This window comes from Nelumbo nucifera, chromosome 4, assembly GCF_055504915.1.
Source record: "Nelumbo nucifera cultivar China Antique chromosome 4, China Antique-T2T, whole genome shotgun sequence".
NCBI classification, from domain to species: domain Eukaryota; kingdom Viridiplantae; phylum Streptophyta; class Magnoliopsida; order Proteales; family Nelumbonaceae; genus Nelumbo; species Nelumbo nucifera.
The window spans coordinates 89,539,404-89,771,520 of NC_142652.1; the positions used below are offsets into that span (position 1 = coordinate 89,539,404).

The 232,117-nt window shown below is 37.3% G+C and overlaps 6 protein-coding genes and 1 pseudogene across 9 annotated transcripts; 2 read left to right on the top strand and 5 right to left on the bottom strand.

Annotated features, from left to right (window-relative positions):
• The first annotated feature begins 9,571 nt into the window (after nucleotides 1-9,571).
• LOC104612131 (putative LRR receptor-like serine/threonine-protein kinase At1g67720) lies at nucleotides 9,572-15,878 on the top strand. Its single transcript, XM_010279452.3, has 10 exons — nucleotides 9,572-9,821; nucleotides 9,904-10,450; nucleotides 11,298-11,761; nucleotides 12,206-12,341; nucleotides 12,433-12,504; nucleotides 12,588-12,656; nucleotides 12,946-13,017; nucleotides 15,227-15,298; nucleotides 15,381-15,439; nucleotides 15,522-15,878. The coding sequence occupies exons 1-9, from the start codon at nucleotides 9,743-9,745 to the stop codon at nucleotides 15,424-15,426; spliced, it is 1,557 nt and encodes a 518-aa protein (XP_010277754.1). The 5' UTR covers nucleotides 9,572-9,742; the 3' UTR covers nucleotides 15,427-15,439; nucleotides 15,522-15,878.
• A 3,736-nt stretch (nucleotides 15,879-19,614) lies between these two features.
• LOC104612121 (uncharacterized) lies at nucleotides 19,615-25,586 on the bottom strand. Its single transcript, XM_019200636.2, has 2 exons — nucleotides 22,617-25,586; nucleotides 19,615-20,399 (listed from the first exon to the last, which is right to left on the bottom strand). Exons 1-2 carry the CDS (start codon nucleotides 25,465-25,467, stop codon nucleotides 20,368-20,370), a joined length of 2,883 nt encoding a protein of 960 aa, XP_019056181.2. The 5' UTR covers nucleotides 25,468-25,586; the 3' UTR covers nucleotides 19,615-20,367.
• Nucleotides 25,587-30,667: 5,081 nt separating this feature from the next.
• Nucleotides 30,668-31,790, bottom strand: LOC104612112 (uncharacterized). The gene has a single exon (XM_010279431.3). The coding sequence runs from the start codon at nucleotides 31,714-31,716 to the stop codon at nucleotides 30,985-30,987; it is 732 nt and encodes a 243-aa protein (XP_010277733.1). The 5' UTR covers nucleotides 31,717-31,790; the 3' UTR covers nucleotides 30,668-30,984.
• Nucleotides 31,791-36,396: 4,606 nt separating this feature from the next.
• LOC104612102 (Tetratricopeptide repeat (TPR)-like superfamily protein) lies at nucleotides 36,397-39,487 on the bottom strand. The gene has a single exon (XM_010279421.3). The coding sequence runs from the start codon at nucleotides 39,212-39,214 to the stop codon at nucleotides 37,226-37,228; it is 1,989 nt and encodes a 662-aa protein (XP_010277723.2). The 5' UTR covers nucleotides 39,215-39,487; the 3' UTR covers nucleotides 36,397-37,225.
• Nucleotides 39,488-49,054: 9,567 nt separating this feature from the next.
• LOC104612093 (putative membrane-associated kinase regulator 1 pseudogene) lies at nucleotides 49,055-50,410 on the bottom strand (annotated as a pseudogene). The gene has a single exon (XR_016085240.1). The product of XR_016085240.1 is annotated as a putative membrane-associated kinase regulator 1 pseudogene (transcript).
• Nucleotides 50,411-79,603: 29,193 nt separating this feature from the next.
• On the top strand, nucleotides 79,604-196,663 carry LOC104612087 (long chain acyl-CoA synthetase 7, peroxisomal). Of its 3 annotated transcripts, none has more exons than XR_016085130.1 (23): nucleotides 79,604-79,986; nucleotides 90,888-90,948; nucleotides 91,028-91,105; nucleotides 91,238-91,309; nucleotides 91,392-91,473; nucleotides 91,653-91,758; nucleotides 91,873-91,949; nucleotides 102,209-102,253; nucleotides 102,368-102,454; nucleotides 104,271-104,360; nucleotides 104,481-104,560; nucleotides 104,664-104,757; nucleotides 114,862-114,950; nucleotides 115,059-115,147; nucleotides 131,322-131,451; nucleotides 131,670-131,788; nucleotides 147,516-147,639; nucleotides 147,728-147,814; nucleotides 180,459-180,562; nucleotides 180,681-180,766; nucleotides 195,687-195,782; nucleotides 195,863-195,949; nucleotides 196,065-196,151. XR_016085130.1 is itself a non-coding variant. In XM_010279405.3 (23 exons), the coding sequence occupies exons 1-23, from the start codon at nucleotides 79,872-79,874 to the stop codon at nucleotides 196,353-196,355; spliced, it is 2,103 nt and encodes a 700-aa protein (XP_010277707.2). In that variant the 5' UTR covers nucleotides 79,604-79,871; the 3' UTR covers nucleotides 196,356-196,663. The 3 variants fall into 3 exon arrangements, 2 of the variants coding, with proteins under 2 accessions (XP_010277707.2, XP_088758519.1); XM_010279405.3 differs by lacking the exon at nucleotides 195,687-195,782 and adding an exon at nucleotides 196,242-196,663; XM_088902393.1 differs by lacking the exon at nucleotides 195,687-195,782 and adding an exon at nucleotides 196,242-196,663 and having other exon boundaries at nucleotides 79,864-79,986; nucleotides 90,893-90,948.
• A 17,303-nt stretch (nucleotides 196,664-213,966) lies between these two features.
• On the bottom strand, nucleotides 213,967-215,710 carry LOC104612078 (putative inactive patatin-like protein 9). The gene is made up of 2 exons (XM_010279397.3): nucleotides 214,420-215,710; nucleotides 213,967-214,341 (listed from the first exon to the last, which is right to left on the bottom strand). The coding sequence occupies exons 1-2, from the start codon at nucleotides 215,347-215,349 to the stop codon at nucleotides 214,120-214,122; spliced, it is 1,152 nt and encodes a 383-aa protein (XP_010277699.1). The 5' UTR covers nucleotides 215,350-215,710; the 3' UTR covers nucleotides 213,967-214,119.
• Nucleotides 215,711-232,117: the final 16,407 nt, after the last annotated feature.

Genomic DNA, 232,117 nt, shown 5'->3' on the forward strand with positions numbered 1-232,117 from the left:
GGGCTACCCATGTTGTGTAGTCCCTTGGAGCAAAAAAAGGGGGGAAATTTCTGATTAGTACCTGTACTTTGGGCCTAGTGCCACTTTGGTCTCCTAACTTTAAAATATGACAATTTAGTATCAAAACTTTCAAAACGTGTCAATTTAGTACCTACCATTAAACAGCCGTTACTAATCAGAAATTTTAAGACATTTTTTAAAGATGGGTTGACTGGTCAAAGCTAAAACTCTTCTAGTATCATGTCTTTCCAGTATCATAGATTTATCCTTACATATAACAAAATAGAAAGTCCATGTTCAATAATATGAATTTTCAAGCCAATGAGTGATAATCACCCGTGTTAGGGTCTCTCTCAAAACACTTACATTTGATGAGAATTTCAGGCATATTGGAACATTTGTTGCAATTTAAAGGGGTGTTGGATAGCATGGTTGGTTTTGTTTTTGAAAACAAAAACAACTTTTCATGTTGTGGAACACCCCCTTAGGTTGTGTTTGGTTGCAGTGCAATTTTATTTGTACTAGTACAACTGCATGAGAGCGCAAATGAAAAAAATGTAAATTCTCGTTTAATTTTGTTTTGAGTTTTATGTTATTCTTCTTCATACCTTAATTTACTTCATTTGCACTGCAATCAAACAAAATAAGCTAAAATTTGAAGTAAAAATAGGCCAAAATTTACACTCAAATCATTTGCAATGTCATAGTTTTGCATCAATGCAAGTTTATTTGCATTGGTGTTTGGTACTGCAGTATTTCAGGTTGAACATTTGGTGCCACATAGGATGAGTGGAGTGGGAAAGATACGCAAGAAACATCGTTTTTGGCGTTCTTCCAACACCTTCATGCATGGCGCTCAAGGTAAACTCTGGCATTTTCATTTCATCTAAAAAATATTCAACAAAATAAGTTTTGGGATGTTAATGTCAAATCACCTAGCGTCTATTTGGCATTGTTGCTGTTGCTCTAGAAAACGGCACTACATCAGCGTCACGTTAGAAAAACAGTGCTCCAGGAAACGGACATTTGTTTGAAACCGTTTTTTCATAAAAAAACAGTGTTCAAAGTCATGCCTTAGAAATCAGGAAGGCATGGCTTGGAGTAACGCCGAATCTGGCGTTTCCTGGAGTTGCAACTCGTTGTTGCCAACATGAATATGAGGTGGTAGTGATGTGGCATTGGATAATGAGTACCAATGCTGAAAACATTTCTTGGAGCATTGGTACCAAACATTAAACATTGTTGTTTCTCTAGGAAACGTCCTACCTGGCAGCAACATTTCCAAACAAAAAAAAAGACAATATTTTCTCAGAAAATGGTGCTTCTAACCTACACATCAGCATCATCGATGCCAAACATATACCTATATAGTGATTGTCATGAAATCAGCATGAGAACGCAACGCGTTGGTACCACACCCACTTGGATATCTCTTAGGGTGCGCTGCAATTGCGCAAACATGTGATACCTGTTTTTAACTCTTAACATGAGGTGTTTACTATCTTTGCGTTGCATATCCACTTCTTCATCATGTTGGTGCCAAACAGGCCTTTAGACCTTACCAAACCATAATTCAATTTGGTTGGGCTGATGTACAAACATTTTATGCTGCATCTTATCTCAGCTTATGTGAAATTCACTTTTAAACTTAGAAAAAATATCATTCAAATATCTCATGCTGGAGAGAGGGGAGTTTTCTTCTATGTGGCCCCTGTATATAATTAAAATTTAAAAGTAATAAACAAATGTCGTATTACACTTTGTGCTCAGCCTAGATCTGGCAAAAAGTTGATCCAATCAGTAAACTCGGCCCAACCCAATCTGAAAAAACAAGGTTAGGGTTTCATATTTAGATATCTGAATATTTGAGAATGCTAACGTGACCCACTTCGGAAAAATTTGGGTTGGGTTGGGTTATGGATCAATTCACTAACCTGATTGTTAGGTCTAATTAGGATTATTTATGTATTGTTAAAAATTCCCTCTCTTTAATTTTTACTATTTACTGTATACTCTTTGAATTGTTAAATGTTCAATATTTTTATTTTATTTTTGGAATTTTAAGACTAATTCTTTTTGTTATGGCATTTTCTTGTATTCTTTCTTTATTTTTTTTTTAATTTCAATTATTTTTTTAGATGACCCAAATTGACCTGTGGATCAACCATAATCTGAACATTTAGGGTCAGGGCCTAGCACTTGCCGACTTAACCCGAAATTCAACCCGAAATGTATTGACCCATCCTGAACCCGATCCACCCAACCCAATTGCCAGCTGTAGCTCAGCCCTTTTTTCCATCTTCCAATACGGAAATCAGGTACAAATACAATGGTCATACATCACCATGCTACCAAACACCTACACAAGGTTCAAGCATCAAGACACCCGTTTGAGCCTTGCACTCACAGAGTGATGCAAATTTTGTATTCATACAATTGGTGCAAGTTATGCTATATGAAAGAAAAATGGAAAAAACCATGACAATGGAGAGACGAGCAGTTATAGCTATCTGAAGACCTGGATTTAGGAGCCAGGGGTCTGTCAAAAAATTTATAGAATTGCCATTACCAATTTGCCAAAATAGGCCCTTCTGAAGAACCTCCCTACCTTTAATAAGGCTTCTCCACCCCAAAGAACTGCACGGGGGAACTGTTGCTTGGAAGAAAGACCCATTCTTGAAGTATCTGCCTTTCAGCACCATGGCGAGGAGAGAGTTTGGGTTCGACACGATTCTCCAAGCTTGCTTAGCCAGGCACATGAGAGCCAAGTTCAAACTTTTTGGGTCTCTAAACCCTATCCCACCTTCCTTTTTTGCTTTACAGAATAGATCCCACTTGATCCAATGGGTTTTCTTGTTATTATCTTTGTATCCCCACCCAAATTGTCTCATTGCTTTAGTTATATCATCACAAATTGCTTGAGGGAGGAGAAAACAAGACATTGAGTACACTGAGAGGGCTGACGCTACAACTTTAATAAGGATTTCCTTTCCAGCTTGGGAAAGGAGTTGCTCCTTCCATCCTTGAGCCTTACCCATGACCTTTTCTTTGATATAATTGAAAGCCTCTTTCTTTGATTTGCCAATGCTGGCTGGTAGACCATGATACTTGATAGGTTTAGTCACTCTTTTGGAAGCAAGAGCTTTGGAGAGCATTCTTTGGATCATCTTTTTCATAATGGTTAAGAACCCTTAGAATCTCATCTCCTTCCTTAATGGAGGCCTTTATAAAAATGTGACTATCATCCACAAATAAGAGGTGAGTTATACCTAGACTAGAGGTGTAAATCGGGTTGGGCCACCTGTGGTCTGTCATGGCCTGGCCTGGCACGGCCCTCTAGGCCCGTAATGGGCCACACTCGGCCCGTGGCACAACACGGCATGAAGCACAGGCTAGTTTCAGCTTTTGAGGGGTTTATAGAAATACCCCCCCCCCCCCCACCAACAGCTATAAACAGCCATATTAGGGGGGTATTTCTGTATTGCTTATGGGGTTGAAAATGACATAAATGCCCCCCCCAACAATTATATAACAACTAGTTTAGGGGGCATTTGGGTAAAGTTATAAGTAACTTTACAATAACCAAAATACCCCTCCCAACAACTAAATAATAGATAGTTTTTTTGGGTATGTTGGGCAATTGAATTATGCTCAATTCCTATAAATAGCCCTATCCTCCACCATTATCATCACACCAATTCAACAATTCTCTTAATTCTCTCTCTCTCTCTCCCTCATACTTATACATTCTCAATTATCTGCAATTTGAGAAATTCTAATTAACTGATTGTTTGATTCTGCATTCTCCAATTCTCAAGTCTCAACTTTATCAAACTTTCAACTTTCAACGAGAAGAAGGCTTGCTCAACCAGCTCAAGTATCTCAATCCGGGAAGCTTTGACATTGAAAGGCTTCAACCGTTGAAATCAAGTTGGGATTTTGAACCAGTAATCCGGGTAAATCTAATTAGATTATTTTTTATCTTTTTAGAATTAAAAAAAAAAACGACTGGCCCTTCTCAAAACCGATTCCCCAACATATTCACCATGGATGACATTCAATCGCATCACGATAGTATTAGTGTTAGCACTGATGCGTTTGATGTCGATGGAAGTGGAACTCTCACCCCCAATAGTAGTAATACTATAGGAAAAAGGAAGGCTTCTAAGCTAAGTAGCCCGGTTTGAAAATTTTTTAAAGTAGAGGATATTGAGGAGAAGGGGAAAAGGGACATTTACAAAAAATGTAGGAAAGACTTTATTTATTGTAGCAAGGGTGGTATGGGTCACTTGAGCAGACATCTGCTCACACATGAGTGAGAGGAAGATGAAGGGAGAGAAACAACCCAAACACATTGGGAGAGGGACTAGTTTTGGTACTTTTAGATATTCACAAGAAAAAATGAGACAATAACTAGCTAAGTATATTGTACATGCAGAACAACCATTTATGTTAGCTGAAGATGCAAAGCTAGAAAAATGGTTGCATAATACTATAAGAATTGATGCTGTAAAAATTTTTTATTCATATAAGCAAAATTTAATTTCTTTGTTAGCAAATCTTAATTCTAAAGTTGCAATTACTTTGGATGTTTGGACATCCAAATTTAATATTAGTTATATTTGCGTTACTAACCATTTTATTGATGAAAGTTGGCTTTTGAATAAAAGAATTTTAAGTTTTACTAAGCTTGAATGGCCACATAGTGGCCCAACTATTGCTGCAAGTATTTTAAATACTTTACATGCTTATGGATAATGCTAGCAATAACGATTCTGCAATAAATATTTTAAAATATCAATTAAAACAATGCTTAAATGGTAAATTATTTCATATTAAATGTTCATGTCGCATCTTAAATTTATGTATTCAAGATGCCTTGAATATTATTTCAAATCATATTTCAAAAATTAGAAACTGTGTTATATATATATATATATATATATATATATATATATATATATATATATATATATAAAGTTTAGGGGCAAGAAAACAAAAATTTAAATATTTATGCCAAAATTATGGTTTAAAATATAAACATTTTATATTAGATGTAAAGCATAGGTGGAATTCTACCTATGCTATGTTAGAAAGTTGTATATCTCCTAATCAAATTCTTTCTGATTTTTATAATTTAAAATGCCTAATGATATGATATTTAAAGAAGACTAGGAAATGACAGTCTGTATAAGAGATTTTTTAAAACATTTTTATGATGCAACAAATGAATTATCCGGAATTTATTATCCAGCTAGTTGTAATTTACCATATCAATTAATGGTAATTAGTGATTGTTTTTCCAAATATAGGAATAGTCCACAACTTCAATGTATTATTGAAATTATGGAAAATAAATTTAAAAAGTATTGGGAGAATATTTCTCCCCTTAATTGTTTAGCTACAATATTAGACCCTAGGATTAGGAAAGATGGTTTAGATATTTTACCTTAAACATATTATGAAAATATGAATATTGATATAGAAAATAAAAAAAGAAGAAATTAATAATTTATTATTTGAAATGTATAGTTTGTATGAATTTGAATGTTCATATTCTTCTTTTTCTCCTTCTAACTTTGAGCCTAGTAATAGAAGAGAAAAGTTTTTTTATTTAATAAGTAGAAGGCATAAATCTGCTAGTTCTACAACAAGTTCATTTACTGAACTTAATTTTTATTTGCAAGCAAATTTTTCTAATTTAGGTGAAGTATCAAATAATTTTGATATTTTAGCCTAGTGGAGTGAATACTTGAAAATTTATCCGGTTCTCGCCGCCATGACACGTGATATACTATAGCCCTTTCGGTGTCTACAATGTGATGGATGACAAAAGAAGGGTTTGTTGGATCACACCCTTTGGTGTGATTTACTAACCCCTTCGGTTCTCACCGCCATCGGAGTCTTGTTTTAGTGTAGGTACCAGGGTGATGGATGACAAAAGAAGCTGCATGAACCATGAGAGCATAGAGATGTGCATCTTCTTCAAGGATTGGCTAGATGCAGAAGATAAATTACAAGACAAGGGAGGACATGATACAACACCGAACATTTCACCCGAAGTAGATGATGAAAGTCATGAATGGTTCATGAATTTGACTACTTGTAGAATTTTTCATTTTTTCAAATTATTGTAAATTTTTTTAATTTTATTTAATTTATTTGATATATATATTTAAATTTTTTAACAATGCAATTTTGTATTTTCAATTTGTAACCATATTGTATTTTTTATATTTTATTAATTTATTCCATTTTTATATTTCATTCATTCAAGTATGCAATGATCCAATCATTGTATTTGTAATTCACTAATTTGTACCATTCAAATTTAAATGAAATAAAATTCATATTTTTCTTCCAATTTGTTATTCCATCATTCTTATTTCAATTTGGTTAAGTATTTTTTTTTCATTTATGTATTAAATAACTTAGATTTCTCATTTCTTAAATTTTTAAATAGTTCCTAATTCCCAAAGTTCATAGGAAAGTTAAATATTTTAATTTTACAATTTTACTTAGAAAAGAAACCAAAATTTTCAAAAAAATAAAAAATAAAAATAAAATTTTCAATTTTACCTTCATTTTGGAGATGCTCTATGTTTGAAGACAACACTTCAGAGACCAGGAGAAACAAGAAAGGAGATAGTGGGTCCCCTTGATGAAGGCTTGTAGTGGGATGGATGATCTGGTTAGGGGAACCATTTGCTAGAACCTTGTAACTAACAATAGATACACATTGGTTATATCTAGTTTCTCCATTTTGGGCCAAAACCCATCCTTGATGACCTGATCAAAGAAAAGGCCATTATACCCTATCATAGGCTTTGGTCATATCGAGCTTGATAGCCATAATTTTATCCTTTTTCCTGCTAGAATTCATATGATGGAGAAGCTCATGAGCTATTAGAATATTGTTAGAGATCGGCCTTCCTTGGATGAAAGAACCCTAGAAGGGCCCAATGATGGAGTCCATTACTTTCTTTGATCTATTTGCCAAGATCGAACCCTAGAAGGGCCCAATGATAGAGTCCATTACTTTCTTTGATCTATTTGCCAAGATCTTCGCAATGATTTTATAGGAAGTGTTGCAAAGACTGATGGGCCAGAAAAGAGAAAGGTCTTTGGGGTTCCTACACTTGGGGATCAAGGCTAGGAAGGTGTTATTTAACTCAACTAACATTCTACCTAAGGAGAAGAATTCGTTGACTGCATTTATGACACTACTCTTAACTTGGTCCTAGAAATTTTGAAAGAAAAAATTTAGGTCAGTCTAGGCCTTAGATTTTAATACAAAGGCGCACCCTGGTTAAGTCTTGGTAGCACTACACAGTTGTATCAAAAATATTAGTTTTCTATATATCAAGACCTATTTTGCAGCAAACCAAAACATAAAAAAAAAGAAAAGTTTTTTATACATCATCAAGTCATGCATCATATATAATCATTCTTCCTACCTAACTTGTAACCAATCAATCAATATCATATAAAAAAATCAATATCATCTTTGTTTGGCAGCATAATTTTTCATTCTTTCTTGCCACTTTCATTCAGGGCCACAGAAGGTTCAGATCTACTAGCTACAAGACTACATTCACATATCAAGAATAGCTTATGCTTTTTGTTATAATTTATAGGGAGATATTCTTGATATGCAACTGAGTAGTTGTTATATCTTAATGAGTGAAAAACTAGAAATGATAAGTTTAGAAATGAAATTATCATAGGAATTTAGGAATAATTCATTAGGCAACAAAATGAGAGAGTAGAAAACCACCAATTATGCCGATTAGAACCTTCAAATAGGCCAAAAAAGACTGTAGAATTAGTAATAAATGATTTAAATACTAACAATTTAGCAGTCAATATGAACTTAAATAAAACAAATTGGTCAAACAGGATTTATTTATTGACCCCACATAATTGGAATAAGGTATGGATGATAATTGTTCAAGTCACGGTTGAGTTGGCCAAAGATGCCACATGGCAATCTTCATGGCCACTCTCTCTCTAGCCATGTCGACACTACATATGACAAAAAAGCATGACTAAGAAGGAGTGTCTTGCACGGACAAGAAAATGGACTTTGCCGGAAAAGAGGAAACCTCTTAAAGACCTCGATAAACGACCTCATCTCAACAACCCCAGAAGCCTTATCCATCTGGAACACAAACACCCAACTACAAATAGGTATTCCCCACTCAAGGTAAGGGACCTTTGGGATGACACTCTTTGAATACCTCTTTGCATTATCTTTTTGGCTTAGACTAGCGCTACTTCAACATACTTGGCTTGGCCACCTCCTTCTCTACCCAACTGATTTGAGTGTCAGAGTACCTATCTGGGGATTAACTCCTCGGGCTTCCGTCCTTTCCCCTGGTTGCAGATCTCGGCGCACAACTTCGTCATCCACCTTAGCCTCCGTCTAGTTGGCAGGATTATCTTATTGTGTCATCGGTTTGGAACACCTCAGATCGAACAATATCAATAATGATGATGTATGTATAGTTGACACATGATGTTGCCAACGTTTTATGGGCAGCAACTCGGAACTTAGAGTTTCAATAGTGGTGGGTCACAGTGGCACTCTCAGCGAAAGTGAGTTTTAACTAATAAATTGGGATCAACTCCTCACAAAATGCACCTCACACTAACCTTACAACCACATTCCATATTGAAAACATTGAATAATAAATATAAATATGAAAGATATTCCCAATGTGCAGCCAAAGCATATTGTGAGGTCGGTGTAAGAAGCAGATCCGAACTCCTAAGTCCTAACTAATGAGGTCCCAGCAAGCTTTAACACACCAATTTGTGTTTACTATTCAAGTCTGAGACTCGGGGGGAATTCACATTTGCGCCTCATAGAACTCGTTTTGGCTGTTTTTAAAAAATTAACAGCCTGAACTGTTTTAGAAACCTATTATGATTGAGCCCGCAGGCCAGGTTAGGGAGTTCACATCTCCGCCCCACAACGCCCCACAGCACATCCCGCCGTATATTGGTAGATGGGCGGAGATGTGAAGAGACCAGGTTGCCAAACAGCCGAAGTGATCTCGTCCCACTGGCACCCCACAGCACATATCAACCGTGTATTGAAAACATCTCCCAATCATAATTTCCGGAGATGTTTCGATGCACGCTGAGATGTGCACGTGGGGCGCAGATGTGAGGGGTGAGTGGGGATTGGGGCAACAATCGAGTAGGTTACCTTATCCACTCTCCTCGTGTCCGTTGCGGGTTTACAGTTATATACAAAGTGATCTAGAATAGGAAGGTGGATGCAGAGGCCAAAACCAACGGATTCATTTTACCTACAAACCAACTATAAGCGATTTCCAATGTATCGGACGGTATTTGATCGTTGACCTCCAATATAGTCAGTCGGAGTGTGGGACCCTAATCCAAACCTTGTTTCCATTATCTATTGTACTGATGATGACCGTTAATATTTTTTAAAAAAGTGTACCTAATCCCTTAGTTAACTACCGCCGCTTCTGACCTGACCTGGTTTTTTCTTTTCCCGCGTTCCTCTACCCAGTCATCTCATCTCCGCCTGTAAGAAAGAAACAGAAGGAACCGAGCTTTATTCCTCAACTCATCAACGACTTCTTCAAACCCTAACCACCCCTCTTTTTCTTTCTCTTTCTCTTTCTCTTTCTCTTTCTCTTTCTCTTTCTGTAGAAGTGTAAATCTTTCTTTTCGTCTCTCAATCTCATGTTCTTTCACCTTCTCGACCATGTCGCCTCTCTATCTCTTCTTATTCTGCGCTCTATTCGTTGCAGTATATTCTCAATCCTCACCTTCTAGGCCTACAGGTAGTAGTTCGATCTCCACTCCGTCTCCCTGAATTTAAACTTCATTATCTCAATTCATTCTCTGTTCCCTTATTCATTTCAGGTTTATTCATCGACTGCGGCGCCACCGCACGCTACGATAATATATGGGTCCTTGACAACGGGTATGTCTTCTCGGGAGTTCCCAGATCAGTAATTATACCTGAAAACCCCTACTTTGTCCGGACGCTCTCCACCGTCCGGTCTTTCCCTCTCGAAGGCCATATTCGCCGGAAATTCTGCTACGTTCTGCCGGTCACCCGCAATGTCAAATACCTCGTACGGACCACATACTTCTATGGGGGAGTCAATGGCAGAGATTCGCCTCCGGTTTTTGATCAGATAGTCGACGGGACGTTCTGGAGCGTCGTGAACACGACGGAGGATTACGCCATGGGGAGATGGTCTTACTATGAAGGGGTCTTTGTTCCTGCTGTGAAGACGATGAGCATCTGCGTTGCTGGAAATACGTATACGGATTCAGATCCGTTCATTTCTGCTTTGGAAGTTGTTCGTTTGGACAATTCACTTTACAACTCCACAGATTTCAAGAAATATGGTTTGAGTTTGGTTGCAAGGAACAGTTTTGGATATGGAGGACCCCTCATCAAGTAAGTTGTGCAAAGTTACATATAACATTTATTTTTCTGTTCACGGAGCTGCTTGTGTTTTATCCTTTCTTCTTTCTCTTTATCTTCATTTTCTGATTGATTAGGGATCATGCTATGTCCTTGTATCGCCCTCTGAACTTTCTTCTTCTTTCTTTGAACTGATTTTACCTTGTTATTGGAAAAAAAATAAAATTTGAAACGCCACCGCTTACAGTGACAGGTTAGAACCCGAAACTGAGGAAAATTAAAATTAAAGAACTGATGTTGAGATATATGCAGTCTGTTATAGTAAATACAGAACTAGAAATGTGAAGTCCATAAATGTTGAATTCTATGCAAGGTTTCTGGTCTAATTATCCTCTACTGAAAGAGTGAAACAGAAGGAAGACCAAAAAGGAAAGAAGAAAGAGAAGAAAAGCAACGCTCAGATAACCGATCAACCAACCAAACAAAGAAATTTTAAGACCATATCTCTCTTGCAGGCATTTCTTTTCATATGTAATATCCAGGAAGAATAGTAATCTAGAAAGAAATTGGTATTCCAGATAACTAACTACAAACACAATGTATTTGCTTTCTCCAGGAAAAAAGAAGAAAAGGAAAAAGAAGTAAAACCTACAAATACAACATGGTCCGGATAACTAGTTGAGGAAAAATTAGAAAGAAATCCTGTGGTTTACTAATACTTGGTTTGAGAACCAGGGTAATGATTATATTGCAAGTTGTAACTAATTTGGATTTTGTCCTGCCAGGGATCTTGGTGCAAGTAATTGTGCGCCTTTCCCTTTTAACCATTTATCACCGAAAACATGTAAATATTTTTTGTTTTTTGAATTTGAAACTCCAGATTCCCTGATGACAAATTTGATCGATACTGGGAGCCATTTGGAGAGATCAGTCCTACAATACAAAGCTTTAGAAATCTCTCAGATTCTGGTATTTGGAATCTTCCACCCTCAAAGGTATTTAGCACTGAGTTAACGTCTGACCAAGGAATGCCCAGGGAGTTGCGATGGCCTCAAAGATCTCTTCCGAACTCCACCTACTACATTGCTCTGTACTTCGCGGATGATCATGATGCTTCACTAGGGAATATAACAGTATTAAACATTGCTATAAATGGAATACAATATTACAGCAATCTGTCTGTGACTTCAGCTGGTGTTGCTGTTTTTGCCACACAATGGCCTCTCTCTGGTCTTACAACAATAACTTTGGCTCCTCCTCCTGGGTCGGCTATGGGTGCTTTGATCAACGCTGGGGAGGTTTTTAATGTGTTGCCCCTTGGAGGAAGAACTCTCACACGAGATGGTTTGACTCATGACTGACTCTACTTTTTTATTAATCAAACATGGTGTCTTTTCTCATAGGGATTACCTTCTGTACGAGGATTGTTGCTTTGTTAGGCCACTTCTTAGATGGAATATAGCTTGAAATTGCACCAATTTTTACATACCTAACCATTTTACTAGAGCCATACCATGACTGGCTAAGCAAGATACAGACAAAGTGAGGTGAATGGTTAGGAAAAAGAGGCACACTGTGATGCAATCTGACACCTTGATTCTATACTGTGTTGCATTGAGCTGTTAGATTGGCCAAGTATTAGGCTATGCTCAATCCAAGAAGTGGCATGTCAACTAGACAATCCGTAGAATTTGGAACATATGTCATGTATGTGTGCATGGCTCCCCTGAGCAGGAGAATGAACTCCTGGAAAAGATGCCTAATATGACATTGCATTGCCTATTGCAGTAGTTGCTTTGAACGTAGTGAATAAAAGTCTAGAAAATCCTCCACTTGATTGGAATGGTGATCCTTGTTTACCTCGCCAATACTCATGGACGGGAGTAGTTTGCTCTTATGAAACCCGGATTCGTGTGGTTGCTTTGTGAGTTGGATTTACTGTTATTCATTGCCATCTATGGTTCATTCAATACTTAAATTATTATAAAGTAACTCACTTTTTTATTTTTTCCCAGAAACCTCACAAGCATGGGAATTAGAGGACCTCTATCACCTGAAATTGCCAATTTGACTGCATTAACTGAGATGTAAATTCTTGAACTTAACTGTTCTGCTTAGAATAATATTTGATGATCAAGACTTTTCTAGTGCCTTTTTGTTTTCTGGACAGCTGGCTTGGGAATAACACTTTCTGGGGAACAATTCCTGATCTAAGCAATTTAAAGATGCTGGAGACATTGTACGTCATGGGCCTATCTTTTATTCCCTTAAATATGATATTTTTAAAACAACTTAAGGTTTGTGATGCAGCATAGTAACTAGATTCGTGGGCTATTAAACCCTAGGACCTAGACCACCAACCATTAGACTGTAAAATGTAGTCATCATACTCTTGTAGGTTTAGTTCTTCACTCTCTCTTCTGTGGGTTGCATGATCTATGTTTGAACCTGTAGAGCAACTTTTGTAAAGTAGTGTATGTGCTATTTGATCTTTACCCTCTCTAATTTATTGTCATCATTCACTGAAGGCATTTGGAGGACAATCATTTTAGCGGGGTGATTCCTCCGTCGCTGGGGAACATTGTCAAGCTGCGTGAACTGTAAGTTGTATTTTCTTAAGATTAAATGAATATATTTGCTTTGCACTAGTGTTTCATTTATGGATGTTTATACTTTTTGTCCTCTTAAATATGTCACTGTGACATTGTAATTGATCTATCACTTTATTTGATTTGTTCCATGATTTGCTTGTTACTGTTATGCATGGTTATAATGGTCTTATGGGAATTCCAGACCTTTAGAGTGCTAGTTCTTTCATTAAGGTCCTTCACAGAACTACTTCACATCAAAAGTTTTTTTACTTGGAGTTGTTGCAAGGCTTAAAGTTACCCTCAAATACATCCAATAGAGTTTCTAATGAATGATGCTATCTTTTGGATCTTCTTATTGGAACCATAAGATCTTAAGGTTACAATTAAAACCCAGTCAAATTCAAGATCTGCTGTTTCTCTGATCATGGACTTGATCTTATAGGATTCAATTGTCCACATTTTTGTCCCATTAGGTTCTTAGAAGTGATTCTCTAACCTTTTAAACCATACAGAAATAATATAATGAAAATTTGCCTTCCTTTCTGTGCTACCTGCTACCTCTTCTTATTAATTGAACAATATCTTCCCAAAGACATAAGTTTATCTTTAATGCAGCCGATTTCAATTCCTGTACCAGGAAATTTGAGAACTCCTAATAGGTTTGATTCTCAATTAGTACAGTTTAAATTTCTCCAGAATCATGTTCCAGAACCTGCAGAAACAATATGGATGTGCTGATAAGTGGAGATGATAATAATCTAACAAACCAGAGGCATACTGGAAACTCTATTATTGGTTTCTTGACTGAAACTGCTTTCTTATCTATCTCTAGCTGATACTGATTTATGGTTGGACATCATTCAAACTAACCCTGCCACCTGTTTGGTACCATGTCTTTCTTTTAATAACCTTGTAACTTGATAATTGATGATATTTTCTGTCTATTTAGCCTGCAAATGGTTCACCAGTTGTGAATTTGGTTCTATTGGACTCTTTTTTTCCATTTTTTTAACTGATTTACTTACTGACATCATGGTGTATTTGCCTTCAGTTATATGACCTTTTCATAGTTGATTTACCTTAAAGATCCTAGTTTTATAATTTATCATTGTGATAGGTTCTTTGTTCTACTGGTGTCAATCACATGATTGGATTGCATTGCCCAGGTTGCATTGTTTTTGAGTTGATTCATTTCACTCTATACATGAGAAGAGACACTAAGTTAAAGACCATGTAATCTCGTGTGTGTGTGTGTGTGTGTTGGGGGGGGGGGGGTTCTTGCTCCAGAAATACATTGGATTCTTGCTCAGACAAAAGGTATGCATGTTAATGAATCAGAAATACTTTCTCCTGGGAACTTACTCTTCATCTTTCTTGAAACTTGAAGCAAATTGAAGTTAATTTCTTGGGTGTTCTTCCGTAAACAAGTTGGTATCCATTACTACCACCACACCCTTATCAAGAACGAATGAGAGGTTATGTTAATCCAACTCGTCAATGATTCAAGTGGTAGTGGTACCTAAAAACAAGTCATTGCTGTCTATACACCACCTCATTTTCAGTCATTACTTGAAAATTGGCTATCATTAGAAATGATGAAACTATGTTTTAATAAGAATAGGAATGCTAAGGCTACAGTAAACTACCCAGTGCACGGTGGGTACCTTGCCTCGTATATTTTAGGGCTTCACATGAAACATTGAGCCCTATACAGTGTACCAGAGCCATGCTCTTCAAGGCAAGGTTACCCACTGTCATAAGAAGCTCACTGTAGCATTAGTCTTAATCGAAATTATAATGCTGCTTTGTATGATCCCTTTATTGCAATGGTCTAGTTATTTGATGATGTCCTAAAATTAGCAGTTTAGCACACTTTTAAGTAGTGTAATCCTTTTTCTAGTAAGTATACATGTATATGCATTTATGTATACAATTATTTTATTTTTTTGCTCCCTCATAAGTCTTATCTCCTTCCTCTATGGTGGAATATCACCACATTTCATCAATCTGACTAAATATTCTTATGTTATCCGTAACCATGCATGACTGGTATCTTCATTTGTGTTGATTTATTTCCATAAAGAATAACCTCAACTAGTCAATCCTCCTGGATTTTATTTCAGGTGTCAACATATCTTTCTATTTATTGAGTAATAGAAATTGACAGATCATTTTGAGACTTGACATGCTTACTGTCATTGTTCCTTTGTGTTTTCAGCTTCCTCCAAAACAACGAACTTGGAGGTGAAGTCCCAAACAGCCTTAAAGTAAAACCTGGACTGAACCTTAAGTGAGTCAGAACATCCTTGAGTTATGATTGCACTTTATTTAACTAAAGATAAACCTATTAATTGATTTGATTTTCTTCCTAGGACTTATGGGAACCAATTTTTAGTGCAAGCGCCTCCAACAAATTAATTTGTGCATGAAGGTAAAATATAATAGTGCTGAAATTAATAGAACCTTGGTATCTTTGGCAAGACTAAATTCATTCCTCTTTCTATGAATTCCAGAGTCAACTCTACTACAAATTTCTGTGGGTGCTTTAGAGATGCATATTTCAAGTATCAGAATTGGAATTTCACCCGGTTTGGCACCTCTGTAAAATACTGATGAAATAAGACATAGTTAGTGCAATTTGGAGCACCAATGTACATGCGGATTGCTGTACGCAGTCAGATTGACTCTTTTTCTGCTCAGCAAGCTTCAAGGCGTCCTCTCACAAATATTTGCCAGTGATGAATGACTTAGAAAGTCCTATGTCCTCTGTAAATGTTTCTCTTGCTTTTCTTTATGCAGTATGGATACATCTTACATGTATTTGAAGCTAGAATTTGACATAATTGGATATATATGATTTTTTTTTTTTTCATTCGCCATGTTTATATATATCATACTTCATTTTTAGTTTTTGTTGCACAGAACGTGGTGTAATCACTTCTTCCCTTTTCACAAATGCCTGGCAGTGCATTAGACACATGGCTAGGAGAGGAAAGGTCAAATGAATCAATGGGTGATTGCTTTTAAATCAACTGCAAGGAAGTTCCGAATTTCACTATCAATTGAGTTGGGTTAAGTCGAGTTATAATTTATAATAAAAAGCTACACTTAGGATGTATAACTTTGTTATTATAAGTGCAAAATATTATAATGAACATGGATAACACATACACAAAAAAAAGTGGTATAGCATATCTAGTTTTCTACTGGCCCTGTTGAAACCTTCTCAAGTTCAAGGTTCAGAATATCACAACATATCAGTGCATATTGCACAATACGTAACGAATATGTTGAATATAAAAGGAATTAGGATTTCATGTCAAAAGGTAGTGATTTCATCAAAAAAAGTTTTTCATATATAATGACAATCCACTTCACTGCCTTCCATGGTTTCTTAGGACCATGGGTCTGGATTCTATTTCGATTGCACATGTGCTAATGTTTGCAAGAATCCTTATTCTTAGAGCAGTCCTTGGAGATGGAGGATGCTGTTTCAGTGGGCAACTTGAAATTACATTCACGTTTTACATTAATTTTTGGGTTGCTCAAGAAAGTGAAGCTTGTCTAACTCCCATAAGCTTAAGCATGGAGTCATAGGGAGACAAAGGGAAAGACAATTCTTGACCAATGGTAACTTGGAGGTAGCAAGAGACATAACGATCCGCTAATTGCATTCAAAATTGATCAACAACAAACTAACTATTGATAATGTTGATTTTTTACATGTTTTTTATGATAGTTTGTACTGCAAGGTCACTCTTGTTTCTTTTTCAGTTACGCTCAGATTGGAAGGAGTACAAATGCAAATATGTAGAGTGCAAAACCTTATATTTTATAATATTGTTTGTATTTGTACTATACATATTTGTATTTGTACTCCTTCCAAACTAAGCCTCAAGTATAAACAATACAAGGGATGCTGCCAAACAAGATTTTTGCCTTCTTTGGCTTGAATTGGAATCAAAATCTTTTGGAATTGAAATCAGAATGGTCCATTCCCATAGTCTGTTTGATTCACACAGAAATAGGGATGGAAATTAGAATCAACAGGAATGAGATTTCACTCCCGAGGGGCAGGGAGTGGTCATTCCCTCAAATGGAGAGGAGTGCCATTCCAGCAGGAATAGGAATGGGATTCTGCCCAACCAAATAGTTGGATCGGAATCATTCCGATTCCACCAGAAACCTATTACTGCAATCAAACGGGGCCTAATTCTTTGGTGAAGAATATGTTATCAGAGCATCTTCTTGGGCAATAGAAGATCTCAGATCGACTTCTCCCTTCAAATCCTTTTCCTTTTTTTTCCTGAACTTTGGAAAAAGTTCTTTCCTTATGACTGATCAAACCAGCAAACGTACATCTCTCATTCTCTTTTGTTCTTGGCCCCAATGCCAAGGGAATCAATTGGTGGTAGCCGAATGCTGTAAACAGTCTTTTTTAGGGTCGTGTGCCTTTCTCTTGTTGCTGTAGTGGATCGTGTGATCATGTGCACAACAGGTATGTGCTACGAACAGTGTGCGCAGTGTTGGTGATGAGCAAAACTTGTTTTTTGGCTGTATAGCCAGTGTGTGAGAAGGGCTTCAACAGTTCCTATTATTTGACTCGGGTTTACTGGTTTAGTCCCTAATTTTTTCCATCGCGTGTGCTGGGTTCTGTTTATTGAGTTCGCTGTGCTTTTGGTGGTTGGGTGCTTGAGTGAACAACTGATCGGCAACTGACGATTCTGCATTGTCTGGAATTACATCACTTCAGGGAACATCTACCGAAGGGGCTGACAGCATGAATTTCCTTTTGCGTATTACCCCATTGAATGGATTAAATTATCTGGAATGGTCCAAGGGAGTAAAGCTGTATGTTACAACAGGGGAAAATCTAAATCAACCTATTCAGAGCAAAAGCACTATGCAAAGATTTATCAATTACAGGTCCAATCCTTTATCTATAAGTAGGGGGCCATAGCTTGTATGCAACCCTCAGTGTAGGAGTTAGATCACTACCAAACAATTGAATGGAAAAATGATGATGATGCAAAGGTGCACAATAAGTTAGTTTCACAGGAGTGGGTGTTTGCATTCTTGTTGCGACTGAACCCAGTGTATGAACCTCTCAGGGTTCAGATTTTGGGGAGTAGTGATCTTCCTTCAGTCTAAGAAGTTTATGCCATAATACAATCTAAGAAAAGCAGAAGTGTGATGGTTACAACTGGGGGGGAGTTACAGATTGCTTTGGCTGCAAAGGGTGGTGGCAATGTAGTGAGGATGACTATAAGAAGGGGGATTACAAGGATAAGTTGTGGTGTACCCATTGCCGACAATCTAGGCATACACGTGAGACTTGTTGGGGTCTTATTGGGAAGCCAAAGTGGGTAGTTAAAAGTCAGGAGTCAAACAAGGTACAAGGACACAGCCAATGTAGCAGCATGTGATTCTCAGCCTAACAGTACTACTACTGGGAACACCCAGATAGGGGTGTCAATTGGTCCGAATTTGGTCCAATTCGATCCAGTCCGATATGAGTCCATTACAAATGGACCAGGTCCAGTCCAATTTGATGAATACTTACCATTTTGGATCAATCCAATTCAATGTCTGGACTATCCAATCTGTTCAAATTTGTTTTCATCTAGATTGATTCCAATCCAAACCTGGTCCATTGACACTTGTATTCTTAATGGACCAAATATTAGTTCAATCCAACTCAATCCAATATAAATCTATAGCAGATGGACCGGGTCCAATCCAATCCAATCCAATAAATAATTTGGACCATTAAGTTTGGACCAGGCCAATTAGATATGTCTTATTGGTCCGTCCAATGTGTCTAAATTGATTTTGATTCCGATGGGGCCCAACCCAAAATCGATCCATTGACACCCCTACACCCAGGGGCATCATACTAGTTCAGACCCTAAAGAGGAATTCATCAATCTGTTTCATGATCACCTGGAAACCTATGGTAGGGCCTTGCGTCCGACGGATGGTGCAGCCAACACTCCTTCCACTTCATTTGTGTCTACATCAAGTAATGCTGCTTTTGATTCATCAGTTATGGGGAGTTGGGGAGAAATGGGTGGTCAGGTGCTGCTGAATTATGCAGTTGCTGGAGACGAGACGAAGGTCAGGGGCGATATTGTGTGGGCGGTGGAAATTCGGGCTGTGTGGGAGTGGTGGGGAGGGAGGAAAAGAGAAAGATGAAGGAACAGGCTAATTGAAAGAAAATTAGAAGACATCTGAAGGGCATCTGTGTCATTTCACATGTCACTTAACGTCCATTAACAATTTTGGACTAAATTGATAGGTTTTGGGAGTTCAGTACTGCAGTGGCAAGTTTTGAAGTTCGGGTACTAAGTACTAACTTGTGACAACCCCTAAAGTACAGGGTACTATTCTGGCACTTCTGTGTGAAAGCTATAGTTTAATGCATATGATGTGAGGATGAGCTTCAGGCAAATAGAAACAATTATTTATGTGTGTATATGTAACTTCTATGCCAACTGCCAAATATTTTCTATATTGACTGACCGCAGGAATTCCTCTGCAAAAGTTCAATAGAATGGGAAAACATTAACAGATGATCCTGTCACAGCATACAGTGCCAAAGTAGTAATTCCCCTACAGCCTGTTCATTCAATGTTTGCCACTTGAAACAGCAAGGACTAAGCTGGAGTACAAATATCCCCACATTAAATGGAGAAGGGTTCACTAAATACAAACAGCGTATTCATTTCAGTCTCAGACCATGCTGATTTCTGACAAATAGTAAAATGTACAATGTAGAAAGAACTACTATTCAGTTTTCATCTAGATGGTATTTACAAATGCAGAAGAATGATATTGGTTTCAAAGCAAGGCAACTCAAATCCATCCATGGCATCTTCAAGGCACTAAAAACTCAACTCCCTCAATTTATTTGGTCATACTAAGGAAACCCAATCAGTATTGGATTTAATTTTCAGTGGGTCTTCACACCAGTTCAAGTACATAACTTTTTTTTATGAAACTTAGTGCTTCCACCTCTTTATTTTTATTCTATGTTTCAATTTCCATTTCTCCCCAAACTTTCTCTAGTCTGCGTGTGACTGAGGACATTGAGGGTCGTTTTTGCGGATTCTCTTCTGTGCACATCAAGCATATATCAAATATATGGGTACATAATTCTTCTAGCTTTTGTTCAGCATTGCTTCCACCTTTGTTATATGCTTCCTTCTTTAGAGATATGTCCACAACATCCAAAATTTGATTGGGAAATGAAGAAATGACCCAATTCCTTAGATTGGATCCATCAGAAAATATGTCACTTGTTGGTCTCTTCCTCGTTACCATTTCCAACACCATTACCCCAAAACTATACACGTCTCCTTAATCTGATACCTCAAAGCTCTGTCCGTATTCTGCACAGAAGCATTGGAAACTCTTAGCCCAATTAAGTGTTTCTTTATTTCAAAGAAAAAAAAGCATTCACTTAGCAAAATCAAAATTAATGGAATTTACTAAATGAATTAGAAATTTTATCAATTAGTTTTATGAGATGCTCTTTTAATTATAAACCACTCAAAGCAGTGTTAGTAATGTTCTATGGACTTTTATCAATTAGTTTGATCTGAATATTATGTGCCTGGACCAAAATATAGGAAGAAAATAGAAAAAAGCTTTCTCATTTGAGTCTTGAAAACATTTGGTTCTGTTATTTATTAACTATAGAAGTGAAAATCATATAGTCTTTTGACTTTGGAAAGGGAAAAATCTCTACATGATCAAAATCATAGATATGAATTGATTCTCTAACTATGTGTCCATGAATACATTGTCAGTGATCTGTTGTGAAACATAAGACATATGAATCATCATGAAAATAGTAGAGAGATTGGTCCCTCTAATCTGTGGCTTGAGGTTTTGCCAATCATAGCTTCGATTTGGTAATGTTTTTTCATTCAGTTGAAACAAGTATATCCTATGGAGAAGCTAATGAGAAAGAAGTAATTGATAATTATGCTATGGTGAAGAATTTGTGATCATCGACTTCTCAGTAAAGATAAATATCCTCCCTCCTGTAAATCAAGTAAGCTGCATCATCAAATAAGCTATCCTAATAATATAGGACCTGTTGTCTCAATACATTATGGTCTTAGTATTTAGTAGATCCATCATGGTTGGATTCAGTTCATAGCTAACAAATAGTAAGTTTTCTGATTGGGTATAACTTTTTATTTGTGTAGTACTCTACTCAACTCAACTTAGTCTTAATCCCAAATATTTGGTGTTGACTAAACAAATCCTGTCCGGCCATTTTGCTCCATCAATAACAATTTTTTCCCTTTCATATTGTAGATTTTATAGCGAAGTACTGTAAAAAAATTATGATTTTTTATATAGTATATGCTGATTTATTTACCTCCGTTTTGATTGATATAGAGAGACTTTTTAAAAGAATTCAAAACTTGGGATATGCTCTAAGTTATGGGAACCATGGTAAATTGACAATTTCAAAACTTCGAAGTTTGTATATTTTATGTCAATCTTTTATTTGACTGACCTAGAGTTTAGTGTGTTCTTTTACTTCAAAATCATCAATTATAGTATATAGATATTTGCTTTTCTAAGGTCATCGATAGTTTCTGAGGTATAATTTGTCGATGTTGAATGGAATCTAGTCTTTGGGCTTTAAAAAAAAAGAAAATAAAGAGTCAAGATGGGTTCTATGAATGATAGTAAATGGCTGGCGAAGAGTTAGGAAGTCTAGATTAAGGTTTATGCAAGTAAACTCTCTAACTTCAACCTTGTGAAGGTTGAACCAAACCTATTTGGCAAACTCCAAGATGCCATAGCCTGGATACGGTGCAGGTGCAAGCTGTTAATTCAGACCCATTCTATGGCTTTAATTTGGATAAGCACAGCCATAATAGCTTAAGCAAGTTTGAATCGCCACTAAGTTTGAGAAAAAAAACTCTAAAATAATCACAGGAGTCATTCTGTACATCTAGATAAAGTATCTTTTTTATATTCACCTCCATTATGGTGGTTTAGTTCCCATTGACCTTTTTCTGATATGCACCAAGTGAATGGTGTTCCCAAAATGTAGCTCTGTACAGCTTGTTGATTTTAAGTCGTTTTGTCCAACTGTTCAACCAATAAATCCAGGATATCTTATACTACTTGGATGATGAAAAGTATTGCAAATTATGCAGTTGCATAATTTTATTTAACCAAAATGGGCATTGTAACTTTTGAAAATCCAGTGCTCCCTATGCAAGAGATTCCTAATTACACAAATAATAACATCAAGTTTTTCTAGTTAATACATGTCCTGATTTTTTTTTTCATATTTGCTTGAGAACACATGTCCTAATAATTCATATCAAAGACTGTACTCCATCAGTTAATATTTTACTTGATCACTTGATTCAGATAGCAACTTTGCCAGTGCTGGGGTCTTGTTTGCAGTTCCTGCCCCAAGACCAAATAAAGGAGGGTTGCATCAATTTGGCTGCTATATAACCTTTTTGCTAAACCTATCTAACGAGAAGACATACTTGATACAGGGTGAAGCCTGATGGAATTTTGCTAACGAAAGCAAGAAAATAGTTCTCTCAGGAGACAAATTGTTGTACCTGGGGGTATATACCCAACTGTGCCTCGAAGAAAAGCGGTTGTGGTGGTAGTATCTTTATTGAGGTTGTCTGATGAAATGAGCTTTGCAATCCCAAAATCTGCTACATAGGCTACCATATCACTGTCCAGTAGCACATTTTGTGGTTTCAGGTCACAATGAATAACTCGAACCGAACACCCATAATGTAGGTACTCCAAGCCATGTGCTACATCAATTGCTATTCTCATTCGCTCTCTCATTGTCAATCTACATTCCTGTCCCCTTACTGCACCATCTGGATAGAGATGCTGCCCCAAGTTCCCATTGCCTATAAATTGGAATATGAGAGCCCTGAAATCTGCATTCCAGATTGCTCCAACCATTCTGACTAGATTGCGGTGCTTGATTTTAGACAATATCCGAAACTCCCTTTCGAAGTTCTTGCTGCTCTTATTGGAATCCTGATTCAGAACCTTAACTGCCAACAAAGTCTTTCCACTATTGATACTAGCCTTATACACTGATCCAAAGCTTCCCCTTCCAACTAGATTAGCCTCATGGAAATCACCTGTCGCAATTTCTATCTCCCTCTGGGTTAAATATTGTCCTCCAAGCATGCGAGGGAAAGCCAAAAAAGCTGGTTTCACTGACCTGATATTTTCTTTTTTGTATAAGAATTGGCGAACACAAACAATAACCAATGCACATATCAAGAGTGCAAAAATTATTGAACTTGCAACCAAAAAATAAGCCCACTTCTCTATCTTATGCTTCTTTTTCTTATCCTGCAATATGCATGGAGGGAGATCCATTGATGCGGAGCCACCACACAGACCCGAATTCCCCATGAGTGAACTTCTTCCCATATTTTTGAAACTCCCATTGTTTGGAACATATCCTGTTAATCTGTTATATGATAAATTGAGATTCTTGAGCATCTTGTTCTTGCCAATCCAGATTGGAACTTTACCAGATAACCCATTAAAAGACAGGTCAATAATTTCTAAATTCCTAATCTGTTCTAAGGACTCTGGTATTGAGCCTACAAGCATGTTGTTAGAGAGATTTAGATACGCCAAAGAAATGCAGCTCCCAATTGAACTAGGTATTGGACCAGAAAATTGATTTTCTGACATGTCAATTGCCTGGACAGTTTCCAGATCAATGCTTGCAGGTAATTCTCCTTCAAGATGATTATTTGAAAGATTGAGCATAAGAGCCAAGTTAGGTAAGTGACCTATTTCTATAGGAAGGGGCCCTTGTAGTTTGTTAAAAGATAAATCAAGCAGCATAAGACTACAGCGTGTAAGTTCCATGGGAATGTTTCCTGATAGGTTGTTATGAGACAAGTAAAGATACCTCAACTGAGAGAGGTTACCGAGTGAAGATGGGATTGGCCCTGTAATTGAATTATTGCTAAGGTCCAGTAGGCCAAGGTTAGTCATCTGCCCCATACTGTCTGGGATATGTCCTTGTAACTTGTTTCGCCCTATATACAATCTCTGCAATTGCCCAAGCCTCCCTATTGTTGCAGGAATGCTACCATTCAAGTAATTATACCATAGGGTTAGGTGCACAAGGCCACTTAGATTTCCAATGCTGGATGGAATTTCTCCAGTTATTTTGTTATTGAGGAGGTTGAAGTAATATAGATCTTTGGAAAGAGCACCAACAGAGTCTGGCAGGTTCCCTGTGAACAAGCAGGAACCTAAGTGAAGTTTCTGAAGGAGTGAGCAATTGGTAAGAGCGGTAAGAATCCGGAGGGAAGAATTATCAGAGCCACTAACAAGGTCATTGCTATGGAGGTAAAGGATTTGAAGCTTCCCTAATTTCCCCAGCTCCAGAGGAACCTTCCCTTCTAGCTTGTTGAGGCTAAGGTCAAGCAGTGTCAGCCGAGAAAGATTAGATAAGCTTACTGGGATCTGACCTGAAAGCTGGTTCTCCAGAAAATACAGCCTCTGTAGGTTGTGGAGTCTGTTACCCAATTCTGAGGGAATTTCTCCGGTCAGGGTATTCTCACTCAGTGTAATTTCACGCAGAGCAGAACAATTCGCGAGAGCCGCTGGTATCCTTCCTGTGAAGTAGTTGGTGTGGAAGTACATGATCTCCAGCTTTGGAAGTGCTCCAAGCGCTGGTGGGATCTTTCCACTGAAGTAGTTGACAGCCAATTCCAAGTCTGTCAATTCTGTTAAGTTTGATAGAGATTCTGGTATGTTACCAGTGAGGTGGTTGACAGAGAGCGCCAAGTATGTCAAGTTCTTTAGTTGACCCAGTTCATCAGGAATGCTCCCAGAGAGATTATTGTAAGTCAAGTCTACCATTTTGAGACTGTGACAACCTTGGAGTGTGGCAGGAATTCGGCCCTGAAGATTGTTGCCACTCATATTCATGCGGGCTAAATTAGATAGGTTACCCAACACTGTTGGAATTTCTCCATAAAATCTGTTGTCTTGCAAGCTGAGGACTGTGAGCAGAGAAAGGTTGGCTAGAGAAGGTGAGATAGTTCCCTGCAACCCCATGTTTACTAGCTCAAGAGCAACTATCCGGTTTTTGAGCTGTGGGTGGCACCGAATTCCAGTCCAGTTGCAGAAAGAAGTGCCCTCATTCCAACCTCGCAGATGACCATCTGGGTCGTCTGTTACGCTGTTTTTGAATTGGAGAAGGGACAGGCAATCGGAGGAATTGTCACAGAGAGATGAAGCCAATGGAAGAGCGACGAGAGCAAGAAAGAGGAATACCATACTTTCGGTTCTCTCCCTCTCTCTCTCTGAAAATTTATTGTGTGAAGGTTTGAATTTAATAGCGAAGTGTGATAATATAGTGGGATAACAAAGAAAAATGACTCCTGCCATGTCACAAAAGAAAAGCATGGCAGGAGTCAGTTGCCACGTCAAACTCCAAGCACCATGAAACTCATTGGCACCTTCTTGAAAGCCACGTCAGCTGCCAGTTTTTTTATTATTTATTTTTTTTTTTGGGATTAATCCCTACTCCTTCCAATCCCCTCAACAAATATTCACAATTTAGGCTGCGTTTGTTGGCAGTGCTTACAAACAAATACAAATACATTGGTTCATGAAAACAGAAATTGATTCAGGGTTGTGTTGAAACAGATTCAACGTTGAGTGCCATCATTTTGGGGAGATGTTAACTCATGTTGATGGGGAGATGTTAACTCATGTTGAAATACAAACTCAAGACCGGAACCCACCTTTTTTTTAACTTTGAGTGCCATCATTTTGAATGCAAACATTTTTTGGAAGTTAGGATGGCTGTCATTTTGTTGACAAAATAGGTTTCGACTATGATTGCCAACAGGTATCATAAAAATAAAAACCAATCAGATGGGTTTTAGGGTTGTAATCGGTCAAAGCCTTTCGGTATGATATCTTTCTGGCATTTTCAAAAAAAAAAAAAAAACAGAAACAAAAGAAAATACAAATATCTTACCCAAATACTTACAAAATTGAACAAAAGGGGAGGGCATATATGTATTGAACTGACATTTGCACGAGTTCAAATCAAGCCCCCACAAAATTGCCCCCCACAACGTCTCATGTATCGGAAATATCTCCTGATGATGCCATCAACATTTTTGAGATTATCATCGGGAAATATATCCAATACATGGCAGAGATATGCTATGGAACATTTGTGAGGGACAATCTTGTGAGGAGCTGATTTGATCTCCATTTGTACGACAAACAAACTCAGCCTTATTATGGAGGAAGCAGTCTAATTAACAGTTAACTGTGGTTGGGCTACCCGGATGGGATACTGTAATGAACTTTATTATTCCTATTACTAACTAATATAGTTCTTTTATCTTAAAAATAATATAACAATTAACTGTGGAATAGGGATAACAATGTTACGTCTGGAACTGGAAGGTGCAAGACCTGTTGAGACAGCTTTTACAACCTTTCATTGGGGATATGTCCGTACACTGTATTTATGTGCTTTATTTCAGGAGGAGATATTTCCAATGCAAGGCTACAAGACCGTTTGAATGGAACTTACACCAATCGAATCTGATTTTGTCGGAACAGAGCGAAAGTCAATTCACTCATTACCTTGAACTATTTATTAGACGAGCTGTTAGGGCAAGTTTGTGGGCAGCTGGTGAGTGGTGACTGGTGGCTGTTATAATTGTCTAAAACTCACCAAAGGTTTCTAGCATTTTTCTTAAACTCACCACAACTTTTGAAAATGTCTAAAATTCACCATGTCACTAATTTGACTGTTAAAAAGACTAATGGGTGTTAATATATTACTATTTTAACTATTATAGAAAAATATAAAATATATACAAAATAAATTAACTAGTGTTAATATATTACCATTTTAATATTTAGACATGAAAAAAAGGGAAAAGTTCAAAAAATATTTTCAGATAAAAATACATAAAAACATAGAAATTACAAAAATATAAAAAATTATTTTCAAATTATAGAAACTATAGAAATTGAAAAACAAAATCAGAAAATAAAAATTGTAGAAAATCACCAAAATTATAGAAAAACACAGAAATTACAAATAAATAACAAAAAATATAGGAAAATTTATAGATTGTAGAAAATAGAAAATGTAAAAAACAGAAATTATAAAAAACATTGGAAATTATAACAAAACACTAAAAATGCAAAATAAAACAAGAAAATTGAAAACTAAAAATACCATTTTTCCTCTAACTCGCCATTCAAGGGTAATTTGGTCATGAAAATTGTTATTTATGCTGACATGAACACCACTGTTAAGAAGTATTAACGGTGCACTAATGGAAGGTGAGTTTTGGAAAATAAAAACTTGTTAACATGGTGAGTTTTAGACATTTTGAAAAGTTGTGGTGAGTTTAAGGGAAATGTTGAAAACTCATGGTGAATTTTAGACAATTCCCCTTATTTGTTTAATGGCCCCGGGCCCATTCCTTTGGTGGCTGTGGGGCCAATAATAATGCTCCATGTCTGCAATAAATGAAAATTGAGGGGTCTGATAACAGTGCTGAATTGAATAGTTTATTGCTTATCTTTTTAATCAAGGTTCAAAGTATCGACACGTATCGGCCGATACGTATCGTTTCGGGACCCCTTCGATACACCCCTACAGTGGGTGTATTGGGGGTCTGACTAGTTCAGGGGGTGGAGGAGCCCTAAACCGGCCCCCCTAAACCAATTTTGAAAAAAAATAAAAAAAAAAAGTAAAAAAAGGTATCGATTAGCCCGATACGCCTTTATCGGTGTATCGAGCGTATCGATATTTTGAACCTTACTTTTAATAGATAAAACTATTAAATAGTAAAATATTTAAGGAGCCTAAACGACAAATCATAAGCTATTCAGTTAAACTATTTCAACTGTTATCAACAAGTTTCAAAGTATTGACACGTATCGTTCCGAGACCCATCCGATATGCCCCTACAGTGGGTGTGGGGAGAGGCCTAAACCAGTTGCGAAAAGAAAAATGACCAAAATCTGTATCGATTCGCGTATCGATATATTTTGAATCTTGGTTATCAAACGGCCTCCAATGGTTGGTGTAAAAAAAAAAAAAAAAGCCCCCAATGGTCGTGGGCCATATACACTTTATGACTGGATAGGGGCATTTTTTATTGGTCCCACAGCCCATAACACAACACAACCACCAGATTCAGCTAATCCTTTCTCCTATTAATGCTGTTCAACTACCTGAATATGAAAATTTGAAAACGAGACGGGTGCGAGTAGCATAAGTTGCAAAGTCATATGCACTTTATGGTTGCCATGAGGTGTTAATGATTGGCCCAATAAGCCCGGATCTCTTTTAAGCAAAATCTCTGATCACATATTAAGAATATCTTTTAAATTCATGGAGAGATGTTTCTAATATACCGCTAAATTTGCATGACTTCACAGTTTTTGCTTGCAAGAAATCACGTCATTAGCCCAACAGCCCATGATGCAGCCATTAAGTCCAGCTGAGCCATTCTTGCTGGTGATTATGATGGTTTGTGTACCTGCATGCTTGTGTAAAGAAGATATTTGAGGATGGAGAATTATATGATGCCCGAAAGATATGATCCCATAAAGCCATTCTTCCTTATTTTAAGGACTTGAGTTTTTAACTTAAAAAAGGAGATAAGTCATGTTCAAATGTCCAAATGCGCTTATAAGCATTTATTCAAAAAAAACTTGTTTAAAAGCCAATTAGAAAGGAAAATCACTTTCTGATGCAACCTAAGATATTCTATAAGAGTCTCGAATACTTAAGGTTGACCACCATGAGATTGAGATAAATGGTGGATAGGGCCTGGGGGCCCATGAATACGCTTGTTCTTAATCTCCAATATGAGTTTCGAGCAGTGTGAAATTTGAGGCCTCACAAAGAGTTGTCAAAATACTTATCAAGTGCTCATTTAATATTTATGTTGTGTTAGATTTGGTACCATTTTGGCTATGTTTCTTTTCTAAATCAACCTAACTTTCAGGGTGAAGGGGTTGAATTCGCATTTTCTTCGACTGCTATCAAAACTAATGACATCTGAATTTCACCAATGAATGTGAAATTGATTGAAACACACCACGGACACTGGATTCCTTAAAACACAGTCCAAGTTGTAAGGAACCTCAAGAACATTTCATGTACGAGGTGATATTTTAAGATCAAGGTAACATCTTATCATCCGAAATCTCTAATAATTTTCCATTTTTACTTAATTGCAAATTTTAGCAGCAAAAAAAACATTAATCTCTATAATAACTTTTTTAGTACAACATTAATTTGCATGTAGTGAACAAAACATGCATAATCAATTAAAAGTACAATACATATCGTAGCGTGATGATCGCCTCTTTGAGAAAATGATTGTTAATTACCAGCTCAAGTTTACCATTCAAATTTATCACATTCAAACGTTTCTTTCACCCGAGCCTGAATCTCCTGCAAGCAAAATCTATTTCACATCACTTTTAGCCGTACATTAAGAATATCTTCCATTCCATACATGCATGCTTAATTTACGAGAAATGTTTCCAATGACCGCCCGAAATTTCTATACTTTTACAGTGTGTGCAGAATTTTCACTTAAAACGTATAGTATCACAGGTTTTATAAATAATTGAGAAAACTGCACTGCATGGGTGAACGCCCTAAATGCAAGGTTTTTAAAATCGAACTTTTCAGGGGTCCGGTTCTCGGGTCGAACGATCTAACTGTTTGAACCGAATGGATGACCCATTCTGATAAAAAAAATAAAAAAAGGCCAAAAATCAATAGACGATTCGATCGCTTGGATCAACGGTTTGCTGACCAAATCAACGGTTTTACCCAAAATGACGGTTCTGAGGTAAAACAGTGACTGGTTCCCGGTTTTTTCGGTCCGGTTTTGAAATTCATGCCCAAATGTATAGACAATGAGTCATAATATTGTATTTGGTTACAGTGCAAATTTATTTGCCCTTATGCAAAATTATGGTAGTGTGAATGTTTTGGGTGTAAATTTTGATTTATTTTTGTTTCAAATTTTATCTTATTTTGTTTGGTTGCAGTACATATAAAGTAAAATAAGACCTAAAGCAAAACAAAATAAAATCTAAAACAAAATTAAACCAAAATTTTCATTTTTTTTAATTTGCACTCCCATACATTTGTACTAGTACAAACAAATTGCACTATAACCAAACACAGCCTAAAGTTCTAACCCTGTAGCAAAGACTTGGGATCAAATCCCATTACCACCAGGTTGGGATGTTGTGGGTATGGGAGATAGGTTACCCCTATTGTGTAGTTAGGGATGGCTATTTTCCCCATCCCCAACGGAGACCCTGCTTCCCTGACCCAATGGGGTTGGGGATGGGGATTGTTTTGGCGGGGCGGGGACAACAACGGGGATTAATAGGAATCCCCGATCGGGGTCAGGATCGAAGATGGGGATTAAGTAAATTTATTTTAAAAAAATTCAGAAATTCGGGTCCTCATGGGGAACCCATCCCTATCGGGGATCGGGGACGGAGACCCAAACCCACCCTCTTGCGTAGTCCCATGAATTCAAATAAATAAATAAATGAAATAAAAATAATATTGGGATTTTTAGACTGCACTCAACCTCAGAATTCTTATATTTTCAGGAAATAAGAGAAAAGATGAAAACTATTGAATACTTGAACTGATTGAATAAAATAAAAAATAAAAAACAGGGAGAAATTACATTGCATCATCGAATGCAAGGCAGCAACAAATCCACCACCAATGAAAATTCAACTAACTTGACTTGAAAAAACGAAAATTCAACTATGAAAGAAAAACAAAAAAGAAAGAAAAATCAGGGTCATAAACATTGAACAATCCTACTAAAAGGAACCAACTAGAGTCTCTCTCTTGTCTTCATTTTTTCACAGTCACAGAGCGTCCTCTTATCTCTCTAGATTTGGTTTCTTAAGAGAAAACAAAGGTGGCAAGGAACTTATCTTTGATTGAGTGCAAATGGGTACATGGACAACAGGCCTTATTCTAACACTAGCTGACCTTGTCCTTTCCAACCCTTTCTTCATCCTCTTACTATGCTTCTCTCTGCTCCCTACTCCTCTGTCTTCCATTGGATCCTTATTCCCTTCATCCATGGCACACACATCTGACGACGCTGATGATGCTGACGACGACGACGATGCAGACGGCGACAATGTGGTTGCCCGTTGCTTCTTCAACCTCAGAAGTTCCTTCCACAGAACAGTGCACTTGGGGGGCCGAGGAGATGGGTCATCATCAACAAACCAGCTGACCCCACTCTCTTCCTTGCTTACCTCCTTCCCCTTCTCCTCTTTCTCTGCATCCTTTGTTTTGAGAGAGATCTTGTTTAGTTTCTCCGAATGCTGCATTTCCCAGAAGGGAAGGAGCCTGCCTTCAAAGAAGAGCTCGTCGGCCGTTAACATCCTATCACCGGTGGAATTGCTAGAAAGAAACTCGAAATCTACATTGCGCACCGGCCCCTTTTCCCGTTTTGTGTCAAACTTGTTTGGCGACTCAGAGCGCGGGCTTATGGAGATGAAATCATTGTCGTCGACGAAGTCGACGGAGAAAGAGATCCGCGGGCTCGATGTCGGCTCCATGGATCTAGAGCTTAACTGCGGACTCTCTGGGGAGGCCATTGATGCTTGTGCTCTGTAGTTTTTATGAGTGAGTTTAATAAGGGGAAGATGGACAGATGGCGCTTCTAATTTAAAATCATCGCTTTCAGTCGGTAAATGTTAGGAAGGTGTGATTTATGGTTTTAAAAACCAACCGCCTGGCCATCAGTTACGGATCAAAAAATCCGATCATTCAATCTGAACCCCGGTTATGGATTCAGAGTGATGACTGATGACCGATTCCCAAGTCAAACGGTCCGATAGTCCAGTCCGATCCAGTCTGATTTTCAGAGCAGGTGTGGTTCAAGATTCAAAAAATCGAAACGTATTGGGATGTATCAGCCCATACATATCGTATGGGTGGCCCTCCAATATGCCCCTACAGTTAGACCTGGCAATTGGGTTGGGTGGGTTGGGTCAAGACCCTTTGGGTTGGATTTTGGGTTGAGTTGTTAAATATTAGACCTTAACCCTAAATGTTCGGATTAGGGTTGACCCATGAGTCAATTTGGATCATCCAAAAAACTAAAATTTAAAAAAGAATAAAGAAAAACTACATGAAAAATGCCAAAATTAAAAGAATTAAACTTAAAATTCTAAATATAAAATAAAAAAGCTTGAACATTTAAGAATTTAAAGAGTACAAACTAAATAGAAAAAAATAAAAAAATGGAAACTTCTAACAATGCAAAAATAGTCCCAATTAAACTTGACAATTGGGTCAGCGGATTGACCCATGACCCAACCCAACCCAGTTTTTTCCGGGTTGGGTCAGGTCAGGTCATTCTCACATTCAAGTAGCTAAATATGAAACCTTAACCCTGTTTTTTTGGGTTGAGTTGGGTTAGATTAACGAGTTGGGTCAACTTTTTGCCAGGTCTACCTATAGTGGGTGTTTTGAGGTCTGACCTGATTCAGGGGTAAATGGGTCTTAAACTGATCCCCTAAACCAATTTGAAAAAATTGCAGGCCAATACACCCAACCTTGGTGTGAGGTCTGACCTAGTTCAGGGGTAAATGGGTCTTAAACCAACCCCTTAAACCAATTTGAAAAAATCGATACAGGCCAATACACCCAACCATGGTGTGATAAGTAAACCAAGTGAGTTGGTCTGGTGAATGTGAAACATGCTAAGACTCTATAGAATACATGAACAGCACATGGTGCCCAAGTGAAGTAAAACACAGAAGGATTCAATTTCTCTAATTTTGCATGTAAATGGGAAGCAATATAACAAATTGTTTTATGAGCTCCAAGTTACTAGAAAGGTTTTGACAGTAGATGATTTCTTTATTTAGCTTTATGAGCATGGATATTTAATATGGAATGGTCAAAGGGATAAGGCCTGACTCCTTGCTTACAAGATTAAAACATGGGATGGTCCCGGAGCATGTGATCACATGGAGAAATTTTCTTGGCATGTGATGGCTCACTCCCCAACTATATCAAAGAAACCAGGTATATATATGCTAGTGGACCAAAATGTCATCTGAATATTTGATTTGCATGTCCTAACATTTGGGGATATAAGTGGGTCGGGTTAAGTGGTGGACCCTCACTGACCCGATCGATTGACTTTTGGGTTAAGCGAACCGTGTTGAACCTGACCCGTTGATATTGCAAAATTGAATTCGTTATATATAAATATAATTGATTGATTGAATGTAAGTGCAGGGCTGCAAATGGTATCCTATTGTCTGAAATATAAGTTCTAATTCGATCCCATTAAGGGTGTTTTAAATTCGATCCATATATTTGGATCCCCCAATTGATATATATATATATAGTAAAATTGGTTTTAATGTTGTGCTTTTACTGAATTATGTGTAGTTTTATATGAGTATTTTTCTATTCTGTTTATCATGAAATATAAATCAAAGTCATCTTTTGGTCATTTTATTAGTAATACATAATATTTTGATGATTTTAGTTTAATTTGTTATGCTATTTAATATTTAACTAGAACCTGAATTTGATTTGAACCCAATATAAATCCGGAGAATAAGATCCAATTCAAATTCGATTATAAATGAATCAAATCTGGATCTAATTATATCTGATTCGGTTCGATCCATTTGTAGCCCGAACTATATATGGGATGGATCGGGTCAATTTGATATTCCTGATATTTTTTTTAGCCAGGCGGATTGGATTCAGGTTGAAGTTGCATTGAGTGGGGTTCGGGTTAGATGAAACCTGACCCGTTGAACAGGGTAGTTTTGTCCAAGGAAGGAAGGCTACAAATGGTATATAATCATGTTCATTTGTTGAAGACCTCCATTATTAGTTAGATTTTGGCAGCTCTAAACATACAGCTAATAAGCATAGGAGGGCATCTTTAGGGTATTATAGAAATGAATCTGAAAGTCTCTAGAAGCACGTTGTAGGACGGATGATGGCAATGCAGAGACAAGAAACCGATCTCCTTTGTTATAGAACAACCGGACACCTTATAATTATAGATCTCAGTTGTGGGCAGAGATCTGCTACCAACACAATGCTCCCAACAATGTCTCTATATGCCACTGCAATCATACATAGGGAACATCTCCTTTGTCATACATGGGGAGATGTTTACTGTAAACGCAAGTTGGGAACGTCTGTTGGTAGCATATCTAAACTCCTCAATCGTCAATTTTGGATATATTGTCCAGAGAAGCCCATGGGCTGGCCTTTCCAATAGGACAGTCCCTATCACCAGATTGTGCAAATTTTATACCAAGTTGAGTTTTGGACATTGATACTGGAACATTGGGTCCTCTGTTCCATCGGTCTGGACCTTTGCTTTGTGTTTTGACTTAGATATGACTTTTGCCTCTTGCCCATTAATGAAGGCCAAACTAATTGAGCTGACGGAATCTAGCAGAGGGGATTCATGCCGGTATGATACTGTAGATCAACCTAATTGATGATTAACTATTTTTTATATTTACAATTTTTTCGTGCTGATCGTTTTTTCAGAGAGGATTCATGCCTTGTTGATTACTTAGATATGACATATGTGATGGATGCAATGTCTACTTGGGACTTGGATACGCTTTTGGATCATGAGGTCTCCAAGAGTGGGGGGATTCGATATTGATGATTCCCAGTTCCCATTGCTCCCCAAAACCCAACCTCTAAAGCCCTCAAGCTTTTAGGTATGTAGGCCATGATTCTGGGGTAATGGGTATGATACTCAGAACTCAAGTAATCAAGTTAGATTTCCGTGGAAAGAAAAAACTTTTGCTCTTTTTAGAAAGGAGGGAAGGAGTTGTCCTTTCACTACATGTTTTGAAATGAGTTTATCTACACATGACCAAGCAGAACATCGGCCTAAAAAACATTGAAGCATTGTTACAATTCCGTTTACATGTTCATCACTAGGAAGCTCAGCTTCTGTCAGGGCAAAGCCCATTAGAGCAGCCTTTACAGCCTTCCATTAAGAATAGGGAGAGCCTTCCATTAAGAATATCTCCCTGGGAAGATATTCCCAATTCAAGATTGCAAATGGCGGTTAGAACGGTGTGGGCATGGGATTGCCCTGAGGGAAGCCCATCTCATCACTAGGGTGGTCATATAGAAGCTTGCATCTTTTATTGGAGTGAAAATTTCCTTTTATCTTAATACGGGATGACGTACATCCACCATGAAAAGAGAAAAGAAGGGGGATGTGGAAAGAGATAAAGGCTTGACACTTGGTCTCATTACCTGTGGAGTGTGGACCCTGAGAAGTTAGGGGAAGGGCATCTTTCAGGTAGCGCTGTCAATTTGGTCCAATACGTGTTCATTGCAGATGAACCACTGGATCAGGCCCAATCTCATTTGATGAATACTCTGGATCAGTTTGGTTCCAACCCAAACCTGGTCCATTGACATCTGTATTCTTATCTTCTATCAATGAACTGGATATTGGTTCAATCAATCAGTCCAACCCAATTCAATAAAAATCCATTATGGATAGATCAGGTCCAATCAAATCCAATAAATACTTTGGAACATTAAAATATGTCTTATTGGTCTGTTCGATTCATCCAAATTGATTTTGATATGGATGGGGCCCAACCCAAAATCGGTTCATTGACACCCCTACTTTTAAGGTAGTCCTTGAGATGGAGCAGCTCTTTCTACCAGGTGGTCCACTGTAGTGAGAATGGGCTCTAGTGTTCTTTGTTTCTTTTAAATAGTATTTAAAAGTTATGTTTCTTAGTTGTGGACCTTCTTTTATTTTCTTTAATTATTTCTTTAGTGTTGGCTGCCACTTGTACTCAGACTTAAAATTATTAATAGAAGTGATGAATGAGAGCTAGAGAGAGTGGTTCGAATTCTTCTTTTCTCTCTTCCCTTGTTTTCTTCTTCCACAACCTATTTCTGAAACTTCTTTCTTCTTCTTTCTCTTTCCCTCTTTTCTTCTTTTCTTGCATTATCTGAATTACTGTAGGTGTAATTTTCAACTTCCACATTGCAAATCCATTATTCATCAAGGATTTAGTGAATTGACAAACCTGTATGAATTCACAAAACCAGTCATATGGAACCTGCCAGATAAGACCCACATCCACAGACCTGATTGTCATGGGGCTTCTGGTGATCATCGTTGTAAGGTGTTGAAGCTTTTGTCAGCATGAACGAGATACCATTGCCAACTGCCTTGCTAACTTGCCTGTCTACTCTACTCAGTTTCAATCTCATCTTGTTGAAGAATTTGATAGACAGATATTCGTTCATCTATCATTAGATAATGAACCAACAATCCTTACAATGGTTTCAACCATAAAAAACAATAAGGAATTTGGAAATGAAAGGAAGAAGAAACCCAATAACACCGATGGTTACAACATGAAGGTGTTTTCTAACTAAAAGGTTTCAACCATACAAACAATAAGGAATTTAGAAATGGAGGGAAGAAGACTATTGATCAAGTATCTAAAGATGACAATAACCCAATAACACCGATGGTTACAACATGAAGGTATTTTCTAACTAAAACAGTTGAATGATAGCTAATATATTATAAATCATCTCCATTCACATACAAGAACAGAGGAGTTTGACCTAAACATATTAGATGCTAATAGCTGAAAATTATGGGAAGCTCATCAAGGTTGACAACAATACAACCATTTAGGGTTCATCTACCATTGTGTTGTGTTGCATTTTGGATTGTTTTTTCTATCTTGAAATGTTTTGAGTTGATCAATACAAATTGTTATTTCTACCTAAAATGTCAAATTTGAGTTTCAATCATAAATTGCAATGCTTAATCAAAGACATGCATTTTTCTAACTGAAGTGACACTCAATATATGATGTGACAGCACATTTCTCACAAATTTGTATTGATCAACCCAAAATGCAATGCAACGCCACTGTACCAAACAGCCTCTAAATTATTATGTTGTATGCTTGTAATCTTTCTTGCTACTCATTCCCCCCTCCCGCAGGTGCAAATTGCTGTTAAGATTTCATTTTCTTATTTTGGTATTAAAATTCAAGGAAAGTTCAAATCAGCTTATCGTATAAATTGCACCCATGCAAACAATACCTAGATTCAACATTGAGAAACTCCTTTGCCATCTTGGTCCAAATCATAAAGCACAAACTTCTTATCAGGAACATATCCTTCATCTCTCATGAGTCCAATCAATTCCTCCAGAACCTCATAGATGGTCTCAGCTTGTGGATGGAGCCTATCCTCGACAACAAAGCTGTGTATTTCCTTTTCAATCTCAATCCAACTCATCCCTGTCTCTTTCTTTACTCTCATTTCCTTCATTTTCTTGATAACCCTAGCTCTCTCTTCCCATCTTCCTTCAGAGGAATATATATTTGCCATCAATACATATGCACTGGGGCTCTCAGGTGCCACTGAAAGCAAGTGATCTGCCGCATATTTCCCCATTTTTGAATCCCCATAAATACTACAGGCACCCAGGAAGGCTTGCCAGACTAGAACACCAGGCTCCATTGGCAATCCCTCAATGAAGGCCTTGGCTTCATTTAAACATCCTGCCCGACCCAACAAGTCAACCACACACGCATAATGTTCCATTCTTGGACTAATTTCATGAAGATTAACCATGGCCTCCAAGAATTCCATTCCCTTCTCAACTGATCCAATATGGCTACAAGCATGAAGCAATGAAAGAAATGTCACATCTGTTGGTTCCACACCTTCTAACCTCATATTTTCATACAACTGAAGTGCTTCAACACCACGACCATGGCGTGCAAACGCTGCAATCATGGAGTTCCATGAAACTGAACTTCTCTGAACCATCCCATCAAATACTTTTATAGATTCTGCCAGATCCCCACACTTTGAGTACATGTTGATGATCCCATTGCTTACAAAAGGATTAAACCCTAAATTTCTCTTGATTACTAAGGAATGAATTTGCTTCCCTAAAGCCAATGATGTAACAACACCAAACACCCCTAAGACAGCCGAAATCATGTTTGGATCAATCTCAATTCTTGCCCTCATTATCTTCACAAAAAGTCGGAGAGCGTCTTCCTCCAACCCATTTTGAGCAAACCCCCCAAGAATCACGGTAATGGAAACCTCATCGAGCACCTCAGCATCCTCAAAAATCCGGCAGGCATCTTCCATGCTATTACACTTGCAATACATATCCATTAGAGAACTCTCGATGCACAAATCTGAGTGAACTCCCGACTTCAGGACAAGGGCATGGATTTGACGTCCTTCTTTTAGTGCCTGTAAACCAGCACATGCCATGACTGAGCTCGAGTATGTCAAAGAATTCGGATCCACCTCCCCATGCCGCATCTTCAAGAACAAAGTGAAACTCTCCTCGTAAAACTCTCTCTGAGCAAGACCTGAGATCACAGCCGTCCAAGTGATAACATTCCTTTCAGACATCTCATCAAAAACACGTCTTCCTGAAGTGTAACATCCACACTTAAAGTAAGAAGTTATCAAAGCATTTCCCACTGAAACCTCACGCTTATATCCATTTAGGAACACCAGAGAATGTACCATCTTGCTCACACAAAGAAGATCAGGCTTATCACAAGCAGATAAAATGGTAGTCAAAGTTGCTCGATCTAATTGAAAAGTACCCGAGCCATGCATCTTTTTAAATAACCCAAATCCCATATCAAGTTCTTGACCTCTTAGAAGACCAGAAATCAGTGAATTCCACGAAACAGTATCTTTAACAGGCATTTGATCAAACACTTTAGCCGCATATGATAATTCTCCACATCTTGAGTACATTGAAACAAGAGAATTCCAAACAACAAGGATATTCCGGATATTAGTTTGGTTCTTTAGATTGAAAGACTCAAAATTCTTCATGATGACGGCATGAATGCAAGACCCAAGTCGAAAATCCCCTTCCTTGCCACAAAGAGAAAGGAGGGAGCTTAAATTTACGGGGTTGAGGGAAAAGCCGACGTTTATCGTGTCCAGGGAAGCAACTTCTGAAGTCTGATTTCTGCTTCTCATGACAGAATGTATGGCAGAGAAGGAAAGGTCGGACTTGAATCTGCAGATCGCCCATCTCGCTTTCATCCATGAAACGCAGCCCGACTGTTAAAAGGAGGTAAGTGTCCAACAAATCAATGATTATGTGTCTGTTAAGATACTGCCCGAGCTCAGATCCTTAGCCCGTAGAGTATCAAAGAAGACGCAACAAGCAAAGTCATTATAGAGCTGTTTGATATAAAATGCCCTCAAGAATTTAGGTCCAGCAGCTCCAAGACGTCATCAGTAGAGGGGCTGAGTGGTCAGAGACTCAGAGTTACGAAGCGTAGAGCAAAGAGCATCTCTTCACTCTACAAATTCATAAAGTCTTCCCAAACGGCACTTAAACCGAGTTCGCATCAGTATATAGCCAATAGACCTATTCATGGGCCGCGCCGGGCCGGGCTTTGCCTCTACATTAACGGAATATGCTCAGCCTTGGGCCCAAGCCCGACCCGACCATCACGACTAGTTCTTGAGCCCGAATCCCAGGCCCAAACTTGAGCCCGGCTAGAAATTTGGAAAAAAATATTTTTTTCCTTTTTAATTCAATTAAAAGCTGTTTTGTTTATATTAAAAGACCTCGAAACCTTTAAAAAAAGTAAAATCTCATTATTACTTGAAAAAAGAGAAGAAAAATATATTATATATGTTTTTTTATTATATAAACTATATTTTATTAATATACTACACTATCAAGTCCAACTCGAGCTCAGACCACTCTTTTTTGAGAATGCCCAAGCCTAGCCCATAAAAAGTCGGGCCCGATATTTTAGGCCTGAGCTCGAGCCCGTGGTCCTGAAATCTTGTCCAAGCCCGACTTAAATCAGGTCAGGCTGGGCCAACTCGTCAAGCTACCCAACCCATGAACAGGTCTAATAGGCATGTTAGGGGTATATCAACAGGTCTAATAGCCATTCGATTTCGGTTTTTTTGGTTTTTGGGTAATTCAGTTCGGTTAATATAGTTTTTAGCAATTTCGATTCAGTTTTGGTTTTTAGTTTTAGAAATTCGGTTAACCGAAAAAACCAAATTAACTAAAATACATTATATAATATATAATATATAATATATAATATACAATATTTAATATATAATGTATATATATTATATAATGTAATTAAATTTATATATTAATATAATATATATATATATATTATAGGTTATATATATATTTATATATTAATATATTATATATAATGTATTATAATGAAATTATATTTCATAATATATATATATATTATAGGTTATAATATAATATTATATATATTAATTAAATTTGATTTTTAACTGAAATAACCGAAAAGCGAACCAAAAATTTTGGTTCAGTTATTTCGGTTTTATTGTAATTTGGTTTCGATTTCGGTTTTGGTTTTCATTTTTTTATTTATGTTTTAAAAAATTTGGTTTATCCGATTCAATTTTTAACTGAATAAATCGAATTCTCACCCCTACTAAAAACGCCATCGGCTAAGCGAATTTAAATCAGCGGTGGTCATTTCTAACCCGACTTGGCCTAGGTCCATTAACGCTTTAGCTAGGGGTGTCAACGGTATTTGAAAATCTGATTTAGAATTCGAGATTCAACATAATCGAATCGAATTCAGATAATTCGAGTATCTAATTGGTTGAATTCATATATCCTATTCATACCGAATAGCTAATCGGATTTGAATTCGGATATGACCTGATTTGATTCGATAAATATCCGAATTTGACCAATTATTTAATTCTTATATATAAAATATAATTTTTTTAAATGTTTTATGTAATTTATATATATATATATATATAATAATTAGATTATATAAATATTTTATATATTTATATACTTTATATAAATAAAATATTTATTTTATATATTTATTAATTACCTAAAATAATCAATTAGTCGAATTCAAATCAAATCGAATATTTGAATATTTAATCAAATTCGAATTCGGATATTGCCTGATCTGATTTGAATTTGATCCGTTTACACCCCTAGCTCATTTTATATATATATATATAATACAAAATATACTATATACTTTATATATAGTATATTCGGATATTGCCTGATCTGATTTTAAAATTTTCAGTTTTCATTTTTTTTATTTCAGTTTATTCGGTTCGATTTTTAACCGAATAAATTGAATTCTCACCCCTACTGAAAATGCCATCGGTTGAGTTAATTTAATTAGTGGTGATCTTTTCTAACCTGGCTTGGCCTCGGTCCATTTAACTTTCAACTAAGGGTGTCAATGGTATTCAAAAATCTGATTTTGAATTCAATATTCGATATAATCGAATCGAATTTGGATAATTCGAATATCTAACCGGTTGAATTCGGATATCCTATTCTTACTGAATAGTTAATCAGATTCAAATTCAGATATGACCTAATTCGATTCGATAAATATCCGAATTTGACCGATTATTTAATTCTTATATATAACATACAAAATATTTTATATAATTTATATACAATAATTAAATTATATAAATAATTTATATATTTATATACTTTATATCAATAAAATATTTATTTTATATATTTATTAATTATCTAAAATAATTAATCAATTGAATATGAATCCAATCGAATATTCAAATATTTAATCAAATTCTATTTTCGGATATTAATTTTCAATATCCGTTGGATATCGAATCGAATTTGGATATCAGATTTTCTAATCGGATTCGAATCGGATATTGCCTGATCCAATTCGAATTCAATCTGTTTACACCCCTAGCTTCAACTAGGGGTGTCAATAGTATTTGAAAATTTGATTTTGAATTAAAGATTCAACATAATCGAATCAAATTCAAATAATTTAAGTATCTAATCGGTTAAATTCGGATATCATATTCATATCGAATAGCTAATCGGATTTGATGTAGGGTGATTTGGCCCGACTTAGTAATAGGGGGACATGTGGACACGATCTAACTGACAGGATGACAGCTCACTCCGACGCATCAAGTCTACAACGGACCAAGCTCGGATAACCGAACCACCTCGGGACAAGTTCACCTCGGAACACGATCGCATCAGGACCACCTCTGTTCCAGGGCACTTCGGCATTCGTACCAGGTCGGATCCAAAGGGCACTAGCTCGGGTAATATTGACCGACCTCTGCATGACAACCCCGAAGATCTCACCACCAGATTCCATGCTTTACGGGATCACGCCTCGTAACAGCTAGCCTTATCTCCCCCGTTCGATTCAGGCAGCAGTGATAAGCCTTATTGGCTGGCAGCGTTATCTCCTGTTAATGCGGAAACGGGCCTCATCATAGCAAGAATCCCGGAACCACTCCAAAAAACCCGCGAGGACTCCAGTATATAAAAACCCCGACCCTCCAGGGGCAAAGGTACGCGTAATCTCTGCTCACTAGCTCTCTTGTTTTCTAAGCTACCACCAGCTCGCAAGTTATTGACTTAAGCATCGGAACGCCCTCGCCGGGTAAGCACCCCCGGGTTCTCTGATTCCTCTTTGTGCAGATTAGTCAAGTCCGTCGTCTACTGGAAAAAAAGTCATTGCCAAGTAGGAGCAGCCGGATTGCATCGCATCAGGATTCAAATTCGGATATGACCTGATTCGATTCGATAAATATCCGAATTTGACCAATTATATAATTCTTATATATAAAATATAAATTTTTTAAATATTATATAATTTATATACATAATAATTAAATTATATAAATAATTTATATATTTATATACTTTATTTAAATAAAATATTTACTTTATATATTTTTTAATTACCTAAAATAATTAATTAATCGAATTCGAATTGAATATTTGAATATTTAACCAGATTCGAATTCGGATATTGCCTGATCCAATTCAAATTTAATCCGTTTACACCCCTATCTTCAGCCCAACCCAGCTCATAGATACAAATATATACATATGCATATATATGATATTTATATTCAGATATATTTTGTATGTATTTTTTAAGCCAATGTTCATTAACTCAAAATTACATTTCACAAGAGACCTTGCAAAGTATGGTGGAGATATATGATGAAGACTATAGGAAGAGAAATTTGAAGTTAGATGCCTCCAATCAAGAATAGTTGCATATCCCTAAAATAGGTTAAACCCCGAAACAACAAGGATTTTATCTATAAACTAAATTATTATATATTAAGTATAACATAAAACTTGAATTAACGGTACAACTAAGGTTGACAAGAGTTAACATTTTACACTACTTTGGGCCTGGGTTTCATATTGGGCCTATTCAAATTTTGGCAAAAGTTGAATCCGAGACTGCCCAAGTTGCACCCCTAAAATCAAAAAATGAAAAAGGTGCCATATTTTAGAAAGGGACATTAACAGTGGTTTTAAAAAGAGTACATTTTCAGAAAGGTTCTGTTTGTATAAGCTTTTTGCTTTTGAGTTTGTGCAGTGAACAATAACTTTGAAGTTTGAACCAAAGAGTGTATTGAGAATTTTGGTAATAATTGCTTTTCTTAAGCTTACTAGTTACCATGCACATTGCATGCAAAAAGGTGAAAAGACATTTAGACAAATATCTTTTTATTGGACATTTTCAAATGTCTTAATTCATTGCTTGGAATTAAAGAATGATTAAACAACCACTACTCACAAACAATGAAGTTATATGATTAGGGGTGAGCATTGTATTAATTTGGTTAAAAAACAAATCGAATAAATCAAAATTAAAAAATACAAATCGAACCAAAACTGAAATATAAAAAACTCAAAATAACTAAAATCGAAATTTTCGGTTTAGTTTTCAGTTATTCTAATTAAAACTGAATTTCAATAATATATATAATCAAAGTTCATTATGTTATGTATTAATATATATAAATATATTATATATTAAACATTATATGTTATATAATATATATTACTTGTTATATAGTAAAGTTTGATTAATTTGATTTTTTTAATTAACCGAATTTATAATTCTAAAAATCAAAACCACAATTTTTTGTTTGATTTTTCGGTTTTAACTGAATAATGCTTATACATGATGCCATTGAAATATTGTGGTATAATTTATTCATGACACTTTTGGGTTGTAATCTATTTGCTCAAAAAAAAAGAGTCTAAGGGGTTTCTTGCCTTTGAGAGGGCAGTGTAGCACATTTCTCTATCAAAAGAAAAAAAAAAAAAAAGAGAGAGAGAGAGAGAGATAGAGTTTGTATAGCCCATTTATCAATACACAATTGGACAACTGATCCAATTATCCTTAGATTTCAATGTTAGAACATACAGCTTATTAATAATTCTTAGTTTAATGAGTTGCACTTGGAACTCACAAGTAATCCAGAATCACAAACAATGAGAATAACAGTAGCACATGCAGTCCTATCACCATTGGAAGTCAACTTTAGGCTGGTATCTCGGCTTAGGCCCAACCCACAAGTAAAACCCAGTTCAACCTACTCAAAACTAGTGCTCAGTCCTAAGCCATGGTCCGACTAAGTTACAGACCTAAGGCTGACTTTGGAAGCAGCATAAATACTGCTTCCAAACTGAGCCTATGGCTCAATTTAGAAAGAGTACAAGTACAAATATAAATACATACAAAATAGTACAAATACAAAATTTTGCACTTTACATATGTCTGTTGTGTTGCCTTGGCGGTTTCCTCCACATTGCCAGATTATTAGTATTGGTTATATATGTGCAAACAAAAAATTTTAATAGAAAATTGGCGGTTTGGTTTAGTTTGACATTCTTTTATACTTAGTTTGATTTCTTGAATTTTAGAACCAAACCAAACCGTAAATTCTGATGTTAGAATTCCTTGTAATTGCTTTTTCGTTTTTTGTTAGATCAACTAAAAACTCAAAGTTGTTTGGATGGTTAATAGAATTGAGCTTAGGGTCCTAAAAGTATATTGTTCTAACCAAACTTAATGCTTATATAGCATACCGGTTAGGATGATTCATTGGTTTTATGATGACTAAAAGGCCATATTTATTAGGTTAAGTCCAACAGAATGACCCAAACCATAATAAAGCAATTTGGTTTGATTTGATTTTCATACCAAAATGGTTTGATATTCAACGGTCTAATTACCTTCCTAGCATTGTTTCCGTGGACATCATTTGTTTTTCTTTCATTTCACATGCAACCAAAAAAAGTGTATAATTTGAAGAAAGGAGAACAAAAGATTGTTTGTTTTTTTTCTTTTTATATTACTTTCCTTTTTCCTAGTGGAACCAAAGTTCAACCATAGGGAATTTCTTTCCCTAGAGAACTGACAGAACCCATCAGAGTGTATATGAAGTCCATTCACCCAACCAACTTTTTTTTTCACCTTTACACCTCGGGAAGTTTTGAGAATGGATGGTCCAAGTCATTTAGACAGTCCAATGGGCCAAAGAAGAATCTATCTCGTTAGAAAGCAAATTTTGTTCAGAAAAGTGTGATGGTGACAACCCGTGGTGGAATTAGGTGGTCTATGTTTAGTTTGGATTTTCTTTTGGCAAAAAGAAAATACTGTATTAAGATAGGGCCATATTACAACGCCAGTCTGTGGGCTATGTTTAGTTTGGACCAGTCTTGGTTGGTTGCGAAAAGATTATTCCCAAATCAAGAGGGAGAATTTATAGAGCGAAACCTGTAAGTGGGGTTTATACGCTAATAAGGTTGTGTTTGGTATCATTGTTATTTTTATTATAAATTTTATTGGGGTTTATGGATACAATTTCTTGATAAAATAGGAAATCATTTGCATAAAAAATTTCATTTTTGACAAAATTTTGATGTTTCTATTATAAGTGCCAACAACAATCCAATGCATGCATTTTTTAGTGGAAGTGGTTATTTGATGTGATGCAACAAAATAATTTATTAAAAATTATATTATAAAATCCAAACATTGATAGTAGAAACAACAATGATACCAAACACAACCTTAGTGAGCCATAGTGTTTCATTGGGTCTTATTGATAATTCATTTCTTTTTTCTCCCTTATTCATCTCCAAATCCTCTGTTTTCTTTTCGAGGAAAATCTGTCATGGCTGTTGGCATAGTTTTGAGCTAAAAAAAAACAATGAATCACAGCTCTTGATGCCTTGCTGTGGCCCCACCTTGATTTCATGGTTTTAGCCCTAGGCTATACACCCAAGATTCAAAATATCAATACAGGCCGATGTACTGATTTAAGGTCCGTCTACTCCTTGAACCAAATCATACCCCGAAACACACCCTGTAGAGGTGTATTAATAGCCTCCCAATATGATAGATATCGGCCAATACGGTCTGATACATATGAAATTTTTTTAACCTTGGCTACACCAGCCAGTTCTCTTTTTATATGCCCAAATGAGGAGAATACCTTGGCAGTTGAGAAACTTTTTTTTTGGCATGACATGTCAACCCATTCAGTCCATTGTTTGTATGATTGTAGCTTTGGTTGAAAGATTATCGTGGACAATTACTCTTATAGCCCCTCATGATAACGTGTCAACCCCAAGAACATTCCTAACAACCCAGACACCAAAGTATTTGCCCTTGAGAGGGATGTGCTTTTAGCTTTTCAAGGTGGGCTTCACACAGACAACCTATAAACAATGGCGAAAAATCCTAATAGCCCAAATGGGCTCTTAGGTCATTTTTAAGATGTTTACTTCAATCTCTTTAAATAGCTTATCTCGAATGCTTCAAAGCAACTAAACCAACTTAATTGATGGTCCCTTTGGTTTATTGTCAGAATCGGAATCCTTTAAAATCAGAATCAGAACAGTTTATTCCCATAATCTGTTTGATTCAGATAGGAATGGAAATTAGAATTGGAATCGATAAAAATGGGATTGTATTCTTAAGAGAGGGGCAGGAAATGACCATTCCCTCAAATGAGAAAATGTCATTCAAGCAGAAATGAGAATGGGATTTCCAATTCTGCCCAACAAAACAGTTGAAACAGAATAGCCTATTCCGATCCAATTCCAGACCCCTATTTCTATGAACCAAACAGGGCCTTGAATCTTCAGCTCAGCCCTTCTAAATGAGATCCATGTAAGGGTCTGAAATTGAAATGAGAATGGGTTCCAATTCCCACTCTTTGGTTGGACAAAATCAAAATCCCATTCTCATTCTGTTAGAATGGCATACCTCCTATTTAAGGGAATAACAATTCTCTCTCCTTTCTTAAAGAATGTAATCCCATTTCAACTTATTCCAATTCTGATTTCGATTCCTGTTTAAGAATAGAACATTCTAATTCTAATTCATTCTAATTTCAAGATGATTCAGACTGAACTCTAAATAGGCCTATATTTCTAATTTTCTATATCCTCTAAAGAAGATGGGATTTGGTTGGGTTAGAGTGGATATATCATATAAGATGGGCTCAGCTGTATCGTATTATATGTGGATGAGTATTAAATGTATGATTCGACAAATCACAGGCCTACCTCAAAAAGAATGTTTTCTTTGACTTTTTGCGGCAGGAGATACGAATTCAATGCGGACAGTCCGTCGTCAGATGGATGGGGTTTGGCTTTGTTGCCATTTTCCCCGTCAATGGTACGTCCATATTTAATTACCTAACTACCCTTTACATTAACCAGATCCATCTGGATTACTTGAACTTTGAAATTTGAATACATTCTCATCGTAGGCGTACGAAACACATCGTTCCGGACCTCCGGTTTCCGGAGACCGCCAGACCCTACCTGCTACCCAAAGCAACTTTTAACATGATCTACAGCCGCACATCTCAAACGCGCTTCCTCATTTATACTTGATGAGCGGCTAGAGCTCATGTGGGAAGCTGTGTGGATGGAGTCTCGTGCTTAACAGCTCCGGACAGATTGGCCCGGCCGGCCGGCCCGGTCTAAAATTGCAGTCTTTGTGTGAGTTGTGACTTGTTTTTGTAAACTGCTGCTTCAAGCCAACGTTTGTACACGTAGCTAGTCTGTAGGTTGCTGATCTTTCCACGTGGCAATTCAAGCCACCAGTTGTCTAGGACATATCCCTTCAGCATAATAAGTATGTATGTTACTAACGGCTAAAGCTGGGTGGCTTTGTCAGCATCATGTTACGTACATATATCCGCTGTGACAAAACTGTTCCCATTAGCTGGGCGCCTGGACCCCCGTAAAAGAACTGTCAGATTTACCAGCCAATGAGCAGATGTACGGTGAGGTGTGCAGATTCATTGACGAAGATAGACATTTCTTGCACTATTTATTTTCTCTTCCACAGCGATTTGCCCGTTATTGGTTTTAGTTTGCCACATGTCATCCATTTGCTTCATCATTCAAAGGCCCGATTCGGTTTTCTTGCCACCTGTCAGCTCTTCGATGGACTGGCCCCACTGTGTCAATATCAATATGCTCCGATTTAAAAAAAAAAAAAAAAAAAAAATTAAACGTCTTCTCTCTCTCCGTCTATTTTATCCGCATTCACAGATCTCAGAGCCGGCGTAAACAACAAACGAATACGAACAATGTAATACGGTTCTGAAACGCCATCATATATGACCGTAGGTGTTAACAGTAGTCTATCAAGCTTGATCTCCTTAATTGAAGCCTATCTGTTTATTATTTTATATTTTTTTGCTTCAATAATGAAAATTGAAAAGCACATTGCTATTTGTTTAAATTTAAAAATAGGAATCAGATTACAGAGAAGCTCATAGGACGCTTCCTAATAAATATCACTGTCTCATCTCCTCGAAAAATATCGAGTAAAAGATTTTAATTTTCAGCAAATTTGAAGGTATGGCACATGGATGGTTCCCTGTTGACCCGGAGCTAAATTGCAATGTGAAAATTATACAAAATTTAGTAAAAATGTTGATTTTAATTTCAAGTAAAGAGATGGGGTTGATTCAGAAAAACTGAAGAAAAGAAATGATGCAGCTTTTATCAGAAAAGTCGAACACCCATTAAGCCAAATAAATTCAGAGCCCAAGACCCAGATCCGTAAACGTAAATTGTCAAGCCAAACCAAGAGAAAATCGAGATGGGTTTCTCGTAGTAATCATCATCTAATAAGAGAAGAGATTTAGATGCATTCTTTTCTAAGAGACATCTGGTTTTAAGTTCTTGAGATTAGAAAGGAACAAAAATTAAACAGAGATTTAGGTACATTCTTTTTGAGCAAAATTAACACTAACTTTCAGATCTAATTACTCACCAGCGTTTTGTTCTGATTTCTGAAGCAAGGAGTTCTTGCAGTGAGTAATGGCTCCTTGAATCGCACTCTGCAACTCCTCCATTGACGATGAATCTGCATACTGCATGCTTCCAACGATGTTACCACCAAAAACTCCGCTTCGACAAAGCACACCGGAATGACTGGGCGATGACCGCGTCGAAGACGGGCAACTAGAAACACATTTTTTCCTTCGTGGGTATTTCAGGTTTCCAGAGAACGAATGAGAGAATACACTGTTGTTCTCTTTCCTCGTACTTGAAGCAGAGATTTCTCTGTTTTTCCCGGACTTCTCTGTCCTCGTCGCCAACGAAGCCACTGCTACCATCGCCGCCGTCTTCTGTTGCTGCTGCTTCTGTGATAACTTCTCGTATAAAGGTTTCACCTTTTTCAAATACTTCCTTATCACGTCCTTGGCCGACGCGCTCATCCGCTTCACAGAAGAAGGAGCCGATGCATTCTCTTGATCTCTATGCTTGTTGTTGTCTTTGCGAAACACAGAAGAGAACCTCGCTAGAGAGAAGTACTTGGATTTCTTGATCTGTGGGCTCTGATGGTGATAATTGTGGTTGAGACGCTTAAACTCGTCTTCCTCTGTCACCGAACTCGGCCGCGACGAGTCACACTCGGTGAACAAGACGAGGTCACCGGAAAAAGAGGAGCTAGAGTCATTGGAGCTGCCGGTCGAGTCTCGAGAAGCGGTGGTAGTGGAGTCGGAGCAAGATGAAGAGCTGGACGAGGCGAGCAGGAGAGTTCGAACCATGGAGAGGCGGGGAGAGAGATGGAGAGGGAGAAGCTGGCCCTTGTAGAAGAGCTCGTCGGCTGGACAGAGATTGGAGGAGGCCATTCGAGGGGATAGAGAGATGGTGAACTCGAAGTCCGACGAAGATGATGAAGAGAAAGAGTGAGCAGGGGATGAAGGAAGGGTGAGAGATTTGGGATCTTTATGTCTTCTCTTACCCATTTTCCTTACTACATGTCTATCGTTAAGCCCCTCACAGAGCAGAGATAAACAAATGCAAATAAGCCGGTTGAGATGGAGCAATGAACTTATAATAGTGGTGGACTCAAATTTGCAGAGAGAGAGAGAGAGAGTGTGAGAGGGGTGGTTCACATGGGAATTTGAACCGTCTAGTTTTTTTCTCCTCTCTTTTGGTTAGCATGTGTATGATTCAGAAACTGTCACGTGTCATGTATCTATCATTTGAGTTAGGTCTCACGTGCCACGTATGTGACTTTTCAGTTTTCACTCACCGGCTTTACTCATTTGAAGTATTCGCCATTTCGCCCTATTGGGTATTGAGTCAAGATGGGTACTTGAGTGTTGACAGCTTACCGATCCAAAAGAGTTTGAGCTTTGGAAGGATTCGATAGATACAGAAATTCACCGTCGAAGATAATTGATTTCTAACTTTTTGACCATCTTGTATTTAGATAACGATGGGGGAGGATTGCCAAGGGTTTGTCCTTCTCACGCCAAAACTGTTGGATCAGAACTTTTTAGTTGGGGGCTATGAGGATGCATAGATTAGGCCTCAAACCTAGAATTGTAGACCCATCAAAAGGCTCTTATGTTGGAAATTGGACTCTTTAATCTCGCTTCCCCAAATTCCTTATACATTCCAAAGTTGTCATGGCGTTTGGGATATGCAAGCAGTGGTCTTGTTTCAAACTTTGATGACATGGAATTTTTTTTATAATTTTGGCTCATGGCTTGACCGATTGGAAAGTTTGGTGGTTTCGGGGTGTCCATGAAAAATCGAATCGAATCGAGAATATGGAACCGGAAAATATGATTAAGTGAATTGATTCGATTTGATATTTTTGAAAAATCGAAGTATCAGTTCCATTTTCGGTTAACTTAAAAAACTGATACTTAATCGAATCGATCAATATATGCATATATATATATATATATATATGTGTCACATTTTTTATATATTATATATAAATATATATTTATATTATATTTATAATAATCTATTTATAAATATATTATATATCATTTATTATTGTTAATATAATATTATACATATATTTATATAATATATATTATAAATATAAAAAACTGAAAAACCGAAGAATCAAACCGGTCAAAAATTGAAATCGACGGACCGGTTAATTGATGGTATCGGTTCGATTTCGGTTTGGAGAAATGAAAAAACGGGTCGTACTAGTTAAGTTTGCAAAAATTGCCCATAGTTCGGTTAACTGAATTGTGGACACCCCTAGTGGGTTCGTGTCGAGTTGAGTAAACATCTTCCATTAAAACTCCGATCGGGAAAAAAAACGAGGGTCGATAGATATGGGATTTCATGATTTTGCTCACTATTTGGATCGTAAATTATTAAGGGTTTCTATCATATAAGGGCAACTTTTGTGGTTTAATATCAATAAAAGTAATGTAATTAAGAAAATTTCAAAAATAGGTTAACTTTTTAAAAATAATATCAATAAAGGGCAAAAATACTATTCATCTTCTTCTTTTTGCCCTTTGTTCATCAAAATCGTTGCCTCCGCCTCCAGTAAAGTTGTCAGAGATGGGTGGAGACAGAGGTGGCGGCGGCGGCGGGCAAAGGAATGACTACCAGCGCCGTCGCCGCCACCTCTGCCTCCGACCACTTTCGGCAACGTTGCCGGAGGCGGCGGTGGGTGGCAGCGGACGGCGGTGGCAGGTGGTGGCAAATGGTGGTTCTAGTGAACAAATGGCAAGAAGAAAAAGATGAACAATGTTTTTTTCTTTTTATTGATATTATTTTTAAAAAGTTAACCTATTTTGAATTTTTTTTAAATATATTACTTTTATTGATATTAAACCCCAAAAGTTACCCTTATATGCTATTACCCCAATTATTAATTACCGTAAATTATTAGTTTGGATAAATTCGAGTTGAATCGAGTCAAATATCTGATTATTTAGTTCCTTGAGTCGAGTCAAATATCTGATTATTTAGTTTTCTTTGCCAAAAAAATATGAGGTTTAAATTTAAATTTGAAGAATTTTTTATTATGAACTAAGATTCTTATAAAAAATAAAAAATTATACAGATAAAAATTAATATTTTATTTTGCATATAGAAATTAAGAATTATAATATATATTAGTGGATTTTTTTTTGATAAATATATATATGAGTGGAATTTTATTGAACTCGAATTCAATTCGAAACGCCTTAAAAAAAATTCAATTCGAAACTCGATTTAAACCAAACCGAATTATACATTTTATAAATTCAACTCGAATAACTTATGAAAAGCTCGATTTATATTTACTTTATTGATAATATTGTGTTTTCAAACGGTTCAATTTGCATTATTGTGGAGCCACAAAAGAGAAATGAGGGGGTTGGTTGTCATTTTATTGAATTGGGTCCAAATCAACAACAGCAAGTCTACTAAGATCAACTGTTCTGTACCCTTCAGTTCTTCCAAATAAACAGAGTTAAGCCTTAGAAGGACAGAAGGACAGCATCAGTTGTCCTCCCAGGGAGGATCCCAGTAAAAGTTCCAATCCAATAGTGAATACAACATGTTGAAAGAGATGTCTTCCTTGTAAGGACGCTATCAGCACCGGCACCGGCCCTTCCATTATCATATGTTGGGAATGTTCTTCAGGAATGCTGAACCTGTTTACCCATAGTAGAAATCTTGGTATTTACCAAAATGCCACCACCTTGGGCTGCCATTGATCGGATCGACCGGGTAGACCTTGTGATTTTTTTTTTTATTAAGGTTTAAAATATCAACATGTATTGGTCAATATGTATTATACTGATGGCTTTCTGATATGTCCATATAGAGGTTGTATCAGGTCAACCACTAGTTTAGAGTGTAACTGAGCTTTAAACCAGTTCTGAACCAATTTCAAAAAAAAAAAAGTAAAACATTAAAAAAACACCGACATTGGGCATACAGCATGTGTCAATATTTAGAACCTTGATTCTCGTTTGTGATTGACCAACCCAATTTTCTAAATGCATACATACACATATGGCCAATGAGGGAGATGAGCCCCATTGTTTAATGTATTCTTCACATTTACCATTAACCATTTCAAAACTGGGACTTATGTGTTTCACTGTTTTTGATGGTGCAGATTAGGGTTATAAATGGATCAAATTTAATTGCGTTCATATTTGTATCCAATTATGAAACCTGATGTGGCGCAATCCGGCTGCTCCCTGCAGGAGATGATCTGGCTATCGGCAACGACGGGCTCGATGAACCTGTAAAAGATGAACCAGAGAACCTGGGGTTGTTTACCTGGCGGGGTCGCTCCGATGCTTTAAGTTAGCACTTGGTTGCGAGCTGAAAATGATATTAGATTGTGAGAGAGCTAAAGAGCAGAGATTATGCCTCCTTCTTCACCCGTAGGGGGTGAGGTTTTTATAACCGGAGCCCTCATGGGTTTGGCGGAATAGTTCCTGGATCCCCATTGTGATGGGATCTGTTTCCGTGTTAGTTGGGGATAACGCCACCAACTGGTAAGGTTGCCCATCTCCGCCCGAATTGGAGAGTGGGTGAGCTAATATAGTCGTTACAAGGTACGATCCCGTAAGACGCGGGGTACGATGGTGAGATCCTTGGAATTACCACGTGGAGGTCGGTCTAACTGGGAAGCGAACTGGCCGTAAAGTGCCAGGCTGCATAGTGGCGAGCTGCCTGTGAGGTGTCGAGCTGCTCGGTGGCGAACTGCCTACTAAGTGTCGGGCTGCTTGGTGGCGAGCTGCCCGTAAGGTGCAAGACTGCATGGTGTCGAGCAGCCTGTGAGGTGTCGGGCTGCTTAGTGGCGAACTGCCTATAAAGTATCGGGCTACACCTAGTTGTCATGAGGTACCATGTGTCACAATGTCATTGGAGGGCCAAATCCGCCCTCATCAAAACCTTTAGATCGACATCTACATTCGATTATCATGTTGGATTTCGGTGTATTCGGATTTGATTTATAATCATCTTATTGTGTTTAAAATGACCAAATAATTAGAAAGTCAAAAACTAATTATTTTTATCTTATATATGTATTTGTAATAAATACATATGAATATTAAATATTAAATTTATTGATTATAAACTTTTTATAATTATATAGACTATATGCATATATAAAATAATAAATATTTATTAAATCAGATAAAGTTAAATCTGTATCCGACGTAATTATTAATTGAATGCACGTTTTAACATTCAAATTCAAAATAATAGGATTCAGAGTTGATTCGCGTATCAAGACTTTAAGAGTACATTGAAAGCCCTTAACTCATTAGTTCATTGCCAATATAAGACACAAATACCCTTAACAAGGATATATTTATATATAAGTTCTAAGGCGTGGGATTTTGGGTGGTCTAGATTCACTGTCTATTAACTCTATATAGTTGGTGGGGAATCCCTCTCGAACAGAAAAGCTTGCTTGTTTCCCCCAAACAGCCAAACTCAGTCTCTCATTAGTCAGTGCCGACAATGGGCAATAGGAGGTTGGATAAGATTATTCGATCAAAGAAGTTGACACCTGGCAACATCGCCTAACTTTCCAACTTATTCAACGTGGAAATGGATGAATGCCAATGCCGGAATGGGTGTAATAAGAGGAAAATTGTCCCAACAGGCCAACACTTTGATGAATTTCTCCGACCAAGACACGGTGGGTCATTTCTCACCCTTTTTGTTTCTGTCATAGGGCTTCCCTTCATTTTGACACGTTAGCTATCTTTGGGACTTTGGGACTAAAGAGAATGTACAAGAAATATATATATTTCTGCGCTCAAAGAATTCTGAATCACCATTGAATCAGCTTGACCAGGTGAAATCAACAATTGTTGCTCTGTTTTATTCCTTTAAGACTAGTGAACAAACCAGACGATTGATTTTCTTTTTAAATGCACATTTTTGTATTTTCTTAGGTGGAATCCATTAGTGGTGGGAAGTCCTGATTCACTGAACACTGGATACATGACAAGGTAGGAGAGGTCCCAGGCTCCCAGCCCATTTCCTTAGTGCTATATCACCAGTGCTTACAAGATCCTCCTTACTATTTCGGAATCTAATGGGCAGCAGGGTGCATGGTTCATTAGGGTCGGGCTGGTCAGCCACTTGAATCCTGTTTTTTGCCATTTTATTATGTTTGATACATATTTATTGTTAACTTGAGGGCCCGTTCGTTTTTTTGAGGAATTGTTTATCTGGGTAAGTATAAATATAAGTGTATTTATCTATTTTCTTTTATTTCTCAGATAAATAAGATAATGACCGTAGCATTTTTTCATATTGAAAAGTTATTTTACTCACTGGATAAGTGATATCTAATTCTTTTATTTTCTAGATAAATAAGATAATGACTATGGGGCATTTTTATCCCATCCAAATGTTAGGCAACTTTTTCTTATATCGGTAAGTTATTTTACTCACTGGGTAAATGATACCCAGAAAAATAAAATTTCCCTAATCCCTACATAAATATGAAAAAGGAATATGGGTTTATTGATTAATGGGAACTAAAATCTTATTAACCAACTTCCCCCTCTCAAAATCTGAAATACAAATGCCTCCTGAATGATTAAACCTAGGTGTGTAATCAAACCAAGCTGAACTGAACTTTGGGGTTCAACAAAAATATCATTATGTTAGAATTTGAGTTTGGCTTGAAATTTTGAAAAACTAATATATTTTTATAGTACTTAAATCAACCTTATGAACTTTCGAGTCAAATTTCATATTAATCAAACTCAAATTCGAATAACTAATCAAACTAACCCTAAATTCCAAACTCGAATCAAGCATAATTGAATTCAAGCCCAATCTCTTCGATTGAAACTCGATTCGATTGCACCCCTACTTAAATCATTTCTTATTATTACAACCTATATCCATTTTTGTCTTAATTTGATCTCTCAAACTTATAACAAATCATTTCTTCATTGCAATTATACGATGTGAAAGACATTTATTGGATACTTTCAAAATTTTAATACGAATCAAACAAAGTGAAAGATGTTGATGAGCAAAGAAATTAATGTTGACGTTTGTTTTTGTTTCTTATCTTTTCTTTTTTGTTTGGACAAGGCAAGGCGGACGGCCCTCCATTCACCGGCCACGTTCGCTGGTTTGTCCATTCTCAATTCTAAAGCACAGTCATTGGCCCCAGCGCAAGGGATCTTCTCATGAGAGTTGAATTTGACCTTTGTAAGGCATCAATTAAGAGTTTAGTCTCATTATGCGGCATGCACACAATTATCTCAAGTCGGTATCTGAAATTTGTAATGTATGAGATTTGGTTGGTCCACAATTTTGTTTTTATTCCCATTGAAAATTGAGCCTGGTCCTGTTCGAGTGTAAGTGCAAATCAAGGAGTTCGGTGCAAGCATATCCAGATACTCATTTCAACTTTGGCTTAGACTGCTCAGAAGGCCCAACTGGAGCTTTTGACGTGTGAAGCCAAATTTTGGATGTACCCATTTACGCCTCTTGCACTTTATTTAATTAGGCCCTGTTCCAAACGGGACATCAATCAATAGGCCCCAAAGCCACCTGATTGTAGACTTTTAGTCCGAACCATGGGGCCAAAACCTACCATGTAGGCAAGTATGGTCCACGTATCCGATTTATCACTACTATATAGGATCTGTCCCTAGGGTTCCGTTTGTTTCAGTTAAAGGAGCCAAAGCCAAATTATGTTTCAATTTAAAATAGGACTTCTTGCATCTATGCTCCCCTCTTTTTGTGCTTTTATATACTTGCCTCTATATGCTTTCATTGTATTTGTTTTTTTCTTTCCACTTGTTTTTTTTTCAAATTTCCTTTTATTTTATTGACACATTGAAGGATTGTTTGGGGTCTTAAAATTGGAAAACATGAATTTAAAGATTTTTTAATCAAAATAAAAGGGTCTGTTTGGTTTGGGGGAATAGAGGTTTGGAATCCGAATGGTCATCCAACCATTTGGTTGGGTGGAATTGAAATCCAACCCCATTCCAGGCAGAATAGGATTCCCCCATTTGAGGGAGTGGTCATTCCTAGGGGTGGCCACGAGTCGAGTTCTTCACAAGCTACTTGAGCTTGGCTCGTGAAACGCTTCGCTCAGCTCGGTTTCAACCAAGTTTCGAGTCGAGTTCAAGCCCAATTTACGAGCTTGATTAATAAACGAGCCGAGCTCGAGCCTAGTAGAGCTCGAATCATGAGGCTCACAAGCCAAGCTCGAATATATATATATATATATATATATATATAGAAAATAATATATAATAAAAATATTATAATTCTTAATTTTTAAATATCAAATAAAAAATATTTTATATATATATTTTTTTATTTTTATAAACCTTTTTCTCAAATCGAGCTTGAGCAGAGCCGAGCTCAAGCTCAATGTTCTAGCTCTAGCTCGAGCCTTGTACAACCTTGGTGAGCCGAGCTCAAGCCTCATACTATTCGGCTTGGCTCAGCTCGAATCCACCCCTATTCATTCCCTTCCCCTCCCTTATGTTATGTTTGGTTTGAAGGAAAAGGTAGGGAAAGGAAGAGAAAGGTATGAAAGCCTATACAAAGTTTGTAAGGTTTCTTTGCCTTTCCCTTCCTTTCCTTACTTTTTTCCTTCAAACTAAACATAGCTTTAATAAATGTGAATTCCATTCCAACTGATTCTTTTTCTGGTCTTGATTCTGATTCAGATTGTAACTTTGAATCAAATGGATTCTAATTCAGTTTTGCTGCTTTATGCTTTAAACTGAAGGTTTAAACTTTAATTTCTTTTGACAGCAAGGGCATGGATAAAAATATGTTTGGAAAGAGTACAGATATAAATATATGCAATACAAATGCATATAAAATGCAAAGTTTTACATTCTACACATTTGTATTTATACTCCTTCCAAACTGAGCCTAAGGTGAAACTTAATTTGTATTAGTACAAATGCATAGGAGTGCAAATGAAAAAAAAAATGTAAATTTTGTTTTAGGATTTGCTTTATTTTGCTTTATTTTTAATTTACTCCATTTATATTACAATCAAACAAAAATAAGCTAAAATTTGAAACAAAACTAAGTCAGCATTTACATTTAAATCATTTGCATTATCATAATTTTGCATCAATACATTACAACCAAACACAGCCTGAAGAACAGGGGTCATGGGTGCAAAATCAGAAAGCATAATGAAAGTAAAAAATTGTTAAAATATGAAGAAACATCTCCCACACCAATGATGGGAAAGTTGTTAAAAGTAAAGGATTAAATATGTGATTCACTGGATTTACAAACTCTACAGAACACAAACCAACTCTAATATATGTCATCCATCTAATGGATCATTACTGCTGGCCAGAGATGGCTGCACAAGCTGACGGGAGATAGTACTGCAGCCACGGCCCACGGGTCTGGCATAAGTGCCGCCCAACTTATCATTGCAAGCATGAACTTTTAGATGTTTTTTCTTATAATTCAGCGATTCTTTATTGTTTGGGTTATGGTTGAGCTTGCCACGGATGTGATGTAGTAGTCTTCATGGTCTTTTATATTTAAAGCCATGTCAACATCACGTAAAATAGATAAGTGCAACTAAAAAGCAAAGTCCCGTATGGACAAGTAAGACAATTCTGCCAGAAAGAGAATTCATCCCGAAAATCTCGGCGGATAACCTCATCTCAACCAAGGTTTTTGAACCGCTGTTAATCCGGACAGTTGGACCATTCAGCCCGGAAACCGTCCAGGCAACTGGTTCCATTTTACCCAAAACCCGGTTTTTTGTCAAAAACCATTGAAAAAGTCAACAACCCGTTGACCCAGGCGATCGAACCATCGACCCTTCAACCTATTCAACGGTTTTTTTATTTTAATTATTTTTTTAATTTATTTATCTGAACGGGTCGTCTATTCAAACCGGAGGGTCGGACCATTGACCCAATGGCCAGAACGGTTTCATTTCCGAATCATTTTTTTAAAACGTTGATCCCAATAACCCTGAAAGAATCATCTGAATTGGACATAGATCTTCAGCTATAAATAAGTAACATTCACTCAAAATAAGCTACTTTTGGATCTTCAGCCCGACAATGTCCTTACCATTGCATATATGAACTTCTAGATGTTTTTCCTTCTAATCCAGGGATTGTTTACAAATTAAATTCTTGATATTATGATATTATTATCAATTGTAGATCTTGCTTCTACTGGCATATCTGAAATATCTATCTACTATACTAGTTTGTTCATTTAATTAGAAGGTGTTTTACAACAATAGTTAGTTTTGTTTTTAAAAACAATTATCGCATCAGCAAATAAACATGCATATCGGGTATTTTGATATTTCAGAATTTTTTTCTTTAATTTTTTTCAAAAATATTTCAAGGGATCAGTTTTAAATGTTCCTATCCCTGAAAGTTCCAAAATTCCAAAACACCCTTTATTTAAGATTTTAAAAAATTATTAATATGATACGATACATCCAATATAGAGCATATTATACCAAAATTTTTAACCTTAACACTCCGTAAAATTACCCATTTTAACTAGAAAGGCAAGTGAATGACTAAATGGTCGAGATGGAAACTTGGCACCCCTGTAAATTGAAGGTGTGGGAGGAAACTTCATGCCCTATACGGTATGTATGGCCAGTGGGCCTCACTTGTACCCCGCTCTGCATACCCGCCCTATCCCGGTAACCCCCATACCCTGAAATGCGTAACATGTAATCCCTAAAAAAATGTGTCCCTTTTGGGTACTATATTTGAAAATTGTTTACAATATTTCTTTAAATGTTAAAATTATTAAGTACGAACATTAAAATATTTGGACAACCTCTGTTTGCAAATATTGATAATTGATACTATGTGATATCATTAAGATATTTTAATTTATTTTTTATGGCCTTGACATAAAGCTAAGACCAATATACATATCATATAATAATGACGTATCCATTTTTAAGTAATAACTAATAAGGCATTATTTTTCTTCAATAGCAATTCACTCACCTCACCAAGTACCCTGTCAATACGCATTCAATCCAGTCAACGTTTTAAAAAACGATTCGGAAATAGAATCGTTATGACCACTAGTTTTTGAGTTGATGGTCCGATAGTTGGCTTGAACAAACGGCTTATTCTGATAAATTAATTAAAAAAGATAAAAAATGGTTAAAATCATTGAATGGGTCGAAAGTCGATGATTCAACCGTCTAGATAAACGGGTTATTGACTTTTTCAATGATTTTTATCCAAAAATCAGATTTGGGATAAAATGGAACCGATTGCCTGAGCGGTTCCCGGGTCAAACGGTCCAACCATCCAGGCCAACGGTGGTTCAAAAACCTTGAATCCAGCCACAAATATAGGACATTTCCCCGTGAATTTTAGATACACATACGGAAGATATTTCAATGTGTGGTTGGATTCTATATACACTTTTCTTCTAAAAGATTCGGGCTTCAAAGAGTCTGAACTTGCTCCTCACAGAACACGCCTCACGCTGACCTTACGGGTATATCTCATGTACTTGTATATTGTCATTCACAGGGAGATATCCTCAATTCACAACTGCAATGTGCTGCAAGGTTGGTGTAAGCAACTCTGAAACTGGCTAGAAAGACACGGTAAAGATGCCAAGAAATTCTATGTTTACAACTATATGTTGTTACATTGATCTACTAGGGATGGCAATTTCAAGGTGGGCACCCGCCCCTACCCTTCCCAATGGGGCAGTTTTTTTTTTTTTTTGCTTAAATGAGGGTCTTGGTATTCTAGAACCCGTATGGGTTCGAGTTCGATATGGTATTAGGCTAAACTTGGCCCTCCTTGACCTGCATATTGTTGGAAAGCATATAAACTTTATGCACTAAGTGTTGAATTTAATAATATTTTGAATTTTATGTGAATGATAATTGATAGCTTATGTATTTTTTATATTTCATAATCAAATAACTAGAAATCTTGATGTTTATTTGTGTTATTGTAGTTATTTATTGGTTATATATGATTAGAAATAATAGGAAATTAGATGCAGGTTTTAAACCCAATCCGTCCCTACCCTTGAGTGCGGGGAGGGTAGGGTTGGGGAGGGTTTTGCACTTTCATGTGCAGAGAGGGTTTGGATTCTCAAAATACAATCCACTACGAGTTTTGAGTGGATACGGGTTGAGAGGTTTAGGGAGGCGAGTAAGATCTATAATTTACAAAACTCTCCCCAAACTCACTCCATAGTCAGCTCAGCATCATATTCCACTGTGGCCTTGTGGTTGCATATTGGCACCCATAATAATGCCTTTTAAGTAGCAAGGCAATAATATTGAACCCTAAAATCTACCTCGGGTTTGTGGTATTTAGTAGGGGTGAGCATATATGGGTTGGTTCAATTCATCTCCATGACAAAACATGGAACCTACCCTTTAGGGGTCGGTTCTACATTTTTGGAACCAAAACCTACCCTGTGAAGGTTGGTTCTCAGGTTCTAGCCACGGCACCTATTCTTTCTTTATTCTCCCCCTTTTGAAAAAAAAAAGAATCATGTTTTTTAAGGGTGTGACTATGATATGGAAAAGATATGATATCATAGTCGCACCCTTGTTGTTATCTAATTATTACTTTAATAATATTTTATTTTTATTTTTATTCTTGTTGTATGAATAATTTACTCATATTGTATGGTTATTATATTTAATAATTGATATTGTTGTTTGTTAATATTAATTATTAATATTTTATTACTAATTTATTCATAACTATGATTATTATGATCTTATTATTACTTTACTAATATCTGATTATTATTCTTGACAGACTTTGGAATAAGAATCCCATTCCAAAGGGGGGAATCTAGAATGGCCATTCCCTACCATTCCCCCCCCCCCGTATAGGGGATCCCATTTGAGACCGAATCAGCCCCCCACAAGAATGCCCCACATTACATTCCACACCACATCCCTGTCGTGTATTGGAACATCTCCCGATAATGACAACATCATTCTTGATATTATCATCAGGACCAGGAGATGTTTCAATACACGACGGAGATGTGCTGTGGGATGTTACGGGGGAAAGTCTTGTGGGGGGACTGATTTGAACTCATCCCATTCCACCAAAAATGCGAATCAGAATCTCATTCTAAACAAACAAATAGTTGGAATTGAAATGGGCCATTCCGACTCAATTTAAGGCATCTATTCTAGGGAAACAGACCCTAAGTAGTTTATTCGCAGAGTTGGGATCTCCTTTGAACAAAAATCCCTTCCATTGTGTTCTAATTTTAATATGATATGTGTCTACACATCTCACCACAAGACCGGAACCATTATATTTGAGATGTGTGGAAACAGATTACCATGTTGGAATGGTTTTAGTTGATAGGAGATCCGGTCTTTTTAGTGCAGAACTAAAACTGTAAATTGTTCATTCAACGTACTACTATGAGGAATCAGGATATGCTTCCCACAACTCATTGTAGTTGTGCATTGAGAACATCTCTTCATTTATGGGTTGGTGTGGGAACACTTTGTGAAGAGCAAATTGGAGTTCTATTGCACCCCACTATTGCATCATGTCATATAATTCTAGATGAGCCCATGGACATTACACTGAAGGCTTTGAAGTGGTAGTAAGCGTAAATTGTATATTAATATCATGTGTTTTGGGAATAGTCTAACTTTAGTATAATTTTGAAATGTCCAAAATAGTCATGTTTAAATCACTTTTATCAAAGAACCGGTGCTTCCTACCGGAGAAGCTACATGCAAAAATGTCATTGCTGAAGAAGAGGGATTGAGATTGTCATTGTAATCCTGTTTTCCAGTTATTCAATCCAAAACAGAGGGAGGTTTAGACTGCCGTTATTATCGGAGAAGATGTATAATTCTTGTCATCGTTGAGGAGGACAATCAAACTAAAATGGCCTGAAAATATTAAAGGGTAATTTTGATATTTAAAAAATTTAAGTCATACATATCATCACCGTGATACATATAACAAACAAATTGGTAAAGGTACTAAATTAACAGTTTTCAAGAATTAAGGTACTGCAGTGATATATTTTAAAATTCAGGTACTAAAGTGAAAGTAATCTTAAATATAAGATACTAATACGCAATTTACCCCTACCCAGCTGTAAAAGTGATTTTATAAGAATTGGTGCAGTAAATGCAATAACAACATGGGGTCTGGTTGTGAGTGACCACGCCGGGACATAACAGGGGTCTAAGCCAGGTCTTAGAGAATTCCATCCATCTCCGTCCGGGCAGGCAGCCCGTGATGCCCGCCACATAATTGGGTTCGTTCAGGGCGACGTGCAAGGATACTATAATGTGTTTGATGAAATGACGGAAGGAGTGAAATCATGAGATGTGCTGCGTACCGCATTTGGTCGGAGGCTTTATACGTTTTCACATGCTACCTCGTGGGTGGTTTAAGACCCCCCAACTCAGGTCTCAACTCTCATGGACCACTGTGACTTTAAACCATGAAGATGATGTGAAGAATCAAAGCTATCCATTAATGTTTGAGATTCCCCCCAATTAATTTACGGAGAGCTTGCTGGCGCGAGAAGAGAGAGATTGCGTCAAGATTCAAGAAATCCAATCCATATATGGTCGGGGGTGTAAAATATTGCCTATGATTAGGTGTCGAATAAACATTTCTGACATTAGGCTTCATTGGTGTGCTTTAATCTTCTTTAGAGGTTAGAACATAGAATGATGAGCTCTAGATTCTCAGTAATTAGTACATTACGTTGGAAGCTGGTGATATATTGCTTTGGAAGTACCACCATACACCGACCCTATTGACCTCAATAATGTTTGGGTGACCTCCTCACGAAATGGGAAATATCACCTAATTGAGTAATTGTTATTGTAATTAACTTGTTTCTATGCATGTTTTTCTATTCTGAACATTTTCAGACAAATTGTCTTATCAATTCTTTCACATAAAACATCAAATGGGATGATGCAAAATATAAGGGTCCATTTGGTGTATTGGTGGAACGGTCTATTTTCATAGTCCGTTTGATTCAGACAGGAATCATAGTGGGAATTGAAATTAGCTGGAATAGGATTTCATTCCCAAAAGAGAGGAGGGCATGATCATTCTTTCAAACGGGAAATGTCATTCTACCAAGAATGGAAATGAGATTCTGATTCTACCCAATTAAATAATTAGAACCGGAATGACCCCATTTCGGTTCCAACTCCAAACCCTTATTCTTGTAAACCAAATATACCCTAAGATTTTTAAAATTTTATGACTAAGGGTCAGTTTGGTTCATAATCGGAATTAGAATCAAAATTCCTTGAATCAAAATTAGAATAGTTCATTCCCATAACCTGTTTGGTTCAAACAGAAATCAAAATTGAAATTAAAATAAGCTGGAATAGAATTTCATTTTCAAGGGAGGGGAAAGGAATGACCATCCTTCAAATGGGATCGGATTTTAATTCCACCTAACCAAACAGTGGGAATCAGAATGGACCATTTCGATTCCGATTCCAAACCCCTATTCCCACAAACCAAACTGGCCCTAAATTCACCCAATTGTAATGATTTAAGAAATAAGCCCATATATTAAAAGAATTGGATTTATGATCTACATCGATACTGGATGTCAGGAAATACTTTATATCTGATCCATGAATCTTTTTTTTTTCATCAAGATTGAAGACGATTAACATGGATTAAGTTGGCATGAACAGCTCATTGGGTGCATTGTTTGACTGGAAAGGTTGCAGGATATGCATATGATATGGAAGGTTCGTAGCTTTCCACCTCCAATGGACTGCATTGATGCCTGCACGGATGCAGCAACTCTAAAGCCGATCGAATTCGAGCCATCAACCCGTCAAAGACAGAGGACCACCGACTGGAGGTGGGTTGGCATGACTCATGGGAGAAACGTGTTGGTGAACTCAACTCTCACAGCTAAGAGTTGCGCTTTTTGAAGTCTGCTTTGTCTTCAAGGCCCACTGGTACGAGTGAGGCGCATAGGCTAGACCTCTTTAGAGTAGCGCCACTCTCGTTTCTAGCAGCGAATGAAGAGTAAATTTTTTTACTCAAACAAGACCTTGGCTGTTGTGTTGATTGCCAGCTAAACCCAACCATTGAGGACTTGGTTAATGTGAGGTCCTTTTTTAAATAGTTTTTTCGAACAGCCGTTGACTCATACGGTCGAGAACCGTCCAGGCAACTGCTTTCATTTCACCCTTAATCCAGTATTTGACCAAAAATTAGGGGTGAAAAAAAAAACAGAAAAACCGAATTGGTCGAAAAAATTGATCGAAACTGAATCAAAAAATCGGTTAACCGAATTAATTGGTTTGATTTTGGTTTGGTATTTTAAAAAAAAAAACCGAAGGTACCGATTTGGTTTTGGCTAATCAATATAGAAAACCAGCGGTTAATCGAACCGACCGGTATACATATATTTTTATATATTTTAAATATATTTATGTATATTATATATATTTTTTATGTTTTTATATATTATAAAGTAATAAATATGCATTATATATAAATATATATCTATAATATATGATATATTATTTATTATTTAAAATATAATATTTTATATATATTTATAATTTTTATAGCATATTTATATATATATCTTAATAATATATTATAAAAATTAAAAAACCAAAAAATTGACGAACTAAACCGAACCGATGATTAATTGAATCGGTCAACCGGTTAACTGATTGACTTCGATTTGGTTTCGGTTACCAGTTCGGTTACAAAAAAAGACCCACGGTTCGATTAACTGAACCATGAGCACCCCTACCAAAAACCGTTGCTTTGGTTAACATCCTACTAACCTGGGTGGTCAAACTATTGACCCATTTATTGGTTTTTGGCCAATTTTATTTTAATTATTTTTTTTATTTTTTAAGTTGAAACAAACCATCTACTCGAACCAGGTGGTCAAACCATTGACACGAAAACCGGTGGCCAGAATGATTTCAGTTCCGGTTTGATTGTTAAAACCTTCTTTTTAAGTGTTTAGGTTAAGGGTGAGCTTTTATTCATAAACCAAAATTTTATAACTGAAATTATAAGAGTGAAAACCAAACAGAAACTGAATTTAAAAAAAAATAAAAGAAAACCAAAATTTTTTATTCCATTTTCAGTTAAAACCGGATTTCACTAATGAAATTTGGTTTTTTCAGTTAATTGAATTTTCAATTCTAAAAATTTGAAATAAGAACTAAAATTCTCAAAAATTGAATCTTAACCAAACCAAAAATTGAAATAACTAAAGAGAAAAAACTAAATTCAAAATATTCATTTTGATCTTTCAGTTTTAACCCAATTATGCTCACTCACTACGGTTCTGAATATCGATTCAGTTTGATATGTGGGATTGTATTGGCCTGTATCTTTAGCGCTTCATTCTTTTTAGATTTTTTCCAAACTTTATTCATGGGATTAATATAAAGCCTGTTTACCCCTGAAACAGGTCAAACCCCGAAACAATATTTAAAGTAGTGTGTATAAGTAAATCGACGATACATAGTGGTGGGATTAATATAAAGCCTGTTTACCCCTGAAACGTCATTGGCGAGGAATGCTGTATTTGTTTGGCCAGCAGGGAATGTAGCTTGGTTGAGGAGCAGTGGCCACAGGCTATAATGCGAACGCTTGGCAATGCATTAGCCAGTAAAGCACGGTTGTTGCATGCATTGGGACTTGGGAGGCAACCTTAGCTGTTGAACATGTACTACCAGCCATCAGCCTTGGTTCCAAGGAGCGATTGATAAATAAGAGAAAAGTGGTGACTGAGTGCCATGTCGGTTGACTTGATCCCATATCCCAATCGGATGGGGTCTTTTAACTGTCAAAAAAAAAAAAAATCAGATGGGGCCCAGAAGAATACATTTTTTTTAAGGATTCTTTCCGCGCTCTTTCCCTGCACCTCAACTTTTAGGGCTGGCTCCTTGGTGTCTTAAATGGGCAGTCTCAGCGTTGATGCGGAATCAAATCTTACAATCAACACTTTGAAAAAAAAGGGGTAAAGGAAAAAAGGGGAAAGTTATGGGAATTGGTGAATGGGATTTTAATTCTCATTGACCTAGATATTTATGTTATTTTTTCATATTTATGTAGGTTTCATGGAAAATACCTTTTTCTCTCAGTATTATATCGGGTAAGTAATTTTACACATTTCTCATGTGGATAAGTAACCTTAGATAAGACAAAATTGTCAAAAAAGAAAGTTATCAAGACTTGGATGAGACAAAATTATTTCTTTTAACAATAGCTTTTATGGCTAAAATGATCATTATCTTTTTTATCTCGAAAATAACATGAATAAATGGTAAATCAATAAAAACGAATAATGAGGCACATAGCATACTTTGAAAAAAGGTGAACTAATAAAAAGTAAATAGTTGAGATTTGGATTTCACATGCACTCAATATTAATGAATGCTTGAACTCTTATATGATAGATATTATAAGAATTCTAGAAAGAAAAACACATGATGGCATTGACAAGACACCAAACATTAAACAACATAAAAAATAAAAAATAAACAAAATAATTATAATACTCTATAGATTGGCAGCAATTATGATGAAAATCATAGTATTATGAAAGCATTCATTCAAAATCATGAGCAATTCTACATACCCTGGCTACCCCATTCATGATCTCACCTCAAAAAGGCCATAGCAATTTCAGGCATGATCCTACAAAAGCCTTGGCAACCCCAAGCATTGCACACTACTTATTAAGCTCTAGCTAACTAGTCCTAGGCACTAGTGATTTACCTTACCTTTGCCTATATCACAAATAGACACGAATATAACAGACTACAAAGCTTACCATAGTCAAACAGATACACAAGAACTCGGCACTAGCAAGCTTCAATACCATCCATCTCACAACAAAACCAGTAGAGAAAGCACTCTTTTAACTAACAGCTAATCTTTCAACACATTGACCAAACTATGTGACCATATATCCTACACATAGTTTAGATAAAAATGCATACAAGCATTATGATCTACAATATTACCGTTACGAGAATATCAGTATGCCATAACAAAGCAATTGCATCAAATGCTCAAATCACATTACAAGAGTAATATTCCTTCCAAAATTCTACACACTAAATGGGAGGCTTCCTATCAACTTTGTGCCATATTTTCCCTAATACTTCACTCATCAAAATACAGAATCCTAACACTTTAAAAGTATCTTTAGACCTCTTCCGGTATTGGAAACATGCCAACAACTCTACAAACAACACATCAACCACATTAAACCTTGCAACATATACTTATTGACAGCGCTATGCAACCACTTGGGTGTTCCAAAAACGTTTGGCATGTATCCATGCGCCTAAAGCTCCTATATACACCTCTCAACAAAATATAGTCAACTTGACCGCAGAAGAATTTAAATGTGGGGTTGCAAAATGGACTTGACCATCCCTCTTTCAATTTCTTTTGACATAATGCTTTCCATCTAGCCACAAGAGGGAGACTAAAAATTTAAACCATTACCTAGATGCTCTACTTATCAAAATGCAGGGCGCTGGTACTCCGCCTGCTAAGCACCCATGACGACTCAACACCCTCCCGCTCATTATGGGGGATAACAAAGATAGCACACCCAACAAACCGCACTCTAGTATTTCTCAATAGAAGACATTCTGTCAAGATATAGGAGGCTGAACATTAAAGTAACCGTATATTTACTTTACTTGTTTCTTGATACAATGACTTCTATAAAAAACAGGGGGGCTAATACGAGAGAAGACGTACCAAATTGTAACTACCTTCGAACAAAATCACTAATGACAACATTTCTTTCCTTTTAGAACCACCATGTATAAATCTTCATTTCTTGCATTCCATGAAATAAACCATGCAACAAAGCCAACCTAGAAACCTAAGGATGCAACGCAACAGAATGGCTATACTCTCATAGCAATGGACAAAGATCTGTTTCAATTTTTTGCCACTAGCTAACAAGCCATGTAATGAACCTACTATCCAACCACTTTAACCTATACTCTCGTTACCATGAGCACAAGAAAAACCTCATTGTGATGTGACACCTCATTTTTTATGAATAAACACTGAACACTATTGTCGCCTCAATAAGACACAAATCGTAGGGTGCAAATTGCCAAACCTTGCCTTACTTATCATGGTTGTAATATCAAATAAAATACAAAATTACAAAGGATGCTTATTGACAAGAATACTCTTACAAATAAAAAGGGGGCTAATTGTAAGTACATGTAGTTTACCATCACCAGGATTATGACGAAGATGCTGAAGGAAAACCATATGGAGGAATCTCAATCGGGATACCTCACAACGGTACAAAAACACTCTATTGAAATGATGAAAAGCCCATACAGTTGTGATGAGCACAAAATGCCATCCAGAATGTGCAATGGACATGAAACGCCTTCCGAGATCTGCGATAAGCACAGAAGGCCATCCAAGACCCACTATGACCATAAAACACTTATTGGGACCTGCGATGAGCGATGAGTGTCACTCAAGGCTTGCGGTAAACATAAAATAACACCGCTAGTCTAAGACAAACCTGATACACAACTAACACCTTGTGATGGACACAAAACAATAGTCCACGACTGTAATGAATGGAGGACAGACCTCGAGGTTGGCGACGCCTACCTATGGGAGATCAGCATTCCTTATGGATATAATAAGTTAACAAGGCATTTCGAGGATAACTAATAAAACACTCAAGCACGTTAATCGGATCAAGATCTTATCCTCGACAAGGAACCCATAAGGAGATGTAGCCTACACATGCCACGTGAGAATCCTTAGGAGAAAAAAAAAAACTCGTCCTTAAAGGATCTCGCTAGACAGGTGGCTAACCCCAATGGTGCTCTTTTAATAATTTACGTAAAGATAAAGACTCATTTTCTTAATAGGAAATGTCTCTTGTAAATCCTTCTCCTTATAGCCATTGGTTTCTCTCTATAAAAGAAGGAACAACTCTCCCCAAGGAGACGACCACATAACCCTAACCCTAGGGTTTCTCATAAGCTCTCTCTTACTATGTCTCTCTTTTTCTCTCTCCTTTACTCTTCTTCCACCATCCTTAGCAACCATCTTTCTCTCCCTTCTTCTCTCTTTATGGCCATCCTCTCGAGACTTTCGGAGACTTGACCTGCCGCCAGGAGTCCACAGTAACTACACTTATATATGCCATTAATATGAAGTTCCATTTTTTTCATGGAATATATAAACCCTAAGGTTGTGTTTGGTTTGAACTACCTTTTCCTTTAGACCAAACACAACCTAAGTATCACCTCCTTTCAAGTGTTTTCAACCCCTCTATCTTTTCCTTTCGTTCATATTCATTTAACCCCAAATTTCAATTTTCTTCCACTAGATGAATTTAATAGAAATTTGGCCCCCAATGTTGAACTCATCAAATGCAATAATTATAAATATATAATAGCACAAGGAAAGAGTGGAGCTTATCAATTGAATAATGGTATAAAGGCAGCCACCAAAGAAACAAACTTACCCATCTTAGATCAAATCACATGATAAATTTGAGGGATGTTTGGTTGGAGGAATTGATTTGCCAATTCCAATTTTTAATATATTATACCCACATATCTTACCCATTTATAAAAAAGAGAAATAGATGAGCGTCCATCATCCAACACCCTGATTATATTTCCAATCCTACCCCCTCCCTGATTTCATATTTCCAATGTTGAACTCATCAAATGCAATAATTATAAATATATAATAGCACAAGGAAAGAGTGGAGCTTTTCAATTGAATAATGGTATCAAGGTCGCCACCAAAGAAACAAACTTACCCATCTTAGATCAAATCACATGATAAATTCGAGGGATGTTTGGTTGGAGGAATTGATTTGCCAATTCCAATTTTTAATATATTATACCCACATATCTTACCCATTTATAAAAAAGAGAAATAGATGAGCGTCCATCATCCAACACCCTGATTATATTTCCAATCCTCCCCCCTCCCTGATTTCATATTTCCAATTCTATCACCTCTTAAAATCCTGATTTTATATTTCTAATCCTACCCCTCCCTGATTTCATATTTCCAATCCTATCCCCTCTTAAAATGCTTGAATTATATATATACATATATATATTTATACATTACACAAAATACATTATATTTCTATATAATGGTATATAGTCATACTCATCTATACTACATAAAACAAACATTTGCCTTAGTTTTGGTGCAAGTCATAAGCATTAATAAATATATACATATATTATGCCTTATACAAAATACACAATATTTATATATAATGGCATTTATTCAAACTCATCTAAACCTTAGTTCTGGTGCAGGTCATAAAAAGTTAAATCAAATTTCATATATTGCATAGCATGTGCTCTTACACTAGTATATATAAAAACATACAATACTCTTATCCAATGGTTTAGATTACTAATATGATACAGGTCTATGACTATTTTTTGATACCTTGGGCCCAATAGGCCCACTTGAGTTCGAATGATGAATTTAAGCTTAGCTTGGTTCAAGCCTAACCCAAGCGTGTCAAATTTTAATTTGGGTTGAGTAAATTGAACTTGGCCTTGGTCTTGGGCCTTATGCTTTGGTCTTAGGGTTGGGTTTGGATTGACCAGAAATATGGCACAACCTACACAAGTATCCCTATTGATTGGAAAACCCCGAATCATGTCTTGACCATCTTTAAGGTTGAAAATAGTGTCTATCTATTTTTTTCTGAATTCAAATTTGATTTGGTTATGGAAAGTGTTTTCAATCCATGCTTGACCCAATTGCATAAGCCAATAATTAGAGTCACAATTTTGGGTAAGATTAGCACCCAACATGGGAAAATGTCAGGTTGGGTTGGGTAGAATTATGTTTGAATTAGGGTGAGGGTTGAAAAGTATGAACCCAACTTAACTTTTAGCTAAGGTTGATTCCTTAGCCATCCTGCACCCAACTTAAATTCATATTTATATGTATAAATATTATATAAATATTTTTTTTATGTTAAATTTAGACAAAATATTTCTGAAGCATGGTAATTATGTTATTTTGTATACTAGCATAAACAAACGTGTTGGCGAGTCAATCATAAGAGAAAGGGGTCTCGGTTTCTTCCCATCCTCAGTGGTTAAGAAATTTCTATAGTAACATTGTTTTGAACTATGTCTATTATCTTTATTGAGGGCTCATATGTTAAATGGGATCAGGAATTGGAATTGGAATGGTCCAACTGTTTGGTTCAAGGTTCAAAATATCGATACGCCGGTAGGGGCGTGTAGGGCGAATCAATACTATTTTTTTACTTTATTTATTTATTTTTTTCTGAAAACCGGTTCTAGGGGGCCGGTTTAGGGCTCCATCACCCCCTGAATTGGTCAGACCCCCGATACACCCACTATAGGGGCGTATTGGAGGGGTCTCGGAACGATACTTATCAGCCGATATGTGTCAATACTTTGAACCTTGGTTTGGTTATGGAAATTCCATTCCCATTCCCAGTGGACCCTCCCCCTCCCTTGGTAACGATATCCAATTTCAGTTTATTCTAATTCCCATTTTAATTCCTATTTGAACCAAACAGAGTATGGGAATAGATCATTCCGATTACAATTATAACCTATGAGTATGAACCTAACGACCCTGAAATCTTATTTCTGATTACCCAAAAAAAAAACATAACACATGCATTGCACATGGGCAAGCAAGATAAAAGGATGAAAAGGAACACATTTTGAAAACATGGTTCCTGTAGCCACCCCCTATAGTTAGATAAGGATTATATGATGATCACTACTTTTTCAAATATCTGAAGTGGAAGGGCATTTGATGACAACTAAAAGTGCTGAACTGAAAAGTTGATTGTTTTGTCTTTTAATGAATAAGTTTCGAGGAGGTTATCAGCTTCTTAATGGTTGATTTTGAAGTTGGATAGATCAAAATGCCCTCAAAATTTATTATTTAATTATTTTTAAAACTAAAGGGAAATTGTCTAAAACTCACCATGAATTTTCAGCATTTCTCTTAAACTCACCACAACTTTTCAAAATGTCTAAAATTCATGACGTCACCAACTTGACATTAAATAGACTAATATGTGTTAATATATAACCATTTTAACCTTTATAAAAAATATAAAATATATACAAAATAAATTAATGGATGTTAATATATTACCATTTTAATATTTAGACATGAAAAAAGGAAAAGTTCAAAAAAAATTCAAACCTAAAATACATAAAAACATAGAAATTACAAAAAATATAAAAAAATTATAGAAATTGCAAACAAAATAAAAATTATTTTCAAATTATAGAAACTATGGAAATTGAAAAACAAAATCAGAAAATAAAAATTGTAGAAAAAACACCAGAAATTATATAAAAACACAGAAATTGTAAATAAATAACAAAAATATAATAGAATTTATAAATTATAGAAAATAGAAAAATATAAAAAAGCATAAATAACAAATATGGTCATGAAATTTTTTATTTATTCTGACATGGACACCTCTATTAAGAAGCAGTAATGGTGCACAAGCGGAAGGAGAATTTTGGAAAGTAAGAACTTACGGACATGATGAGTTTTAGACATTTTGAAAAGTTGTAGTGAATTTAAGAGAAATGTTGAAAACTCATAGTGAGTTTTAGACAATTTCCCCAAACTAAAAGAAAGACAAAATATTCAGTATTTCATTTCAACAACTTCAACTGTTATCAAAGGGCCCCTTAATTGAGGACAATTTATGTGGATGGGTGGAGATTATCATGTGAATTTATTGGGCAAGCCATTTCAAACATATTAATTATGGGCTGGCTTTGATGGAGTGGATAGACCACTTCTTTAGCAAAGATGAACATCAAGTTTGAGTTTGTAAAGATGGGGCCTTTGGCATTCTATATTTGTATTTGTACTCTTTCCAAAACTGACCCTAAATCTAGATTCCATTGTTTAGGGGTTCATGCTAGTGGAATTGTTTCTCATGCCTCTATTTTTGGCATCGCATAATTTTGCACCATTTGGAGAGGATTCATGAGCAAATTTCCTGGGTGTGCGTGCAAATTTAGTACTTTTTTCCCAAGTTTAATATGGTTTATGAAGTTGTATTTTTCACTTTTCTTACTGATTGTATTCCCTCAAAGCATTTAGGTTGTGTTTGATTTGAAGGAAAAAGTAGGGAAATGAAGGGAAACCTTTACAAACCTTGTATAGGTTTCCTACCTTTTCCTCCAAACCAAACATAATGTTAAGGTTGAAATTTGCATATCATGGTTAAAAAAAAAATCTTTATACAACCACAATTTTGCAAACATTGACATTATATGATACTGTTGAAATATTCTAATTTAATTTTTTATGGGTTCATCGTGAAGTGTGGGCAAGAACCACCACTGCACACTAAAAACTAAAAATAATAGTGCTAAAACTGAACTGGCCTTAACACTTTAGAGTCTAGCAGATAAAGTACATTTGACAAAATGGTGGATATAAATCAAGCCAACCCAAACCCAAATTGAAAAAGTTGATGATGAATTATGGCTAAATCAAGGTTTTTTTAGGCTATTTTATTATATGTAATTTTATTAATACTTTAAGTGTGTACTTGCTTTGTACGTGACAATTCTAAATGACGATAATGATAATAACAATGTATTCAAAATTTTTTATAAACTTTATATATTTTTTATTTTTTGTTTTTTATGTTTTTATTATCAATTATATGCATAATGAAAAATCCAAAACTGATTACATAAAATGCCTTATCCAAATATGTGATAATCGAATCAAGTTGTGAAGTTTCAAGTATCATTGGCAGGCCTACCTGTTTGGTTAGACTCTTCTTTTTGTAATGTTTTATATTTTTGGTGTATCTTTTTATGTTCATTATCAAAAAAAAATTGTAAGATTTAAATAGAGGGAATTGAATGAGGTTTAAACCTCATAGTTAAATATGAAATAAATTAAAAAATGATTATTTTAGTTAAAAGAAAGTTTCACAGTTTTATTCATATTTTTAATAGTAGTGTAAATATAGAATTATAGATGTGTTCAATTTTTCTATATTTTTTTTGTATTTCTGTGTGTAAAAATAAATTTGATATGTTACACTTACGTTGTGTTTAATATGAAAAAGTATATAATATTATACATGTGCCTTTTTTTTTGCAAAACTTATGTATTTTTTTATTTTTTTATTTTATATTTCATTATTTATTTATGACATTAAAGAATAACACATTTGGCCCAAAGGTTGAACTATTAATCTTTGTCGTACAGTAAAATAATTTAATTTTTGATCACTTATAAATTATGTATTTGATTTTACATTGTCAATAGAAATAATTTTTGTTTATTACACTTTTTTTTTAATTTGATTAATAAAAATATCATAAATGTGTCTATTTTTTCTACACCTTTATAAATTTGTATATTTATATTTTAAAAGTTTCAATACTTAACTATGACTTCATAAACTGATCAATTTGATTTGGGTAGTTGAATTACTTAGCCACCACTTTGATAAAATAATGGTTTTTGTTTTTTAGTCCGTTTTGAAATATATGGGTTTATATTGTTAAAAGTATTGAAATGGATCTAATTAGTAGCATTTATTATTGAAAAATAATTTAATTTATGATTTAATAAGATAAAATGAGAGTTATTAAGTAAGGGGATTAAATGAGGATAATTAATTTATTAACGACTATTCAATACGATTGCAATTCGAAGAAAAAATACGATTGGTATCCGAATTTGATTCGAAGCCAAATGCAAATCTCCTTTAACCATTGTTTTAAAAGGCTCTTGTGGCAAAGCCAAATACTTAAGCCTCGAAGCGAGGCTAGGAAAAATGGTATGGCTTCAATAGCCCCGGATGCCACCAACATGGCTTAGGCCTTGAGTTGTTTGAGGCCTACACCTTTGGGTCTTTGGCCTCAAAATGTCTAAGGCTTAGGCCTTAGCTATTCAAAATGCTAATGTGGAATATGAAGGTTTACATAGGGGCAAGCATAAAATAAAGACAAAAAAAAAGCATTATATTGTATGTATTGGTGTAATGAGCAAATAAATAAAATACAAATAACAAAAACTTGCATATAAGATGTGAAAGAAAATAAATTGCTTTATTATTCATGCTTTATTCTTACCCATTTGCCCATTTATCTCATATTTGATATATATATATTTTTTTATTTTAAAACACATGCATCATATAGATGGTCACTCTTCACTAATGCATAATAGTGAAAGAAAGGAAATAGGAATGTGTTGTTCTTAAAACAATGTTGGTTCATATCCCTAGATTGAAAAGTTTGACTTCTATCTAGGAAAAAATAAAAAAATAGGGAAAAAAAACTAATTTGGTAAGATTCTAACCCAAATTGTAGTGTCTCTTCGGGGTACCAATACCCATTTTTACAATAATTTTTAAAATATTTTTAATAATCTCTATATATATATTATTAAAACAAGGAACTCTAGAAAATTTCTCATTTTTTAAATTTTTTATTTTTTAATTCCATGTCAGTTTTGAAACAACCAATAAGATGCACTTTCCTAGTAACCTAAATGATCACTTCATCTAAAATTTTTCCTAAACTACCTCCCCCACTTTCTCCAAAATTACCTCTAATTTAGTAGAGAGTTTCTCTCCTATTTTATCTCTAATTCCTATTTATTCTCTCCCCTATTTTTTATCTATATATCTAAATAAAGTTTAGATTAAAAAAATAAGAATTATTTAAACATTCTAACAAAACTATAAAATAACTTTAAAATATTTATTAAAAACACAAAAAATAATTTTACATTTTTACAAAAATATATCACGAAATTATACACTAACAATTTAAATTATGTTTTTTCTGGATTATTAAGTTAAATATTTTTCAAATATTAAAAATATGTAATAGATTTATATAAATAAAATTCAAATAACAAAAAATTTTGAATATTTTATAAATTATTTAAATATTTAAATAACTAAGTATTTATCATAACTATATTTTAAATAGTTAAAATAATGAAATTACGTAACAAATTGAAAAACTTTCTTCAAAGTAACAATAGTATAAATTATGATTTTATGGATAATTAAATCCAATAAATAATTAGTATTTTAAGGTTTAAATATTTAAATAACAAAATATTTAATATAACTAGATTGTAAATAGTTAAACTAATGAAATTATGTAATAAAACTAAAAATTCTGAAAAGTGGAAAATAATTATAACATAATATTGAAAATAACTAATTTCACTTATATCAAGTAAAAATTTGAGAGAATAACTTTCAAAAAATTGATATTTATTAATAATAATTTTAAACTCTTAATTTGTATTTATTATATAATTATATACGCTAAAATTAATAGTTATTTTATTTCAGTAATTATTTATTTTTTTTTGTGATAAATGTATTTTCAATGACTATGTATAAATCTATTTTGTTTTGCTATTTAACAGAAAAATGTAATAATTATTGGAGATTAAACAACTATTATTAAATTTTTTAAATTTAATTTATTGTTTTTTGTAATAGATGTATTTTCAATGATCATGTATAAATTTATTTTGTTTTTCTATTTAACAAAAATCTTTCAATAATTGTTGGACATTAAAATACTATTATTGAAGCTTTTAAATTTAATTTATTGTTTTTTGTGATAAATGTATTTTCAATGATTATGTATAAATTTATTTTGTTTTGTTATTTAACAAAAAACTTTCAATAATTATTGGAGATTAAACTTCTGTTATTGAAAATTTTAAATTTAATTTATTGTACTTATTGTCTTTTTGTTATAACTTATTGATTAATATTTATTAGAGATTAAACTATTTGAAATTATACTATTCATTGACTAAGTTAGTATATTTTTAGTACTTATTGTATTTTTGTAATTTTTGTATTTTTGTCATTATCAATATATTTTTCAATAATTGTGTATTTTTGCTATAAATTTTTAATAATTATTGGAGATTAAACTGTTATTATTTATCAGATATGAGACTATTAATTTAGTTAAAATTATGAGTGTTAATGAGTTGGTTTGATTTGGTCCCATGCTGTTTGGCCAGGCAAATTGACTTGGTCAGGTTGGAGAATTGGTTAGATGAAACCGATTGACCTTTTGTGAAAAACCGACATACTCAAGTTGTATCGGTTTGGGTCATTTTTTGTTGGTTTGGTCAGTTGGTTCAAAAGATTTAAACTTAAAAATTAATTTGATTTTAAAAATCACAATGGAATTATTAAAAAAATAAATTTTAAAAATAGATTTATGATAACAAAGCATTTTAGATTAAGAAATATGAGAAATTTCCCACTTTTCCATATTAAAAATTATATTTAAAAAATATATGCCAAAGTGAAACTAATCCAACTTGGTCGAATTGGGAAATTTTTGAACCAAAGCCAACTTAAAATACTAGAAAACCGACCAATTCAAGTCGAGTTGATCGGGTTGGTCGGTTTCATCAGTTTGATGAATAAAACTAACTAAAATTAATTATTGTTATTTTGTATTGTAAAAAAATTATTAAAAGTAGTATTTAAAATATGAATAATTATTAAATATTTAAAAAATTGAAAATATAAAACAATAATATACTCTTATGTGTTTCTGTTAGGGTCATTTAGTAGAACACACCTTATATTTTTACATATTTACTTAAACCCGTTTTATTAGTTTTCATTTTATTAAAACATCTCATATATTTTACAACCTGTTTATTTAATCAACCTTTCATTAAGGAGTGTTTGTTTTGCCATTAGGCCTATGATTTTTTATTCCAAAATACCGTTAGCATTTTTTTTTTTTGTATAGAAAACAAAATTGACCAAATACAATTAATAGAGTGGTTGCCCATGTCTTATTAAGGGCAAAAATAGTATTTTTATTTTATTTTTAATTAAATTTATTTAAATGAACATTAGGACCAACACTACCATTTTCCACTTTCATATAATGGAAGATTGATTAAATTCATTGCAAATTATAAGTGTGTTTTAGTAAAATGCTAATAATAAGGTAGATTTTAGTAAATCCATGAAACTATAACAGATGTTTTAATAAATGACCATTCCTATTAATCTTAAAAAAATCCCGATGCATTGCATTGGTCCCTGCTAATTAATCTTAAAAAAACTATAAAAAATGCATCATTAAAAGTAGCGTTAGTCAATACATCCCCTTTAGCATATTGGATACTCAATATTATCCATTTTAGCCATATGAGATTCTGAAAATATGTTTTATTGTTCATATCATTTTGTTTTATTTTTTGGCTCAACGCTTAAGCCTCAACGCTTAAGCCTTAACGGTTTAACATACTGGCGGAAGTTACTGTATTCTTTATCTCCGACGGTCCGCTAACCCTGTGATAACGGCAATTTACCTACGCTGGAGTGTGAATGTGAACCGCATGCGCTATCAGTATAAGAAAAGTTCACATTGCTTCGAGCATGTCAGTCCAACCAAAGAAGTTCGATCAGAAAACAAAGCAAGTAACATAGACAGAAGCTTGGAGAATACAGTATCCGAATATACTGTAACGAAGATTATTCAGAAATTTGATGGAGTCATCCGCTCACCGTCGCCTGAAAGCACTTCAAAGTCATCTAATCTCCACTTCCGGCGACTCTCGGTCGCGGCTTCGGACGAACGAGACTGCTGGGGAGTTCGTCTCTGGTAACTCTTCTATGCGTTGCGTTTATTGACATCGTATAATTTTCTCTTTGTCGAAGTTCCAATTGTGAAATTCAGACTTTGAATCGAGAATTTTGATGAGTTGAATTGAAACATTCTGGTTATTGTCTCTATTCTTAAAGCTAGGGTTCCTGCAAAAATCGGGTTATATTAGTACGCGGTCAGTCGTTTTTCAAGGAAAACAAAGCTCTATTGATGCAAACAAACAGCGGGGGGGGGGGGGGGGGGGAAGAGACCTGACCCTCAAAAGTACATCAGGAGCAAGAAATTGCTCTATATACCAGCAAAAGAAATATAAAATATATTTTTTTCTGAAGTATATCGGGGGTGATAACCTTGTTTTCCTTATCCACCTTCGAACTTGGATCATATCCAGGATGTTTTTTACCGTCATTTTTTTCTTTACTTTCACCAACTGTTATCGATTCACTAAACCCTCACCATTTCGTTTAATGCAAGGTTTAAAGTATGGAAACACGGTGTGTGTATTTGAAACAAATATAGATATTTCAATAAATCATAAAAATACATCAATAACACTAAATATAAGACATCAATAGGTATATGTACAAAAAAATGATATATTTGATTGGGTTTTATGATGAATACAAGAATGCATTTAAATGGTACATTCAAATTTAACCAAGTATCTAACTATCATGTTTACACTTGATATTTCACATTTGAATTCATATTTCTTGCTTCTAAGAGGCTACCAAGGTTCAAAGTATTGATACGATACGAGTTTCGGCCGTATCATATCGGCACTTAGAAACGGCCGAAACTCTTGTTTTTTTTTTAGTTTTTTATTTTCAAAATTTGGTTTTTTGGGAAGCTTTTAGCATGCTTTTTAGTATTAAAAAAAATTGGGGGTCCGAAACCCCTGGAAACAGGCGTTTCGTATCGTATCGTTTTCAAAAGATACGATACGAAACGCCTGATACGGGGCGTATCGTATCGATACTTTGAATCATGGAGGCTACAATGAAAGAATTTAATATTCTAGATCCCTACACTAGAAATCATTCACAAGAATGAAAGTAATAACTCTTTTGGTATTCAAATGGTTATTTTTTAATTGTTTTTACTTTAAAATAAATAAAAAATAAACATTAATTTTTTGACATAAAATTGTGTGGGTTTATGGTATATCCATTTCTACTTCTTAATTAAAAAGAAATCCTAAAATTGTATCATCATATCATATTTAATATTTCAGTTTCTTTCTTTATGTAATTTTATCTAGTTTTCAAATTTCATTAAAAAAAATCAATGCTTAATTATCCCACCTAACCATAAAACATACATTTGTACAACCTCTAAATGAATATATAATTAATAATTATTTCTTATTAAAATAATTACTATTTTTTAATTTCAAAAATTTCAAAAATATTGAAGATGAAATTTCAATTGCTCTATGGATATTAAAGATCATCCATATATCCAAGGTTCAAAGTATCGATACGATATGAGTTCCGGTCGTATCATATCGACACTTAGAAACGGCAAAACTTTATTTTTTTTTTAGTTTTTTCTTCAAATTTTGGTTTTTTGGGAAGCTTTTAGCATGCTTTTTATTATAAAAAAAATTGGGGGTCCAAAACACCTGGAAACAGGCGTTTCGAACTGTACCATTTTCAAAAGATACGATATGATACGCCCGATACGGGGCGTATCGTATCGATACTTTGAACCATGCATATATCTACAACACACTCAATCCTTATGGCCATATCACAAGAAAATATAAATAATTATTTTTATTATATAATTCAAAACATTACAAAAAAATAAAAGAAAATATTGAAGGAGAAATTTCAATTGTTCTATGGTCCTATGGATATGATAGATTACCTATAGATCTATAACATACTCAATCTTTATGGGCAAATTTATATATATATATATATATATATATATATCTTTTTTGGTTATTTTATATTTCCAAATTTCTTCAAAAAAGTCCATAAACCTACACATAACACCAGAAAATCTATGATTTTCAACACAAGAAGTGTAGATCAACATATGTTTAACCATTCTCAAGCATTCAAAAAAAAAAAAAAAAGAAATCACAATATATTTCGAGAGAAGTTGAAAAAAGAACTTTTTTTTGCAATATTTTCCAAAATTTTAAAAATCTTCACAAAATTTGATGATTGACTTGTTTTTTTTTTTGAAAATATCACAATCTTAGAGGCTTTTGGGGGTAAAAAAGGGCTTCTTTTGGGAGTTAAAAGCCTTCTTACCCCTATATATATATTCCATTTCCACCCTTTAGGAATCATAGCTATCCATTGATATAGGGTGATATGGTGGAAAAATTAAACAACCAATTCTTATTGTTCCCCCTATCAGTTATTCAAAGATACGATATGATTTGTCCTTATCAGGCATATTGTGTCGAAATTTTAAACCATGGGCTAATGTTCTTCGTATGAGTGTCTACAACTCCCGTATTCATTGTTGGCATGATCCACTAAAGAGATCTTGCAATGTCCTATCTCCATGTCATCCAAGCTTCATTGATTTATTATGGTGATAAAGAATTTCAACCTTTTATACCATCCGTATATGACATCTCGCCATCTTGACAACTTCATCTTGAGCTTCACATTCATTCTTAGATTCCATATTGGAATTTCTTCCAGTGTCATTCCCTCCATTCTTTTGAGCCATATCTGGAACCTACAAAGATTGAGATTTCGGATTTGAAATTGTTTCTTCTTCTATAATAGTGCAATCCTTTTTAGGTAAAACATCAAACACCCTTTCCTCTATATCTTTCCCTTGATCCAAAGGTTCCTCCAAAGATTATGCTTCATGAGAGGCTGGGTATCTTTAACAACATCTTTAGCACCCTTCTCTATAGGCTCACTCGAAGCTAATGTTTCTCCCTCAATCAGTTGAATCGGCCTACCATTGGAGTCATGATCAAAGGATTTCACCTTACCACCAATTGGTTGAAAAATCATCACTATGTTCTTGGATTGTACCCTTGTATCTTCTTTTTGGGTTGTATTCTTCTCCACTACACCATCGGTTTTCATTGGGTCTTTCTTTTTCTCCTTGGTTGTGCATTCACTCTCATGCCCTTGTTTGAAACAATGAATGCAATATTTTGGCAAGTCTTCATAGACTATATGTTGCCTAAACCCTCTTTACGAATTCCAATCCAGATTCTCGAAGGATTTTCGTGTAGAAGATCCACTTCCACACAAACCCTGGCTGCTGAAGTCCGAATCATATTCAAAGTTTTTGATGATCTTTTATTTGTGGTATTGCTGCTACTTTGTTACTCTTTTGATTTGGTTGGGCTGTGCTCTCTATCATATTGGAAGAATATAGTAATGATACTTTCTTTTATCATTACTTTGCTGAGCAGATATTTATGGCGTGGTAGTTCTTTTCTACTTTGAACTAGAAAGCTTTTTACTCTCTGTTGCCTTTTATGAGAGAGAGAAAATTTAAGGGATTTTCTCTTTTTACTGATAAAAAAATTAAAGGGTTTTGATACACTTTTTCATGGAGAGTTGCTGTTTGTGAATCATATTGGATTTTTTATAGAATTTCCACTTCAATGGTGTATGTATATGTTGGGATCTGTCCTATACAGAGCCATAAATCTCTCGTATTTTCCCTTCTTCTTTTTCATTGTGCTTCTTTCTCTCTTTTTTCTTTGGTTTTGCGATTATCGTATAGGCCTATTAGTTCTCTTATCATCTCTGACACACATGCTGTTAGCATTTTTTTAAAAAATTATGTTCAATTATTGTCTAGTTTTTGGAGGATTTCTCTGAGTTGGTGATCTTTGTCGCTCCTTGTTATTCTTATTTGTAGAGTATCCTTGAAATTATTGACATTTAATGATGCAGTAGTATTTAATGCATGAGACACAGGAGGATCATGTAACTCCTCAATTAATGAGATTAAAGAGGGTTATTACTTATTAGGAGGCCATTAAATCTTCAAACATAACCTTTCTTGGGGAGATGAAGGGATTTGTATCTGGTCATATTTAGAGGAATATTCATAGAATTTATTGGGGGAATGAAAGGTCATGAGTTACTTCAAATCCATAGTTAAAATTTCTCTAAGCTAATGGTTAGGATTGATTGCTAGGCCTTGGCTCCTACATTAAATACCCCTCCCCATATAGTGTAAAGGCATCCAAAATTTGAGTTGAAAATTTTCCTTGAGTAGCTTTAGAGCTCTCCTATCTCTTTCTCCTCTACTCTAGCTTTTGGAGTTGGTGAAGTGAAGCCCAGGGCTTTGTTGAGTGAGTGTGGTTGTCTTGTGATTTCCCTTCTTTCTACCGAATAAGAAAAAGACACCCCCCAAATATGAAAAAGAAGCTTTACAGAGTACCACACCTTACAACCCAAAATGCCAAATTAATTAAACACAAAATACTTTCTTTGAAAATCCTTTTAAAATTGTTGTAAGGTGCTTTTAATTATGTGTTTTAGGCACAGGGGGTCTTTCTGTAATTTTTTCTGTTCTCAGGGACCTCTTTGTAATATTTATTTTTATTAATATAAAAGAGAGTTGACAAATCCAAACTGTAATCAGTCCAATTCTTGATGCAATTTAATGAAGAAAAAATACCAAAGAAGAGAAGAAGAAAGAAAGAAAGAAAGAAAGAAGAGAGAAGAGAAAGATGAGAGAAAGAGTGATGGCCTTAGTTGCCGCCCCACTCAGCTATTTATAATAACATCAAAATATAAGATGTCAATTACATTAATGCCCCTACTGCTTACATAAGCAAATAACTAATAAAACTAAAATTGCTAACAGCAGCCTAACAACAAATATAAAGTGGAAACTAACTAACAACAGCAGTGGGGACCACAATAAATAAAATAACAGCAATATAACAACACTAATTATTGCTCTCCATCTCTACACTCTCCCTCAAGTTGGGAATAGATATTTTTTATTCCCAACTTGCGTAAATCTGTTTCCAACTTAGCCCTTGTAACTGTCTTGGTGAAGAGATCAGCAAGCTGCATATTAGAGGCAATATATGGAAGACACACTTCTTGAGAGGCAACTCTCTCTATGATAAAGTGTTGATCCACCTCAATATGTTTAGTTCTGTCATGCTCTACCAGATTGTGGGCAATGTTAATAGTAGTCTAATTATCACAATATAGCATCAGAGGCTTCTCATAAGCAATTCCCAGTTCCTCAAACAAGGACCTCAATCATAATACTTCAGCCACACCATGTGCCATAGATCTGTATTCTGCTTCAACACTAGAATGCACTGCAACATTTTGTTTCTTATTCCTCCAAGAGACAAGGTTGCCTCCTACAAAGGCACAATACCTAGAAGTAGACCTCCTGTCAGCAACACACCAAACCCAATAAGCATTTGTGTAGACTTCTATCTTTACGTGACCATTATTTTTGAAGAGTATGCCTCTACCTCGACATCTCTTCAGGTAAGCAAGGATTCTCTCAATTGTAAGAAGGTGAGTGGTTTTGGGAGAACGCATGTACTGGTTAACTACATTGACTGCATAAGAAATGTCTAGTCGGGCAAGGCAAAGATAAAATAGTTTCCTAACCAACCTTTGAAACATAACCTTGTCTTTAAGGGGCTCTCCACCTTTGGTTCTAATCTTGTGGTTTTGTTCAATGGGTGTGTTAACTGGTTTAACGCCTAGCTTTCCAGTTTCCTCCAGAAGATCAAGAACATACTTCCTTTGGGAGACAAAAATCCCATGTTTGGATTGGGCTACTTCAATACCCAAGAAATAATGTAGTTCTCCCAAGTCTTTGACTTCAAATTCTTGGTGAAGTAGTTGTTTGAGAGAGTCAATCTCATGGGTATCACTCCTTGTCACCACAATATCATCCACATAAGTAGCAAGTAGAGTCTAGGAGGAGTCTGTTTTTTTAATGAAAAGAGTGTAATCTGATTGGGCTTGGGCATAGCCGAATTTTCCAAGAGCTAGTCTAGATCTATCAAACCATGCTCTTGGTGATTATTTCAGTCCATATAAGGCTTTATTCAACCAGCAAACCTTCTTCCCTACTTCTATATTGTAGAATCTAGGAGGTAACTCCATGTATACCTCCTCTTGCAGATCACCATTGAGGAAGGCATTTTTAACATCCATTTGGAACAATGGCCATGAGAAATTTGCTGTAATGGACAACAAAACTTTGATAGTGTTCATCTTGGCTACCGGTGCAAAAATCTCCAAGTAGTCTATGCCATAAGTCTGTGTAAACCCCTTTGCAACTACTCTGGCCTTATACCTCTCAACAGAGCCATCAACATTATGTTTCACTGTAAACACCCATCTAAATCCAACCAATTTCTTCCCTTTTGGCTGATTAACTAATTCCCATGTTTTGTTTTTGAGAAGAGCATCCATTTCTACTTTCATGGCGTCCTTCCACTCTGGTATTGACAAGGCTTCTTGCACTGTCATTGGAATGGGAATAGCAGAGATAGATGCTAAAAAGGACTTATAGGATGGAGACAAGGTTCAAAGTATTGATATGATACGAGTTTCGACTGTATCTCGTATTGGCACTTAGAAACGACCGAAGCTCTATTTTTTTTTAGTTTTTTTTTTCAAATTTTGGTTTTTTGGGAAGCTTTTAGCATGCTTTTTATTATTAAAAAAATTGGAGGAATTTCAGACCGTATCATTTTCAAAATATACGATACGATACATCCGATACGAGGCATATCGTATCGATACTTTGAACCATGGATGGAGACAAATGGTCATAAGTCAAAAACTGGGAAATACAATGTGCTGTAGATGAAATACAGTGGCGTTTCCCTTTGTGGACAATAATTGGAAGATTAGGATCATCCAAAGGAGGTGAAGGCTCAGTAATGGGAGGCATCTCATTAGGCTCAGTGATGGGAGGTATCTCTTATGTAGTAGGATGTGAGGGAGCTGTGGTACCTGGATCTGGAGCTGTAGAGGAAACTATAGTTGGCCTAGATTGTTGAGGACCGAAATCAACTTGTCTCCACCACCTATGAAACACCCTCAACTCCTTACACTTGTGGCAACCCTCCTCATTACACTCCCCTTTAGTGATTGGGACAGATAAAGGAATTTCTGATGTGGGTGTGGGTGAACCCATCTCTCTACTCTTCCCCTGAGAAGAAACTCTATGATAGTAGGGAACATCCTCAAAGAAGGTCACATCCATAGAAACAAACAATTTCCTAGAAGTAGGTTCATAGCAGCAATTATCCCTTTTGATTTTGTGCATACTCAAGAAATATGCATTTGGAAGCTTTAGGGTCAAACTTAGAACGATGAGGCCCAAGAATCTGAACAAAACAAGTACATTCAAAGGTTTTAAGGGGAACAGTGAACAAGTCCTTATCGGGATATAAGAGGCTGAATGGAATTTTCATGTCTAGGACTCGAGAAGGAACCCTGTTGATGAGGTACACGGTTGTATGGGTAGCATCCCCCTAGAAACATATAGGAACATTGGAGTTTAGCATAATGCTTCTACCTACCTCCAATATATGCCTATTCTTCCTCTTAGCAACTCTATTTTGTTGAGGTGTACGGGGACAAGTGCTCTGATGAATGACTCCATGGTCAAGGAAATATGAGGCAAAGGGTTTTGCAAAATACTCTTTGGCATTATTTGATCTGAAAACTTTGATTTTGACTCCGAACTGGGTTAGGACCATTTGATGGAAATTCCAAGTCAGAGTAGGGACCTCATCTCGAGAGTGCGTAAGATAAACCCATGAAAAACGAGTATAGTCATCAACAAACAACAAAAAGTATTGATACCCCCCATAGCAATTATATGATATGGTCCCCAAACATCAGTTTGTACAATTTCAAAAGGAATAGTACTTCTTTTATTGCTCAAAGAATAGGTTGTTCTACAATGCTTTGCAAGTTCACAACTTTTACATTTTAAACAAGACATCTGGACCGACTCAAATAAACTAGGAAACAAACTCCCTAAAGTCTTAAAAGACAGATGACCCAACCGATTATAACAAAGCATAATCTGACTCAGACTGAGAAACAAAAGACCTTCCAATTTCTTTATCTTCCCCATGTAGACACCCTCCAATCAGGTAGGTTCCATTTGTCTCACGGCCAATCCCAGTCACCTTCCTTATCTCCAAATCTTGGATAATACATCGATCAGGAAAAAAAGTACTGAACAATTTTGATTTTTAGTGATGCTACTAATTGACAATAGGTTAGTACTAAGTTTAGGAACATGCAAAACTAAGGACAAGGAGATGGCAACTGATAATCTAATGTTTCCCTTCCCAGAGATGGGAACAAGGGATCCATCAACAATGGATACTCTATCTTTGCCAGAGGATAAGCAACAAGTAGTGGACAAAGAAGATAAGCCTATCATGTGGTCAAATGCACCCGAATCTATGACCCAATAAGGTCCATTGTTACCTGGGCCTGAAACATGATATGTTGATGCCTGTGTACCTGAATGAGCAAATGCCGAAGTAGGAGTAGCAGATGTAATCAATGGCTAAGATGAGGGGGATGAAGTACCAATTTCACTTTCTAACTGAGTCAGAGTAGCTCAGACAACGGCTAAAGTGTCTAGGGATGTGGCTCTTGTGTTGGAAGAGGATGCATCATCAGTAGTAATAGCCACATTGGCATTCCCCTTTTTATTTCTGAGCTTTGTTGGCATTAAATGTGGATATAACTTCCAACAAGTGTCCTTGGTGTGCTTTGGCTTCTTACAATGGTCACAAACTAAATCCTTTTTATCCTCTTTCTTTATGTCCCTTTCCTTGTCACCCCAAATTTTGGTTTCACGGCAGCCAGGATTGATTCCATAAGCTGAAACTGCAACATAACCTTTCTCCTACTTTCCTCACTATGCACTAGAGAATAGCTTGAGATAAGGTCACACTCTCCCTTTGTGAGCAGTTGTCTCACAATATCATACTTTGAATTCAGTCCAGCTAGGAATTCAAAAACCTATTGGTCTTAACCTGTTTTCTATAGGTTTTTGCATCATTTTGACTTTCCCACTCAATAGTTTCTAGATGATCAATTTCATGCCATAAAGATTTCAAAGTGGAGAAATAAACTGAAACTGGCTTCTCTCCTTGTTTGAGATTATTTACTTCACATTTTAGTTCATAGGCCCTATCAACATTGAGTGGCTGAGAGTAGGTTTCCTTCATCACTTCCTAAATTTCCTTAGCTGTTTTTTCCCACAAATAATTGTGGCTAATATGAGGCTGCATAGAGTTACACAGCCAAGTCATGACCAAATAGTTCTCTTGAACCCATTTGGCATATGAAGGGCCTTTCTTGGCTGGTTTCTTTACATCTCCATTCACATAACCTAACTTCCCTCTGCCCCCAATCACCATCATGACTGACTGAGCCTATTCCAAGTAATTAGAACCATCAAATTTAATAGTAGTAATTTGAAAATTGTTTTCTCCCATGTTTCCAGCCCCCAAAATACCTTCCCCTTGAGTCTTAAACTCAGCTCCTGCCAAATTTCGAAAACTCCCCACTTTCTGGAGTATTTCTGGGTGGAAAATCTTTTCTTCAGAATGTATTCTGTGTGACAGGGTGGATGAATCTGTTGATCACCTGTTATTACATTGAAAATTCTCTTCTATCATCTGGGTGACAGGGTACAGCTTGTTTGCCTTCAAGGGTTGTTGCCCGGTGTTGGTGGAGAGTTTCTTGAAAGAGTGGCATCTACAAGGTCTGAACAAAAGAGGAAAGGCCGTTTGGAAAATGATTCCTGGAGTAGTGTGGTGGACATTATGGCAGGAAAGGAACTCTAGAATCTTTCAGAACAAAGGCAGCCAGGTGGAGGATGTATGGAAAAAAATTGTGGGAAAACTGTTTTCTTGGTCATCAGCTCAGTTTAACTTAAACAGTTCAGATTACAGTTCCCTTTTTGATTATGTAAATCTTTTTGTAATTGCTGATGGGATGGTGGCTTAGTTATTTTATATGTTCGTTACAGCCTCTAGTTGTACAGGGTATTTTATTTCTCTTAATGAAAATCTTACTTTGTCTCTTCTTAAATAAAAAAAAAATCTTGGTGGGTGTATGCATGCATGCATTTGCATTTATGACCTTAAAACTGATAGCATCCCTAATGACTAAATCGTTATTTTATGTAATTACATATTCATAGTTGGCAAGCTATATATGGAGCATGGTCAATGAAACCATGGGATTCTAGGTTAAGGAATTTTAATTTAAACCATGCAATTTTTCTGATCCATGTTTTACTGTTTTTTATTCTCTGAGGCCTAGTTGGATGCATGGATTCATAAGAAAATTTTCCTTTGAGTAGTCGATCAAGACTACAATCTGTCTTGAATTTAAAAGAAAAACAGATGCAAAAATTGAAGAGGAGAAGAAGAGAAGAAGCACACGAAGAGAATTTCAGAAAAGAGAGAGGGAAGGTCTTAACATCTGCCGATCCACTCTTAATATTTATATAAATGTTGATTAATTGTAAAAGGGCTGAATTGCCCTTATTGCTTACATGGCAAATAGAATAAAAGATAACTAATAATAAAGCTGAAATAACTACCAACTAACACTGTCATAACTAACTGAAATAATGCTGCCATACGGACACAATGGGGTTCACATCAGTCTTCTCTACACTTTGCTAATGACTCACTGGTGTTGTTTTAAATAATTTGGTACCTGGGATTTGTTGTGCTTTGCTTCTTCAGTATTTCTTTTGGTTGCCATGAATTTTTATTTTTTTTTCTTGGGAGGAGGGTTATCCTGTTTAACAATCACTGATTAAGAAGAATTATTCTTATCTATTTTTTCTTATTCTACCTCATTCTGCCTTTATGCTTGTGCACATTATTGGCTTAAAATCTGGGACAGGGCAGGGCTACAGTGTTGTGCTTCCGGAGAAATTACAAACAGGAAAGTGGAACGTATATAGGTAGGTTGGTGTTTTTTTTACCCCAACTGCCTCTAACTAGTTCGTCAAAATTGTTTAAGATACAATTCTTGGATGGCAGATCTGCACAATCTCCTTTGATGCTTGTGAATAGATTTCCAGATCATCCTCAAATTGGAACTCTGCATGACAACTTTGTGTAAGTATGCATCCCTTCTATTCTCCACTAGTCCTCTAGCTTTAAGTACCCAATCGTATCATTTATGTCATCTGAAAGACTTAAATGGCTTATCTGGAAGCTTATGACTTTCCTCTAATGTTATGAATTTAGGCATGCAGTTAAGACTTTTCAAGATCACAAGTATTTGGGTACACGAATTAGGGTGGATGGAACAGTTGGGGAGTAAGTTATTTACAATATTAAACTGCAAATTGCATATTCATTTTCATTCTTATTTACTTATATTAATCCTCTAAACTCAAAGGTATAAATGGATCACATATGGAGGAGCAGGTACTTACCGGTCAGCGATAGGTTCTGGTCTGATGTACCATGGAATACCAAAAGTGAGTTTTCATCTCCAGATAATCTTGTTTATCATTGCCATTTGTTTTTATTTTTTTTTTTGTTTCTTTGTGAATCTTAAAATTGTTTTGAATATCTGGTTGCGTATCTAAAGTTGTAGGTCCATAATCTTCACCGAAAATCCAATTTTTCTTTTTGTGCTTTAATTTTTTGGGTGCAGGGATCTTGTATTGGACTATATTTTATCAACAGACCTGAGTGGCTGATTGTTGATCATGCCTGCTCAGCATATTCTTACATCTCTGTTCCTTTGTATGACACTCTCGGTGGGTTCTTGTCGGTTCAATGAGCTATAAATGGATTCATTCCTAGTTTGCCTATGCCCGCAGGGTAGTTAAAATTTCTTTTTCTTTTTTCTTTTTTGTTTTCTTCCCGTGCAGGCCCAGATGCTGTCAAGTATGTTGTGAACCATGCTGGTGTACAAGCAATATTTTGTGTCCAACAGACACTAAACATTGTGAGTTTGTTCCTGGTTTCTTTCACAATTTAACACTCAACTAATCCCTATAAGTTAGTCAAGTACATCTTCTTTGGTCATCCCACTCCATGAATGCTTGTACATTTTTTTTTCAATACTGGTGAGCTAGAACGTTTTTTTTTTTTTTTTGATAAATGGTGAGCTAGCACGCTACATGCTAATATTTAATATTAATGGGCTATGAAAATCTGATCCTAACTTAAGTAATCATCTTCTTAAAATTTTTTGTGATCTATATGGTAGATTTTATTGCTCTTTTGGAGGATTCTATCTTGAAAATTATCCCAGAAATCATATGTTAATTTTATGACCCTTTTGTCTAGACAAATGAATTGATTTGTCAGTACTTACGAGTTTCATGGTCTAACAAGTGTTCTGTTATATAACAAATCATAAGTGGGCCTTAAAACATGAAAAACCTTGTAATAATCAATTTAAACCATTTAATGATTTGACCAGCAGGGGGATCCCTTGTCTCTCCTACTTTTATTTGTGTGATGGAAGTTTTGGGGAAATTGACTTTGAGAGCAGTATCAGGTGGTTTTTTGGAAGGTATTACAGTGGGTGAGAATAACTTGGAGATTCCCTTGTTACAGTTTGCTGATGATTTAGTATTCTTTAACTTTACAAAGACAAAGGAAGGGGATGCTGAAATGGAGGAGACTGGGAAGTTTATGGCTGCAGGGAAGTGGAAAAGGCCTTTACAGGTTGAAGCTAAAAGTTTGCTCTTTGAAAAATGTAGGAGTTGGTCTTTAAAGATCAGGGAAGAGAGGAAAGCTACAATCTTCCTAGTCAGAGAAGCCGCACAATGGTTGAAGGGTTTTGTTGATGGTGCAATGCTTTCTATTAGAACACAAGGGTGGAAAAGTTCTTTGAGTATACCGAATAGAAGGTATGAGATGGTGCTGCGGTGGAATAGGAAAGGGTGGTATGTGACAGTCACAGAGATCTTTGAAGATGATAAAAGGCAAATGGTTTGCCTGTCGGTAGGAATGGAAACAGGGCAGGGCGGGGCTGGGTTTTCCATGCCCCGTCCCCGACTGCGAACTCAAAAAGGGGTAAAGGGCTAGTAAGTCCCAACCCCATCCTTGTCCCCGTAGGGAACAGGGATCCCCGAATTTGCCCCGTCTTGCTCCGGTCCTATGTGCAAATTGATTTTTTTTTATTTTTTTTGAAGCCTACTTAGAACTATTTTATATATAATATAATATAATATAATATAACTAACATAATATAATATAATATAAAGATACACACTTTTAGTCAGGCTGGTTTAGGGCCTAGGTTGGGACGGGGTAGACAATGGTTCTTCCATGTTGGAGTTTTTCAGAAACCATCTTCCAGCCACTGCAGTCCTTCCCTTCCGGCAGTGTTGGTGAGGTAACATAGAAGAACTAGTGTCTGATAGAAATCTTTGGTAGGGTGTCTATAAGGAGGTGGTGGAGAGTTATTAGAGGCTCCACAAGAATAATCTGGAAAAGGGAGTGTGAGAATTTGAGAGAAAAAATGAATTGATTGTATTGTCTTGGAAGGAGCATATACACAGCTGTATATAGAATTAAAGAGCTAACTTACATGGTGATAAAATGGGAAACTAGCTTTTCCTAGAAAACTAATTTCTATATCAGTGGGATTCTCCAATTAATATCCCATGATTCTAGGATATTCCATGATTCTAGGAAACTAACTTATGTATGTTTCCTAAACTGATGGACCTAAAATTATGGAGAATCAATCAAAGAGTCAATCTTCTACTTTCCAACACTCCCCCTCAAGCTGGTGAATATGCATCTTTCATTCCCAGCTTGGAGATAAGTCCTTGGAATGCCACACTGCAAAGCCCTTTTGTCAGCACATCTGCCAATTGACCTTTCGTTGAGACGTATGGAGTGCAAATTAATCCACTATCTAGCTTTTCCTTTATGAAATGCCTATCTATCTCAATGTGCTTTGTCCTGTCATGTTGGACGGGATTGTGGGCAATGTTAATAGCTGATTTGTTGTCGCAGAATAATCTCATTGGACCTTCCTATCTGATCTTTAGGTCTTCCAAAATTATCTTGAGCCATAGTAATTCACATACTCCCTGAGCCATTGCCCTAAATTCTGCCTCCGCACTTGATCTAGCTACCACATTCTGCTTCTTACTCCTCCATGGCACAAGATTTCTTCCAAGGAACGTACAGTAACCTGTAGTGGACCGCCTATCCACGGGAGAGCCTGCATAATCTGCATCGGTGTATGCCTCTAGGGCTAATACAATATTTCTTTTAAACAAGATTCCTTTGCCAGGATTAGCCTTTAGGTAATGTAGTATCCTATAGACCGCCTGTAGGTGAACCTCTTTCGGGTTGTGCATAAACTGGCTAACCACGCTCATAGCATATGCTATGTTTGGCCTTGTGTGGGCAAGATATATAAGTTTTCCTACTAATCTTTTGTACATTCCCTATTCAAGACTGGATCTTCATTTGCTTCTCCCAATTTGTGATTTGGCTCAATCGGTGTGGAGGATGGTTTGCATGCTAACTTTCTTGTTTCTCTTAAAAGATTTGTTACATATTTCTGTTGTGAGATAAAGATGCCTTCTCTGGAATGAGCTACTTCAATCCCTAGAAAATACTTCAATCTCCCAAGTTCTTTTATTTTGAATTCTCTGACTAGGCATATTCTCAAGGCTTCCTTCTCCTTTTCATCATTTCCTGTCACAATTATGTCATCGACATATACCAGAAGAGCCGTAACTCCCCCTGCATCCGAATGCTTTATAAAGAGTGTATGATCTCCTTGACTTTGTTTGTATCCGATGGCAAGCATGACTTTAGTAAATCTTCCAAACCACGCCCTAGGTGATTGCTTGAGACCATATAGTTCTTTCTTCAAACTGCAAACTTTATTTCCTTTTAGATTTCCTTTGAAGCCCGAAGGAATATCCATGTATATCTCCTTTAAATTACCGTGAAGAAAAGCATTGTTTACATCAAATTGCTCCAAGTACCAGTCGAAGTTAGCTGCTAGTGACAACAAAATTCTTACCGTATTCATCTTAGCCACTAGAGCGAATGTCTCCTGATAGTCAACACCATAGGTTTGTGTATATCCCTTTGCCACGAGTCTTGCCTTGTATCTTTCTAGAGAGCCATCTGACTTGTACTTTACTGTGAAAACCCACTTGCAGCCCACGGGTTTCTTTCCTGGTGGTAGGTCAACAATTTCCCATGTTTGATTCTTATCTAGAGCCTGCATCTCTTCTCTCATAGCATCTTTCCATTTCTCATCAGTAATGCCTCAGATAAAGTATTAGGAATATGAATGGTGTTTAGAATAACTAGGAAACTTCTATGTGATGGTGAGAATTTTTTAAAGGACACAAAATTTGCTAAGGGATATAAGGGATGTTTAGTGCATTCTCTTGTGCCTTTCCTAAGGGCAATAGGAAGATCTTGGTCAGGTGCTAAATTAGAAGAAATTTCTGGAACTTTATTTACCTCATTCTCAGGATTAGGAGTTGAATCTTGAACCTGCACAAGATTAGGATCCTGGTCTCTTCTTCTTGAATATACCTGCAATCTCATAGAGTCACAAAGTTCAACATTCTCTGTCATGGGTCTGGTATGAATGGGTGAAGAAGTTGGTTTGGTTTGAGGTGGTTCGATAGGTGCAGATACAGATTGAACTGGTATAGATGTTGAGTTTGGGTGTTGAGAAACTGTAGGTAGACCAAGCGGGAACAAATCTTTGTCCTTATCTTCAATGAATGACAAGGACTCCCCTTGAAGATAAGGTTGAGTGAATTATGGTGTTTTTTCTTCAAAAGTGACATTTGTTGTACGTAGATTGGGATAAAATTGAGAAAGTGTTTCCATTGGTGTTTTAAATCCCAGCACCCTCGAAGGTAATCGATTTATAATGTATGCGGCTGTAAGCACAACTTCCCCCCAATAGGTTTTTGGAACATGCTGGTGGAAAAGTAAGGCTCGGGTTGCAGCTAGTAGATGACCTTTCTTCCTTTCTGCTACTTCGTTTTGTTGTGGAGTATTAATGCAGGAGGATTCATGGATAATCCCTTCTTTTTGAAAATTTGGGGATAAAGTTTGGTTGAAATAATCCCGTGCATTATCCTATCTAAATCTTTTGATTCTGACCCCAAACTGATTTTGAATCATGTTATGGAAATTTGGGAGTACACTACTTACATCTGATTTAGATTTAAGAAGAATGGTCCAAGAGACCCTAGTGCAATCATCAATAAAAGTGACGAACCATCGTGAGCTAGACACATTTGGAACTGTGGAGGGTCCCCATATATCACTATGGATCAAAAAGAATGGGGCTGAGCTTCTCTTGTTACTGATTGGAAAGGGCACACGCTTGTGTTTTGCAAATTCACACACATCACAATGAAAATATTCAACACTCAATCCTTAAACAAGGAGGGAAACATAGTTTTCAGAATTCCAAAAGATGGATGCCCTAGTCTAAAGTGATGAAGCCAAATGGTGTCTTTGTTGGATGATGAAAGGAATGACAGAGATAACTTATCCTGGACAATATTTGATTTGCATGATTCTTCAAGATAGTAGAGTCCATTCTTCTCCTTAGCAAGTCTAATCCTCTTCCCTGAATCTTGGTCTTGAAATATACAGTAAGAAGGATAGAAAAGCACATTACAGTTCATGTCATGGGTGAGTTTTTGGATGGATACCAGGTTAGTGGACAATTTGGGAACATGAAGGACATTTTTTAGTGTAAATGATGGATTAATATGGATATCCCCAAGGCCAGCTACGGTAGTAAGGGAACTGTTTGCAATGGCTATTTTTCGATTGCTTGGGCAGGGGGTATAAGTGCTAAAATGTAGTGAGGAGTGAGTCATGTGATATGTGGCTCCTGAGTCAATAACCCATAAATACCTACTAGGTTCATCTGAGACATTTAGTCCGTGAGGAATAGAAAACTTACCTAAGATTGCAAGAGAGCCTGCACCACCAGGTTTCTCCAACGATCCTAGAAGCCCCCTTAACTTTTCGGTCTCCTCCTTATTGAACTCGGTCTTGTTTGGAGGCTTTTCTTGGCTCAGCTGATTCGTGGTGAGGTTAGCTTGATTTCGACTCTTCTGTTGTCCTCCTCGGTAGCCCCATTCCCTGTTCGATGGTTTACCATTCAGCTTCCAATACTTCTCTTTGGTGTGCCTTGGTTTCTTGCAATAGGTACACCAAAGAGACTCCTTGTTGTCCCGTGCAGAGGACAAATCTGTCTTCATTCCTTCCAGTATTGTCGGCTGTTCCATCCTTGTAGCCATGGCTGAACCTTCTAGTACTTGGGGTTCAAGCAAAACCCCCCTACGGCTTTCTTCAGCACGAATTAGAGAAATAGTCTCATTTAGAAATGATACCTCTTCTTTGCCGAGAATCTGGACCCTAACTTGATTAAATTTTGCGTTGAGTCCTGCAAGAAAGTCATAAACACGATCTTTTTCGATAAAACTCTTTAGGATTGCTGCATCCGCTGCACATTTAGTCTCAATGCATCGATAATGATCGAGTTCTTGCCACAGGTTCTGCAGTAAATTTGCGTACTTGGTAACTGTCTTGCTGCCTTGTTTAGTTGCTCCAGTCTTGACTTTAATTTCATACACTTGTGCTGCATCACGTTTGAATATGTTTGTTGGACGGCATCCCAGATCTCTTTAGCCGTGGATAAAAACATACACGTGTCGCTGATTTCAGGGTTCATTGAATTCCATAACCATGACATGATCATGGAGTCAGCTTCGTCCCATGCATCAAATCTTGGATCTCCTTCGGTTCCGTCCCTAAGAGATGGCTAAGCTTTCTTTTTCCCTTTAAATATGTTCGAACAAACTGAGATCACTTCAAATAATTTTTCCCATTCAACCTATATGCTGCCTGAATGTTTTGCAGGTTGCCAGATGCTTGATGGGAGGAAACATCTTCCGATTGTGCAGTGGTATTTGATACGGTGGCTTCTGACATATTGGGTGGGCTTCAAGAAAGAGAGAAAAACAGACAATGAAGGTCTGAAAAATTTAGTAAGGGTTGGCAATTGTTAAAGTTCAGCCTGCCCTAGAAATCTGTTTGGTTTGTTAGTTGTAAAGTAAACAACTAGAAGGAAGAAAAGAAAGAAGAAGGAAGAAAGGGGAAGGAAAAGAGAAAAGGTCTGGTTCGATACTTAAGAAAAAGTCAACCTAGATTCAACCAGACCTGTTATTATATTATTAATGTGACTGGAAAAGACAAGAGTGTCCTTATTTAAGAGGCACTCGAACTAACATAATAGTACACATCAGCACTCTCAACAGGTGTACAAAGACTAAAATACCCCTTCACTAACACCCCCCCTCAAGCTGGTGAGTATATATCATATAATCCCAGCTTGTTACATATGTAGTCCACTCTCCCCCGACTCAAACCTTTTGTAAACAAGTCTGCCCACTGATTTCCTGTATTAACATATGCAGTCTCTATCACTCCATTCAACACCTTATCTCTCACAAAATGACAGTCAACTTCGATGTGCTTGGTTCTTTCATGAAACACTGGATTGGAAGAGATATGAACCGCTGCTTGATTGTCACAATAGAGCTTCATTGGAGTACTGATGTCATATCCTATCTCCTGTAGAAGATTCCTTAGCCACACTAATTCACAAGCAGTATGTGCCATGGCCCTATATTCTGCTTCTGCACTGCTTCTTGCCACAACTGTTTGCTTCTTACTTTTCCACGTTACCAGGTTACCCCCCAGGAAGGTACAATAGCCTGTGGTAGACCGTCTATCAGACATGGAACCTGCCCAATCAGCATCGGTGTATCCTTCTACTTCCAGCTTTCCACCACTTTTGTATAGTAACCCACGGCTAGGGGCTCCTTTCAAGTACCTCACAATCCTTAGCACTGCATTCCAATGTGGGACCAAAGGTTTCTGCATGAACTGACTCACCACAATAACCGCAAATGAGATATCTGGCTGAGTAATGGTTAGGTAGTTTAGTTTGCCTACAAGACGTCGGTATCTGCCAGGGTCTTCAAATACTTCACCTATATCACTGCTCAGCCTCGTATTGGTTTCCATAGGTGTCTCAGTCGGTTTAGTACCCAACAAACCTGTTTCTTCCAATAAATCCAGCATATTTCCTCTGACATAAATTAATGCCATGCTTAGATCTTGCTACTTCTATGCCCAAAAAGTATTTCAATTTGCCAAGGTCCTTTGTCTGAAAGTGTTCCTGTAGGAATGCCTTCAATATGTCAATTCCCATTTTATCATTCCCAGTCACAACGATATCATCTACATACACCACCAGTAGTATTTTTCTTGCCGGAGAGTCATGTCTGAAAGTGTTTTATACCACACTTTTTGACCACCTCACTGAACCTACCAAACCATGCTCGAGGGGACTATTTAAGGCCATATATAGCCTTCTTAAGTCTGCATACCTTACCATCCTCCCCCTGAGCAACAAACCTTGGTGGTTGCTCCATGTAGACCTCCTCGAGCAAATCACCGTGCAAAAAGGCATTTTTGATATCTAGTTGATGTAGAGGCCAATCATACATAGCTGCCAGGGAGATGACAACACGAACTGACCCTATCTTAGCAACCAGGGAGAATGTCTCTGTGTAGTCAATGCCATAGGTTTGGGAGTACCCTTTCGCTACTAGCCGCGCCTTCAGGCGCTCAACACGACCATCTGGCAAGTACTTAGCGGTATACACCCACTTACAACCGACAGCCTGCTTCCCAGGAGGAAGAGCGGTGAGGTCCCAAGTGTGATTATGATGGAGTGCAGAGAGCTCTTCTTCCATAGCACGGCACCACTCTAGAGAGGTAAGGGCTTCCTAGACATCCTTAGGAACAACCACTAAAGATAACAAGGAGATGAACTGGCGATGGGAGGTGGAGAGGTGAGTAAGGGAAACAAAATTGGAAATAGGATGAAGGGTGCAGGTGCGTTTACCTTTCCATAAGGCAATAGGGAGATCAAAGTCAAAGGCTGGTGTCGGATCTGAAGCCGGATCTGTCGACGGTGATGAAGCCAGAGGAGGCGCAGCCGGTACACGTGGGCGATGTGTATACACGTGACGGATAGGTGGGCGGTCAACGGACGGTGGCACCGGAGGCAAAGATGTAGGCACGACTGGAACCAGAGGAGGAGGATCAGCCATAGGAAGGGGAAGAGGAGGAGGTGATGTGGAGGAAGCAGCATCACCGGACCCCATGAAGAACGGAGTAGACTCGAAGAAAGTAACATCAACACATACCAAAGAACGACGAGAACTGGGATGGTAACACTTGTACCCTTTCTGAGTCCGGGAATAGCCAAGGAAGATACACTTAAGGGATCATGCATCTAACTTGTCAGTCCCGGGACCCAGATTATGGACGAAACAGGCACACCCAAATACCCGAGGAGGAAGTGGAAACGGAGACATGTTGGGAAACAGGACACTAAAAGGAGAACGACCATCAAGAATAGACGTGGGCATCCGTCTAATTAAGAAACAAGAGGTGAGCATTGCATCACTCCAAAAGGGTTTGGGAACATTCATGTGATTAATGAGTGAGCGGGCCGTTTCTACAAGATGTCGGTTCTTTCTCTCAGCAACCCCATTTTGTTGTGGGGTGTAGGTACATGAAGTTTGGTGTATAATGCCATGTTGGTCCAAGTATTCTTGAAAAGATGAAGACAAGTATTCACGGCCATTATCAGAACGGAAAATTTTGATGTGAGCGCCAAATTGATTGCGGATCTCAGCATAATATTTCTGGAAGATGGCAAATAGTTCACTTCTTTCTTTCATTAAATAGAGCCACGCCATTCTTGAAAAGTCATCAACAAAAATAACAAAATATCTGTGTCCATTATATGACATCACTTTATAAGGACCCCAAACATCTGAATGAATTAAAGAAAAAGGACTCGACACACGGTTATCAACCCTAGAACTAAAGGGAACACGATGGTGTTTCCCAAATTGACATTTATGGCCCTAATGGATATAGGGAGAGGGATCAGTGTTTTGAAAGCACAAGGCATAGGGGCCAATTTGTGCCCGAGGCGCGCACCTTTTTGAAGCAAGGCGCAAAAAAAAATGCTAAAAAATAAAATTGTCAGAAACTTCAAGAAATGCCAAAAAAATATTAAACATAATATTAATAAAAATATAAACTTGAATTTTAAAATAAATGTTTTAAAAAACCTATTATCTAAAATTAAAATACATAAACATAACATGTAAAGAATATTCAAATGAGAATTTAAAAATAAAATCAAACATATAAAACATATGGGGATTGTGGGAAGGGCCATAGTGTGTAGGTGGGGACTAGGGTCTTTAATGTAATAAGGATTGTTGAGGAATCCAATAGGCGAGGCAAAGAACTACAACCAGCATGAGGAAGTTCAATGAGTTTGTAAATTCTTTTGAGTTTAAGAAATTGCCTCTCTTGCACAACAACTTCATGTGGTCCAATCTCCATACCAACCCAACTTGCTCTTAACTTGATAGATTTCTTTTCGCAGTGGATTTGGAGAATTATTAGGAAGATTTGGCCTCGAGGGCCTTGCATTAGAATAACTTCTGATCATTAGCCAATTTCCTTGTCCAGGGATGATCAAAGGGGAAGGGTCCAACTCCATTTAGGTTTGAGATATATGTGGCTTTGTCATCTAGTATTTAAAGAAAAAGTTAAGGAGTGGTGGGGAGAGAGTAATCAAATGATAAAATGGGAGGGTCTGAAATTTCATCATAAGCTGAAAGCTTTGAAAGCCAAAATAATGGACTGGAACATTTGACAGTTTTGGAGATTAGAAGAGAGAAAGCAAGATGTAATTGATCAAATTGAGCTTTTGGATGAGAAAGAAGGAGAGGGAACCTTTGGAGAAAATGATAAGCAAGAGAGAAGGATATTAAGGAAGTAACTGGAGGATTTGATGACTCAATCATTTGATAGAAAACATGGCTCTTGATGGAGCACAATGGCAGGACCGGATTTGTGTAGTTTACCCCAAATAATTTGGATTGAGGCTGAGTTCAGTTGTCTATTGGTATTTTTTATGGTATCAAAGTATAATCCTCTGAAGTCTTTTAGATTTACTGATTGCTTGTGTTCATGTCTCTTATGCAAAATTCTTTTGAATGCGCCACATTCATATGTTGTTTGTCCAAACTGTGCTCCTGCAACATTTCTTATGTAGTCACCTGGAATTTACAGTTGCTGAGCTTCTTATCTGAGATCCCAACAGTACGTCTAATAGTGGTATGAAAATTTCACTTGATCCCCCTTGTTTTTTATTTTGGCCTTGAACAAGCTGAAAATATGATTTATGCTGATTTTCCAGTTGTCAATTTTTATATATACTCTCTGTCACAGGTAGTTGGAGGTTTAGATGGACAAATACCATCACTTCCATCAACAGCAGGGGTTGAAGTTATATCATATTCAAAATTACTTAGTGAGGTAATTGCATTTTCTTCTTTATCTACAGTTATGCATCTATTTATGGAAACACAATTATGGAGTAATGATTGAATGCTTTAAAGATTATTTTATGCATGAAAGCAGAAAATGATATTGGGGCTAGAAAAATGTGACAGTAGGAACGATAGCAGGTCTAGGAAGTAGGTTCTACCTATTGAAATTTTGAACCCTAATATTTATTTTTCTTTCTTTAAATTGTTTTTGCACTATTAAGGATAAATGACTCCTGTGTTTAATCTGCATCTTTTAACTATGGGTATGCCAGTAGATCTCTGATTCGTTGTAGCAGTGGGATCAAATCCCACGACTACTAGGGTTGGGGGGTTAAGGGGATGGGCTACCCCTGTTGTGTAGCCCCATGAAGCCTCAGAAAAAAACTATGGCTATGTTAGTAATTGTTTAACCTTGTTCTTTCTGTATCTGTACTTCACTAGACTAGTAGTAGTAGGACGAGAAGTGGTCATATATGAAATGTAGCAGGATCGGTTGCATTCATTGTGGCAGATTTGTCTTTGAAGTACTCTGTCTGACCCGATCTACAAAACTTCTTAACCTGGTTATATTCATTATGGCTACCCCTTTTTGGTTATTTGGTTGTTGTTGTCCTATCATTATTCCTTATAGCTAGCTATTGAGCTAATAAGGAAAGAATTATGTCAGGATGCAAAGGGGAAGAAATGGTTGTATCGCAATCAAATCCACCGGAGGGAAAGGTCTAGGCTTCCTGTACTAGGGTTTGGTCATTTCTGCCCAGGCCTTTATCAAGCTTGAACATAATGCAGGCCGGGCCTGGGCCAAGCAAATCCTAGGCCTAGACAGCCTGCCCTGGCCTAGAGGTTTTATATATGTTTAGTATTTTTTATATTTTACCTATAATTTTAAATAGTTCAGATATATACTATTTATAATATATTTTTTTATATATGTAAAATTTATAGTATATATATTACTATATTAAAATACATGTAACAAATAAACAAGAGACCAATAAGCGGTCTACTTGCATCCAAAAAGTGAAAAGAGAATCTCCCAAATACCTGATTCAAATGAACAGGAGATTAACAAATGAAAAGAAGATTCAGCATTTGCTTTGCATAAGAAACACATATTGGGTGATAGGCGCCAGTAAGGCTTCTTGTTTTAGAGTAAGTCACAAGTATTTATCTTCATATACACCAATCAAAGACAAAAACTATTTATCTTCTTATGAAAAGCCACCAAGCAGAAAGCCCTAATTTTTGTTGGGACCAGCCTTCTCCAAATGGAAAACTGGAAAACAGCTTGGGATATAGGATCATGAGATTGTTCCACAGAGGAAGATGCAAATGAGAAAGAAGCAGAATGACAGGAGTCCAAATATGAGAGTCTGGTTTGGACTTACTCTCTTGGGAGCTGCAGTATACCCAAGAGGGTAATGTTTGCTTCTAATACATTTAAATGGTTCCTAGGAGATTTCCAGAAGGGTTTTATTTTTCACAAAATCACCATCTTTAATGCGTGTTGCAAGTTCCTGCTTTCATTCACACTGATTTAAAATCCTTTTGAAGATGCAATGGATTTTGCACATTATGAGAAACCTCAGGTCCTCAGCTGATATATATTTTGTTAAATTTTATGTTTGTCTGTATCAGCTCAAAGGAGAAGCTTTTTATCTCTCTTGGATTTATTGAACATGGCTCTCTTTCCTGATTAGATTGAGCTATTTTTCATTATCTTCTGGCAAATTAGTTTAATTGTTTTATTTTGATTGCTATGGTTTAATTGTTTTATTATTATATGATTGGATGGCATTTAGGGTCATAGTAGAGTTCAGCCTTTTTGCCCTCCAAAACCGGAAGATGTTGCAACCATCTGCTATACTAGTGATACAACTGGGACACCAAAGGTATTATATTTTATGTTTTTGTTAACTGATTTCCCTATCTTCTTTTGTGTCCGAAGTGTTTTCTGGTAATATCTTGGTTCTTATATTAACTACATAATGTGGTTTTGTTCCTCTGAGAAGGGAGCTGTATTAACTCATGGAAATTTGATTGCAAATGTTGCTGGTGCTAGTTTTTCTCTCAAATTCTGCCCCTCAGATGTGTGAGTTTATTTGATTTCTTTCTGTTACACAGTATACTGCAAATGTTACTTATATACAGCTACTTCACATTCGTTTACTGAAGTAATTTGTTGATTTTGGCAGTTATATATCGTATCTTCCATTAGCACACATTTATGAACGGGCTAACCAAGTTCTATCGGTATACTATGGAGTTGCAGTTGGTTTTTACCAGGGGGTATGTATCTCAACTCTTAACTGAGTAGCATTCCTGCAGCAAATTTCTTTGATCTTTTGACATTATTTTTGCATATAATTTGCTATTCTGTTACACAATCTGATCTAATAATTTGAAAGCAGGAACCACTGGAGTACGTAAGTCATGTAGATTCTAGTGCAATGTCTAACCATAAACAAACAAATAGAAAGCATGAGAAGCATTTTATGTTACATCTTTAGTCCCAACTATTTTAGGCAGTTAAATCATAAATGGCATTGTCAGCACTAGCTGAGATTTTTATATATAGAAAATCATAAATGGTGTTGTCAGCACTGGTGGGATTGTTATACATTGAAAATTTTCTGTTATGGTTCTTGAGAAAATAACCAAAATTCATGAAGTAGGTGATATTTTAGGGGAAACAGGTTAATTCCAACCTCCAAGTATTCATCTTTTTTTTTTTTTTTTTTCAAAATTCTACATTGTTGAGCTCTTGTGAAAATTAAGATTTACATCTCCTTTCCTCAAGTAAGCTAACAATAAAACTGGAAAGTTTCATTGACACAATTGAACAAAACTTAAGATGCTTTGGATTTTCTCTCCTCCATCCTCAGAAGTTAAGAATTTCATTTATTTTGAAGCTTTTTAGAAGGAAGAAGATTATATGCTGGTAAAAGGATGAAAAAAGAAAGTTGATCTGCTTTTTTTTGGTAAATCTACTCTGTAAAACCTTTTGGTCAATGTTGAAGATCAGAATTTTATACAAAATAGGGGTGGAGGAGACTCAAAAGGAAATTGACTGAAACCTATAAAGAATAGACAATCAAGAGCTAGGAAGTCAAAGTTTGGGCTCAACCATCTGAGATTCTGAAGGGAAAGTGCTGTGAAGATTGTAATCCCACACTGGTACACTGAATAGAAAAAATGGAGATAGAGAGGGGGATGGAAAGCTGGAGAAGTGAAGGCTTGGTGAACAAGGAGAAAAATATAATCTCTCAATTGTCCACTAATTTTATATTTTTAGATGTGGAACCTGGCTTTCTGACTTAAGAACACCTGAGGGTTTAGGTCCCTCCATTCACAATAAAAGAGGTCTGTTTTACTCCCCAAATCCTCAACATCTTGAGGAGATTCCTAAAACCTGGTTCTTGTTTGGTCATGGCTGATACATTTGCCAACTCATGTTTTTTGTGAATACAAATGTACCATATTTTTTTTTTTCATTAACCAGATCAAATAACTTCTGAAGTATAAGAAGAAATGAAAAAGATGTTCACCCCAAACACCAGAGCTTTAGCCTCTATGATATGAACGTTTGAAAATTCAGGGCCCAAAACTCCCCAAACCAGCCTTGGCTATTTTTCTCTGATCCTTGATCTCCACCTGCTTTACACCTAAATCTTCTGTAGGAGGGTAAACCAACAAAACACAAGCTGAGAGAGAGAGTGCAAATGGGCCACTACACTCCGTTGTGTGAATCAATGAAGTGCAAAACAGCTACTACTAAACAAGCCATTATAATAATTGTTTGGGGTGCTAAATAAGGGTGCAACTTGTTAACAGTCCCAATGATGTATTATATTACTGTGGTCCTTGTTGTATTACACACACACACACACACACACACACCCACCCACCCACCCTTTGGGGTGGGGTCAATTCAGAACTCCTCAACTGAAGCTAGGGCTGTTTTGATCAACCCTAGCCTAGCTACTCTATTTGCGGTTTCAGCAAGGGAAATGTTCATAGAACTCTCTGGGAAAGCATCTATTTGAACTGGGTTTCAGGAGAGTGAAGGACTTCAGTAAGGCTTTGGTAGGGAAGTGGTTATGAAGATTTATCTTAAAGGAGGATAATGCTTTATGGAGAAGAATGGTGGTGGGAAAGTATGGGATGGTAAGATTCGGGTGGGAATCCAAAAAGGTGAGATCTTCTTATTGGATGAGTGTCTGGAAAGTAATCATGAATTTTGGGAAGATGATTGGTGTGGGGCAGGCAAGTTATGCGAACTGTATCCAAGGTTATACAGACGGGCCGAGGATGAAGTATCTATAAAGGATTGCTATGATAGAAGGGGGGATCAGCTGATCTGGTGTCCAAAGTTCAGAAGGCCTCTAATAGACAGAGAGGTGGAGGAATGCTTACACCCGCTGGAGAAATTAGAGGAAACAAAGCCATCACCTCAAATAAGGGGTGAACTGTGGTGGAAAGAGTTTCAAGTGGATATTTGGCCATTCTTAGGGATGACTCAGATACAGCGTTTGGGGAATTCCAATTCCCCCAAATATCGAGGCATTTGCATGGCTCGTGGCAATGGACAATATCTTGATAGTGAATCATCTGAAGTCCAGGGGCTTTTGCATGGCCAGCATGTGTTTTCTTTGCATAGAACAGGAGGAAACTGTTACTCATCTTTTCATATCTTGCAAGGTAGCTGGTTTCTTGTGGAAGTTCTACACCTCACTGTTTGGATTTCCAAATTTTCAGCCAGAAACTGCAGCAGAAATTTTTCTACTTGGCCAAAGTTAAGAGGAAATAAAAAAGAAAGAACTCTCTGGAGCTGCTTACTGTTTGCTATTTGTTGGAACGTGTGGAAGGAAATAAATAGAATAGTTTTCGAAGACAAATACTGGAATCTCCATAAGATTGTAGCGGCTGTCAGTAACTTGATTGTAGATTGGATTTTGGTCTCTCCAGCTTTTATCCAAGTTGTAAAGAGGAGGTTGGTGTATTTCCCTCTTCTGCTCAATCAGCTTCTTCCTTTCTCTTGGGACCCTAGATTTGGTGTTGCCCTAGTGTTTTCTTCTTCCTAACTACCCAATTGTAGTTCTTTATGAGCTCTGAAAGATATTTCACTCTTCTTTCAGTTAGACAGTCCTGGAACACTGCTGGTTTGGACTGTTAACACTAAGAACTATCAAGTTGGATCTGTTTTGGCATGCTTTTTGGTGATTTTGATTCCTCTATAGGGTGTTATATTTCTGTGGACTGTACAACTGAAGTTGTTTGATTATACATATCTGGACCTGGTTTCTCTTCTGTTTCTTTACGTTTTTTCTGGACTGTTTATTTTTATTTGTGATGGCTGAAAAGGACATTATTCTGATGAAGTTTGATAGAACCAACTACAGTATGTGGAAGTTCCATTTTGATTTCTTTGTTGAAGGAAAGGGGCTGAAAGGCTTTTTAAATGGGACAGTTTGTAAACCTAATGAAATAGACACTAAGGCTTTTACCCAGTGGAAGCTTGACAATGGGAAATTAGTCTCTTGGATTCTATGAGAAGACTACGAACAACCTATGAGATGTATTCCTATTTGGAAAAGGTGTATCACCAGTCCAACTTGTCAAGACAATATCAGATTGAGTTTGAAATATTTATTTACAACTAGGGTGAGAAAAAGATACTAGAACACTATGCGGGCTTCATTGATTTATGGGTAGAATATGAACTGGTTTACTTTGACTCGTCTAATTCATTAGAGTGTGTTAAATATCTGCAACAACATTTTGAGAGAGGAAGGTGAACCAGTTCCTTATTAGACTGAGACCTGAATATGAGATAATAAGGTCTAATATTTTGAGCAGAGACACCGTTCCGGATTTTGATTATATGATGGAGAGTTGTTGAGGGAAGTGACTAGACTCATGATTGCTGCAAACATAGAGGGGAAGCAACTTGACTCAGGGGCTGATATAGTTTTTATTGCACAAGGGAGTAAGAAATCTGGCGGAAAGGATCTTTTTAAAACCCAAATGTTATGAATGTAGAGGGTTTGGACACATAGCTTCACACTGCAAGAAAAAAGAATGTTTGTACTTATTGTAAACAGCATGGTAATATCATTTTGGACTGCCTAGTTTGTCCCTCTAAGGGTACTGTGAAGAAGAATCAGCCACTTGGATCTACTTTTTTAGACAGAAGTCAGAAGTTTTTCCAAGCTTTCAGTTGTTTCATGCTATGGTTTGAGTTCAGTTTCAATCAAGTGTGTAGATCTTACGCTCTGACTCAGGGGGAGATTATAGTGGTGGTGAATCTCATGGTTATTTGAAACATCATGGCATACAAATTCAATGGAGCTATCCATACACTCCTTAGCAAAATGGTGTGGCAGAATGGAAAAATGGCCATGTTCTCAGTGTTGTGAGGACTCTTCTGCAAGAGGCACATGCGCTTTCTTCATTTTGGGTAGAGGCAACTAGTACGGTCGTGTATCTCCTCAACATAAAATGTTTGGTTGCCCTCCAATCCAAATCTTTCTCATCTTCATGTTTTTGAATGTCTATGTCTTGTACATGTTTCCTCTCGTGAACTATCTAAACTTTCAGCTCAATTGGTCATGTGTGCCTTTGTGGGATACAATCTTAAACACAAAGGGTTTCTTTGTTATGATCCCTCTGCCCGTCGTTTTCGTAATTCTAGGAATGTGGTTTTTCTTGAGCATATCTGCACCTTCTGTTTTTATTTTGTATGACTTTGATTCACATGATGCTTTGTCTTCAACTACTATACAGGATCTTCTCGTCTTCTCTCGTAAGCGAGTTCATGGTCTAGTGCCTGTGCCTCTGACCCCCCTTCCTCTTGGTCCAGATCCTTAGTCCATCTAAGATCACCATGTAATGTAAGTGATACTCTTGTTTCAAATACCCATGTTGTTCCTTTCGTTCCTTTTTGTCATTCTACTCTTGTTTCTAGACCATCCGATTACTATGGTTTTCCTTCAGACTATAGTTCCTTTCCTACTGTTTTGTCTTCCACAGATATTCCTTATTCTTACTAGCAGGCCATTAGCAGTCCTCAGTGGAGAGGTGCCATAGATGCAAAGATTCAATCTCTACACGAGAACGTCACTCAGGACCTCATCCCAGCTCCTTTAGATGGCTCTATCATTTGGAGCAAGTGGGTTTACTTTATCAAGTTGAAACCTGATGGTTCTCTAGATTGATACAAAGCTCATCTTGTGGCCCAGGGTCATACACAGGAGTATGGCATTGATTATGAGGAAACATTTTCTCCAATGATCAAGATCACTACATTTCATGTTCTATTAGCCCTTTTTGTATTATATTGTTGGACTATTTGTCAATTGGATGTGACAAATGCCTTCTTACATGGGCATCTCAAGGAGACCGTATATATGAGACCCCCTCTTGGGTACTATAGTGATCCTTCCCTTGTATGCTGGTTAAAGAAATCTCTCAATGGGGTGAAGCAAGCTCCTTGGGCGTGGTTTGAAAAATTCATGGATGTTGTAAATGCTGGGTATAGCTGGAGTGCTTCTGATGACTCTCTCTTTGTTCAAAGAAGGCCTTAGGGTATTATGATTTTCCTCTTGTTTGTGGATGATATGTTGTTGACTGGAGATGATGTAGAGGGAATTCAAGACCTTAAGTCTCTTCTTCATAGTTCCTTTCACATGAAGGATTTGGGTCTTGTCACCTATTTCTTAAGACTTGAAATCCAAATGAGTCACTGGGGATATTTCATTTGCCAACATAAGTATGCCTATGATCTTGTCATGTTGGCCGGCCTCACTGATGGTAAATAGGTTGATACTCCATTGGAGTTGAATGTTAAATTTTCCAAGTCAGAAGGTTCTTTATTGCTTGATGCCTCCCTTTATCGACAACTTGTGGGGTCTCTCATCTATCTCACTATGATTCATCCTAACATCTTGCATGCGGTTTAGGTTGTGAGTCAGTTTGTCTTTGTTGCTTGTCTACCCCATTTGATTGCTGTACATCAAGTTATTTGCTATGTTCAGAGCATCTTATTACAGGGACTGTTCTTCTCTTTGTCCTCTCCCCTCTATTGATATCAAAAGTAGATAGGGAGGGGATAATAGATGGTTGTAAGATCAGAAGGAATAATGTCTTTGTAACTCATCTCTAGTCTACAAATGATATTATCTTTTTTTTTGTGAGGGAAGCGAGTTGAGAAGAGTGAGAAATCTTAAGGAACTAATATTATGCTTTGAGAGAATTTCCAATCTAATGATCAATTTTGAAAAGAGCTATGTAGTAGCGGTCATCTGGTTGACAATGAAGTTGAGTCTATTGCAAACTCTTTGGATTGCTCTATTTCTTCTTGGTCCATGACTTGTTTGGGTTTAACTTTGATTAAGGCTACGCTTTCCAATTTACCAGTTTATTATCTCTCTATGTTTAGGATCCCAGTAGGGAGGCTAAGAAATTAGAAAAATTAATGAGAGATTTTCTTTGGAAAGAAGGGGAGGAGTAAAAGGATTACTTAGTTAATTGGGAGACAGTTTGTCGGAGTAAAGAGGTAGGTGGTCTGGGATTTAGGTAATTTGGTCCTAAAAAATGAAGCTTTATTGGGGAAGTGGCTGTGGAGATGGCCTCTGGAAAGAGAAAGTTTGTGGCACAGGGTTGTGTTTAGCATTCATGGATGTTTTGTCTCTATTTGCGATGCTGGGGTATCTCATCGGGCTACCCAAACAACACCATGGAAGGCAATACATGGCGTCCTTCCCAATTTCCTTCAATTTGTAAGGTATGACACTTGCTCTGGAAATTTGGTTCTTTTTTGGGAAGACATTTGGGTGGGTAATCAACCTCTAAAAGACCTATTTCCTTCTCTGTATGCTCTTTCCCTTTATAAAAAGGAGGTTATCTCTATCTTTCTTCCCCCTCTGGTTTTGCCTTTATTCTTGAACTGGGACTTTCGTTTTTGTAAGGGCTTAAGGGAGGAGGAGCTTGCTTGTGTTATTGAACTTCTATCCATTCTAGAGAGTGTTTGTTTGGACCCCTCTTCTGATAAAAGGGTCTATCCCAAAGGGTTCTTTCACTTGTGCATCATTCTTCAAATCCCTTTGCTTGAGTACTTCATTTGAGTCTTTCCTAGTGAAAGAAGTGTGGACAAAGCCTGTGCCTCCCAAAATTGCTTTTTTTGCTAGGAAGTGTACCTTGGTAAGATTAATACTTTGGAGAACTTACAAAAGAAAAAAACTTTTCGTTTATTTATCCCGAAACTGGTGTGTACTATGCAATTCTCATAGTGAGGACTATTACCATTAACTAGTTTCTTGTTCCTTTGATTTAGCTCTTTGGGATTGGATGTTTGTTTTGCTTGGATGTAGGTGAAATCAACCAACATAGGTAAAATTATTATTTTCACCAACTACCTTTGCTTGCCCAACAAAAAGAGGGATTAGTATGCAGTGTTTTAAAAGGTGTGGGAGGCGTACGCCTGGAGGCACTCCCAAAACGCCCAGAGGCGTATGCCAGAGGCGTTGACACCTCTGAGGCATACGCCTCAAGTGCAAGAGGCATACGCCTCATGCACATCTTATATAAAAAGATAGAATAAAAGAAAAAAGAAAAAATAAAAAAAGGAAAGGAAAGGGAAGGGAAAGAAAAAGAAAGAAAAAGAAAGAGAAGAAAAAAAAAGAAAAGGAAAGGAAAGGGAAGAAAAGATAAGGGGAAAGAAAGTGGGTTGCCCCCTGCCCCTTCGGCATAATAAACCGCTTCGACAAGACACCCCCCCCCCCCTTCAACTAATGCTATGCATCTTTATTCCTCTTAATATAAAAGATTTTTATTAAAAATAAAGAAAAAGTGAGATCCCCCTTCCTCTTCATCCTCTTCCCCTTCCTCCTCCTAACCCCGCTCCTGTTAAAGAGGCTTACGCCTCCTTATGTTTGGGAGGCTTACTCCTCTTGTGTTCTGAACTGCGCCTCATGCCTCTAGGTAGTGGAATGCCTTGTGTCACATCTCCACATTTTAAAACATTGGGAGTATGTGGAGATGTTTAAGAGCAACCACCTTATGGACAATTTGGGAAGAAAGAAACACTAGAATTTCCGAAGATAAAGAGAGGTCCTTTACAGAAGTGAAGGAATGTATCTTAACCAGGGCTATCTATTGGCTGAAATCCTTGGCTTCTTTCATTTCCTTTTCATTTTATGACATCTGGAGGAATTGGGCCATAGTTGCACACACTTCAGTTAAAAAAACTAGAGCCACTACAGTTTGGGTAACTCCTCCAAAAGGATTTTTTAAACTGAATTTTGACGGATGTAGTCAGGGTAACCTAGGACCGTCTGGCATTGGAGGAGTATTGAGGAAGGAGAATGACAACATTATATCCTTATTTTCAGGCCCGATAGGGATAGGTGACTCTACAAGAGCTGAGATATTGGTTGCAGTACAAGGAATTCAGATTGCTACTCAACTAGGAGTGGATAACCTAGTAATTGAAGGGGATTCTAAGGAGATTGTGGGCTGGCTGTCAAATCTAGACTTAGTTGTTTGGAGTTATAGGGATCTCATAAAAAAGTTAAATGTTTAACAAGGCACATAACATGTAGATATTAGTGGGTGGGTAGGGAGGCAAATGCCTTGGCTGATTATCTTGCTAAACGGGGGTCTACTAGGGACCATTTATTTTGGGCAGCATTGTAATTTTACTTCTGATCTCTTGTAGTGTTTAGGGGAGGCTGCGTATCATGCGTTTCCAAGGGATTCTTGTAAAATCTTATTTCTCTTGATTAATGAAATCATTTTTAATTATCAAAAAAAAAAAAGTATACATCCTTTCTACCACCAGGTAATAGAAAACCAAGACAGCCAAGACTTATCTAAACTTTGAGAGCATGCTGATTGGACCAATAAGTTGGTAGAAAGACCTAACCCACCCACCAAAGGACAATGGAAGGGTGGTTTGCCTCGGCTAGGAAAGAACCCTATGTAATTGACAAGAGAAGTTAAAAACTTGTCAACTGAAAGTCTGTTGGCTAAGGACCTTTTGGTCGAGAGTTCATGGGCTTGCTAGGGCCTCCTCCGCTAGTATACCCATGCAGTATGTCTGAAATCTTGATGATTATGAAAAGGTTAATAGATGACGGAAAGATCCATTCACATGAGCCACTTAGAACACCCACAGAGCAAGAAAGAAACAGTCCTCATTGGTGCAAGTTTCACTAGGCAGCTGCACATCATGGACTGTTATCACTTGAGCATATATTTGGGAGGTTAGTGCAAGTAGAGGACTTTGTGAATCCTGGAGGTGGCACTATAGACACTGATCCTTTACCCCAACACTTTTCCCTGCGTCAATTCATGTGATTGTGACTGTACAACATGAACAAGCTGGTCTTAATGTGTTGGCTGCTTGATTTGCTCAAAGTGATCATCTGCAGAAGTTCTTGTAGGTTGATAGAGTCGGGGAGAAGGGATTGAAATTGATGTTGAGGACTCTAGCAGATGTAAAAAAAGGAAAAGTTGTTATCTACCCCACTAGGAATGACCCAGGAAGTAAAATTAGCTTGGAAGACATGATGGTGGCAACCTTTATCTCTTCAGACCACTTTATGTCATGGTGAGGCTGAATGCTTATGAAGCGAGAAGAGTTTAGATTGACCTTGGAAATTTAATTAATGTCATCTCTCATCAACACTCTTAGATCCATGGGCATCAATGAAGGCCAAATGACGGGCCTGCCATTGGAGGTATGTGATTTTAATGCTAATCTGTCCATGACTAGGGATCCATTGTGGTTCGTGTCAAGCTCAGTCCTTTCAGAACTTGGGATGATTTTCAGGTGATTATAGGAAAGATGGTGTACCATATCTTGCTTAGGAGGCCATTCCTACACCAATTTGGCTTGGTTCCCTCCACATACCATCAATGCATGAAGGGAATCCATAGGAATAGAAAAATCTGCATTGTTGCAACTTGCACACTGTTTGAATATTCTGAAATGTATATGCATGATGTGATCTACTACATCATCTACCTTCACTTGCTGTGTAGAATGACAGAATAGTTAAACTTGAATTGCCAATACAATCATTCATAAAAGTTAACATGTTTATGAGCACTGACTTTGTAGAAATATTTAACCAGTATAATGTTTACAAACTTTTTCTTAGGATAAGTAGATCTTTTTGTTTTTTGTTTCTTTAATTCTCCCAGATATGGCTTCCATCTATAACAAGTTAACTATGTATTCTGAAGCGTGTTTGCTATGTTAATGTAAGAATTGCACCTTCATATTGCAACAACCACACTATAATGTGGTCCAAGTCCAAACTTTTTAAGGAAAGGTTGAACTTTTTCTTGTACAACATTTATATGCTAAATAATGGGATTTGTGTACAGGACAATTTAAAGTTGATGGATGACATGGCGGTTCTAAGACCAACAATATTTTGCAGTGTTCCTCGACTGTATAACAGAATCTATGCTGGGTAAACCCAACTTTTTTTTTGATTAGTGGCGTAAACCCAACTTACATTTTGCAAGGTCTTTCATTTTTTTTTTCACTGAGTCTGCAATTACAATCTTAATTGCTGCAGTATTATAAATGCTGTGAAGGCATCTGGGGCTCTACGTGAGAGGCTTTTTAATGCTGCATATGATGCCAAGAAGCAAGCAATAATGAGTGGTAAATGGATTAACGAGTAGATTACTTATACAAGAAAGCATAGAAATTCTAGCTGTCTTCTCTGTCCTTGGTTATTAATACTATGTACAATTTAAAGTCTACAGTAGCAACATTCTGTAAAGAAGAAAGGTACATTTAATGATTTTACAAGTGGATAAAATAGGACAATTTTCCCTGCAAGGAGAACAGTTATCGATAACATTTTTTTTGTTGATAAGCAAATGAGATTTTATTAAGAAATTAAACCAAAAAGTGTACAGAGACAATTTGCTAAGGAAAGTGTACAGACAAGCATCTCAAAAGAGCTGTGAGATGCAGCCTCAGGTACAAATCAGCTTTCAGATGAGCCCAAAACATAGATTCCCGAAATACCCCTTTCTTAGCTAAAGAATTTGCTAAACCATTAGCCACCCTCCTTTGCCACTGAATCCTTACAATCATATTAGAGGTTAACCATTTGAACTTCTTCACAGCTTCCCCGTAGGTCCAAATAACAGAGTCTGGATCTATTATCCCCCCAACTACCAGCTTAGAATTATCAATCTGTCCACATATAGCTGTCTTGCAAGCTGCACCCTCTGCAGAATGGCTTGGATTGCCTGTCTTGCCACCTTCATCCCTTAGCACTCCCCCTACACCTGAGGGCCCTGGATTGCCTGTTGCCATCAAAGTTAAGTTTTAGGAACCATTATTTAGGTGGAACCCATGCTGGATTAGGCTTGGCTTTAGCATCTGAAGAGTGTTCCATAGCTCCCCAATTCCACGAAATATCACCAAAGGAGACGGGAGAGAACAACTTTAAGGTCTTAATCCAATGTATAGCCTTAGTTTTGAGACAATCCCACAGAGCCTCCAAGTTTCTTTCTTTATCATTGAAAATTCTAGCATTCCTTTCTTCCCAAATGGTTCAAATCAGCGCAGCTCTTGCACACCTCCACAAAATTCTACCCCTTTGCTTAGACCAGCTGAAGAAAGAAGGGTCGAAAAGGCCATTGACTTGCACAGGTGCTGACAATCTACACCCAAAAATTTCCAATAGCTTTTCCCAAAGACTTTCAACCACTTGGCAAGAGACAAACAAATGATAACAGCCGTCTCCACTAGCTTTACAATGGATACACCAATTAGGGGATAAGCAAATCTTAGGCCTTCTAATTTGTAAGGTGTCCAAGGTATTTAACTTTCCATGGTAGACTTCCCAACAAAGAGCACTAACCTTGGGGGTGAAGAGTTTGAGAACAAGGAGGAGAAGAAAGAGGCACAAGTGAATACACCTTTTGGGTTAGGGGTCCACATTCTAGAACCCGACAAAGAGGGGTCCAAAGTAAAAGCCTAAAGGGCTCAAGAACTTTCAAAAGAAAAGCATCCTGGTCAAAGTTGTTAGAATTGACAGACAAGGGTATTCTAATCCTTTTACATTTATTTTATAAAAGGTGTTTTGTCTATTTTGTTTAAGTAGTGTGTACCATACATAATTAGGGGCATAAGAGTCTTTGTACCTGTGGATTACAAACATATAAATATAGTTCTGGTTGGCTGAGAGAGCTAAGTCAATTCTCTCAAGTTGAGACCATTCCTTTCAATTTTTTCTCTTTCTTCTTTCTTTCTCTCTTTTTCTCTTTCTCTCTTCCTCTCTTTCTTTTCTCTTCTTTCCTGTTTAGTCTTGGACTGAATTCAATGCTACCCGAACTGATAACATGGTATCAGAGCATTGATAGCCAACCCTTCCTCTTCTTTTTTTAACGCCTTCCATCATACGATATTGAAGATATCTCAATGATCGCTTGGTGGATTGGGGAGAGGCCACAAAGGAGTGATTATTTCTCTGTAAAGGAGGTTTTCATGCCTCCAATGGCTGTTGTAGTTGTTGTTTCAATGGAGTTCTAGAAACCCTCTATTTGATGCATTGAAGAGGGACTGTTAGTAATCAGTTCTTGTGTGGCAATTTAATTGAATGTGTTGAGAAGCTTGGACACAGGTGTTTTACTCCTTTCATCATCTTTTGTATTTGGGCGCCCAAGTATGGGATTTCTTGTAATTTTTCTTCAAAGTATAAATAACATTTTTGAGGGTGTGAATAGTAACACACACTCCTCTCTTCGATACATCCTTCTTCTCTTCTTCTCCTTCTCCTCCTTCTCTCCTCTTCTTTTACAAACCCTAGAACAACAACTTGGTATCAGAGCAAGGTAGAGGCTCTTAGGAACCCAACCCTTCTTCCACTGATCCTCTCCTGTGAGATGATTTGCTGACATCAGATTGCCAATGGATGGTGTCAGCAATCTGTTCAGGTGACGGTGGCAGTCAATGAATCTTACATGGTATGATTCACCCTGATTTTTTTGGTATGACTCTCGTGTTGGTTTGAAGTTTCTATGATTTTTTGTTGATTTTTCAAGGATAAAATTGCAGAAATTCCAGATTTGATGTCGAGCCTCATACAACAAGTTTAATGGGGTTTTCTACTGCAAAACCTAGACCATTTGGGTAATTTTACATGTTTGAAGTGAAGGGAAGTGGTCCCGTAATTTTCTAAGCCCTATACAATTTTTGGGAGAATTTCAACTCCTTTTATTTTGTCGCCAACCTAGTTTTTTGGCCTCCTTGTGTCTCTTGATCATGTGGTGATCTATTTTCTTGGGTCTTTTAGTTTGGTTGAGTATTGGAGGTCTTTTTGGTTGATGAGAAAGTGGTTTGATTGAATATGGAAGCATCCAAGGATGTATAGATGGTTTCCAACATGCTCCCAGGAAAAGAAAATATCTCCGGTGGTATGATAACCACTGTTAAACTTGACGGAACTAACTTTCTAGAGTGGTCCCTATCTGCAACGCTACCATCACAGGGAGAGGTAAACAGGGATTCATTATAGGAAAGGAAATGAAGCCAAATACTAAAGATCTGAAATTTACAAAGTGGGAGTAGGATAACTCCTTTGTAATGTCATGGTTGATTTGCTCAATGCAATCTCATATTGCCCGGAACTACATGTTTCTTCCAATTGATAAAGATATTTGGGATCAGTGTTTTAAAAGCGAAAGGCGCACAAAAAGCGACAGGTTCCAAATGCGCCTGAGTCACAAGGCAAGGCGCGCGCCTTTTTAAGAAAAGGCGCACAAAATTAAAAAAAAAACTAAAAAATAGAAAAAATAGAAAGGGGTTGAGCCCTATTTTACTGTTTCCAAACTAATATTTGCTGCTGATAAAAAAAAATATTGTGGAATAGTGGGGGCGGAGGAGGAGCTCGAGACTTCAACTGATACTGTGGAAAGAAGAAAGAAGAAAGAAGAACGTGGGGGCTGAGGGCTCGAGACTTCGACTGATACTGGGAGCCTGAGAAGCCTTGCATAGCAAGTTTTTTCTCTTGAGAGGGTCGTGAATTCTTTCTTTCGTATATACATATATGATTATAATCTATCTATAAAAGTCAATTTAACAACAAATAAAAAAACAAAGGGCAACCAAACATAGGTGCGCGCCTGGACCGTCTGGCACTTGCTCTGAGGTGCACGCCTTAGGCGCAAAGGCGAGCACCTTACTAAAGTGTCGCTGCCTCGACCCAGGTGAGGCGCCTGCTCTCAAAAACACCTCGCCTTGTGCCTCAGGTGACACTATTTGGGATAGGGTTGTTGTTACCTATTCCCAAGTTATCAATACTGCTAGAGTGTTCTAGCTTTGGAGGGAGGCTTGTAGTATACTTCAGGGGGAGAGATCTGTGGCTATGTATTTTTCTTCTCTACATTATATTTGGGAAATTTGGGAAGAAATGGATCACTTGAAAGCTTTGGTAGATGGATCCTGAAGATGGTGATAAATAATGAAAGTACATAGACAAGAATAGTCTTTCATTTCTTGGCTGGCTTAAACCCAGAGTTTGACTTTACTAGGTGTTAGCACCCGATTTTTGCTCAGTTTGTCGCCTAAACCTCTGATTTGCCCCAAATCCCTGATCAAACCCTTACGACCTCTCCGAAGCACCCAAAAACCCAGAAGACCCAAGTACATAGACAAGAATAATGAAAGTACATAGACAAGAATAGTCTTTCATTTCTTGGCTGGCTTAAACCCAGAGTTTGACTTTACTAGGTGTTAGCATCCGATTTTTGCTCGGTTTGCCGTCCGAACCTCCGATTCACCCCAAATCCTTGATCAAACCCTTACGACCTCTTCGAAGCACCCCAAAACCCAGAAGACCCAAGTTTCACCCCGAGAGCCCTCAGATCCACTGTTAAACCTACCTGTTACCTTTATGATGGCCCTAATCAACCCCACTCACACCTCAACCATTAGATCAGACACAACCATCAGACCCGGGATCTCCCAAAGCACCTGCCCATAAAATTTCAACTCAAGATTCCCCTGTTTACCCCCTCATCAAACGAAGATTCCATTTTGACCTCCCTTATTAGCCTAAACACTCAGAACCTAGATTACCCTTATCTTGACACACCCGAACCGATCAGACCACACTTTGCCTCTAGACACACCAAAACACCTTCTCATGAAGTTTCATCCCTAGATTCCCTCATTTGTTCCTTCATTAAACCAAGATTCCATTTCGAAACATTCCATTGACCCAAATTCCTACGATCTTGACCCTCTAAGACTAATCAGACCCCATCATCAGATCGCAGACACCTCTAAATACCCACCTGTAAAATTTCACCCCAAAACACCTCCATTTACCCTTAATCATACCAAGATTTCGTTTCAAGGTTCCAGATTGACCGGATTACATATCTGTCCGATCCTGGCCCAGTTGACTCAATCTGATTGTACCAATCATCTCAAACTACCCAAAAAACCCTACCTAGAGAAATTTCACCCAAACCTGCCTTTATTTTCCCCTTCATCACACAAAGATTCCATTTCAAGCCCTTAGATCGACCAAATTGAACCCTTTCCAGATCTGCCCAATCCGGGCCCGGTCGGACCAATCTGACTTGACCTCTCCAATCAACCCAGAATGTCCAAAAACCCCACCCCATGAAATTTCATTCAAAACTATCCCCGTTTGCCTCTTCATCCAAAAAGATTCCGTTTCGATCAATCTCACTAGCCTTCATGCATCAAAACCCTTCTCAACCATCAAACTCTTCTCAGTTCTTCATCTTTGACCCAAAATCTCAGTCACCCATCCAAAACCCCGGTTTGACCACCCTATGACCCGGTTTAGCCCAACTTACCAAAAATTACCAAAATACCCCTAAGATTCACTAAAATCACAAAAATACCCCTGCCCCCCATATAAATTCAAACCTAAGTTAGCCATTCGCCCTAATACACCATTCATTCTCCCCTCTTCGAACACTCAAACCAATGGCGATCTCCTCTCCCCTCTCGATCATTCTCTCATCTTTGGTCTCCCTCTCTCACTCTTGTCTTCTCCCGATCCTTTGTCACTTCCTCTGTTCGCTCTCTGTGTTACTATCACCGCTGCTGTAACTCAGAGCAGTGGCGATCTGCCTTCTCTTGTCCGTTCCACCTCATTAATCCCTCCGTTTTTTCATTATTCTTCTGTTATTATCACTTACACCAGGCGATTTCAGCACTCCAGCTTCCCTGGTACATCTCGATCCCCTGTTTCCACCTTCCCTGGTACATCACGATAGCGACGGCCCCAACTTCTATTCCTCGATTGAACACAATAGCATTTGAGCCGATATTCCCATTGTCGAACCTCTTGGTCACAAGCCAATAAATCTGAAAAGGCAGAAGAATTTGAAGGAGGAGACGATTCATCTTCTCCTTCGTTCGGACAGAGCAAAACAATAACTGCTGAATCCTTTCCCCGACCTCCCTCTCCTATGCTCTTCTTCTCTCTCTTCTAAATCAATTTACATCTACTAGATCCTATTCGAACCATCTACTGTTTATAGTTTTTTCTTTGGCCGTTGCTGCTGCAAACCTCAGTAGTGACGATACCCCTCTCATCGCGGCAATCGCCACTCCTCATTCTCCCCAGTCATTGTAGAAGCTTCACAGTAGTGAAACGACCTCAGTCATTTGACTTTTGAAAACAGCTCGAGACTAGCTTCACAGTGGCCTTGCTGTAGCACCGATTTCAGGCCGAAATTCCTCTCTTCAGCGATCTCCCAAGTTCAATCCTGGTCACTGTCGTTTTTCGACTAGCTGTCTGAGAGAGACGGAATCTCCCTTTTGTAGTTTTTGGGTTCAGGCCAAAACCCAATCGGGTAATTAAGTCTCTTCTTTATTTCATTTTTTTAATTTTATTTTTCTTGTTTTCCTTTCTCTGTCATCTCGTTTCATTTTCCTGTGTTTCGTGACGACTTGATTGGAATCTGAGAGGTTAACGGAGCTGTTGGTGAGATAGTTGCCGAACTGGCCTTGTCGAATTCTCATATGTTCTATTGATACGATGATGGTCACCGCTTGCTGAATTCTCTATTTTATTTTATTTTTTATTATTTTATTCCTTCTTATATTTGATTATGCTGGAATGGAAAAATAGATGAATTCAGGATTGAATGCCTTAATTTAATTGAATGGGTGGCTGAATTTTGCCTCTTGAAACGAAAGCGGATTATCTGGCATCATTGATATCGGAGATAGAGAAGGTGATTGATTTGAATGCTCCGGTGTACAAGGTTTTACAGTGTTATTCCTGCAGCAGTTAGAATAGGAAATATTGAGTAAATAATGCGCCAAAAAAATGATAAAAATAAAAAGAACTTTTTTTTTCTTCGGTATTAGTATGTTTTGATTAATTAAATAGTTGCACTTTTGTGATCGTATTTGTTTGGGATACCATGTAGGCCCCACCTTTGGACCCGGGAGAGGGGTGCCTAACCCCTTTCCTCTCCCATCCGAGTCTTACCCGGACTGGTTAGCCAGTGCCTCGGGCAATGGAGTCACTAATAAACCAAAAGCGCTTTCCGATGTAAATCTAGAGGTCCCATCACCTCCTCTTCATTTACTTGATCAGTGGCGACTCCATCCTATTATTGAGAAGGCAAAGGAAAGGCTAAGGATGTTATTTGTGATTATCGCAAAAAGCCAAGACATACTAAGGAAAGGTGTTGGAAGGGCAATGCTCACTTGGCTACAATTGGTAATGATGTTCAGTCTTCTGATGCTCCTAACTCCTCTAATGTAATGGATAAACTCTGGAGTATCTTGTTGTAGTTGGAAAAGGGTGGTACATCCTCTTTTTCTGGTTCTGGACCTAGTAATCCATCTAGTTCATATGTTAAAATAGTACTGCACTTGCTTGTTCCACATCTTTCAGCCCATGGATTGTAGACTTTGGGGCCAATGCCCATATGACTGGTATGTCTTCACATTTTACATCATATAAGTGAATCTTAGGGAAGGGTAATGTTTGCTGGAACACAGCAGCCGAAGAGAAGAAGATTTGAGAATGGCAGCTCATCTACTTCAGCCGACCCTACAATCTTATATAGATGTTTACAAAATAATGTTACATGAATGGACTAGAATGCCCCTGATTAGTGATGGGACACCTAGACAAATAAAACATTAAACAAGTTTAGGCCCAATAACTAAGGACTTAAGACACAAATATGACTAACATAAACACTAAATCAGCTGAACCAACACTCCCCCTCAAACTAAGCATGGATGTCAGTCATGTTTAGCTTTCCAAGTAAGTCTAAGAATTTCGTTGAAGCTAGTCCTTTTGTTAGCACATCTGCAATCTGCATCTTGTTGGTTAATCTCAATATGCTTCGTCCTATCATGTTGCACTGGGTTATTAGCAATGTTGATGGCAGCCTTGTTGTCACAGTACAGCCTGAGAGGACACTCGACCTTTATCCCGAGCTCACCAAGATGGGTCCTAAGCCACAGTAGTTCAGCAACACCATGAGCCATAGCTTTATATTCAGCCTTTGCACTTGATCTAGCAACCACATTCTGCTTTTTACTTCGCTATGTAACCAGATTCCCTCCAACAAACGTGCAATACCCAGAAGTAGACTTCTTGTCTCCAACAGAACCGGCCCAATCTGCATCAATATACGCTTCAATTTCAATTTTATTGTGTTTTTTGAACAAAATTCCTTTTCCTGGGCAAGTCTTCAAGTACCTAATAATCCTTTCTGCTGCTCTCATATGAGGAATCTTTGGAGAGTGTATGAACTGGCTGACAACATGTACAACATAAGCAATATCTGGTCGAGTGAGAGACAGATATATCAATTTCCCTACCAGTTTTTGGTATCTCTCTTTATCAAGGTAGTCCTCTCCTACTGATTCCTATAGACCATGGTTTTGTTCTATTGGAGTATTTGCTGGTCTACACCCCATTATACCTGTCTCCTCTAGAAGATCAAGGACATACTTCCGTTGACATATATAGATGCCCTCTTGTGACCTAGCAACTTCAATTCCAAGGAAGTATCTCAGATGGCCCAAGTCTTTGATCTCAAACTCAAAAGCCAAGAACTCCTTTAATCTTTTTATCTCTTTTAGATCATCCCCAGTAATCACCATATTGTCCACATAGACGATGAGTGCCATAAGTTTGCTATTCTGTTTCCTTATGAACAAGGTATGATCTGCACCACTTTGAGTGTATCCCACTCTCTTCATGGCCCCACAAAGCTTCTCAAAACAAGCCTGAGGAGACTGCTTAAGACCATATAATGCTTTCCTCAGTTTACACACTTTCCCATCAAAACAATAACCTGGTGGAGGATCCATGAAGGTCTTCACGTAGATCGCCATTTAGGAAAGCGTTCTTCACATCAAACTGATGTAGCTCCCATGAGAAGTTTGCAGCTAATGACAACAAAACCCGGATTTTGTTGAGCTTCGCAACTGGAGCAAAGGTCTCTTTGTAGTCAATCCCTTCCTTTTGAGTAAACCCCTTTGCCACAAGTTCGGCCTTGTATCTTTCAATGGACCCGCCCTCTCTATGCTTTATAGTGAACATCCACTTGCATCCCACAATGCTCTTCCCTTTTGGTAGATCCACTAATTCCCAAGTCCTTGCTTTCATTAAGGCTTTCATTTCTTCATTCATAGCCTCTCTCCATCTTGGTTCAGACACTGCCTCTGAGTACCTAGTAGGGACATGCACGGAGGAGAGAGCAGACACAAAGGAATAATAACGAGGAGATAAACGTGAGTAAGAAACAAATTCAGCAATGGGGTATCGGATAGTGCAAGAACGGGTAGACTTACAAAGAGCAATAGGGAGATCCAAATCAGAAGTATGAGTGATAAGATTACCTGGAGTTGCTGAGACAGATTGATCCGAGTCTGATTGGTTGCTGCCATGAGTTAGAAGGTCTTTTTTTCTTCTGTTGTAGGTGATTCTTATATCTTTTTGTTGCCTACTGGTGTCCTCAGTTACATCTGAAGCATCAAGAGTGGTAATAGGTGCAATGGGAGCCTCACTAGGTTCACCCGGGATGCTACAACTAGGAGGATCAAGAGGAGAAGATGGAAGGCCCGAGGCAGAAAGAGGCACAAAAAAGGAGGGGGAAGAAGAATCCTCTTCCATCCCACTAGTCTCCCCCTGAAGAGGATTCTGGGAAGAATGAAAATAGGATTGAGAGTCAAAAAATACCACATCTTTTGTGACGTATTCCTTCTTGGTGATGAGATCATAACACTTGTAACCCTTCTGTGTAGGAGAGTACCCTAGAAAGATTCCTTTCGTAGCCCTAGGATCCAACTTGGTCTTCTTTGGTTCCTTTACATGTATAAAACATACACAACCAAAGACTCTAGGGGGAAGAGGAAAGTCTGGAAGATTAGGACAAAGGACAGAGAAAGGAGTTTTCATACCCAACACCTTGGATGGCAGCCAATTTATCAGATATGATGCGGTAAGGACTGCTTGAGACCACTAGTGCTTGGGAACCTTGTGCTGAAATAGTAAAGCTCGAGCGGTCTCCAATAAGTGTCTATTTTTGCGCTCAACAACCCCATTCTGTTGAGGGGTAGTAGCATAAGATGACTGATGTAGCATGCCAGCATCCTCCATGAACAGGTTCAAGGATCTTTCAAAATATTCAGCAGCAATGTCTGAACGGAATTGCTTAATCTTCTTGTCAAATTGAGTTTCAATCATTTTACAGAATGCCATGGTTATCCGTGGCACTTCATCACGTCCTTTTAACAAGAAGATCCATGTGCATCGTGAGTAGTGATCAATAAAACTGATAAAGTAACGAAAGACATATATAGAAACAAGAGGTGAAGGACCCCAAACATCGGAATGGACCAAATCAAAAGGAGCTTGAATTTCATTACTAGAAATTGGATAAAGAGTTCTACATTGTTTTGACATCTACATTGTTTTGACAACTGACACATTTCACAAACTAAACTTTGACTTGAAATACCCTTGAATAATTCATGAAACAACCCTTGCAATGATGAAAAAGGTAAATGACCTAGCGTAGCATGCCACAAGTGTAACCTAGCTATTGACTCTTCATTATTCTGACTACTGGCAGCAGATGTTTGTAAGGCTGAACTGATGTCTGCATCAAAATAGTAGAGACCACACTCATGACCGCTCCCAATCGTGCTCTTCGTCAATCTGTCCTGAAAGACACAATGAGTAGGAAAGAAAGTTATGCTACAGTTTAAATTCTTGGTAAGTTTTGAAACAGATAAGAGATTGGAAGTAAGATTGGGAACATGTAGAACAAATTTAAGAGAGAGGTCCTTGCTTAGGTCAACCCCCCCTCCTAGAGATGGTGGAGAGAGAATCGTCAGCAACTCTCATCTTATCTTGGCCAGACATCAATTGATAAGAAGAAAATAAAGAGGACGTGTGTCATGTGGTCAGTTGCATCGGAATCAATAATCCAAGAAGTAGAGTGAATAGAACTAGTTGCACTATAAGCAGAGACAATACCTGATCTGGCAAGGGAGGTGGAAGCAAGGGAATTAGTCCTTAGATGGGTTAAGGCCCAGCTAAGGACCTCTACCTCATCAGCAGTGAAACCCAAGGACCCGGATGTGGAGGAATTAGTAGTCTGACCCATGGGAGAAGATTCGACTGTAGATGTGTTCTTCGAGCTATCACCACTATGACTAGTAACAAGGTTCCCACTTGCTGTTTGATTCTTCTGGTGCTTCTTGTCTTTCCTTAACGCAGCTGGTTTCAGATGAGGATAAAGAACCCAACAAGTCTCTTTTACATGCCTTTCACCTCCACAATGAGTGCACTTAAGATGCCTCTTGTCTGAATGCTTATTCCCCTTTTGGTTTGAAGAAATCAGGGCTGAATGTTCAACAGGCTGTTCAACTGGTTGTATTTGAGTGTCAACTTGCATCTCTTTTCTCCTAACCTCTTCATTCCTTACTAGATAATAGACATGATGTAAATCTGGCATTTCATCCCTTCCCAAAATTTGAGACCTTATGCTCTCATATATTGGGTTTAAACCAGCCAAGAACTTAAAGGCTCTACCCTCTTCAGTTAGTTTATCATGCCTCTCATTGTCTTTTGCATTCTCCCAATCAAGAATAAGATGGTGATCAAGTTCTTCTCGTAGTCCTTCTAGGGTTGCAAAATACGTTGCAATTGTCATATCTCCTTGTCTCAATGCAGCAATGTCTTGGTTTAGCATATAAATTCTGGCATTGTTCTTTCTCTGTTCATAAGTTTTAGAAACTTTCTCCCAAATGTTAGCAGCAGTGGGAAAGTGTTGAATAGTCCCGGTCACTCTTGGAGTCATTGGAGCAAGCGACCAGGACATAATAGTAGCATTTTCCTTACGCTATACTGCGTACTCCACACTACCCACTTCAGGTTCCTTCTTCTGTCCATCTAAATAACCCGTGAGTTCCCGGTAAGTAATGAAGAGCATGGCTGAAACAAACCATTCTCTGAAGTTGTATTCATCCAACAATACACTGGTGATCTGCAAGCTGTGCGGATTTGGATTTTCCAAATTAGGAGACCTCCCACCAGTTCTATTATCCCTAGAAGACACTTCTCCCGATATTGAAGACATCTCCTTCCTCTTACAGTGATCACAATTGAAAACTCAGTACAAAGAACACTATTTCAGACTTACCGAATCTGTTACAAGCCTGAGAACCCCTCGTAACAGGTCTGAAACCAAGAACAATCCACCTCTGTACTGTGTTGAACACTTCTGGACTAAGAAGAAGAAGAAGAAGAAGAAGAAGAAGAGAAGATTTGAGAATGGCGGCTCATCTACTTCAGCCGGCCCTACAATCTTATATAGATGTTTACAAAATAATGTTAGAATGCCCCTGATTAGTGATGGGACACCTAGAAAAATAAAACATTAAACAAGTTTAGGCCCAATAACTAAGGACTTAAGACACAAATATGACTAACATAAACACTAAATCAGCCGAGCCAACATGTAAGATTACTGTTGCTGATGGATCTTGGACCCTATCTCGGGTCAGGGTGAAGTCAAACTCACCCATAACCTTTCTCTTGGATTTGTTTTTCTTGTACCTCAATTACATAAAAATTTGTTGTTTGTTAGTTCCCTTACAAAGTCTCATAATTGCTTTGTGACCTTTTTTTCTACCCATTGTATTTTCCAGGGCTTGAGCATGGGGAAGATGATTGGAAGTGGGTGGAGTCTACCTCTTTGATGGACCTTTAGAGCATGGATTATCGAGTCAGACTGAGTTTTGTTCTAATGAGAAAATGAGTCTTTTGAAATAATGGCACTGTTGTCTTGCTCATGTCTTTTAATTCTATAAAACTTTTGTTTCCAAACTTGTTTAACTCAGTGTCAAAATTGAACCCTAAATATGAAATTTCTCATTTGTCCAAACAATGTAGAACCACATATTTGCAATTAGTAAAAGAAGTAATATTGCTTTCCATTGGTTCATACTGATGTTTGGGGCCCATTGCTATCACTTGCATGGGTGGTTATAAATACTTCATTCTCTTCATTGATGACTATAGTCAGTATGTGTAGCTCTACTTGATGAAGAGTCGGGATGAGGTTCCTATGATTGTTAAAATTTTCATGAATATGGTAGAGACACAGTTTGAGAAAAGAGTTAAAAATAATATCTGACAATGCCAACGAACACTTTGAAAACCATTTGCATGGGTTCCTTGAAGATTAGTGAATTATTCACCAAAGTTATGGCAGTCTCCACAACAAAATGGGGTTGCTGAAAGGAAGAACAATAATGTGGTTGAAGTTTCTTGAGCTTTACTGTTTCAAACTCATGTTCTCACTTGGTTTTGGAATGGTGCTGTTGAGACAACTGTGTATCTCATTAATAGGCTTCAATCAAGGGTGCTTAACCGTCGGTCTCCTCATCAGCATCTCTTCCCTAATGAGCCCTTCTTTAATCTACTCCTCGGGATCTTTGGTTGTGTTTGTTTTGTTCATAATATGAGTTTTGCCCAATATAAGTTTGATCCTAAATCAATTAAATGTGTTTTCCGGAGAGGCTATAAATGTTTTGATCCTCTCTTTGGCAGGAGATATGTTTCTAAGGGTGTTACCTTTTTGGAGTCCTCTTTTTTCCAGTCATCCTGTCATTCTCTTCAAGGGGAGAATGCAAGTGAAGATTTGACTCTCTTTTGTCTTTTTGTTCCTGTCCATGTTCCTCCTTCGCCTCCCTTTCTTCTTTGTAACAATGGTATTCCTTCCCCTTCTCGTCCTCCTCCACCTCTTGTGTATTGGCCTCAGTCTTGGCAGTAGTTTTTCATCAAGCGAATTAAGAGGGTGGCTTCTGAAGTGAATGCCCATCACAATCAGTTCTCCTAGACTTAGGTACTCTTGAACCTCCTAATAATTGTGTTACTGATTTTGACTTTGATCTTCCTATTACTAACTATGTGTCTTATGATGCTCTTTCACCCTCCTATTGTGCCAATATTTCTACTATTTCTTCTGTTTTCATCTCTCACAGTGTTATAAAGGCAATGTAGTCCACTCATTGGAAGGAAGCTATGAACCAAGAGATGGAGACCCTAATAAAGAACCACACTTTGGAGATTGTTCCTTATTTGTCCCCAATCTCACTAGGAACCTTATTTCAATAGGTCAGCTTGTTGATGGTCTCATTCTTACTTTTTCTTCTAATGGTTGCTTGATTCGGGACTGGTACAATTGGGAAGGTGAAAGGGAAGGGGTGTATGCTAGGCCGCTTGTTTGCATTAGAGTTTGAGAAGTCTCTTACAATCGATTCATTAGCTTACTTTAGTTCTTCCTTATCTAGTTCTTTTTTGGGTCAAAAAAACAATTTTTGGAACTTTTGGCGTAAACATTTAGGTCATCCTCATTTTGAAAAACTAAAGCTTTTGTTTGGCTATGGTTTTATTAGAAATAAAATTCTTTCTTTGCAAACATTTGATACTTAATGTGTTTCTGTTGCTTGAGTTGGAGCTGTACTTTGCCTTTTTCTCACAAATATGAGTGTGTTACTTCTTTGTTTGAAATTATACATACTAATGTTTGGACTTCATCTATTACTTCTGGTATAGGATACAAGTATTTTGTACTATTCATTGATGATTTCACTAGGTACACATGGATTTATTTTCTTTGGCACAAATCAGAAGTTTTCCCAACATTTTGTCTATTTCACACCATGGTATGAGTTCGATTTGAGTCTTGTGTACGCATCCTTCGCTTACTATTCATTGATGATTTCACTAGGTACACATTGATTTATTTTCTTTGGCACAAATCAGAAGTCTTCCCAACATTTTGTCTATTTCACACCATGGTATGAGTTCGATTTCAGTCTTGTGTACGCATCCTTCGCTTAGATTCAAGGGGATAATACATCGGTTGAGATTTTCTATCTTAAAGACTAATGGGATACAAGTTCAACGAAGTTGTCCAGATACTCCTCAACGGAATGGTGTGGCTGAGCACAAGAATGGATATGTTCTCAGTGTTGTGAGGACCTTGTTACAAGAGTCACACCTTCTTCCTTTTGTGTGGAGTTAGCTAGTACGGTTGCATTCTTGATCAACTACATTCCTTATTTTATCCTTGCTAATGTTCTCCTTTTTAGAAACTGTTTGGCCGTCCACCGGACTTGTCTACTCATCATGTATTTGGTTGTTCTATTTCTTCTTCTCAAAGAACCATTCAACCTAAAAGCTTAAGCTGTTAGGTGAGGTCCTTAAATAGATTGATATTCTCTAACACGGCCCCTCACACGAGGGCCCATTGGGCTTGAAGCGTGAACAATCACTGGCACACCCATACCTTGTGCTGAAACTTATTTAATTATAATGGGGGTAACAAGGATCGAACACTAGACCACTTGATCAAAATAGCTCTGATACCATCTCAAAGAACCATTCAACCTAAAAGCTTAAGCTGTTAGGTGAGGTCCTTAAGTAGGTTGGTATTCTCTAACACTTCCTTTAGGACTTGTTGAGAATCTTCTTGTAATAATTTGCATCAACTAGTCAGTGAAGACATCAGCTTGGTGACACTTTAACTACATTGGTTGGTTAAGATCTATTGAGAAATAACTGTTTGCAAAGCTTTCAATACATTAAAAGATCATTTTCCATGATAGATGTGCAAATAAGGATATTTATTGTGACCTTGGAAATGCACTTTTATTAACCACCAACCCCTCTCAAAGCAGATACAAAGGAGGAAAGTGACTCCTTTGGCAGTGCATACAAAAAATTCACTACTGCTTGCCAGACATGTTGCTATTGCTTACTGATGCAATGTTCTCAGACTCAGACTAGACCAGACACTTCCGTCAGAGCTGGGAACTTTCAGCCAAAATGGATTTTTGGTTGCCCAATTTCTAGAAATGTTAGTTTGGTCAAGATTACCCCAATTACATGCACTAAAAGTTGCTATGCCTTCTTATTTTGGTTATATTAAGTTTATTCTTATGTAATTGAATGAAACGGAATGATGAAACAGGCTTTATCTAGCCATCGACCCATGCAGTTGGGATAAGGCTTGGATGATGATGGTGAAGTTTATTCTGATGTAAAATAGCTTTTAAAGAAATCTGAAATCATTTTCTTTTTTAGTTATTTTAATACCTCACATTTTTATTTGATTGAGTTATAAATGCTTGAACCATTCAACTAGTGGCCTAGTCACAAAAATTGTTCCATCTCCGGTCTGAGTCTGACAATATTGATGTATTTTTGAAGTTAGCATAGTATGTGTTTCCATATACATGTTTGTGTTTATCATCTTAGATTTGTGTATGATTCTTCCAGGTAAAAATCCATCACCCGTGTGGGACAAATTGGTATTCAATAAAATAAAGGCAAAATTAGGAGGACGGGTCTGGTTTATGGGTTCAGGTGCCTCACCTCTGTCTCCTGATGTCATGGATTTCTTGAGGGTGTAAGTTGATAGCTTTATGTGGATGGTGCATGTTTGCTAAAGCTGTTTTGCTTCTTTTTAGAAGTGATTGACAACTTTTTTTTTCAGTATAAAATGATTGGCTTCTTGTTGCATAACAAAATTGCATGCATTACTCTAAAAAGGCATCTGTTTTGCTCCTTTTCATTTTAACGAATTTCTTCTTACTATCAAGAAAAAATGCATGCATTACTTAACAGATGCTTTGGCTGCCAAGTAATAGAAGGGTATGGAATGACTGAAGCTTCATGTATTATAAGCTCAATGAGTGAGGATGACAACTTGTCAGGTCACGTTGGCTCTCCTAATCCTGCTTGTGGTAAGTTTTATTTTCTTTTGACATTCAAAGGAAATTTATTCTGTAAACTTTATGATGCACTTGATATATGGTTTTGCATGTCCTCTGTTGCTTATAAGGAGCAATGCTAATTGGTTGACCAAGACTTTCCATGTAGATTTAGCTTATAGCAATTGTTGATAGAAGGTTTAGAATGCCTTTTATTTTATTAAGTTCTGTAGAGAACACTGATGTGGGCCCCACAGCTATGGTCCCACTGTGTTCGTAGGGCAGAAGGTGTTCTAGTCTGCCTAGGGTTAGTTATTGGTCATTTAGTTGTTTCAGTTGTTTTTTATTTCAGTCTTATTTTTGCTCTATTTGTTATGTAAAGACTAAGGGCAGATCTGTCCTTTCCATGTAATGAGCATAACCTATAAATATTAATTAAAGTGGCGGCGGCAGAACATTAAGCTTCTGCTCCTCCTTTCAACTCTTGTGTTCTACTGCTTCTCCTCCCTCTTCCTCTTCTTTCCTCTTACCTTTCTTCTTATTTTCGATCCTAAAATCCATTAGGGTTCAAGACTGATAACAGTCCTGAACTTCTACTTGGTATCAGAGCTAGGGTTTCTCATGTGAGTCTAGTCCAGCCGATCACATGAGAACCATCTAAGGCTGGAAGCTGAGAAAGCAGAGTTCGTTGACTGGTTCTTGGAGATCTCCAGAGGATTAGCAGCTGTTTGAAGAAGTGCCACAGTTGCAGTGAGTTGGTGATCAGGAAGAATCAGAGAGGACTAGGGTTCGGGTAACCTTGGTAGGCAGCGAACTGCATCCTATTGTAAGTCTTTTATTTTCTGAGAGAAGTAATATTAGAGAAAATAGGTTGGACCTATCCAGCAAGGGTGGCCGAACCACTCTAGGGTTTTGTCTCTCTATTCTCTAGGGTTTTGTCTTATCCCTGCGGCAAACCCTAGTATTGGACTGAACCTTGTGATCTTATCCCTGCGGCAAACCCTAATAGTTCTCCTCAACATTGATCAGTCTTAGGGTTTCATATTAACCCTAATACAAACCTTATCCGTACGGTACTGTCTGGAGTGTACGGCTTTTAGGACTGATTAAAACCTCAAATTGGCTTCAGCATATCAGATTGTTCTTCAAACTGTTTTTCAGTTTTCTTTTGGGGTTTCGAACTCTTCTAAGAGGGTGAAAACAGTTCGGACTGTTGCTGTTGTGTGTGGTTACTGATTTCAGATCAGTTTATACCTGTTTCATGTACATCTACTGTGAGTACAGATTGGTTCTATACTGATTTGTGACTGTGGTTGATAGTCCAAGTGTTGGTTTTGACTATAGTAACCCTTTTTTGAGACTTCTGACCGAAATGGAGTTTAAGAATCAGGCAGAAGGCAGTATTGGGAACAGCAGTTATGTGGTATGTGGGCATTGTAAGAAACCCAAACATACAAAAGAAACATGTTGGAAGCTACACCCTTATTTGGTCCCGGCAAAGTTAAGAAGCAAGAAGGGTAACGTTCATGTGGCAGTGCATACTAATTCAGCACCCTCGTCTGGCACAAGAGGCACATTCTTAGAGACCTTGGCCGCATTTCGGGCTGCTCTTATACAGTTGGAAGGGGAAGTTGGGAATTCAGCTTAGCCACCGCAGTCACCATTAGCCCCCGCCACATTTGCTTCCGCAAATTCAGGTACTTGAGCCTCAGCCTGCCATGCCTCAGCTCCCGGTACCACTGAACACTGTTGGGTAATAGATTCAGGTGCATCCGACCATATGACTAGCTTGCCTTCATTGTTTACCACTTATCATTTATCTTCTGGTAGGGATAAAGTATCTATTGCTGATGGCTCTCTTGTCCCCATTTCTGGCAAGGGCGGATACCATCTCCTTGTCTTCTATCTTACATGTCCCTAAGCTTGATACTAATCTCCTTTCAGTCAATAGTATTACCAAACACATGAACTGCTCAGTAACCTTCTTCCCTGACTGGTGTGTTTTTCAGGACCTGAAGACGAAGAAGGTGATTGGGACTGGCCGTGAGACGAATGGGATCTATCTGCTCGGGGAGAGTTCTCGTCAGAAAGAGTCAGGGGATAAGAAGTCACTTGTTTCCCAGAGTGTGAGTTCGGTTATGCTTTGGCATAACCGATTGGGTCATTTGTCTTTTCGGTCCTTAAGGAGTCTGTTTCCTAATTTGTTTGAGTCTGTTGAGTTGTCCCAGTTGCAATGTGAGAGCTGTGAGTTTGCTAAACATTGTAGACACTCTTATTCGTTGAGCAATAAAAGGAGCAATCGTCCTTTTGATCTTGTGCATACGGATGTTTGGGGGCCATATCACATTCCTTCCATGGGTGGGTACAGATATTTTCTGTTGTTTGTTGATGACCATACCCGATTTTCTTGGGTTTATCTTATGCGTTCACGAGATGAGGTTCCCACCCTGACCCAAAACTTTCACCAAATGATCCTAACCCAGTTTGATGCCAAGATCAAAGTTCTTAGATCTGATAATGCAAAGGAATACTTTGCTAAGCCATTGGCTTCTTACCTTCTTACTCATGGGGTTATTCACCAGAGCACTTGCCCTCATACACCTCAGTAGAATGGGGTTACAGAAAGGAAGAATAGGCACATCTTGGAGGTGGCTAGAAGCATTATGTTTACCTCCAATGTCCCTATTTGCTTTTGGGGTGATGCTATCCTCACGGCAGTATATCTTATTAATCGGGTTCCTTCTCGGGTTCTTGATATGTCATCTCCTTTTTCCCTTGTATACCCAGATGAGGAGTTGTTCACTGTTCCCCTCAAAACATTTGGTTGTACTTGTTTTGTTCAGCTTCTCGGTCTCCATCACTCCAAGTTCGCACCCAAGGCCTCCAAATGCATCTTTCTTGGTTATGCACAAACTCAAAAGGGTTATTGCTGCTATGATCCTGTCTCAGGGAAGAAGTTTGTATCCATGGATGTCACTTTCTTTGAGGAGAAACCTTACTATTCTCGGGTCTCTCCTCAGGGGGAGAGTAGTGAGCGTGGAGTTTTGGGTTCTTTTCTTCAGGGGGAGTGCAGTGAGGGCAAGGTTAATATTAGCAGTGAGCGTGGAGATTTTGGTCCTTTTCTTCTGGGGGAGTTCAGTGAGGGCAGGGTTAATACTTTTGGGGCTGTTCCCTTACCTATTCCAGTGGGTGATGAGGGCTGTAGTAGCGAAGGTGGTCAGGGGGATTGGGAGTTGAGAGTCTATCACAGGCGATGCAGGCAGGTTGATCCCGGTCATCAGCAGTCCCGGCCAGCTCCAACCTCTTTTGCGGCTCCAAGTCCAGATATTACAGTCCCAGGGCCCACAGAAACTCCGTCCATTGTTGCTATCTCACCCCCTGCAGATGACCTTGACCTTCCCATTGCCATCCGTAAAGGAAAACGGCATTGCACTACATCTACAGCCCACTGCATCTCCCAGTTTTTGTCCTATGATCGCCTATCTCCCTCCTACAGGTCCTATCTCACTTCCGTTGCTAATGTCCCTATTCCAAGAACAGTGCAAGAAGCCCTATCAGTCTCGGAGTGGAGAGGTGCAATGCAAGTTGAAATGGATGCCCTGTTGAAAAATAATACCTGGGAGCTAGTTGACTTGCCCAAAGGAAAGAAACCAGTTGGATGCAGATGGGTATTTACTGTGAAGCACAATGCCGATGGTTCCATTGAGAGGTACAAAGCTCGGCTAGTTGCAAAAGGATTTACTCAGACTTATGGTATAGATTACTTGGAGACATTTGCCCCGGTAGCCAAGATGACCACCATTCGGGTTCTATTATCTCTTGTAGCAAACTACACTTGGCCTTTGTACCAAATGGATGTTAAAAATGCCTTTCTGAATGGAGACTTATAGGAAGAGGTTTACATGCAGTTGCCTCCTTGATTCTATGATACAGAGGCAGGTAAGAAAGTCTGTCGGCTCAATAAGGCATTGTATGGTTTGAAGCAGTCACCTAGAGCTTGGTTCGACAGATTCAGACTAGCCCTTGGGAAGTTCGATTATGTACAGGCCCGGTCAGATCATACACTGTTCATCAAGAGGGTGAAGTCCTCACTGACACTACTTGCAGTATATGTTGATGATATTGTGGTGACAGGAAATGACAGCCATGAGATTGAGTCCCTCAAACAGCTCCTTCATCAAGAGTTTGAGGTGAAAGATCTGGGTACGCTACGATATTTTTTGGGTATTGAGGTTGCTAGATCTAAACAGGGGATCTTTGTCTCTCAGAGGAAATATGTTCTAGATCTGTTGGCTGAAACTAGAAAGCTGGGTGTCAAACCTGCAGATACACCCATTGAACAGAACCACAGGATTAGTGCAGAGAGTGGGGAGCTCCTTGAAGACAAAGTTATGTTCCAGCGGTTAGTGGGGAAGCTCCTATATCTATGCCTCACTCGGCTAGATATCAGTTATGCAGTTAGTGTTGTCAGTCAGTACATGCATTCTCCTAGAACCACGCACCTTCTAGCAGCAGAAAGAATACTAGCATACTTGAAGAGATGCCCGGGTAGAGGTATACTGTTCAAGAACAATGGCCACTTGAAGGTGGAAGTCTATACGGATGCCGATTGGGCTGAGAGTGTTGATGACAGGAGGTCTACCTCTGGATATTGTGCTCTTGTGGGAGGTAACCTGGTCTCTTGGAGGAGTAAGAAACAGAGTGTTGTCTGCAGATCTAGTGCTGAAGCTGAGTATAGATCAATGGCTAACGGAGTGGCTGAAATTGTTTGGCTGAGATCACTACTTGAGGAGTTGGGTATTGAGTATGAGAAGCCCCTGATGCTGTATTGTGATAATCAAGCGGCTATTAATATAGCACACAACCCAGTGCAGCATGACAGGACTAAACATATTGAAGTTGATCGACACTTTGTACGAGAGAGGGTCTCATCACAAGAAGTTTGTCTCCCATACATCACCTCCATTATGCAGCTGGCAGATATCCTCACCAAAGCTGTACCACGGAAGAAGCTAGAGGCAGATCTATCCAAGTTGGGAATGATAAACATTTATTCCCAACTTGAGGGGGAGTGTAGAGAACACTGATGTGGGCCCCACAGCTACGGTCTCACTGTGTTCATAGGGCAGAAGGTGTTCTAGTCTGCCTAGGGTTAGTTATTGGTCATTTAGTTGTTTCAGTTGTTATTTATTTCAGTCTTATTTTTGCTCTATTTGTTATGTAAAGACTAAGGGCAGATCTGTCCTTTCCATGTAATGAGCATAACCTATAAATATTAATTAAAGTGGTGGCGGCAGAACATTAAGCTTCTGCTCCTCCTTTCAACTCTTGTGTTCTACTGCTTCTCCTCCCTCTTCCTCTTCTTTCCTCTTACCTTTCTTCTTATTTTCGATCCTGAAATCCATTAGGGTTCAAGACTGATAACAGTCCTGAACTTCTACTAGTTCTAACTGGGGGTATTTCTGTAATTTCTTATTTGTTTTAAACACCCTATAAGTCAGTGTGAGGAGCTGCTACTGTGACATCTTTTGCTCAATTATTCTTCTCTTCTCTCTTCTCCCTATTCTCCCTTTTTTACTGGATGGTATTGGAGCAGGAAAAGACCTTGATCTGAAGCATGTGTAACTCTCCTTATTCTCTTCTGTCTTCTCTGAAAAGGTTTTGGAACTCTGTAGATCTGGTTTGGAACTGATCAGGTAAGGCAAATCTTCCTTTTTGTTCTTTTTCTTTTGGTCGTAGCACCAAAAGGATCATTCTTTCAGGTGCCCGTTCATCCTGTGAATGGAGATATAAAAGTTTGGAGGAAGTTCCTCTTAGCTTTTTTGTTGTTTCTGATCTGGTTTCACTTCAGCATCATTATGCACCTTAGGTTTCCTGTAAAGGTATGATGGCTGGAATGTTCAAGGTTATGTTTATGTTGTGATCTGCTTGTGTTAAGATGCTTAGACTGCAAGACTCTGAGTAGGGTTTTTTTCTTTCCTTTTTTGGTCCTTTTATGCTGAAAGTGGTGTTCCTTGAGTGATTTTGGCTTCAGTTTGAAGTGTTATCTGGGTTTTCTAATGTTTTTTTTCCCTAGCAGGACTGTTTATTTGCCTTGGAAGTGCTCAGCTAGTGTTTTTTAAAGTATGTCAGAAGAGTTTGTTGGTGGATTTGTTCTTTCATCTCATTGTATAATATAAACAATATTCTTTCTTGGGCGTGTGTATCTGAGAACACACCCATTATTCAGCCCTAATTTTGTTTCTCTTGTACTGTTCTGACATGGTACCAGAGCAGGTCTTTCTGACCTGTTTTTAGTCTGGGTTTTATTTCTGGGATTCAAAGGAAGATTGAAGGACTTCAGATCGACTTTTCTGTTCTCTTCTGCAAGTTTTCTGAGTGCTGTTTCGACAGCACAAGTTCTCGTTTTTACTCTGAAATCACGTCAGAATTGTGTCTCTTTCTTTTTTTTTTTTTTCTCAATCAGACCATTGGATCTTGTTAGGTTTCTGGATTCTGTGTTACCCTAGCCTTCTCTTTCAGTGTATCAAGTCAGATCTTGGATGCAATCTGTTGAAGGGTTTTGATCCCTCTCTTCTTATAGATAGTGCTGAAAGTTACCTTTTTTTGGACTGTTAGTCCTTGTTCTTGGTCATTTGAAGTTACTCTCCTGAATAAGTTCTCTCTTTGGATGTTTTTATATCAACCTCCTGCTGTTTATCATTTGTTGGATCTGTTCTTGGTGTTATTTTTATGCCGTGATGGCTTTAGATAGAAGATAAATTTTTCCAGTTAAGTTTAATGGAAGTAATTATGCCATGTGGAAGTTTCATTTTCAGTTTTTCATTGAAGGACAAGGGTTGTGGGGCTATATTGATGGGTCAACACCTAAACCAGATGAATTAGACAGTAAAGTAATGAAACAGTGTCGACAATGCTAGAATTGTCTCTTGAATTCTTGGATCGGTTGAGATAGATATTGCCATTCCGATGAGAGGTTTAAGAACAGCCAAGGAAATGTTTGGCTATATGGAGAAGGTTCGACACCCAAACCAGATGAATTAGACAGTAAAGTACTGAAACAGTGGAAAATCGACAATGCTAGAATTATCTCTTGGATTCTTGGATCGATTGAGATAGATATTACCATTCTGATGAGAGGTTTAAGAACAGCCAAGGAAATGTTTGACTATATGGAGAAGGTTTAACACCCAAACCAAATGAATTAGACAGTAAAGTACTGAAACAGTGGAAAATTGATAATGCTAGAATTGTCTCTTGGATTCTTGGATTGATCGAGATGGATATTGCCATTCCGATGAGAGGTTTAAGAACAGCCAAGGAAATGTTTGACTATATGAAGAAGGTTCAACACCCAAACCATATGAGTTAGACAGTAAAGTACTAAAACAGTGGAAAATCGACAATGCTAGAATTGTCTTTTGGATTCTTGGATCGATTGAGATAGATATTGCCATTCCGATGAGTGGTTTAAGAACAGCCAAGGAAATGTTTGACTATATGGAGAAGGTTTATCAGAAACCAAACCTATCTAGATAGTGCCAAATTGAAACTGAAATCTTCTCCTACAATTAAGGGGAGAAGAGAATATAGGAATACTATGCCGGGTTTGTAAATTTGTGGACTGAATATGGATTGGTCCATCTGGGGGAGTCTTTGACAGCTTGTTGTGTTAAAATAATGAAAGAACACTTTGATAATAGAAATATTACGCATTTTCTCATGCACTTGAGGTCTGAATTTGAGTTGATTAGGTCAAATATTTTGAGTAGGGATACTTTGCCTAGTCTGGATTCTATCTTGGGAGAGCTCCTCGGAGAAGAAACAAGAATTATTACTCAGTCTACCATAGATAGGAAACATGATACTGGTGTTGAAATTGTTTTTCTTACTACAAGTCTAATCCCAAAAGGGATTTGTCTCAGGTTTAGTTTTATGAGTGTAAGGAATTTGGCCACGTGGTTTCCCATTGCAAAAAGAAGAATACATGCACCTTTGCAAACAACATGGACACATTATCATTGAATGTCCCACTTAGCCACCTAAGGGACATGCATTAGCCCCAAAGAAGGATCAACATAGGGGATTGGGGAAACAAGAGCTAATGTGGAGCCTTGTATTGTAGGTGACAAGATGACATGCAATTAATGACATAAGCCACAACCATTACAACATCAACCGAAAACCACTTAGAAACATTCATGTGTAACATCATACTACGGGCAACTTCAGGAAGATGACAATTCTTCCTTTTTGCAAGATCATTTTGTTGTGGTGTTTTGGTACAAGAGCTACAATGAAGAGATCCATGTGATGCAAAAAAATTCTGCTAGGTCATGATGGAAGTATTCTTTTGCATTATTTGATTGGGAAATTTGTATTTCAATATGAAATTGAGTAAAAATCATGCAATGAAATTCTTTCACAATTCTAAGTACCTCTTCTCTGGAATGCATAGGATATATCCAAATATATCTGGAATAATCATCAACGAGGCTGATAAAATACTTATATCCACCACCCTCAATGGGTATGTTCATTGGGCTCCAAACATCAGAGTACATAGCATGGAAAGGCAAAAATGGATCTTTTGACATTGAAACACAACATGGAAAGGAATTAATGATTTCTTCCTCAATGGGTATGTTCATTGGGCTGCAAACATTAGAATACACAGTATGAAGGGAAATTTGTTCTACAATGTTTGCTTAATTGACATGTTTGACATTGAAAACCAGAAACAAACACAAACTTAAATAGTTTAGGAAACATAAATTTCAAAGACTCGAAGGACAAATGATTAAGGCAATTATGCCATAACCACACTTGACTTTTAGCAGACTGATTCATAGACTGACATAAAAAACTCACCAAAGCTAATGCTATATGACCAACTTTATTCTCCAAGATGTAGAGGCCATCAACCATGTATCCTTTACCAATCGTCCTCCTCGAGGCCAAATTTTGAAAAACACAAGAACGGGGAAAAAAGGTTACACAACAATTTAGAGATTGTGTAATACTACTAATGAATGGTAAGTTAATAGGAAGTTTGGGAACATGGAGAGCATGGGGTAAAACAAGTCCATCTAGAAGAGAGATAGATCCTTGACCAGAAATGTTGGAGAAGGATCCATCTCCTAGTCTCACTTCATCCCTACTAGAGAGAAGATTGTAAGCCTGAAATAAATTTGACTTACTAGTCAATGATAAGGGGAATCTAGAACGAAGGTAGACACATGGAATGCAAAAGCACTTTTACCTGATGTAGGCACAAAGGAGGTAAAGGGGGTAGGAGCTGACCTATCCATCTATCCAAGGTCCTACCATACAGTTCCAAGTGATCTCTGAAGGAATTAATGATTTCTTCCTTAGGGTCAGAACCAACATAATGCTCTTGAGAAGTATCAATAGTCAAGTTATTTGATTGAGAATCTTGAGTGGTTAGATTTGCATAAGTAAATTTCTTCCAAGTAGGCTTCTTTGAATTATCTTGAGTTTTGGTTGCCCACTTGGGCTTTCCAACTAACTCTCAACAGGTCTCCCGGGTGTGTCTAGGCTTTTGGCAATGAGTACACCACAGTCTATCATTGTCATAATTTTTTCTTGAGTCACCCTTTTTCATTCCAGTGTTGCCCCTTCTTGCAGCTAGGGCAACTGGCTGCTACCCCTGGGAAGCATTTATCAGATTCCTTCTACATTCTTCAGATTGAACCAAGGCATATACCTACTTTATGGAGGGAAGTTCACTTCTTCACAAAATCTGCACCGGAAGAGGTTTATAAACTAGATTCAGCCCCAACAAGAAGTCAGACACATGTTGCTGAGAGACAAGTTTTATATAAGCTTTAGCATCCTCATCATTCTTCCGTTCAATGGTCTGATAATGGTCCAGCTCCTTCCATATAGAGGTAAGAGCTGAATTGTAAGTAGATAGGCTATGGTCTCCTTGTTTACAAGTAGATGATTCTGCTTGAAGTTAGTAGATCTTAGAATAATGTCTTTGTTCTGAGTAGGTTGCCTTGACCTATTCCCAAATCTCACAATCTGTATCAGTCCATATGAAGTTTTTCATTACATGGGGCAGCATAGAACCCAAAAGTCATGACATAACCATATTGTTCTCTTGATCTCATCTATCATGCTCAGTTGTACCAGATTTTGGTTCTTTAATTTTCCCATTTGTTGTTAGAATTAGTTTTTTTTATTTCTGCTGTTAGGGTGCTGTCAGTCTAGGTTGCTGTCAGCATGTTCTTTTCTTTGTTTAAGTTCTTATTATTAGGGTGGGCCACTAGGGGCATGCTTGTAATTTATGTTTCTTTTATTTTACATCATGTTAATACAAATAGGAAGCTGGGAGCCGCAAGCTTCAATTTTTGACTCTCGAATACTTTTTCTCTTCTCTTCTCTTCGTATCTCTCTTCTCTCCTCTCTCTCTTCTCTCTTCTGGAAAGAAAAGATGGTATCAGAGCATAACTCTGGGCGATAGGAATCTATTTTCTCCTCTGAATCACATTCCTTCCACCCAGTTTTCTGTCTCATGGACAGTGAAAGGCAGGAACCCTAATAGGACCGATCAGAACCATCAACTGTTGCTGTTTTTTTTTTTTTTTTCTGGGTTCTTCCTTGGTTGTAGCACCAAGGTAACACTAGTAGGAGGGGGCCGATGCTGTGAAGGCTCTCTTTCTTTTGGCTGATTCTGTGAAGACTCAGTCTTGGAACTGCACCTTCGTACAGGTGCTGTACAGGGATGTGTGATTCCCTTTTTTGTCACAGGTATGTGCTGCGATTGGTGATGTGTGTTGTGCATAGACCAATGATAACTGAAGTCGTCTTGTGCACCTGTGGTTTAAGATTTGTCTTATAGCCTTTGTTTCTGTCAATGGAAAATGATGATTCTGCCTCATCTGGGGTTACATCAACCCGTAGTACAGCTGGTATGGGAGCTGAAAACTTTACATAACAGCCAGGGGAAAAGCTGGGTACATAAATGGAAGAGTGAAAGAACTCAAGAATGGGACAGCTTAACATGATAGGTGGGACCAAGAGAACAGTATGGTGATGTCCTAGCTTCTGGCAGCCATGGAACCTGATGTGAAGAACTTTATGTGGGCAGACACCGCTAGTGAAATATGGGAAGAGGCCAAAATCACTTATTTTGAGCAGAGGCACCATGCTAAGATTTACCAGTTACAAGCTGAATCCTCAACCTGTAAACAGGGGAACCGTAGTTTGTCAACCTATTATTCAGCCCTTACTTCAGTATGGAAGGAGTTGGACCACTATCAAGTTATACAATGGAAACATGATGATGATGCTAAAGCCTATAAGAAGTTGGTTTCTCAGCAACGGGTTTTTGCTTTCTTGTTGGGACTAAACCCCGTATATGAGCCTCTTAGAGTTCAAATTTTAGGGAGTAAAGAGTTGCCTTCAGTTCAAGAAGTTTATGCTCTGGTTCAATCTGAGGAAAGTAGGAGTGTGATGGTTACAACTGAGGGGGAGCAACAAGTGGCATTCGCTGCAATGGGTGGTAACAATATGGGAAAGGAAAATGACTCCAAGCAAACTGATGATAAGGATTAGTTGTTCTGTAGCCACTGCCGACATTCAAGACATACATGGGACACATGTTGGGATCTCTATGGGAGGCCAAAGTGGGCTGTAAAGAACCAAGAATAGGGTAAGGTGTTGGGTCAAAAGAAACCTAATACAGTACATAATGTGGCAAATGTGGCAACCCAAGATACTTAGTCTGGTGGAGTGTTGACTGGTACTGCTCGAGAGTACTTCACTAGTTCTGACCCCAAGGAAGATACTATGAATTCCTTCCAAAATCACTTGGAACCATATGGTAGGGCCTTGCGCCAGATGGACAGTTTAGTCACTGGTACCCCTTCTACTTCATTTGCGTCTACATCAGGTAATGTGGCCTCTGCCTTCCATGTATCCACTGCCCTTGATTCCCCTTGGATCATTGACTCAGGGCCTCCGACCACATGACCGGTAAGCCAAACCTTTTCCAGTCTTATAAACTTTTGTCAGGAAGGGATAAGGTGAGACTTGCAGATGGATCATTCTCCTCCATTGCAGGCCAAGGATCAATATCCCTTCCTCATGGACTTAACTTGAATAATGTTTTGCATGTTCCTCAACTTCCCATCAATCTGCTTTCCATTAGTAGTATCACAAACTCTTTAAATTGCAGTATCACAAACTCTACAGTTGATAACATACCTATACCTAGAAATGTTGCAGAGGCTTTAAAATACCCTAAATGGACAGATGCTATGAAGGAGGAGATTAATGCTCTCCATAAGAACCAGACTTGGGAGTTGGTGGATCTTCCAAGGGGGAAGGACTCAATAGGGTCCAAGTGGGTGTTTACAGTGAAACACAAGGCGGACAAGACAGTTGAAAGGTACAAAGCAAGGTTGGTAGCAAAAGGGTACAGTCAAGTCTATGGTGTTGACTATGATGAGATGTTTTCTACAGTAGCTAAGATGAACTCAATTCGGGTTCTTCTATCATTGGCTGCAAACCTTGATTGGGGAAATACATCAGTTGGATATAAAGAATGCCTTCTTAAATGGTGACTTGGAGGAGGAGGTGTACATGGTTCAACCCCCAGGGTTTTGTGCCAAAGGGAGTGAAAATAAGGTGTGCAAGCTGAGAAAGTCTCTCTATGGTTTAAAACAATCTCCCAGGGCGTGGTTCAGTAAATTTCATATGGTGGCCCAGCAAGTAGGATTCAAGTAATGTCAGTCTGATCACACTCTCTTTGTGAAGAGATGTCAGGAACAAGTTGCTGTATTGATAGTGTATGTGGATGATATCATCATTACAGGAAACTGGAGCTCAGAAATACAAAGGTTGAAGACGTTCCTAGCTCATAAAGTACACTAAAGTACTTTCTTGGAATTGATGTTGCCTGCTCAAAAAGGGGCATCTTTATTTCTCAAAGGAAGTATGTCCTTAATCTGTTACAAGACATAGGCAAGTTAGGAGCAAAGCCAATAGATACTCCTATGGATGTAGATCATAAAATGGGTGATTGTGATGATGAACCTCTGAAAGATGTGAAACAGTTTCAAAGGTTAGTGGGAAGGTTGCTCTATTTGTCCATGACACGTCCAGACATTGCTTATTCAGTTGGGGTCCTAAGCTAGTTCATGCATTCCCCTAAGAGACCACACATGGAGGCAGCAAAGAGGATTCTTAGGTATTTGAAGAAGTATCTAGGAACAGGGTTGCTATTCAATAAACATATTCATCTGAAGGTGGAAGTCTATACAGATGCTGATTGGGCAGGTGTTGTGGATGATAGAAAGTCCACAAGTGGATACTGCACATTTGTGGGAGGAAATCTAGTGACATGGAGAAGCAAGAAACAAAGTGTAGTTGCAAGGTCAAGTGCTGAAGCGGAGTATAGGGCTATGGCACATGGGGTTGCTGAAGTACTTTGGCTGAAGAATCTTCTAGGGGAACTTGGGATAATTATTCACAATCCTATGTTTCTTTACTGTGACAACAAGGCAGCTATAAATATTGCTAGCAATCCTGTCCTACATGATAGGACCAAGCATATTGAAGTGGACAAGCACTTCATAAGAGAAACTGGAGAAGGGAGAAATTTGTACTCCTTATGTCAACTCCAAGGAACAACTAGCTGATGTTCTCACAAAAGGGCTTCCATACTTGCGGCATAATGAGTTGTGTGACAAGTTGGGCATGATAGATATATTCAGCCCAACGTGAGGGGGAGTGTTGTTAGAATTAGTTTTTTTTTATTTATTTATTTATTTATTTATTTCTGCTGTTAGGGTGCTTTCAGTCTAGGATGCTGTCAGCATGTTCTTTTCTTTGTGTAAGTTCTTGTTATTAGGGTGGGCCACTAGGGGCATACTTGTAATTTCTGTTTCTTTTATTTTACATCATGTTAATACAAATAGGAAGCTGGGGGCCGCCAGCTTCAGTTTTTGACTCTCAAATACTTTTTCTCTTCTCTTCTCTTCGTATCTTTCTTCTCTCTTCTCTCTCCTGGAAAGGAAAGACCATTTATGTAACCAGCCTTTCCCCAAGCCATGACATACAGTTTAATACCCTTGGGCCACTCCAGGTAATTTAGTCCATCAAAGGGAGTGATAGACAGAGAAAAATTTATGCTATCCATCCCTTCATTAAGGGTTGCTTGAGGAGAAGTAATACTGGAGGATGTTGAATCTTCAGCAGTCATTAGACACTGTTTCACTGCTGATTTCCCAAGAAAGAGCTGAGAAACTGAGGTTCTATTCCTCTATAGCACAGTTACAAGAATAAATAATGGTCCAACTAGCCACACGGGCAGTGGACAACACTCCAAACAAAGGGAACAACAGAACTTCAACCACCTTTGAATAAAAAGCGGCTTCAAAAAGCTAGTTCAACAGGACTGAGGTCAGAAAACCCTAGCCAAATGAACAACAGCTTATAACAAGGAGACAACCAGCCCCTACAACTCCAAATTGAGACATTTTGATAATTTAATGAAAATTATTAACGCCAAATTGAGACATTCACAGCTATCACACACTGAGATATGAATGTAACAGTATATACCTGGAGTACAGCAGTAATCTCAAAGAATGCTATTTAACTGCATTCGGCTGCGACCACAACACTACAGAACCTCTTCTTGGTACAATGACCAAGAGAGGAAAGGAAAAAAAAGGATAGAACATGTGTCTAGTTCAGTCCAATGAGGCTTTGTCTATTCTTCCAATCAAAAAAGGTGAGTTTCAGATGAAAAACTCAATCTGAGAAGTCTAAGCCCAGATCAGTGCTCTGTTACCATGTAGTCCAGCAAAGAAGAAAGAAAAGAAAAATAGAAAAAGGGAGAAGAAAGGAGAATAGGAGAGAGAAGAGAAAAGAGAAGAGAAGAAAAGAGTTCATTTTCAAAACTATATGGCAGGCAGCACCTAAATTAGTATTTATACTTAGGGCGACAGATTACAATAAAAGAATGGAAAAATACCAAAAATATCCTGTGGCAGTACATAACATATTACAACATCAATCATATGCCCACACAGATCCTTCAATTTAAGGCCTCACAACAGATTCTCTTCCCCAAGTCTCCATTGTTATCTATTTTGGTTTGTACCTTTGGTTGTTGCTGTTTTGTTCATGACTTGTTTCACTCTCATGGTACGCTAGTCCCCCATTCCATTCCTTATGTATCCTATGTTTCAAAAAGGGTATATCTGGAAAAAGCATCAATAAGCAAGAGAAAATATTTGTGATCACCCATAGAAGGCATATGGTCTGATTCCCACACATCAGAATGCACAATGTCAAATGGAAATTCAGATCTTTTATTATTTGAAGAATAAGAATTTCTATAATGCTTTGAAAATTAACACAACTCACAATAAAAATTAGACAAACTAACACTTTTAAATAACTTAGGAAATAATAGACTAAAAGGACAAATGAACCAACTGAAAGTGGCATAACATAATACGATTAAAAGACTACCATAAAGATGAAGTGCTGTTTGCTCATAATCACATACCCACAACCATGTTGTGTTCTCATGACTGGCACCTTATAAAGCTTCTGAAGAATCTAAGTGTGACAATTGGTTAGAGCATGGTAATTTATTCAACTTTTTTCCTCTGCATGAATTGATTCATTTGTGTATCTGAGTATAGTAAATCCTGGAAAATGTTGACTAATTTCATTTCCATAAAGAACCAAGAATTGACCTCTTCTCTTGTTTCAGAGGTAAAGCTTGTGGATGTTCCTGAAATGAAATATACATCTGATGATCATCCCTATCCTCGAGGCGAAATCTGCGTCAGGGGTCCTATTGTATTCAAAGGCTACCATAAAGATGAATTGCAAACGTACTTACTCAACAATTTTCTGTTTCTTGTTTGTGCTTTAAAAATTCATAAAAATGGATTCTCTTGACAATTTTCTGAATTTTGACAGCCAAGAAATGATTGATGAAGATTATTGGCTGCATACAGGAGACATAGGGTTGTGGTTGCCTGGAGGACGCTTGAAGATCATTGATAGGTGAGATCAAACAATCTCTTTCCATAGTCTTTAAAAGAATGCATATCACATTGCCAAAACTTAGTTTGGACAAAAGCATTTAACATTTAACATTTAATGAAACCTAAATATAATACTTCCCATTTACTTATCATTTGACGCCTAAAGGTCAGAAGCATGACATTTTCTAACAAAACTATTAAACTCAATCTTAAGATCTCTTTTTTCTCACTGGCAACTGAATATGCTTTTATTAAGAGTATTGGTATATGTTCTCTATATGGTATACACTTACACACTACACCCCTTATGTTCCTAAAAGACACTCAAAATAAAGAAATGTTTGCAGGTGGACTCCTCAAGATGTGGTGGGTCTCTTTGATCCAAACTTCTTGAGATAGCCACAAAAAAAAAAAAAGAGCAAGGTTGATGTGGAAATCTGCAAGAACTACCTTGATTTGGACTGTTTGGAAAGAAGAAAGAAATGGAACGATATTCATTGAAAAAGTAGGACAAAATTGGGAATCTTGGTAGTAGTAAAAATAAAAGTAGTACACTTGGTAAAGTCCATGGAGGACTTTCAAAATTTCTCACTAAATGATATACTGATAAAGTGGAAGGAAGTGGTAATGTCTATTATACAGTGTATGCCCTTGGCTCCAATGAAATTGATGTATACTGAGTTCTATGAATTAATTAAAGCAGATCATTATTATTTCATGTTTGTGATTGGTGTGTTTTCTATGTATTACCCCTTAAATTGGACATTTATGGGATTTATGTTAGTTGAGAAAGTTCTCAACCATTGGATAGACTTGGGGAGTCTATCCTGACAAGGCTGACACTGATGTACTGCTAAAATGGTGGGGCATTTTGTCTTAGTTGCTAGGGTTAGGTCCAAGGTACAGTCAATGGGTGTTTATGAGAAACACTGAACAAGGTCCAATTTCCAGTTATGCCTTGGACCTTGGAGACAAATGGGGCAAAAATTGGAAAGTTGCACTTAACCCCAGGCTGGATAATGATATTGCACTAGGTTTTGGACCGGGCTGCTTTTGATATACCAACTAGTGAGATACTCTTAGGGTCAAATACCTGGGTATGTTGGAGCAGTTTTAGAATACTACTTAAGTGATAATCATTGTGACAGGATCAACCCCTTTGTCAAACAAAGAGAATATCAATGTTAACACTCTCTAATGGAAACCTAAGTAGTTTGGGTAGTGGATTTCAACTTGTTCTGAAGTCAAATACCTGGGATCCATTTGAGCAGAGTGTCCTTAAGTAGTTAGGGAAGAGGTGCTTCCCTGTGAGCAGTGTTTGATTATTTTGGGTTGATGAATTTTTTCTTATGTTAGTCCATTATCCTTGGGCTTCATAGGGTGGCCGAAACCAAGTCACTTAAACTTAAGTGTTGGGCCCATACTAAGCCCTTCGTTTGACTCAGGGGTTCACTAGGTTTACCTGGTGGCTCATGCGCTTTCCCTACATGGGCCAAATTCATATGGAACATTATAAGACCTTGTGGGTCCCATGCCATACATTATTCAAGCTCAATAAGACTTGAAACAGTTATGTTAGTGAATCACATAAATAATGGGCCTTAACCCATTAGCTAGTTAGACTAGTCACAAGTTGTCATGTGCTTGGGTTGGATATGGATATGGGTTTGTGTATGGATCTCTCTAATAACTAATATAATTAGAGGTCTAATCAAATCAGATTTGGATAATTCTAGTTACATTAGAATTAGTTTACCTAAAAAGGGAGATAAGAAGTAGAAGTCGACACATGCTTGTGCACCTCATTCTTGCACCTTGTTCTCTACTGAGATTGGCAACAACTTCTAGAATTCAGGATATCATGGTTGAAGGGAACTCTAAAATCATCATATCCTGGATGAAAAGCGAAATGGCTGGACCATGGAAACTTAAGCATCAATCAAGGAAAGATAGTTGGCAGCAGATTTGGGTGCAAGCTTCCATTGGATTCTTTGTTCTGCTAACACACTTGCTGGTTCACCAGCCCATGGAGTAAGTGGACAGGTTTTGGCATGGGGAGAATATCTTTTACACTGTTTCTTTTTTTTTTTTTTATCAATAAGGGGAAATTTTATTAATTTCAAACTGAAGGTATTATATCAAGGTGGCAAATTCTCCACCAAGAAAAACTTTAGAGTTTTGCCCAAAATATTTGTTGTCTAGCAGTCCCTTGTTTAGCTAATGTATCCGCCATCCCATTTTCTGTTCTTCTCACCCATCTAAAGGAAACATTCATCTCCCTTGCTAAAGTTTCTATTTCTGGACTGCATGCTTGTAAATCCATGGGACTTGGGTACTACTTGTCCATGAGATAACCACTTGTTAATCCCCTTCCACCTCCAGGTTATGAAATCCAAACTGTGTAGCAAATTTAAGTCCCTGGATTAGACTAAACAACTCTACTATCAGTGCATCACCATTAGCCACAGGTCATGAATATAAGGCTAGCACCTTCCCTTCTAAATCTCGAAAAACCCCTTCCATCCCAGTTGATGCTTGATTGCCTATGTAACTGCCATCAAAGTTGACATTGTTGTTTTGAGTTGACATTGTTGATTGAACTGTTAAAACACAGAAAAGGTCGAACCTTGCTAGGGTTTAGTGGCTGAAATTTTAAAATTTTGACAATCCAAACATTGAGAATCGAATTCTCCTAGGATCGATCCAGCATTGGATGATTGGATCAGATCATATTTGATTTCAATTATATTAAAGAGCATATTTGAATTTTGATATGGAAACCACAATATGCAACTCCTAGAGTGGCAGCTCACGCCCAAAATTCAATCTCAAATCATCCTCCCAACTGAAGATGGTGTAGTGGAATAGTGAGGTAGATCCTGCAACAAGTTTCCAGCCGATGTGCACTTCCAACTCCTAGAGTGGCATTTTTCTGATGTTTTGCAAGAAAAAACACAATAGAGAAGAAGAGAAGAATAGTTTCTCAAGGGTAGGTCGAACTAGGGTTTTGAGTTGCAATTGAAATATTTAAATACACCCTTATACCTGATTCACCAGGATTCCATAGACTACATCCATCAAAATCCTTAATCCAGCTCCTAGGTGGTGGTGTTCAAGGTGACTTAATTATTAGTCCTTCCAATTGGGATTGATGCTGTTATTGACCATCCTCTATGAATATCATCTATCAAGAAGTAAAAGAACACTCACCCAATATATGACTAATTTCAATCAGTCCCATTAATGAGCCCTTTGATTGAGAACTGGTAAAGAAACTAGCATTTGATTTTTCCTATATAGTTGATGCAGGAGCTGAAGTCAAAATTGGAATTTTATGTATTTCTGTATTTTTGGACAGTAGGGGTATTTTTGTCATTTTGCAATTCTTTGTGGGGTCCATTGATAGGGTTTAATTTGTGTAGTTATAGTTTGTTTATGTTTAAAATTTCAGAGTCATTGCGTAAGTAGGATTAGAGTTATTGAGTATTCTTTGAATTGAAATATGATATGACAGCTTAGTTTGAGTTCTACTAGGATTATTAAGTCTAATAGTTTGACTCCTAAGACTATCATGAGTCTAACTGTTTGACTCCTAGGATTATTATGAGTTTAGAGTCTATAAAATTCTGTTGAGCAATGACTAGAGTGATTCTAGGCACCCTGTGAGTGATTCTTAAGTATTTTCTCTCTTGTTCCTTCAAGAAGCCATTCAGCCATCAACAGCCATAAAATTCTGTTGAAGAAGACCAAACATTCTCTAAGGACTAGAACTGAGCTGGTCCTATATTAGTTGGTATCAGAGCTAATGGTTTATTCACTATGTTTTCACAACGTGACCGATTCTATAGGCCTAGGTATCTTCTAAGCAAGTTTACAAGTTGAAAATCAATGATGATTGGGTTTTTGAACCATATGAAGGGTCTTTGGTTGACTTATTTGAGAAGATGTTGGAAGAAAACAGATCTAATAATGTTAGCTACGGGAGTAAGGTTTTCAAACATGTTAGAAGAGAATGGGAAATGCCAGATTTCAAAGGAGATGATCCACGTGCATTCTTTGATTGGATTGCTGAACTAGAAGAATATTTTGATTGGCATGTTATGTTTGACAAACAAAGGATTAGATTTGCGCACATGAAGTTGATGGGTCATGCTATTGTATGGTGGAGAACACTTGAGCAATGACTAGAAAAAAGAGGCGATGATCCAATTAGTACATGGGCAGAGATGAAGAAGTGTTTTCAAGAAAAGTACATCCCACAAAACTTCATGATGATCTATATATGGAGTTGACTAATTCCGAGCAAAAAAAGTAAAAGGTTACGCTAAATAACTTGGTAGTCAATGGGAAGAAGGTACAAAATTGAAAAGAAGTAGATGATTCCATGCAAGTTGATGCCTATCTGTTTTGGAATGGTAGAATACTGATATATTTCATTCTATTGCCTATTGGCATATTTATACAGTAAGCTGCTGCAATAAATAGAAAGAAGAGAAAATAGAAAGTACAAAAAAAGAGAGAAAGAAATAGAAAGAAAAACTTTCTAAATCAATCTTCCACAATCCTAGGAATATATACAATTCTATTTTCAGATCTGAACCAGTAACCCCACGTTTTCCAACACTCCCCCTCAAGTTGGTGAATAGAGATCCTCCATTCCCAGCTTGGCTATAATTCTCCGAAAGTCTGTACTATTGAGCCCTTTAGTAAGTACATCGGCCAGTTGTCCTTTTGTAGACACATAGGGAGTGCAAATCAACTTGCTGTCCAGTTTCTCTTTTATAAAGTGTCGGTCAATTTCGATGTGCTTCGTCCTGTCATGTTGAACAGGATTGTGAGCAATATTGATGGCTGACTTGTTGTCACAATATAGTTTCATAGGCTCTTCTCGTGGAATCTTCAAGTCTTCTAAAATTATCTTCAATCAGAGTAATTCACACACTCCTTGTGCCATAGCCCTGAATTTTGCCTCTGCACTTGACCGAGCCACTACATTTTGCTTCTTACTCCTCCAAGTGACTAAGTTTCCTCCTAAAAAGGTACAGTAACCAGAAGTGGACCGTCTATCTACAGGAGATCCTGCATAATCGGCATCTGTATATGCTTCAAGAGCTAGTCCCCCATTTCTTTTGAATAAAATTCCTTTTCCTGGATTGGCTTTCAAATAGTGCAGAATTCGATGAGCAGCCTGCAAATGAACTTCTTTAGGATTATGCATAAACTGACTTATTACACTTACAACATATGCAATATCCGGTCGTGTATGTGCAAGATAAATGAGTTTTCCAACTAGTCTTTGGAACATCTCCTTGTCTACACTTGCATTCTCGTTGGCTTCTCCAAGTTTATGATTGGGATCTATAGGCATGGAAGCTGGTTTACATGCCATATTTCCTGTTTCTCTCAAAAGATCAACAACATACTTTTGTTAAGAGATAAAGATGCCTTGTTTAGATTGTGCAACTTCAATTCCGAGAAAATACTTTAGTCTCCCCAAGTCTTTTTTCTCAAATTCTCTGGCAAGGTAGTTTTTCAATGCTTCCTTCTCCTTTTTATCATTCCCAGTAACGATTATATCATCCACATAGACTAATAGTGCAATAACTCCCCCTGAAGCTGTGTGTTTGATAAACAATGTGTGGTCACCTTGACTTTGCTTGTAACCTGTACTCAGCATTACCTTCGTAAACCTTCCAAACCATGCTCTCGGAGATTGTTTGAGACCGTATAGTGCTTTCTTCAATCGACAAACTTTGTTCCCTTTAATGCCTTCTCCAAAACCCGGTGGAATGTCCATGTATATCTCCTCTTCTAGATCACCATGGAGAAACACATTTTTTACATCAAACTGTTGCAAATCCCAATTATAGTTAGCAGCCAACGAAAGTAACACCCTTATTGTATTCATTTTAGCTACTGGGGCAAAAGTCTCCGGATAATCTACCCCATAAGTCTGTGTATATCCCTTGGCTACCGGGCGTGCTTTGTACCTTTCTAATGACCCATCAGATTTGTACTTAATTGTGAACACCCATTTACAACCTACCGTCTTCTTGTTTCTTGGTAGATCCACAACTTCCCATGTGTTGTTTTTTTCTAATGCCTCCATTTCCACTCTCATGGCTTTTCTCCACTCCTTATTAAAAAGTGCCTCGGCTAGAGTATTAGGAATTGGAATGGTGTTAAGGCTGGCTAGAAAACTTTTATGGGATTTAGAGAATCTTTGGAATGATACATATTTGGCTAAAGGGTACAATAGGTGTTTGGTACATTCTGTGGTTCCTTTTCTCAGTCCAATAGGTAGGTCATACTCATACTCATACTCAGACTGTGAAGGTGTAGGTTCAGGTTTTGAGCATCCCTCAGTTCTAGGATTAGGAGTTGAATCTTGGACTTGCACAGGTTGAGGATTTGGATTTTTCCTCCTAGAGTAAACCTGCATATATCTCACATTATCATGCACATCATTCGTAGGGTTAACAGTGTCCGAATTTGGTTCAATGGTCGGGTTGTTTGACTCTTGTTGAGACTCGGGAATGTGGGGCTCAGAGGAATGTGACTTAGAGGGATGTGATTCTTGACGATTGAATGTCTGTGAGGAGGGTATTACATCTAAGGAGAGTAGATCCGAAGCCTTATCTTCCATTAATGAGAGCTCCCCCTGAAGATAAGGTTGAGTGAAAAAAGATTTTCCTTCCCCAAATGTGACATCGATGGAGGTGTAGAATTTTCTGATGGTTGGATGATAACATTTATAACCTTTCTGAGTTGGGGAATATCCCAAGAAGATACACCTGATTGCTCGTGGGTCTAATTTTCCCTTATTATGGACATGAACAAAGGCAGTGCAGCCAAAAATTCTTGGTGTGAGATTATTTGAGGCTCGAATATCAGGGTAAAATTGAGAAAGGACTTGTATTGGGCTTCGGTTGTCAAGAACTTTAGATGGTAGTCTATTTATGGTGTAGGCAGCAGTAAGGACAGCTTCCCCCCAATATTGTTTTGGCACCTGATTTTGAAAGAGAAAGGCTCGGGTGGTTTGCAAAAGATGGCCATTTTTTCTCTCAGCTACCCCATTCTGTTGGGGAGTGTTAACACAGAAGGATTCATGCACAATGCCTTCTTTCTGAAAAAATGGGGACAAATTCTGATTAAAATAATCTGTAGCATTATCAGATCGAAACCTTTTAATTCTCACACCAAACTGAGTTTGGACCATGTTATGAAAGTTGGGAAGAATCGTACCCACATCAGATTTAGACTTAAGAAGAAAAATCCATGTGACCCTAGTGCAATCATCAATAAAGGTGACGAACCATCTAGAACCAGTAATGTTGGGAATTTGAAAAGGGCCCCATATATCCGAATGAATCAAATAAAAAGGAGTTGAAGATCTTTTATTGCTGATTGGGAAAGAAACCCTTTTGTGCTTAGCAAGTTCACAAACATCACAATGAAAGGTTTCAACATCAATTCCTTTAAACAAGGAAGGAAGCATTGTTTTTAAAACAGGAAATGAAGGATGACCAAAACGGAAGTGATGACGCCAAATTAAATCTTTATTGGAGGTAGATAAGAATGACTCATGTGTGACATGCATAACAATGTGAGATGGTTTGCTGGTTGCTTCATGGTAGTAGAGTCCATCTCTTTCCTTAGCAAGTCCAATCTTCTTCCCCGAAACCTGGTCCTGAAATACACAGTAAGAAGGGAAGAACACAACATTGCAGTTCACATCCTGGGTGAGTTTATGTATAGAGATAAGGCTAGTGGATAACTTAGGAACATGAAGCACATTTTTAAGTAATAGGGATGGAGTAATTTGAATATTCCCAATCCCTGCCATTGTGGTGAAAGAACTATCAGCAACAGAAATTTTTCTATTACTTGGACAGGGTGTATTGGTGAGAAAATGTAGTGAAGAGGGTGTCATGTGGTCAGTAGCTCCAGAATCAAGAATCCATGGAAAAACACTAGCCGAGGCATGTAATCCTAGAGATAAAGACTCACCTGAGAGAGCAAGAGAGGTAGAACCACTTCCTGGTTTCAAGGATTTTAGGAAGCTCCTTAGCCTTTCAATTTCTTTATCATTAAATGGTCCCTGACTTGAGTGTTCTTGCTGCGGGGTTGTGGAGACATTATGGGCCTGTTGAACTCCTTTTGAAACTCTTCGATTTCCCCATTCCTTGCTGGATGTGGGAGGTTTCCCATGAAGTTTCCAGCATCGATCTTTCGTGTGTCTGGGCTTCTTGCAATAGGTGCACCAGAGGTTATCGTTAGAGTCACGGGTGGTTGTGTCACGAGCCAAGTTGTGATTGTTCTCACCCTTTGAACCACTGTAACTTCCTCCCTTTGCCACCATGGCTGAACCTTTGGGATCTTTAGGCTCAAGCATGATTCCACGACGGCTTTCCTCAGCTCTGACAAGGGCTATGACTTCATTCAATGGAGGCACTTCTTCTTTGCCAAGAATTTGTATTCGGACCTGATCAAATTCAGCATTCAGTCCGACCAAAAAATCATACACCCTATCTCTTTCAATAAAATTCTTCAAGATTACAACATCATCTGTGCACTTTGTCTCAAGAACCCCATAATGATCAAGCTCATGCCATAAATTTTGCAGCAGATTTGCTTACTCTGTAACACTCTTGCTCCCTTGTTTGGCCGCCACTGTCTTCACTTTGACCTCATAGACACAAGCAGTGTCATGGGCTTCGGAATAGGTTTGTCGGACAACATCCCAAATAGCCTTTGCAGAGGGAAGAAACATACAAGTATCACTGATCTCGGTGTCATTGAACTCCACAACCATGACATAATCATGGAGTCCTCTTCGTCCCAAGCATCAAAATTTGGCTTGCCCAACCTTGGTCCTGTTCCAAGGAGGTGACTAATTTTTCCTTTTCCCTTCAAATAGGTATGCACTAGTTGTGACCACTTCAAGTAATTCTGGCCTTTCAGTCTATATGTTGCCTGAATATTCTGCAAATCACCAGTGTGAGGATGAGAACTTGTTGCTCCTTCATCGGTTTGGACAGGAGCACTTGTTGCAGTCATGTCGGACATTATTAATGGAGGAAAAATAAGGCCAGCAGGAAAGGAGAATAAAGGAACACTTCTGGTTACATATCACCACTGAAGGCCAGAAGAGAAAAACACAAAAAACTGGCAATGAAGGCCGAAAAAAAATCTCAAGGTTGACAAACCTAGAGCTCTGATACCATGTTTTGGAATGGTAGAATACTGATATATTTCATTCTATTGCCAATTGGCATATTTATACAGTAAGCTGCTGCAATAAATAGAAAGAAAGAAAAGAAAATAGAAAGAAGAAAAAATAGAAAGAAGTGAAAATAGAAAGTACAAAAAAAGAATGAAAGAAATAGAAAGAAAAACTTTCTAAATCATTCCTTCCACAATCCTAGGAATATATACAATTCTATTTTCAGATCTGAACCAGTAACCCCACGTTTTCCAACACTATCCTAGAGTGGAAGTTGAGGATGAATCTAAAGAAGAAGAATTTCAAGCTATAGAAGTTGTAGATATCAAAAATCAAGAGGGTGCAGGTAGGGGTGTCCACGGTTCGATTAACCGAACCATGGGCAATTTTTGTAAACCTCTTGGCAATAAATCCGATTGAAAAATGAGGAAGAAGAGAAGAGAAGGGAAGAAGAGAGAAGAGAAGAAGAAAGAAAGGAAGAAGAAAAGGTTTGGAGCAATGGAACAGTGCTGGCGGCGCCAACTTCTATTATATTATATAGGGCGATAGAAATAAGAAGGGAAAAGACACCTGTGCCCCTGCTGTAAGTGAAGTACAATAACATAAAATAAAAAAAAAGGCTTTAACTAGCCAAACTGACCCTTACACAAATAACTAAATTATTTCAACACTCCCCCTCAAGTTGGAGCATAGATGTCAATCATGTCTAACTTGTCACACAAATCATTGTGCCGCACATGATGAAGACCTTTGGTGAAGATATTTGCAAGTTGTTCTTTTGAGCTGACATATGGAGTACACACTTCTCCATTTACAAGTTTTTCTCTAATAAAATGCTTGTCCACTTCAATGTGTTTTGTCCTATCATGCAGGACTGGATTAGCAGCAATATTGATGGCAACTTTATTGTCATAGTAGAGTGACATAGGGTTGCTCACTGCAAAACCCAGTTCACCTAACAGATTTCTTATCCACATGATTTCAGCAACCCCATGAGACATCGCTCTATATTTTGCTTCAGCACTAGATCTAGCCACCACACTTTGTTTTTTACTTCTCCATGTGACCAGGTTTCCTCCTACAAAGGCACAATACCCACTGGTAGACTTTCGGTCATCAACTACCCCTGCCCATTCAGCATCAATATATACTTCCACCTTTAAGTGTCCATGTTTCTGGAACAACAAACCAGCTCCAGGAAACTTCTTGAGGTATCTAAGGATCCTCTCTGTAGCTTCAAAGTGAGTTGTCCTAGGATTGTGCTTGAACTGACTAAGGACACGCACTGCATAAGCAACATCAGGCCTGGTCATAGACAAATACAAGAGTCTCTCTACAAGTCTTTGGAACTTCTTCACATCTTTCAAAAACTCTCCCTGACTGTCTCCAAGCTGATGATTATATTCAATTGGTGAATCAATTGGTTTTACCCCCAACTTGCCTGTATCTTCTAGTTGATCTAGTACATATTTCCGTTGGGAAATAAAGATGCCCTTGTGAGAACGAGCAACTTTAATTCCAAGGAAATAACGTAAGGGGCCTAGATCTTTAACCTCAAATTGAGTGGCTAAGAATTTTTTTTGTCTCTGTATTTTAGCCTCCCAATATCTTGTGATTACTATGTCATCCACATACACAATTAGAGCTGCAATTTTCCCTTCACCTTTTTTCACAAATAGAGTGTGATCTGACTGACATTGTTTGAACCCTATCTGTTGAACCGCTAAGTGGAACTTACTAAACCAGGCCCGAGGTGATTGTTTCAACCCATTTAAAGATTTTTTTAACATGCACACTTTTTGTTCACTGCCTTTGGCACAAAAACCTGGAGGTTCAGTCATGTACACTTCCTCTTCCAAGTCACCATTCAAGAAAGCATTTTTGATGTCCAATTGGTGAAGTTCCAGTCAAGATTTGTTGCCAATGAAAGAAGAATCCTGATAGAGTTCATCTTGGCTACTGGAGCAAAAGTGTCTGCATAGTCCACTCCATATACCTGTGTAAAACCTCTTGCTACCAGTCCTAGCCTTGTACCTTCAACAGTTCCATCAGCCTTGTGTTTCACTGTGAACACCCACTTGCAACCCACTGGTTCCTTCCCATCAGGAAGATCCACCAACTCCCAAGTGCCATTTTTGTGTAATGCATCAATTTCTTCCTGCATGGCATCTGTCCATTCAGGTTTGGATAAAGCTTCCACCACATTCTTAGGAACGGGGACACTATCCACAGAAAAGAGGATTGCACGGAATGAAGGTGAAATGTGATCATAGGACACAAAATTAGAGATAGGATGATTAGTGGTACAAGATCTAACACCTTTCTCTTAGCAATAGAAACATCAAGATCATTAATGATAGGGGAATCAATATTGAGTGAACAGGCATATCAATAGGAGCAAGTGTACCTGGCTGATGAGAAGGATTTGCCTCTGGCGAATCCGATGATGTTGGTTGCATAGTGTCAGGTTCCACGGCTCTTGAACTCTGCTGGCTTTTATGGCAGTAATGAAAGACACGGAATGGAGGAGGATCGGGTAGAGGAGGTAGTTGAGTTTGAGCTACCTGTTTCTCCTCATCCCTACTCTCCACTAAGGAGAAACCGAGAAGAAATGTTGATTCTCAAAGAAGGATACATCGATGGAGACATAGTACTTGCGAGAGGTAGGATCATAGCAACGATACCCCTTTTGACATAAAGGGTAACAAAGGAAAACACAAGGAATAGCCCGAGGATCAAGCTTACCTCAAGTAGGGGACAAGTTATGGACAAAGCAACGACACCCAAAAACACGCATCGGAATGGTGGACAACGGGGCTGTAGGAAACAGAAGCTGATGTGGGGCCTTATACTCTAGTAATCGAGATGGCATACGGTTGATGATGTATGTAGCACACAAAACTGCATCCATCCAAAAATGTTTTGGCACATTCATATGAATTAATAAGCCACGAGCTACTTTGAGAAGGTGACAGTTCTTTCATTCAGCAACACCATTTTGTTGGGGTGTCCTGGCACAAGAGCTTCGTTAAAGTGACCCACTCGAAGCAAAAAACTCCGTTAGATCACTATGGAAGTATTCCTTCGCATTGTCCGACTGGAAGATATGGATTTCGGTTTGGAACTGAGTGAACACAATGCGTTGAAAGTCTTTCACAATTTTTGGCACTTTATCTTTAGATCGCATAGGGTTAACCCAAGTGTATATAGAATAATCATCAATCAAGGTAATGAAGTACTTATATCCAGCCTTAGTAGGTAAAGTAACAGGGCCCCAAACATCAGAATAAACAATATGAATTGGAAATTCAGATCTTTTATTTCTCAAAGGAAAAGAACTTCTACAATGTTTACTCAATTGACATGTCTGACACTGTAACTAACTCACTAACAAGGACTAAAACAACTCTGGGAACATAACTTTTAATGACTCAAAAGAAAGATTACCAAGACGACTGTGCCATAAATAGGCTTGACTCTCACTGGACGAACTCATGGACTCTGTAGCCACAATACCAGCTTTATTCTCCAACACGTAGAGACCATCCACCATTCTTCCTCTATCAATCGTCTTCCCTAAGGTCAAATCCTGAAACACACATGAAGACGGAAAGAATGTGACTGAACAGTTCAAGGAGTGAGTAATACTAATGGACAGCAAATTTATAGGTAATTTCGGAACATGCAATACATTAGAAAGGGTAAGGCCGAGTGGGAGAGGAATGGTGCCTTGTCCAGCTATGGTAGAGAAAGAACCATCAGCTAGTCTTACCTTATCTCTCCCAGAGAGAAGGTTATATGTCTGAAATAAATTTGACTTACCGGTCATGTGGTTTGAGGCTCCGGAGTCAATAACCCAAGGAGAACCAGTGGTATGAGATGACACATGGAAGGCAGTGGTAGCGTACCTGATGTAGACGTGAAAGAGGTAGAGGGAGTAGGACCAGAATCCATCTGGCGGAGAGTCCTACCATACAATTCCAAATAGTCACGAAAGGAGTTGATAATTTCTTCCTTAGGGTCAGAATTTCGATGCATCTCCTGAGTTACCAATGGACTAGTCTCTTGAGATGCCATATTAGCTGAGTTATACTTTTTTTGATTATGCTGATTTGGTTTCTTGCCTTGATCAGGTGTTGACTTCTTACCCAAATCCTGTGCCCATTTAGGTTTTCCATGGAGATCCCAACATGTATCTTTGGTGTGTCTTGTCTTCTGGCAGTGAGTGCACCAAAGTTTACTCTTATCATCTGTTCTCTTCTGAGAGTCACTTTTCTTAAAAGCACCTCCGACATTTGTATTTGAATTTCCCCGGACAGCTAGGGCAACTGACTCCCCCTTTGCACAATTCATCACACTTCTTCTACTCTCTTCTGACTGCACTAAGGCCTACACCTCCTAAATTAATGGCAAGTCTTTACTACCCAAGATCTGCACCCTGATGGACTCATATGAAGGATTCAGCCCTAGGAGGAAGGAAAAGACCCGTTGCTGAGATACAAGTGACTTATATGCCTTTGCATCTTCATCACACTTTCAATTCACATTCTGGTAGTGATCAAGTTCTTTCCATATCGATGTCAAATCAGAATAGTACATCGAGAGACTCCTCTCCCCTTGCTTGCAAGTAGAGGATTCAGCTTGCAAATGGTATATCTTGGCATAGTGTCTCTGCTCTGAATAGGTGGACTTTGCTTGTTCCCATATCTCACAAGCAGTTTCAGCCCACATAAATGTCTTCCTTACCTGTGGCAGCATGGAAACCAAGAGCCATGACATCACCATACTATTCTCTTGGTTCCACCTATCATATTCAGCACTTCCGTTCTTCGGTTCCTTCACTCTCCCATTGATGTATCCTATTTTCCCCCTAGCAGTGATGTAGAGTTTTATTCTCCTATACAATTCAAGGTTGTTCAGACCATCAAAGGGAATAACAGCCATGGGGAAATTCATATCCATTCCCCCACTCCATTGTGGCTCCCTGAAATCTCTGAAGTAGCAGAATTCTTAGGCGACATGGTAAACAGAGTTTTTTGATCTAAACTCTCAACTTAGGATCACTCCTTATATCGACAAAAACTCCACACACAACAATTCAGTTCTGGACTTAATCTGAGCACAAAAAACAGCACCAATTTCCAAAGAAGAACTTTGACGAGACTGATTTTCAGATCTGCATGAAGAACAGTCCCAGCCTACTGGTTTTCTAGTAAGTTCCACAACATTAATCAATAAGAGAGATCCTAACACATGAAATCAGACTAACGAGCAAAGAAAACAGATCATCTGTGACCTACAGTCACCTTTTCACAGGTACAGGATCACCCGATCCAACAAATAAAAGAGGTATAACCCTCACAAAAGTCTGTCGACATTCAGTGGTTTGGATTCATTTGTTCTCCACTTGGTACATGACCAAGGAAAGAAATAAAAGAAAAAAAAAAAAACTTTAGGGTTGTACCAGTTGCGGATCTGATTTGATCAGCTCAGATTCATTCCTCTATTCTGCCCAGATTCTGCAACTTGAAGAGAAAACTTGGTCGCCCAGATTCAACAGCCTTGCTCTGATACCATCTTGGCAATAAATCCAATTGAAAAATGAGGAAGAAGAGAAGAGAAGAAGAAACAAAGGAAAAAGAAAAGGTTTGGAGCAATGGAACAGTGTTGGTGGTGCTAGCTTCTATTATATTATATTGGGTGATAAAAATAAGAAGGGAAAAGACACTTGTGCCCTTGTTGTAAGTGAAGTACAATAACAAAAAATAAAAAAAGGCTTTAACTAGCCAAACAGACCCTAACACAATAACTAAATTATTTCAACAAAACCAAACCGGTACCATCGGTTTTTCCATTTCTCCAAACTAAAACCAAACCAGTACCACCGGTTAACTGGTCCATCGGTTTTAGTTTTTGATTGGTTCGGTTCTTCGGTTTTTTATATTTATAATATATTATATAAATATATGTATAATATTATATTATAAATAATAAATGATATACAATATATTATAAATATTATAAAAATATATAATATATATAATATATTTATAAGTAGATTATTATAAATATAATATATGTATATATTTATTTATATATATAGTGAATATATTTATATATAATATAGAAAATGTGACATATATTAAATATATATATAACATACATATAAATATATATACTAGTTGGTTCGGGTAACCGCTGATTTTTTTGTAGGTTAACCGAAAACCGAACCGGTCCTTACCGAACCATGGGCAATTTTTGTAAACGAAACCGATACCATCGGTTTTTCCATTTCTCCAAACTGAAAGCGAACCAGTACCACCGATTAACTGGTCTATCGGTTTTAGTTTTTGACTGGTTCGGTTCTTCGGTTTTTTATATTTATAATATATTATATAAATATATGTATAATATTATATTATAAATAATAAATGATATACAATATATAATATATTTATAAATAGCTTATTATAAATATAATATATGTATTCATTTATATATACATATAATGAATATATTTATATATAATATAGAAAATATGTGACATATATTAAATATATATATATAAATAAAACATACATAGAAATATATATACTAGTTGGTTCGGGTAACCACTGGTTTTTTTGTAGGTTAACCGAAAGCCAAACCGGTCCTTAAGTTTTTCAAAAATACCAAACCGAAACCGAACTGACTGGTTCAGTTTTCTCGGTTTTGTTCGGTTTTTCAGTTTTTCGGTGACACCCCTAGTTGCAGGCCAAGAAAAAACAGAAATTGTTGGAGTTTCAAACACTCATGATCAACTTGATGTAAATGACAAAGAAGAAATAGAAGTGGAGCAAGTTAAAGAAATTCAGGTGCAAGATAAAAATGTGCGGATTGTAGTAGATCATAGTAAGGAAGTAAGTGACTTTACCTTACAAGTTAAACTAGAATTACAACTTGGCGTAGCACAAGTTTAACCAACATCAACAATGGAAGGAGTCCTAGAGTTTGTTGAAGAACCAAGGATAGCAGAACTCATAGAGATGGTGATTCCTAAACTAGAGGTTGAAGGAAAAAGTTCCAAATGTTGCAGTTGAGAATTTGGATAAGCAAGGGGAAGATTCATCACAAAGGCTGGTTGATGAATTGAGTATTCTAGAAACTAATGTTATTGATGATTTAACAAAGATGGTTATGGAAGGCAATGTTTCAGAAATACATTTCTTTCCAGATCCTTTTCTAGTTCCGTGTGTGGCCTCTACTCTACAGTTTAATCATGTAACTGTCGGAAGTCCTACTCCTTCTGTAATTGGGGCATATCAACTTTTCATCCGCAAGTTCTTCAAAACTCGAGGACAAGTTTTTTTGAACTTGAGTCTTCTTTGAGTTGAAATAAGATATGACAGCTTAGTTTGAGTTCTACTAGGATTATTAAGTCTAATTGTTTGACTCCTGAGACTATTATGAGTCTAACAGTTTGACTCCACGGATTATTATTTGTTTTAGAGTCTATAAATATGTATGGACGTTTTACACAAAGGCAATGAAGTATATTGAGTTTTCTTTAGCTTATGGTAACTATGGTGAGTGATTCCCATGCCCTAGAGTGATTCCAGGTATTTTCTCTCTTATTCCTTCAAGAAGTCATTCAGCCATCAACAGCCATAAAATTCTGATCAAGAATACCGTTCAACATTCTCTAAGGACTAGAACTGAGCTGGTCTTATATCAATAGTCCACAAAGTTACAGACAGACTTACAGGAGATTAGTATATGAAAGGTGACTTCACAACTCACCTTACATTAATTGTATTCAAGCTGGTTTCAAATTTCCAGTTGCATTAATTTGTATCAGAGCTCCAGTTCATTGGATATATAATATGTGGATCTATGATTTGGAGAGAAAGAATACCAATAACCAAAACTAAGCTATACAACAAGGAAATGAAAAGAGGAACACAATGACAAGGGGAGAATTTGAAGCTCCACAGCACCAAATTGCAAATCTATGCAATCAATTGCAACAGATTAGATTCATAGGTAATGCCAATATTAACATTAGTACACCTTTGCCATTTCAAGTTTGAACAATAGAAGAGAGGGAAAAAGGAGATATAGGGTGTCAAGAATGAATTGATCCCCACCCCAAAGAGTCCAATATATATTAATGAATAAGATATTGTGTACAATTACAAGAATGCCCTTGCAGGGCAGCAAGAATGAATATAAAAGACATGGTAAAAGACAATAGGGACTATAATAATACAATACAAATACATATTTAGCTCCTAGATTCTCTATACTCCCCCGTAAACTGATGCAAGGACATAAGCATCAGTTTGTTAACAAGAAAGAGATGTCTGGATAGAGTCATAGCCTTTGTGAAGATGTCAGCAACCTGTATGTCAGAAGCTATATAAGGAAGAGTGATAGAACTGACATGAAACAAGTCTCCGATAAAATGACAGTCCACCTTGATGTGTTTAGTTCTTTCTTGAATCACAGGATTAGAAGCAATATTGACGGGACTAGTATTGTCAGCATAGAGAAGAATAGATGAAGGATATTTGGAGATATTTGGAGCTATCTAAGACCAGATGCTTCTACTTGGTTGATTATGGTCCCTCTGAAAAAAGTAAATCAAAGGAGGAAGTTATTGAAGCCATAAAAATCAGAACTGCACATTGGGTGAAGACCATGGAGCTATTCAAAAATTACTCCACGAATGAGATTCTAAGAAGTTGGGCTGAAGTAGCACAAACAGATGCACCCAAAGTAATTGTGAGTGTGGAATGGAAACCACAGGCACTGAACAAACTAAAACTAAACTTTGATGGGAGTTCTTTTGGTAACGCAGGAAGGGCAGATAGGAACAACAGACTTAGAAATAGAAGGAGACTCACTACTGGTCATTTCTTGGGCTCAAAACATCACATCAGTACCTTGGAAGCTCAAATTTATCTTCAGAGAAATTGACATATTTGCAAGGAGGATCAATTCTCACTTTGGTTGGATCAAACAGAATGCAAATGGGATGGCGAATACCCTAGCAAAACAGGGGCAAATAGATCTACTTTGTACTAGGCAGAATTGTAGCTGATTGCAAGTGGTTGCAGATTAGATCTGCAACCTATAATTATTGTAACTGATTGTAACTTTTCTCTGTTATTAATTAAAAAATTTCTTGCTGATAAAAAAAAAAGTCAGATTTCACAATTAAAAGCAGGCAAGAGAAAATTCAGACCTGGACCAAAATGCAAAGGGGGTCAAGGGGTTAATTTCTTCCTTTGAACCATGAAGGAATGCTATTTAAGCAGTGCCAAAACTTGCACCAAGGATCTAGGACAGTTGGGGAATACGCTAATGAGTTCTACAAGATAAGAACTTGTCTATACCTCAATGAATCTGATATGCAAACCTTACGAACGCATTTGGTGGGTCTTATAGTGTATTGGTAATTTGGTTTAGTGACAACCTTATTTGGACATAGACAGGAGCAGTTGGCTTGCAGTAAAGGTGGAGAATCAACTTTTTCAAGCTGGTAATTAACATCCAATTACCAACTTTACAAGGACACAGACCATGATGAGCAAAGAGAAGGTTGTAATTGCTGGTTCAAGTCAAAACACCAATACATGCAACGTCTACTTCTAGTTAACAAGGAAAATCTATTGGGGTGGTGCATATGGAAAATAATGTGTTGAACCGCATGCTATATGCTACAGATGTTTGGAAGAAGGCCATACTTCAGTCCAATTTTGTGCTAGACAAGTTAGCCTTGTCACTGTTGGTGTGAAAATTTTAATAAATTCTCATGCAACATAATTCACTCAATCAAGTGATTGAGTTTCTATTATATTGGGTTAAGGTCCATTTAGAGAATCGTATAGATTGTTCCCGTTAATTACATCTCCACAAGAAAGTAGAGAACACCTTTTGATTCTGACTTAGAGAAATGAATGCATAGAACAAAAGAAAAGAACAATAGAGTACTTCTTAAAAAGAACTTTTCATTTGCATTTCTTTTACATTAAGTGTACAAGAATGAGAAGAAGAAAAAAAGAAAATACAATTGAGAAACTCTACAACAATACATTTCTCTCTTTCTTTTCTTTTTGATACAGAGATTTCTTTCTCACTCCTTTCTTCACAATAAGTTGTAGTCAATAAATTAAATTCTGACTAATCCTTTGGATTTTTGCGTACAAGAAGGGAACCGTAGTCAATCAAATTGAATGTTTGATTGTAGACAGTTTTTATCCCCTATTCATTTTCATTTGAAGGGAACCATAATCCGCCCTTGAGAATTAGACTGTAGATGGTTTAATCCCTAACTTTGTCTTGAAAGAGGGACCATAATCAACCAAGTAGAAGCATCTGGTCTTAGATGGTTTATTTCCTTCTATTTCCTTTCTCAAAAGTGAAAATAAAAGAGAGAGAAAGAAGGATACATAGCAGAAGACATATATAGGAAGTATTCATGAAGAGGACTTTCCTTTTCCTACCTGTATTAGTGAAACTTCTTTTCCTTCCCTGTCTTCCCTTGAGCTCTTTTCTTTTTCTTCTCTCTTTATCTTGGCTTTTCTTAAGAATCTCTTGAGACAATTTTCTCCGAAGAGAGCAGTCTAGCTTCCCTTAAGGAGCTTAAATAGGGAGTGAGGTAGTTATGTAACTACCTCCTCCCCCTAGGTGAAGGACACCTGTCCCTCCCAATTGAAGAGAGGGAACTCCTGTACGGGACACTTTTTTTATAGTTTTGATGATTTGGATCGTAGACTAGCCAACCCACTTATTAGGGTTATAATCTATTTAAATATTATTTGGATTTAAAAAAAAAATGCCTTCAACAGTCACCAAGGGTATGAAGAAGAGTTTCAAGAAGATCCATCCTATGCTGATTTGCTAAACTATAATGTGGAAGATGATGAAGTATAATGATCTGGCATTGGTTATGAGACATTCTTTACATGCCCAAGGCAGCATATGTAGAATGGTTGATGAGCAATTTATTCAAGACACGATGTAATTCTGATGATCAATTGTGCAGTGTCATCATTGATGGTGGCAGTTGTGAGACCCTTGTTAGTCAAGATGGTGATAAGTTGGATCTCAAGACTCAATGACACCTCAAACCATATTTTATAGTTTGGTTTAAGAAGGGTGGAGAGATAAATGTGACTAAATAGTGCTTAGTTAATTTCTTTATTGGCAAGAAATATCAAGAAAAGGTTTTGTATGATGTTGTGGTCATAGAGGTGTATCACTTTAGGCCACCATGGCAATTTTATAAGAAGGTTCATCTTGGTGATAAGAATAGGTATGCATTCTTCACGGTTTATACTATTGCTGATAAGAGAAGGAAGTTCCAAGCTTTCAAGGAAGGTGATATGGTAATGGTGTGCTTGTGTAAGAAAAGATTTCTAGCTGGTACCTATTAGCTGGGATGGCAGAAAATTATTCATATAGCCAACCATATGTACTTGGTACAGGGCTTAGATGATGATGACCTATTCAAAAAGCTTAACAAGTAGATGACTGGCCCTTTCAAAATTTTGATTGCTTATGAAGTTGACTTTCCAACTGATTTGAGCTTGATTTTATTTTTAATGTTGTTGATCTCTTATTTATCACGGTAAGGAAGGTAAAGAAGATGAGATTGACAACATTATTAACAGCTGGGTATTTTTTTTTATGGAAAGATGCTTGCTAAATACTTGATCCAATGGAAGATGGATGATGAAAATGTTCCACAGAGAGTTTCAGCAGTTAGATCCTCATTCTCTTGAAGTTTTTGTTTTATTCAGTTGGACAAAGTGTTTTCCAGGGAGGCGCTGATGTAGATGCCATATGGTATCCATCAATCCTTGACCAAATCTCAAAAGAAGGCTAAGAGAAAAATGAAGGAGAAGACTGTTTATGTCTACCATCCAAGTTCTAGGCAGAAATCCTAGACTTAAGAAGTGTATAAGAGATTTTCATAAAAAAAAGAAAGGCCTAGAAGCAATTCAAGTTACAGACTCCATACTGAGAACTAAACAAATATCAATGTAATCGGATTATAAGAAGGCTTTTATCATGGGAGGTTATTGTTGTTGGATTTCTTGTAGTGTTAAAATAGTTGGTCAAATCCAAAATCAAACATTTGACCAAAGGTCCCCACATTCTTGTTGCAAAATGTGGACCCTTTGTCTCATTTTCACTTATTAAAAGTGCAAATTTTGCTTCCTGAAAACTGATGCAAAATGTGCACTTTTGTACTACCTTTTCCTGCCTTCATTCTTGTTAGAATGCTCGAGTCAGGGGTATTTTGGTCATTCTGGTGTATCTTATTGAAAGTGAAATGTCTATTGTATCTGAGTTTAAGTTATGTGTCCCATCTTCTATGAGGGACAACATTGTCTTTCTTGTAACTTAAGTTTTATGAATAAAAGTCAAGTGGGTCGGCTAGGAGAAAGTGACTTTCACTTTTCTCTCTTCTAGTCTGGCCGAACATTCTTCTCATTCTTTCTCTTTTCTTTCTTCTTCATTCTTCTCTGCTTTAACCTAGAATGAACTAGGGTTTATTCACATGGTATCAGAGCTGTAAGGTCGTATCCTTATTTTTTTCTTCTTGTTGTTCTCTTTCTGGGTTCGCCGCCAGCTTTCACAGTCGTCTTCTTCTTTTTCGATTGACCTGAGTGGAGGTTCGATAAGGGGCTGAAAAGGAGCTGTCGTTTTGTGGGTCTGGAGGTGAGAATGCCTCCAGTCGTTGCTGTGGTGGTCGTTGAAGTGGTATACTAAACCCTCTATTCAATATCGAAGAGGGCTGAATGTGGACAGGTATGAACACTACTGTTGTTTGTCCAAGGGAGTGTAAATGTTTTCTTGTTGCTTCAAAAGTTGGTTGTGGTGATGCTTGGTGTGACTGATATGCATTTCAGTCGTATTCCTCTGCATTCCTCTTCATATGTATGTTGAAAGAAGAGTTGTCGACTGCTGAGGTTCACAACAGCAGTAGATTGGTGGTGGTTGTGTCGTGGTGATTGGTGGTAGTGGTGGTTGGGTCCTAGACCTTGTGTGTAATCAGTTCTGCAGTGTGCAACCCAAGTGTTTGATGTGAAGACTGAGTGATTTCAGTCTTAGTGTGTGGTGGTGAATGGTTTTGCAGTGTGCAGCCCAAGTGTTTGATGTTGTTAGAATGCTCGAGTCAGGGGTATTTTGGTCATTCTGGTGTATCTTATTAAAAGTGAAATGTCTATTGTATCTGAGTTTAAGTTATGTGTCCCATCTTCTATGAGGGACAAAATTGTCTTTCTTGTAACTCAAGTTTTTCATGAATAAAAGTCAAGTGGGTCAGCTAGGAGAGGTACTTTTGTACATCCTCTCTTCTAGTCTGGCCGAACACTCTTCTCCTCTCCTTCTTCTTTCTCTTTTCTTTCTTCTTTCTTCTTCTCTACTTTGACCTAGAAACAACTAGGGTTTATTCACATGGTATCAGAGCATTAAGGTCTGGTGTTCGTTTTCTTGCTGCTGTCTTCTTCCTGGGTTTGCCGCCAGTTTCACAGTAGGTTTCATCATCCTACAGCTGATCTGATTGAAAACTCGATAAAGGGCTGAAAAGGAGTTGTCGTTTTGAGGGCCTGGAGGTGAGAATGCCTCTGGCTGGTGCTGTGGTGGTCGTTGAAGTGGTATACTAAACCCTCTATTCAGTGTACGAAGAGGGCTGGTCGTATACAGGTATGGACACTGCTGTCGTATGTTCAGAAATGGACTGTGAATGCTGATTTTTTTTTGTGTGCTTCGAAAGTTAGTTGTTGTGGTGCTGGGTGAAACTGATACACATATCAGTCATGTTTTTTTTGTGTGTTTTCTTGCTCACATGTGTGTTGAAAGAAGAGTGGTAGACTGCTGATGCCCACGACAGCAGTGGTGTGGTGGCTGACATATCTATGTTTTTAAATGCTTAAAAGTGAACCCGTAGACCTTGTATGTAATCAGTTCTGCAGTTTGCAGAACAAGTGTTCGATGAAATGACTGAGTAATTTCAGTAGTGGTGTGTTGGTGGTAAATGGCCCTGCAGTGTGCAGTCCAAGTGTTTGATGTGTTGACTGAATGATTTCAGCTTTAGAGTGTAGTGTGTAATGTGCAGTTGAAGAAAGTGGGTTGGTGGGAATGACAACTGTAGTTGGGAATGACAACAAAACAGGCATCATGCTCTCCTTAGATTATTTAAGTGTTCAAATGACATCCATCAAGTTGAATGGTGAGAACTATGTACCATGGGCAAAATCTGTGGAGGTGTTCTTGAAGGCCAAGAGGAAAGTAAAACATGTGAGGGAGGAGAAACCTTCCTCTGATTCTCCTGGGTTCAGTGATTGGGGAACAAGATGATGCACAGATAATGACATGGCTTTGGAACAGCATGGAACCAAAGATTAGTGTGAACTTCATGTTCCTAGATACAGCCAAAGAGATCTAGGATCATGCTAAAAAGTTGTACTCTGGACAAGACAATACAACTAGGGTATATCAGTTATACCAAGAGTACTTCAATTTGAAGCAAGGAAGTCAAAGTTTAGAAGAGTATTATGCAAGTTTGAGAAACATCCGCAATGAGCTAAATGTGTATCACCCTCTCACATCAGATGTCCAGATCCAACAACAGCAACGTGAACAATTTGATGTGACTAGGTTTCTTGTGGGCTTGAAGGCTGAGTATGGGCCTGTTAGAGCACAGATATTGGGGGGATCAGCTCTCCCCTCACTTGAAGAAGTTTTTGCCCGTCTTAAGAGGACATCCATTGAGCTATGAGCAGTTCCTTCAAACAACTCAGCAGAACACAGCTACATTTGCCCATTTAGGTATGACTTGTTTAGCTTCCAAAGCCTCACCCTGGATCATTGATTCTGGTGCCTCGGACCATATGTCTGGGACTCCTGATGTATTTTCTTCCCTTTCTCGCACCCCCACATCTCAGACAGTTACACTTGCTAATGGTTCTACATCTCCTATTTGTGGTGTTGGTGATGTTGATATCTCCTCATTGTCTTTAGCATCTGTTTTATATGTTCCTAAGTTCCCTTTTAACCTTATGTCTGTTAGTAGATTAACCAAGTCCCTTAATTGTTCTGTAACCTTCTATCCATCTTCTTGTGTGTTTCAGGATCTCAAGACGGGGACGAAGATTGGTGGAGGGCATGAAGCCGGTGGTTTGTATTACCTTGATGGTGGTGGCCCTCTAGTGGCTTTCCAGTCGTCTCTTACTCCTCTCCAATGGCACTGCAGACTCGGTCATCCCTCTCTCAAGTCTTTGAAGCTGCTAATTCCTTCTTTGAGTCATCTTTCATCGTTAGACTGTGAGTCATGTCAGTTGGGAAAACATCATCGAGTATCATTTAGTCCAAGAATTGATAGTCGTGTTTCTAGTCCCTTTGCTTTAGTTCATTCTGATCTATGGGGTCTAGTTAAAGTTGTGTCATACAATGGGTTTAAGTACTTTGTCATCTTTGTTGATGACTTTTCAAGGATGACATGGATCCTCTTTATGAAAGATCGTAGTGAATTGTTTTCTATTTTTCAGAAATTTAATGTTTAATATGCACTAAGTTTGGTGTTCATATGAAAATACTTTGCTCTGATAATGCTAAAGAATACATCTCCTCATCATTTCAGCAATACCTAGAACATCATGGAATAATTCATCAAACTTCTTGTGCCTACACCCCACAACAAAACGGTGTAGCTGAACGGAAAAATAGACATCTTCTTGAAACTGCTCGGTCCTTGATGATCAATATGCATGTCCCAAAGCATTTTTGGAGTGATGTTGTTTTTACATCCTGCTTTTTGATAAATCGGATGCCCATGTCAATCCTTGGAAGTCAATCCCCTTTCTCCGTGTTGTTTCCCACTTTGTCTCCCTTTCCTCTCACCCCAAGAGTCTTTGGCTGTGTTTGTTTTGTTCAGCACTTGGGGCCTGGAGTAGACAAGCTAGATGCTCGGGCTACAAAGTGTATTTTTCTTGGCTACTCAAGGACTCAGAAAGGGTACAAGTGTTATAACCCTAAGTTTCATAAATCGTTTGTGTGCCCAGATGTCACCTTCTTTGAGTCAGTTCCCTTTTTCTCCAATGCCGGGGTCTCTTCTTCTCCCTCTGTGGTTCCTCTTCCTGTTCCAGTTGTGGACCCCCTTGCCGTAGTTCCCACTCCAACTGCTGATGCACATCATATGCCGGTACAGAGAGGCCGCCAATTACTCATGTGTATACTCGCAGAAGTGCTTCGGCTCCTCCTCCACTTCAGCACCCGTTGACAGATCCTGCTACTGCCCCTTCTCCCTCAGATCTTCATCTCCCTATTGCTTTGCGGAAAGGTAAACGTACTTGTACTTCTCATCCCATTTCAGACTATGTTTCCACTGCTCACCTTTCTGCTTCCCATTGCAAGTTTTTATATCATTACTCTCATTGGTTCCCATTCCCAAGACTGTACAGGAAGCCCTTGTCTCTCCAGGGTGGCGGCAATCCATGGAAGAAGAACTCTCTACTCTACAACATAATCATACGTGGGAACTCACCACCCTTCCTCCTGGTAAGCACACTGTTGGGTGTAAATGGGTTTATACAGTGAAGCATCTTCCTGATGGCAGTGTGGAACGATTGAAGGCACGGTTAGTGCCCAAGGGCTATTCTCAGTTATATGGTGTGGACTATATGGAGACATTCTCTCCTGTGGCTAAAATTGGTTCAGTTCGGGTGTTGATCTCATTGGCTACTATGTATGATTGGCCTCTCCTACATGGACTGAAACAATCTCCTCGTGCATGGTTCGACAGCTTCAGTGAAGTGGTGAAGGCCTTTGGGATGAAACAATGTCAGGTTGATCATTCCGTGTTTAGCTATAACTCGGAAGATGGAAACATCTTGCTAGTCGTGTATGTGGATAATATTGTCATAACTGGAAGTGACAACAATGGAATTGACAGGCTGAAAAAATTCTTACAGGACCACTTCAATACGAAAGATCTGGGGAAGCTAAAGTATTTCTTAGGAATAGAAGTTGCGAGGTCAAAACAGGGGATCAACCTATGTCAGAGGAAATATGTTCTTGATCTACTTGAAGAAACAGGGTTGTTAGGTGCTAAACTAGCAGAGACTCCTATGGAACTCAATGCCAAGTTAAGTGTGGATGCAGGTGAAGAGTTTGATGATCCTGGAAGATACAGAAGGTTGGTGAAAAAGTTGAACTACCTGGCCATTACCCGACCAGATATATCATTTGTTGGGAGTGTGGTGAGTCAGTTTATGCAACATCCCCGGGTTCCTCACTGGGAAGTTGTTCTGAGAATTGTTAGGTTCCTAAAGGGTGCTCCAGGTCGTGGTTTGTTATACCAAAAAGGAGGACCTCTTGAGATAGTAGGGTACACAGATGCTGATTGGGCTGGCTCTATATCAGACAGGAGGTCAACCACAGGGTATTGTACCTTCCTGGGTGGCAATCTTGTAACTTGGAAGAGCAAGAAGCAAACAGTGGTGGCAAGAAGTAGTGCGGAAACAGAGTACAGGGCTATGGCCCATACCACTTGTGAACTAGTATGGCTGAAGAACCTACTACAGGAGATGGGTTTCTCAACTGACAAACCCATGAAACTATACTGTGATAACCAAGCTGCTGTTCACATCTCATCCAATCCTGTCTTCCATGAAAGAACTAAACATATTGAGGTGGATTGTCACTTTGTGAGAGAGAAAGTGATAAGTGGGGTAATAACTACATCTCATGTGAGCTCAGGAAATCAGTGGGCAGATATCTTCACAAAAGGATTGTCTCGGGGATGAATAGATTACATTTGTAACAAGCTGGGACTATATGATATATACTCTCCAGCTTGAGGGGGAGTGTTAGAATGCTCGAGTCAGGGGTATTTTGGTCATTCTGGTGTATCTTATTGAAAGTGAAATGTCTATTGTATCTGAGTTTAAGTTATGTGTCCTATCTTCTATGAGGGACAAAATTGTCTTTCTTGTAACTCAAGTTTTTCTTGAATAAAAGTCAAGTGGGTCAGCTAGGAGAGGTACTTTTGTACATCCTCTCTTCTAGTCTGGCTGAACACTCTTCTCCTCTCCTTCTTCTTTCTCTTTTCTTTCTTTTTTCTTCTTCTCTACTTTGACCTAGAAACAACTAGGGTTTATTCACAGATGTGAAGACTGAGTGATTTCAGCCTTAATGTGTGGTGTGTAATGTGTATTTAAAGCTGGGATTGGTGGTGCTATAAGTGAGATAAGTCGTGTGAAAGAGTGTGTGGTTGTGTTGTATACTTGAAGGTGAAATAATGGAGATGGCTTCTTTCGTAGATGGGAATGACAACAAAACCAGCATCATGCTTTCTTCAGATTATACAAGTGTTGAAATGACATCCATCAAGTTGAATGGTGAGAACTATGTACCATGGGCAAAATCTGTGGAGGTTTTCTTGAAGGCCAAGAGGAAAGTAAAACATGTGAGGGAGGAGAAACCTTCCTCTAATTCTCCTGGGTTTAGTGATTGGGAACAAGATGATGCACAGATATTGACATGGCTTTGGAACAGCATGGAACCAAAGATTAGTGTGAACTTCATGTTCCTAGATACAGCCAAAGAGATCTGGGATCATGCTAAAAAGTTGTACTCTGGAAAAGACAACACAACTAGGGTATATCAATTGTACCAAGAGTACTTCAATTTGAAGCAAGGAAGTCAAAGCTTAGAGGAGTACTATGCAAGTTTGAAGAACATCCGCAATGAGCTAAATGTGTATCACCCTCTAACATCAGATGTCCAGATCCAACAAAAGCAACGTGAACAGCTTGATGTGACTAGGTTTCTTGTGGGCTTGAAGGTTGAGTATGAGCCTATCAGTGCACAAATATTGGGGGGATCAGCTCTCCCTTCACTTGAAGTTTATGCCCGTCTCAAAAGGACATCCATTGAGCCGGTGGAACATTCTTCCTTCTCTGATAGATTTGGTTTGGTAGTGACTAAAGGGAGTGGCCGTGGAAGTAGAAGTGGTGGTGGCAGCAGTGGCCCTCTAAGCAACCGTGGTGGACACATATTTAACCGGGCTAGTGGCCGGACTGGAGGCCGAGAGTCAGGGGGAGGCCATGGAAGAGGAAGGAGTAATGCTTAGAGAAAATGTACACATTGTGGCTTAGAGGGGCACACAGTTAATTTCTGCTATGATTTGCGTGGTCCACCCAACACTTGGGCTAACCATGCTACATCTAAGAGTAGTAGCGCCATTACTGAAAACCAGCAAACTGTCCCAATCCCCTCCACACCCGCTTGTGCTTCTAGGCAAGAAATGGTGAGTGTACCACGGGCAGTGTATGAGCAGTTCCTTCAAACATCTCAACAGAACACAACTACACTTGCCCATTCAGGTATGGCTTGCTTGGCTTCCAAAGCCTCACCCTGGATCATTGATTCCGGAGCCTCGGACCATATGTCTGGGACTCTTGATGTATTTTCTTCCCTTTCTCGCTCCTCCACATCTCAATCAGTTACTCTTGCTAATGGTTCTACATCTCCTATTTGTGGTGTTGGTGATGTTGATTTCTCCTCCATGTCTTTACCATCTGTTTTATATGTTCCTAAGTTTCCGTTTAATCTTATGCCTGTTAGCAGATTAACCAAGTCTCTTGATTGTTCTGTAACCTTCTATCCTTCTTGTGTGTTTCAGGATCTCAAGACGGGGAAGAAGATTGGTGGAGGGCATGAAGCAGGTGGTTTGTATTACCTTGATGGTGGTGGCCCCCCGGTGGCTTTTCAGTCGTTTCTTACTCCTCTCCAATGGCACTGCAGACTCGGTCATCCCTCTCTCAAGTCTTTGAAGCTGCTAGTTCCTTCTTTGAGTCATCTTTCATCGTTAGACTGTGAGTCATGTCAGTTGGGAAAACATCATCGAGTCTCATTTAGTCCAAGAATTGATAGTCGTGTTTCTAGTCCCTTTGCTTTAGTTCATTTTGTTGTATGGGGTCCAGTTAAAGTTGTGTCATACAATGGGTTTAAGTACTTTGTCATCTTTGTTAATGACTTTTCAAGGATGACATGGATCCTCTTTATGAAAGATCGTAGTGAATTGTTCTCTATTTTTCAGAAATTTCATGCTGAAATACGCACTCAATTTGGTGTTCATTTGAAAATACTTCGCTTCGATAATGCCAAAGAATACATCTCACCACCATTTCAGCAATACCTAGAACATCATGGAATAATTCATCAAACTTCTTGTGCCTACACCCCGCAACAAAACGGTGTAGCTGAACGGAAAAATAGACATCTTCTTGAAACTGCTCGGTCCTTGATGATCAATATGCATGTCCCAAAGCATTTTTGGAGTGATGCTGTTCTTACATCCTGTTTTTTGATAAATCGGATGCCCATGTCAATCCTTGGAAGTCAATCCCCTTTCTCCGTGTTGTTTCCCACTTTGTCTCCCTTTCCTCTCACCCCAAGAGTCTTTGGTTGTGTTTGTTTTGTTCAACACTTGGGGCCTGGAGTAGACAAGTTAGATGCTCGAGCTACGAAGTGTATTTTTCTTGGCTACTCGAGGACTTAGAAAGGGTATAAGTGTTATAACCCAAAATTTCATAAATTGTTTGTGTGCTCTGATGTCACCTTCTTTGAATCAGTTCCATTTTTTTCAGATGTTGGGGTCTCTTCTTCTCCCTCTGTGGTTCCTCTTCCTGTACCGATTATGGACCTTTTTCCCGTAGCTCCCATTCCTACTGCAGATGCACATCGTATGTCTGTTACTACAGAGAGGCCGCCAATTACTCAAGTGTATACCCGCAAAAGTGCTTCGGCCCCTCCTCCACTTCAGCACCTGTCGACAGATCCTAGTACTGCTCCTTCTCCCTCAGATCTTGATCTTCTTATTGCTTTGCGGAAAGGTAAACGTACTAGTATTTCTCATCCCATTTCAGACTATGTTTCCACTGCTCACCTTTCTGCTTCTCATTGCATGTTTATATCATTACTCTCATCGGTTCCCATTCCCAAGACTGTACAGGAAGCCCTTACCTCCCCAGTGTGGAGGCAAGCCATGGAAGAAGAACACTCTGATCTACAACATAATCACACGTGGGAACTCACCACCCTTCCTCCTAGTAAGCACATTGTTGGGTGTAAATGGGTTTATACAGTGAAGCATCTGATGGCAGTGTGGAACGATTGAAAGCACGGTTGGTGGCCAAGGGCTATTCTCAGTTTTATGGTGTGTACTATATGGAGACATTCTCTCATGTGGCTAAAATTGGTTCAATTCGGGTGTTGATCTCATTGGCTACTATGTGTGATTGGCCTCTCCTACAATTTGACATCAAAAATGCCTTTCTACATGGTGTTTTTGTTGAGGTGTATATGGAGCAACCACCAGGGTTTGTTGCTCAAGGGGAGGCTGGTAAGGTGTGCAGGCTCAAAAAGGCAATCTATGAACTGAAACAATCTCCTCGTGCATGGTTCGGCAGGTTCAGTGAAGTGGTGAACCTTTGGGATGAAATAGTGTCAGGTTGGTCATTCTGTGTTCAGCTATAACTCAAAAGATGGAAAAATCTTGCTAGTCGTGTATGTGGATGATATTGTCATAACTGGAAGTGACAGCAATGGAATTGACAGACTAAAAAAATTCTTACAGGATCACTTCAATACGAAAGATCTGGGGAAGCTAAAGTACTTCTTAGGAATAGAAGTTGCGAGGTCAAAACTGGGGATCAACCTATGTCAGAGGAAATATGTTCTTGATCTACTTGAAGAAACAGGGTTGTTAGGTGCTAAACCAGCAGAGACTCCTATGGAACTCAATGCCAAGCTAAGTGTAGATGTTGGTGAAGAGTTTGATGATCCTGGAAGATACAGAAGGTTGGTGGGAAAGTTGAACTACCTGACCATTACCCGACCAGATATATCATTAGCTGTGAGTGTGGTGAGTCAGTTTATGCAACATCCCCGGGTTCCTCACTGGGAAGCTGTTCTGAGAATTGTGAGGTTCCTAAAGGGTGCTCCAGGTCGTGGTTTGTTATACCAAAAGGGAGGAACTCTTGAGGTAGTAGGGTACACAGATGCTGATTGGGCTGGCTCTATATCAGACAGGAAGTCAACCACAGGGTATTGTACCTTCCTGGGTGGCAATCTTGTAACATGGAAGAGCAAGAAGCAAACAGTGGTGGCAAGAAGTAGTGCGGAAGTAGAGTACAGGGCTATGGCCCATACCACTTGTGAACTAGTATGGCTGAAGAACCTACTACAGAAGATGGGTTTCTCAATTGACAAACCCATGAAACTATACTGTGATAATCAAGTTGTTGTTCACATCTCATCCAATCCTGTCTTCCATGAAAGAACTAAACATGTTGAGGTGGATTGTCACTTTGTGAGAGAGAAAGTGATAAGTGGGGTAACAAGTTGTCTCGGGGAAGAATAGATTACATTTGTAACAAGTTGGGACTATATGATATATACTTTCCAGCTTGAGGGGTGTGTTAGAATGCTCGAGTCAGGGGTATTTTGGTCATTCTGGTGTATCTTATTGAAAGTGAAATGTCTATTGTATCTGAGTTTAAGTTATGTGTCCCATCTTATATGAGGGACAACATTGTTTTTCTTGTAACTTAAGTTTTATGAATAAAAGTCAAGTGGGTCGGCTAGGAGAAAGTGACTTTCACTTTTCTCTCTTCTAGTCTGGCCGAACATTCTTCTCATTCTTTCTCTTTTCTTTCTTCTTCATTCTTCTCTGCTTTAACCTAGACTGAACTAGGGTTTATTCACAATTCTCTCGTGTAAAGTTGTGACAATATCACTTTTAGTCTCCGTTTTGCTCATCTCAAACAAAGATCCTTCTACTTGTATTTTCTCTCATATAAAGTGAGACCACATCATTTTACTCTTAAATAAACAAAGCAAGTTAAAACCTGAAACAAATGTACAGCAGAATTTGCACTTAGCCCGTTTGCACTCCCATCCATTTGTACCAGTGTAAATGAAATTTGCAGTGCAAACAAATGGATTCTCCTGTTTGTGTCCATCCAACACTGATTGTCACCAAGTCAATGATTCTGCTCTCCTGTTTCTTTTGCTGAAAATTGTTAAGCTCCTCCCAAATGGTCTATAAGATTGCTGCCCCTGTGGAACTCCATATAATCTTCATTGTGGGTGGGGAACACCTCAAATAAACCCTTAAATATGGGTGGCATAAAAGCAAGTTTGCAAGAGAAAACACACGATTGGCATTTTCACCATTCTTTGTGTGGTGCTTGGCATTCTCTTACCATTCTCTTCTCTTTTCCGTTTTATCTGCATTACCTCATGCATTGGAATATCTTCGTTTATGCCAAATATAGAAATGAATTATGCTTATTTAATGAGTTCTGAGCACATAAGTCAAAGCATTCCTGGTTATTCTTTGTACATCATATTGAAATAGTCTTTGGAATCATGATAGGAAAAAGAACATATTTAAGTTGGCACAAGGAGAGTACATAGCCCCAGAGAAGATTGAGAGTGTATATGCTAAGTGCAAGTTTGTCTCCCAATGTTTTGTTTATGGTAAGTAACTGAGGTTATAAATTTTTCTGTTAACTGTGGATTAATCTTGTCCTTGATGATGCCCAATCGAAAAAGCCCTTCTCCTTGCTGATGTTTATTAATGGTTTCACGGTGATAGGTGACAGCTTGAATTCTTGCTTAGTAGCCATTGTCTCAGTGGACCAAGATGTATTGAAAGCTTGGGCTGCATCTGAAGGCATCAAGGTGGGTTTTAGTTCTTTCTTTTCTTTTTGGGTGTTTACTTCTTTTTTCTTTTCATTTTTTTTAATATGGTAAAGTTTTTAAGACTTAAGCATGAGCAGGGAATATTTGATTCAACAAGCTTTAAGTAACAGAACTCATAGACCAGCTTGTATGCCTAAATGAATCTGAAGAAAATAGTTATTTGAGTGCTGCAGTAAACATTGGTTGGTATAATCACAAGTAAAGGTATTGAGACTGGGGATAGGGATACAGAGAGAGAGAGAGAGAGTGTAGAACAGACACAAAAAAGATCAAGATGTCAAGGAAATAGTTCAAAACGGGAAGGTGAATATTAATAAACTGGTGGAGAGGGAGGTGGACGTGGAAAAGTTTCTCAGGCTAGTTTTTTGAGGTGGGGAAGGCTTTGCCAAGATAGCATTGAGAAGTTTGAAAAAAAGAAAAGAGAAGAGAAAAAGAAGAGGGAAGAATATCTAGAAAAAATAAAGGGGTGGGACGATGAAGGAGAAGAAGAGGAGGGATTGGACAACATTGAGTGAATTGGGGGAAGGGGGAAGACAAGGAGAAGAGGAGGAAGTTGAGGATTCTCAGTTGGAATGTTAGGGATATGAGGGGTGGAAGAGGGAGATAGTGAGGATTATGCTTCGAAGTATGGAGTGAAGAGGGAGGAGATTGGGTGGAGCTTAAAGCTTTGCGGTGTCGGGGATCTGTAAATTTTATGGTTTTCAGGGGTATTTGAAGCACTTTGGAACTGAATCCTTGTAATTTTGACCCTTTACAGTGTAATTCTGTTAAGTTGTTAGTTTGTCAACATAGTTTTCAAGGCGCCAAGGTGAGGCTAGGTGACAGGGGGGTGCCTTGTCGCCTAGTCGTCTAGGTGATGGATTTTTTTTCAAGTAAAAATCACATATCCTAGGGTAGTTCCCTAGGTTCCATAACCAACTTTCTTTAATGACTATCCATAATTTTCATAAGAAAAATATAAACTTCATATTTAAGTCTAGAAATCAACATAAGAAAAATATAAACTTCCATAACCAACAAAAATATAGGGGTTGAACCCCTATTTTTGTTATAGGAAAATAGGGGTTAATGAAGAGATCCAGAAACATATCACTGGAATAAATGAGCTTAAGAATATGACCCAAGTACCTTGACTATTTAAAAATTCCATACACATGTTTGATGCAAGACTGGAGGGGAATAGGAGGAAGTAATGAAATTTAGGGTTTGGGTGAAGAGTGAAAATGTTTGTGGCAATTAAAAAATGAAATTATTATATATGCTTAAAAACTAGGTTTTGATTACATGGGAAATATGAATCGTCATGGGTGAGGTCTGGTTTTGTAAGGGCCACAGGGCTGGATCCCTAGTCTGGACTGGCCAGGCCTGGGCCCCACGCCCAGACATCTAGGTCCAACCTGTTTTCTTTTTCTCTGTTTTTCTTTTTGTTTATTTTTTCCTCTTTAGGTTCAAGGTTTGGCATTAGCAAGTCTGACAGTTTGTTGGTAGGTAGAACCTTGTTTGGCCCTCAAAGCTTTAAGTTTGTAATCATGAAGACAACAGAAGGTACAATTTATCACTTACAGGTGGACTGGTGTAGCTGTTTCTAATGTACAACTATGTTATTGATACCCAGATAACTGTGCATAGGTGCTAAAATGTGTAAAATACTTCAATTTTTAGTGAAAATTTCATATCTAAAACCTTGCCCATACATCCTAACCATATGCTAGTAACAAATATACTTTATAGAATATGTAGATAAAGTTATTTATGATATATCAGCATAACCATACAGTATAACCTACAATATATATGATATGTGTATATTTGGATGTAAGTGAGTGATATTAACTGGAAGAAACATGAGAGAATATGTAAATATAAACCATGTATTATATACAACATATAATGTATAAATATACAATATATGTAAATATACAAGATATAGAATATGTATATATTCCCAGACCATGCCTTAGTAGGCCCCTGAAATGGGGTGATTTGGCTGGTCCAGGATGGTAGGTGTGGCACTAGCTTCTCTTAAACCTGTATCAGGTTAATTTCAACCAGCAATCTTAATCAAGAGCAATAAGCAAATGAGGACAAAAAATCAAAGGACCAAAACATAGATAAACTGATACTATTTTAGGATTCTCTTTGGAATCACTTCTAGATGATGGAAGCATCACATATCCAGCTTGAGTAGCAGTAAATATGAAAGTCGTAGAAAATTCTTTAACTAGTAGCACAAGGATTTGAGGGAGTGGAGTAGAGCAAGGTTTAAAATGTCGGTGTTGGTGGAAATGTCGGTTGTCCAAATATAGGAAACATGTTAGAAATGTTGGGAATATTGTAAAAATTATAGACTTGGTGGAAACATTGTAAATATGAAAAAATATGATTTTTTGCATATTCTAAATATGCAAAATTTAAACTCATAGAAAATGTAAAATGGTTCTAATAAATCAACCAAATATTTTATTAAACAAGTGAAAACTAATATTTAACTTCATGTTTGAAATGAATATCGAGCTCATTCAAAGTGGTAATCATGTAAGTTGTGTGGGCAATAACATTGCTACTCCACATATCTACAATATTGTGACATGTTATTATACTATTTCTTGTACTCCACATAGTGCTGGTAGTGTTCACTGGGGAATATGTTGGTTCCAGTAAAATTTTATATCGCTACCCATGGAAATGGAAATATATCACAGAAACTCTCTTGTACTCCACATAGTGTTGGTAGTGTTCATTAGGGGAATATGTCGGTTCTAGTAAAATTTCATGTCACTACCCATGGAAATGGAAATATATTGTGGAAATATTAGGAAATTTAGGTACATCTTATACCATGGAGTAGAGAAATGCATTTTAAATCTACCTTGAAAAAATAAAGACAAAGGAAACAATAGTTAGCAGATTGTATCATAGTTTTCAAGGCACCAAGGCAAGGCTAGGCAATAGGGGGTGCCTTATGATGGGCATGATGGGCTTTTGTTTTTAATAAAACCCATGAATTCTAAAGTAATTCCCTAGGTTCCATAGTAAACAGCAACCATCTTTCACTATTAATTGTCTATAATCTTCATAAAAAATGTATGAACTTCATTTAAAACATATAAAATCATCATATTCATGAAAAGAATGGAAGAAAGAAAAGAAATTTCAGATAATAGAGGGACAGCCTCTAACTTTGTCCTTGGAAAAGCAGAAAAGAAAATAAAGGATGAAAGAAGATCAATATGTGTAAGTTTTAGTTCTTCCATGCTTGTTAGTTCAGGTTTTGAAGTGTTATAGGGTTCAAAATAGTATACAACTTTTTTGAACCCTAACAAATAAGATAAATAATAAAAGGAAACTAGTATTTTAACTCAAACTGAATAATTTAGTTTGATAAATGTGTATTTTATTATTATAATCTCAGAAAGTTAAGTGAGATGACCCTTCATGGGTGCCTTATCACCTAGGTGTTTCTCTATATGGTAAGTTACCTTGATATTACCTGATTGTCATAGTTAGGTAGTATATCCTAGAGGTAGTCTCTATTTTATATGATAGTGGATTGTTGTATCTTTTTTTTTTGTTTTTGAAAAGGTAAAGTATAAGGTATTGTATTAATATCAAAGTGTGGTCCTCTATACAATGAACCATTGCATATGTATCATATTTGTTGAACAAGAGAAGAGAAGAGAAAGAGAGGAGAGGCGAGAGGACTGAGAGCCCAAAGAATCCTGCAAGCGTGTGCAGTATGTTATTATTTATACCAGGCTGGTCGTACAACATAAAATATGAAGAAATTACAAAAGTACCCTTGCGGTACTAAACATGTGTACAGCAACATCTGTCAACACTCCCCCTCAAGTTGGGGCATAGATATCAATCATGCTCAGCTTGTCACAGAGATCATGATGTCTAGAATGGTGTAGCCCTTTTGTAAAGATGTCTGCAAGTTGGTTCTCAGAGCTGACATAGGGAGTACATACTTCGCCTGTGATGACTTTCTAATAAAATGCTTGTCAACTTCGATGTGTTTTGTTCTATCATGTAGCACTAGGTTAGCAGCAATGTTTATAGCTGCTTTGTTATCACATAATAGAGTCATAGGCTTGTCCACTGGGAAACCCTACTCACTCAAAGATTCTTTATCCACATAGCTTCAGCTACTCCGTGAGCCATTGCACGATATTCAGCTTCAGCACTGGATCTAGCCACCACATTTTGCTTTTTACTCCTCCATGTAACAAGGTTCCCTCCTATAAAGGTGCAGTAGCCACTAGTAGAGTTTCTGTTACTTTGAGATCCAGCCCAATCTGCATCTATATAAACTTCAACTTTCAAATGCTCGTGCCTTTGAAATAACAAGCTAGCACCAGGAAACTTTTTTAGATATCGGAGGATTCTTTCTGCCGCTTCAAGATGAGTGGACCTAGGTGCATGCATGAACTGACTGAGGACACCAACAACATAAGCAATGTCTGGGCGAGTCATAGAAAGATATAACAATCTCCCTACAAGCCTCTGGAACTGTTTCACAACCTTGAGAGGTTCACCTTGGCTGTCACCTAATTTATGGTTGGGGTCAATGGGAGAGTCAACTGGCTTCACTCCCATTTTTCCAGTGTCCTAAAGTAAATCTAGGACATTTCCTTTGGGAAATGAAGATACCCCTTTTTGACCGGGCAACTTCAATTCCAAGGAAGTATCTAGGAGGTCCTAGATCCTTCACTTCAAACTGAGTGGCAAGGAAACCCTTCAACCTCTGGATTTCATCCTTCCAGTCACTAGTAACAATTATATCATCCACGTATACTATTAAAGCAGCCAATTTACCTTCTCCTCTTTTCACAAACAGTGTGTGATCTGATTGACATTGCTTGTATCCTTTCTACTGAACCGCAACATGGAATCTGCTGAACCAAGCTATTGGTGATTGTTTCAGCCCGTATAAAGACTTCTTCAACTTGCACACTTTCTGTTCATTGCCTTGAGCCAGGAAACCAGGGGGTTGAATCATGTAAATTTCCTCTTCAAGATCACCATTCAAGAATGCATTCTTGATGTCAAGCTGATGTAGATCCCATTCCAGATTAGCAGCAAGAGAGAATAAAACTCTAATGGAGTTCATCTTGGCAACAAGGGCAAAATTTTCTGCATAATCAACTCCGTACACTTGAGTAAACCCCTTTGCCACTAAGCGAGCTTTATACCTCTCCACTGTTCCATCAGCCCTATGCTTGACAGTGAACACCCATTTACATCCAACTGGATCCTTTCCCTTAGGAAGATCTACAAGTTCCCATGTGCCATTTTTATGAAGGGCATTAATTTCTTCCTTCATGGCATCTGTCCATTCAGGTACTGAAAGAGCTTCTGCCACATTCTTGGGGATAGGGACACTGTCAATAGAGGTAAGGAAAGCACGAAATGAGGGTGAAATGTTCTCATAGGAAACAAAGTTGGAAATGGGATGTTTAGTGGTGCACAATCTAACACCTTTCCTATGAGCAATAGGAAGGTCAAGGTCATTTGGAGCCAAGTTACCTGAGTGGGTATGATCCTCCCCCAAGGAGTTTGATGGCACTGGAGGTACAACTTCTAGATTCTCCACAGCTCTTGAATTTGGTTGGCCTTTGCGACGACGAAAGAAGACACGAAAAGGCGGTGGATCAGGAAGAGAAGGGAGCTGAACCGGTTTCTCCTCATGCCTACACTCCCCCTGAGGAGAAACAGGAAAGAAAGGCTCATCCTCAAAGAAAGAAACATCCATGGAGACAGAATTTCCGAGAGACAGGATCAAAACAACGGTATCCCTTTTGAGTGAAGGAGTAACCAAGGAATAGCACAAGAATCCAATTTCCCACGGGTGGGAGACAGATTTTGGACAAAGCACCGACAACCAAATACACAAGGAGGAATGGGAAGAAGGGGGGCCTTAGGAAAGAGAAGCTGATGTGGGGCTTTGTACTCTAACCAACGAGAGGGCATACGGTTAATGAGGTAGGTAGAACAAAGAACAGCCTCAAGCCAAAAACATTTGGGGACATTGATATGGAGTAGTAAACCCCGAGCCACTTCAAGGAGATGTCGGTTCTTCCGTTCAGCTACACCATTTTGTTGTGGTGTTCGGGCACAAGAGCTACGGTGAAGTGAACCACGCGAAGCAAAGAACTCTGTGAGGTCACTATGAAAAAACTCTTTCGCATTGTCTGACTGAAAAATTTGGATTTCAGTCTGAAATTGAGTGAAGACTATTCGCTGAAAATCTTGGATAATTTTTGGTACTTCCTCCTTGGTTCGCATAGGATATACCCAAGTATATCTAGAATAATCATCAATGAGGGTAATGAAATACTTGTAGCCACTCTCAGATGGTAAAGTAACAGGGCCCCATACATCAGAATGAACAATGTGAAAAGGAAATTCAGATTTACTATTTTTTTGAAGAAAATGAGTTCTACAATGTCTACTTAATTGACACGTTTGACAAGAGAAATCTGAAATAGACATTGACTTAAACAGTTCTGGAAATACAACTTTTAAAGACTCAAAAGACAAATGACTAAGGCGACAATGCCATAAATAAACTTGACTCTTACAGGACTAACTCATAGACTCTGTAACATGAAAACCAGCCTTATTCTCCAGCATGTAAAGTCCATCAACCATACGTCCCCTACCAATCGTCCTCCCTGAGGCCAGATACCGAATCACACAATGAGAAGGGAAAAAGGTCACTGAGCAGTTAAGGAATTAGTAACACTACTAACAGAGAACAAATTAATGGGAAATTTTGGAACATGTAGAATATCAGAGAGGGTAAGGCCAAGGGGAAGAGAGATGGTTCCTTGACCAGCTATGGAAGTGTATGATCCATCAACTAGTCTCACCTTGTCTCTTCCAGAAAGAAGGTGATAGGTTTGAAAGTAAGAGGACGTACTAGTCATGTGTTTTGATGCTCCAGAATCAATGATCCATGGAGAGTCAAGGGTGTGAGAAGCAATATGGAAAGTTGTGGTAGAGTTACCTGACGTAGATGCAAATGAGGTTGAGGGAGGAGCATCCATCTGACGAATTATTCTACCATAGAGCTCTAAATGGTCACGGAAGGAATTCATAATATCCTCCCTCGGGTCAGATCCAGAGAGATGTGTCTGAGTCACAGTAGGGATGGAGGGTTGATTTTCCCGAGTAGCCATGTTGGCCATGTTGTATTTGTTTGTACCTTGTTGTCTGGACCTTTTATTCACATCTGAACCTTGCTTCTTATTCAGATCTTGAGCCCATTTTGGTTTCCCATGAAGATCCCAACAGGTATCTCTGGTGTGTCGGGGTTTATGGCAATGAGTGCACCACAATTTGTCCTTTTCTTCTATTTTTTTCTGGAGATCTCCTTTCCTGGAAGAAGATCCCACACTAGTAGAGACACCCCCTTTTGCTGCCAACACAACTGCATCCCCACCAGGGCTGTTCATCAAATTCCTTTTGCTCTCTTCAGATTGTACAAGAGCATAAACTTCCTGAACTGATGGAAGATCCTCTGAACTGAGAATCTGTACTCTGATAGATTCATACATAGGATTCAGACCATGTAAGAAGGCAAACACTCTTTGCTGGGAGACAAGTTTCTTGTACAGTTTTGCATCCTCGTCACATTTCCAATCAACATTCTGGTAATGGTCCAACTCCTTCCAGACAGAAGTCAAGTCAGAGTAATATACTGATAAACACCTCTCCCCCTGTCTACAAGTAGACGATTCTGCCTGCAGTTGATAGATCTTGGCATAGTGTCGCAGTTCTGAATATGTAGATTTTGCTTGTTCCCAGATCTCATTTGTAGTTTCAGCCCACATGAAATTCTTCCTTATTTGAGATTGCATGGAGACCAAGAGCCAAGACATAACCATACTGTTCTCCTGATTCCATCTATCATATTCAGCACTCCTAGAGTGTGGTTCTTTAATTCTCCCATTAATATAGCCTATCTTCCCCCTTGCAGTGATGTATAACTTGATCTCTCTTGACCACTCTAGGTAATTTAAACCATCAAGAGGGACAACAGCCATAGGAAAGGATAGGTCACCACCCCCACTCATTCCATTCAGCATTGAAGAAACTCCAGATGTGGCTGAATCTTCACCACTCATGATTTCAGGTTTAAAAAACAGCACCCAAAGAAGGAGCACTGCCTCACAGAGTTGTTACAGAAGGCACCAGGCACTTCCTGACCTTCAGTCCACTAAAAAGACTGCTATTGCAGCACACAAACAGGTCCTTATGACCTATGGTTTCACAGGGATCCAAGAACAAGCACTGCTGTTGCAGCACGTAAACAGGTCTGTATGACCTACGGTTTTACAGGAATCCAAAAAGACAAACACTGCTGTTGCAGCACATAAACAGGTCTGTATGACCTACGGTTTTACAGAGATTATACGACCCCACAACAGAATGCAATCTAACCCAATCAGCAGACCGGGTACAGTGCCAACTTCAGGGCAGCCGAACAGTCAATGAGATCAAAGTAAAAGAAAGAGCTACTTCAGTCCATCAACAGGGTAGCCGAACAGCAGTAACACAAAAAAAAAACTCAGTCGAATATTAGGGCATCAACAGTCCATCAATGGGTGCAAAGAAACACAAAAAAAAAAAAAAAAAAACTTCAGTTGAATACCAGGGCACCCGAACAGTGGATGAACAGTAGATAATACCTTCTTGAACATCAGATGATAGCCTCTCTATAAACCAGAACTTTCTCTACGCTGGAAGATGAAAAGCCAGGCAGATTTCTTTGAACATCAGATAGAAAACTCTCTATAAACCAGAACTCTTTTCTACGCTGGAAGATGAAAGTCAGGCAGGCATCTTCTTGCTTAAGGTCGAGCAGCAGATGGATACAGCTGGGAGATGAAGAGACTGACTGCTCGACATTGGAAGATGAACAAATCAGATTTGCTTGACATCACCCTTCAGGCCGGGACGACTTGCTCTGATACCATGTTGAACAAGAGAAGAGAAAAGAAAGAGAGGAGAGGTGAGAGGACTGAGAGCCCAAAGAATCCTGCAGGCATGTGCAGTATGTTATTATTTATACTAGGCTGGTCGTACAACATAAAATATGAAGAAATTACAAAAGTACCCTTGCGGTACTAAACATGTGTACAGCAACATCTGTCAACAATATTCATAGCTTGCTTGGTTCTAAAAAAGTTCACTCTCAAAAAAGAAGAAAACAAATCATCCTTAAATACATTGTGTACAGAAAGCCAATTCCCCAGGTCCTCTACTACCGTCTTGATTACACCCCTGCCTCAGAAATTGACTTCTGTCCAAAGATTCTTCAATTCCTCTCAAACCATAAAACCCATGTAGTCGTTGTCGGGACAGTTGCCCAGCAAACTTTTCCTTTCTTTGACATACTCAAGAGTCAAGACTTGCCAAGCTTCTAACAACTTTTTCACTGACCTGGATGCACCATTGGAGATTTAAAGCTCTGAAAAAATGGTTCAGACAGAAGCACCGAAACAACAAGTAACATGTGATTTGAAGTCTCAACATCTGTTACAAAGCAACAGGGCCCATCAGCAACGTATCCTTAGTAAGGCATTTTTCCAAAGTTACCACCCAAAGGAAAAACTTTACTTTTGGAACAGCATCTGTCCCACAAATAGCTTTGTTTGGGAAATAATTTTCTCTCTCCCACCAGGCCTTTGTAGAAAGATTTCACTGCAAACTCCCCTGAATGGAACCACTTCTAGCATCTAGAATCTTGATCTTGTAGACCTAGTTGCTGATTTTGGACCACTTTCCAGTTATTAGGTTATTCGGTTTTTCATTTGATCGATAGCAGCATGCTTGTGTTTTATTCGATGGTTGCAAGAAATTGTTGCAACTATGTTAACTCATGGAAACCCAATCACCCAGGCATGCATCCACTGGGTGATGTGGTTTATCCTTTGACTTATAGCATGTTTAGGTTTCATAGAGGCTATAAGAAAGTTAATGATTATGTGAGCTCATTGCTCCACATGTTAAACTACCTTCATATTTCTTGATATTCCTAATAAGGTAGTGGATCCTAGAGGTAGTCTTCATTTTATCATATAATAGCGGGTAATTCATGTATCACTTAGGGTAGCAACAATAAGCATGCATTCACTAGGTAATTTTGTCTTTCATTTGATTGATAGACTGTATGTTTTATTGGAAGGTTGCAAAAAAGTGTTGTGACCATGTGGATTAATCAAAACCAAATATCCTAGGCATGCACTCACAAGGTGATTTGGTTTTAAATTGGATAATTAGCATGTTTGTGACTTATTGGAAGGTCACAAGAAAGTGTTGTAACCACGTGAACTCATCAAAATCAAATCACCTATACATGCACTCACTAGGTGATTTGGTTTTTCTTTTGAGTGATAACATGCTAGTGTTTTATTGGAAGACCATAATAAAATATTGTGACCACGTGAACACATCATAACATATGTTAGGCTACCTTGGCATTTCTTGATTATCATAGTAAGGTAGTAGACCTTAGAGATAGTCTCTATTTTTTCATATGTTAGCAGTTGGTTTTTATCATTTGGGATAGGAAGAAGGCATGCATTGACTGGGTGATTTGATTTTTCATTTGATTGTTAGCATTTCTATGTTTTATTGTAGGGTTGCATGAAAGTGTTGTGACCATGTATGTACCCATCAAAACCAAACCACCTAGGAATGCACTTATTCAGTGATTTTGTTTTTCATTCGATTGATAGCATGCTTGTGTTTCATTGGAGGGTTGCATGAAAATGTCGTGGTTGTTTGAACTAATCACTCAGCACATTAGGTTACTTTGATGTTTCTAAATTGTCTTAGTAAGGTAGTAGACCCTAGTGTTATGTTTGGTTTGAAGGAAAAAATAGGGAAAGGTAGTGAAAAACAAAACACAGCCTAAAGGCAATCTCTATTTTTCCATATGTTAACGGGTTGTTAGTACATCATTTGGAGTAGCAACAACAAGATGCACTCACTAGATAATTTTTTTTTTGTTTGACTAATAGCATATCTATGTTTTGTTAGAGGGTCACAAGTGTTGTGACCCTTGTGAACACATCAAAACCAAATCACCTAGGCAAGCACTAATTGGGTGATTTGGTTAATAGCAAGTCATGTTCTATTGAAGGGTTAAAAGAAGCATTTTGACCATGTGAACTCATTACTCCACATGTAGTGAAACCTAGAGGAATAGTTTTCAAGGATATATATTAAAACAAGGAAGTCTAGAAATTTTCTTCTTTTTTGAAGTTTTTAGTTTTTTTAATCCATGTAATTTTTGAAACTACCAATTAGAACTCTACTTTCCCCAAAAATCTTCCTAAAATCTCTCTCTCTCTCTCTCTCCCCCACACGTTCTTTTTAACAATTATTGGAGATTAAACTATTGTTCACGGGTTGGTTCGGTTTAGTTGTAGGTTGTTTGGCCAACCAAATCGACCTGGTTAGGTTGGGGGTTGGTCACTCAGGTAATATCGGTTTGGGTCAATTTTTGGTTTGGTTAGTCGGTTCAAAAGATTTAAACTTAAAAAATTAAATTTAAGTTTAAAAAAATTACAATGGCATTATTAAAAAATAAATTTATGATATAAACTATTTTAGCCAAAGAAATATTGGAATTTTCCCACTTTCCCATATAAAAATATATATTTAAAATATAAAATATTAATATTTATCTATGGTCGGGTCGTTCGATTTCAGTCAGTTTACAAATGGCCAAAGCAAAATTGATTCAACCCAGTCGGGTTGGGAAATTGTTGAACCAAAGCCGACTGGAAATCCTAGAAATCGGGTTGGTCAGTTTCATTAGTTTGATTCGGAATGGCAATTGGGTGGGGCGGGGACGAGGAGCCTCTCCCCATCCCCATCCCTACAAAAATCTCCATCCATGTCCTTGTCCCCATCCCCGCTAACGAGGACAAAGTTATTCACATCCCCGTCTCCACGGGTATCCCCACTCCACGTGATTCTTTATAATGTCAACCATTATGTTTTTGATGTTTTTGTTTTTTATTTTATTTAAAAAATAAAAATAAAATAATTAAAATTTATAATCCTATTAGAAAAGATTCAAACATATTCAACCATATTTTTAAAATATTAACATATAGACGTATGTATGCATATATACATATATAAACATATGCATACATATACATATGTATTAGCGGGGATCCCATGGGGTGGGGCAGGGAGTGCTCTCCCCATCCCTGCACCATCTGAAAATTTCCCCATCTTCGTCCTTGTGGGGGGAAAAATCATCCCCATCCCCGCCCCATTCGAGGCAGATCCCCACGGGGGTCATGGAAATGGGGAAAATTGCCAACCCTATCTAAAATTAATTATTGTTATTTTTGTATTGTAAATAAATTATTAAAAGTAGTATATAAAATATAAATGATTATTAATTATTATATAAAACAATTGTATACTCTTACATGCTTCTATTATTTATCTTTAACTTGCGCAGCCGAGCAAGCGATTCAAAGCCGTTGCTTGTTGTGCTAGCGCGTGCAGTAGTTTTGAATCTTGCTGCTAACAAATCATGTGCATCACACGGGTCCCCACTAGTTTTTTATAAAACCCATCTTTCACTATTAATTGTCACCTAGTCACCTAGTTTTTGAATAAAAACCATGGATCCTAAGCCTTGGGTTCTATAGAAGCAGTAACCATCTTTTGCTAATAGTTGTCTATAATCTTCATAAAAATGGTACAAGCTTCATTTGAAAAATAGAAATTCAGCATATGAAAAAAAATAGGAAGAAAGAACAGAATTATCAAAACTAGAGGGGCTGAGCCTCCATTTTTGTCTTAGGAAAATAAGAAAAGAAAAGAAAGGATGAGAAAAGAAGAAGAAGAAGAAGAAGAAGAAGAAGAAGAAGAAGAAGAAGATGATGATGATGATGATGAAAAAATCAATGTGTTGATCAGATAAAATTTTGAGTTCTTCCATGCTTATCAGTTCAAGTTTTGAAGTCTTAAGAGGGTTCAAGGCAGCTTGTTGATTTAACCCTAACAAATGTGAAAATTAATAAAAGGAAACTATTATTTTAACTTAAACTAAATAATTTAGTTTAATATTCTCTATTTTATTATTATAATCTCAAAATCTTAAGAATATAAAAGTATCCAAGAGCACCATGTTAAAAAATATCTTGGCAATTAAGCGAGGCAACCTTCCATGAGCATCGCCTAGGAGTTGCCTAGGCGTTACCTTGTGAACTATGGATGGTATTTAGATAAAGATCATATTTTATTCTGTATGAAACTTTGATGTGGATCTAAACTATTATCCCATGTTATAGGTTCAGTGAAAAGAGTAAGGTGGGGAAAGAAAATTTGGGTTCCAGCAGTCTGGGGAGTGGAAGCAGAAATCCTTAACATAATAACTATAAATACTTCCCTCTGGATACCAGCCTGAAAACAGCTTAAAAGACTACAATACCCTTCCCAGTAATAAGATTTCTAATGACTTAAAATGATGCCAAAATCATTTATTAAATTTTGACAGAGAGATTGGAAGGAGCATACAACATAGCTGATAAGCATGTATTTGATGCAGAAGGACTAAAATACCCTTGTTTTCCAAATAGAATAAATTAGTTAAAACTAAAAACCATAGTGGCCCTGAACCATCATTATGCCATATTAGAACTTCTGGACCATGCTTTTCTTCTTCCCGATATGTCCTAAGAAGCTGTTTAGGATTCCCATCAAATTGATCTGCTCTACATGGAAGAGTTGACGGCAGTTAATCAAGTAAAGGTTGTTTTTTCCTAGGAGTGGATGATGCTTTATCTTCTCCTTGTCTCCATACACAGTGTACCTGCAGACAAAGTTCAATGTATCGATGGTATCGTAGTCTATCGCACGATACATATCTATTTTCAGGGTAACTGATACACTAATAGAGAGGAGATTAAGTTTTCTAAGCCCCAAAGTTCACTCCCAGTGGAGGGGTGGCCACCGCAAATTTTATTAAAATCAGAGAGAAAAACCTAAGGAGGTTGGACATAAAAACCCTCCCCTTGAAAAGCTATATATGGGGATGATCAGCTCATAAAAATTATACAATGAAAGTCTGGTGTACCCCACCAGTCATTTATTTTAATTGTTTGGTTAAGTCAAATGCTGATGTGGCAGGACCACTTCTAAAATGCCAAATAAAAAAATTAAAAAAAAAAAAAAACAGAGTATCGATTATTTTAAACTCTCGATACAATAAATTTCTATATAGAGAGTATCAATACTTTGATCATTACCTCTAGATAAACTGTTCTGTTTAGCTTTCTACTTTTAGTTGCTTAGGAAATATTTATTTTATTTTCTTTTGATTTTTTATTACCTTAGTTTCTATGTTTAGTCCAGGGCTAAAAAGATTGAAAAGCAAGAAAATCCCTTTGGGCCATGAAATCCATCACATATTCTGTTCTGCATCTTATCATCAGAAAAGACTTCTGTTCCAAGTTTGTTTTTAAGGAGCTGAAATCTGTTTGACTTTGAAAAGCTTTGGACTAAACTTTCCTTGGATTGACATTTTGTGACGAAGAAGGAAGAGATGCTACTTTTGTGTAACAAAAGCACTTCAGAAAATTCTGCCATATTAGTTACCCATTTGTCAAGTTACATTTCAGGCATTTACCATTTCTTAGTCAAACAAATGTTATTATTCAAACATCTGATTCCCCGTCAGTCATTGTACACAATTCATATGATTTATCATCCTATCCAGATATTTTCCACTTTCCAAAGATATATCTGCTGCGTCAAACTTGAACAGTCGGTTCTTTTAGAGCCAAAGTAATTTATTCTTTAGTTTGTGCGTCCATATCTCATACCAATTGGTCTTGTTTATATGTGTTGTATATAGAGTGTTATACAAAAAGGATATCAAGGCCAAATAATCAGTTGATTTAAGTTCACCAAGGTGGTGAAGGATTGGCCTCTTATGTTGAACCCCTGTTTGGTAAGGGAAAAATAGTCCACATGGTTCATCTGAATAAGAGAAGGAATATGATCTGAAGTTATTTCCTGGCATATGTGCAGTATGATGATCTAGGACAACTTTGCAACGATACAAGAGCAAGGGAAGCTGTCCTGGGAGACATGGATTCTGTTGGAGAGAAAGCTCAGGTAATATATTTCAACAAATATTCTACTAGCCCTCTTAAGATACAAAAGAGTGATAACTCCTTTTCATTTATTTTATTTATTTAACATTCTAACTATTAATCTTCCCATCATGCAGTTGAGAGGTTTTGAATTTGTAAAATCTGTAACTTTAGTGCTTGAAGCATTCACCATGGAGAATGGCCTTCTTACTCCAACACACAAGGCAAGTGTCATGTTTCACCCAGTATGGGAAGAACTGAAACACAATTAAAACGAGATTGTCTTACAGTTTTCTGTTCTTTACCTTTTCCAGATAAAAAGACCTCAAGCAAAGGCTTACTTTGCAAAAGCAATATCAGACATGTATGCGCAGCTTTCTACATCCGATCCTGCACCTAAGAAAAAAGTTGTGAAGTCTAGCCTATAAGAAATAGAGAAACAAGAGTTGTTCTTCTCGCTAGGGCCCTCTGCTTGCAGAACCGAGATGCCGTACACCTTGCAAGCAAGGGTTTTGCATGATACAGTTCAAAATGTAGCATTTTTTCTTTTGGGTCGAAACTAAATGGATTAAACGAGTACAGTGATATCTCACGTCTCACCATTGTAACTGCAATGTATATTGTATAAGAATTATCTGTCTCTTAGAACGAACCATTGTAATTGTAACACGCTATTGCCAAATTAGCATTGTACATGCAAAATAATCAGAATCCATATCGTGAGAGTTTTGTAAAAGTTTAAGTGCCGGCTGAAACACCCAAACAAGCTCATACTATGTAGCCGAGCCCATATAGATGGGATAAGGCATGGATGATTGATAATGACATGCAAAATAATCTCCACTCTCAAGGTATTCATCAATTCATCATACGCGATTTGTGCTATTAGTTAAAATCCACAACCTGATCCTGAGTTAGACCTTAGACGTGCGACAACAATCCAGTTCCAGGTCTCCAGCACCCAGGACCCAGCCATGATGTGGAAGAGCTCACACATGCACAGAGAACGGAGAAGCAGCTTCCTATGGACCTTCCAACAGACATCGTTCCATGTTCACCGCATTTCCTAGATTTGTTTGCCCAGTCTCTTAATACTTGTATCAGATTCTTGTTTTAACCACTCGTATTTAAGAGGCTCTCCTCCCGATTCTCTCTCGATTGCATTCAAAATGGGCTCCAAATGTCTATGAGATAGTAAAGACCCCACTTGGACGATTCACAATGTCCAGCAAGGAAAACATGTCTCTCCGTGAAGCCTCGTTGTGGGTAACCACGTGATGTGTGTAGTTATGTGCTGGTGGTACTATTACTAGTACTATAGAGAGAGAGAGAGAGAGAGAGAGAGGCTATAGGGGTTTCTTGATAGCGTCGGTGGGACTCCCTGGTCCCCAAGTCCCAAGTGGTGGAGTAGACATGGATGCTAGCAAGTAGCAACAGGAGGCAGAAGCATTGCAACTTCTCATAGTTATTAAGTTATTTAACAATATCAACAAGAATGAAAATAATAGCTTAATAAGATTCTTGCCAGAGATATAGGCCCTAAGGTTTTGACTCTTTATATGCTAGGAGCCTAGGTGTGGACAGCTACTCAGATTACAACCCTCCAAACACGTGACCCTCACACCTGGCCCACGTGCAAGAGAAGTGTGTCCAGCCTAGGACTAAGAGACCCACTGGGTCAATATACACTCGGTTATTGGAAGATCTCAGGGGACTTCATTCATTGTGGTCAAAAAAGAAAGCATATAAAAAGGGCACCATGAACTGTCAGAATCAAATATATATATACATCAGGTGAGGTGGTTGTGATTGTGAACTTCCAACCCAGTGAGCTATTAACTTAAAAATATCTTCTAGACTTCTATGTGTGTGAAGTATCACTCTTAATTAAATTAAACCCAAGTTGCAGATCCGAAGTCTCAATTCTCAACTAAGAGAGTGAGATCCATACTTCAAGCCTAGACTACTAGTTCATCTCTTCACAATCTCAAGGCATCCTTAGCTCCTAAAATATTCTACAAAGCGTCAAGCCGTCAACAGAATTTATACTTAAATATATTATATATTCGAGACCCAGTTATGAGCCTATGAGTTGTGATTTAGGAGACAAAGATTAAACTAAGTAAACGGGCTTCAATAAATTAAATTGAGAAGGAATAAGGACACCCAGCAGCTTATCGTATATCAATGCAAGGAATTTTATGCGAGAAATGGACGTGTTGACGTGTTGTTTCCAGTAAGCTCCTATAAATCTTAGTACTGTGGCCGCTCGTGACATCCCAAAGTTAGTGTATTTTATAAACAAATCCCACTTGCTTTCTGAAGTTATGGACTTTATTTTTTATTTATTTTTTCTGCCGCAGGGTTGGTAGAGGAAGAAAATTTACTAAATAGCTTTCATCTTTCTTTTTTTTCCTACATAAATGGCTTTTATCTTTTGGTGACAGGTCCTTTAGCTCAGCCTTTCTAAGCAATTGGGTTTATACATATACATGGTATATGCAATTTGTCATAGGTATGAGCTGGCAATGGCAGATAGATCAGAAAACCCACCAACCATCCGGTTCTTTTTCCTGATTGGTATTCAGTTCCTGGTTCAACCTTGCCACCCTTCCAAAAAACCCTTTTTACCTTCCTGGTGTTCATTGATTTCAGTTTGGCTTTTCTGACGAAAGCAAATAAATAGAGCATCTCTGGTTATCACTTTCCCTTATAAACCCATACAGGCTCAGCCTGAACCATTTCACCCAGCAGAAGTTGGATGGTCTTGATTGGTTTAGTGCATATGGGACTGCACTCAACAGTGGTGTACCAAAAAAAGCTGGGATCCTGCGAGGAAGGAGACCATCAAATAAATGTGGTGATGGACATGAACAGCTTCCTCGTTGCTTTGTACGGTGAAAAAGACAAGGGAGATGAGATGGATGGAGTGAACCGAGATGAAGGAGACAGGATCTTAACATAATCTATTCACATAGACGAGAGAGAGAGAGAGTAGGGGTTTGCATGATCTGGCGACATGGCGTTATGGGTGGCCTGGTGTTTGCTGCACCCGGTCTAAGTGAGTCAGATGGTTAGATCTTGATTAGTTGTATGTTTAATTGTTATTTTATTTGGAGTTGGTAGAAAGAATAAGGGAAAATTCCCTGTACTTTAGACCTAGTGTCATTTTGGTCTCCAAACTTCAAAATGTGCATCTTAACTTTCAAATCAATCTAGTACCTGTCGTTAACCAGCCATTAAGTAACATTTAAAAAGACATAAATACCCTTCAAGTGTCATCTAATTTTCTTTATTAACCCATCCAAACATTGATAAAAAATGAACAGTCCAAAATCCTTGCTTCTTTTATTCAAGAAAGTTGGGGGTCATGTTTCAGTGGATATTCTAGTGACCCCAACTTTCTTGAATAAAATAGGAAGGATTTGTGACTGTTCATTTTTTATCAATGTTTGGATAATTGATAAAGAGAATTAAATGACACTTAAAGGGTATTTATGTCTTCTAATACCACTTAACGATTGACTAACAAACTAGCTAACACAAGTATTGAATTGGCATATTTTTAAAATTTGGATACTGAATTATTGCATTTTAAGGTTTGGGGACTAAAGTGACACTAGTTCCAAAAAACAAGGTATTAATCCAAAATTTTACAAAAGGACAAGTGAAAGTGAATTTTCCATACACGTTGACTCCATCTATCAATTTCTTCCACTCCATTTGCACTACTTGGAGTGGATTAAGGAAGGAAAGCACTAGGAAAGGTAGTTTTGTTAATTTTGTAGACCCTCCTCCACAGAAACAAGAACCAAAATTAAAACAAAGTCACCTCCAAGTCCCGAGACTAGAGAAACTAATGTCAATTCACAGGCATCAATGTTCCATCTAATAATCATACTTTTATGAGCACGTGGGAAGTGAAAAAGAAATAAATAAAGAATATTTGCTTAGGCCCCGTTTGGCATGTCTTTTCACATAGGCTGGCAGTTTTTAGAAACCCGACAGATGGAGTTTTGGTATTTTCTCATTTGGTTGGGAAAAAGATTTAGCCGCTAAAAACCGCAGCCCCAAAAAGATGTGAGAAGCCTGTTTCTAACTATTTTTGTGAAGCTTTAAATGGAACTTTTTATCTTTTTTTTTTCAATTCGTTTTTGTGTAGAAAGACACACCTTAACCAAACAGTTTTCAAGCTATTAAGATTTTAATGCAAAAGCTCACATCATCTTTTGGCTGTTAGGTCTATCGAAAGATCTTCTAAAAAAGACTTGTCAAACAGCACCTAAGTAACTATTTGAAATTCATGCTGCTTTTTGAAAAACTGTGGTGATGTTTTGCAAGTCTTTCCCTGTAGTCTTTTGGGCTTCATCAAATTCGATGACCAAAAATTACTCCTTTTTTTTGGTAACCAAAAGCTGGTAAGATCAAAAGATGCACATGTAGAAAGACTTAAAAAGACTGAAAGCGTCGAATTTCTAGAATCTTCAAATGAAGTTTTTTGGTCTTCCCATCATGGTATATAGCTTCTAAATGTGTTTTTAAAAGCCCACAAGACCAAGCCACTTGCCAAATGGCCTGTCTTTAAAGTCAAGACCCCAAAAGCTTAATACGTCTTTTGGCCATCAGGGCTGCTAGAAGATCTTCCTAAAAGGACTTGCCAAACAGCATAAACAGCAAGTAGATGCCATATCTAAAATCTGTAATTTGAAAAAACATTCATGGTTTGGTTAGGCATTTTCTCAAAAAATATCTTTTTAGACCACACCTAGAAAATCAGGAAAGGCATGGTCTGAGAAAGTGCCTTTTTTTTATGCTTTCTCATTTTTTATTGTTGTTAGCAACAGTGTATTAACGTGGCATTGAAAGTGCCTATATATGGCAGCAATGGTCTCAGACAAAAATTAAAAATAATAATAATAATAATCTGTTTCTAAGAAAACGGTATGCCTATACAGAAATACAGTACCATTTTGGCATTTTCTGAGAAAATGATATTATGAAAAAAACAACACCAATTACAAATACCGCCTAAGTGATCATTCTTTTGGTTTAAGGGGGCATTTCAATCTCAAGCCTAAAAAGTAAAAATGAAAACTATTATTTGGATCTAAAATATAAAAAAAAAGAAGTAAAAATGGTTTTATATTTTTTAGATTGCATGCATAAAATGCTCTTAATTACTTGGAAAATATAAGAACTTTCATATTATCGCACTTAAAAACATAAATGAATGTTCACAACCATCATGTTTCTTCCATTTTGTTTGTTGTCTATTCTGCGTTTCTCTCTATGTGTTTCCATAGATATTCTTGTGTCAGACTTTGGCAAAGATAAGCCACTTCCACTGTCAAATGTTTTTTCATTCAGACTTTAAATCCTTCTATATCTCATTTAAACAATTGATATTCTTGTGTTTCCATGAAAGAACAAGGGCCTTAATGTTTGGACATTGCCAAGATTCACAAGCTAGTCAGAACAGATAAATGAGAATCCAAAATTCTCCCCCTCTTGCTTCTTGTTCTGAGAGTTTACATGGTGGGGTTTGTGATCGCCAACTTTGTCAGCTTTCGGGAATAGACAGGAAAATAAATCAGTGGACCAGAGACGGTGTTCTAACCCTAATAAGTCCAATGCTGTTCAACTCCTCAACACCCTAACAATGCAAGTTTGGCACATTGAGTACATTCCACATTTCAAATGCTATTGTTGTAGCTCTCACTCTTCTTTGCAAAGTACGGTCACCCCTAGGGGTGATCATTTCAGCCCGGCCCGGAAAATCTGGGCTTGGGCTTAGGTTTTTTGTTAAGGCCTAGCTTGGGCCCGCATTAAGCCCGCGAAATTTAGGGCTGAGCTTGGGTTTAATTTTTTAGGCCCGGCCCAGGCTGGATATTTATAAATAATATATATCTTTATATACATATGTTATTTAAAAATATTTGATAATTGATGTTTTATATATTAAATAGAGATTAATAGAGATTTGTAGGAGATTAAAGATTTTAATCCTACGGTCTTAGGTCTTACCAAATTCTAATCTAGTATTTAATGAAATATAGAAATTATTAAACCCTAATATTCTCTACTCTCTCACCAATTTCGCAAAACCACTGCCGCGCCCAATATCTCTCTCACCAAAAGACAAATCTTCTAGTGATGAAGACTCCATTGACGAAGATAAATCTAAAGTTTAGAATGGTTGCAAGTTTTGGGTAAAATTGAAACCATTTTCAATATTTTATTACTTATTTATTTATATTAATTTGAGCTATTTTTTCTTAGTTTGCTAATATTTTTTTTTATTTCACCTTTTATTTGTAGGAGTTGAATGGAAGATGGAGCCCTTTATAGAGATGTTTAAAGTTGTTTTGTAGATATTACATGACAGTGGATGGTTATTTTTTTGATAGATATTATAGGTTCTAGGTTGATTTTTTGAAGAATTGGTTTGTTAAAATTCTCATTTTTAGCATACTAATGACCAATTGAAACTTATAAATTACAAGGTATAATTATTTAGTTTCTTTTATGTTAGAAGATTTTATCTTGATATTAAGTTTAAAGTTTCTTACAAGTTACTATAGTTTCCACGGCAATGAGTGAAAAAAAAGTTTAATTTTGGAACTGAAATACAATAATTAGGCATAGAATCTTGGCCCGGCCCGTCCTGAGCCCATGTAGGGTTGGGCCCGGGCTTATATTTTTAGGCACATAATGCGGGTCGAGCCGGGCCCAGGCCTAGCCTAAGCCCATTGTTATAAAGGCAAAGCCTGGCCCATGATCACCCCTAGTCACCCATATTCAATTCAACAACTTGTATTAGTAAAATGAAAGAAAAAATAAAAAATCTACAAGGGCATCTGCTAGTAAGGGGTGCAACTCAGGTGGGTTAGGTCAGGTTGAAGATCAACCAAGGCCTAACCCTAAAGGTGCAAACCTCGGGATTGGCCTTAGCCCAACCCAAGATTATCAACCCTGGCCCTAACCCAACATAACTTGTGTTGGGTTTAGTCTCAAGTTCGAGCTAGGCCGGGCCAAGTTAGTTGGGCTTGGACATGTTGATCAGGTTTGAAAGAATTTATGTTACATTTTTATATAATCATCTTTTATTGGGCTTTATGGCCTAATTTTAGCATTATAATTGATTGGAAGCATATACAAATTCATTCATAAATGCACATACACATATTTTATACATATACATATTTTATACGTATACATATATGTATGTATTTGTTCAAACAGGCTCAGGTTGGGCCAGCCCCAAGTTGGGTTGGGCCAGGTTCAGGCTACCCGAGACCTCAACCCAAACCCAACCTACAGCCCGAAAACTTAGGTCCAACCCATGTAAAAACTCGGGTTGGGTTGAGTCAAGCTTAGGTCAGGCCTGCCCAAGTTGGACCCCTATCTACTAGTTGGGTTGTTACCAAAGCTTCCCCGAATGATTAACGAATTAATGTCACATTTAGTAAACTAGCAAAAGGGCACGTGCTTTTGCACATGGCAACTTCAAATGGTTATGATACTAATAACACGTGTCCAAATTATTCTGCAACTTTTTACATTTCTATGTATATAAAAATAATTCTTATTTATCATACTTATTTTGTTTGATTATAATATGATGAATATATAAAATCATAGATGTGCCCAAATGTTTTCTACAAAATTTTTGTATTTTTTAATTTATACTATTTAATTATGATATCAAGGGGTGATACATTTGACCCAAAAGGTTGAACTATTGATCTGTCACCAAACAAGAAACAATTTCACTTTTGGGTTGGTTTTCAATTTTGTATTTCATTTCCAACATCAAGAAAAACAAAATTTGTTTGTCATACTTATTTTTCTTTAATATAATTAATATAAAATATTCAAGAAGTGTCCCAATATTTTACAATTTTTATGGTTTTATAATTAATTTTTGTATTTATTTTTATTTTAAAACATTATTATTTAACAAAGGCACCATGGATTGATCCATTTGATCAATGGTTAAGTTGCTTGCCCACCACTTGGATGGAAGAAAGGTTTGTTTTTCTGGGTTGGTTAAAAAAACATAGGCTTTATGTTATTAATAAGTATTGGATATAGATCTAATTAGTAGAATTCAGTGGTAAGAAAATTACCTTAAAATAGGATTTAGTGAGACAGGATATGAATTAATACATTAAATATATGACTAAATGAGAGGGAAATAAATGAGGCAAAAAGTGCAAGTCCAAATCTGCCCTCACAATGAGTGACCAAATTCAAAAATAGGGATGTTTTAATCAAGAAGAAAAGTTGTACAAACTCATTCATACTTTTAATAGTAGTACAGTTATAGATATAGATATAGATTTGCTTGGAATTTAGGGTGAATTTCTAAGTTATTCACTGTATATATTGAAAAAAATGGCCTAAAATATGTTGATACTTGTGCAAAATAAGCCAAGTTTTATGGATAAGTATTACATCATATAAAAATAAAAACTTTGAATATCTAATATTAATTGTGAAACTATCAATTGGAGTATGGGTGTATGTCGAGCAAGCTGAGTTGGGCTTACACTTAACCCTAAGAATAGGGTTAAGGCTTTAGTCTGAATCATACCTAAGGTCATGATCAATTTGTCTAACCCAGATCCAGCCCACATTGAAATTTGATGCACTTAGGTTAGGCTTAGGGCCTTAGGCCTAAACCAAGATTAGGTTGGTCAATCAGCTCACTAAAATTTGACATAGATGTATGTGTTTATGCATATACATATATATATATATGTATATATATATATATATATATATATATATATATTTGTGTGCATATATATAATTGGGCTGGGTTTGGTCCAGGGCCACCTAAAGGCTAAGAATGGGTCCAATCCCCAAAAAACCTTGAACTTTGGGCTTAGGCTCAACCTGATGATCGAAAATCCAAGAGTAGCCTGTGTAAAATTTTGAACCGAGTTGGTCTGAGCTCAGGTTGAGACCACCCAAATTGCACTCCTAAATAGGAGGTCGGGCATATTACATATATGGATAGTAAGATTGAAAATGCGGCCAATTTAGTTGGCACCATTTGAGGAATGGTTCCTAAGTTCCTCCACATGGCCAAAATAGGTGGGTATAGGGAAATGCATATGTCATACTGATTCATGGCCAAACAAAGCCCTATTATTATTATTGTTATTATTATTATTATTATTATTATTATTATTATTATTATTATTATTATTATTATTATTATTATTATTATTATTATTATTATTATTATTATTATTATTCAAATGAAAAAAAAAGCCTTATTATTAGGCATTTTTTTAGTTAAAACATTGAAATCCAAACTCACTTAAGCATCAACACAAAGTTTCCATCCATTCATGGCTAAAATAGGAAAGGCAATCTGGTGAAGAAATCTAGGTGATCTATTTAGAGAATCTTTTCAAGTGCCCTGAGATTCATCAACTTATAAAACCTTTTTCAACTTCTTTGAGTACAAGGCATGTAAAAGGCCCAAAGAACCTTGAAAATAAAATAAAAGAAAAAGAAAAGGGTATCTATATTTGAACATTTGAATTAATTAGTAGGGATGTTATAAACACAATAACTTCATTCGGTCGGTTCAATTAACTTTTAATTAATATCATTGAAAGGAAAGGCTACTGGAATTTAATTTGGTAATAGATTGAAAATTTTGTAGTGAAAAGTTTAGGTGATAATCAAGTATAATACTATTAAATGGGATGTGATATCATGACGTTCCAAAAGGAAACAGTTAATTATCAATATCACAATGATGGCCATAACTTGGGTGTAATTAAAAAGTGGGGATGAAGCATTGAAGTGCTCCAATTTTATTGGCTACAACTACTTGTATGCATGACAAATTTTTGAAACATTTAAGTTGGGTTTTGTTATTTGATTTAGGAAATTAAATCAACTCACTTTGTCTAAAAGAATGGAATCCACATCAATGTGAATCCTCCTTGGCTTCTTCATATTAATCAATGACCAGTGACTATGCTTATTATTTTGATTGAGATTAATCTGGTTTGGGTTTCTTATTTAATTTATAAGAATAAATCAAGTTTTAATTTAGAGTTGATAACCTATTTTCAGAATGAAACCCACACCATCAAAAGTCTTTAGGTAGTGGCAGGACAAGTTTTCATTAATTATTATAATGTCATAGTTGCAATATTGGTTTCACATCAACACAATGACCATCATATTTGAGGTCTGTTTGGTTTGTAGTTAGAATTGGAATGATCTATTTTTATAGTTTGTTTGGTTCAGATAAGAATTGAAATCAAAATTGGAATAAGTTAAAATAGGATTGGAGGGGGAGATGACCATTCCCTCCAATGGGAGAACACCATTCTAGCAGAATTGGAAATGAGATTTTGATTCCATCCAATCAAACAGTTAGAATTGAAATAACCCATTCCGATTTCGATTCCAAACCTCTATTCCCATGAATCAAAGGGGCCTTAATAGTATTTCAATGTTTATAATAGAGCTGGAGAATGAGTTGAGAGAATAAGAACAAAGCTGCACCTAAATTAAATGGGTTCATGCATTGAGAAATGAAAGAAAGAGATGAGAGGTACGAGAGGGGACTTGGAGGTTCAGTTATTCTTATTTGTATATGTAGAAGCTGGCCTGTTTTCCTGCTGGCATCTTCAAACCACTCAGATCTTTAGATTCTTTACTCAGAGAGTTGCAGAGGAGGTGTCTAGGGGTCTGACTCTCGCCCCTTAATGGAGTTAGCAAGTGCTCGGAAGCTTCATGGAGCTATACGCCTATACAGTAGTCTGCCTCAGTTGACATGCTTCTGTTTTGCCATTAAGGTTGATAAGGGCGTCTTGTCCTGCCCAGAACTCACATGTACAAGAACAGCTGTTTGGATATAATAATAAACACGTATCCCTGGTATCAGTTATTGGATCAGCATTTAACGGGGTCTCCTTCTGGATTGATTTCATATATTGTCACGCCTTATTTATATTTTATTTGCCTCTGAATTTGGAATTTTGTATGGCTAAAGCTTAAGGAAACCTGATTGTGTATCCAAATACTCTGTGGTGATCATTTCATATAAAAGGTTTTAAGGAGCACCCATGCTTAGGTAGGTAGAAATAGGGATGGATTCTCAGAGGATAACGTGGTCCTTAATCAAATGTGTTCTTCCATTTCATGGGTATTTAAACAATTTGGTTTTGGGGTGGTCCACCAATTCTCTCTTTCTCTCTCACACACATTAATCAAATGGGTTCTTCATGGGTATTTAATTGGCCCACCAATTCTCTCTCTCTGATTACCAATGCATGTCTTAATGAAATGGGATTAAGCCATTAAAGGGAGCAATACCAACCACTTCAATTTACAATACTCTCTGTAATTGGTTACACTCCTTCCAAAATATGAATCTTACATCAAATGGATGTTGAGTGGCCGACCAACTACTTAAGCTCACTATACTCTCCCCATTTTCCTATTTACATAGAATTAAACAATCCTTTGCTTCTTACCCAGGTATCATCTTAAGACTGATTTCTCAAGTTTTATCCTGAAATCATTCCAGTCCCACTTGAAAAAGTTTCAACTTGGCCCAATAATAATGACCTTGAATCTGCTTTACCAAAAAGAACAAAACCCCATCCTCCAAAATTTCTAATAGAAAATTTGTGAATGACCCCAATAACTGAAGAAAAGCCTACCAAAAGAAAAGGAGATTCTAGTTCCACTCTAGGCTTTGTAAATTTTTAATATAAACTAATTAAAGATTAGGACCTCTCTAGGCTAGGAAGTAGGTTTTTACCCTAGTGGCTTGGACTTTTCAGCTTTGGTACTTTTGCTTTGAACCGGCCGATGTTATTATTATTATATTTATTATTAACTAATATTAATTTATAATAAGCCATTGAAGCATTGAGCCATGAATAGGTAGGCCCCACTCAAGCGCATTTATGGGGGGTGGACCAACACGTGGAACACCCTAGTATTTGACCGCTTCCCAATTTTATCGGGTACCAGGTGGTCACAAACCCGATCAGCCCAGCACGCGGTCCATTTTAGAGCCACTCAACTTAGCCGACTCCGAGCCAGCAAGCTAAGGCCTTTCTTAATGACTTTGGTGACTTGGGCTGTCAATGGACTCCAAAGTACATATCCGGATTATCTCAAATTTGGTTGTTAGAAACTTCATCCGATTGATAATTGGATTTGAAATGAATTTAATCCTATTCGATTTAATAAAAAAAATTGTATAATAAAGTTATTTTATTTTATATATAGAATGTATATATAATATATATTTATATTATGTATAATTATATAAAATTTATAATAATAAATTTAAAGAAAAATTCCTAATTGGTATCCAGTAGGACCAGTACTTTGGGTTTAGTGTCACTTTGGTTCTCAAACCTTAAAACACAATAATTCAGTGCTTGAATTTTTAAAATGTACTAATTCAATGTTTGTCATTAATCAGTCGTTATGTGATATGTGAAAAGACATAAATACCCTTCAAGTGTCATCTAATCTTCTTCATGGATCACTGCTACAGAAAAAGCCCACACATAATTTGAGCTGATTTTTTTACTGGATTATGGAGAATGGCTTTGCTCTTCTGTGTTCTTTCTATTGTAAGGTTTGGTAGGCGTGCATTTTGTGCTCTTGTTTGTGCTTTAAACCTTCTAGACGATCCATTAGATAGGTGACATTGCTGTGATTTTAAACATTTTACTGACATCCTTACCTTCTGAAACTAAGAATAATTAGTTGCAAATAGTGAGGAGTTCAGATTTTGTTTCTTGTTTTGTGTTTTCAAGAGTTTTTGTTTATCGGATTCTCGGTGGGTTTGGGGTTGTTCACCACTACTTAAGTTCAATCTTAATTCCCAAGGAAGAAGATGATGAAGTGTTTTGAAGAGTAACTTTTACATTTTCAAAAATTTTAAATCACACATATCATGTGATACACATAACTGACAGTTGATTGATAGTAAATATTAGATTGGCACATTTTGAAAGTCTGGGTATTGAATTGTTGCATTTTAAAGTTCAAAGACCAAAATAACATTAGGCCCCCTAATTTTAATATTTTATACTTATATGCATTTATTATATATAAATGAATTAAAAATATATTTTTAAATTTTTAAAATTTTCATCATTTTAAACACAATAAAATAGTTGAGGATTAAATTCGAGTTGTATCCAATGTGATAGTCGGATGTGAATACATATATAGAGGTTTGATAGCCGAATGCAAATGCACATGGATCCAGATCCAAATCCAAATTCCATCCAATTACAGCCTAATGGTAAGAGTAGGATCACCTGCCAACGGAATACATTCCAATACCCTACCAACATCATCATCACATATCTCACTTTTATGGAAGACCGGATCTCCTCCTCACACATGACGCCTCACACCAACCTCACAGACATTTTACCATGCATTGAAAGCATCTCTCGTATATATGTATTATTATTTATGAGAGATGTTCCTAATACACGATGGAACGTGCTTGTAAAATCGTTGTGAGGCGTCCTGTGCGAGGAGAATATCCCAATTCCTTTTATAATAGGCCCCAGTAATGCGGTATCGCGTATAAGATAAAGTTTGTTGGGAGGAGATCCCAACTCCTATTGGTATCCTTGGTATAAACATCCAGGTGACCCAGATCCTACGTGTCAAACTCTGTGGGCCTCAAAGGGTCCACATATTTACCACGTCAACCTATAGTCGTTAGTAGACAAGTTCCAACCTGCTCAGCAGCCTCTTGTCACATTTTGCTGGTCACGGGATCTGCTCCTCCTGTTGTTAGTGAGTTACAGTTAATAACGACCGTCGACCGTCGTTCTTTCTTCTGTCGTTATTGTGGTCCGTAGCCTTTTTCCCTCAAACTGGTACGGGTGTGGCCGTGTGGGTCATGTGGAGTTGATCCGTTATCTATCTACAGTGGGATGTTTTGGCAGGATAAATTGTTGGAAGCGTGAGATGTCACCTTTCATGGCGTTGAGGTTGTTATGTGCCTGAATTGACTAGCAAAGCTCAAAGAATACCAAACCCACTTTTGTCAGATAGCTTTCCAGTTTCATCATAACTCACTGTTTAATTTCCCCTTTCCTACATGGCTTCTGCAACCATTTTCAGAAGCTGGTCCTGTTTTATTTCCCCATTCCTAAGAGCAGCCTTATTGGTCCCTGTTGCTCAATGCTCATGACATCTTAAATACTCATGGTTTCAAGAGTTGTAGGAAGGACAAGACCATCTAATTAACTGGGATCTAACTTGGGTAAATTCTCTGCCAAAGAATTTTGATTCAAGGAATGGACCAGGTGAAGACACAGATTTTGCCCAATGGGGATTTTATGTTTGTTGAGAAAAAGTTGGAAATTAAAATCACCCAATATTGGTCATGACATCTTAAATACTCATGGTTTCAAGACTTGTAGGAAGGACAAAACAGGCTAATTAATTGGTCATGGCATCTTAAATTCTGTCAAAGAATTTTGCTTCAAGGAATGGACCAGGTGAGGTGAAGACAGATTTTGCCCAATGGGTTTTAATTTTAATGCTGTTGAGGAAAGGTCGGAAACTAAAACTACCCAACAGGTTCAAGATTTTCTTTTGGAGGGTTCCTGGAGAGTTTGTTGGGTGTATTGAAAGAAACTGTTTGTGTCCTATGTTTGGAGCTGTTAATTTTGCTATTCCTTGGGGCTTTGGAATTCAGGATACATATGGGCAAGGTCTCAATGGACCAATTTTGGATTGGACCCCGTTCAGTCAAAAATTAATTTGGATGAATTGGACGGACCAACAAGATAAGAATATAAGTGTTATATTGGATTGGATTGGACCTGGTCTGTCCATAATATTTATTAGATTGGATTGGACCTGGTCTGTCCATAATAAATTTATATTGGTTGGATTAAGCCAATATATGATACATTGATATAAGATAAGAATATAAGTGTCAATAGACCGAATTTGTGTTAAAACCAATCTAAATCAAAACAAATTTAAACAGATTGGATGGTCCAGACATTAAATTGGACCGGTCCAAAATGATCCAAAATATTCCTTGAATTAGATTGGACCTGGTCCATTTATAATGGACTCACATTGAATTGGATCGGATTGGACCGAATCTAGTCCAACTGACAACTCTACATATTGGGGATCTATTACCAATTGTATAATTTCTTTGTTAGATGGTTGCCCTCAGAGAAATTGGAGGTTTTATCCTGTGGTTTGTTAAAACTTGTTATTATATTTGGGTTAGCCAGGAATGATCTAATATTTAACAACAAGGAAAGGTTCGGTCATTGGATTCTTATGCACACCACCTGGAAAAATTTTAATGGGATCTCAGATATGAATTTCAGTAATGAAAATACAGACAATCTGCAGGAAGGGTCCAACTGGGTAAATAAATATCTCCCTGTTTTACAACCAAGAATTTTTTTATAAGATTCCCAGTTATGGTGGGGTTAAAGCTAAGGTGGTAATGAGGGTTCCTTTGGAGTAGTTAGTAGTAATAATTCTGGTTTGTTCTGTTTTATTGGAGGTGTTCCTATTAGCCTTTGTTGATAGAATCAGACTCTTAGCTTTGTTGGTCAATTTTGGATAAAATTAGGGTGATCTCTATGAATTTTGAATGAATTTGTTTTAAATCTATTTGGGAGGAAGATCAATGAAGCTGCACATCTTGTAGCTCAGAAGGAAAAGTGTTTTGTTCAGGAAGTAATATGGAGGAATTACCCAACTGAGTGATCAAGTAATTATGCTTGTATGTAGCAATCTGTTTCCTCTTGCTCTTGTGAAAGTTATTTCTTACATTAATTAATCTAGTTCTCAATCACAAAGAGAAGACAAAAACAAAGGGCTTATTTATTTATTTGTGTGTATGTGTTTTGTCGTAAGCTGTAGCAATATATTAATTCTCAAGTGGGACATGCATCTACGACAGAAGAGGGGATCCAAGGAAGATAATTGTCCTCTGTATCTGAATTTAATTACCTAAGGTTGCATTTAATAACCCAAAAAAAGCATATAACCTGAGGAGAATGGGATGCACTATTGCACTTTAATTTGCTTAAGGTATCGCATCATCTAGAGGAGATTTTGTTACCTTTCTACATCTGGGAAAGCCAATGTGAAGAGCAGAAGAGAGTACTACTGTACAAGTGCAGAACTATTGGGGTTATTTTGTTTCCTTTTTTTTCTGTTTCTTTTAACCCCAAACACATAGGTTGTAGGGTATATATATGTGAGAGGATGGGATAGTGATCTAGGCATAGGATGCCAGCTTGCTGATCTACTCAAGTCACAAGATGTTGATGCAACGACCTATGCACAGAAGCCTTGCCAACAAACCTAACAGATGACCCACAAGCTTAACGTGGGGAAGGAAGGGAGCCCTATTAGGTCATTGGATACCAGCATGTCTTTAAGTGATATTTGGTCATTGTGTCAATGTGTTGAACACTGAGAGGATGGGTATGGAAAGTAAGTAATACTCTACCCAACTCTGCTGTTATCTTATCTACTACCACAGTCCAAAAGAAAAATCACCAAGTGAGGACACAAGGTGAGACACGGTGACAGGAGGAGGAAATGAAAGATATTGAATGCATGTGAAGAACCAATGGCTGAGAAGCCCCACGCCAACATTAAGAGGGAAGTACACTCTTTATCGACCAAACTTACCTACCAAAAAGCATACCCATTAAGTAACACCTATGCTATAAGAAACCATTTCTCTCTCTCCCTCTCTCCTCAATTTGGATTTCCTTTCCTCCTGTTTACTTTACTTTGTACCAGCTTCACTTTTTGGAAAACTACAACGGGGTTGGGACTTGGGTCCCATACCCAACCTTTACTTTACTGGCTTAACAAGCTGAAGAGGTCGTTCTATTGTAAAAGCTCTCCATCTCCAATTCCTTGATTTGCTTTGATCCCTTGAACAAGAGTGGTATTTTCCTACAGCTGGGCCGATCGAATTCAGTACTCACAAGACTATATTCACATCATTTTCATAGCTTTTCACAGTTATACATTGGAAATATTTACATACATGTATGTCTTGTTCATGAGGAGAGATATTCTCGTGCATTAGGAATATCTTTGTACATGTACTTGTGAGGATCAAACCCGATTTCAACTGAGCATAATCATTACCTGATCTAAGGATCCCTTTCATTAACCGTTGGAATTAGAATCAGAATCAGAATCAAAATCTCTTAGAATTAGAATTGGAATCGCTTGTTTGCTTGATTCAAATGGTAATGGAATAGGATTTCATGTAAGGAAAAATCGGGTTTAATAGATTTTTAAGCCACTTGTCTTTTCTTAGCTGATTGGAATGAGACTCTCATTTCAAAGGGGAGGCAAGAATGGCAATTCCATTCCACTAGGAGTGGGAACCGAAATCCCATTTCACCCAATGATGAAACAACTAGTATTCTGATTCCGACTCCAAATCCCTATTCTCATGAACCCTACCTTTACTTCAAAACAAGAACAGCCTAAATATTTCCTCGTTCCAAGTTTGGTGCCGGCCGGCAATGAGGCATATATATCTGTGGATTATGTAATTTCCAAAAGTTTAATCAAACGACTTTCCTGGAACCAGTTATGATTCATGAAAATTTTGTGAAAACCAAACCAAGAATTTTGGAAGTGCCCCCGTTCGTCAATGACCCGTTTCCGTGGCATTAATGTGAAATACGGCCCAATTCCAAAAAGAAAACCGGAACAGCTAAGAGCATACGTTCCATTGGGAATGATCGATCCATTAACGAAAGTGGTCCGTCCATTACATCCAGCGAACGGTTCCGATTAACGACGGGGGTCCTACAATTGCATTTGTTAATTTTGGAGATATGCGAGGCATATATTTTGGTATCCACGTCAAGCGTTTCCAAATTCCAAGTGGGTATTAGACATATCGAGAAGCCCGTAAAGAAGCCCGAATCGATATAATTGCATACAGATAGTTGTATCAGAGCCTAAGAAAGCGAGTTAAATTAAACAAGATTAACTCAGATAGTGGTCGGATATATATATTTATTTCCAGAATTATATATTTAACTCCGAAAGAGATAGAGAGAGAGATAAGTAAACCAGGATTAATACACAGTCGGTTTGGGTAATTGGGTTGGGATTGTTAATAAAAAGAAAAAGACAAAACTAACGGCCATTTGCAAGGAGACTAACGGCGTTTTCCTTGCAGGGGCTTGGTGGTAGACTGCTCTTCTTCGAAGCAACAAGCCGTTGAACGAAGTTCTCAATTCTCTGTCCGTTCGTCGCCGTCAGCAACCGCTTCCCTCCAAATGGTAACGACTCCACTCCCCTCTCCCTCAGTACATCCTCCATTGAGGGCTCCCCGATTTCCGTTTCGAAGCCGTTGACCTGTACCTTATCGCCGTTAATAACAGCCACCGTTAAATGAAAGTAAAAATAGAATAATCTTTACTAAGAATACGGTACCTGAATCCTCACGTAGTCCATACGATTCCAACAAAATGCGTTCCCGAGCATTTGATCGATGGTTTCAGAGACGCCGTCAAGAACAATGTCAATGACTGACGGCGTCGAGCATTCGCCGTTGCGTTTCAGTCGCCGGCGTGTGGAGCTACTCAACGGCCCGTTACCTAACGATAGAACGAGCAAGTCTTCGACGCCGTTAACGGAAGGGAAATCCCGTTTGTTATGCAAGACGTGAGTAACGGCAGCGGCGGTAGGGTTGTTCATGACAAGACCTCCATCGATAGCCAAGCAAGATGTTTTGCCGTCAATGGAGGTTAACTGGAACGGCTTGAAGAGGCTCGGAGTGGCGGATGTGGCACGGCAGACCTTCCAGAGTTCGAAATCGAAGCTTGGAGATTCTGAAGCGTCGGCACGGGAGAAGACAAATGGCGCAGAGCTATTCAGGTCATAGCAGGGGACGAGAAGAGGCTTGCACGTGTCCTTCAACGTCAAAAACTTACCGTCATTCCTGCGTAATACCGCCTTCAAAACATTGTCGATGCACTTATCGGAAAATCTCTGTCGGCGACGGAGAAAACCACCATTCTTGATCTTGAACATCGTGGACTGATTCTTCATCACGAATTCAACGGCATCCTTGGCGGTGAAGATCGGACGACCGGTGCCGTCATCTGCCGTCAGCATTGCAGAAAAAATGGCGCCGATTCCAGTACCTGCGAGGACATCGAAGAAGTCGACGATACGAGATTGAGGATCGCCAGTCCTGGATTGGATCTGCTCTTCGAGATGGATTAAGGCTGCACCGGCGATTAGGCCTTTGGTTCCTCCACCATCGATGCTGAGAATTCTTGTTTTCTTGTCCTCGCAATGCGAGAGCCATTTCTGTTCAAGTTTCGAAAATATCTCTAACGTCATTTTACTAAGCTCCATTTTGATTTGCAGAATGAGACCGAAGTCTTGATGAGGAGGTATTTAGGAGGTGTTGAAGCTGTCGATCGTTGCAGATTCTGAGATGGAATCCGTGAAAAAGGAAAGGTCACGCTTTCTTCTTGAGATGCATTAATGGAGCAAAAATTTTTGCTTCACTGTCCACTCTTTCTATCAAAGTATCAATGACTCTGCTACGCTCTCTCTCTCTCTCTCTGTCTCTCTCTCTCTCTGGCTCTCTGCGTAAGCGTGTCTGAGACTCTGAGTGCGGGAGGAACGTTTCAGGAGTATAAGAGTATTTATATCGAGTTATCGACGAATACCTCTCTAGTCTCTACCCCTCTACAGTTCGCTCCGTCTTTCCTTTTACTCTTTGATTACTTTTTATATATTTAATATGTGTTTAACCGTTTTACTCTGGGTCGGCGACACGTGTTTGCTTCCTTCTGTCGCGCGCACGTGTAACTACGGCGTGTCTTATTGGCTAACAGTGCCAAAAGATTCGGCTATTTGATCGGCTCGGCGCAATTTCTCGGTCCCCTATTTAATATTTTTCTTGTACTTATGTGTTCTTGCTGAGTTGGGATCTCTACCCAACAAAATACGTTCCAACACCCTTAGTATCGTTTGCCAAGTCTTTTCATAGATCTAACAATTAAAAGACGATGTAAATATTTGCATTAAGATTTTAATACTTTAAAGACTGTTTGATTAAAATGCGTTTTTTTACATGAAAATGGTTGAAAAAGGTGAAAAGTTTCATTCAGAGCTTCTTAAAAATAATCTAAAACGGGTCTTCCATGTCTTTTTGAGGTTATGACTTTTGACGATTAAATCTTTTCTCAATTAAATGAAAAAAAACCAAAACGTGGACTATCAAATTTCTTAAAAACCGATAGCCTATACAAAAAACTCACCAAAAGGGGCGTTAGTTTAATGTTGATAAAGTGTTGGAACGTATTTTATTGGCAGGTGATCCAATCATCCAAACTCGTTTATGCTATCCATGAGCGAGAATTGTAGTTTGTAGGTAACCGTAAATCCAGCATCGGACTTGCTGAATTCTAGCTTTACGCGCATTTAGTGCACGTAGACGCTATGCGTGCGTGACTTTGCTTGACTGACCATCTTTGATCTTTCCGGCGTACATGGGCCGGGTTTAGTCAAGCTTAGATGAGACTAAGCCCATACCTTTTTATGTAATCTTCTTTGCTACTGGGCCCAACCCTGGACAATTCATCTTTCCAAAGAAAATCCTGCAACAACTAATGCATTTATGGTCGAATCGTTTAACCCGTGACCAACAGCCAGAACCGGATAGTGAAGACGTGGCGTCATCATTAATACATTGGTTTTTGGTAAAAAAAATAAAAACAGTAGATTTATTAATAAAAATGGGGGAAATATCATGGTTTTGTTTCAAGAAACCACATTATATATCATAAATTATATGGATTAGAACCACATAGCTAGATGGCCTCTTTCGAGGGGAACCCTAACAATGGCAAGATTAAAAAAAAAAAGATTATCTGACACGTATTTTTTTCTAAAGTTTTACACAAATTTCATATTATTACAAAATAAAATAAAATTGAGTAATCAAGAGGATACTGAAAGGATTTGTTGATTATATTGATCATTTTGAGATCTAAACCCGGTCTGATTAAGCCAAGTACAAACCTTGGGCGGTTGATTTGCTTTGTAAATTGAATCCGAATAGACCCTAATAATTGGGTTAGAGCTAAGTAGCAAAAGTGAAAAAAAAAAAAAAACTCATGGAACATAATGTTAATTGACTTTTTTATTAAAGGCAGAACATGTTTAAATCAAGTATCAATTGGATTGGATTTGCATCCCAATTTTGGACAGGGATGCTCAACAATAATGTATGATTTTATTAAAGAAACAATTCTCACATCAGCAAAATCAATATAATTTTACTTTTAAAAACAGTCATATATATATATATATATATTGGTGAACGTCTCCGAACCCTAAGACAATGGGTTTTAAATTTTTTTAAGAAAAAAAATATATACCAAATTGAATTATAAGAAAAGCAAACAAATATAAAAAATATGGGATATTTATTTATATATTTTTACATTAAAAAAGGTGAAATATAAAAATGTCCCGTGGGATTTCATTCTAACAAAAACCTTCCCTTGTAGTTAAAAAAAAAAAAAAAAATTACAGTTGCCTCCCTTCCATCATTGTCCCAAATGGAAAATGTAGGGCTAATGCATTAAATTTTAAAATACCCATTTTACCCTTGTGTCTATCAATACAAACAAAGATTTATTAAAATGCCCCTAAAAGAACTTTCAACTCTTAACTAAAAAATTCCCCAAGTCAGATTGAAAACAGTAAGGTTCAATTTGAAAGGAGTACAAATACAAATATATAGAGTACAAAACCTGCACATATTTATATTTGTATGCTTTACAAACCTAGCCTAATCTAATTTTACTTTGTAAGCTCACAAGGATCGAACAAAGTCTAGAAGGGCAAATTTGACAATTTAAATTATATTAGAAGATGTCTTAACGAATAGTAAGGACAAGTTTGTAACTTCCAAGTCAGAACAATGATAAAAGGAAAGTAACTACATGTTTTTTTTTTTCCAAAACTATAAGGGGTGTTTTTATTAAAGTGAACCTCAGGGGAGGTTTTTATACTTTACCATTTGCATGTGTATATTTAATCATAATTAGAAGGGAAGAGTAAAAGAAGAGAACTTGGATCCAATCCTCACAAGACCATGCTCACATCGGCCTCACAACCACATGCAGCTGTGCATTGAGAATATCTACCCATAAATAAAAACATGTAAATACACATAGATATATATTCTCAATATACAGTTGCAAGTTGCTATAAATACAATGTGAGCACGGTCTTATGAGCACTGAATTCCATCATGAAATAAGAGGCAAATGAGGAGTGAAAATCTAGAGGAGGGGTATGGATGAAGGTTGGCTGATTCTTAGTCATGGACTTTCTCCAAGTTGTACTGGAAGAATTACCACATAGAACGGTTCTGTGCATTAAGTTTACCTAGCTTGTCGAGCTATTACCAGCAAAAAAGCACCAAATTGCATCAGTCTGGTCAACGAACAACAATTATCATCTATTTGAGTAATAAGCAAATTAAGCAGAATCATGGTATTTATGGGCCTAAACGTCTCCTTCACAACGACAGACACCCTACAAATGAAAACGAGTAAGCTAACCAGACCAATATATGCTTGCTTCCTTGACAATATTGAGTGAATTAAGTAAGATCGCTTGGGAGAAAAGATGATAGCCCTCCTACTAAAAGATATCTTTGCTATATAATGCCAATACTTGCAAAGACATTGATGCAACTACCACTATCTTCACTATTATATTATAATTAGTATGTCACTTTCATTCGAACCCGGATCTGATAAAAGCAAAAAATGTGCAAACATGTTGAAAGCACAGCATCAAGTAACATCTCCCTATGAATTTAGCATATTAATATGTGGCTCGATATCATGCTCTCAACGTGTTTACATGCTATTTTGCTTTAATCCCTTCTCCTTTCATTTCAACATTATCTTCATTTCAGTAAAATCCTTGGGTAATTCCAAAACTACCATTTATCCAATGAGTTGTAAGGTGTATTTATCTATATGTATCACTATCAAATGTATAGAAATTAAGCATTAATAGACTGAAAATCAAGTTCAGTCATGCAGTCCTATTATGGGACTGGATCAGTTTGTCCAGGCACCCATTGTCACCTGTTTTGCAATTTTGGCTATATAACTCATATTTTTAGGTTACGTTTGGATAAGCCTCAGGATCTGTACTTTTAAAGCCCAAAAACACAAAGCTCCAATTTTAGGCTTTCTGCTTTGGGACTTATATTTGGTTCAGATTATAATGTTTATAAAAGTAATTCTTGCCCCACGGTCAAAAACACTTTTTGGCTTGATTTTATCTTCCACGGCTTATCCAAACAACGCCTTAATCTTAAGCTACTGCTACCTTGTATTTTACTTCTATTGAATTTAATAACCGGGGAATGTTACAGAAAACAAGGTTGCCGATCAATATTAAACGGGTTTAATTGATTTGTTTGCGTTTTATTATAATTTAGATTGTCACTCATATCAAATTATTCACAACTGCATAGAAATACCCTAAAATTTATGTATGCCAAATAATTTTTCATTTAAAATGATATTCAAAGATAGCCTACTAGGGAGTAGGGACTTAGTATCGATACTTGTGCAGCTGCACTTGGTTTGGAAAGTATCCTGAAGGCCTCAACCAAGGTTCAAAGTATTGATATGTATTGTGCCAATGGTTTCCTGATATGTCCCTCCAAAGATTGTATCGCATCAGACACTGGTTTAGAGGGTATCTGGGCCTTAAATCGACCCCCTCTGAACCGGTTTTGAAAAAAAAAATAAGTAAAACCTAAAAAAAAAAAGTACCGATACAGGTTGATACGCCCTACCTCAGCTACCATATGTGGAAGATGGATTAAAATAGCAATGGAATGCTATTGGGCGTATAAGATATAAGATATGACACTCTTAAGTTTTGTTTGGGACATGAAAGCAAATAATAAACTGTACATGTTCAACCAAGTAATTTTTTTAGGGTTCTACTATGATACCAGAAAGATACGATATCTTAAAAACTTATGACAAAATTAACAGGTATCATTTTTTAACCCCAAACTTTACTCCAGGTGGAGGGGTGACCACCTTAAATTTTATTAATCATTTTCAAAAGAAAAATTTGTAACAGCAGGGGAGGACTTAGCCCACCTTGCCCCATGACCCAAGCATACATAACTCTCCCTCACCATCTCACGCTCACCCAAAGAAAAACAAAAGAAAAGAAAAATCTAACAAAATTTAATTAATCAGGATAAACAAACCCAAATTATAAACATCTTAAACAATCAGGTGGTATTTATCAAAATTTATAAATAAATTTTGATTGATCAGAACTCTTCTGGTACCATGCCTTTCTAGCATGATTCTTAATTTTTATGTGGTATGATTCCTAATTTCTTATTATGTGTTGTAATGTATTCCATCAATCCTGCATCCAGTGAAAATGTTTGCAGAAATTCCAATCTACTAGTTTAAATCCTTAAGCTGTCCACCTGAGGAGGACGCCCGTTACTGTGCCCCTACTAATAACCTTACTCGTGTTTCCAAGAAAAAGGATGCCAATAAGGCAATAAGTGCTGTCACATAGATATTGACACTGAATATTGATATTTAAAATTTGGAAAATGACTTCTAACTGCCTACTTTTGTGTTTTTGTGTTTAGGAAGAATTTTAAGGATTTTATTAGTTTTTATAAATTATAACTAGCAAGTATGTGCTCTTTGCAATTACTTTAGATGATGGTAATAATGTGTTCAATTTTTTCTACAATTTTTTTCTTTTTCTATGTGTACAAAAATAATTCTTATTTGTTATATTCATTTTTGTTTAATATAATGAATATATGATACCAGAGATGTGTCCAAATGTTTCATAGAGATATGGACTTTCTATTATTAAAAGTATTGGATACATATCCAATTAATATATGATATCAGAGATATGGATTTTGTATTATTAAAAGTACTGGATATGAATATAATTAATGAAATTTATCGCTGAGAAAAAAATAGATTTAATGAGAAAGAATAGTAGTTAATACCTTAAATATAAGACTTAATGGGAGGATATTAAATGAGGTGAAAAAGTGGCATTTCAAAATACATTTTTTACTCTCATAAACAAAATATAGGATTTCATCAATCCTATATTTATGGGAATTTTGATTTTCAAGTACATTTATGGGAATTTTTCAGTCTTAATTTTAAAGTATGATATAACTTTTGATTTTGAAGTATAAAAGTCCAAAAAATTCCTATAAATGTACTTGAAAATTAAAATACTCATAAAATATGAAAAAAAAGATAAAGAATGAGGTCATTAAAAAATGTAATTCACATTAACATTGAAGCAACAAACTTCAATAATTCACATTATCTGTAATTCACATATTTATGGTATTGAAGTTTGTTGCTTCAATGGTTCAGATAATGTGAATTACATTTTTTAGTGACCTCATTCTTTATCTTTTTTTCCATATTTTATGAGTATACTTTAATACTTGAAAATCAAAAGTTATATCATACTTTAAGATTAAGATTGAAAATTTCCAAATCAAATTTAAATACTCATAAAAATGGGAAAAAAAAAAGATAAAGAATGAGGTCATTAAAAATGTAATTCACATTATTTGAGACATTGAAGCACCAAACTTCAATACCTTTGTGAAGAGGGGGCTATTGGTAATATTTTATCTTCTTTTATTCGGGAGAGGAAAATAAATTTAAGTCACCACCATCTTCCATGGATGAAAGTTGGCACAAGAAGAGAGACGAGGTGGCAGGATATGCGGATGACTTTCTTTCTCCCAAGTAAAATCCCTGTAATCCCTGTACTCTCACATGGACGGTTTGACAGATTTGCCGCTGGAACGTAAATGCCAGTGCAATTTTAACTTTGCTTTTTCTTGAAAACAAAAACACTATAAAAAGAAAAAAGAATTTAAAATTAAGAAAAGAAAACCTCTAGACCAGTGTTTTCGAACTGTCCTTCATCGAGACCCAGGCGGTTGAACTGTTGATTCGTTCTATCCAAATAACGGTTTTTTAACTTTTTTTAACTTTTATTAATTGGGCCATCCATTAATTCAACCGTCCACCCTGACCCAAAAAGAATGGCCAAAGGCTCAAATCAATTCTAATTCCGGGTCGATTTTTAAAATCTTGTTCTGAACATTAAAATTCGGTTAGAAGTAATAAAGAAAAAAAAACTACAGGTTAATATTCACTGAGTGTTTGGTAGAAACAAGTGAATTGGAAGATGGGAACTGAACTTCCACCTAATCGCCAAGTAAAGGAGACGTGCAAAATGCAAACAAGAAACCCATCGCTCAATAATGAAAACCCTCATCGAAACGTCATTGACCCAATTGTTTCAGGAACATGTTAGTCACATCCAAATCTAATTTATCCTTGAGTTGCCCTCGCCAATCCACCTCTGAATTGAAGGGGTAATTTCAGCTTCTGAAGACAAGGCCAAGCCTATCCACCTCCTCTGAGCAGGTGGTGGTTGCAGCTCTCAAGACAAGTCAATGACTTCAACAGTGAAATCTGCTGAACACTGTGCCCGAGTCACACACCCTTGGTGCTCTAACTGGCCTGATCAAGTTAGAATCATTTGGGTTACTCGGATCATTTCTAAAGTACAAACCCAAAATGGGAACTGTGGATCACGGGTCAAACAGTCTGGGATTTAGTTGCACCACTCCCATTTTGGGTTTGTAACTTGTAAGTGATATATAAAACCGCAATATTGACCCGACCCTACCAGCCTTGATCAGGTTTTGGGTTGGGCTCAGGCTGACATTACCCTATGTCAAGCTTGACCTGTTGACATGTTGCATTGGGGCGTCTATAAACATAATTTTGGTTGAATGTGTTAGAGAATAAAAGTCTATTCTTGAACCTCACTTAACAATTTAAATTTTTAGGTTAAATGATTCTTGGCATCAGAACTTATTTGAATCATTTAGTGCTTGATCCTCATCACCCCATTTACAATTAATTTAAATTTAAGCACAATTTATGGATAGACCTATGCTTCACACTTCAAGCCTGACTTTCTTGTGAAGAGGTATTATATAAAATAAAACCTAATCAATGACTTGAATGATAACCTCATCTAACAAATTAAGCTTTTAGCTTGGACGGTTTATGTAGAGAATGTAGATATACTACTTATGAGACAGGTTGAATTGGATTTGAATTTCCATATTATTTCATCTAGCGGGCCGAATTGAGATTGCTTGGTGTGTGTGGTTGAACTCTTTGGATTTCTAAATCCAAAGAGTACTTTTCTTTTACTCAAGTTGTATGGTGTTATTAGTAGGCTTCAATCCGGCCTACACATTCCCATAGGTGTAACTTTATGGTGCAATGCAATTGGAGCTTGTTTTTATTTCTATGCAATTGGTGCAAACTCAAACCATCACATCAACTGATTTTTTATTTCAAATGCTCCTTTCATCACATTTCATTGGGATTGCCTAAATTGATCTAAAATTGATACAAGATTTGTTAATTTTATTACTTATTTGTTACTTCACCCATAGAAATCAATATCAACTCCAGCAAGTAATACACTAATTGAGAATGTCGGGTTAAAATCCATAAACACCATGTTTGATCTTGTATTGGCATGAATTCAGACGTTACGTAAAGCCAATGGTTATGGTTTATGCTGCATGTGCAGCAGGTTGTACAACCAATGATGAGGTTTTATGTAAATAATAAATTCATAATCCCCACTGTAAAAGGTACCGATTCCATGTATTTAAATACTGGTGTGTAACCTTATTATTGGTCTATTAAACAAAATGCATGATTGGCGTGTGAGGTTGTTACTCACTGGTGTGTAACCTTACCATTGGTTCCTCACTTTTCAAAGTCTCAATTCATGATAATGACTAATTTAGATGGTCATTAACGCTTATAAAGCACCAAATGAAGTTGATAGGATGGCATGAACTGTCCTTGTTTTAGAATGTCTATTAGGATAAATTGTTGAAAACCTCCCCGAAGTTTTGACTGTTGTTAAAATTTTTATTGAAGTTTGGTAATTATAGTTATCTCCCCTGAATTTTTTGACACAATTGTAAGTAGAGCCCATTTGTTAGAATCTTATAATAAGAAGCACGGAAATGCCCAAAATACTCATACAATTATTATTGATGCTGGTTACTACAGAAAAAAACAATACCAAGTTTACAAATAATAAAAATAGAGAATTTAAAGTTACAGCTTTAGCTAGCGACTGATATAAAAGACAAATTTGGGTAATAAATCAATTTCAGAAAAGATATTAGAAGGATTTGGACTAACCATTCATATGATGAAAAGATTGCAATTATCAAAGGAGGTTTCAACAATAACCAGAAACTTCAGAGGATGTTTCATCAATTTATCCTATCTATTATATGTCTATTATGCCAATGCTATCTTACCCTTCTGGCATCATAGGTTTCATCAATTTTGTATTTTTCTTCAAGAATTAAACAAGTTCACATCTGTTGTGACCACTTTCATGGATATAACCCTTATTTGTTTGAAAATGGAGGACCATTTGGATCAGTCACATCTTTCCATTAGTCCAAATCAGCCCTACACCCACCTTGTGTTAGGGTTGTGTTTGGTACCATTACTGTTTCTACTTTGAAAGGTATTGGTGATCAACATAAATTGACATACAACTGTTATTTGAGGCTATTTATATTTGAAACAAGCATACTTTAGAAATGCATGTATAAGAGACTATTTCTAGACATCCAAATTGACGTTTCAGGTGGAAACAACAATAGTACCAATTATTCTAGTCGAAGTACTCTCAAATACTGATGTGGCAATACATCTCTGGTTGATGAACCCAAAGTGTCTTGAATCACTTTGATACCAAACACAACCTAGAATTATCTATGAATCACATGAGCCTTCCGAAGTATTGTTGGTTTAAATTAAAAAATGAACTAAAGACTAAGACTAAGATAATCACTTGGCATCACTCCCAAAGTGGAGATGTAAGGTTGATCCCATGCATGGAACTGCAAGCTTTCTACGTTATAGCCACTGCACCATCTCCACCTTCCTGCCCTGTTAATTTCACTTGACCAACTAACCTGGCCAGCTAATATAATATCAAAGAAAAAGAAAATAAAAGAAAGGTGACTTAAAATACCAGAAAATTGAGGAGTTATCTCAGCCATTTAAGGAGGGAAAAAGGTTTCAAGTTAAATAGTTCTATATGAAAGAAGATGATGAGAGGACATGTGGATTCTTTTATGATCCAAACCACCTTGATATTCTTAAATCATTTGAATTTACTATCTAAGATTCCAACTAATAAACTTAAAGATAGTGGCTACAAGTTGGGTTACCTGATTTGAAGAATTTCAACATTGAGATTAAGTTTTGGGCCCATTAAAAATTTAACAAATTTCTAATCAAGGGTGAATATGAACCGAGTTTTTCACAAGTCATTTGAGGTATCGGTTCGTCTTGAACAGAGCTTGAGCCCAATGAAACTTGGTTTATGAAGCTTATAAGCCTAATCAAGCTTATATTATATATACTATTTTTAATGTTTGTGTATAATAATAAATAACTTTTTATATAGATAATAAGAAATTTTTTTTATATGTATAATTTATCCAAAAAAAAATATTTTTTATATGAAACATGGCTAACTGTTGAGTTTAAACCAAGTTGGAACATATAAGTTTTTGAGTCAAGTCGAATTTGAGATTATGTTTCTAGCTAAAAATGAACTCGACCTTGAACTTGAGCCTCGTGTTCTGTCGAGCCAAACTTGAATAATTAGATATTCGGCTCAACTCAAATCCACCCCTATTATCAACCCAACTTGCACCCGTACTATAGATATATTCTTGCCATCCATAAGTTCATTTCTAACTTTATTAGCACTAGTAAGCATGCACGTGCTTTGCATGTGAAAATTCTAGATGATGATATTGATATTAATAATATATTCAATTTTTTTATAAATTTTATGTATTTTTATTTTTGTTTTTTATTATTAATCATATGCAAATTACAAATCTAATCTAATTATATAAGCACCTCATCCAAATATGTGATAATCGGATTAAGTTGTGAAGTTTCAAGTATCATTGACAGGCTTACCTGCTTGGCTAGACTCTTCGTTTTGCAGTGTTTTCTCTTTTTGGTGTCTTTTTTCTTTTGTTCATTTATTAAAAAATTGTAAGATTTAAATAGAGAGAATTGAATGAGGTGAAAAGTAGTAGTTAAATTTACAAGTTAAACCTTACAATTAAATAATGACTAAATTCAAAAATAAGTATTTTAGTCAAAATAAATTTTCACAATTTTATTATATTTTTAATAGTAGTGTAAATATAGAATTATAGGTGTGTTCAATTTTTTTTTGTATTTTTGTGTGTAAAAAGAATTCTAATATATCACACTTACTTTTTATTTAATATGATAAATATATGACATTATTCATGTGCTTGAATGTTTTTCTTGCAAAATTTATATATATATATATTGTTTTTTTATTTTATTAATTTTTATTATTTATTTATGACATTAAAGGTTAATACATTTAACCCAAAACGTGAACTATTTATTATTAATTTTTATATTTCATTTTTGGTTAGTTCTAAATTATGTATTTCATTTTCATTATCAATAAAAATAATTCTTGTTTATTATACTTATTTTTTAATTTGATTAATAAAAATATCATAAATGTGTCTAATTTTTTTGTAATTTTCTATATTTATTTATATTTTAAAAATTTTATTACTTAACCATGACTTTGTAGGTTGATCAATTTGATTCAGATTGTTGAATCGCTTAGCCACCACTTGGATAAAAAATGGTTTTGTTTTTGAATCAGTTTTAAAATATATGAGTTTATATTGTTAAAAATATTGACATAGATCTAATTAATAGTATTTATCAATGAAAATAAATTAAAAATATAGGATTTAATAAGAGAAAATGGGATTTAATACCTTAAGTATAAGACTTAATGGGAGGGGATTAAATGAGGTGGAAAGTAATAATTAAAGTTACACTTTCATGGATTAAATACACAAATATAGGCATTTTAGTAGCCATTAAAATTATAATAAAATGACTTTATACCCTTTCTCCAACAAAGAATTAGATGGTAATTTTAGTAAAAAAAATTTAACATTTTATTCACACTTTTATATATAGAGATTTATAACCAACTGACCATGCATCAAATTTTGAATAAGAAATTTACATCTAAATGAAAAAATGAACTAAATGAAATGATTGTCCTTGATGTGTCTTCCCAGCATCTCACCACTAAAATGATTGTCAACAATTAGGCAAAGTAGGCACGTTAGGTAAGCACAATGAGTGAGCACATAATAGCTATGTGACACATGTCCCAATTAATGCTCCTTTCATCCAAACGTTTTTGCGTCATTAGACAGAAATTATCCATTACTTTATTATCTTTATCAAAATAATTAAAATATAAACAATGAAAAAGGAAAACCTAAGCGTGTTGGGAATTGGGACTCATTTAGATTTTCCTTTTTCATTGTTTTTATTTTTAATTATTTTGACAAAGATAACAAAATAATGGATAATTTCTGTCTAACGGAGCAAAAATGTTTGAACGAAAGTCACATTAATTAGGACATGTGTCACACAGCTATTACGTGCTTACTCATTATGCTTACCTAACGTGCCTACTACATCCGGACCCTCATTTGTCATCGTCACCAATATGATTGATACATTATCTCTATCTAGCAATAGAACCAAGAAGCAATTTTCATTAGATAGCTAAGGGTGTATTCCGAAACATGATTGGTTTTTTTTTTCAAAATAAAAAACAAGTACGCTATATAACCAAAATTAATGGAATTTCATTTTATAATTTGTTTTTATTTTGAAAAATAAAATCATACACCTTTGGCAAAGACCCCTTAAGATTAATAGAATTTCATCTTTAGCATACATCTCATATTGCAACAATTTTTTACAAGCTTATTGTGATAATCTTCTAAGTAATAGTTTATTTTTCCTTCATGGGGCTAAACAACGGAGGTAAGTAGCTATAGTCCGGATCACCTGCCAACAAAATATATTCTTATATCTTATCAACATCATCTGATACGGAAAATCTCATACATGGTAAATCCCACTTTTATGACGGGTCCTAATTTCATAGTAAAATGTGTGGTGTCAGATAAATTAGTAGCAGTGAGTTGGAAACGTGTTTTATTGGCAGGAGATCCCAATTTAACTAGCCCATCACCCCATATCCCCCAACCTTGGTGGCAGCTGAATTTGATCCCAGATCCTACTACAACGAATCAAAGATCCTAAATCATGCCAACCAAAATCTGCTTACATCAGAGTTCTCCACTTTCAACCGTGTTAATCCTTATTCTGCCTACAAGCTACATGGAGAGAGCTAGAGCAAAAGGTTTTGATTTTTTCACGATGTTGACAAACGTTTGTTGATTTGTCATTTTCCTATGGACAGCACTTAACGTGGAAATATTGACCGCAAATCAAGTTGCTCACAATTAAGGGTGTCAATTGTACCAGATTTGTCCAATTCAATGCAGTCCAATATAAGTCCATTGCAGATAGATCAGGTCCAATCCAATGAATATTCTGGGCTATTTTGCGGACTGTTCAATCTATTCAGATTGATTTTAATTTAGATTAGTTCCAATCCAAATCTGGTCCTATCTTCTATCAATGGACTTGATATTGGTTCTATCTGACACAATCTAATATAAATCCATTAGGAATGGACCAATACCAATCCAATCCAATAAATACTTGGATGATTAAATCTGCAATGATCCAATTTAATATGTCTTATCGGTCCGTCCAATCCATTTAAATTGACTTTGATTTGGACGGGGTCCAAACCCAAAACTAATTAAGTCCATTGACACCCCTACTCACAACCTTGTGAAGCACTTTCTATCCCTTCATCGATGCATTAGCTGGTCTGATTCTCCTCCTCTTTCTATTGCTTCACTTATTCACGAGGATCTCTATGTAATTACATGTTTGGTTGGTGAATGAATTAAGCGTAAGTGTTATTTTCAAAAAATAAAAAACACCTCAACAAACACAATATGATTTTATGGTATCTTAAAGAATCAACAAGTACTTACTTGTGTGGTTGGAAGTTGGGTTGTGAAGAATTTCAATTACATTGGATTTGGGTTAGGGTTCAGGTCTATTGAAAATTTGACAAATTCCCATACCAACATGACCCAAATTGCACTCATTTTTATGTCTTTTTTCTATTATGATAAACTACTATAAAAGTGAATTTTAGTATGAGAGTGATCACTTTATTCAAAGAAAATGCCAAAAGTTAAGTCCATATCTAATTACATCTCTTGGCCCTTAAAAAAATATCAAGTTGGGTTTTTCTCCTACCAATATATTGAATACACCATGCTGAGTGAAAACCTTCTTTCATGTACAAGTTTTTACATAGAAAAAATTGTATGAATTTTGTGAAATCATGTTCCATGGCTCAAATTCATAGTCAATCCTATTCTCATAGGAGTAGCTGATTTGAATCCAATTTTTGCTTCCCTTAAATTTCATATTCATAATAGTGCAAAAAGGAAGCGCACCTTCAAATTGAGTTTACCGAGCTTATGGTAGTCAACTCCACTTCAGCTTCAACCATTAAGGAGCTTTCAACCTCTTAAATATCTTAGGGCCTGTTTGGCTTATGGGAATAGGGGTCTGGGATCTGAATCGGAATGGGTCCAACTATTTGGTTGGGGGGAACTGGAATCCCATTTCCATTCCTGCTGGAATGGCCATTCCCACCCCTCCCTTGGGAATGAAATTCCATTTCAGTTTATTCCAATTTCTGTATAAACCAAACAATCCCTTAGTTTTATCTTTTAATGGGAGCATAACTGTAGGGTGTAAAAGGACTCTAACTGGTAGGGATGCTTATAGTTCGGTTAAACGAATCATGGGCCTATTTTTGAAACCAAACCGGTACTACTGGTTTATGGAAAAATGGTAACTAAAATTGAACCAAAGCGGACAGGTTAATCGGCGGCTCGGTTCGTCATTTTTTTGGTTTTTTGTTTTTACAATATATATTATAAATATATAATTATATAATAAAAAACTAAATATATATAATATTATATTTTAAGTAATAAATAATATATTATAAATTTATATATAATGCATATTTATTAATTCATTATATATAAAATATATATAATATACATAAATACATATAAAATATATATAATATACATAAATACATATAAAATATATAGAAATATATGTATACCAGTTGGTTCAATTAACTACCAGTTTTCTATATTGGTTAGCCGAAACCGAACTGGTACCTTTGGTCTTTTAAAAATACCAAAGCAAAAGGTTACCGAACCGGTTGGTTTGGTTTTGGTTGATTTTTTATTTGATTTGGTTTTTCGGTTTTTCTTGCTCACCCCTACTAACTGGTTGTAATGAGAGGGTTGCTCCTCTTGTGTAGCCCATTATCACACACATATATACAATAATAATAATAATAATAATAATAATAAATAAATGTTAAAAGAAAGAAACCTAGTTATCTCCCAAAGCCAACATGAGTTTTTCTTTTCCTTTTTATTTTAATTTGCTCTTCATCCATTACAAGGAGGCCCATACAGATAGGACCATAATATTTTATAATTCATGGAATCTCTATAAATGTTAAAAGAAAGAAACCTAGTTATCTCCCAAATCCAACATGAGTTTTTCTTTTTTTTTTCCTTCTTTATTTTAATTTGCTCTTCATCCATTACAAGGAGGCCCATACAGATAGGACCATAATATTTTATAATTCATGGAATCTCTAATAATTACTCTTAGGTAATGAGTTATAATGATTTTCTCTTTTGTTTGTCACCCTTTTGCAAATTGGTATAGATTCTGATCTGCTACCAACAAAAGCACTCCCAACCTGTCCTGACAGGCCACTGCAGCCGCACATTGTGAGTAGGGGTGTAAACGTGTTGAATTCGAATCGGATCAGGCAATATCTGAATTTGAATATGATTAGAAAATCCAATATTTGAATTCGATTTGATATTCGACGGATATTGAAAATTAATATCCAAATTCGAATCCGATTAAATATTCGAATATTCAATTCGATTAATTAATTATTTTAGATAATTAATAAATATATAAAATAAATATTTTATTGATATAAAGTATATATATATAAATTATTTATATAACTTAATTATTATATATATTATATAAAATATTTTATATATTATATATAAGAATTAAATAATCGGTCGAATTCGGATATTTATCGAATCGAATCAAGCCATATCTGAATTCGAGTCTGATTAACTATTCGGTAAGAATAGGATATCCAAATTCGACCGATTAGATATTCAAATTATCCGAATTGATTCGATTATGTCGAATATCGAATTCGAAATCGGATTTTCGAATACCGCTGACACCCTTAATTGTGAAGTATTGTACATGTTTTTTTCCTGAGATGTAGGTTGCATTGTTTTTTACTTTGTGCTAAACATTTTAGTTCCCAGTGTTTTGTTTTTTTGTTTCTTCCCTTTTTTGGATTATTGATTTTTTTTTTTGAAAAACAGATTGTCAATTATTGATTAATGGTCTTAGATATAAATTTAAATTGTGTGTTGTACAAAAACATTTTCTTTCAAAAAGGATTCACTATGATACCAGAAAGACATGATATCCAAAAAGATTTGTGAATACTATGTTTGGTTTGAAGGAAAGTGTAGGAAAAAGTAGGGAAACTTATACAAGATTTATAAAGGTTTCCCTACCTTTCCCTACTTTTTCCTTCAAACCAAACATAACCTTATTTTACAAAAAATAAAAGAAAACATAATACACGTTGTTGTGGATCACCCCACACCACATTTTATAGAACAACTAGTGGGCTGTAGAACCGTTGTAACAAATCATTGTGGGGTGGGCCATGACTCACCAGTTTAGGTCATGGGTTTAGAGGTCATGGAAATGATTTAACAGGGCCCATGGGCCTTAATATTTCCCATCATCCATTTTCATTGCACGATTCGTCACATGATCGTAAATTC

Coding starts and splice junctions, on each gene's coding strand:
- LOC104612131 (XM_010279452.3), top strand. CDS start 9,743: ATGTCGCCTCTCTATCTCTTCTTATTCTGCGCTCTATTCGTTGCAGTA. Junction 10,451..11,297: donor TATGGAGGACCCCTCATCAA/GTAAGTTGTGCA, acceptor TTGAAACTCCAG/ATTCCCTGATGACAAATTTG. Junction 12,505..12,587: donor TTGACTGCATTAACTGAGAT/GTAAATTCTTGA, acceptor TTTTCTGGACAG/CTGGCTTGGGAATAACACTT.
- LOC104612121 (XM_019200636.2), bottom strand. CDS start 25,467: ATGCTTTTCTTTTGTGACATGGCAGGAGTCATTTTTCTTTGTTATCCC. Junction 20,400..22,616: donor AGTTGGGTATATACCCCCAG/GTACAACAATTT, acceptor GCTTCTGTGCAG/AATACGGACAGAGCTTTGAG.
- LOC104612112 (XM_010279431.3), bottom strand. CDS start 31,716: ATGGCCTCCCCAGAGAGTCCGCAGTTAAGCTCTAGATCCATGGAGCCG.
- LOC104612102 (XM_010279421.3), bottom strand. CDS start 39,214: ATGAAAGCGAGATGGGCGATCTGCAGATTCAAGTCCGACCTTTCCTTC.
- LOC104612087 (XM_010279405.3), top strand. CDS start 79,872: ATGGAGTCATCCGCTCACCGTCGCCTGAAAGCACTTCAAAGTCATCTA. Junction 102,254..102,367: donor CAACAGTACGTCTAATAGTG/GTATGAAAATTT, acceptor TCTCTGTCACAG/GTAGTTGGAGGTTTAGATGG. Junction 104,361..104,480: donor ATACAACTGGGACACCAAAG/GTATTATATTTT, acceptor TCCTCTGAGAAG/GGAGCTGTATTAACTCATGG.
- LOC104612078 (XM_010279397.3), bottom strand. CDS start 215,349: ATGGAGCTTAGTAAAATGACGTTAGAGATATTTTCGAAACTTGAACAG. Junction 214,342..214,419: donor TGGACTACGTGAGGATTCAG/GTACCGTATTCT, acceptor GATAAGGTACAG/GTCAACGGCTTCGAAACGGA.